The sequence below is a fragment of the Dermacentor variabilis genome, chromosome 8 (genome assembly GCF_050947875.1).
Source record: "Dermacentor variabilis isolate Ectoservices chromosome 8, ASM5094787v1, whole genome shotgun sequence".
Classification (NCBI taxonomy): Eukaryota; Metazoa; Arthropoda; class Arachnida; order Ixodida; family Ixodidae; genus Dermacentor; species Dermacentor variabilis.
The window spans coordinates 165,447,722-165,736,079 of NC_134575.1; the positions used below are offsets into that span (position 1 = coordinate 165,447,722).

General features: G+C 44.8%; 2 protein-coding genes across 4 annotated transcripts; one reads left to right on the forward strand and one right to left on the reverse strand.

Annotated features, from left to right (window-relative positions):
* The first annotated feature begins 8,597 nt into the window (after window positions 1–8,597).
* On the forward strand, window positions 8,598–196,958 carry LOC142590703 (dermonecrotic toxin SPH-like). Of its 3 annotated transcripts, none has more exons than XM_075703120.1 (7): window positions 8,598–8,702; window positions 70,752–70,857; window positions 109,485–109,716; window positions 146,105–146,236; window positions 148,255–148,380; window positions 166,584–166,812; window positions 194,707–196,958. In XM_075703120.1, the coding sequence occupies exons 2-7, from the start codon at window positions 70,777–70,779 to the stop codon at window positions 194,840–194,842; spliced, it is 936 nt and encodes a 311-aa protein (XP_075559235.1). In that variant the 5' UTR covers window positions 8,598–8,702; window positions 70,752–70,776; the 3' UTR covers window positions 194,843–196,958. The 3 variants fall into 3 exon arrangements, with proteins under 3 accessions (XP_075559235.1, XP_075559234.1, XP_075559236.1); XM_075703119.1 differs by having other exon boundaries at window positions 70,757–70,857; XM_075703121.1 differs by lacking the exon at window positions 146,105–146,236 and having other exon boundaries at window positions 70,757–70,857.
* Window positions 32,366–33,286, reverse strand: LOC142591620 (uncharacterized). Its single transcript, XM_075703920.1, has one exon. The coding sequence runs from the start codon at window positions 33,284–33,286 to the stop codon at window positions 32,366–32,368; it is 921 nt and encodes a 306-aa protein (XP_075560035.1).
* Window positions 196,959–288,358: the final 91,400 nt, after the last annotated feature.

Genomic DNA, 288,358 nt, shown 5'->3' on the forward strand with positions numbered 1-288,358 from the left:
GGTCACCTTCCGAGCTTGCGGCAAAATGTGGCGTCTATAACAGAAACGGCAGCACCGGTATCGACAAGAGGATATACACGGGTGCCTTCTACAAAAACTTCGCCAATATTCGACGGCAAAGTTCGAGGACTTGAGCATTTTGACAGCGCAGTTCTTGCCTCACGAACTGCGGGGGCTAGTTTCAGGGGCTGGTCGACGACGCATGGGTGACAAGGATTGGCGACGGAATGAAGGCGAGCGACGAGACGTGGGTTGCGGATAGTCACGTGAAGACGTGCTTGTTTGCGGACCCGGACTCTCAAATGAGAGCGGGGACGATCCATGTAGTTCTGCGAATGGGCGTCTGAGTATCCTGGCGCGCGACGGCGGCAGAATCGGGCGATATGACAAGGGCCACCGCATGCAAAACAGATCGGCTGGTTGTCGCGCGTTCGCCAGGGATTCGCAGTGATGGGAGCAGCCCTTGTCACGGACGGCTGAATCGGGGCTGCAGCATATGACACACCATGGGACGGTGAGAGCTGTTGAAGCTGCTGCCGCTTTACTACGTCAGCGTAACTAAGAGGCGCGGCGACAGGTTGCTGCTGAATGGGCACCGGCATGGCCTCGGAAATCTGTTCTTGTCGAAGCACGGGAGCCAACGGGATTGGGCGCTGCAGTTTCAGCTGCTGTGGGAGCTCCTGACGCTGAGCAAACGGCAGGAGAGACAACTGACGGGCCACCTCCTCACGCACAAATTTTTTCATTTGTGTGAGAAGGTGTGACTGGTCAGGCACAATGTCCAGTGCAGCGAGTGGTTGAGTGTACGTGTGAGATGAACGTCGCGTGAGAGCCCGCTGCCTTCTCAATTCGTCATAGCTGTGGCACAGTTACCACTTCAGACACTGTTCCAGGAGACTTCGCGAGAAGCATTTGAAAGATATCGTCGTCGACACCCTTCATAATATGCTGTATTTTGGCACTTTCGCTCATTGAAGCATCGGCGCGCCTGTAGAGATCGATTATGTCCTCAATATAGGCGGTAAAAGTTTCGTTTGGTTCCTGTTCCCGTGTGCGCAGCCGTTGCTCGGCGCGTAACTTCCGCACGGCAGGGCGACCGAAAGCGGCAGATATTGCCTCTTTAAGAGCGGACCAGTTCTCAAATTCCAATTCGTTGTTCGTACACCAAAGCTATCGCCACGCCAGCCAGATAAAAGTTCGCGGTACTCAGCTTAGCAGCGTCATCCCACTTGTTGGGTCCACTAACTTTTTCGTAGGCTGACAGCCAGCCGTCGACGTCCTGGACTTCCGTACCCGAAAATACCGGGGTATCTCGCTGACGAACCGGACCAGGGCAAACGGCGGCCGGGAGAGATGGCGGCGGTTGGGCAGTGTTAGCTTGCATGGTCGAGTGCAACGTACGGGATCGCAGTTCCAGGGTGTTGGCGATGTGCGTACCCCGCATGATCCACCAAATGGAAGGAGGTTTATTGGACAAGTCCAACAAACAGGCGGTGGCTCAGCACAGTAGGTCGGGAGAGCAAGATGGTGGTGTTCGAGCGCCGATCTCGTGCCCTCCGCTCTTGATGATGATCGGGATGTCATTTCTTCCTTTCTTCATTACAAGTGTATTACAGCTATGCACTCATTGGATCATTTCGCTGCTGAGGTTTCAGTTCGTATGATTATTGCAAGGTTTTTGTCTCTGCATATCTGGACTGTGTGGTATTCTATGCCGCTACATGTTTCACTAAGGCTTGCTTTTTTGCATCTGACCTGAAGAAAAACTGGTCAAGGAATAGCTGTGTTTTCGCCTCATGATTAAATGGTTCAGCTGGTGTGGTAATGTCTGGAACAAGGGTGCTGTTTGTTTCCATGATTCAGGAAGAAACTCGCATACATTTGAAGTTCCCGTCACATTATTTCAGTGACATGTTTGCTTGAAACGACAGTTGCAAGCAGGCATAACACAGTACTTCTGCGAAGTTGCAATAACCTGTCACGATATTGGATTTCTTTGTGTGAGGCATATAAAGCAGTGGTTGTATTACACAGTGCTATACAGTGATATTTTTTAGTTCTGAATGCAAGCTAATAACAGTGATACTTTTAGTTGTAGCTGAAAAGTCCATAGGCATCCTCAGAGAACAGAGGCATGTAATCAAAGTTGACTTAAAATAAAGGAATACCTGCCAACGTTTGAACACGAGAATTCTTAACAATTTTTCCAACATAGCAGTAGGGAAAGTGGAGGGGGCACGTATCCCGATTTTTTAAAAACTTTGCCTGGATAAATATTCTGTGAGAAACATCCACACTTTCTTAATGATAATTTATTAGTCAGCAAAGAGTGACAGATGACATTCATTTTAGCTCACAGAAAGTGGTTTATTTTGTTTGTGCTGATTTTGTGCTGAATTGTTTTGTTTGTGCTGTTTGTGCTGAATTGTGCAAAACAGGTATTCTTCCGCCATCAAGAGTATGGTCATAGATTGATGAGTGAAACATTTCAGCGAACAGAATGTATCATAAAACTTCACACGACCTTTGAAAAATTAGCGAAATTTGGTAAAGGTTAAAGAAATTCGGTAGATTTGACAGATACGTAAAGGTAAATGAAAGCGATGAGATCCTGTACTTAACCCCAAATGCAATGTAAAAACAGCAATCAAGTACTTCACACACAACACTGATCACACTCAATGCTGATAAACTGGTTACAGGTGAATATTATCAAACATCACATTGAAATTCACCAACATGAAGTTGAATTTTCACAAATGGGCACAAATTTTGTTGCTTTATACTTCAAAACTGAATTCGGGGCTTATGGATAAATGTCTTGGGCCAATACTGAAGGATAAGAAGCGTCTTTGTTGGGTTACAGGAGGAACAGAGGACAGGGATAAAGCGACGCTTTCTTTTAAAAGCACTGTCCGAGGAGAAAGAAATTACAAATCTCCAGCCACAGTAGTATCTTGCAGGTAATGCATAGAAAATGCAATCTACACCCCTGTTTCAGATCTGATGAGAAAACTGTGCCAAGCTATTTCAAATGTTTGACAATAGGGTAAAAAAATGCAGCTGCTGTCTTAAAGAAGATCAAAAATTCACAAAATGCAGAATAGGTGTTTTGTACCGGCTTCCGGTAACCTGTGGCAACACGTACATAGGACAAACCGGTTGGTGCATAAACACCCGTCTAAAAGAACACGAACGTTCTCTCGGTAAAGAAAATTATATGCACTTGTCGAAGCACTGTAATCTATGTCATTATGATCCGGTATTTTTCTGCACCGACAATTTTTTTTTCTAATGAAAACAAACACGTGAGATTACAGCGTTTCATATCAAAATGTGCGCTGAAAAATGCATAAGCAAACCATTAGTTGCAATCACTGACAAAGAATTTGCTTCTTTAAACACTGGTTGAACCTTTTTAATATGTTTTTAATCTGTTTCTGTTTTTACTGACGACTCTTGTTGCCCATGCTCACTGCTGACAGCTGGGGTACTTATTTTCTGTATCTTTCGTAAAATAAAACAGTGGTGAGTAAGTGCTCGTTTGTCCCCCTTCACTGTGTCCTTGTAAATTGTGTGTGCTAAATATTTCACTAAGAAATATCTGCACGAGTTCCACACAAGGCCATTGGTAGTTTGCTAGTGATATGCGTAGTGTTGCCTACAGGCCACAAACCTGTTGCTTATATAGTTGACTTTTTTTCCTTTCCATTAAATATTCTAATTCTTGGCAAAATAGACATTTCCTTTAAATATTCTTGTGCTTTGTTTGTAAGCGTGAGTGCAAAGGCAATAAATGTGAAACAAGCTTGGTGGTATTACAACAGAGTAGTGCAAATGATGCAGCTTGCATTCACTGAGTTCAACTTTAGCCAAATCATATCAAAAGGAACCTCATTAAAAGTACTGTACACAGCACCATGTGCATCATGTCAAGTCGAATTTTGTTAGTTTACTCACAACGTAGATCAACTTGTTGCAGCTGTATTTTTTAACTTTTCAACTCTAGAGCATGATAACTAAAGCTCTGTTAGAGCTATGAGACACCATGGATTTGCAATAATTTTCACTGCCTGAGTCTTCTAATGTGCATTAAATTTACATACACAGGTCTCTTGCATTTCTGCCCAAAGCTACAGCTTGTTCCATTGTTAATACCAAGATGAAAATCCTCAAACTCGACACAGTTCCTATAAAATCTTTACACAAGAAGAATGATGGGCCCAGCTCGCACAATTAAGTACTCCTTACAATACATGTCTGAGGTCATACGCAATGGTTCCCTATATGATAAATGCTGGTAAAACGACTAATGGTGTCCGGAATAACCTGCAAACGCATATAATACAAAAGTGAAGGTGAACCTTTCCACGCCACAGTTTCAAATTGAAGGAGTAAATTTTCGCGAAAGTTCTTAATTTATTGTAGCATGTACATTAACATATAATATAGGCTGGCAGTGTGAGAAGGTTCATTTCCTAATTCAGGATGACTAGCCTGATGCTCTACAGTATTTGTCTATGATTGTTCAAGCTTTTGTGTATTAAGAATTGGCGGTTGCAGATTCACCAGGATGCAACACATTCGAATGATATCACTAATGTAAGGAATAAGATAATTAGGTACTCGAAATTAATAATATTAATCATTTTATACACTGGATAGCTCTTTCAACATCGATGGGTACCTGAGCAATGTGGTAAGTTTGCTGGAGCTTATCATATGTAAATTGCATGTTACCTTTAGAGAAAGGGGGCAAGACAACAATGCCCTTGTTTCCTTCCGCTGGTGCTTTTATGCCTAGAAAACCTTCGTCGGCTAACACAACATCGCCTGGTTCAATTCTATTGAGAAAACCTGACTCTAGAGTTATGTGCGTGTCCGAAGCACGACCTCCATAAGCCTCTGCTACAAAAGTCACTGCACCATTGGGCAAGATTCCAATTAAAAACTTCAGTGTGTAGCATCCCTTGTAGTGTGAAAAAAGAGATCGACGCTGTTCTACAGTTGGTGGCTCTTCCCTTCTCACTTCAGTGCAGTCTATAATAAAACGGCAGTTAGGGTAGTGTACCTTAATGCATGCTGGCACAGTTGCCTTGACAGCAGCTAGCGACGGTTCAGGAACGAAGTGTTGCATTGAGTAAAGAAGCTTCCACAAAACGAAAAAAAAGATGCCACTAACAGCTGTACGACACAGGCCAAAAAGAACAACTATGCTTGCAAATGAAATGCCAAGTTTCATCTTCATTGGGAAGATTACCACCTTTTGAGGGATAGGGACAACACACCTCACTACAGATGAAAAATAGGACATTAGCATGCAAACACATTTGCGCTGACTCCACATAGTACTGTGAATGCATCTTTCCTTTCGCAAAGAGAGCTGTATCCGCGGGAAATGCAGCTTCGCTATGTGGCCCAGTGGCGGTTGACCTCACTGCAGATTCTCCTTGCACGCTGCTGTCTCTAGTTTCAATATGAGACACTTGTGTCGATGCATCACACTGTGACACCACAGAAGGAAACAAGCTGCATGGCCCCTTGAATGAACTGTTCTCTGTGTGAGTCATCTGAAAAATTCAATATTAACAGACATTATTGTCATATCTTATTATTGTGTTGCCATGAAAATTATCAAACAGACCAAACATATAGGTGTTGTAAGTTGTCTGGAACATTATACAAGTCATGAACAAAATCTCTGAACCTATCTGTGTCAGTAGCACCTAGTTAGGTACACAAAAATATATTTTGTAGAACAGAAAATAGCAACAGAACGTAATCAGCACAACAGTTCATGTTAGCCCATAAGATTTCAAGATGCTCCTGTTTGGAACACAAATCGGCTGTGTACTGTGTAAAAATACGAGCGTCTTACCACGGACGCAAACTTGTTACATTCTTCCGACGCGGATGAGCCCTGTGCCGAGTCAGGACTGAAAGAAACGGTGACTTCCAAGTTTGACGTTTCGTTGCGTTCTTCCAGTGCCGTTGTGTCGTGCTCTAAATACAAGGAGACGGCAGTTTGACACGTTGGAGGAATGACTGGTCGCAGCGCGCTCCGTTGCTGAATCCTAGAAGAACATGACAGAAAGCATGAGTGTTACTGCGTAAAAAGGTGCCCGAATGCGCCATCGGGGCAAAACTATCAAGTTTCGCTTTCAAGGTTCCACCAAGTTCGTTTCAAAACTTGTACGCAGAATACTTCCCTTACGTAGTACTGGCCATGATTGGTCGCCGGGGCTGCGATTTCGCCTTTATCATGCTGATTACTCTCGCGTGTTGCAGGCGCCCGCCCGCCGGCCGAACGCTCATGGAGTTTTCCAAACAAGGATTCCGCACTTCCGATGATCATGTTACACTAGTCAAAGTCGGCACGAAACTATCCTCTGCTTATCTTTCAAACCTTCCAAGTTTTGTCTGGGGCAAAACGGCATCACTGTTTTTGTAGCAAGGTGGAAATATTGTTGGAATGTACGCTGTGTCCTGAGCGGTGTTTCTTCTCTCGTTTCACACGAAGTGAGCACTGCATATTCGCGTTTCATTCCTTTTCGGCTGCGACAGCTCTCCCTCTGAGCTGTTAGAAAGCAAGAAAATAATGTGTCCGAATACATAAGGCGCACAGACTGGCATTATAAAGGCAAAAGGCGCAGCCCATCAGAAACAGGTGAAAAGAACACAGACGACACACACATTTGGCGCTTTGGTGTGTGTAGTCTGTGTTCTTTTGTCCTGATTTTGATGCGCAACTACTTTGCCTTCATCATGTTATACCAAGAAGCCCAACGTGCAACATTGTACTAGCATTAATCGATAGTAAGACATGTTTACCTTGCTCGGCGGACAGCTGCGATCCACCTCTGTCTTCTTTCCGTCTCGTATGGTTTCCAGGGAAAATGGTAGAATTTGATCGGCAGCAATTTTCCATCAGTGTTCCTGTGACAGTCATAAACGCAGCAATACGGCGAATTGTCCTTCATGGACCCGGTTTTCACAACCACGCGACGAGGCTCCATGCTCCCCTACGTTGTCAACGCGTCCACATCGCATTCACCCCCAACCTATTATCGCCGTCACCCGCGACAGAGTGCGCTACGTGCGCGGCTTGAAGCTGCAGAGCACGAGCCCTATGGGCGTCTGCATTGAATGCAGCTTCAGCAAAATATTTTTATGGCAAGTGTTCGAAAACTTTCTACAGCGATATTGCGCAACGTTTCCAGAATTCCTGAAGCAAGTCAATTTGCACCAAGTTTGTGTTGGCCGAAAATAAATGGCACGGTAAGGTTATTGTAAACGCAAATTTTGAAGTGTGTAGACACTTTACCGTCTTTGCAATGCACTATGTACACAAGTGTCCCGGAGAATTGTGAGTTTTACGAGTCCACCAGATTTCGCACGCAGACATGGCATAAGCACAAATGCCATTGAGAGATCATACTTAGCTGCACTATAGCGATTCTGTAAGCGAAGTTGATTCTATGCACATAAAATATTGCCTCTGAGAATAAATTTTTAAGCAAGTATAAGAAACTGGAAAACGATCGTTATTAGCTACACTTTACAATGTCCTGAGATAGAAAGTTTACCGTTGCATGAAGTTCAACTTTGGTGGCAAAAGAAAATATCATAGTTGGGGTAAGCGGCGAACTTTTCATGTTTTATGTCTAGTCAGGAAGTTTCCAAACAATTACTGAACATGATTTTAGGTATTATCATACATTGGACGAGGTTTCTGGAAGGTGTACGCGGCGTCGTCGGTGTGGCACAACGACGACATATATGACGCGCCTTCTTTATGCTCTGTAAATATAATACCGATGTTATGTGCAATGTGTTAAGTTAAATAAGGGTGAGTTGTTTGCGGCCTTGGGAATAAATCAAGTACGTAAATGACCAGGAGCATTATGATTGTTTTCTACGAGCCCGACGAGGTCACAACCAGTAACTCATGGAAAATTATCAACGCAGCTGATATCGAATTATGCGAGAATGTAGATAATACGACTAATGGTCTATTGAAGTTAATTGTGTCTGGATGAATGCCTTTGCAAAAAATTCAGTATTAAGTGCTGACAACCACTATATGCGGGTAAGGCTTCAGACATCGAAGTAACTTACTAGCAATGTTTTATATGCAATTTAATCGCGCTGTTCTTATTCCAACTGCTCAAAAGAACCAGCTTCGCCAGATATCTGGCTACGAATGAGCAATGTCGCACAAGTTCGCTGTCTGTTTTTTCAACAGCAGAATCGTATACGCGCTAGAATCTCCGTGAAAATTTTTTGCGAGCAAATAGGTCAAAAATATAAGCCAAAATGGGTCCGCAATATCTGGAAAGAGCCTGCTGTTCTGTGGTGCGTCCAAGCTGAAAAAAAATATTAATATCAGTTTCAATGTCAACTCAAAATTCTGGAACGACTACGCGAATGTGACTCCTACGCTCAAATATCTGCAGTTTCCGGCGCACGTGGACAGGAAAGAAGCACCGCATCGCTATACGCTGCAGCCTGATATTTTTCTTTTTTTTAACCTGTTTGACGCACACCGTCACAGAATTGGGCATTCAAAGCAGCTGCAACAAGGGTAGCGTTTTAGATCAAGCGCATTCTGTTGGTCTAAGCATATTGCTAGGTTAAAGTTCGTTCCCGCAGTAGGTTTTAGAATAACGAGCGTGACTTCAAAGCAAACAGAAGGATTTCAGGTATGCAATATATTTCAATATGCAATTTGCAGTTTTCACGCATATTCTTTTCGGGGAAACTATATCGAGTCATCTTATCATAGGACTTTTCATTTTAACACGTAGAACATTGCTTCTGGTCGCAAGTAAACGCTATATCTTGTTCATATGGTAGTTGTGTATGTAGCTATGCTGAAATGAAACATGAAGACCTTACCTCCTTATTTCCAGTACATCAAAGACCCCTTAGGATAGGTATTACATGAGGAGTGCGCCATTTTCATACATTAGTTCTTCAGTGATGCCTTTAAAGTGTGCCGGGTTTGATTAATCCACTGGGTTGGCGGGGAGGTTATTGCAGTCCTTTGATGCCTAGACGAATGAGCAATCGTGCGAACCAGTAGGGGCTTGAGGTTGGTATCCGTTCTTGTCGTGGTTGGTCAGATTTGAGTAGCGGTAAGCTAGTACGATATCTGTTGGGGGCTATGTGTGAAATAATTTGTGCAAGAGACAAAGGCAAGCGACTCGGTTGCATGATGCACGCATAGAAATATTGGCTTGGTATTTAAGTTATAATGAGCTAGAGGTGCAGCACTTGTCCCAAAATATAACTCGTACTGCGCAGCTAAGCACAGCTTCAAGCATAATAAACTCGTTATGTTGGTAAGGAAGCCAAAGGGCACATACGTATTCGACTTTCGGCCTGACAAGGCAGCCATAAGTCAGGATTTTGACAGGTGGGGGACGCTAGTCGGATATTAGGAGAAAGCAAACCAAGAACGTGATTACTTGCATTCGGAATGTTGCCTACATGCTCCGGCAAAGGTAGAAAAGGCAACAAAGCAATTTCTGAGTGCTTTTAGGTGGTAACATAGGAGATCGCAGTGCATGATATTGCGCATTTATAAGTAGGGTAGGACTGCTGGCGATGAAAAGTAAGAAGGGAAGACTTTTTGTGCTCAAATAAACTACGCTTGCAGGACAGTGCTTGGATGAGTGAGATGCCAGACAAAAAAGATAAAATTTCTTTATTTATTTTATTTTGTTTTGTTTTACCATCAAGACCAACTTTTTACAAAGTGGAGTCGGTAAGAAACAGATAGAAAAGTAACAAAGCAGCAAAAGGTGGTTAGTTTTACTGCAAAACAGATTAGGTAATTCTATCAGGGAGTGATGATGTCTGATGACGGAACGAAACTTTGAGTTTTCCTTGATTACGACAACTGCGCCGGGAAGGTGGTTCCATTCCTGAGATGTCCTAGGGATAAACGATTCGGGACGGCTCCTGCTATGCTATTGAAATATTACAACTTTATGGCTGTGATCAACGCGAGAGGAAATGTAGGTAGGAGATCGTATATGATTATCGCGCAGGTAGGAAAAGTGGAAATATATTTTATGAAATAAATAAAGCAAGGCGAAGGCATTTACCTCGGGCTGAGAGTAGAAGCAGCAAAGGGTTTTTCATGGCAGTTACGCTTGTCTGCGACTATAACTGCTATAAATAAAACGTGAGGCTTTATTTTGGATTACGTCAAGTGATTGAGTAAGGGTTTCGAGGTGCGGGTCCAATATCAATGAGGCATGCTTCATTTTACTCTTAATAAGCGTTTTGAATAAAAATAATTTTGATAATGTGGAAGCAGAATAAAAAGTTCGGCGAAGAAAACCTAGCATGTGGTTAGTATTGTTATTTACCTTATCAATGTGCAACGACCAGGAAAGTGACGAGGTTATGTGGACCCCTAGGTTTTTATTCGAGGTTATGACTTCTAGAGGAGTATAATTAGGGTAATAGTTCGGTGGAATAATATTGCTTTGAATTACACATATACATTTACATTTAGTTACGTTAAGTTGGATTAGGCATACGTCCGACCAGTTAGCGATAGCGTTTATTTCGCCTTATAAGAATTTGTTATCAGATTTGTTTACGACTTGGCGGAGGATAACACACTCATCTGCGAAAATGAAAATATTAGAAACGACATCATTGCGGACATTGCTCATGCAATTTATGAAAAGAGGAGGGCCTAAAACTGATCCTTGGGGCATACCAAAGTCTACGGGATTAAATGGGGACATATGGTTATTTGACGCAACATACTGTGACCGATCAAGGAGAAATTTTAAAGCCCTGCATACAGGTTAGGATCATGACTGAGTTTACGAAGTTTAAATAGAAGCAGTTTATGACACACGTTGTCGAAGGCCTTGGTGAATTCAAAGAAAACGCAGTCTGCGAATGAATCCTTGTCGAGAATAAGATGAAGGGTGTGAGTAAAAGATAGAAGTTGAGTTTCGCAGAAGTTTTTTGGCAAACGATGTTGTGAAAAATGAATTATTGTCTAAGTGCCTTGCTAAGTGGGTGTACAAAATATGTTCAAGAAGCTTCCAAGCAATGCTGGTGAGGGAAATGGGGTGATAGTTGAGGGGTGGATTTTCAATACCTGGCTGGCTAAGTGAGACCATCTTCCCGACCTTGCAATCTGAAAGTAGCTGATTGGTATATAAGCAATGCTGAAAAATTTCTGAAAGTAGAACAGATGAATAAACAACAGTATTATTCAGAAATTTTGCGTCAGCGAAATCAGCACCAGGACTTGATGACAACTTTAGGTCTTTAGTTACGTTTTTGATTCCAAGAGGTTCAATGAAAATGAAGGCCATAGGTGCGTAATTGCAACCCTCAAGAGTTGGAAGCACAGGTTCACTACACACGACAAGGTTGTTACAGAACACAGAATTAAGAACATGGGGACATACATAATCGGATACCGGTGAACCACTGGAATCAATCAGCGTTACCCAATTAATCTTGAAAAGGCTAATAACACGTCAAAACGCGTTAGGGTCGTTCGCAACTATTCTGGGCGAAGTGGGTACTTGGAATGTATTTTGGCAAGTTTTACAGCCTCTGTGTTAGTGTTCGCCTCCTTATAAGCGTCCTATTTTGATGCCAGTGCACTTTTATTCGCTGTTCAATACAGTCATTGTGTTTTTGTTGGAAAGCCTTTTTGACTTGTAGGTTGAACAACGGCTTCTTAACATCGCGGGATTTTACACTTGACGGAATAAACTTGTTAGTGAGCTCATGTCTTTTATTTTTGAAAACGATCCAGTTGTCATCAACCGTGCGATCAAATTGCCTTAGGACAGAGTCAAGAAATTTAGCCAACTCGATATTATTCGCGTCAAAATTTGCCCTGTCACAGCGTTAAATTATTTTATTTTAAACAACTGGCTTTAGCACAGGAGGTAATATGTGGAACGAAACACCCAGGTGATCACTTGAGCCCGGTGAGCATGAAACATTGGTAGCTATGTAAGGATGAGAGCATAAGATTAAATCAAGGAGGTTAGCAGCGGTGTCTGAGATCCCAGTTGGTTCCAATACTAATTGTGTAAGGGAAAACAAAGAACAGAGATAAAGAAAGTCGTTACATTGCGAGAAAAAATTGATAACAGTGTGGAGAATCAGTAAGCTAGAATATGTTGGGGAAGTTGAAATCCCCCACTAATATAATGGGGTTAGAAGGATGCCGCCAAGTAAGGCTGTTAAGGACATCGTGAAGCTCAGCGGTTAAAGTGGATGTGTAGCATGGAGCGCGGTAGCAAGCAACGATCGTAATTTTACCGTAACCGATGGCAACGCAAGCGCACACAACATTCACTACCCTATTAAGGTTAATAGGGTAGTATAGTACTAAGTCACCTGAAAATAGCCGAATCATCAAAGAAATCTTTGTTCGGAGACCGTTCATATATTTCAAATGAATTTTGCGGTTTTACATGCAAAACCACGATTTTACTATGAAGCACACATTGTGGAGGACTTTGGAATATTTTGGCCACCTTGGCATCTTTAACGTGCGAGCGTTCATATACATATGAGGCCAAGAAGTGTCCCCTGAGGAACACCAGACTTCAAGGGTGGGTGGGAAGAACAGTGCCAATTTCCGTACACAAACTATTGCGGTTGCCGAGGAAGTGGCACATCATGTCGAATATGACACAACAAATGTTTAAGCGAGAATTTTTTTAGAAAAAGCCGAAAATGATGTAATTCATCAAATTCATATCCAATGTCGATAAACATAACTTTAACGGGTGTATTGGTATTGTTACGTGGGGAAAAACACAGATGCAAAAGGCTATATTCAGGGTATTTACCAGACCATCAGGACGACACTCGCCTGCGCCAAGGGCACAGAACCACTTCGTCGTCGTTCTCGCGGCGGCTCGTTCCTTGAGCATCGCTCGATGATATCGTAATACTACCCCCCGGCGGCAAAAGCGCCGTCACGGTGCTGTTAAACATCCAAGGCGCATGGAGAGTTGTAGGGTTTGAGTCGGGCGACGTGGACAATGTCACTGGTTGTCACAGTGGAGGACGTAGTGGGCGTGGCTAGAGAGATTTCGTAGGTGACATTGGTTAGTTGGCGAAGCACGCGATATGGTCCTGTGTAGCAGGAAGCAGTTTTTAACAAAGGCCAACTTTACGCGATGGTGACCAAAGCAACACAAGGGTGCCGGGCACAAAATGGACATCACGGTGACGGAGGTCGTAGCGTCGCTTTTGCTTGCCCTGAGAGACTTGCAGACGAGTGCGCGCAAGTTGGCGAGCATGGTCAGCATGGGCGATAGCATCACGGACATAAGCGCTAGTTGAAGCTGTGTTGGACGGAAGCACAGTGGCCAGTGGTAGCGCTCGTTCACGGCCATACAAGAGGTAAAAAGGCGAAAAGCGAGCAGTTTCGAGACGGGAAGAGTTATACGCATATTTATTGTAAGGTAGAGCCTGGTCCCAGTCACGGTGGTCGTATGAAACGTATTTAGATAGCATGTCTGTAAGGGCGCGGTTCAAACGCTCAGGGAGGCCGTTCGTTTGAGGGTGGTAGGAGTTGGTAAATTTATGCTGTATTGAGTAGGCACGCATGATGTCGGTGACTTTGGCTAAGAACGTACGGCCACGGTCTGTTAGCAATTGACGCGGAGCACCATGAATCAAAATGATATCATGCAGGAGGAAGTCCGCAACATAAGTTGCGCAATTAGTCGGAATAGCGCTCGTTACGGCTTAGCGGGTCGCGTAGTCCGCCGCGACGGCAACCCACTTGTTTCCTGATGCAGATTCCGGAAATGAGCCGAGAAGTTCTAAGGCGACACAATGGAAGGGCTCGGCAGAGATATCGAGCGGCTGCAGGTAACCAGAGGGGGGCTGGGAAGGCTTCTTGCGTCGTTGGCAAAGTTCACAAGCGGCGACGTAACGTCGTACGGAACGGGCAAGGCCCGGCCAGAAAAAAACGGTGACGTACACGGCCATAGGTTCGAGAAACGCAGAGGTGTCCTGCCGTTGGTGCGTCGTGGAGCTCTTCTAGAACGGTTGAGCGGAGGTGTTTAGGTATGACAAGTAGGAACTCAGAGCCGTCCGGATGAAGGCTACGACGGTACAGAGTACCGTCGCGGAGAACGAAGAGGCGTAGAGTGGCGTCGGCCGGAGAGTGGTCAAAACAGTCGATGAGTGATCTGATGTAGGCGTCACGACGTTGCTCTTCGGCGAAATGAAGCAGCCGCGACACAGAGAATACACAAGCAGCACTGGTAATATTGGAAGAGTCAGGGTCGCCAATAGGGTAACGCGACAAGCTGTCAGCGTCTTGGTGCAGGCGGCCAGACTTGTAGACCACGGTATACGAAAATTCTTGTAGTCTCAAAGCCCATCGACCAAGCCGGCCTGTAGAATCTTTTAGAGATGAGAGCCAGCAGAGAGCATGATGGTCAGTGACTACGAAAAAGGTCGACCGTAGTGGTAAGGACGGAACTTCGCAACCGCCCAGACTACAGCAAGGCATTCTCGTTCCGTAATGGAATAGTTGCGCTCCGATGGTGTGAGGAGGCGGCTCGCATAAGCAATAACGCGATCCTGGCCACGCTGACGCTGGGCTAAGACGGCACCTACGCCATGACCGCTGGCATCTGTACGCAATTCTGTAGGAGCTTCAGGGTCGAAGTGGGCGAGAATGGGTGGTGAGGAGAGAAGAGTGACGAGACGAGAGAAGGCGGCGGCTTCTGCAGTACCCCACGAGAATTGTACGCATTTCTTCAAAAGATTAGTGAGGGGTCTAGCAATTGCAGTAAAATCTTGAAAAAAACGACGAAAGAACGAGCATAGCCTGACAAAACTTCGAACGTCTGCGGCTGTCTTCGGAACCGGAAAGTCCCGGACAGCGCGAGTTTTTTCGGGATCAGGCTGTACTCCGGGTGTGTCAACGAGGTGGCACAGAACAGTAATTTGGCGGCGGCCGAAACGACATTTGGACGAGTTAAGTTGCAGCTTCGCCTTTCGAAATACATCAAGCATAGCTGTTAGACGCTCAAGGTGAGTGTCGAACGTGGGCAAGAAGAGGAAGACGTCGTCGAGGTAGCAGAGATTTGTGGACCATTTGAAACCTCGGAGCAAGGAGTTCATCATACGCTCAAAGGTGGCAGGGGCGTTGCATAATCCAAACAGCATTACTTTAAATTGGTATAGGCTATCAGGTGTGATGAACGCGTTTTTTTTCTCTGTCCACATCATCAACAGCAATCTGCCAGTATTCAAAACTGATCAATAGAAGAGAAATAGCTGGAACCGTGGAGGCAGTCGAAGGCGTCGTCTATACATGGGAGCGGGTAGACAAGACGTCTTTCTTAGGAATATTGTTCAGATGACGGCAGTCTACACTGAAGCGCCACGGGCCATCCTTCTTAACCAACACTACAGGTTACGCCCAGGGACTCGAAGAAGGCTCAGTGATGTTTTGTCTAGCATTTTGTTCACTTCACTTTGAATTACTCGGCGTTACGCCGCAGAAACTCGATACTGTCGTCGGTGAATAGGAGTAGCATCGCCAGTAAATATCCGATGCTTGACCGCGAGCGTATGGCCTAAAGGGTGATCGTCGAAGTCGAAAATATCTCGGTAGGACGATGATACTTGGGAAAGGTCTTCAGCCTGTGCAGTAGACAGGTCCGTCGCAACCATTTTCTGCATCTTGTGATCGGCGGCCAAGCCTGGCACGATGGGCCTGTTAAGCTCGCAAGAAGCATAGGTCGATAAATTTGCCACGTATTGGTCGCCGAGACAATCAATGGTGGCAAGGCAAATACCTTGCGGTAGCATTCGCTTTGCCAATCCAAAGTTAAAGATAGGCATGAAAGTGCGATTCGCAGTAATAGTAAGTATACTGTGAGGCACGGTAACGTCATACTGTAGTGAAATGTCGGGCAGAGGAGTGACGAGGTACTCGCCATCAGGGACTGGTGGGGAAGACAAGAGTTCAATATAGCCTATTGATTTTGGCGGCAGGCGAATAAAGCCGGTGGGGCATAGGCGGCACTGGGGTGTGTCAGAAGGTTCTGCGAGAATCGGCAACTCAAGGCGCAGGGTAGTATCAAGGCAAGTACTAACGTCTTTATTGAATAGAGTAAGTTATGTATCCCATGAAAGGTCCTTGTGAAAGTCGTGCTTATTGCGATGAACACAATTAGTAGTCATTAAGAAGTTCACACTGTGTGTATAGACAATGTGTTCCATGAAATTAAAACATCGACATCTGAGATAGGACGATAGATTTTAGGTGAATACGCATACCCTTTTTTGGAACTAAAATAACTGTGCCACCTTCAAATCATCTGAAACAACCGTAGGAAGGGATTGCTGATGTATGCATGAAAGAATTGAAGTCGTAACATTGTTGGCTCTTTTCCATATATTAAAGTCGGTGTCATCGATGTCAGCTGAAAATATCCCTTTAGTGTGCCGTATAAACCGGTGGTGCCAAGAGCTTCAAGATTGATATGAGGCAATACTGGGCAATCGATTGAGGGCGTGCAGGGCATAATATTGCCATGTTCCTCGGTAAACACAGAAAACAGTTCAACACATTGCAGTGTCTTTTTCTGGGATAGGTCCATTATATTCGTCGCACAGCGATAACGTTTGGAAAAGTCTGAGTAGATAGTTTTCCAAAATTGCTTGTTTTGCGGTAACGTTGAAGGAACGAATTGTTTTGGCTTCACTAGCAAGTGAATTTCAGTGAAACAGCAGCAGCTATTTCAAACAAGTGATCTACAAGACAATTTAAGAGGCCGATATTGTTGTTTCTTCTTATTTGTCAGGCGCTTTAGTGTTACAATAAACCAAGGGGATAGCGATCACTCTGTTACCGTTAGCGCAGGAATGTTACTTTGAATCAATTTGTGCACTTGGTTTTGATGCGAAGTCGTCAAATGGACCAATGAGCAAAAAGGCCGGTGCCTCACTTTTAGAAAACCAAAAAGTGGCACATAAATTCCGCCGTTCGCGACACCACGTTGCGAGCGTGCCTCGACGAAGTAGAGCAAGCGAGTGGGAACACTTGCTACATCAATATCGCGCCAGATGATGCGTGAGGGGAGAGAGCACCGTCGCGACCCCGCGTCAACCTCGCTCTCGAAAGTCTGCGCTAATCTGTGCGTTCTTTGTCCGCGCAAGCTCTGGCCTGCGTTCTAACTTATGTTCGGTAAGCACTCTGAAAAAATTTACGTGTAAATATAAAAGGCAGAAGAAATTCGAACGGAAAGACGTAGGCGATCGTGAGTTTCGAGCCTATGACGCCACGCTCAGGAGCCGAGTGTTTTACGCTCTGGGATAACCCAGCGCCTCGTGGATAGTATATTTGTGTACTGTGGTTGATGACTTTATGCTACTTGGACCGCAATTTCTATTGGCAAGCGAATCGTAACAAAAGCGGTGACGCCAAATCACCGTGGCATACTCGGGAGCTTCCCCTTTGATTGTATGGCAGTTGGGCGAGGTAGCCCGACTTCACAACTTGAAATGCACCGGCATTTTGGAATCTAGGAGGCGTCAGCCAAGCGTCTCAACACGCTTGCTTGCCCACGAGGTGTTTATGACTCGGAAGCACCGCTGAACGGCGTTCAATTGGACGTTAATGCTTTCGCATTCGCTAATTATAAGTGCCTAGGTGTCGTGGGATTTGAAATGCGAAGCATTTCTTGCTAAACATTTGCCACTTGGAAAGTATCTATCTAGCCGCTTAGGCCTTGGTGCTCTCCTGGTCGTTAAGGTTATTTGGTAGGTACCAAAATTGACATAGCACAGCAAGAGTGTATGACGGACATAAATGATGGGTGGCGACATGAATATCATGATATCTGGGTCATAAAAGAGCCGCCTAGGCCTTGGTGCTCTCATGATCGTTTAACTCAGTATAAAAGTTGTATAGTATGACAGGAGTACATGCCTAACATAAATAATAGGCCGTGACTGCGTGTCATGCAGGTTATGATACAGCCGCCTAGGTCTTGGTGCTCTCATGATCATTTCGTTAACTTGGTAGGTACCGAAATCGACATCGTATTACAAAAGTGCATGAAGAACCTGTATGATTGGTCATGACATGAATACCATAGGTGTGTGATGTGGATCATGAAACAGCCGCTTTTTTCTTTGTTTTCTGATGGCTGTCTAAATAAATCGTTATGTACAAAATTGGCAAAGTATGACAAGAGTGTATGACGAACATAAATGATAGGTCATGACATGAATATTATCATATGCATGTCATGCACGTCAGGAAACAATCATCTACATCTTCGTGCATTCATGGTCATTTCGTTAACTTCGCAGATACCAAAATTGGCACCGCATTACACGACTGTATGAAGAACATAAATGACAGATCATAGCATGAATATCATGACGTATGTCATGTGGATCATGAAACAGCCGCCCGCATCTTGGCATCCTCAAGTAGTTTAATTAAATCAGTATGCACAAAAATTTGCTTAGTATGACAAGAGTGTATCACGGACGTAAATGATGCTTCGTGACATTATCGCCAAGACATGCGTGTCATTTAGGTAATGAAACAGATGACTACGTCTTGGTATGCACAAAAATTGGCATAGTATGACGAGAGTGTTTGCCGATCATCAATGATAGCTCCTGACATGCGCGTCATGTTGGTCATGAAACAGCCACCTACTTCTTGGTGCTCTCATGATTGTTTCCTTAAATTGGTAGGTACCGAAATTGGCATAGTATGAGAAGAATTCTTATTTTTCTCATTTTCTTGTGTTTCCGCACTACATTTAAGTATTGTTCAAGTTCGCCGAAAATGTATCGTATGTATAGCAGCGTTCATGGCCGCATGCACACGGATGACTCCGAAACCACGATGTTAGAACCATTGAGGAATATTATGTCGTGTCACCTGCTGCGATCAGCAAAGCCCATATTGCGCTGAAAATCTCAAGCATATTTTCAAGCGTTGGAGATATACGAAATTCCCTTTGACTGACTCGAAGTGAGGGCATCGTGCGCGATATTATTATTTTTTACGGGAGTCAGAGTCGGCTGTATAGTTTTTGCCGAGGCAAATTCACGAACGCCTGCGGATGTGTAGTCGTCGCTATCCCTGTAGGATTTACTTAGCCGAGTTCACGGCCGGCTGCGCACATGCGGTTCCGGAACTGCAAGGCCAGAACCGTTTAGAAATCGGGTAAATGAAATAAGTTTTGAGGCATGTAGGGCCCTTGGGGCTGTACTTGTCGGTGATAAGGTAGCCACGCCGCCTGTAGGATTATCTGACTGAGCCATGTCGAATGCTCGGTTGCCATAGTGGGAAGTTCGAACCCCGCTATAAGAGAGTTCTTTTTAGTTTCTTATTTACGATGATAAGCTTGAGATTCACGACCTCCAGTGCACAACATCTGCAGGCTTGGAGTAACGCCACTCACCGGTAAAAGATGCCGAGAGTGAGTAGGACTCTAATAATCCAGGTACAACCAAATTAGGAAGGCCCACTAAGTTTCAACAAGCCACTGCCTCACCACACCAAGAATTGGCCTCCTTGATGCAGTATTAGGCCACCCCCTCCCAAATGGCTCACTCAATTACCCAATGGCCCTCCGTCCCCAGCAGTTGCGAACCACCTTACCAAGGCGGCGGTCACACCTGTAACGCAGCAGAGGGTGGTAAGGATATCTCGGTCCGGACAGGTCCCTACTGAAAACTGACCCTTGAAACGTTTAACACCCGAAGCCTCTCGAGGGAAGCTAACAGGACTCTTTCAGGAAATATCAGACATTGTTTGGGATATCATCGGCCTGAGTTAAATTAGAAGAACTGGTCTGGCTTATACATTACTGAATAACGGACATGTCCTGTGCTATAGGGGTCTCCCAGATTAGAAGCAATACAGGGTAGGATTCCTAACCTACAAGGACATAGCGGGGAAGACTGACGAATTCTACAGCGTTTATAAGAGGGTAGCAGTAGTCGTAATCAAGCTAAATAGTAGGTATAAAATAAGGGTAGTACAAACGTACGTTCCAACGTCCCGTCCCTAGAATGACGAAATAGAACAGTTTTATGAAGATTTTGCAATATCGATATCAAAAGTGCAAACTAAACATACTTTACTCATGGGCGACTTCAATTCAATAGTGGCAGTGGCGTAGCCAGGAATTTCGTTTGGGGGGGGAGGGGGGCTCACGTTGTAGCTGGGCATCCTCCTTACGAGCAAGCTTTAGCTCAGCTGCTCGTATGTAAATACATGTAGAAAGGGAATTCGTTTTTCTCGGCAACCACTGCGCCAACTTTGACGATGTTTGTTACCTTTAAGAAAAACTTGAATTCTAGTGACTGCTGGTTTCGAATTTCTCATTAAGGATGTCAATTTTTTACTAAAAATATGGCAATATTGCAAATTTTCTGAAAACTAAGCAATAAAGTTTAAAACTCTAACTCAACAATGAAAAATGATATCACAATTCTGTGAATTTCAACTAATAGCACATCTACAGCGGACAAAATCGATATGTTACACATAAATCTAAAAAAGAATCTTATTATGGAAATACGACTTTTGCAGAACCCTTGTACACATCGTAACCTATTCACGTAAGATACAAACTCACATACATAATTTGTTCGCTTTGACTGTTGTAGTAGATGCCGTTGACAAAACCGCGATATCCGTTCTGGATGCAGAGCTATTAGATTGAAAACGTCGTGTTTATATTCTTTTCGAACTTTCGAATTTTTCGACATATCTTTAACAAAATTCAGGCCCTAAATCGAAATTCCGCTTCCAACACACTAGAATTTAACTTTCTCTCTCAAATGCAACAAATTTTATGAAAAGCGATCTAAAGGTTATCTCATAAAAGCGTCTCTGTTTTGTATGCATTTGAATAGGCTGCGTCGGAATGGGGCGCGAACTAAACCGTTCCTCTTAAATAATTTGTCGAGGGATCAAATACATGAATATTACTTGCATTGCCATTGACAATTGTGCTGAAAACGAATTCTAGAATGCCACGCACTGTCAAAACAAGTAGAATATGTTATTTTTCTGAAAAGAATATACTCGCGTGTGCCAAAAATTGTGCCAAAAATAACTGATATAAATGCTTTCATTTTTTTACTATTTAATAAGTAAAGAAAATATCACACGAACTTTAGAACTATTTCAGTTCGACACCAGCAAAGCCGTGCATGCTGCTGATATGAAAAATGTAAAGGCGATGAAATGAAGAAGTTGAGGACAAATATGTTAATGAAACTTTGTCATTCAAGAACCGCGTTTACATTCATGTACGTATGCAACGGTCAGTGAAAAATCTCGATGACGTTGGCATTCATTCCAATGTATTACGCAGGAGCAGCTGTCACCGGCCGTTTATCGTGAGTAATTTCACCGAAATTGTAGTCGCAACAGAAGGCACATATAAAAAGCAGTTCTGCAGAATATACGAGGGCGAGTCAAATGAAAGTGAGCCAGTGCGAATATATAACAAACACGGTACTTTATTTAAAAGTAGCCTTCATGAGAATTTAGACATTTGTCCCATTGAATAAGGAGTAGCGTGATTCCGGTCTCATAAAATTCCTTGGGTTGCTGCTTTAAAAAGTCTGCAACTGACTCTTTCACGTGATCGTCCGGCAAGAATCTAGTTCCCTTGAAATGTGGGCTCGGTAGCTGTGTGAAAGCACAGTCTACTAATCCATTCATCTTTACCATGCAGACACTCACCGTCGTCGCCAGCACGCTCCTGGTGGCTCTCCTGCCTGCCTACGCCGTACCTGCACCGAATCTCGCCCCCAACTACTTCGAAGATGGCCGTCACAACTGGGGCCATCCACTGACCACTCTGCACGTAACTGCCCCGCCACCAGATGTCGCAATCTTCGATCCAGCCTGGCCAATCGCAACGAAACAAACCTCAACCTCAGCCGCTTTAAGAGAGTGCCACCCATCTGCGCCGCTCTGTGGGCTCGGTAGCTGTGTGAAAGCACAGTCTACTAATCCATTCATCTTTACCATGCAGACACTCACCGTCGTCGCCAGCACGCTCCTGGTGGCTCTCCTGCCTGCCTACGCCGTACCTGCACCGAATCTCGCCCCCAACTACTTCGAAGATGGCCGTCACAACTGGCGCCATCCACTGACCACTCCGCACGTAACTGTCCCGCCACCAGATGTCGCAATCTTCGATCCAGCCTGGCCAATCCTCCCAGACAGTAAAGGAACTAACGTAGCAATCACTACGATGTCAATTATCCTCAAGCACACCCCAATCAGCACCGCAAACTACCCTAAATCTTTCCGCAATTTTTACGAATATTCGTAGCTTCATTTCAAAACGTGAACTCGTCTCTAATCTTGTTTCATCCTCCAGCAGCAACTTACTCGTATTAACAGAAACATGGCTTAATAGTGATGTCACTGATCACGAGATCCTGGCTGACTTGCCGAATTTTCAAGTATTCCGCAAGAACCGCGATGGCAGAAAGGGAGGAGGACTGCTCATAGCGGTTAGCCAGGAACTACCATCCACATTGATTAATCTTTCATCCGATCTCGAGGCACTATGGATAAAATGTCAAGCTACACCCCAATCCGTTTTACTGGGCGTGTGCTACAGACCCCCGCAAAGAAACCCTGAATTCCCTGGCAAACTTAATTCCGTACTAAGTGAACTTTCAACCAAGCACCCTAATACACATATAATCTTGTTGGGTGACTAACTTTCCAAACATTGATTGGCCTAACCTAACTGTTGACGGAGGATGCCACAGCGAGGCAATCGAGTTTATAAATGTTTGCCTTAATTTTAACCTTACTCAAATCATATCCAAACCAACCCGTGTAACCCAAGATTGTGAAAGCATTTTAGACTTAATACTAACCAGTATCCCTGAAACCATAAAATCTATCTCACACTTGCCAGAAATAAGTGACCATAAAGTAGTTCAAGCCGACTTTATAATTACTCCACTAAAACGACAAACCACCAAAAAGACCATACGACTCTACGACAAGGGAAATTACACCGCTATAAATAACGAACTAAATCATTTTCTTCCAATATTCCAAGAAAATTTTCATTGTCGCTCAGTGCCTGAAAACTGGAGCTATTTAAGGATAAAATAGATATATTAGTCGACAAATTCATCCCTAAATTTAGTTTCCGTGCCTGCTCTCAAAAACCATGGTTTACTAAAACACTTAAAAGACTAGAAAACAAAAAAGAACGCCTCTTCCGCTCCGCCAAGCTGCGGGATAATGAAAACGCCTGGCTCAAATATTATACAGCTGAAAAAACATCTAACGGCAATTCGCAACGCTAAGCATTCTTTTTTCCACGCTGACTTGCCGAAAATGCTGACTACCAAGCCAAGAAAATTCTGGCAGATTATAAACCCAAACCACGCATCCACTGTCGCTCTCACGAAAGAATCAGGTGAAGTGGCTACTGACTTTGAATGTGCTAATATGTTTAACGCCGCGTTTTCATCCGTATTTAGTAAAGAAACCGACATGCCACCCCCTGTACACTCCAATGTCTTCGGAACTGTTATGCCGGCAATTTTCTTTGTCGCATCTGGAATTTCTGCCATAATTGACAAACTTAAACTATCCTCATCAGCCGGGATCAATAACATTAACTCAAAATTTCTAAGGAACACTCAAAACATTTGTGCATCATTTTTGTGTTTACTGTACTCAGTCACTTTCCACGGGCCAGCTTCCTGCTGATTGGAAATACGGAAAGGTCATTCCAGTCTTCAAGTCAGGTATAAGAGAATCACCGCTAAACTACCGACCCCTTTCTTTAACCAGTATCCCGTGCAAAATCATGGAGCATGTCATTTACACACATATCATGGACTTTCTCGATTCCACTAATTTCTTCAATCCTGCGCAGCATGGATTTCGCAGGGGTTTTTCGTGCGAAACACAACTGGCCATGTTTGCGCACGACTTACATGCAAAATTAGACTGCAATTTTCAGACTGACGCCATTTTTCTGGACTTCGCGAAAGCGTTCGACAAAGTACCCCATAAACGCCTTCTACTCAAACTTTCACTGCTGAATCTTCACCCCGACATCATAAATTGGATCCGTGAATTTTTAAATAACCGCTCTCAGGCTGTTTTTGTGAACAATGCTACCTCTGCTTCCCTTCCAGTAACATCCGGCGTTCCGCAAGGGTCCGTCCTTGGCCCGCTTTTATTCCTTATATACATTAACGACCTACCAACTCATGTATCTTGTAATATCCGAATGTTTGCCGATGACTGTTATTTATCGCACTGTTGCCAACGCCTCTGATCAATTAACCCTTCAAAGTGATCTTAACCATGTAAAGCAATGGTGCGATGATTGGCTCATGGAACTTAACCCTCACAAATGCAAAGCCTTATCTTTCAACCGCCGCCGCTTTCCACTTGTTTTTTCTTATGCGATTAGCAGCGTTCCTGTCGAAGCAGTTCAATCGTTTAAGTATCCGGGAGTCACTTTCTGCCATGACCTTTCTTGGGCTTTGCACGTCACTAACGTCATATCATCTGCAAATAAAACACTTGGATTTTTGCGACGTCATCTACATAACGCACCTAAGAACGTAAAATTGCTCGCTTATAAAACTCGTGCGAACAAAATTGGAATATGCTTCACCAATTTGGAACCCGCGACAAGCTTATATTCAAGACGCCCTTGAGTCACTTCAAAACCGTGCCACTAGATTCATTCATCGTTCGTATTCTTATGATGTGAGTGTGTCATCACTAAAATTAGAATCTAATTTACCCCTTCTCTCATGTCGCCGCCGTATCGCCAGTCTTTGTTTATTCTATAAACTCTTTCACAGCTCGATCGGCATCCCGCCATACATTGTTCCACCAACACGCATATCTAACCGCACTGGTCATCCTCTTCAAGTCGCGCGCCCACGTGCACGCACCGTTACTTTTTCTACGTCATTTTTTCCTCGCACAGCTGCTGACTGGAATGGCCTTCCGGGTGACACCGCTGCCATCCCTTGTCCATCCACCTTCATGGAAAGCGTCACCAATCACCTTTCACCATAGATTAACACATGGTTTCTCCTTATTTCTGTGTAACCCACCCCTTATGTTATACCCCGTTACGGGGTCTTTAAGGAATAAAAATGAAATGAAATGTTTTTTTCGGTCGGTTGCCCCAAAATGTGGAAGTCACAAGGCGACAGGTCTGAGTTGTAGGGTGAATGTTGCAGCGTTTCCCACTTGAACTTTGCCAGTTATGTATTAAAAACATCAGCGATGTGGGGACGGGCATTCGCGTGGAACAACATGACCCCATTCATCAATTTTCTACGTCGTTAGTTTTTGATTGCAACACGCAGCCGTTCAGGCGTTGCACAGTATGGGAAACAATTGATGGTCTCTCAAGATTTAGCAAATTCTATCCGTAGTGGTCCCTGACGACCGAAAAAAAATAGTCAACAACACCTTTCCGGCAGAAGTGACCGCCTTTGCTTTCTTTGGGCTTGGTGAATTCGAATGTTTCAACTGTAAGCTTTGCCGTCGGGTTTTGATGCTCGTGATAGTGGCGCCATGGTTCGTCCCCGATCACAGTTGCAAACAAGAAGTCAAGGCAGCGCCGAACCTCTCCGTCTTCTTTTCTGGTGGTGGTTCAACATCTTGGGCATCCATTGCGCAAAAAAAAGCCGATAACAGAGATGTTAATGAATTATGGCGTGAACCGAACCGTGACTGATGTTCACACGCTCCGCCAATTCATCGATGCTCATCCTCCGTTCTTTTCTCATGAGCTCATCAACCTTTGCAATTTTGTTAAGGTTGATTTCACGATGGAATTTAGGCCCGTTTTGGATCATCCTTGTAATTTTCACGTCCTCCTTTGAACCGTGTGCTCCAAAGCTTCACAGTGGCCAATGAAATGCGGTGTTCAACGTACACGGCAGCCATACGGCGTCTAATTTCTTTTGGGGGAAATACTTTCCGCAGTCAAAAACTTCACGGCACCACACTGTTGAGCCTTTGGAGTTTCCATTATGTCACGCAACCATGTTAAACCCATAGTATGAGAGCATTACAGAACCTTTATCCTAACACCTGCATGTCACTTTTGGAAACGAGACATCCCTCTCGTCTATGCACGTGCCTCGCAGATAATGAACCGAACTATTATTGCGCGGAGTGTGCAGGCTCACTTTCATTTGACTCGCTCTGGTACGTTAGAAATGCGAAGATAGAATGGGATACACAAATGCGAAGATAGAGCTTAATAAAGGGCAAAAATGTGTCACTGGAAATAAAAGTTCACTGCACGTATAGACGAAACTTCGGAAGAAGATATTTGAACATACGCATAAGTATCCAATAAATCTACGTATCTAAGAAAAAGTCACGGTATATACTGCGTCAAACAAGGCAAATAAACATGTTGCGCAATCACAGATTCACAGAATCCTAGATACTGCCCCCCTTCCATCCACGCCCGCCGCTGTATAGCGTGCGACGGAAGACGGCTAGCTTGCTCTCCGCTTTTATCCCTTGCGCACACAAGACAGTCACCACCGTCGGCTCACCCATTCCAGCCCCCCCCCCTCCCCTTGCGCTTTCACTCGCACATACAGCATGCGTCGCTCGGTAACATTGTTATCGCTCTTGGTCTTTATGCGAAACATGAGGGTGACGATGACGTCAGAAAAGCACCTGGAGTATCCATATAATTGCTATCGCAATAATATAATAAGAGTATCCGGCAACGGAAGCATCCCATGACCCATTACTTTCCGCAAAAGAAGCAACAAAATCGAACTTTCACCATGCAGCGTTTCGCTGCGCCGCAACAATGTATCTTTTTTTTTCCTTTTGTGGGGCGGAGGCACCGAAATGAAAATATGCAAAGGAAAATATGTTGGCCTCAATCGAATGTCGATATTGCGCCCCTAATTTGGCTACCGAAGAAATATTGAAAAAAAGAACGTGAGACGCTTGGTCCACCAAGAACCATACGCATACTGCGCTGTATCCTACACTGGCGAGACAAGACCTTCTGGAGAGGTTGCGTCAAGCGAACGCGGTCCAATTCGTTGAGTCCCCACAGTGATGGCGGCGAGTGAGCATTGTTTGTTTTTGTCGTCTGCTAGCCAGAAAGCGTCCAAAACTCTGCCAGGCAAAAATCCACTCGGCCAGAGGAAACCGAACGCGCACCGAAGTGCGCCGCGCGGTGGTCGAGGCAACATGAGAGAAACGTATGCGCTCTGGCTGCCTCTGGCAGCCCGCGGCTAGGGTAGCGAGAACAAAAAAAAAATATTGACGCTCAATGTGTCCTCGCGAACAAAAGTCAAAGTAGAAAAAATAAGAACGTAGGTAACTTGGCTAGCTTTAGTGTCTCGAGATGGATGCTTTTGCGTAGGTGAAAAAATGATATTTTTAACGTGACATGACGGCACAAAGGAACCACCGCAACACTCCGTCTCATCGGACCTCGCTGCCTGCTTTGTTGACTTGTCTAATAGTGTGTTGTTTTGCTTCTCTCGTTGTAACTTCGACTGTAAGACTTTAGAATAGTCAATGCACCTTTGGCGTCAAATTTTTATAAGAACATTAAACTGAAAAAGTTCCGAAATTAAACATCTAAAGCACAACTTTGGAAATGTCAACGGAAATTTCACATCAAGACTTTATGGGACTTATACCCATAAAGTTTCGAAATTGATATGCATGCGCTCTGTAGATTCCACGGCCTACGCGAGATGCCGCGGCGAGCCCGTTTGTCATCAAAACGCCCTTTAAACTTTGTGCTCATATGGAGCTAATAGGCATTAGGTGACTCCAGGTACATGGCCGTTGCCGCGAAATCCAGCCCGAGTTCGCAATGTTAGCATGAAAAAGACATTCTAGACAAAATGCAGAATGATTTCCGGCGCCGGGGGTTGCTTTGGTCGGCAGTGCATAGACAGCGCAAAAAAAAAAAAAAAAATTCGTGGTGGGGGTGGAAGCCACATAAGCCCCCCCCCCTGGCTACGCCCCTGAATAGTGGCGAAAAACTGGCTGGTGAACTAGCGATTCGCCACTACGGCATCGATTCTAGAGACACTCGAGGAGAGATGTTGGTAGAATTCATTAAACGGAATAAGCTGCGAGCAATGAACACATTCTTCAGGAAGCATTACAACAAAAAGTGGACCTGGTAAAGCCCTAATGGTGAAACAAGATATGAAACTGATTTCATACTTTCTGCCAATGCCAGCATAGTGCAGGATGTAGAACTCTTAGGTAGGGTAAAGTGCAGTGATAGGTAAGTGAGGGCCAGGATTCACCTCATGTTAAAGATAGAAAGAGTAAAATTGGTCAAGAAGAAACAGGCAAACCTAACGCAGCAAGGGTAAAAGCAGACCAGTTCAGGTTGGCACTTGCAAACAAAATATGCAGGCTTACAACAGAGAGATGATGATGACGTAGAGCTAATGAACAAAATCGCAGCTTGGCTGGCTTCGGAGGCAGCAATTGAAGTGGAAGGCAAGTGACCAAGCCAACCAGTAGGCAAGCTCTCTCAAGTAACAAAGGACCCAATAAAGAAACGACAAAAAATGGAAGTGTACCACTCAAGAGATAGATAGAATTGGCGGAACCCTAAAAACTGATCAACAATTGGGAAATAAGTGACATTCGATACTATAAAGTGAAAAGGACTGAAGAAGCCGTAAAAAATGTGTCTTGGGACATGTGTCTTTGGTCGCTGGATGACGTCGTGGTCTTTCCGAAAGGCTTCGGCTCTCTTTTGACCCGCCTTGCAAGCATTCTGGTTTGCCTTTCAGACGATGGACTGCAGCTTATCTTGAAGTGCAACTTGGCCGCCCGCCGGCTTACCATCTTAGGCCATGTTGTGAGCAAGGACAGTGTCCTTCCCGACCCTGCAAAGCTTCGCGCCGTCTCCGAGTTCCCCACGCCGTCTTCGCTGAATGAACTCCGCGGCTTTATTGGCCTTTGCACCTACTTTCGCCGATTCGTGCGTAATTTTTCGTCCACAATAACTCCTCAACACAGCTGCTTGCTAACAGTGGAAGCATCTCGGCATGGTCTACCACTTGCGCAGACGGGTTCGCCACATTACGCCATCTTCTGAAATACACACCTATTCTACCCCATCTTGATCCCGACGCTCCTAGTTAAATTAATAGGCACGCTAGTGGAGTAGGCCTCGGCACAATTCTTGCCCAGCGCAAGTCTAGCTTCGAACAGTACGTCTTCGCTTACGCCAGCCGCACTCTTACCACAGCGGAAAGAAAGTGTTCGGTCACCGAAAAAGAATGTCTTGCAATTTTTTGGGCAATCACCAAATTTTGACCTTACATGGCCGTTCATTTTACGTCATGACCGATCACCACACCCTGTGGTGGTTGTCGTTATTAAAATATCCATCTGCCCACCTGGCTCGTTTGGCGCTTCGTCTACAGGACTATAACAGCTGTGTTATATAGCGGTCGGGCCATAAGCATGCGGATGCCGACGCACAATCGCGCTCGCGACTCTTCGATGACTGTGTTGCTACATCTGTCTCCAGCTACGATTCTTCCTCTGTTACATTCACCGACATGCCAGCAGAACAATGCCGGTATCCTTAAATAACCTCTCTTCTAGAGTATTTATCTCAACCGTCACCACCCACCACCAGCAGCTCGCTTCGTCGCACGGCGAGCCACTTTGCCATCCGCGAAGGGATCCTGTACCGCCGCAACTACCTACCTGATGGCCGTAAATGGTTGCTAATGATTCCTCGGCATCTACGTTCCGACGTCTGTGCCTCTCTTCATGCGGATTCGCAATGCTCCGATGGAGCGTACTAAAGACGTATGTACGCCTACCGCTTCGATACTGCTGGCGAGGAATGTGCCCCTTCGTTCGGCAGTACGTCCACTCGGGCTCCAAGTGTCAACGCCGCAAGAGCCCACCTCACAAGATAACGCACCGCACAAGGTAAGACGTGCGTTGGCCAGACAGGGCGTTGCCAATCGGCGATTCAGGGGACATGCGCAAAAAGTAAACAGAAATGTAGATGGAGGTGCGCACCTTGTTGCGCATATAAACTCTTGCAGCAATTGTGAGGCGCATCGTGATCGGATGTTAATCCTTGGCAAAAGCAAGAATGAGCTTGTGCGGCTTGCCTTAGAGGCCTACCACATAAAAAAGGCAAGGCGATAATTGCATCAGTGACACATCTTTGTCCCTGCACCCATCAGAATTTGAATTCCTAAGTTTGCGTATGCCATAAGTTGGCAGATTTCAGTAATGTATTATGTGCGCCTGCGTGGTCCTGTGGCCTAGGGTTTATATATGCACCAACGACGAAGAAATAAAGAAGTTGTTAGTCAGCGGCAGTGTGTGTCGAGTCTTCCTTTTGTGGTTCGTCTTAGGTGTATGGGCTGTAACTTTAAGTGCAGAATTATGTACCAACTAGGCCCAATTGAAGTTTTGCTGAAGTTTTTTGGCACATGGCACTCCTCGCTTTCTATCTTTGGAAATTACAATACGTACCATTACGTGCCTGTTTTAGTAGGCTTGAATTGGCCTATTCTGTGAGTCATATCAATATTCCTTGGCTGAATAAGAACGCCTAGGTTTTCATAGCACACATGTCTTCAACCTTTGGACTTGTACCCACGTGTCACTCGCATTATCCTTCAGGCCAACAAAACGGAGGCTTGATTTGTGGCCGTTATCTTCAGAATCATCTCTTCTAGATGTGAGTCGGGCAGTTCGTTGCTTGTTCTGTGCCGCGACCGTCGGTACTTCTTTAATATCCATTTTAAGGGAAAGGAAAGATGTGCAATCGACCTCAGTTTTATCTACTATTTCAGTGATGATTAGGGAGGCTTCGTGATTTGTTGCTACATTGTAATGAGGAGATTTCCTTTGGGCTAATGCCAGCGTCAGCATACTTCATACTTCGAAGCGTTCTGCTGCCCAGGTCAAAGCCAATGCTTTCTTCTCTATTTGTGAATACCTCTGCTCTGCTTTTGTGAGCGATCTCGAGGCATATGCTACTGGACGTCTTGCGCCAGATGGCTGGTCCTGGAGTAGTACGGCGCCAACTCCTTGCGAAGACGCGTCCGCCGAAAAGATTGTCGAGTACATGGGGTTGTACCTTGCCAGGCATCTGTTAGAGCTGAGAGTAGTCTTGATCTTCTCAAAAGCTCCCTCTTGTTGAGTTCCCCAACACCAGTCGCTGTCTTTGTTTAGGAGGCTGCGTAAAGGTGCAGATAGAGACGCAGCATCAGGAAGAAACCTTGCGAGGTGGTTCATCATGCCTAATAAGGAACGAACCTCAGTGACATTTTGGGGTCGAGGCAACTCCTTGATTGCTCTGATCTTCTCAGGATCTGGGCGCACACCATTGGCGTCAAAGATTATGCCCAGAAATGCTACTTGCTCAACAGCGAAACAACATTTTTCCTTGTTAAGGGTTACTCCTGTTTGTTCCAATCGGTCGAGCACGTTACGAAGGCGGTTGTCATGTTCCACTTTGTTCTTGCCGTACACCAGAATGTCGTCCATGTAGTTTAGTACACCGTCTAGGGCTTCGATGACCTGCGAGAACTTTCTTTGAAAAACTTCTGGTGCGGATGTGATCCCGAGCGGCAACCTGCGGTAGCAGTGCCGCCCATAAGGCGTAACAAAAGTGGTGAGCTATTGACATTCCTCGGAAAGCTTTATCTGGTATAATCCAGAATTCGCGTTCAGTTTAGAAAAGACCTTCGCTTCCTGGAAGCTTCCCATACCTTGCTCTACCGTTGGTAGCTGATGACGCTCGCGTCTGGCGAATTGGTTCAATTGAGTGAAGTCGACGCATATCCTAACTGCTCCAGAGGGCTTCATTACGGTGACAATAGGAGCGCACCATTCTGTCACTTCTTCGACCGTTTGTATCATTCCCTCTCGTTCTAGACTGTCCAGTTCTTGCTTGACTTTTTCCTTCATGGGAATAGGAATCCGTCTGGGTGTAGACAGGGCGTACGGTGTTGCATTCGGAACGAGACGTATGGTATGTTCTCCAGATATGGAACCCGTGCCATGGAATACCTTAGGATACCTGCTTACGATGTCAGCAGTTTCTAAGTCATCTAGGAAGCGAACGATTCCTAGGGCTTTGATAGCTGGTAGTCCCAACAAGGGTGTGCGCAAGTTGTGCACGACGTAAATGGTCTGCTTCGAACAGTTGTCTTTCCAAGCTACTTCAGCGTCAAACTTTCCTATCTTACGAATGCTTGCATTGTTCGGTCCTTTAAGATCACCTGCTTTGTCCAGATAACGCGGAAGTAAAGGAAAATTTTACCCGACGACTGTCACTTCGGCTCCCGTATCTACTTTCATGCGGAGCTTATGGTCGTTTATCAGTACCGTGACGAAGTGCTCAGATGGTGTGTTCGCCGATTGCTCGACCATGCCAAGAAATTTATCAGGTTCGGAAATGTCGTCAAGATTCCCGTCTGCTTGCCTCTTTTTTCGGCACGCCTTTTCGAAGTGGCCCAACTTTCGGCAAAACCTGCATCTGTCTTGCTTCGCTGGAAAACTGCTTCTCGGATGAAATGGTCCGGCGCAGAAACTGCAGAAATTTCCACAATAAGCTGGCTTGTGACCGCGTGTAAACTTTTTGCTCTTTCCAGGGGTTTTCTCGGGCTTTACTACGGTGATGCAAGCTTCTGGGATAGTGTCCTCGCGCTCTTTTAGCTCGGCTTGCTGTTCCTTTACCGTTTCGCTTGTACGCGCTTTTGCCAAAGCAGTGCTCAGCGTGAGATTAGGATCCATCTGTAGTTCTTCCGAGAGAAGCTGGCCTCGTAGTCCTACTACGAAGCGGTCTCTTATTAGGCGTTCCTTCATTTCTTTGAACTCGCAGCTGTCTGCTAGCCTGTTCAGCTCGGTTGCAAACTGGTCTACTGTTTCTCCCAGCTGTTGGCGGCGTAGATTAAAGCGAGCTCTCTCGTAGACTTTGTTATTGGTATGGACGAAATAGCCCTTAAATTTTGACTTTACGAGGTCGAAATCCTCCATTTCTTCGTCTTTGACGTTTAGCGACCGAAGAATCTCCCGTGACTTTCTGCCCATTGTATAGAGAATAGTCCTTACTTGTACTTCGTCTGGTTTCTCATGTAGTCTGGATGCGAATCTGTAGTCATCGAATTCGCCCATCCAGGCGGGCCAGTCCGCAGAGTTCTGGAAGTCGAAAGGCCTAGGAGGCTTGATTCCTGCCATGCTGAAGCGTTCCTTGACGAATGTCACCGGAAGGACTTGCTCTTGTAGAAGCACGCACTCGTTCGCTTCTTGACGGGCTGTCGCAGCGCTACATCGTGGCCAGCTTTGAGATAGCCACTTCTGACACCATGTCAGACATTCAGACAGACGCTCGTCGTCCCATGACCAAGAATGATCCTTTTTATTGTACCGTCGTGAAATTTATACAGACAGAATGGTCACATGACTTGTGTGAGAACTGGTTCAAAGAAATGAAAGCATAGCGCTTATCTTAGTGCGTGTCTGTGGCTCAGGCACACGCACAGTGCGTATCGAGATGACGTCACTGTAGTGGCACCATGATTCGACCCCGGTCACAATTGCAGCCAGAAAAGTCATCACCCTCATTGTGATACCGGATAAGATGAATCAAGGCAGCGCTGAACCTATCCATCTACTGGTGGGGGTTCAAAGTCTTGGACATTCACTGCGCTCACAAGAACCGATAACAGAGATGTTCATGAATTATAGTGCCACCCGAACCGTGACTGATGTTCACATGCCCTGCCAATTCATCGAGGCTTATCCTCCGTTCCTGTCTAATCACTTCACCAGCCTTTTCATTTCTATTGGGGGTGATTGCACTGTGGCTTTTGCCAAGTCTTGGATCGCCTTTGCAACTTTCACATCCTTCTTTGAACCGTTCGCTCCAACGCTTCATAGTGGCCAATGAAATACAATGTTCAACGTACACAGCCGCTATATGGTGACTAAATCCTTTTTCGGAATTTGGGACCTTCAGCTGTCAAAAACCTCCCGCTACTACGCTGTTAAACTTTTCGAGTGCCCATTGTGTAACACAACGATGTTGAATCCAGTGTATGAGAGCATTACAGAGCATTTACCCTCACAGCTGCGTGTCACTTTTCTAAAAGAGAGGTGCCGGTCTGTTATGCAAATGGCTCGCAGATAATGAACCTAAACATTATCGCGGGGGATGGGTCAACTCAATTTCATTTGATTCACTCTCGTACATTAGAAATGCGAAGATACAATCGAATATACAAATACGAAGCTACAGCTTGTTTAAGGACAAGATAGTGTAACTGGAAACAAACCACTGCACGTACACACAAAACCTCGCCACAAGATATTCCGATATACCGTAGCGAGAATTGAGGGCGCCAGGAGAAAACGAAGAGGACGAAGACGGTTGTTGTTGGTGCTAGGGTTCGCCCCGTGCATTCACCTATCTGTGCATTCATATTAAACGCGGAGCGGATGAAATCTTAAGCCCGTACTATCAATTGTTGGAGGGGCTGGTTCCCTTTCTCAGTTTTGAACTGCGTGCCCGGACTCTACTCCCCATCTTGCTTATGCCTGCCGAGGTGCCACAGCAAGGTGCTCCCGAGTACTAAAACAGCGAGGCCCTGTCAGTTTCAACGGCAGTGACGAGTACGATATCGAAGGCTGGCTGACTTTGTATGAGTGGGTAATCGTCCAGAATAAGTAGGATGACGGCGATAAACTGACCAACGTCAACTTTTACCTGGCGGGTGTGGCTGAGCTGTGGTTCCACAACCATGAAGCTGATATTGTAAAATTTATTGTCCTTTAAAACGAGCTTCGCGAAAGTATTAGGCTGAACCGCTGTTCGCTACAAGCTCCGCGCAGAACAGCGCTTACGCGGTCGCGCTCAGCATTCCGGCGAGAATTTTACCTCTTACATTGAGGATATGATCAATGTCTGCCGTCACATCAACCCTGCTATGGGCGAAGCTGATAAAATCCACCACATCATGCAGGGGATTGAGGACGACGCGTTCCAAATGCTGATTACTAAAATTGTCAAACTGTCACAGACATCGTTCGGTACAGCCATAGTTATGACGAGCTGCGGAAACAGTGCCTTTCTACACGCCTCCCCAGCGCTGGCACGGCCAACATGTCAGCATTAACTGTCGGCGCCGCATCCATTGGCACCGCATGGTTATTGCAGCAAATACAGCAGTTTGTCCCACAAGACGTGGCCCGACAACTGTCCCTTGTTCCCTGCGTTTCGGAATCCGCGCAGGCGCTTGCTCCAACGCTGCGGCATGCCATAGAGGAACAATTTTCTGATGCGATACCAACCACCTACCAGCACCCACCTGTTTCCGCTCCTCTGACCTACACTGAAGTCGCACGCAGACACAGGCACGCAGACGCAGACCAGCAATGCCGCTCTGCATGGATCCTGGTAGACGTGCAACGGACTAATACGCTGCGCGTTCGCCTGTACGCCCAAACCCGCCACCTTTTCGGTCTCCCGATCCACCGTCCACTAATCCTTGGTGCACCCGGCACAACAAGCCTATCTGCCCATGTCGCACGCTTCTGTCGTCTTCGTGACTTCCATCCTAGTGCGGGTGCAGAAAATCAAGGCTACTCACGTCCTGAGCCACCGAACCAGGTCTCCTCCCACTCAATAGTGAACACCTGCTCACCTACTCGACGTTCCTAGGAAAGACATAGGTCGCCCTCACGAGGTCGCCGCTCACTTCCCCCTATGTTTCGTCGCCCCCACCCGTTCAAGCTGAAAACTAGTCATCGTAGTTCTGGAGGCAAGAACTGCGCTCGTGTTGACAACTTCAAGGCCTCGTTTTCTGCCTCCGAATGAAATAACTGTGAATATCGAAGGTGTTTATGTGCAAGCAGTCGTTGATACAGGAGCTACTTTGTCTGTTCTTAGTGGATAACTTTGCCGCAAGTTAAATAGGGGAAAGATTCAGCTTTTCGTAGTCTCTGTGCGTACCGCAAGCGCGCACCACACTCAACCTTCACTGGCATGCACAACTCGTCTTGTCATTCAGAACGTTTTGTACGTAGTCGAATTTGCGTTTTTTCACCATGTTCGCACGATGTTCTTTTGTGTTGCGAATTTCTTGCTACTAACCATGCCGCTGTTTACTGTGCGAGCGCCGAACTTGAGTTATCGCCGATGTGTGGCGCCTGATCTGAGACGCCACCTTCTTCTCGAGTGGTTGTCGCCGAGGACACTGACATACCTCCTTTGTCTTCTGTTTTTGTACCAGGTTTGTGCGGCTATGCTCCCTTTTCCACCGCCCTGTTGGCGCACTCCGAGGCCTCCACCTCTCACAAAATCTTCCTCCTCCCTTTTGCAGTTCTCACAGTCGAAAACTCGTGCAGCGCCATTTATGGAATGAATCGATTTTCTTCCACAGCCACCTTACTCCGTGGTGAATGTATAAGTCGACTTCACGATATTGATTCTGTGTGCTCTACTCTACTTAACTGCCTGACGATACCTTAAATCTTCTCGTCGACAGCAATCCTTGTGTTACCATCGCCGATTCGTCCTCTTTAGAGGACATCCTTTCGTCAAAAGATCCCGCACTTCACCTTGCCATCGTACCCAACTCATGGAGCTCCTCGACCGCTTTCTGATTTCATTCCATAATAAGCAATCTTCCTTAGGCCGCACATCCGCCATTCTTCGCCACATCGACACCGGAACCCATCCACCCCTACGTCAGCATTTATTCTTAGCTTGTCACGCTGAACGCTGTGTCGTTGACGACCAAGTCGGCTGTATGTTTTATCGTGGCGTTATTCAGCCCTCACACAGCACTTGCGCCTCCTCAGTTGTGCTGGTGAAGCAAAAGGACGGTAGCATCAGATTTCGCTTTGATTATAGGCGCCTTAACAAGATCACGCGAAAAGATGTTTATCCGCTGCCCAGAATTGACGACGCGCTCGACTGCTTGAAAGTAGTACAGTTCTTTTCGTTTTTGGACCATCGATCTTGGTACTGACAGTTCCCTATGAATGAACCTGACCGTCCCAAGACTTCGTTTGTCACCACAGATGGTCTATATGAGCTTACGTGATGCCGTTAGGCCTTTGCAATGCGTCTGCCACCTTCGAACGTCTCATGTAAACAATCTTAGACGCCTCATATGGCACACGTACCTTTGCTACGACGTTGAAGTCTTTTCGGAGGACTTTGGCTCCCATCTGACCCTCCTAGCAAGCGCCCTGACTTGCCTTTCACACGCTGGACTGCAGCGTAATTTGAAGAGGTGCCACTTTGCCGTCCGCCGGCTTACCGCCTTAGGTCATGTTGTCACCAAGGACGGTATCCTTCCCGACCCTGCAGTAGTTCGCGCCGTCGCCGAGTTTGCCAGGCCCTGTACGCTTTAAAGAACTTCGTAGCTTTATAGTCCTGTGTTTCTATATTCACTGTTTCGTGCATAATTCTGCGTCCATAATCGCTCCCTTAACGCAGCTGCTTCCCAGCACCCAGGGCATTTCGACATGGTCTACCGCTTGTGAAGACGCGTTTGCTACATTAGGCCATCTTTTGATATCCCCATCTATTTTACGCCACTTTGACCCGGACGCTCCTACCGAAATCCACACGGACGCTGGTGGAGTTGGTCTTGGCGCTATTCTTGCCCAGCGTAAGTCTAGCATCCAAGAGTACGTCGTCACTTACTCCAGCCGCACTCTTACCAAATCGGAAAAGAACTATTCGGTCACAGAAAAGGAATGTCTTGCAATTGTTTGGTCATTCACCAAATTAGGAACTTATATGGCCTTCAATAAAACTTGTTGCTGGACAAGTAGGTGATGCATTTTTTTTTAAACTGATAAAAAGGACCAACACATGGTGAAAAGACGACACAACGACAAAGAAACTTTCTTCGTCGTTGTGTCGTCTTTTCACCGTGTGTTCGTCTTTTTTAGCACTACCTTCAGTTTTAAAGAATATGGTCTTTCATTTGACATCATGAACGATCACCACGCCCTGTGCTGGTTGTCGTTATTAAAAGATCCATCTGGTCGCCTAGCTCGTTGGGCGCTGCGTCTACAGGACTAAAACATCCCTGCTGTCTACCGGTCAAGCCTTAAACATGCGGATGCCGACGTTCTTTCGCGCTGACGACTGTCCGATGAGCATGGTTCTCCGTTAAGCTGCAGCTATGATGATCCGGCTCTTAAATTCGGTGACATGCCACCAGAGCAACGCAGGAATCATCGGATGGCCTCTCTTCTAGAGTATTTAGCTTAACCATCAGCACGCACCACGGACCACTAGCTTTGTCGCACTGCTCATAACTTTGCAATCCTCGAAGGGATCCTGTACCACCGCAACTACCTATCTTGTGGCCGCAAATGGTTGCTAGTGATTCCTCGCCATTTACGTTTAGACGTATGTGCCTATTTTCATGCGGATCTGCAATGCGCCCATGTCGGTGTAATAAAGACATGTGCACGCCTACGTCTTCGCAACTACTGGCGAGGAATGTGCCGCTTCATTCGGCAATGCCTGCACTCTGTGGGATCATCTCAAACATGTCTGATCAATAAACTTGAAAAAATTCAGTACAGAGCAACCAGGTTCGTCTAAGGTAGGTACTGTTGGAACTATGGTAGCACTGAAATGAAAAAAGAGCTGAATTAGGATTCACTTCCGTGACGCCGAAAGAAATCGTGGTTAAAACTTTTATACCATATGTTTAACAACAAAACTGGAATTGATAGGGAAAGTTACTTAAGTCAGCCAAATAATATATCTGGACGGACTGACCGCAAGTACAAAATTAGGGAATACCAGGACAGGGCGGACTCCGTGCGAATTCTTTTTTTCAAGAACTATCGCTCAGTGGAATCGACTGACGCCTGAGCAAGTGCGTAGCGTGAATGAAGACGTATTTCTTTTTTCAAGATTGTAACCCCTCGGCTGTAGCGCCTTCAGGCAAAGCGGGGAGATACATCAATAAAGAATAAATAAATAAATAATACGTCCTCTCATGCTCTAAGTGCCAACGCCGCAAGGGCACACCTACAAGATAACAGGGCCGCTCCAACTATTGCCTTGCCCCTCCCGGCCTTTCGACCGCATCGGCATTGATTTGCACGGCCTTCTACTATACACCCCAGCTGGCAACCGCTGGCTCATCGTTGCCGTAGACCACCTCACGCACTACGCCGAAACTTCAGCGCTCCCTGCGGCCACAACACGTGAAGTCATCCTTCGCAACCTTGTTCATCCTTCGAAATCTTGTTCTTCGACACGGTGCGCCTCGCGAGCTACTGAGTGACCATGGTCGTTCATTTCTATCCAAAGCTGTAGCAGCCCTCGTTCGCGAATGCAACATTGTCCAAAGAACTACAAGTGCCTATAATGCGCAAATTAATGGTATGGCTGAACGCTTTAATCGTACTCTCGCGACATGCTCGCCACGTACGTCTCCGCTAACCACACTAACTGGGACTGCATCCTTCCCTTCGTTACGCATGCTAACAAAAGCGCCACTCAGTCTACCACGGGATTCTCTCCCTTTTTTCTTCTTTATGGTCGCCAACCTTGCAGGTTTATGGACGCGATCTTTTGCATCGCCCCGACGCTTCCGAATCTGTGGCTCTATCCGAAGCTGCCACTTATGCCGAAGAATGTCGTCAGATCACACGCTCACTTACTGCTCAAAAACAGAGCAGCCAGAAACATGGTCGAAACGCAAGCTCGTCCTTTCCATAGTATTACCCTGGAACGCTGGTATGGCTCCGCGTTCCTTCCTCTACTCCCAGCCTTTCAACGAAATTTAAGCTGATAGTATGACAGCCCTTACCGGGTTCTACAACAGACGTCGCCGGTAAACTACGCCATTGGGCCTATTTCCACATCTACGGACCAACGGTGTCGCGGCCTCGAAACTGTTCATGTCGACCGCCTGAAGCTGTACTACGACCCACCAGTGGTCCTTGTTCCATAGGTCATTAGGATAGCTCCTTTTTCACGGGGGAGTGATTGTAGCGAGAAACACGGGCGCCAGCAGAAGACGTAGAGGACGAAGGCGGTTATTGTTGGTTCTCGGGCTCGCCCCGCTCGGCCATTGTCTCTTTTTGTGCATTCATATAAAAACGCCGAGCGCATGAAGCCTGAAATCCGCACTATAAAGGTGTTGCGCAATAAAGTGGGTGCGCAACCACAGATTCACAGAATCCTGGATACCGCCCCTATACCATCCTACCCCCCCCCCCCCCAGATGTATCATGCGCGACGGAAGGCGGCGTACTTACCAACTGTTCTCTCTTGCTCGCACAAGACTGCGTCACCAACGTCGGCTCACCCATTCCGTCCCCCCCCGCCTCCAATGTTTTCGCTAGCACATACAGCATGCGGCGTGCGGTCACGATGTTATGGCCCTTGGACTTTATACGGAACATGAGAGCGACGGCGACGGCAGGAATGCGCCTGGAGTGTCCACATAATTGGAACGCAATAATATAACAACAGCATCCGGCAACTGAAGCATCCCGCGGCCCATTACTTTCCTCAAACGTGACAAAATTGAACTTTCACTATGCGACAATTTGCTGCATGGCAACGTCTTTTTCTTTTTTTTTGTGGTGCAGGCGCGCGGAAATGAAAAAAAAAACGCAAACCAAAGTCTATTCATCATCATCACCATCATCATCAGCCTGGTTACGCCCACTGCAGGGCAAAGGCCTCTCCCATACGTCTTCAAGAACCCCGGTCATGTACTAACTGTGGCCATGTCGTCCCTGCAAACTTCTTAATCTCATCCGCCCACCTAACTTTCTGCCGCCCCTGCTACGCTTCCCTTCCCTTGGAATCCAGTCCGTAACCCTTAATTACCATCGGTTATCTTCCCTCCTCATTACATGGCCTGCCCATGCCCATTTCTTTTTCTTGATTTCAACTAAGATGTCATTAACTCTCATTTGCTCCCTCCCCCAAATCTGGTCTTTTCTTATCCCTTAACGTTACACCCCTCATTCTCCTTTCCATAGCTCCTTGCGTCGTCCTCAATTTAAGTAGAACCTTTTTGGTAAGCCTCCACGTTTCTGCTCCGTAGGTGACTACTGGTAAGACGCAGCTATTATAGACTTTTCTCTTGAGGGATAACGGCAACCTGCTGTTCATGATCTAAGAATGCCTGCCAAACGCACCCCAGCCCATTCTTGTTCTTCTGATTGTTTCCGTCTCATGATCCGGATCCGTCGTCACTACCTGCCCTAAGTAGATGTATTCCCTTACCACTTCCAGTGCCTCGCTACCTATCGTAAACTGCTGTTCTCTTCCGAGACTGTTAAACATTACTTTAGTTTTCTGCAGATTAATTTTTAGACCCACCCTTCTGCTTAGCCTCTCCAATTCAGTGAGCATGCATTGCAGTTGGTCCCCTGAGTTACTAAGCAAGGCAATATCATCAGCGAATCGCAAGTTACCAAGGTATTCTCCATTAAGTCTTTCTTCCCAATTCTTCCCAATCCAGGTCTCTGAATACCTCCTGTAAACACGCTGTGAATAGCATTGGAGAGATCGTATCTCCCTGCCTGACGCCTTTCTTTATTGGGATTTTGTTGCTTTCCTTATGGAGGACTACGGTGGCTGTGGAGCCGCTATAGATATCTTTCAGTAGTTTTACACACGGTTCGTCTACACCCTGATTCCGTATTTCTCCATGAAAAAAAAGCCTGTTGGCCACAATCAAATGCCTACTTTGGGCACCGAAAATGGCTACCGAAGGATTATTGAAGAAAACGTGAGACACTTGGTCCGTAGAGTACGCATACTGCTCTGTATTTTCCGGAGAGGTTGCGCTCAAGCGAATGCGTTGCAATCCGTCGAGTCGCCGCCCTGATGGCGGCAAGCGGCATCGTTTTTTTTTTGTCTCGTCTACTAGCCAGAGAGCGTACGAAACTTGGCCAGGCACAAATCCACTTGGCAAGACAAAAACAAACGCGCATCGAAGTGCAACGCGTGGTTGTCGGGGCAACACAAGAAAAACGCATGCATTCTGGCGGGTTCCGGCTGCCCGCGGATATCGAGAAGAAAAAAGAAATTGAAGAGGCTCAATGTGTCCTCGCGAAAAAATGTCAAAGTAAAAATATAAATAAGAACGTAATAGCTTTGCAGGCTTTGGTGTCGTGACATGGATGCTTTGGGGCATGTGAAAAAGTATTGATATTCGTTTCTGCGACATGACCGAAAAAATGAACCACCACAGCGCTTCGTGTGGCTTTATCTCACTCGTACTTGCTGCTTGCTTTGTCAACTTGTCTGATAGTGTGTTTAGTTAACTTGTCTCGTATGGTCCGATGTACGACTTTAGAAAAGTCAATCACCTTTGCGGTGAAATGTTTATCAGAATATTAATCCCAGAATGTTACTGAATTGAAGATCTAAAGCACGAATGGAAAGTGTCAGTGCACCTTTCGCATCAAAATTTTATGAAAATTAACACCCATAAAGTTTCAGAATTAAAATCCATGTGCTCCGTAGACACTCCGGCCTCCATGAGATGCCGCGACGAGCCCGCTCCCCACCGAAACACCCTTGGAACTTTGTGCTCGGATGGGCCTCCTTGCGCTATGTGACTCCTGGTGCATGGGCGTGGCCTCGAAATCCAGCACGCTTTCGCAATGTTCGCGCTTAAATGTTTTTTGCAAATGTGAAACGTACATTCTACACAAAATCCAGAATGATTTCGGGCGCCGGGTGTTCTTTTGCTGATTGATGCATGACAGCAGAAAAAAAAATCTGGCGGAGGCTGAAGCCCACTAAAGAACGCTCCCTCCCCCCCCCCCCTGGTAACGCCTCTGTTAGGAACAGTCGCGACTTACCTGAATAATTCCTTTTGTTGGCGCGCATAGCTGTCGCTGTGTCCTATATTCAACACGCAAAATATATTCAGCAATTTGGAATAGCAAACTCGCAATTCCAGCATCAATGAAAATATCGTGAATGACATCCGTGTTTTAAATTTTCAAAATTGGCGCACCAAAACTATAGGTAAAAAAGAATAATTTAGTTTTACCGGGAAATTACTGACACAATATATCTCGTTTTCGCTACTCTGATCTTGGAGAAATTTTGCTGCAAGACAGGATTGCCCGGTCCCGTTTTTTCAATGTGACACTTCATGCTTTTACTTTTCTGGTTAGAAAAAAAATTGGAACATGCCTATAGTGTGCCCTCCGCAAAAAAGAGTTGTCCAAAACATGGCGGCTATGAAGTTGCCTTGTGACTTTCGGTGTCTACAGTAGGGCAAAAAGTGACGTTCAGATTTTGTTTCAATTACCCGCAAGGAGGTGCGATATGTTATCTCGTGGGATCAAATCCCGGCCATGGCGGCTGCATTTAAATGGGGGCGAAATGCAAGGACGCCTGTGTCCCGTGCATTGGGGCAGGATAAAAATTCTCACTCAAGGAAGAGTGGCGCAAACAAACAGGGACGAGATAGAAACATGAACGAGTGGAGTTCGCAATTTCCTATCGCATCCCTGTTGGTCTGCTCCACTCTTTCTTGAGTATTGATTTCCGACAAGCCCAAAAACTAGTACTTCTAAAACATCCTCAGATGGTCAAATTAATCCAGTTCACATCGGCGGTGTGCCTCATAATGACATCGTTGTTTTGACACATACAATCCAAGAATATAATTTTATATGTGCACAACATAGCAACACCGGGCGAGGTGAAATTCGCATTTTTGGACGACTAGGTAAGCACGTATCTGTTATCCAAATCATTAAATATCATCTGGCTGAAAACTTTGAGCAAGAAGAGAGTGTGCGGTAAGAGAAAAAACATTGTTCATGATTAGGACGCCAAATGCAAGCCTCTGGTCACTACTCATGGAGAAAGAAGCACAAAATTAGGCCCCTATACGCTAAGAACTTCGGCATGGAACTGGTCCTTTCGTTCTGCGTTCGCATTTGTGCCTATATGTAATGCACCATTTATTGCCCTCGCCATCGTTATTTTCGGCCGAACCGAAAAGCATTCGGGATCGATACGTGTTCAAGTTTAGGCTTTTCGGTGCGGTTTAGGTTCACATCCAAAACGAAAATAATAACCGTTCGAAGTGGTTCGGACTATCCTGAACGGGTTCATTCTGGTTCAAAGAAGCTGAAAAAAATTCACTTCATATGACTTGCGAATGCGAAAGCATTAATGTGCAATTGAATGCCGCTGAGCAGTCCTTCAAATTTTGCGCTGCGAGTAATAATTTCGTGTTTTACTCCTGGGTATATTCTCGAGTTTCCCAAATAATTTGGGGGCGGGTTGTCTTCTTTTTGTACAGTTTCTACGTTAGCATGTCGGTTGCCGGCCAGAATCATTTGGGGCGTCTTGCTGAGAAATTTAGAACGCGGCATGCCACCGCGGAGAGACCGAGGAATCAGCAGTGGCTACCAAGGCCGGCAGGGGCACGCAGCATATTTTTTTCATTCAAAAGCATGCACTTAGTCATTATACAAAGGATGTTCAAAATACACGAAGAGATTCGACTCGTGCAAAATATCTAGGAGTGAACGATGATGCGGTCCATGAATGCAACGTTCAAGATCGGGTGGGCGGCCAGGCCGAAGGCCTGTGGCCCGCAGTTGGTGGAGACGGCTTAGATGAAGTCCTGGGCACGTCTATAATAGGTGTGTCCCTGTCACATTTTGGATTTCTGTGCTGCAAAATGTGCACGATGAGCCGTAAGGACCATGGTACTGTTGTGGCCGGAGAGCGGTCCCAGACGGGGTGAGTGCGATCCCAACACGTAGCCTCCTTAACGTAACCTCCTCTCTTCGGGTTAACCCACCAGGGAGGTCTGACCCACACGGAGGTATGAGAGCTCGTGTGGTACGTCGGAGGTTTTCCTTTTCCCGGATCAATCGTCCACAGGCGTCTTCAGTAAAATGTGGAAGCGGGTATGTTATAATCTGTGGGTGGGTTGCTATATCTGCTTCGAGGAGACCTGGCAGGGCTGCTCGAGGCACCCATTGGACGCGTATGAAGATATTCGTAGTGGCAGCAAGGCAGTGAATGCTATCTTAGAATAGAGCGGACCGAGATACCCTACGTATGTCGCGGATGGCTCGAGTAGAGTCTGTGCGAATGATGAGTTGAGAGTATCGAGCAGCTTGAACAGTAGGTAGCAACGCGGCCAAGCCTTCTCGTATGGCAGCAAGCTCGGCAAGGTAGGCCGATGGTGCAGGATCGGCAGCATACGAGCACGTCTGGCCTGCCTCTGGTATCAATGGAAACACGAGTGCTGTGTGAATCATGGTGCCATTAACACTGGCATCAGTGTATGCTACAAGAGTCGCATCGTCTTGATTATCATCGGCGCGACGAAGGCTGGAAACTTGGGCATTCGCCTGACTAGGAACCGGGCTATACAGACGACCAAGAGGCTTATTGGCACCTAATTGTACCCTTTTCCACGCAGCTACATCGGGTCTCATAGATGCTGGATTGTCTATTTCGTGCCCCATGTACCGGGCCATATGATGGCTTTAGGGCGCGCACGCATCGGCGTTGGTGTACGAGTTCGTCGATAGCGTTGAGTTGATACTCGGCCTGTAGGGTTGGCAACGGAGTGAGACGTGGTAGTCCCGTTATGGCCCCCATGGGTTCCTTATGAATGGCCTCAAGGCGAGCCCATTGTGCCTTCGTGAGATGATGAAACTGCGCTCTGTACACGAGTCGGGGTTGCAACACAGAACGGACAAGAAGGCGAGCCATGTTGGGGCTCGCTCCGACAGATTTGTTCGCAATCTGACGTATCAACTGTATCGTTTCTGCGGCCTGTTGCTTTGCATTCTTGACCCAAGGTCCCGCAGATCCGGTGGAATCCATTTCAAGGCCGAGTACACGGAGAGTTGAAGCCTCGTGTAATGGTTGCTGATCCAGAGTTAGCTGAAGAGGCCGGAGTGCCACTAGACGGCGCCCATACTTGTACGCTACTGACATGTACGTCGTCTTGTCCTTGGAAATGTCAAGACCTATCTGAGCACGCCAATTGTGCGTCACTTTTAGGGCCTCTAGAAGCGCTTGCTCTTGGTGGCAGATTTCAGGATCAACTGACCAGACAGTGATGTCATCTGCGTACAGTATGTACTGTGCGTTATGTATCGTGGCTAGCTTCCAAGCTAGTGGAAGGAGAGCAATATTGAAGAGGATTGGTGCGAGCACAGATCCTTGTGGGACACCCCCATGTGCGACGAACTGACGTGCTGCTTGGCCAGCCAGGAGAATGGAGAAGGTGCGAGCGCACAGGAAGGCTTCGACGAATGTGCATACACGGCTAAGGAACTGAAGCCAATGGAGAATTCCGACAATTGCTGCGTGACTCACATGGTCGTACGCTTTACGAATATACATTGCCATATTCGTGCGAATTTTTCGGGAGCGGCCTCCGATGAGAACCATAGAAGATAGGTACGCAAGGCTTTCTTCTGCGCCTAGATGAGCACGGAGCCTGATTTGGCCAGGATGATACCATGAGTACCGCTCGAGCCACCATGTAATACGTGTCGCGGCATACGCTCCAATAGCTTGCCTAGTGCTATTGGGCGCATATGAGCGATATTATCTTGGGGTTTTCCAGGTTTGGGTATAGGGACCATTTCTGCATGCCGTCATGAATCGGGAATGACTCCTGTAGCCGAAGCTTCGTTTATGGCGCCCAACAGCACTTCGAGAATCTTGCCTTCCGTGTTTTTATTCAGTTCATACGGTATGCCATCCGGTCCTGATGCCTTGCATGGCTTCGACAGGTCTATTGCCGCTAAAGATTCCGCCATAGTGAAGACAGCTTGTATACCCTCGATGTCGGAGAGCACAGGTGGCGTGCCTGTGTCCGCGGGAAGGCAGTTTTGAACAACGAAGGGAGGCGGTGCTGTCTCCAAAGCCGGAAAAAAGGTGTGGGCGACAGTTTCTGCGAATACTGCTGGTATCTGACCCCATGCTAACAGGGCGCAGGCTGCGGGTTCTGGAGGGCTCTGACTACGTTCCATTTTTCGGAAGGTGCGCCAAATAGAGGCATTGGAGGACGAATGTCCGAGAGAAGAGCACCAGTCCATCCAGCGGCCACGTTTTAAGCGGTGTTCATGGCGCCGAGCTACTGCAGTAAGGCGTTGGGCCTCTAACCGAAGGGTATTTGATGCAGGGTAACGTTCCGATGCAAGTTCTGCTTGGCGACGCGACAGCAGAGACGCAGAAGTTGCAAATCAGGAGCGGTTTGCGATTCATCAACCCACGACGTACGTGTCGCCTCAACTAATGCCGCCGTACGACAATGGGGTGGGTCCAGCATGGAGTTGGATACATTGCTTGCTGATACCGCCCTTTATCGGTCCCCGTCCACAACTCGACATAGTCGGCGGAGGCGGCCTGTTCCGTACGAAGATAAGCCAAGGTGAATCGGATGATGGTCGCTACCCCAGCAGTCGGGCTCACATGACCACGAGACGGTCGTCCCTCCTAGCCACCAAGATAATTCCGGTGAGTGTGGCGACGCGTGAGGGTGGTCACGCCGACGAGTAGGCACTGACACATTGTTAAGCAGAGTGAATTGGGCGTCCATAAATGTGTCCAGCACACACGTACCACGCGCACTGGAAATAGCGTATCCCCATGTGATGTGGGAAGCGTTAAAACCTCCTGCTACCATAATGGGGAAACCAGGATGTTTCTGTCGTAGGTGCGCCAACCAGCCGAGACACAACCGAGCCGCACGACCGCTGTAGGGGCGGGCATAGTACGAAACAATGACAACGTCCGTGCGTTGGAGACGAACCAATACGGCTACGACTTCTTGCCATAAAATGCACCACCGTGAAAGATCAACGCGGGTCTGATGAAGAGCGCATCTTACATACGCTGCAGCCTTTCCTGGAGGGACATCGGGTGTAGCACTCCTACGATCCAACATTGAAGGCTATGAGTATGCCACAAATCCTGGAATGGGTGGCAGGCCGTTAGATTCCTGAAGCAGTAAAGCCCAAACACGCAGCTTCCCATATCTGAGACGCTGACGCAGCTCTCCGACCTTCCCCTCGATGCCATGACAGTTCCACTGTAAGATACCTTCTGGCACACTTGAAGACCTAGCAGCCAAGGTTGAGATTGGCCAGTAGAACCGAGGTGAGATGCTGGATCTGTTGCGCAATGAAGCGCAAGAGTTCTTGGGGTGAAAGAGGTTTCGACACAGAGGCCGGGTTGGCCATATGAGCAGGACTAGACGTCGACGACGAATGCTACGGCCGCGCTCCGTCATGACGACGCCGGAGCACTGTGCGGCGTTCCTTGAGACGTTGCATTTCCTTTTCAAGGGTGGCCAGGCGAGCGTCGATCTCGAACTCTTCGTCTGCCAAAGAAAGCGACGTGTCTTCTATCGATTGTGATGCCTGTTGCGGTCGTGAAGTGGACGACCGAACAGGTGCGCTATATGTAGGAGTGGCAGCATCACTTGTCGCTCTACTTGCTTGTCACCTGGCTAGCGTCCTCTTCCGGCGAAGCCGGAACGGCGTAACGGTTGTACACAGGGACTTGTTTCATTGATGGACCTGGAGGGGCCCTTGCTGGCTTTCTAGAATAGCGTTGTCGAGTCCTCTTCATCATCATCATCAGCCTGGTTACGCCCACTGCAGGGCAAAGGCCTCTCCCATACTTCTCCAACAGGTCATGTACTAATTAAGGTCATGTACTAATTGTGGCCATGCCATGCCTGCAAACTTCTTAATCTCATCCGCCCACCTAACTTTCTGCCGCCCCCTGCTACGCTTCCCTTCCCTTGGGATCCAGTCCGTAACCGAGCCCGAATCTTCTTAGTGGCCTTCAACTTCGTAGGACACGTCGTTGAAGTGATGTCATGATCGCTTGTTTGACATAGGCCGCACCTAAATTATGCTGATGGTTAAGGCTCCATGGTGTCCTCCTTGGGTGTGTAGGGGCAGGATGATTTCAAGTGTCCCTGTCTAGAGCAAGACTAGCAGTACACAACGGAAGGCTTCAACGAACGCGGGCGCAGTACGCAGCCGTAATACAGGATGCATTCAGGTGGGGAATTAGGACCTTGAAGCGTGATTAGGGACGTACGACCGCTGCCTAGGTAGCGAGCAGCCGCCACATTGTGTGTGGGACACGATAGTTCCTGCACGAGCCTCTGGGGTTCTTTGTCAAGGTCAACGCCATTAACCACGTAGCGTCTTAAATCGGTACCACGGGCGAGGAAAGCCTGGACTGGAAGGACACATTCTTCCGAGACTTGTATTTGTTGCCGTTCTTCGAGTTTATAAACTAGTGCCATAGCAGACACCCACACTGAGACCGTATTAGTGGGTTTGTGAAGAGGAGAACCTTGAAATCTGGAAGTCTGGAGGCAGGCGTCCAGGGCCGCTTGAATGATACGGTTGTGCAGAGTGGACATGTCATATCTAGCACGACGCTTGATAACCACTTTGTACCACGATGTCGTTGGCGACGTGCATGCTGGTCGTGCGGGCAGGCCTTGTGATGAGTGAGGTCATTTCGGGGCTGCAGGAGCTACATTTTCATCCGAGGGAAGGCCAGTAGCTTCCTTCGTTCTCTTTGCCGAGGTGTGCGCCACGACAGCGGGGCTGTTCAGCTCCATGTTGGTGGTATCCATGCTCACGGTATCGCCTTCGCACGTAGCACTTGGATGCTCCTGACTTGGATGGCAATTGCATCGGTAATGTTTCGCTCTTTCGGTGCAGCGGACAACAGCTCGGACGATCCGCGCCGACGCGGTGGGTGCCGCGGAGGCACTCGCACTCGCGAAGCCGCGCAAGAATTCGAGTTGGACTACGCAGCAGGAGGGTGTAGATAACGACGGACCTGGCAGTAGGTCGCAGGTGGCAGGTGGCAGTAGGTGGCAGCAGGTGGCAGTAGTAATTACGAACCGCGAAAGCGGTCCATAAACAACAGAGTTCCAGTAGCGAAGAAAAAACCAGCAAACGGGGCGAAAATCCGGAGCTACGGAAAAACATGTCCGAGCGGAACGAGCGCTGGAAACGCCCCCCGCAGCATATTTTCACGTGGTAGTGATGGTAAAGGACACAGTAGCAATACTGTGAAAGACGAAACTAACTTTTTTTGGGCGAACCTGTGCCCACGAGACAGGCTACACTCAGAGCACAACGATAGCGGCGAACACAGTCGGCGATCGTCGAAATCTGGGGTGCTATGCAGGATGCGCCGAGTTTCTCGTTCACCCGAGTTTTACCCGAGTTTGCTCGACGGCAGTCAGTGAACGGAGATAGCGCGGAACGCGCCGAAGGTGCAGGCAAAAAAATATGTAGACAAACGGCCGCGTATGACAACATGAGCGCACCCTGCGCGGCACGCTGCTTCCACGTTTCAAGCGCAGAAGGCTCCACAACGAAACGCGCCAGCGCCGCGTATTGTTATCAACGGATTATCGCAACTTAGCGATACCGTGACTGTCCCGCTGTCTGTCTGCACACTTGCCGTGAGCCGCTTGCCACGCCTTTCCCGGGCGCGTCAAGGGCGTGCCTCCTCTTTCGGGTGCTATCTTTCTTTCCTCCATCGAATGCGAACAGGGTACATGCGGCGCATTCTTGCACCTACACTTTCACTCAAACGAATACGTTAAAATACATCAAATAAAATAACGAACATTTTTGTTTCTCTAAGTATCTGTTTTTCGTTTTCAATGCTAGAAATTTGTGATGACAAACGGAGATCGAGCAAATTATTAAATTTTGCACTTGTTGCCGCGAGTGGCGACAGTGAGGCAAAAGCTTAGAGGCGGTACATTGAAGCGGGTCGCATGCACGAGGGCGTTCATACGGCGATAAGTCGCCTAGGGGCGCTGCAGAGCTATTCTCAATAATGCCGGTCATGATCCATGGAGGGTCATGGCCACTCTTTCTCTATTAGGGGAATAGAAACGCAGCGCCGCGGTACGGTTGTTCATCCGTACGGTTGTACGGTTGTTGGTACGCAATATATGAGTGTGTTGTGCAGTCGAAGGCGCTTGCGGGTTACCTCTGCTGGAGCCAGCAGCGATCGCAGATGGATATCGTAACGGCACCGCAGCACTCGCATTTTGGCAGGTGAGGGCTCTTGTGTGCAGTTATGAAATCAGATTTCGAACGGAGAGAGGTGTTGGAACTGTTGAGTGCGCAGTGCTTGTGATGAAGAAATGCCATTGCACTGGGTCTAGAAGAGCGAGCGATTCTAGGACGCTGATCGTGTTTACGACGCTGTGGCCCCGTTTCATCACCGGTGACAGAGCAGCCATCTCAAACGACTGCTGCAGTACGCACTCCTCAGCATCGTCGTCCCCCTCGCCACATCGACGCCTTGTAAGCAGCTACAGTGACGTGCCGATAATTATTTACTGTGCGCTACGCGCCACAATGCAGGCAATGAAACCGTGTTGTGCGGCCATCTCAGCCCGAGAAGATGTATGCATAAGCCAGCGACAGTCAACGCTTTGTTTTTGATAGTGGTGCTCAGTACATCACCGATGACAGTGCGTTGTGCGCGTTTTATGTCGGCGGTCAAGATAGTTGATGCCTCTCAGCTCCACACCGCGTCGCTGTTGCCGGAAGATAAGTTGGGCGTGGCCCAACTGTAGTGGGTGCGCACACAAGAGTTACATGCCTCGCGCGGCGCGTGACCTCTGGTTTTGATTGACAGGCGAACTCGTGCTAAACTCGTACATCGCGAAACCCCCTCCGAGTTCAACTCGGGAACATGGCGGCGGCAGCAGCAGCAGCCTGTCTCATTGCATCCAGCGGCAGCAAGCGTCAGTATGACCGTCCGGACCCATTCACCTACATGTCCGACGGGGAGTTTCAGTGTCATTTTCGCCTGTCGAAGACATCAGTGCGCTGGCTGTGTGACGAGCCAGGCGAAGACTCTCGTCTGCGGAGACAGTGTGGCGGGCTTCATTCGGTCACCGTCGTAGAGCATGTCATCTGTGCGCTCCGTTTCTGCGAGACTGGGAGCTTTCAGAGAAGCGTCGGCGCCGAGCGTTACTTTGGACGCTATCAAACTACTGTTAGCCACTGTGTCAGAGATGTGTCTGACGCGCTTATCGATGCGGCAGTGCGTAAGCGGTGGCTAGCTTTTCAGAATACTGCGGCTGAGCGGGCATAAATAAAAGAATGCTTTCTACTTCGTGGGAACATTACGAACGTAGTCGGGTGTGTCGACGGAACGTACTTAGGAATTAAGGCGCCTTCAATGTCAGCGTTACTGTGATTAACATTGAAGCAATGTTTAGACACGCCATATTGCCAAATTTGTCACATCTGTGTAGCCGACTTAAATTTTGTGTTAGCGACATCTCACATGCGGCTGCTTATGATACTGGCTTTTTCGCTTGATGATGACTTTTTGCCGATTGTTCTACTTCTCTGTCAGGGTGCCTTCCAAATGGCTCACATTCTTGGGAAAGAGGTTAATTAAGTATAAATAGATAAATGGATATCACAAATTGTGTGAAGTAACCTATGAATCCTAATCTCATAAATAACTTGGGGTTCTTCATTGGTGCAGTTACTTAGTATGCACAATGCTGAATTTTGGTCATGCGTAATCTATCGGCCGCACTATGAAACAGCGAGGCATTGCACAATTTGTTGCAGCGCGAGATGTGGATGTTGCGCCAAGCCGGTTGTACCTGTGCATATGTGGCGAAATGAAAATGCATTGAGAATCTTAGTGTGTTGGCTTGCATGAAGAAAATACTTCAGATCGTTTGCTCTGTTCACCGTCGATGCATGTGCCAGAGGTTCAGTGTATCTTCCTTTTTTAGGGGGGCGGCGTTATTCTGGATGAATAAATTGTATATTTTCGTCTCATAATGGGGCTCTAATTCTTAAGCAGTAGAATAATGCACATCCAATGCTCTGCAGAACTCTCTGTGCGTGAACATGTCATGAACCACCAAGGCAAAATTACATATCGGGAGAAATGTGGTGCAGATGCCAATGAAAAGTGGGTCTTTAACCGACCATGATAAAAATAAAAATTGCAGAGCAAATAGACCATTTGTACAGCTTTAGAGCAATGATTACACAACATGTGATATGCTCAAACGAGTAAACGCTTGCCGCAATGCCAAAGTAGGCTGAGCAACATGCAGCGTATATTGGCATTGAACATGTTTCGTAACCGTTATTTTTATTGTAAGCCCTCGCTGTCACACCTTTCCCTCCGGCACTCCCTTTACTGAAACGTGGCACTGTCTTTCCATTGGTGTCATGATGATAATGGTAACGGCAGCAGCAAGGCTGGTTAATGCTTGCCCCTTTGATTCCTGTGAGTTTAGTGGTAAAGAATATGGCACGTGCATACATACACCTGTGCTGCAAAATTTAACATTTGTGATTTTTTGGAGAGCTAATTTCTGTTGGGAAATTTCAAAGATGTGCACCATTGTGGCCTAATAACTAAAGCATTGGTGATGTTGAAGACTGGGTGTATTGGTATAGTAGCTTGAAGTTTAATTGCACAACAATTCGACGGGACACAAAGAAGAGAAATACACACAGCAGAATGCTTTGCTGCGTGTGTTACTCTTCTTTGTGTGCCGTTGAATTGTTATGCGATCCAACTTCAAATAGAGCATTGGGCTTCCTTGGTGCAGGACCGAGGAAGTGTGAGCTATTCGGCAACATGCCAGTGCGTTGCCACACAATTATGGAAGTCGGAAGGTTTGCAAACAAAGCTTTGCTTTCAAATCCACCTGCTCATGTTATAAAAGAACTGATTGAAAGAGCCATCATACAAAAATAATGGTGAAATCAATGGCCTGTGAAAAGTGTAATTTGTATATTGACACTGTTGACATAATAGGTGCCATACCGGCCTCAAAATTGTACTGGACAGAGCAGTTTGTTTCCTATGTGAAGCACAACCTCCCATTACATGCTGTGCAGACAACCAAGCTCAGTTTGTTTTGACGTGCTACATAACATTCACTGTAATCTGTTTTTGATTCTAAAGAAGTGCCAAACACCACCTCTTTTTCAAGGACGTCATGGGAATATTTCACGAGACCTTTTGCAGCCCCTCATAATGGAAGTGTGGCCAGCCAGCTTTGCTTGGATGCCTTTATAGATTTCTGCTCCTGATCATTGTGTGCTATCAAGTTGCAGAAGTTTATGCTTCTGGTGCAAGGCATTACGTGTTTCTATAGTCGGATACAACTTTAGGAGGCTGTGGAATCTGCACTTTAAGGCAGGTGAACACAAGCCTGCACCAATGGGCACGCACTCTAGACTGACATCGTGCCGCCGGACAGACTAATACCTGCTCGTTGGAGAGGGACTATTTCTTTATACTTGGAGGCAATCGGCTGCTGCGTTTTGGTCATTTGGGCGAGGCCTCTCCTGTCTCCTGAAGTTTTTTCCGACTGTAAAGGATGCTGCTTTTCATACAACACAAAATGACAAAGTGTACAATTATTTGGCCTATGAAATGGATACATTAGAAGTGTGCTATGCAAAGGCTTAAGATGTGTGAAATATAGTACATGCAATTATAAGACAATGCTAAACAATATGTGGTATCGAACATGCATGTAATGGCACATTTGAATCGGGGTGTGTTGCAGTCATATGCACAGTCTATAGGTGATAGCATTATTAAACTCCTGCTGTTTCCTGTCTTCATTGTGAATTACACACACCGTTCATCTTGTGGCTAATCAACACGTACTGTATTCTTGCACATAGAAAGAACAAACAGCACAATGACGTGTATGCTGCATTAGTGTATTCTTTATTTACATGGTCCAAGAGTGGCACAGGTTGTCTTACGTTTTTGCCTATATTGAAGGGACACCAATGCATGTTACAAGTCTCCTAATATGCACAGCACAATGTTTACTGCAATAATTTTATTCATGCTCTTGAATAATAAACGAAAGAATAGACTGAGAGCTCCTTTATAAGGTGCCTTCTGTGGGCTCGACAGGCGAGCAGTGAGGGCACCGATACTACTCTTGCAGAGCAGCCCTCTGGACCTCTGCCACACTCTCAAGAGCACGTGCCTGGCGCTCACCTACTGTCAACAGGCGGTTGAGTGCCTCCAGCAGCAGAATGTTTTGCTGCAAAAAGTGTATTGCAATGAATCAGCCGCATCCAAACCATTATTTACAAAGAAAAATGATCGTTGCACTATTAGTACTAAGTGCCCTTAACTGTAGAAACCTCTAGTGTAGTATGCATAATTAAACAATGCGTTGGGACAACGTTGCTTTATTTTTCATAACTGGGGTTTTCTTTTTCAGGGACAATTATGTTTATTAGTGTGCCAGCAGCTAAGGTGGCCCCGCACCTTCACGAGTCTCTACTGTCAGCACCACAAACCTATTTTTGTTCGCTGCAAAACAAATGCCTCACCCTACAATCCCGTCTTATACGAGCTGATTGCATCCTATGCCTACAGACATCATATTTTTGTCCCATTACGCAATTTTCTACCATCCTCGGCTGTAGTTCTCTCTCCTTGACATCCATTCTGTCACGCTTATGTAATCACCTGTTATGAATTGGCAACAAGTGATCGATTACGTGCATGGCCTACCTGCCGATTCCTTTTTTTTTTCTTAATGTCAACTAGCATATCAGTTGCCACGGTTTACTACACCACTGTCTTCCTGCCTTAATGCTATCTCCAACAATTTTTGTTACTTCGCTTTCTGCACAGTCATTGACATCTCAAGTTTCTTTGTTGGCCTCCAGGTTTATGTCCCATATTGCATAACCGGTAGAATGCGATGATTCTAAACTTTTTTCAAGGATATCGGTAACGTGGCGATCACGATTCGGTAACGCCTTCCATGTCCTGTTCAACCCATGAAATTTTTGTATAACTTTCCTGCTTTATATCAGTACCTGCTATTGATATTTCACCTGGATAATGATACTCTTCCATAAATTTTGCGGGCTTAATGTCACTCATGAATTTCTGTTATCTCACCAAGCTAGTGAAGGTTACCTTCAACTTTTCCATATTTTCGCGGGCCCACTTGCATGTAGAAGCACGAACACTCATTGGTTCTCACTGCCTTCTTTAAACTGCTGGACATTCAGTTCGTTACTACGAAAGCGACTTAATCCGCGCACTCTTATTATGCTAAATATGAAACAGTAGAAATATACTTAACTGCAGTCTGTCGATGTCTCCTTCACTGTGTTGGTAGCGAGATCCATCGTCGGTACAACCTCCTTGTCGCATCGTAGCTATATAGGATGTCTGCCTTTTGCCCACACTATGTAATGTTCGTGGCGCTCGCAGTCACGCAGAGTGGAGGAACTCAGCGCACTCGCAGAAGCAGCACCGGACAAGTTGTTTCTTCAGCACTGCGCCGTGAACAGTAGGTGCGCGTTGCGATCTGTAAAATCGCCGAAGCTATTGGCAGTCTTTCGGGGTGCACGGAAAGATTGCTCACGGACGAACAGGACTATCCAAGAAATAGTGGTCATCGTCGAGCCTGATCACTAGGTCGCGCACTGCAAGCTCGTTGTACGAGTTTGTTTACACTGCGCGCCTCCGATGCTTAGCCGCCATGCTCGCCCGGTAAATGGATGTGATGACGCCACCACAGCGTTCCCTCGTGGTATAATGCGAAGCGTACTAAATTACAAATTAGTCTAATGCACATTCCGTGTACATGTTGCAAGGTTTAAAATGCTTCTAAACCACGTTAAACTAACTAATAATGTTGTACTAAATGCGTTTATTTTATAACTCGCTTGTGCATGTAATGCACTCGGTGGAACGACAAACAAGTGAAAGATGGCACGACCATGCACCGACGGTATGATCACGTGAGCCCCAGTTTGTCGACCGCCCAGAAGGCAACGCCCAAGGAATGATAGCCAGCCAGAGTGAATCTAGATAAACCAATGAAACTGCAGGCTTGTCGAAAGATAAACTGTGTCTCGGTACCATTCGTGCTTTCATCTTGGGGTGTCGCCAGAGCTCGTGAAGATCCCGAGTTTCGCCAAGCTCTGCGCATCCTGCATAGCACCCCTGATCTGCTAGTCAAGCACGTCAGCTTTTATACATGAGCCAGCGAAGGCTCCAGAGTAATCATTTCTGCCAGCTTGTCTTCCAGAAAGTTCCACTCAATTGGCGTCATACATGCAGTCAGATTACACAAGCTTCGGGTACAACAGATAGCAGCAAGAACTGTTGATAACATTAAAAAAACTTGCGATAAGTGCGGGCGTGTCCCGCGCTGAGCGATATCATCTTTTAGATGGTGAAATGCGCTCGCCCGAAAAAGATGTGCAAGTATAGGCGTCGATTCCCCCCTCTCAAAAAGCATTGTCCCGATGCTACAGACGCAACAGGAGAGCGAAAAGAAAATGAAAGCACACGTAATAAACAGTACCAAAACAACAAAAAAGCAAAGTTGAAAGCAATACATTGCACAAAAAAGAAGAAAGGCCATGGTTCAGCTATGAAAAGTCTCAAATCTCGTTAGAGCTGGTAGAAAGGCTTAAGTCGCAGAACATGGACTGTTTCAGGGCGTAAGCCGCGCTGCTGTGATAGCGAAATGCCGTCAGGCACGACCTCATAGTCCAGTGCCCCAATGCGATGGTGATCTTGTAGGTCCGGAATAGCAGCGTAAGAGCTTCTCGCTAACTCCTCGTCGGCGTACAGGGGTCTAAATTCAAATAAGGTGACCAGGCTGCTACTCGACGTAGCATCATCGAAGGTTGTAGTGTCGGCCGTCGCTCCCCTTCTAGTTCTTCATCCGCAGGTGGGCGAGTTGTCGGCCTTCTTCCGTGCGCTGCAGATAGGTGGCGACGTCAAGATTCTCTTCGTTGCAGACATGCGGTAGCATGGCGTCGAGAGTATTTGCCGGGTTCCTTCCGTAAACCAGCTTGAACGGCGTGATATGTGTTGGTTTTTGCAACGCCATGTTGTAAGAAAACCTTACGTAGGACAGGACCACGTCCCACGTCTTGTGCTAGACGTCGACATACAATGCCAACATGTCGGCGATGGTCTTGTTCAGGCACTCCGTGAGACCATACGTCTGCGGTTTGTAGGCAGTTGTTTTCCTGTGACTTGTCTGGCTGTATTGCAGAATGGCTTAGACGAGCTCTTCTGTAAAGGCCGTTCCTCTTTCGGTGATGAGGACGTCTGGGGCACCATGTCGCAGCAAGATGTTTTTGATGAAAGATTTCGCCCCTTCTGCTGCGCTACTTCCGGCACAGCTTTAGTTTCAGCGGAGTGGGAGAAGTAGTTCATTGCCATGACGATCCATTTATTTCCGGATGGTGACTTCGGAAACGGCCCCAACAAACTCATCCCTACATGCTGAAAAGGTCGCCAAGGAGGTCTGATCGACTGCAGTTCTCCCGCTGGCCTTGTCGGTGGCGTCTTGCGTCGCTGACAGTCTCGGCACGTCTTGACGTAACGCGTGACGTCAGCGGTCAGGCGCGGCCATTAATACTTTTGCGTTATCGTCTAAAGCGTACGGGAGAGTCCAAGGTGCCCAGTGGTCGGCACGTCATGTATAGCCTGTTGCACTCCTGGACGCAGCGCTGACAGAGCAACAAGATAGTAGTAGGCGCGGACTAGTTAGGAGTTCTTCTTCACGAGTAAGTTTCTTTGAAGTGTGAACGAAGAGAATCCGCGCTTAAATCCCTAGGGATAACGTCGGTATTTCCTTCTAAACACTCAACGAGGCCTTTTAGCTCTAGGTCTGCTCGTTGCTATTGAACGAAGTCTTCCGCGCTTATTATTCCAAGGAAGGCGTCGTCATCCTCGTGGTCCTGCGGTGGTGGGTCAATGGGGGCAGGTGATATGCAATCGCCATCACAGTGTATTCGTCCGGACTTGTAATTTACAGGGATGTCATGTTCTTGCTGTCTGAGGCTCCACCGAGGTAGCCGTCCTGATAGGTCATTTAAATTAGCTAGCCAACGCAACGCGCCATTGTCGCTGACGACTTTAATGGCCTGCCTATAGGTAAGGACGGAATTTCGCTGTAGCCCACATGATGGCGAAGCGTTCTTTTTCAGTCGTAGAATATTGCCTTCCGCATTTTACAGCGACCTGCTAGCGTAAGCTATCACTCGTTATGTCCGTCTTCCCTCTGGACTTGGACGTCGCCGACACCTAGGCTACCGGCGTCAGTATGGATTTCGGTATCAGCGTCCTCGTCAAAGTGCGCAAGTAGTGCTAACGAAGGCGTGCGTCTTTTGAGTTCTTCAGACGCATCGGCCTGTTGTGTTTCCCGCATGAACTCGTCATCACATTGCGTTGGATGTGTCCTCGGCTCAGCGATGCGTCAAAAGTCCTTGACAAAGCGCCTCTAATAGGCACACATGCCAAGGGATTTACGCGCGGCCTTCTTGTCGATGGGTACAGAAACTTTGCGATTGCAGCTGTCTTCCGAGAGTCAGGGCGGACTCCAGATTTGCTTATGACGTGGCCTAGGAACAGAAGCTCAGCGTAAGATAAGCGGCACTTTCCTGGCTTCAGAGTTAGCTCTGAAGACTTGACGGGTTTTAGTACTCACGCAAGCCGCCTAGGATGATCGTAGAAAATTTTGGCGAAGACGACGACGTCATCCAAGTAAACAAGAATCGTCTGCCACTTCAATCCTGCTAAAACCATGCCCGTCATGCGCTGGAATGTTGCAGGGGCCTAGCACAGCCTGAATGGCATGACCTGGAACTCGAAGACGCCGTAAGGCGTGATGAAGGTGGTCTTTTCGCCCTCTCTCTCGTCGACTTCTGTTTGATAGTAGCCGGACTTAAGATCCATCGACGACAAGTATTTAGAGTTGCAGAGCCAATCGAATGCGTTATCCATCCGTCGTAGGGGTACTTTTTAGTGATCTTGTTCCGTCGACAATAATCGACGCAGAAGCGTAGGGTTCCGTCCTTTTTCTTGACCAAGACCACCGGATGCCCACGGGCTTTTCAGCGGCTGGATAATGTCGCTGAACAGCATTTCATCGACTTGTCTTATTGCTTCACGTTCTCGCGTCGAATTTAGGTATGGTCTCATGCCGTGTCGCCGAGCGCACTCTTCGCGTGTTATGCGATGCTTTGCGACTGGTATTTGTCGAATCCTAGATGACGTCGAAAAGCAGTTTTTGTATCATCGGAGCAAAATTCTGAGGTTTTTATGCTTAACGATGGGGAGATATGAATTTATGTCGAAGTGTGGTTGGGAAACAATGGTTATCGGGGTAGATGCAGCAGAATCCGAGAGGACAAACGCATTGCTCGTTTCCACAATTTCCTTGATGTGCGCAATCGTCGTGCCTTTGTTGATGTGGTTGAACTGGCTGAAGTTTGTCAGCACCACTTTCGCTTGCCCTCCGTGCAGTCGAGCGATTCCCATTGAGGTGCAAATTTCACGGTTTATCAGTAGACGTTGGTCGCGCTCAATGACACCCTCTACGTCTGCAGGTGTTTCGGTGCTGACGAAAATAAGTATGCTGTAGCGAGGCCGTATGATCACTTGATCTCCGAGGGCACTCAGAGCGTGATGACTACGACAGATCGCCGGCGGTATCGCTTGATCTTCCGACAGCGTTATCGACTTCGACTTAAGATTTGATGATTGCGACATGTTGGTTTAGGAAGCTCATGCCGAGAATGACGTCTCGTGAACACTCTTTGAGGATAATGAAGGTGGCAGGGTAGGTCCGGACATGAGCCATAGTTCTTGCCATGCTAATTTCTGTCAATGTTATTAGGTGTCTTCTAGCTGTTCCGATTTTAGGGTTTTCCCATACAGTGTTAACTTGCTTCAACTGGGTGGCAAGGGGTCCACTCATCACGGAGTACTCGGCTCCTATATCCACAAAGGCGGTGACTGCGTGGCCATCAAGAAGCACATCGAGTTGGGTGGTTCTTTGTCTTGCGTTACACTTAGGATGTAACGTCGGATCACGGCTGCATCGCGCTGACGTGTGACTGGTACGTTGCGTCATCAGGTTTTGGCGAGTGCATTCTTTGCTTCTACCAGATGTCACGCGATAGGGATGGTGAAGAACACAGTAGCAATACTGTGAAAGACGAAACTAACTTTTGTTGGGCGAAGCTGGGACCACATAAACAGGTAGTACTTAAAGCACAACGATAGCGGCGAACACAGTTGGTGATCGTCGAAATCTGATCTGCTAGTCAAGCAGGTCTGCTTTTATACATGAGCCATCGAAGGCTCCAGAGTTATCGCTGGTGCCAGCTTGTCTTCCAGAAAATTGTACACAGTTCGCGTCGCACATGCAATCAGGTTACGCAAGCTTCGGGGACAACATATAGCAGTGAGAAATCCATAACATTATAGAAACTTCAGATAAGTGCGGGCGCGTACCGCGCTGAGCGATATCATTTTTTAAAAGGTGAAAATCGCTGACCCGAAAAAGATATACAAGCGTACGTGTTAATATAGACCCAATGGGGGTGAGAGAGAGAGAGAGAGAGGGACCTCGCGCACGCTTCCGAGAGCGTTACGGCAGCACCCGAAAGCGCGCGTAAACCCATTTGACTTAATGCAATTTCCTTCGCATGCAACGCAAAGCGCAGTCGCAATGCCGACCCCCTCGCTCCCGCTTTCTTGTTTAGGCTGAGACTAGTCGCAGCGATCGCTGCAATTTTCCGTCGTAATTGCGTGGACCACGAAGCTATATCGTGCTTTGTATTGGGAAATGGCGTCTCTCTCAACATGTGCAATGTTCTGATACGTTGATTGTCTAATTCAGTACCTAAGCGTAGGGACACTAAGAAAGTTGTACCTCAGCTTGCATTCTGCCATTTCTGGGCGTTCGTTGACGCACTACGTACCAAATCAAGCGGATTTTCAATTTTGCTTTGTACAATCTTGCGAGTTGCTAATACCAGGATGAGTTCGATCGCCACGAGACGTCATGGCCTTTGTGGTTGTCATAGTTTCCTTTTGTTGACTATCATACAAAAATCGCACTTGTGGAGCGAATTAAGTAACTGCAACCTCGACAAGGGCAAATGACGAGAGAGCAAAGTTCACGAATTTTGAACATCGCGCACAACGTGCGATGGTTTAGTTGTATAGTTTTCCTGTCGGTTTTTTCGTGCTTAAATTTCCCGATGCATATTGATAGCTTATCCTACGTCGTATCGTAAATTTGACACTCCAATCGACAACGCGATCGTAATGAATTTTCGACGACAGCATTAACTTCGTGGGAAGTATAAACGGCGTCGTCAATGTGTTTTCAAATATTTCATGAACTCTAAGTTGGATTGCTTCTCTGAAAGAGATTTTTTTACCTGCACAGAAGCCATCAAACTTTAAATATGTTGCAAACTTTGTATCCTTAGCGCGCCTTTATCAACCCTTGCTTTCAATGGTAATTAACTAGGCAGTTAGTAAATTAGTGGCACAGTGACAGCGCACCCTCCGGCACCGTATTGTAAAACTTGTGCAACGATGCAAAAAGCAACCAAATAGCATGTTCTTATGTAGGCGAAACAGTAGAAGTCAACATGTTAAAGAAAAGTAAATCAAAACTTTGCAGTGAAGTCAGCCAGTTGGAAGCCCTATGAATCTTCGAATATTTTAAGTATAAGCGGTTCTTGCACATCCATCGCTAATCAAGTCTGCAGAGACAGCCATGCCTTACATGTTTCTAATAGCAGTCTCTAATAAGTTTCTAACCTCGTTTAATAATGTGTAAGCCGACATAACAATATTCTCTGTGATTACTAACTTTATAAACAATATAGTACCATGGTATTTCCAAGAACCGTGGCATTCTAAAAGAAATTTCTACATTTTAACTACACACGATATGAAGATCATTGAATAACGCGCCACAAAGAGCTTTCTTGCAATGCCACACTCATTTATGTGAAGATTTACCTATGTACAGGCAAGACAAAAATATATCCACAACAAAATTGCTGTTCAATTTATTCACCGGCTGCTCTACTTTAGATGCAAAGATTCGAAACAATGACAAAATTATATGAGAGCTTCTCAAAAAAAAAGACAGAAAAAAGAAAATTGGTACACAATGCATCACATCTGACAAGGGCACCATAACAAACTATGAATTGAAAGCCACTGCTTTTAATGGCTATTTCAGGTTCAACTTTTCTGCTAATTCAACGATCAAGAATATTCCTATATCGGCTTGCGCCTCAGTTCTTCAAGAAATGCCCGCTATCACTTTAAATATTCATGCTATTTTTCAATTTCTTACTGGCCAAGACACATAGGGACAGGTCCTGACGGCATACCAAAATCGCGTGCTGAAAGAATGTGCTAGCTCTCTTAGCAATCTTCTTCTTACAATGTATGTGACGTCATTATCTGAAGGAATGATGTCATCTGACGTCATCTGAAGGAATCATGCCGCACGAATGGAAAGTTGCTAACGTGGTTCCTGCCCACAAAAAAAGCACCAAAAATAACTTGGGACAATATCGCTCAATTTCTCTCTTTTGTGGCGCTTAGAAAATTATGTAACACATCGTATGCAGCAACCTAATAAGGCACCTGAATTCGCCAAACATATTTTACGCAGAACAGCATGGTTTTGTGGTTCTCGCGCCGGATTTTCTTGAGACACACAGTTAGTGGAATTTTCTTTTTACATAACAACTGCATTAGATCAAGGTACTAGCGTTGACTGTTTGCTTTTGGATTTCAAGAAAGCATTCGATCGAGTACGACATGATTGTATAATACACAAACTTTAGCATTTAAAGATTCCCGCTGACCTAATGAACTGGTTAATTAACTACTTTGTAAATGGCAGACACAAAACAGTGGTAAATCGATGTTGCTCATCAGCTGTTCCAGACACGTCCGGAATACTGCAGGGGTCTTTTCTGGGCCCGTTATTGTTTCTTATTTTTATTAACGATGTTGCTAAAAACATGCAGTCGAACCTACGATTGTTTCGCACATGTCTGCGTTATTTACCGCTCGATAAACAATCCAAGTGACAGAAAAATCCTTCAGGAGGACGTTTATAAAATTTCGAACTGGTGTGCCACTTGGTGCATGACACTAAATTATTCAACATGCAACTACGCGTGCATTTCTAGGGAAAAAAGACTGACGTTTCCCGTTCTTACAGGCTGAATAATTCTACCATTTCGAGCCTAACAGGGGCCAAGTACATCGGCGTTGACTTCTCAAGCAATTTTACTTGGCAGGATCACACTGCAGAGATTGCCGCGAAAGAGAGTAACACACTAATGTCCTTGGCTCGAAATTTTCACCCCTGTCCTCTAGCAACGAAGAAGGTATTATACACGACATACGTAAGGCCTATTCTTGAATACTCGTGTGCGATATGGGACCCTTATCAGGACAGCCATAAATAGATCTTAGAGCGCGTACAAAACGGAGCGGCACGCTTTATCACTGCGAGCCATCGCTGATCTAGTAGCGTCACAGAAATGAAAATACGCCTAGCGCTTTCGACGTAAGCCGAACGCTGGTATTGCTTGCGGCTCAAATTATTTAATGAGATCTTTTAAAACAATACTGGCAATTATTATTCAAAATAAATGCCTAATCCGTATTAGATATCCCATTGCCATGAACACACATTAAAATTAAGACCAATGAAGTCAAGAACGAACTTGTTAAAGTGTCTTTTTTCCCAAAAACCATCATTGAATGGAAGGCTCTGCCTGAGGACACCGTTTCCATAACATCAAATTCAGCCTTTTTCAATGAACTGCTTTACACGTGATCAGTTCATGTGTTTTAATGTTTCTTTTTTTTCGTGTTTGCTCGCCTACTATATATATTTGTGGGCGTATATGTGTTTATATGTTCATGTATGCCGATGTATATATATATATATATATATATATATATATATAGTCCTTTTCTTTCTTTTTCCTTTTTGTTTTGGAGCTAGTTATGCTGCCTGCACTGCATTATTTGTCACCGTGTTTTTTGTTATCTAAACTTAATTACCACTGTTCTACATTTGTATTATTCCCCCCCCCTCTCTGTAATGCTCTCTGAGCGAATGTGGGACTGCATAATAAAAAAAATGTATATGTAGAAAGCAGGCAAGACGCCTCCAAAGCATATTCACTCACGGCACCCTGAAGGCTACGCACATACACGTAGCCGAGTTTCGGTACTCCCGGTTACGAGGGGTTCAGGATGTTCGAAAAGGAAATAATGTCTTGCTCAGAGCTGTCAGGCAGAACAGTTTGTTCTAAATAGGCCTTGCGGTAAGTAGCAGGCACGTGGTTGCTCCTGAGAGCCCGGTATCAAGTTCTGATTGGTGACAGTCAGCTGCACGAAACTCACTAAAAATAAGACAAATGGTAAGCCTCTTACGCACACCTTAGGACTGCAAGTGTGTGCAAGTACGCACGAAGTGGCTAAGGCTATGAAACAGGTGCGAGCCGCCCGACAGAAGCATGTCGGAAACTATTGTGCATACCTAGAACAAACGATACTGACAAGAGCTCACTGCAAAAGTCCAGGGGGAAGCGGCGCAGTGAGACACCGAAGATGTAGTGCACGCTGCTGCAATGTGCCACGGAGCCTCGTTTTTTCAATGGCTTCTTCACTGACAAAAGCTCGTCTTGGAATGAAACGCTAAGCGCATCAAAGGAACAACGTGAAGCGCGATACAACGATGGAAAATGACTTCGCTTCGGCCACGCGCCGAGGGAGACGACCGGAGCAAGAAATATGCGGCACTGGTGCAGCGGTGCGCAAATCGTACCAGACTGTGACAGAGAAGCGACGTGAAAAGACGAAAGAAACTTCCCAAAAGTTGCATTTTGAGACCGGCGAGCTCCATTTAGACAGGTTCCCAGGCGTGCCTTATTAGGCGGCTGGCGATAAGGAATCGCTTTGTAAGCTCCCACCATTGTGGCTGGAAACAGAAACAAGGCTTGCAAGGTAGCTCTGCCAATGCACCACACACTCATAAACAGGGCGCGCCACAAGGCTGTTGAAAAAAATTAATTTGGCATAATGTTCTCAGAAAATAATTTACCTTTTCACAAAACAACATTCTAAAATATTTATTGCTTCTATGTTCATGCATAATATTGCAATTTGTAGTTTTATATTTCTTTATATGAGATTTGCCTCCCAGCCTGTGAATATGGTGCCGTCGCGCTGAACCGCTTTTGGGCCCCAGCCTTCGCCGCCACTCGGAATCCATCTTGGCATGATGGGCGGCAACGGAGCTAGATGCGGAAGAAGACGACGACGATGAACGCGCGAGCAGTAGCAGGACCCGTTGCTGATGACGATAGTTTCTACTCGCTCACATGAAAATATTACGCATCCCTAGCCATAAACAGCTTCGCTGTAAAATGTGGCCACTCTCCACCTCCAGATTGTTGTTTTGTGCCCATTTTCTTCTGTTCTCTTGGGAATTTTTCTATAGTAAAAACTGAAAGTTTTAACAGCAAGATATCGTCTGTGTTATGTTGCACTTGCACGTATGCGCACGAGACACGACTACGTGCCAGGGTACGCTTCTTTTCCAGATTAATAAAGGTGCGCGCGAATATGTCCGTATCGTATCTCTCGTCGCAGAAATACGACGGCAGATCAAATATCAGCGAGAGCATTGTTCTCGAGCGCGTTATTTTAATTTGCGCGCCCTATCGTTCTAAGCCATGTAGAGTACGGGAAACACGAGTCATGTGAGCAGACGGAAGTTCTATGTTCCTTCCTTTAGTGGTCATATACGATGTCTGAGGAAGCGCTGCACCACTGAATTGCGCAGTGTAATATTGTAAAGGTAATACGTAATTTCGGTTGCCCTGGAGGGCAACCGCAGTTACGGAAGCACCCAATCTATCGCAACAGAGGACTTAGAGTGTCTACGCAATAGGTTCCGCATCTGCTTACTGCAGAACAGAAGTTGGTTCGTCTGCAAGATTGTGATCGCCTTTCAGCGCAGTGGAGGCAAGAAAATGGCGCATTTTTTATTTGTATCATTACCTACAGTAGAATTTGTGTAAACCATTACCCACCTGAACTGAAGCAAGTACGTATAAAGTGGTGAAAGAAAGGTAACAGAGAGAGGCGCAGGATTTGCAACATGCCCCGTTCTATATTTCTATAAATCACATGGTAATTGGCGCTCTGTGCATCTGTGTGGGCTTCTCTCTCGCCCGTTTCCTTTAAGCGCCGTAAAATCATGTTTTTCAAAGAACTGTGAGGCAGCACCTTCTAAAGCTAAGACCCGGCTCTGACCTATCAAGGCGCTTGCAACTGTTTTTAATGCTATTAACGTTATTTGCCTACTTCAGGCATTCTCAACATATCTATCTATCTATCTATCTATCTATCTATCTATCTATCTATCTATCTATCTATCTATCTATCTATCTATCTATCTATCTATCTATCTATCTATCTATCTATCTATCTTTCTGTCTGTCTGTCTGTCTGTCTGTCTGTCTGTCTGTCTGTCTGTCTGTCCGTCTGTCCGTCTGTCTGTCTGTCTGTCTGTCTGTCTGTCTGTCCTTTTGCACCGACCCAGTGACCGAAGATGTTATGACTGACTTCCCAGCAACTCGAGGCATTAGGTACGTGCGCATGGTTGTCATGACACTGTGGTCTTAGGATAATCGTTATTCCAGCTTCGTCATCTGACTCTCGCCATGAAGATGTCACGCCTTCTAAGCCATTGGCCAAAGTTGCCTAAGAGCTTGTGGTCTTGCTGCCATCTTGGCCGTGGCTTCATTGTAATTCCCGATATGTCATACTGCTCTCATCATGCCATCCCCGTCGCGCAATTGTCACACCCTCGTAACCTGTTCGTTGTCATGCATTCATCGTGATAGTTACATAGCAGTCACTCCAGCTTTGTCATCTAACTTTCTTAATGCGGTCGTCATAACGCCTTCGTCGTGATCAACTCGTCGGCATCACATTGTCTTCATACCTTGTCTTGCAATTGTCGTCATTGCATCGCGGTAATAGCATCGTCATCATGTATTTGCTGCCAAAGTCGTCGTGATGCGGTCGTGAACGTTCCATCTTCATCACTCATTAAACTTCTTCATATTACTCTCATCATGTCCTAGTCACACAGCCATCATCATAGTATTGTCTGCTTGGCTCGTAACTTGTTTTAACACTAAAATCACTTCAGAAGAGTCATGTCATCGTCATCATGCATTCGGCATCATTCAGCCTTGGTGGTTCTATCAACATTATTTCTTCTTAGTCATTCTAGCGTAATCTTACTGCCGTCATGCAATCGTTATTATGCCACCGTTGTCATGTCATCGTCGTCATGTCGTCGTGGCCACCATTCTCACTATACTGTCGTAAGAACTTCAATGTCATACCGGCGCCATAATGCAGTCTTGGCTGCTCTATCGCTGTCACGTTAACTTCGTCATCTGATTCTGGTCTTGCCATCGTGATCGCACCATTGTTGCCACGTCGTCGTTGTCATACAGATTTTGCGGCAGTTGTCATCACGCCAGCTTCGTAATACCTTCGTCCGAATACCATTGTGAGGCTATCGTCATCGCGCATTTATTTTCATTTATCTTATTCATGCGGTCGTGCTGCTTCTGTCATCGTCATTATAACTTCTTTATTCCTCTCTCCTCACGCCATCGTCGTTAGAGCATCGTCTTCACAATATCATCATCCCACTGTCTCCATGCAATGGTCGTCGCGCTATTGTTTTACCATCATCAGCACTTCAGAACCATTAGCACCAACTAGCACCAACTAGGCCTACAAGCAGTTCGGTTGTGTCAGAACCATTGTTTCATAGTTGCCATACCATCAACATCATTACTTCTTCGTCATTCTGGCTTATTCATGCTGTCGTCAACCAATCGTAGTTATGCCACTGTTGTCATGTTGTTGGTGTCATTGCGTCCTCGTAAGACATTCGGTGTCACACATAGGTTGCCATGCCGTCTTGAGGGCACCATCGTTATCACTCCAGCTTCGTCATCTGGTTGCCTTCATACTCGTTTCGCCATACCATTGTGCTCATGACGTCGTTGTCACGCTGTAACCCCGTCATGATTTCAGAATTGTCATGCCAATATTGGCATACCGACGGCGTCACACCACCTTTGGGGTGCACCGACGGCATTCCTTTTTCGTCATTCCGCCATGCATATGGGCGTAACCTTGGTGAGCGAGCACCGTACTAAAGTAACCTGATGCCGCAGGCAGTGAATGTCACATATAGCAGAAGCAACAGAAGTCTCAGAATGAAGACTACAGAATTTAAATAAGCTTCCGCTATACCGTGTGTCACTATATTGATTGAATGCTAATCGCATTACCATCAACTGTCAGCGCGAGATGGGTTATGCCGCAATTTTCGGGGACAAGCAGGACATATAGCACGTTGATTGTTTGGAAAGTTGTTGCGCTATCAATGCTGAATATTACTGTTAGACACTGAGTCCCTTTCAAATTGCTTATAGCCGGAAAAGGTGAAGCCCAGCAATATGTAATGTGATTCTTCTCGATGACAATCCGAAATCGCTGACTGCTGCTGTCAGATGCGCGAAATTGAAGGAAATGGATTCGACACCACAGGAACATATACCTTATAAGTCTCATTCATCGCCCCGCGACATTCATCTCTTAGAGACGCTCAAAAAATATAGGGGGGGGCCCACAATTCGATGACGACGCTGCAGTGGATCAATATGTGCACATTTTGCCGCTTTCACAGCCCCTTTATTTTTTGGGAGATGAATCAAAAGCCGTTGATATGCAGTAAAAATGAATTTCTGACTTGGCTGAATTATTTCTAACGCGATTTGCACTTGGTGGCATTGTTACTGGAAATAAAATAACATTGAATTGCCATGTCCGCCTTGCGAAAGTGGATGACCAGGGCCGCTATCTTGTACACGCTCGAAAAGCCGACGTTCGATGTCGCCTCACGCGATTGGACTAGATTGGTCTAGGCCGCGATATCGGCGCAGCCTGGAAAATTGCGCGAGGCGAAATCGAACGTCGGCTTTTCGAACGTGTACTAGATAGCGGCCCGGCGCAGCTGTTGAAAACGCCCGCTCTACTTCAATAGGCTCGGGCTCGTACCCACAATAATGTGTGCCTCTTTCATCCTTTTGTGGTGCGTTTTTACAAAGTGCAGTACCTCATCTGTTGTGATTTCATACGTATTATTTATGAAAGCAAAATTTTGCGTAGTAACAGATCTCGGCAAGCCGTATGATAGCACCAAAGGATTCGGACTTGAGGATTGAGTAACCAGCGAAAACATTCAGTGTGACTTTATATCACAGACAAACAACTCAGGAAGATAATTCATGTGCTCGTGCTTTAGGTTAATATGCTGTATTTCCTAACACGCGCTAACGATGGGATTGGTACGGAAGTGCCTGTCGGCGTAATGCGAATAATAAACTGGCATGTGGCTACGGAAACATCCTTTTCGGCGCAAGTTTCTATGTTTCAAAAGAAAGCGTCATAAACTTACGGGGTAAAATAGGCCTCGCAGCAGTGGCCATTGCATAAGTACGTTCGAGAAGGCATTTTTTTATTATTTTTGAGTGCTCAACGCAGAAAAAGAGCGTCATGCTCCTGCGAAGGCCAGGAATCAGTCATAAGTAGTCAATCCACTTCTAACGTGGCACGACAGTTGTGTACTTCATTGTGGTAAAATCATTCGCGATTGCTTTATTTCTCAAGCGCAGGTGGTGCAGATTTCAAGGTTATGGCTGTTCCGCATTTCAGTAGACATCGCTTCACACGAATGATTGCATATATAACTCTTCTACACGTGACAAACAGTGAGGTGAGTGACATCGGTCTACTAACTTGCCATATGGTATTTGCCTCGGGATACGCCTAAATGGTGCTTCCGGAAGCCGCAAATTATAATTTTGGATAACCTTGTCTTTTGAACAATAAAATATCGATAGTGTGTGGCACACCACTAAATAATTAGTTTTTTTTCTTCGGCAAGAGTAGTCGTACGTAAAAGCATAAAGACGTGCACATAAGTTCTTCGCAGCAATACGCTTCTGCATTGTCATGAGTTTTGTAAAGGCTTTGTAAGATTTGAGTGAAGCCTGGTACATACGTAAATACATCTCGTCATAAACTTCCACAATATTTACAAATCATATCTAAATTGCACCTTTAGAAAACATTTTCGGGATGCGATATGTGTACGTGACACTTCCACCTAAAGCAGCGTTCTACGTCCACCGCCTTGAGAGTGAGCGGCATTGACTAACACTCCCGGGCTAAACTTGTACACAGACACCAGAAGAAAGCGCGGGCGTAGTGGACCCGGCGGACGCTTAAATGGTGAAGCAGCGCACGCGTCATTCTGATTATGCGAGTCTGACGTCATCGCCGACGCCGGTTTTCATTTTAGTTATTAGTTATATATTTCAAGTGAAGCATAACAAAAAACTTCCCCTACGCTTTCGCTGGTTTCAACGTCTTTGCCTGCGCAAGGCTGTGACTTCCACATTTATTGTTTTGTTGTATATCATGTGTACAATAAAGGATTTAAAACGTTTTCATTGTTAGGGTCAATCACACATTTATTGACTTTGGCCGACAAGAGAACATCTGGCGCCACTCGTTTTGCAAAGTAAGCAGTTTATTGTACAGAACCAGCAAATAATTGCATACCCGAAGACACTTCTTTGTCTTTGTTGCTTCAAACGTTATCCGCACTTTGTATGTCTATACTGCCTCTTTTACCTTTAATGCAGTTTTTGCTAGTAATCACTATTTTATACACGAATTCTAAACTACACACTCCCATTTTCGTTTGATTTCACGCAAATATAACGAATTCAGTTTTAGACGGTGCAAGAGTTGGAGTCGGGCATGTCAAAAGGGGTAGCTGGCCCATGCCGTCATCCGACTCATCCACGTTGAGGACGTTGTTGAAGGAACGAATATGTTCTCACCGACAACGAGGAGTACTGGGTTTATTTACAATATATACGTGAGGATAGGAGAACCTTACGTCTTATCGGTCTAGCATGACTGAAGTGAAACACACTGTGGAGTCGAAAAATCTGCTTAAACACGTTCTGTCCTCCCTAGACACCTAGGTGAGGGAAATCTGCCACTCCACCTTCATCCAATCAGAGCGTCGAAAGTTGTCGAAGGACCCGCGTTGAGAGCGAGTTCATAACCCCACCTTTGTTCAATGGAGTGCTGGATTAAGGGGGCTGCAGCCCAGGGCGTCACCTCCGACAGTAGGAGAAGGAGGCCCATTTATTCCAACCTGCTTAGTATATGGAACCATGGGCAACGGAACTTCGAGCGACATGTATGAAGCGAGAAAACCAGAACGAGCAGACGCCCCCCCCCCTCCCCCAACTAATGTAGCAGCATGCGTTGAGCCTGATCATTTGGGGAGAGCTTGTCGAGCTGCAAAAACAGGAATCCCCCGCCACCACGGCGGGGCCCTCTTGCGAAGCGAGGTGCGTTTGCTTGGAAGAGTTTTTATGCTTTCCTGTCAGTCCGTCGGTCCAGTGCTGTCTGGAGAGGAGGGGCAAGGGGGAAATACCAAAAACACGTAATGTGGGATGAGGACCTAAACCTCCCTTGCCCCTCGCCAGCACCGCGCCACCCTCCGTCTCTCAAATAGTTCCGCCGCTGTCCTTCTCATAGAAAGGATGTGCTGCAGTACCCAACAGTGCCTCCCATTCGACTTTTCTTTACCGTGAGGGTAATTTGGGCGGGGGAGGATGAGTCCGATAGCAGATGATGTTGAGTCTGATGGCAGAGTCTAGGCAGGAAAGGAAACAAGACGTCACACGTGATTTTGTCTTCGTACCGTGGGGCATGGAATGTTCACTGTTCGGGTTAGGGTTGTGGAAGAGTGAGGGGGGAAGTTGGAGAGCTGGACAAAAAGGCCTGTCTCCTGGGACCATTCCTGCTTAGTGGCAGCGCACCCTCGCGCGCGCACGACGAAAAAATAGGTCAGACTGGCCGCCGAACTTTTCAGAAAGAAGTAGAAAAAGATGACTCAGAGGCGGCGGAAGGTGCGTAACTGCGCCCGCGCTAGGAGTCACCCTCTCCCCTTCATCTCGCGCTCGGCGTCGACGGGGCGAAAGAAAAATCGAGAACCTCCCAGAAGAGACGATTGCTCCTAGCCAATAGGAAGACGAGACTGGAACGGGAAAAGGAGTGAGTTTGTACGGAGGAGGAGAGAATTTGTCCAGAGAACTCTATGCGTATGTGAACGCCTGCTTTGGCGCTAGTAAGTGACAGACACGGCGCGCGTCTATAAAAGGAAGTTGATGGCGGGCTGCGATTCAGCCTCGAGCCACCGGTTAAGCTTGCATAAGCCCGCCCACTGTGGAGCTCTCGGGGGACGCAACACTCTCGGCCAGCCATGGACTATCCAGGCAGCGTGCTCCAGTCATCCAGACGGCCACCATTGAACACCTGCGGTCGCGTCGGACTGACGAAGTGCCCGGTGAACAATTAGCATCCATTCATGGGATAATGCTCGGTCGGAAGCATCAAAATGGTGCGTCGAAACGAAAGGCGTAGTTAGAAACAGAAGAGCGTGAATAGAAGCTACCAAAGATGACAAAGTACCACTACTGAATGCTGCTTCCGTGGAGCAGTACGATCGCTTTACATAGAGTCCGTGTCATACTCTCAATAGTACCGACTTTTCTTCTGTGGAGTGCTTACCAACTCCATCACCACGGTTTCCTGTCAAGAAGAAAGGTCTGACTCATATTGGTTGTCTGGATCCTGTGAAAACGGTGCCAACCTCGGTCGTCCATATTTCTCAGCAACCGACGCTAACCGAGCCCTGTCCTGTCCCTGAGTCAGCAACGTCTATGCTACTCGGCCGGGCCCCTGCCAGAGACCGCCAGGTGTCCGGTCCGCCAAGCCCGATTTCTACTACTGCTGATCAACAGGTGCCAAACCTCTCCGATGAGCCTCCTTCTACTAACAAGCGCCAGGAAACAACACTCCAAGAACCGACTCACTTCCTTTCTGTTAGTTCGGCTTCAAATAGTCATGTTCCTACCCACAAAGTATGCCTCGAGAGGACGAATGAGACGGCTTCTCGTTGCGGCAACAAAGAAGTACATACACCCCTGCAGCAAGAGGTACGTTGCGAGATTCTCCGAAGTTACCCTGCTATGTGGCCGGACGTTATTACTGACAGCTTTCGGAGTGCATGCCTTTAGAAAGGGCCATTGTATATTCAAAATCGGGCAGAAAAGTTTCCGCCTTCCGAAAGGCAACAGAAAACTCATAAACGCTATATGTCACCTCATCCTTTCGTGCGAAAGGCTGTAAATGGAGAGGCGTACGAGCGACACTAGTTAATGTACTAGGAGTACAAAGGTTCCGTTTACTGTTTCAAGTGCAAACTATTTTCGATTTCAAGCAACCCCAGTGCTTTCACCACACGCTGCTTTTCTGATTGGAAAAGAGCAGAAGAAAAGGTTTGCTCATATGAAAATAGCGTCAAGCACTGGAACTACGTGGCAGCATGGCTCGCCCGCTCTAACTCGAGCAGCACAATTGAAAAGGAGCTGCTTAAGCATGTTGCTAAATAGACCGCTTACTGGACAGAAGTGTTGAAGCCCTTAGTCATTGCAGTTCAGCTTCTCGCTGAGCGCTACCTAGCGTTTAGGGACAGTAAGGAGATTTTTGGTTCACCGAGAAATGGCAATTATATGGGAGTGCTTGAGGCCATTGCCAAGTTTGATCCCTTTCTAGAGGAGCACATCAAACGCTACGGGAACAAAGGAGAAGGTAACCCATCGTATCTGTCAAAAACCATTTGTGATGAATTTATCGAGTATATGGCAAAGGCTGTCAAAGAACGTCTCGTTGACGAAGTGAAACGCGCAAAATACTTCTCTTTATTTGTTGATTCGACTCCAGACCTTACTGACGTTGATCAGCTGTTTTACGATACTATTTAAATGGGAAAGTGTACGAACGCTTTCTTGGATTTGTGCCAACTGAATCGCATACCGGCTTCTATCATTTCAATACCGTGATGTCCCTCTTGGTGACCAATGGCATCTCAATTGATGATTGTAGGGGCCAAGCGTATGATAATGCTGGTAATATGTCAGGAAAATACAAAAGAATGCCAGCTCAAATGAAACACCTGAACGAATTGGCAGTCTACTTCCCGTGGTGCTGGTCAGTCTCAGAACTTATTTGGCACGTGTAGCGTTGACAGTTGCCTTCAGGCTTTCAAATTTTTCAATGTAATTCAGAGACTGTGTGTGTTCTTTGCTGCCTCACCTAAGCGATGGAGGTATCTTTTGGACAGCATGGGCGGAACTGGCCAGCAGCTTGTTTGGAAAAGTCTTTCTGACCAGGTGATTAAGACACGCTGAATCATATAAGGATATTTTGAAAATTTTCAATGCTGTCTTGTGTTGCCTTGACGCTGCATCAAAGAACGAGGAAGAAAACGGTGCCACTAGGAACGAAATGCACTCTCTCTTCAAGAAAATGACAAAACTAGAGACTGCATTCATGGTGATATTCTGGAAAAAAATCTTGGAGCGCTTTGACTAAACGAGCGTAGCACTTCAGAAACGAGGGCTAGACATTTCAACTGCTGTAGACCTGCTGAGCTCTTTAGATGGCTTTGTTAATTCTTTGCGACCTCTCTTTGATACCTTTGAAGAGAGAGCACGCACTCTAAGTACCAATCAATGCTATCAGGATGAGGGCAAACGCATCGCTTTGAGTAAGCACCTGGACGGAAAAAGCGATAGTGCGCTGCAAGGTAGAAAAAAGCTTATCGTGGAGACCGACAACGTTGTACTTGACAGCCTAGGCTCTGCTTTGCGAGTGCGAAAGGCTGCCTACACTGAACTCTGGGAAAGGTTCGGATTCTTATAATTGATGACAGAAGTTGGGAGCGAGGCCTCTCTTGCACAGCAGGCTGAGAAGTTGCTGAAAACCTACAAAAATGGTTTGGAGCCAGCAGTTTCCGCTGAAATCGTTCAGTTTTCGAACTTTTTGCACAACTCTGTGCGCCAGGACACGAGTACCCTGGGAATAATGAAGTTGCTGCACGAAAAAAAGCTTATTGATGTGTTTCCGAACCTTTCTATTGCGTTGCGAATGTACTTAAGCATACCCGTGGTGAACTGTGACACCGAACGTTCGTTTTCCCAATTGTCGCTGATAAAAAAGTCGTCTTCGTTCGAGCCTCATTGATGACAAGGTGAACTCGCTTGCTATCATGTTCATTGAAAGTGACCTCCTCTGCGATCTACCCTTCGAACAGACTATATGTGCTTTCGCCAAAGCGAAGGCGCGAAAGATGCCATTTTAAGAGAGCATTGTTTGCTGTATACATGAATAGTTCCGATAAGTTCGTTGTGCAGCCTCCCAGCCTCCACGTTGCCAATGAAACGCTGAGCAGTGTAATTCAAGATATGCAAATCTTCGTTGCTCGTTTCTTGTTTATTCTTCTTGTGATACTTAGCGTGCTTATAAAGAACTGCATTTTTGTTGTTTTTGATTGTGCCACGTTTATTCGGTGTCGTCCTTGCTTGTCTTACCTGTAACGAACACATCTTTAAATTGTGTTTTGTAATTAAAGTTGGTAAATTTCATCTATATTGTAGTGCATTTTTATGGTGGTTGTATTGCTTAAGTATTGTGTATATCTATTGCACATTTATAGAGTAACGTGTATAGCGATTATTGCAGCCTGATGCTTTAATATTAGTAAAGAATGTTTTGGATACAGAGATGAGTCTCCTCACGGGATTCAACTTAGGGATGCAAACGAAGCCTAGCTTCAGAAGGATCGACATCTGAGCTGTGTTGTCTTTTCTGCGTTCTTGTTCGTCTTGAATGCACTAAACTTTTCCTTAAAGCCTAGCTTTTGCTGAAAACAGAATGCAGATGAATCACAAAGTAAACATATGGGTTGGTGTTTGCAACAGCACGCGTTTGAAGCAAGTTTTTTGTTTTCCTTTTAACAATAACAATAATAATAATCCCGTTGATCGCACTTCCTTCTTTTTAATTTGGTGGAATTAAATGAAATGTGGCATATTTCCAGTAGCGTAGCAGGAGAGAGGGGGTGGGAGGTCAGTATAGGGAAAATGGGCCTTCATGCGCATTAGCCCAAGGTCCCCATTTTCCTAAATCCGGGCCTGGTTCAATGAACACACAGAAAGGAGAGGAGCTTCCTAGACTGGGATTGTCATGCTTGACACAAGCTGGTGCGTCTTGGTTCCTGGGATGACCCAGCAGTAAGCTTAAGCGTCTGTCAAACAACCGTGACGTTCACCGGAGTCCATAAGGAAACGCCGTAGAACACACTTTCTCAGGAGTTTCTAGCTTCCATTGGTTTGTGACAGCGACAGTGAACCACCAAACAACACTCTAACGGTCAAACGTGTCTCGACTTGCTGGCGCCCCAGTCATGTCCAAGGGGGGCGCATTGTTAGCTTCACGAAGCGATTCATCAGAGTGGGACAGGGGAAGCTAGAAAAGTCACTACCCCCGCTGGCCGATCGTAAGAATGGTTTATATCATTTCTATCATCACTACTCACTACTTATGATTATTGATTTCACACTTTCTGCCGATCCCAGCATAGTGCAGAATATAGAACTGTTAGGTAGGGTAAAGTGCAGTGATCCTTGGTTAGTGAGGGCTTGGACACATCTCAATTTGAAAAAAGAAAGAATAAAATTGGTCAGGAAGAAATACGCCAACCTAGATGCAGTAAGGGTAAAGGCAACAAATTGTGGCTGGTACTTGCAAATAAATATGCAGCCTTAGAACAGAGAGATAAGACGACACGGAGGTAATGAATGAAACCGTAAGTGGGCTGGCTTACGAGGCATCTATTGAAGTGGGAGGTAAGGCCCGAAAGGCAACCAGTAGGCAAGATCTCCCATATAACAAAGGACCTAATACAGAAAACCACAAAGAATGAAAGTGTCAAACTCAAAAGATAAGATAGAATGGATGGAAGTGTCAAAACTGATCAACAAGCCGAAAATAAGGGATATTTGAAACTATAACGTGAGAAAAACTGAGGAAGTCGTAAAAAATGCACGCAGCATGAAATCAGTGAGAACGAACATGGCATAGGACAAACCAAGATATAGGCACTGAACGATAAAAAAGGTAATAAGATCAGCAATCTCGAAGGTACAGTAAAAGCAGCGGAAGAATTTAGTACTGATTTGTGCAATACGCAGAGAAGCCACGCTACCTCCATTCAAAGCAGTTATGAGCAGGTTGTAGAGATTCTCTCTATAACTAGCGATGAGGTCAGAAGGGCATTGCGAGACATCAAACGGGGAAAAGTGGCAGGAGAAAATGGAAAGTCCATTTAATGAAAGATGGAAGAGACATAATGCTTGAAAAGCTGCCGGCTCTCTATACGAAGTGTCTATCGACATCGAGGCTCCCAGGAAACTGGAAGTATGCAAATGCTACACTAATCCATTAAAGGGAGACGTTAAGATAAGACATATATAATCCGAATAGCTTACTCCCAGTATTATATAGAATATTCACCCAGATAATTTGCAATAGAATAAAGGCAACACTCGACTTTAGTAAACCAAGGAAACAGGCTGGCTTGAGGAAGGGATACTCTACAATGGATCGCACCCATGTCAGTAATCAGGTAATCGAGATATTCGCTGACCACAATCGGCCTCTCTCTATGACTTTCACAGAACAGGAAAAGGCATTTGAGTCAGTAGAGGTACCACCAGTGATAGAGGCGTTCGTATAAGGGGACATTGCACTAACGCGTAAAAGGGAGACGGACAGGAACATGAAAACATAGAGGCATTATCTAACCAACGAGTACTGACCGCTTACGTTAGTACCTTCAAAAATATCTATACCGATTCCATACATACATTATTTCTGCACGAGAAAAGTAGGAAGATACCTGTAAAGAAAGGCATGAGGCAAGGATATACAATCTGTCCAATGCAGTTGACTGCGTGATTGGAGGAAGTATTCACGCTACCGAACTGGAAAGGCCTAGTCTTAAGGATCGATGGCGAATGTCTCAGCAACCTTCGCCTTGCAGATGGCTTTGTCCTGTTCAGCAACACTAGAGACGAGTTACAAAAGATGATTTAGGACCTAACAGAGAGTGTAGCAGTGGGGTTAAAGAATAATATGCAGAAAACAAAGACAATGATGAATAACCTGGCAAGCCAACAATATTTCAGGATCGCAAGTCTGCCTCCAAAATGTGTGCAAGAATATGGTCACTTAGGTAAATTACTCCCACGGAACCCTGATCATGAGAAGGAAATTCACAGAAAATGGGTTGGAATGCATATGGCAGATATTGTCAGCTCCTAACTGGAAGCTTACAATTATCATTGAACAGGCAGGTATACAATCAGTGACTTTTGCCGGTGCTGACATATGAGGCCGAAACTTGTAGACTGACAAAGAAGCTTGAGAAAAAGTTAAGGTCCGTGCAAAGATAGTTGCAGCGAAGAATGCAGAAAGAAGACAGAAAGAGAGAGTTTTGTATCGGAGAGCAAACGGGCATAGCCGATATTCTAATTGACATTAAGATAGTCAAATGGAGATTAGCAGGTCCTGTAATACGCAGGTTAGATAACAGGTGGGCCATTACGGTTACAGAATGGGTGTCAAGAGAAGGGAAGCGCAGTCAAGGTCGGTGGAAGACTAGGTGGTATTATGAAATTAGGAAATTCGCGGGCGCTGGTTGGAATCAGTTGGCGCAGGACAAGGTTATTGGAGAACGCAGAGACAGGCCTTCGTCCTGCAGCGGACACACAATATACTGCTGCTGCTGATGAGGATGACGACACTTAGGATTTCTGTGCTACCAAGGCTCGTGCAACTTGTAGTTTCATTTTGCGATTTGAAGATGCGAATGCGTGAACGCTCGATGACCGTCTGTATTATTTGTAGTCAGCGTGCTGGAAGTAATATATCTTTTGCGAGAGAGAGAGAGAAATGTTTATTTATTTATTTAGGCTGTGTCTCTTTCATTCAAGAGCGTGGCCGTGCCGCAATATAGTATATATTCATATATGTAAGTACACAGCATTTAAGTATAGTCATGTTGCAACGGTGAACAATACGACCGCGGCAAAATGGTTGAGTAACAAAACTAGCTTTATTGGGTGAACCTGTGCCCACTAAAGCAAGCTATACTCGGACAAAACGGCAGCGACAAGCACGTGAGCCGATCATCGCAATCTGATCTGCGAGTAAGACGCGTGAATAATTCCAGGGTAATCGGTAGTGCTCATGTGCCTTCAAGAATGTACAACACTATTCGCATAATGCATGCAATGTGTTTTCAGGTTCAGCGAAACATACGGGTTGTTTGTATGCACCTGAAAAGAGCGGGTCGAGTCGGTTTGTCGTGCTAGATGATGTCTGTCGAGTTCAATTGCAAGCAAGGTTGTCAGGCTCAACGAGCATAACGTCGGGCGGAGTTAAGCGGACTGCGTCGGGTAGGTTGGCCTAGCCCCACGAATTCGCGGCGCGCTCGTAAGCGCAGATGGGTCGGGCCATTACCCCCTGTACAGCTTTCAGGCCTGCGCGTCACGTGATGGGAAGTCGACGACGTCACTACGCGCCGGCTGGGAGGGCCGCGAGCACTTGCTGCGCGCTCGCCTCGCGAGAACTGCTATCACATACAGGTTCCTCGGCCGCTACGCTCACGCGATTTATCCGGGTAATTGTAATAATTAATACAACGAAAGGAATTATTCATTTTATTGATCACACCATACGTAGTCTGTAAGGATATTTACCACTACAGAATGTTCGCGGCTGAAATGGATAACAGCACACGATATCGCGTTGTAATATAGGCACATGTTGCCTTTTATACTGTGTACTATACAATCATAACTGATAGCCAAAAGAAGTCATTGTACTGATAAGAGGCACGCACAGTAACAATACCCGAGAACAGCCATTTCTTTATTAATGTACGCACTTGGAGCCGCAGTATAATGACAGAAAGCAGAACATAGCACACTGCAATTCCAAAGCAATGTCAAAAACTAGAACACTAAAACCAAACTGCCACTTTAATTGTAGGTTGGACAAACACATTATTTCACTCATTTATGACATTGAAAAATACAGCACTAAAATGGCACCAAACAAATCACATTACATTTCAGAGTCAAAGACATGCGAAAAAAGCTCTGCCCATTAAACACACTGGTGGCCAAATTCTGGACTATAGTAGGATAAATAAGTGACGCAAGGAACAACTTACTGGACTGTACAGGTAGAGGCATCCACAAGACACGCCAACCGACAAACCAAATTACACAATAGCTCTGTATGTACTCTGCACAAGAAAAGCACACACAGCCTCAAGTTATCACAAATAAGTCATTCACCCACCACGGCAATAACTGTCTCATGTTTAATTCAATAAGAAAACAAGAAACATGTCGCACTGAGCTGCAGAAAACACTACAATTTCAAATTTCAAAACAACAAACTGCCCTTTAAATCGAGGCTGGAAAATATGAATGGCAAAAACAAAACAAGGCTCATTGCATAGCATCAGGCAGAAGTTGGCCGAAGAAATCACATCAGAAAACTGCAATAAGATAACCGCAGTGCACTTTAAATCAATTAAATTTTCGGAGTACAAGTATTGAAAATTACTTTTCAAGAAAGATTTGATCTTTTCGCTTTTTTGCCCTCTGGTCTTCTCTAATATTTTGATGATCACTCATTTGTTTGCACAAGTTGCTCAGCATTATGCTTGCTGCACAGTTTGCAAACAGTGCGAGAAGGAACTCGTAGGTGTGCTCATTTTCACATGCATCTATGTCCTCAACCCTCGGCAGAGAGTCCAGAATCAGTTGCTGAACGACACTCCTTTGGTTGGGGCATGGATAAACTGTGTGCACTCACTTTGTGTCCGAAGCTTTGTAACTACAACCTCCGTGTACACGACTACTGTAATCACAAGGGCAGAGGGAAATTTGAGGCCACCTCGGTGCAGTAGGGCGATTAAGGAATGGGTGTCTTCATGCATTTCGGTCTCATTTCCAGTAAAAATCAAGTGTCCTCGACAACTTTCACACATCAGAAATTTCATTGTAGCATGCGCACAATACCCACCAACATAACCAATAACTGGCATTCGTGCTCTGAGCGCATCAAAGTCATCGTTGCTAACATAATCATTAAAGCAGGTGCCTAAATCTCTGACACTGTTTCTTCGATGCCTCTGAGGTCATCAGTGTTCATCCTGGGGAAGGTATTTTGAAAGGAAATCCTGCCCTCTATTTCATAGAGTTGTCGAACGGATATGTGGTACTGCACACCATTCATCTGCCGGTACTGTCCAAAATTACACTCGAGAGGATCCGTTTAAACTTTCCCTAGTAGGACGTACTGGAAGAGAAGCCCACTTATGCGCTACTATACCAATTCCAACAACGATTGAGCAGAGAGCCCTAGGGCGCTCAATGTCTGCTTGGTAAGGACTCCACTGTCGTGGCCATTAAATTCCCAGACATCGAGCCATTTAATTAAAGCATTTAGAAAGGCTACTTTTCGGTCACTTGTATGGTATGACATGGGTTCTTCATAAACAATACGATGATGGAAGCCTTTATTCGGTATCTTTACGTTGACAGTACTCCATCAGTGAAAAATCATTTTGATAAAACCTGCGGTTGCTGGCGCATGCTGAAAATTGGCGTCACCACTGCGAGCTGCCAGGGCTGCGGCTACGTGCGAATAAAAAACATGCAGTACCCACATAAAATTCTGCCCTACCAAGTTGCTTGGATTAAGTGGCTTCGACGTCAAGCCATACTCAGACTTTGGCAGCAGAAATTACTCCTCTTTATGTAAATCTTTCAAATGTCTAAAATATGCAGTCATTTGAATTCAGGACGAACATCATTCTTTAAAAGCTCGAATCATGGGTAGAAAACCAAGTGCCTGCATTTTTCTGGTTCAGCCAATTATTTCTTATGCACTTAAAGAGGTGCACAGCTTTCACCACGTAAAATAGCGGTCTATCTCAGTCTGCCGGACGTAGGTAAACATGACGAAGCATCGGCTTTGGCAGAAGTATATTCATTGCCTTCCTGTTTAGTGAGTTATTGTCACAAAGAACAGCCATGACTCTGTACCCAGTTTCGTCTAAGCTTAAGATTACCTTCTTCATAATGCCATGAAGTTGGTCACCCTGTATGTTTTTTACCGGAAGAATGTGCGCTACCTTCTTGAATGAGCCCATCAGAATTTGAACCACAAATACGTTTACTGATGTAGCTGCCTTGTTGGAATTCACTGCAGCACCACATATGTTCTCACCTTCGTAATCAAAACAAGGCTTGATATGAATTTCGTCAAGTATCAACGTGGCGGTGTGTTCATGTGGCTGGAGATGTTTAATTTTCTGGGAAGCCTACTGAAGGAAAGTTTTATCGCAAGAATTAATTTCTGGGCACATTTGAACAAATGAGCACACTTTCCTGATTATGCTCGGATGGGGCAAAGTTAGTGTACTTGCTCCTCTCAAAAACATATAAGCATGCGGCCATATTGTGTGGAGAATGCATGCAAACACCATTAAATGTGTGCTGTACTGGATACTTTCTGCAGAAAGCAGTAGTAGCTGTTCCTTTATAAACCTTGCAGCCCCTTTCTTGTCTTCATTAGGGCTTCTTTCCAATATGTCTAGAAGGGAATGTATTGTAAGCGAAAGGTGGCGAGAACTACAGCGCTCCTCTGACAGCGTGCACACGTTGCCCAAAATTTCCAACAAGGAGCTTACCTTACGAACAGAGTCCGATACAAAAGCGTTACCAAGGTTCTCGATCACGGAGCCTGTACAGCAGGCAGACACTTGAATGTTTCCGAACACCCTCAATGACGCCTTCAACCAAGGTTCGCGATCGTCGGGGATGTTCAAAAACATCGTGCGTATTCCTTTATGTAATAGAGTCCACTTCACCGGCACTCATGGCACTTGCGAGCGTGCCTTGAGTTCTTCGACGGGCGAAAAATGGTTTCTCCCCTGCTCCGCTTCATGTGAATCCAGTGACTCTTCTACAGCACGAGCCAGTTGGGAAGCTATTAGTCGGCTCATCTAGGCGTCAGGTGCTTCTCTTGTGCTTTTGTCTGGTGCTGAAAGGTAAGAAGGACAGCCGGAAAAAACTGTAGGCACAGATCCACGGCGCAACGACGGTACTGGCGGTGCAACTGTAAGAGCGTTTCCTGTTCTTAGATCCGTGTATGATGTCATGCTCTCGATGCATGAAGCGTGGAAATGATCCGCGCAAGCCTGCAGCAACGTACAATCGTCTCCTAAACGCCTGAGAAGCTACGTATTAAAGTAACCTAATGCTCTCCCCTTTGTGTTACCGTGTTTACAGTCTGTGTGGGCATAATAAGTCTATTTGGGCTTCGCAAGTATCACAGTAAAAGTGCTTAACAAGTATGAGCAACTAGGCGGACTACTAGGAGCAACAGGACCATCAAGAAGTCTTACCGTAGTGCACGAAGTGGGCGCGAACTCCTTCCTAGGAATGGCGCGTAGCCACTCCTTGAAATTGTCGTCGTCTTTAGGGAAAGAAAACACTTGTATCCTCTTACCCGTATGGTAGTTGCCGTTGCACGTCGGCACACAACACTTAATTGGCATTTTAGCCCCCACTGCATGTCGCGCACGGAACAAAATTGCTGCAAAACAACAAAGGGAAGGGATAAACGCGACCACGGCGCTCCAACCAACAGGTCCGTGCGCTGGCAGGAGTGTGAAAGAACAAGGGTAAATTCAATTCGCTGATGCTGCGGCTTCTGGAAGTGTCAGCGTGCCAGGAATAACGTCAAAATTTTGGACGCGGGCCTGAAAGATGTTAAGGGAGTAATGGCCGGGCGCGCCAGCGCTGAGACTTCCGGGACCACGTCGCGATAGATACGCTCACAGCGCCAATAGTATTAGTTCAAGTCAAAGATAAGCATTGTGCAGTGCAAACTCATCGTAGTGATAAGAGCAATGAAATAGTGTTTCTGCAGGGAGCAGCGAAAACGGCAATCCCAATTCGAGCACGTAATGTCTTGGCTCGAAGCAGTGCCGTCGTTATTCAGACTCGCCATAAGGGAGTTCATAAACGCAGTAGCGTAGGGCTCGCTCAGTCAGCTTTCTGACCCGATCCATGATCGGATACATGCGGGCGCGCCTGCGTCTAGCGATAGCTTTATCAGATGTTAGCAGGTGAAATTGCGGTAACCAGAGAAATCAGAAAACGCGTGTCAGTACTCCGTTATAAACCATTGCACTGATGCTGCAAACTAAACATGAAATTCTTCAAGAAAACTAAGACAATGTGCAAAAATTAGTTTTCGCAGTTCCGAAAGGTAATGGAACACTGACCTGTGAAGGAATACTTCCTGCATAGCCATAAAAACTAAGACATTATACACACATGAAGCTAACACTAGAGACAAACATACCGCGTTTCATGTGTACGTCCGCGTAGAAATTTCTATACCGCAGCGAAATACACAAGCATGTTACTGAACCATCTGGCCCCTATACGATGCTTTATTTCGCAGCTCATTATTGCCCTTACGATGGCTGCAGGCGTTCTGCATAGACGACTTCAAGCCATGCACGGTACCACTGTGGTTGAGTAATGCCGTCCGGCACGACCTCATAGACTAGTGTGCCAATATGATGGAGGATTTTGCATGTTCTGAAATAACGTTGCAGTAGCTTTAAATTGACTCCACGTCGACATGTTGGGGTCCACACACAAGCACAATCGCCGGGCTTGTACTTGAAGTAACATCGTATCAGATTCTAGTGTCGGCTGTGGGTCCACTGCTTAGTTTTGAGCAGACCTTTACGTAACGAATTACATGTAATCATTTACTTGCAATCAACTTCATTTCTAGGTATATTTGTATATTAACGATTACTGTTCTCACTCGATAACAATCGCTGTTTTCAGTTTTCCAGCAACCAATTGCTTGTAGCCAGTTACTTTCTTGACTAGACAAACTGTAACAGGTGACGCAGTTTCGAAAACCTGAATTTGGCGAAAACTACAGTAGAAATCATCACATCGTTGCACTCAGCAGTCTCACGAAAGCACATGTTCGAACGGGCAGATCCAGAGACTCAGTATTTGTTCCTCATGGAACCGGCGCTGGTATTTCTCCGTAATGAATGCCTTTTAGATGTTAATGCCAGTAAACACCAATACGGATTATTTTCTAAATGAATTCAAGCCTCTAACGCCGAACGCTATAACTGGATGGTGCCTCCTAGAAAAGGGTACATGGAAGAGGTAGTTTACCAATTCAAGCATAGAATATTTACTGCAGGGAACTGTGGTGCTTGTGTCTACGATAGCTGCAAGAAGGCATTTCAGATAGCAAGGAAAGGATGGTCATTACGTGGAGTTCCCCAAAATTCATCCTTCTGCGGTCAAACGGCATTATGAATCTGTCACACTACTAAAATTGTGCGGTGACAGAATTCGAGCGCAGGATCTCTAGAATACAAGCCTAATATTGAAATCATTAGGCCACAGACCCATGTGTCGACAAGCGGCATCGAGAGCCCTTTCTCTCGGCAAGGCAGGCCGTTGAGTCGCTTGCGGCACTTCGATACGCATTTACGGTAGAAAATAATCTCTTCGTATTACACACTATCCTTTAATACTAATTTTTACGCCCAAAAGATAGCTACCCCTACCAATTCGTGAAAATGGTCGAACAGCGAAGCTGTGCGGTGACACCTAGTGTTACACCATGCACCTCAAACTTCGAAAGCAGTCTATATTTGAAATCTTTAGTTTCAGCATTCTTTCCCCACGTTTTCACTATCGCATGTTTCACGTGGTGAGCATGCTTTCATCATCATCATATCACCATCGTTGTCGACCAATTTTGTGTCCACTGCCGGACGAAGGTCCCTCCCTGCGATCTCGAATGCCCCTGCCCTGCGCCAACCGATTTAAGCTAGTGCTCGGGAATTTCCTTATTTCATAACCCCAACTAGTCTTTCGCCATCCTCGACGGCGCTTCCCTGCTCTTGGCACCCATTCTGCAACCCTAATGGTTACCGGTTATCTGACGTGCGCATTACATGACCTACCCAGCTCCATTTTTTTCTCTTAATATCCATTGGAATATCGGCAATACCAGTTTGCTATCTGGTCGAAACCGCTCTCTTTCTGTTTCTTAGCGACATGTCTAGCATTCTTCCTTACATCGTTATTGCGCAGTCTTTAACTTGTACTCAAGCTTCTTTGTCAGTCTCCAAGTCTCTGCCCCATATGTCAGCACTCGTAAAACGCACTGATTTTACACCTTCCTTTTCAATGATAATGGTAAGCTTCCGGTGAGGAGCGGACAATGTCTGCCGTAGGCGCTGGAACCCATTTGTATTCTTCTGTAAATCCCCTTCTCATGATCATGGTTCCCTGCGAGTAATTTACCTAGGTAAACGTAGTCCTCCACAAACCCTAGAGACTGATTGGCGATTCTAAACTCTTGTTCCTTTGCCCGGCTATTTATCATTATCTTTGTCTTCAGGAGTGCCTTTTTCTGGAATTATTGGTAACTGGCTTTATACATCTCTGGCGCGCAGCCAGGCGTTGGCCCTATGACGACGAGCACGTTCATGAGCCAGCTCTTGCGACGCACGCGTAGGCAGCTTCTTCCGCAGGAGTACGCGCTACTCGTTGTCTTCTCATAGTTGTAGCTGTGATGGAATCTGCGGAACCACTAATCCAATGCGGGCCTATAGTGGGCGCAAGGACCACCACTGGAGATGCGGATGCTGCAAATTTTTTGGCGATTCGTTGGATTGTTTTGATGAGTGACGTGGCTGTCAGCACTTTTTGCTGGCGCAAGAAATACGGGCAGCCACGCGCTCCTAGTATTGCGTTTAAATCGCTGGGCACTGTTCATTGGCCACCTACTGCAAGCATAACATTTGTTTCTATCGCGGCAAGGGGGGGGGGGCGCATCAATAGTCTAGAAATTAGATGCCAATCTGGCTCGACCATGCAATAACCGTATAAGATTCGCGATTAAGATAGGATTCTCGCAGGGGAAAAGAGTTACTCGACGCTCTTTCCCCCTATTGAGCTCTTATTTTCCTCTCCCGGTAGGTCATGAGCCACTATTAGGGAAGTACAACGACGACGGCGTAGCACCCGGCTGAACATCTTCGCCGTAAAACCACATTTCAAATACACACAGACATGGTTCATGAGCCAATAACGCCAACAATGCTTCGCGTTACGTTGGTGTCAAGTGCAGTTGAGTTTGCTTGTTCTTTAGCTTTTCATTGCCTCAAACGGAAGCTGCTACTCCAAGTCCCAGCAACAATGAAGCGCTGCGCTTTATAGAGCAACGAGAAGCCGAATAACGACAATCTTTTTCTCAGGGCCTGCACACCTCACAAGAACGCCGTACCTCCAATTCAACAACAGGTTTTAGTGGCATAAGGGCCAGTTCTGGCCGAAGACTGCCAAACACATGGTGGAATGTGACAATGGTGCACCATTTCAAGGTTGTAATATGGCTGTAAAGGGGCGCAAGATAACTTGCTGCATAAAAGCAAAACTTATATGCACTAAACACATAACAACGCCAAATGCATAGTAACAAAGCGTCAAGCGTCGTCACAGGGTTCCTTCAATAAATCAGTTGGAAAGGCGTCATCTGTGTTGTTTGCTGTACAGTAGAGTTGTAGGGAAACTTCAGGTTGAAGTTACGTCAACGTACATTGCCAACATGTCGTCGAAAGTCTTATTTCGGCGTTACATTAGACCTTTCATCTCCAGGCGCTAGACGCTCCTCCTCCGTTGGCTTATTTTGTTTTCCCTTGTTTTGCAACGTGGCATAACGTTATACTGGAGCTAAATATAAGCATGCAGCCTTACTTCATAAATGTGCTGCAAAACTGACTTACGATGTATGTTGCGCATAATCAAACTTTCATAGTCTTTAACTTGTTCGCTGATCAATTTCACACCTTTTAGAACACTTTCCCGAATTGTGTTTGTCCCAGGGCGCATCCAATTTAGATGGTGGACAACTGCTGCAGACGCAGGAGCAGATCGCTTCAGACACTGGGCAATGTCTTCATATGGTTGAACACATATGGGCGACGACATTGCCCTCTTTTCCCACCGTAACATGATCCCCAGCAGAAAAAGCACCGTCCCGGTGCTTCAGACAGGGCTTTCGATAAGGGCAGTGTAAGACTTAAGCCGTGACACGTGTACGACGTCAGGTGATGTGGAACCGGGTGGCATGACGGAGGTTACGGGGAATATCCCGTAAGTTACATTGGTCACTTGACGTAGAACGCCGTAAGCCCCTTGTAGCATGGAAGGAGTTTATCGAAGAGCCCCACTCGGAAGCAAGGGGACCAAGTAGCACGAGAGAGCATGGTGAAAAATATGTGTCACGATGGAAGCGATAGGGGGGGGCGAGGCAAGGTAACCCTGTCGTTGAGATTGCTGCGATTCCAACAAACGAGTACGGGCAAGTTCGCGCACATCTTCAGCGTGGGCTATAGCGTCGTGGCCATACTCGGTCCTCGAATCCCGTACCAATTTGAGTGAAGCGTCCAATGGGAATACAGGCTCACGACCGGACAGCAAGTAAAATGGGGAATACCGAACAGTATCGTGGCGTGATGAATTATAGGCGAAAGCGACATCACGGAACGCCACATCCCAGTCCTTGGTGTCGGGTGAAACGTATTTCGATGATATATCAGTAATGGCACGATTAGGCCGCTCAGTAAGGCCATTGGTCTGGGGATGATACGACGTAGCCAGTTTGTGCTTGGTAGAACATGAGCGTAGGATATCGGCGATGACTTCCCAGAGGAAAGTGCGGCCGCGGTCAGTAAGGAGCTTTCGTGGGGCCACATGTACTAAAATGGTATGCCGGAGTAGGGAACCTGCGACGTCAGTTGCGCAGTTCGTGGGAGGTGCCCGAGTGATGGCATAGCCTGTCGCGTGATCAGTAGCGACTGTGATCGAACTGTTGCTGGAGCTGGACTCGGGAAGAGTGCCAAGGAGATTCAAACCCACGCGAAATAATGGTTTAGGTGGAATGTCGACCGGCTGTAAGCACCCGGCGGAAAGCGTTGCTAGCTTTTTGCGATGTTGACAGGGCTTGCAAGCTGCTACAAAGCGCCATACAGAGATTGCGAGGCCGGGCCAGTAGAAACAACGGCGCACGCGGTCGTAAGTACGAGCAAATCCAAGGTGTCCAGCAGTTTGGGCGTCGTCAAGTTCCTGAAGCACGGTTGAGCGGAGGTGTTGAGAAACGACAAAGAGAAGAGGAGGGCCGTCAGGATGAAAACTGTGATGGTACAATATCCCGCCATTGAGGACGAACCACCGTAACGGTAGATCAGTAGAAGCAGATTCTATTCTGTCAGTGAGGGTCCTCAAAGTAGTGTGATGGCGCCGCTCGTGGGCAATCTCCAAAAACTGGGAAATGAAAAGAACGCTTGTGGAAGCGTCCGTGTCGGCGTTGGCGGGCGTGTGTACAGGGTAAAGGGACAAGGAGTCGGTGTCCTCGTGTAGGCGACCAGACCTATACACCATCGTATAGGAATACTCTTGCAGCCGCAAAGCCCATTCCCAAGCCTCCCTGTGGGATCTTTTAAGGACGAAAACCAACAGAGGGCGTGGTGGTCCGTTACAATAGAAAAGGGCCTGCCGTATAAATAGTGACGCAATGTCGCTACTGCCCACACAAAGGCCAAACATTCGCGCTTGGTAATAGAGTAGTTCCGCTCCGCAGGTGACAAAAGATGGCTAGCGTACGTGCTTACACGTTCATAGCCGTGTTGAGCTTCTGCCAAGACGGCACTGATTCCGTGACCACTAGCAGGGGTGCGCACCTTTGTAGGGGTGAAGAAGCGAAGTGTCCTAGAATCGCTGGGGTGGTGAGCATGGTGGTAAGGCGAGAAAAAGAGGATCCCCATGAAAACGGCAGACTTTTCTTCAGGAGATATGTGAGAGGGCGTGCTACGGCGGCAAAATCTTTAACAAAGCGGCGGAAGTAAGAGCAAACGCCCATGAAACTTCGGACATCTTTTGCGGACTGTGGAACAGGGAACTCTTTCACTGGGCGAATTTTCTCCGGGTCCGGCCGGATGCCAGTCGCATTGAAGACATGTCCAAGAACACTAATCTCACGGCGGCCGAAGTTACATTTCTTGAATTTGAGCTGTAGACCGGCCTTGCGACAAATAGCAAGTACAGCTGAAGGGCGCTGATTGGTGCGCTGAATGAGGGTGACAACACAATACCATCATCTACGTAGCAGGGACAAGTCGACCACTTGAATCCTTTGAGTAATGAATTCATCATACGCTTAAAGGTAGACGGAGCGTTGCATAGCCCAAAAGGCATAGCATTGTAATGGTAAAAACCATCAGGCGTTATAAAGGTAGCGCATAGACGTCCTTTGTGATGCGGTTGAGGTGGTAGTAATCGGCGCAGAATCTCCATGCGCCGTTTGTCAGTTGACGCCCAGGGACTTGACGATGCCCTCAATGATGTCTTTCGCTCGCATCTTGCGTACTTCTCTTTTGATGACGTGGCGCTACGAAGCTGAAACTCGTTAGGGTCGCCGATGGATGGGTGGCTTATCGCCTGTATGCATACGATATTTGACAAGTGTCGTCTGCCCTAAGGGTCGGTTGTTCAGGTCGAATATATCCTTGTAGGAAAGCAATAGTCTTCAGAGTCGCTCAGCCTCCGCAGGAGTGAGATTCGAGGCGATCATTTTTCTAATGTTGTTGTCAGTACATCTGGCAGACCGGAAAGGCTCACAGGAGGCGTCGATGGCAAAAGTGTCAACGTCGCTCATTTCTAAAGTAGCCAGAAATTCACCAAAGGAAGTACGTGCGATTGTCAGTGATTCATAGAATTTTATGCAGGACAGTACCATTGTGGGTGAGAACGATGGCAGTTATGGGAGCGCAGATGTAATCACCATGGGCAACTGGCGCAGAAGGCGACACTTCGATGTATGTCAAGACCTGTGTTGGAACCTGAACAAAATCAGTCGGTCTAAGGCGAATTTTGTGCGGTGTCGGAGGAACATCCAGTAGAGACAGGTGAAGACGCGCAGTACTTAAGGAAGAATTAATGAGCGCTGAATGGGCGGATAGGAAGCCTAGGCTTAGTTTGAGGTCATGGAGGCATTGGTCAACACAGTGAAAAGGGCGACAGTATGGCGGCCGGAAAGGCACACATGTGCTGTACACATTCTGACAATGGTCGCCGTGCAACCGTCGGCGATTTGAACGAACCAAGTAACGGCACCCATAACAATTTTCTTTAAATGACGGCGTAGGCGGCTGGTCATAATCGATATGTGTGCTCCGGTATCTATGAGTGCTGGGACGGGTGTGCCATCAACTTGGACATCGAGAATGCTTTGTCTCGTAAGCAGCGTCAAGGGAGCATTTTGCGCTGAATCCGACATTGAAGCACCAGCTCGTGGTGCCGCATTGCGTAGTTTTCCTGCTGGAATGGTTCTGGGTAGGCCGGAGACGTCGAGCGGTTAAGCTGCGGCGGACCGGGCTGGCGACGTTGAGGCACGGTCTAGGGAGCATAGCGGCCAGTCGAGGTAGTGGCGCCGGAAGCATCGTAGAAGCGACGGGGTGAGGAACTCCGGGGCGAACTGCAATTCCAGAAGGTCTTTCAAGGAGGGGACGGCCAACGGCTCCGGCAGTAATGGGAAACGTGGCCTATTCGGCCGCAGCAGAAACACAGCGGCCTCTCGTCAGATGTACGCCAGTCCGAAAAATTCCTGGTACCGTAGGGATAACGGACACTGTGAGGTGGACTACGATAGGGCCGAGGCATAGGAGCAGGGCGGGTGTCAGGGCGTCTCAAGGAGCAGGCGCTTGGAAGACCCACGTTTGCGATTTCCTGACGAACCACGGACTGCATCAGAGATATCGTATCAGCAGTGTTGTTCCAGGACGTCTGTTGAGGTGAGGCAGGAAACGCTGCTTCGAGTTCGTGGCGTACAATTCGGGTCATGTTTTCGCTTGGTGGTGGCGAGCTAGATTGGTCGGTACAGGAAGAGGTCGCAGCAGTATTTCGAAGCCATGTAAACTGATTGTATATAAGGCGACTCGTCACCTGCTCGAAAGGGCGGAATTCCTTCATGACGACGTCGACAGTCGATAAGTTTCTGAAGACGAGAAGGATTAATGCATCGTCCGCGGTGCCTTTGATTATGTGTCCAACCTTATCCGCTTCTGGCATGGATGTGTCGATTTTGTGACAGAAGGCTAGGACGTCCTCAATGTAGGAGCCATACGACTCGGTAGCAGTTTGGGCACGCGTGGCGAGTTGTTGCTTGGCGGCTACTTGTCGACCGCTCGGATTGCCAAAAACGTCGGACAAATTTTCTTTGAACAAGTTCCAGCTGATTAGCTGTTTCTCGTGCGTATAAAATCACGTTCGTGGTGTTCCGTCGAGGTAGAACACGACATTGGCCAGCATTATGGTCGTATTCCACCTGCTCACCTTGCTGACGCGCTCATACATCTTTAACAGTCCTTCTACGTCAACACTATCAAGGCCGGTGAACTTGTCGGGGTCATGCGGCTAAGGTAGAGCAACGTACTGGGTATGTGTAGTCGGCATTGCAACTACAGACGCGGTGCCTTGCACTAGAAGCATGGTCCCTGGCTGGGTGAGACGTCCGCTGCGGAGCGCCGTGACGAAGATGCGTACCCCGCACGTCCACCAAAATGCCACGCGTATAAAACAATTTGTACGATGCGTTTACAAGGTAGGATAAACACCAGTTCAGAATCCCGAGAGGCTGTTGCCACTTCATTGTCTTGACCGTCGACAACATTGTCTTCTTTTCCCACCGTAACAACGTTACTGAAACCAAGCACAAGTAATGGCTGGTTTAAGGACTGTCCCTGGTCGAAATCTCCTGAGAGAGGCTTCTTCCACCCGAGAAAGGTTGTGGGAAAGGAAGGACAAATGCGGGGGGGTCAGGGCACGCGTGTGACGCCGGTGGATGGATTTTCGGGCGATGAAAACAGAGCGGGGGTCAGAGGGAAGGGAAAGAGGATGCGTTACGGGTGTCTAGAAAAAGTGAGCGATAAGGTCCACAAGGTCATTGTGGTCATGACCATGTGCCTGCACCTAGTGGACTGTAATGTTCACAGGTGCAGAATGGTGAATTTCGTGTGTCTGCCCACAAATAAGCAATGTTTTCATTACTTGTTTAAGCCGCTTAACTGCGCCGAGGCATGGAATATAGATGTGGGCATCGTTGATGATAGGCAAGTTGACAGGGGTTTCTATCGCGTTCTGTGTAGTGTGCAGCTTAAATAATATGGAGTCTGAACAGTGTGTTGCCTAGCTGAGAATGGCTTGGATCTCAGAGGCTGTCGGACTTGAGAAGGCTATTTGTCATCCTTTTCAGTTAACCGCCACGTCCGTGTACATCACACAGCGCTTTGCAGGTACGGTCATTTCAGTTGTTTCAAACAGCTGAACCCGCCGGCGGAGCTTTGTCGTCTTGTTATTGGTTAGGGATGTGCACTTCCATGATGGGAGATTGTACAGTGCGTATTCATGCCACGATTTTGACTGAAATAAGAATGGAGCGCCGCGAATGTCGTGTCTTTTAAGCTTTCTTGCTTCCTGTCGCTGTTCAACTAGTTTAGAAATGTTATTGAGTTGTGCGTGCTCTTATAGCGTTGGTGTTAGACAAGGAAGACCTGTCATTGCTCTCACGCCACTTCTATTCATAACCTCAAGTTTGTCCCACTGTTGAGCAGTCAGTCGTGGGAACTGCGCTTGATATATAATGTGAGGCTACAGGTTCCATCAGTGCGAGCCCCAATGGTGCAATTCTGCAAATCAGGTGAGCCGTTTCTGGTAATGTTTTCCTTATCATCTTGATCCACTTTCTGGTAAACACTGACTGGTGAATCTCCAGGCTAAGTACCCACAGCTCTTCAGTCCCATGAATTCTTCATGAGCCAATCCTGAGACGAAAGTCGCTATCGCAAACTGAATTTCTGACCGCTTTGTTGGCAGCGCATACGTACCGAGATTTATGTGTCCATACCTGGAGTCTAGTGGACTTCACGTACTCGCGTAGCACATCAGGACCTTTCTGCAGTTGTTTACATTGTATTTCAGGGTCTCTGTTAAGTGCACCACAGTGTGACGTCATGGTCATAAATGAGAAGCTTTATATTATCAACATCATGTAGTTTATACGCTAGAGGCATGAAGGCAATATTATATAATAACGGTGCCAGAGCGAAGCCCCACGGTTTGATGTGAACGAACCAAATTCCTGCTATTCTACACGTACAGAAAATTTTCGGCGCGTTAATAACGACTGAAACTGAAACGGAAAGCCGAGTATGTCCATTTTTCGTTAAATGGTTTGACTTACAATATCGTACGCTTAGGCCATGTCAGTAGCCACCACAGTGCGCACCACATGACTGTAAAATGAGATTGGCAGAGAGCTTCATTTCCTAATATAGCTAACCCATTTTCTGTACCTTAGTACGGCTTTAACGCGATTTGAACTGGATAGTATTTACAGTCGTCTTCAAGCCACCACGAAAGTTCAGTAGCCAGCATTCGCTCATGCAATTTTGAGATTGTCGGTGTCAAAGAAATTGGCCGGAAAGTCAAAGCTTGTTACCGGCTTTCGTGGTTAACATATGGGGAGCATTACGGACTGTTTCCACTGAGGCGGGAAAGATCCATTCATTCAAATGCTATTGAAAACCTGGAGTAAACTGTCAATGGCTTCACTTTAGAAGCTGTTAAAGAGCTCATAGCGGAGACGGCCATGTACAGGCGTTCAATGTTGCGTCGTTTCTTCAATTACAGCAAGTATGTCGGCTTTTGTGAAATATATCGTAAAACCTAAACTATCATGTGCATGAAATGAAGGAGGATTTGCCGGTGGATGCGGTTTCTTACGAAAAAAGCTGACAACAACTTGATTCGTAAAATCTTTTTACGTAAGGTTGAGAGGCGATTGTATTCCTGACGGTGATTTTGCATGGCAACCCTTGCGTTTCATGGCCCAAAATGTGCACCATATTTTTTTATTTCCCGCTTCGGAGCTTAGGTGCTCACACCAGTGACGCCAACGGTTTCGTGACAGTTGCTTTTCATAGAGCCGAGTATGCGCAGTGATGCTGCTAGCGAAAGCGTGGGCAGTGTATCATAAAAGGTCACGATAAGCCAGATATTCGTCCTGGTGGCGCTGCGCCCAAAGGTTGATGTTTAGGTCAGGGGTCGCCGGATCCTCATTCACTGTCGTGGAAACCGTTGAGTCGTGCATGATTGCTTACAAGGTGCCAATGAAAGTCATTGCATCAAATGTATTTGCTCTGTCATCGTCGCGAACCTTGCCCCAATCAGTTACCTTTATTTTGCGACGAAATGTCTTCGTGTATTAGTATGCACGCCAATCAATATAGGTTAGTGGTCTCTACCCCATGCGTCTGGCTCAGCCGCCCCAGTAGGAGATCCAGAACCAAGCCGCCAAGTGAGATCTAATTGCCTGGGTGGTTGGTGCGCCTGCATAATTCAGAAGTCAAAGTTTGAATACTTGAAGACTTAGTAGACCTGGCTGCCTGTTTTTGAGTCATATTCATTGCCTCACATGGTGTGCGCGGCATTAACATCACATCCTACCAAAACCAGAATCCCTGGATATCGGAAATAATGTGGTGCAACCAACGAAGATTGAGGCATGCGCTGCGTACTCTCCCGTAAAACTAGAAAATTAATAATGATTTTTTTCTCCGAACCGGTTAAAACAATACCTCATTATGGTTGTGTGCATCATTTAACAAGGTTGATTGGTGTTTCATGGATGTTTGAATTGATGTATACGGCGGCCTTCCTAGGTTTTTCTATCTAGGAAGGTCCCTGCTTATCTGGAATGGAAGGGGTATGGTAACCATTGAAATATGGGATTGAACAGAGTTTATTCGATTCCTGTAGAAACAATGGCCTCACATGAACTTTGCCGAACTATATTTTGGAATTTAGGTTTCCTAATTTGCAAGACAGACAAGCAGACAGCGCAAGCAGCCACATGGCCGAATCGGTAGGGGCTTCCTTTTGCACGGGCAAGAATCACAAGACAGGCGTTGCAATTGTAGGTGGAAACGTCGCTGCGAGTTCCTTCCGGTGGGTAGATATCCGTGCTTTCCTTTCGCTCAACAGCTCTTAATGCCGTGACAGCAGCACTATCTGTGTACCCAAGTTAAGAGTGCCTTGCTCTTCATCTATCGCGGCCTGATAGAATGCGTTCCCAGGAGAACGAGAAACTGATTTGGTTCTTTCGAAATTTTCAGCACCTTAGGATGGGCCTGGTTGAGTGGTCATCTCTGGCTCTGGCTGAGTATCCTCTGCCGGTGTTAATTCCTGGAAGCAATTGCAAAGCAAGACGGGCTCCATCAGTATGCCCCGTGTAGCGCTGCGTATATGTGCACGAGTTGAGGCGCACCGCTTGGTCGGGTACGTCAGGGACGTGACATCATGCTCATCTGACTTCAAAAGTCCGCATCGATAGCAGGGGCTTTTCCTCCGCGTCGTTCGATCTGGGTCAGGAGATGTTGCCGGAAAATTATTGTTCTAGTATCCAAATTTATATAATGATTAGCAGTACATGGCACGTGGCATATACTACTTTGGGCGCACTGCGCAGTCATTGTAATAGACCTTTTCGGTTAATGCCAGCGGACCACCTATGGTGACAAGGTAAGTTTCGGCGTAACCGAGATGACGAACAGCGATTACATTATGAGAACCAGATTGCAGTTTCTGAATAATTTGCACGGAGGAGTCGTTTGGATCCAGGCCATCAATGGCACATCGCTGCACGTCACGACCTGAGGAAAAGTATGCCTGCACTGACACCCCCCATATTTTTCAGTTGTCACTGGTATTTTTTTCTATATCGCATATATTTAGCGCCTCATCCAGAGAGCAAGGTGGCCTATTACAGAAATTTATGCATAACGAAGCCTTGGCAGACACAAGTGCAAAGACACTGATCATTAACATGCTCAATTGCTGTTATGGGGATGGAGGTAATATCCTGACCTAAGGGTTGGCCTCATGTGAACACGGAAAGTTTGTTCAGAAGAAGGAGTGGGATAAGAAATGGTAGTGGCTACAGGAGCGGCCCTTAGCTTCGACCGCGTCACTGCAGCAGCATCAGGTGTCTCGTGAGTCCGATGACTTGTCCGGCTGTATAGCAGAATCGCTTGCCTTAACTCACCTGCAAAAGCCATTACTCTGTCTATGACGAGGACTAATGAGAAATCATGTCGTAGCCGGATGCTCTAGAAGAATTTCACCGCTTTTACCGCGCTACCTTAAGGCTGTATTTCTTTTATTTTTGGACAGCGGCTAAGTCGCGTAGTGACATCAGCAGCTGATGCCGCGGACGAGTGTAGCCATTCCCCACTCGCGCCATCCTGGCCCCCCTCGGAAGCGCAGACAAGATTGCCCATGCCGCAGCGGAAGTCCTGAAAGCTGGCAAATGTGCGCATGCGCTGACCATCTCCCTTTCGCTCCTCCTTCGCTTTCCGCCTCATGCTTTCACTGTGACCTTCTCCTGCACTTTCCTCCTCGTGCGCTCTTGTAATCTACCACTGCGCTCAGCGTTCGCTTTCATCTTTCGCTGAGCTTGCTTGCTCGGTTACGCCGAGGCACGCCGACGCTCAACGCAGGAACGCCACCTAAGAGTTCTGCCATAAAATCACGGTGATGTCAAATTCTTGCAATCTGGCGCGCCAGCGTGCTACGCGTCCTGAAATTTCTTTAAAACTTCGTAGCCAACACATTGCATGATGGTCACTTGCGACATTGAAGGGCCTGTCATATAGGTAAAGGTAAGATTTCCCCTTGGTCTATATGGCAGAAATACAATCTAGTTCCGTTGTAGAAACTGGCTTCCGCTTTGGATAGCCAGTGGCTAGCGCAACCTATGAACTTTTTAGATCAGCGTTTCTTCAGGACTATCACGGCGCCGAGGCGCACGCTGCTTGCGCCGGAGTGCACGTCGGTATCTGCATCTTCGTCGAATGGTGCAAGTGCCGGCGGCGACTGCAGGCGCTGTTTGAGCTCTTGAAATGCTGCTACCTGCAGCGCTTTACGCTTGAACTCCAGGTCTGACTCCGTGAAATTAGTCAGCAACTCGGCTATGTGTGATAAATCTTTGAGAGAACGCCTATAATAAGCGCACAGATCAAGAAATGTACGTACTGCCTTCTTGTCGGCGGGTGGCGCAAAGTTGGTGCTGGGAGGTGTCTTATGAGCATCAGGACGAACTCCAGACTTGCTGATGATGTGGCCTGGGGACAGGAGTTCCTCGCACGCTAAACCGCACGTTCCGGGCTTCGGGGTGAGTTCGAACGACTTTATCACTTGCAGGACCGTTCCAAGTCGCCTCAGGCGATCGTCGAAATATGCGGAAGAAACGACGTCATCCAAATAAACCAAACATGTCTGCAGTTTTCGGCCCGCCAGCACTGTGACCATCACGCGCATTTATGTGTCCTGTCTATCACGCGATAACGTCGGTTTCAATATAGATACAGTCAGTTTAAGGTTATGGAGTTGGTGTTGCTGTTGTTATGTTGCCCCAGTTTATGCGAGTACAGCAAAGCACAGGGCGATTTCACACGCTGCTGTATCCGCCAATGACTGGAAGCGAAGGACGCGGGTCGGTTCCGCGAAAAGGGGACGCGGGAGACGCCCACGCATGCGATGAAGTGCGGCTTAGTGCTTGCGCCGTAAAGGAGCCGTCAGTCTGCACCCTCGCTCGGAACAAAAGGGAAGGCGGTTCGACTTGAATGGGATGGTTCGGGAAGATGGGCGTACAGTGAAAGGTAGGGGTGTGCTTGAGGTCACCGCCACCGCTAAGGCCCACGCGCTCCCCACATGTCCCGTTGAACTTCCCAGTCACGACTGCGCTTTGTTTGTGGGCCTATCCTCCGGACGGGGAAGCGTTGTCGCGGAAAGTAGGCGACGCGATACATGCCCATCCAATTTCAGTGTCATTGTTTGGCTTCCACGCGCACCTTTGGTGAGCGCCTTGTGAAGACGGCGGCATTTTGATGACCACTTAGCCGGCTATGACCGATGGATGCTTTCGTGTGCAATCACCATCGGGTCACAATTACGGTGTTTAGAGCCTTCAAGCGAATCAGCCCACAGCTGCACGGGCGGCAGGGCAGCCCGCTGTCTGGCAGACATACCGTCAATAAGCCGTGGTTTCGTGGAAGCATTCTCGCAGCTTGCGTGGCGGCTTCTTGCAGGAGAAACGGAAACGACATGGGCAACTTATGGTTACATTTGCGAGCTTGGGCCTGGCCTCAAGTGCAGAAGGACATCAAGGCCGATACTCGGAGCCTGACGTAGGGGAGAAGGACATGAGACGTGTCTATGAGCAAGCTTATCATCTTGCTTGTTCTAAAGTGTGCCACTGTTTCCACCAATTCCGTGTGCGTCACAAAGGTTGTTGCGCTATCGGTTGCACTGGTGTGAACCCTCCGGTGTGATTGGTTCGTTTGTGACACTTTTGTGCAACTGAGGGTTTAAATATCATGTTTTGGTTGTGTGGAGAGAGCGGAGGTTGGGGCTTGGACCCGGAATGGCACCTTGGCGTTTGATTAAAGCGTCTCTTACGGCTTTTCCTTCGCGCTGCCACCGTGAACTCGATTCATCGAGGGGCGCCGACTTCGGACCTCAAACACCTTCCCTCCTTAGCTAGTACTGATGCTAGCAGAGGATGAAATGGAAAAGAAATGAAGTTATAATATGTGGGGATGCGCGACTCCCGCGCGTCCCCAGATATCTTGTTTCCCCCATCTCCTGCAATCCCACTTCGCCGCGTGGCCTGCGTGACGCCCGCGGCGGTCGATGTGGTTGAAGCGCAGCGCGAGAGATGGCGCGTGTGTTGCGCTGCTACCGGCGGGGTTACTTGGGTGCGGGAGCGGAAGGCGCTCTCTTTTTGGGTTCGGGAAGCAAGCGGGACGGACGTGCCGTGCTGCGCGTGCGCCGACCCATGCTTCTGCGAGACCGTCTCGCGTGGCCGCCTTGGACACCGTTGGCGTGACAGTACGCGCGAACGACCAGGCGTTGGGATCCAGCATGGGGCGAACATATTCGCTCGCTATCAGGTCGCGGTAAGTCGGACTTCTAGATTTCTCGCGCGCCCATCGGCATGTTTTGGGGATAGCAACTCGGCTAGCAGGCATTGATCTATGAAAGGTGCAATAAATGCCCTTGTGATCGTTTGTACTACTGTGTTGAGGCTCCTTTGTCCCAAGAGCATGGGCGGAGGATCCCCACATCTGGCTGCCCAACGTGGGACTCTTGGGACATCGGACGATAGATTTAACAGTTTGCTTCGTTCGAGACCTTTGTTTGAACCGAAGCGTAGGCCTAGCGTGAATTTTGATCGCTAGCGTCGGCGGCGTGCTTTCTTGAGCGAGGTGATGGTGGCTGTAGTGTGTTTGAACATGTCAACATGCTAAGCCTTTCCGCAAGTCTTTTTTAATGACATTTGTCAGTACGAGAGCCACGTGGTCGGCATCCTGGGAGAGCGAGGCTGAGCGCCCGCGGAGCAGTGGCAAGCCTGAAGCGAGTGAGTACGGAAGCCTCGTGGGTGGTCCGAATTTCTTATGTAAATAGCTTCTTCTATCTCATTGACTCGGATGAAGTCGCGGCTCTGGGAGCCGGGTGGCCGCGGGCCACGGGTGCCACTACGGGCTGACTGGTATTGCGGCCTGGCACCGGGCGCTCCGACACCGTCTAGGACGGTGGGCGCCGTCAACTCGGATGCTGTGTGCACCGAGCGGAGTAGGACCACCTCACAGAGCTGACGTTTCCTCGCGGTTGCCTGTTTTGCGTTCATTTTGGGTGTTGTTTTTGGATGCCGGTTGTTGTCCGGGTAGCGACGCTTTAGGCCTAAGGCTTTACGAAGCTGCCTGTCGCACGTGGAGGGACACAACCTGGTGGACCGTAGCGCTGAGGGGTTGCAATTTGCTCCCCTCATTCTATTTCGCCTCGCACGAATTGAATATACTCGTTCGACTCAACGAAGCGAGCTTCGTTCACATGAACTTAGCATCTGAGTAGCTGCCCGATCTTTTGCTAGCCGATTTGACATCGTACCGCGTGGGTGATGCGCATGCATATTTCCTCTCCCTTGCACAACTTTAGTGTTTGCCGAGTGTGTTGAATGTACGCAGCGTGATTGGAGTCACCCCTGGCTTGCTGTCACCTGCACATCGTCTGCGCTGCTGCCCCGGACTACGATCGAGCCACACCGGGCGATGGTGAAGCTGTGGCCAGTTCGGCGCAGCGACTTTGACGGCCTCCTGTATCCAGCTCACAACCCTCGGCGGCGGACAAAAGAGCCGGCGGTCACCGACAGCTACTGCGGCTCTCGCCAGCAGGGCGCGTCGGCGCGAGCGACGCTTGCTCGTTCCGACTACTGCGCCGTCGTTTCCGGAGTCCTGGCCTGGAATCGTGCCGCCGAGTCTGCAAAGCGGCCGCTGTGACCGGAGGACGCCAGCGGTGCACCCAAGGACAATGTCGGCTCGCACGCTATGGACAGCGTGGACATTTCCTCGGCGCGGTCACTGTTTAATGTTCTACCTTGTTCGCGAAGCACAGTTTGATGTTAGACCGTGTCACATGTTTCGCCGGAGTATGTAGTGATTTAAGGTTGGGAGGATGTGGGGATGCGCGACTCACGCGCGTCCCCAGATATCTTGTTTTCCCCCATCTCCTGCAATCGCGCTTCGCCGCGTGGCCTGCGTGACGCCCGCGGCGGTCGATGTGGTTGAAGCGCAGCGCGAGAGATGGCGCGAGTGTTGCGCTGCTACCGGCGGGGTTACTTGGTTGCTGGAGCGGAAGGCGCTCTCTCTTGGGGTTCGGGAAGCAAGCGGGACGAACGTGCCGTGCTGCGCGTGCGCCGTCCCATGCTTCTGCGAGACCGTCTCGTGTGGCCGCCTTGGAATGCGCCACCGTTGGCGTGACCGTACACGCGAACGACCAGGCGTTGGGATCCAGCATGGGGCGAACATATTCGCTCGCTATGCGGTCGCGGTAAGTCGGATTTCTAGATTTGTCGCGCGCCCATCGGCATGTTTTGTGGATAGCAACTCGGCTAGCAGGCATTGATCTATGAAAGGTGCAATAAATGCCCTTGTGATTGTTTGCGCTACTGTGTTGTCGTCCCTTTGTCCCAAGACTACGGGAGGAGAATCCCCACAACTATAAGAACAGTTGATCAGAAATACGCAATCCCACTACACTGCTTTAATTGCGAGTGTCATTACTATCACAAAATCTCAATGCTTTATTCGGCAACGTTACTTGACCACCACCATAACCAAAACAAAAGTGTACATATATTCCGGTATTTATCACCACCACCTTTATGTGCACCAGGCAGTTTTTTTACACCATGCAGAATTTGCCGATACGTACGCCGCTACCGTCACAAAATGGTATTGGGACAAATATAAGGCGGTGCGTACTTAAGGTTTCGAAATTGAAACTCATAGATAATACAAGCACGTTGACACAGAATGCAGTAATTCATTCTGATTGCTTATGCATGTAATCAAACGTAGTCACACATATAAGAAACACCGTTCTTAAGGGAAATCGACGCATGACTAATGGCTCACAAATTAAATACTTTTACTATTAAAATAAAATTATCACTGATGTGAAACTTCGACAAAGCAATGATAATGAGTATTATTTACGTCAGTTTTGCTGGTACGAAGTCAATCTGCTTCATACATGAGAATAAAAAAAATTGAATATTACTCTGCTCTGATTCAGAAAGCTAATGGAAATAGAAAAATAAATTAGAAAATTCCGAAAGAAGTAGTAGGAAAATTGAGATCTTCGCGCGTTCTACCCGATGTCATGCATGAAGAGTTAGTAAATAACTCCCGTACACATTTTGCTAGTGTAGGTGCATGTCTTGCTCATAAGTTTGAGGAATCAGAACGGCAAGCTGGGGCAGTTGGTTGGGATTCATGGTGAGGTTTGTAACAGCGCAGGAATGTAGCTCACAAATGTAGTTTTGTCATTCCTATGAAAACTCTTTTCTAGCTTATGCCATTGAAGTAAAAGATCTAACCATTGTTTCGAGCATATCGTTGAACAAGCCAGTTGTATCATATAGCTTCACGACGCGCATAATAAAAGTTAACAATGCTATGTCATGCCCTATTTTACGTTGTATTTTAAATCAATCACTGGAAAAAATAATATACACTCCTTGCTTAAGGCCAGCCAAAGTAGTGGCAATGTTGAATGTGGAAGTTCACCCTAGCGCACCCAGCTATAGACAATTTCTAGCATCAGCGTTAATGGGAAAACATTTGTAATTTGGAAGCATACATTCTTGTATTGATGTCAAATATAAGGCCCTCAGCCGCATGGGCTCCGTACACATCTTTCAACAGCATCTGCAGTGTTATTCACACGTGTAGTCGTTTTCAATATTTTTGGTGACCGCATTTCAGCGACTAACACGTGGTAAAGTTATCGCCGAGCACGTCTTGTGCTCAGCTAACTCTATCTGTAACTGAAGTTTCTGGAATGTTATCGCTGCTTCTATCTGCTGCCTCTTTTATCACCGAGACTTGTTTAATGAGATCGCTTGCGCGACGCGAATACTAGTGTACGCATAGAGCTCAAGCAAGTGGCAGGGGTTACACTGGGATTATCTGCCTGGAGTTGGGAATGGCCGAGACGTCTCATCCAGATGTCAATAGTCGACGCATGTCCTCCTCACTACCGTCCTGCGCCAGTGTAATTTGTTTCTAGAGCGCAGCTCTTAGGCGACCGTGCCTTCGTTGAGCGACAGCGTGCCTCGGCGTACCTCGGCGTCGTACTTCCGCGTAACGGAACGAACAAACACAGCGAAAGTTCAAAGCGAACGCCGAGCGCAGCCGTAGATGAAAGAAGGGCGCGAGGAGGAGATTGGAGCAGGTGGCTGCAGTGAAAACATGAGGCGTGAAGTCGAGGAGGAGCGGTGGGTAAACATTCGTCGTATGCTCTAGACCGTGCTAGAATACTGTTGAGTGGGACGTACGGCTGGGGCGGTGCATGCTTTCCAGTGAGACGCGCGAAGACGAAAAATACTGGGGCGGTGCTGCAATCTGAGTGGATTGGGCCGCATGAAGGTCGTGCTATTGGAAACTGCTGGCGATACATCTCGGAAGGGTCATTCGTACTTATACGCGTGCTGGTATATGCATTCAGGCAGCTCAAACGCTGTTTATAACTATGATACGACATGTATTTATGCCTTAGGAATAGTTGCCTCTCTTTCTCTTCTTTATTTCATCTTATTTTTTTAATGCCACTCGGTGATTGCGCGTGCATTGCGGCCGCAGTGTTGGCTTTCATTGTAGGGTACTGTAGGGTTCCCTTTGGAGAACAAATATTTTCGTCGATCTTCAAGCAGCGTGTATATTTCGTCTGTATTTTTGCGCATATAGTTTTCCGTAAGTAGGTCTTGCGAAACGTAGAGAGAAAAATATATATCACCTCCTGCCCCCTTGCCGCTTCAAACAAATAAAACATATCTGCCTCATCCGGCGCCCTATGCTCAGATTTACAGAAAATATTCTTATATGAAGATCAAAATAAAACTGCAGCGCGACCTTTGATTCATGTTTCCGTTTTCCTCGCGTAAGAGAATGCGGAGTAATTGTACCGTTTCTTTGTTAGCGGTCGGGCCTCGGACACCGAGAACAATTTCAGCAAGCCAATTCATATGCTAATCTTTGGCCCGTACGCCATGTGAAAATTTTTGTCCAGTCTTTGTCATCATCATTCCTCATCACACCTTTATGTCCCTGTTCCCCCGCTCCCTGTGCAGAGTAGCAGGCTAGAGCGTGTTAGCTCAAGCCGACCTCTCTCCCTTCTTTCAATAAACCCTCTCTCTCTTTTGTCCAGTCTAGCCTTAACAGCAACAAAAAGAAAAACAAGAAAGCTTCGCGGTAGCCTAATAAGCGGCTACGTTGCGGATATGACGTTGGACAGCTAAACTGGCGCTCACGGGTTCAAAGCAGGTCAGTAAATTTGATGGGAACGATGTGGAAAAACTCTCGTGTACTTCCGTTTAGGTGCACGTTAAAGAACCCCTAATGGTGAGAACTTAACAGGGCGCTTCATAACCATATCGCCAGACGTAAAACGCCAGAATTTGTTTCATTAAAAAAAAGGTAGCTTCATCCTTTGGCTTTTTTCTAGAGGTGTACACGAAAGAAATTATTCTCGAGTCTGATTTCCGAGAAAGACCCATGTTACACTTATATTTCATACCTAAATGTAATGCCCTTCCCAACTCTACATCCGCTAAACTAAGCAGATTCTTTATTAATAATGGCCGCGTTCAGTTATCCGGTGCAGTATCACATGGACAATAATGAAGCAATTAAAATAACGGCATGCCTCACGTAACATAGGATATAGTTGTAGATCTGCTGTGTTCGTTGAGGAAGGTAAGTGTGGTACTACATTGGGCACCTAGGTTTGATCGGTCGCAGACATGGTGATACTGTCAAAAAACATGTTTTCCTTGCCTCAATCTAGTTAGAAGAGTTACCGGCTGGCCCAGAACATGGCGTTTACATTGAATGACAGCTGCCAACTTCTTCAGCAGAAAAAATTAGCACCCGTGCCTTAATTCTCTCAGGAAAAGGTGCGCCTTTGCACAACAGCCACGACTCTCCAGCAGCACAATCATTTGGAGGAAGTGTCCTAACTTGCATCGGCCCCGTACCTTCGAGAATTTAGAAGTGCTGTTATGCGTTGCATTCGAACGGAACCGGCTATTTCATAAGTATTAATAGTGAATTATGAAGCTGAATACGGTCTGAATAGCACGCACCATTCGATTAGACTGCATATGTCAACGTGTACTTGATTTCGCCTGCTGGCACGTTGAAGGCGATCGCCAGACAAGCCACGGAGATTATATTGGTAAAGACTTCCCGGTCTCCCCGATCAAGCCTGCGTACATATGCAATATATCTTCCCTAATACTGTTGTTCATATTAACCTCTAATAATTGCCTTCGTTCCTTTTCCCGGAAAGTCGATTCGTTCACCCGGGCAGGTGCAACTTTTAAAGGAAACACCCTTCTTCTCTCAGGAGCTTTCACTTTTTCAATCAGTGCATTTAAATATTTGCAAATTTTTCTGTTACAAGTATGTCGTGATATGTATGTTGATATTCTTAACGCCAGGAAACGCGCGACATGAGAGAAGACACACAAAAGGCACACAAATGAAAAAAAAAACCAAGTACAAAATATTCCATGCTCATTCATGCGAAACTGGTGTCTTTTTTATTTACTTAATTGTTGTTCGCGGAAGTGAACACCTATCCGCCGTTTACATGGACGCGATCGGATTAACATTGTACGTGGGTAGCGGTCATCAAGATGTTATATGCATTTAGAAGCCCGAAATTACTTTGATGCCGATGTATTGAGCACTCTGTATTTTCCAATCCTAAACAATATTTAGCTCTGCTGCGTTGAATACAGTACTTGGACTATAACACATATGTATATATATCAAGTAATAATATTGCCAGAGCGAGCACTCTGAATAATTAGTCTAGCCAATGAAATCCCCTAAACAACTCATTGCTAAGTTAAAGGTTTCGACATTTGACTGTTTCGTCAATTGAAATCAATTTTGCTCGTAGCCTCTTTTACATATATTGTGCACTGATTTCATGTCTCAATAGTTAGGTCCTCAGGTCGTGTCACCAGACGTGCTACATCTTTGAACATTGCCCAATGCAGCTTCATGGAGCCATAATTTCGAATAAATGTCTGTAGTAAAGACATATTGAAAAGCATTTGTGTGCGTTGCCCTTCAAAATTATTTAGTCGACGCTGCTATATAATTTGGGCCAAATCAACTTGAGAACGGTGACAAAAAAGTAAGAAAGCTTGGTAACGGTTGAATAGAACATAATGTCCTTACTGACATGAGTGGAAGACAGAGGCGCTTGAAATTTGCTCCTCGGTACACCTACTTTGCACTTGTGAAAAGGCAACACAAAGAAAATATATGTGAAGATCCTGACAGAATGAGGATGCATAACAGAAAAAACAGCAAACGTTCACAAAGCCTGCAGTAGAGGCATGTGGTTTTTAAAAAGTCAACTAAGTCCTCGATTGCCTGAAAGCTGGGTCTACTCACTCCAAACTTGCAGTAAAACTTCCTCTGAAAACGGTTGCTGTCAGGCTGGCAAGACAATCAATCTACCTCAGTCACACTTCCAAGTGCTGAGGGCAGTGACATAGCACATGTTTTACATGCTTACGTACATGGCACAACTCGGAGTCTGGAGATTCTATAAATCACATGGGGCGTGCGTAACCACGCATAAACGCCACTGCCAGCTTGAGTCTGCGCAGGAAGCTGGCACCGGTACGTGAAATTTTTGGCTGTAGCCTATAGTTTATTTTGGGGTCCATTCTGCGAACGACTGTTGATTTCTTAGATTGTCTCAGCTCTTTTCTGTAAGGTTTCGTATAGCGCTTGCCTGCACGTAAAGGGCATCCGCTCATGAAAATGTAATCGCAAGGGGTGGCTCTGAGTCTCCCAAAGACTTCTTCACTTCGGCATTGCCATGTTCGTTGCTATGTGTACCGCAGTCACTGGAAATCCATTGAAATGCCATGCGGTGGTAGTTTTCTTCGTCTAGAGCGTGCAGCTCGACAGCGTCGAGAGCTAACATTATCTAGGGACTTTCTTTCATTACATCCTTAATTGCTGTAGAGTTGACTTGTCATTGGTACCGACTTGAGGAGGTTGTCGCTAATGTGGAGAACTGCCCCTGTAATTGCCACTAGTACCATGGATGCCCATGTCTTGTTATAGAGAAGAGCCATAATATAAATATTTCTATTGTTGTTTACACTGGATAGTTCTATTGTCCAAATAGGATGACCAATGTAATGTTTTAAGTAAACTTTGTGGCAATGTAGGCGCAATAGGAGCAGCAAAGCACCATACAGGTACACGTGTATTTGGTTTTAAAACTAATTCTGGGTTTTTGCGCCGCAAAACAAAGATATGATTACAAGGCTTGCCATAGTGAATCACTCCGGATTAATTTTGCTTGTATTTTATCCACGGCGTGGTGATAGTGAGCACGTCTAGCAATAGTTATTGTAATATTTGCTGTTCCACTTCAAAGAGGCACCATAATACGTTCTCACCTACCAAACATTATCAACGTCACTGAAATCTACTAAACAACACCAAGAGCAGCCAGACGACTGATATTAGCGCCTCCTCTGCCATTACAGGAAGCCGAACGAAGGCCATTTTTTATTATAGGCCATATGGCGAACTCCATAGCAGACGCAGAAACACTCATGACGAAAGGCGCCAACTCACTTGAGGTGGACGTTCGGTTCGCAAGCAACGGCACAGCGAGCCGAGCCTACCACGGATTTCCCTGTGACTGCTTGCGTGAGTGCGATGGCGAGACAACCTTCACGGACTATTTGGACTACATCCACAGTGTGACCAGCGTTGGTGAGCGTGTCTTTCAAACAACATTGCTGCCTTGAGCCGTAGATGTCAGTTGTTACATCTGACGTTACGAAAAAAAAGCGCTTTCCTTTGACATTTCCGCACTCCCGTAAACTGTTTCGCAGAGTAAATTAAAGCATACGCCTAATAAATAAGACATTTAAACACTTGTTTACTTCTTTATGTTTCATAGAACTAACTTTATTCATGACAGCGCTTCTACTTTAGAAGCGATCCCGTGCACGTATAGAGCATTGTGAAGACACTTACCTTTTTCTTAGCATTCGTACAGAAAACAGCCTAGCAACTGCAATGCATTTAATTTCATTTTATTACGTTAAAAACACAATAAAGCACTGCATAGGGGTGAGTACACAAACTCATCATACATTGGTTAGGAATAACAAAATATGAGTAAATTCTTAAATAGAGAAACATGAAATGGAAGGTTTGACGGAAGCCTGTCGGCCGTTTTATTGCTTCATAGCATAAACATGAACCACATAGATATATCATTTCATATAGAGCATACATGAACCGCGCAAATGTTAAACGTGAAAAAAACAAATCCTTCTGTTGTTTATTGTCAAAGATGGTGCATTATTTTTTGCCTGACTTTAGTTACCCAGCAACGGCGCATTTGTTGTAGGGGTGAATCCAGATAACAACTAACAGGCAGTCCTGCTGTTGCTCTTTGAATTTGATAAGGTTTAGGCTTAGGGCAAGAATCGAAGATTTAGGTTTCGAACCCTGGACTACATTCTGGGCCTCCGTGAAACAAAAATTTTGCCTGGCTGAACAAATATACTAAACTTTCGGCGGCCGAAAGCCCCTTTTGAGTGACTATCATAGTTTCACGCACATTAGTTATCCATTACTATATTTTTACAGCAATAAACACGTGAATTCAAACCTGATGCAAATTTCACTTTAGTTCTTCCGGGAAGCGAGCATACGTTAAACATCGCAAAAAAATAAAATTAAAAACGGCCAAAAATACCTCTAATCTAGGAATTGATGTACAGTGACGTTAAATTTAGAAAAAATAGAATTCTGTGGATTTGGACTGGTTGATCGAACGACCGCGATGACATGACGACTACAGTATTAAAAAAAAACACATGACGACAAAATGACGATGGCCTGACAACGGTACGAGTACAATTTTATGATTATGAGTGCAGGGCGTCGATGGCTTGACGTCTACTTTGTTACGATCTTGTAGGATGATGATGGCGTGACTACGACGGCATCACGCCGGCGATGAGGCAGCGAATGCGCGGCGAATATCAACGGATGACAACGGTATCACGACGATTTTATGACGAGGGTCACTTGATAAAGTCGGAATAACGAAAGCATCATACTACAAGCGTATATAGACTGGCGCAAGCTATTACACTACTGGGCACTTTGCGTTAGCGTTGACGGCGCGACGATGACGACATGACGAAGGTCTGATAACGAAGATGATGTGACGACGTCTTAATGACGGTGATGGCATCAGGATCACGAGCACATACAAAGTGACCCAATCTGACAGGAAAATTGTGCCACTAGGTAAGCATTAACAGATAGATAGATAGATAGATAGATAGATAGATAGATAGATAGATAGATAGATAGATAGATAGATAGATAGATAGATAGATAGATAGATAGATAGATAGATAGATAGATAGATAGATAGATAGATAGATAGATAGATAGATAGATAGATAGATAGATAGATAGATAGATAGATAGATAGATAGATAGATAGATAGATAGATAGATAGATAGATAGATAGATAGATAGATAGATAGATAGATAGATAGATAGATAGATAGATAGATAGATAGATAGATAGATAGATAGATAGATAGATAGATAGATAGATAGATAGATAGATAGATAGATAGATAGATAGATAGATAGATAGATAGATAGATAGATAGATAGATAGATAGATAGATAGATAGATAGATAGATAGATAGATAGATAGATAGATAGATAGATAGATAGATAGATAGATAGATAGATAGATAGATAGATAGATAGATAGATAGATAGATAGATAGATAGATAGATAGATAGATAGATAGATAGATAGATAGATAGATAGATAGATAGATAGATAGATAGATAGATAGATAGATAGATAGATAGATAGATAGATAGATAGATAGATAGATAGATAGATAGATAGATAGATAGATAGATAGATAGATAGATTCAAAACGTCCGAAGGAGGCAAAGAATGTTAATCGCACGAAAACATACACTATTTTATTGTTGTAAGCGATGACTTGTCATCGCAGTGACATGACTCGGCAGATAGATGCTGTGCCGTAGCTGAGGTGCATGAGTGGCTCGAAGCGATCATCGCAGTGTATGCGCAGGTCACAACCATGTGTGATGCTCCTGCAGTTAATATCAAAGAATTATTTTTAAGCATCCACCAAAACAATAATTTTTTTTGCGCTACTGGACACTAGGAAACTGCCCGCAATATAAACTGGGTCATTGTGAAAGACCAGTGGCGCTATACCTTAAAGTTCTTCAAAACTTATATTCCTTTCCTGCAATCAGCGTTCCACGACAGTTCAAAATTTTTTCGTGCCCCCTCTACTTCACATGTCTGTCCCGCAACCGCAGGAAAACAACAGCAAAACCGACACCAAACGTCAGGAAAACCGGTTGGACCTTGCCTGTACACACTGAATATGCGTGATTAGACTGAAGAAAAGCAAATAATCATTTCGGATTTTATGGCGTTTTACCATCAGCAATGCGCAATTGGTCCAATGCATCAGGCTCGACTTGTCTGTCTCGGGGCGTTACAGAACAGTGAAAACTCACTGCCTGTAAGTGATGTGTACACATTGAACTGTTTTAATCTGCCAAACAAAACTGATCACTCATTTTTTTTTTGCCCACAGCATCTTTTCGAAATGACTAGAAGATGACTACCCGTTGATTGCTCTCGCACTAGCTACTCGCAGCTTCCCGGAAGAATCAATTGGTTTGAAATAATTAATTTGGGATTGAATGTATATCATCATCATAATAATAATCATCATCATCATCAGCCTAGTTACGCCCACTGCCGGGCAAGGGCCTCTTCCTTACATGTCCAACTACCCCGGTCACGTACTAATTGTGGCTATGTTGTCCCTGCAAACTTAATCTCATCCGCCCACCCAACTTTATGACATCACCTGCTACGCTTCCCTTGCATTAGAATCCAGCCTCTTGCCCTTAATGACCATCGGTTATCTTCCCTCCTCATCATATGTCCAGCCCATGCCCATTTATTTTTCTTGATTTCAACGAATATGTGAATAACTCGCGTTGGTTCCCTCACCTAATCTGCTCTTTTCTTATCCCTTTACGTTACACCTATCATTCTTGTTTCCATAACTCGTTGCGTCGTCCTCGATTTAAGTAGAACCGTTTTCGTAAGCAGCCAGGTTTCTGCCCCGTACGTGAGTACTGCTAAGACACAGCTGTTATACACCGTTCTCCTGAGGGATAATGGCAACCTGCTGTCCATGATCTGAGCATGCCTGCCAAACGCACCGCAGCGTATTCTTATTCTTCTGATCAGTCTCATGATCCGGATTCGTAGTCACTACCTGTCTTAAGTAGGTGTATTTCTTTACCACTTCCAGTGCCTCGCTACCTCTCGTAAACTGCTGTTCTCTTCCGAGACTGTTAAACATTAGTTTTCTGCAGAAAATTTTTAGACCAACCCTTCTGCTTTGCCTTTCCAGGTCAGTGAGCATGCATTGCAGTTGGTCCCCAGAGCTGCTAAACTAGGCAATATCAGCAGCGAATCGCAATTTACTGAGGTATTCTCCTCTAACTTTTATCCGCAATTCTTTCCAATCCAGGTCTCCGAATATCTCCTCTAAAGACGCTGTGAATAGCATTGGAGAGATCGTATCTCCCGGCCCAACGCCTTTCTTTATCGGGATTTTGTTGCTTTCTTTATGGAGGACTACGGTGGCTGGTGAGCCGCATTAGATATCTTTCAGTATATTTACATACGGCTCGTCTACACCCTGATTCCGTAATGCCTCCATGACTGCTGAGGTTTCGACTGAATCAAACGCTTTCTCGTATTCAATGAAAGCTATATGTAACGGTTGGTTACATTCCGGAAATTTCTCTATGACCTGATTGATAGTGTGAATAAGGTCTATTGTTGAGTAGCCTTCACGAAATCCTGCCTGGTCCTTTGCTTAACAGAAGTCTACGGTGTTCCTCTTTCTATTTGCTATTACCTTAGTAAATACTTTGCAGACAACGGACAGTAAGCTGATCGGTCTATAGTTTTTCAAGTCTTTGGCGTGCTCTTGCTTATGGATTACGATTATGTTAGCGTTCTTGCAAGACTGCGGTACGCTCGAAGTCATGAGGCATTGCGTATAGAAGGCGACCAGTTTTTCTAGAACAATCTGCCTATAGTCCTTCAACAAATCTGCTGCTACTTGATCCTCCCCAACTGTCTTCTCCCTTTGCATAGCTCCCAAAGCTTTCTCTACTTCTTCCGGCGTTACTTGTGGGATTTCAAATTCCTCCGGACTATTCTCTCTGCCATTGTCGTCGTGGGTGCCACTGGCACTGTACATATCACTATAGAGCTCCTCAGCCACTTGAGCCATCTCATCCATATTTGTAATGATATTGCGTGCTTTGTATCTTAACCCATGCATCTGATTTTTGCCTATTCCTAGTTTCTTCTTCACTGCTTTTAGGCTTCCTCCATTCCTGAGAGCATGGTCAATTCTATCCATATTATACTTCCTTATGTCAGCTGTCTTACGCTTGTTGATTAACTTGGAAAGTTACGCCAGTTCTATTCTAGCTGTAGCGTTAGCGGCTTTCATACAATGACGCTTCTTGTTCAGATCTTTCGTCGCCTGCGATAGCTTACTGGAATCCTGTCTAACGGAGTTAACACCTACTTCTATTGCAGACTCCTTAATGATGCGCACTAGATTGTCGTTCAGTGCTTCAAAACTAAGGTCCTCTTCCTGAGTTAAAGCCGAATACCTCTTGCGTAGCTTAGTCCAGAATACCTCTATTTTCCCTCCTACCGCCAAGTCATTGACCGGCTTCTTATGTACCAGTGTCTCCCGTTCCCTCCTCATGTCTAACACATGTATATATATATATATATATATATATATATATATATATATATATATATATATATATATATATATATATATATATATATATATATATATATATGCAGGAAGGAGAAGACGAATCTTCTGGATGTTTTGGAAGACGTACTTAACATTTTCGGCTAGTGGACCAGCCTTTGTCAGAGTACAGTAGCGTACTCATGTACCAGCCGAAAACGTTGCGTAAACACGTCGTCCATATGCCGATATATATATGGTTTGGTCCCAAAGGCCGCTGACTAATAAACGCTTCTACACTATATAAATAAATAAATAAATAAATAAATATATATATATATATATATATATATATATATATATATATATATATATATATATATATATATATATATATATATATATATTCACGTGGTTATGACTCCGACGAATGCAGCCAAACTGAACAAGAAGAAACTATCGCTTTATTGGACGAACTTGGGCCCTCCAAAAGCTGGCTACCCTCAAAAATAGGCGACAGCGGCTTTACAGTCGGCGATCGTTGAAAATCTGGTCAGCGGGTCAAACGCGTAAGGTTTTATAGATCAGTCGTCGAATGTTCCAGAGTAACCGCTGGGACCCGCGTGTCAAAGTTCGTAACTATTCGCGTCGCGCATACATGCAATCAGATTGCGCAAGTTGCGGGGAAAGACAGCGGATCGAACCATCGATAACATTCCACAAACTTCGTTGACATGCGGGCGCGTCCTGCGCTGTGTGAGAACATTTGTTAGGTGCTGAGAAGTGGTCGCCCGATGAAGATAAAGAAGTACGCGTGTCATTACCCGCCTCTTAAATAAGCATCGTCCCGATGCTACAAATGTGAGAGCGAGACACAAAAGGACACTAATTAAACAAAAGAGACAAAGCAACGAAAACAAACAAAGTCGAAAGGTCAGTTACGCAAAGTCCCAAAGTTCATTAACGCTGGTAGTATATCTTGAGTCGCACAACGTGGACTGTTTAAGGTCGTGAACGGTGCCGCTGTGATAGCGAAATGCCATCTGGCACGCTATCATACTCTGCGCTAACCCTGGCATCTTACAAGATGTGGACGTGCTCGGCAAGGTGCGCTACAGTGACCACAGGATGGTAAGAACAAGAATTAGCCTAGACCTGAGAAGGGAACGGAAGAAACTGGTACATAAGAAGCCGATCAATGAGTTAGCGGTAAGAGGGAAAATAGAGGAATTCCAGATCAAGCTACAGAACAGGTATTCTGCCTTAACTCAGGAAGAGGACCTTAGTGTTGAAGCAATGAATGACAATCTTGTGGCCATCATTAAGGAGTGTGCAATAGAAGTCGGTGGTAACTCCGTTAGGCAGGATACCAGTAAACTATCGCAGGAGACGAAAGATCTGATCAAGAAACGCCAGTGTATGAAAGCCTCTAACCCTACAGCTAGAATAGAACTGGCAGAACTTTCGAAGATAATCAACAAGCGTAAGACAGCAGACATAAGGAAGTATAATATGGATAGAATTGAACATGCTCTCAGGAACGAAGCAAGCCTAAAAACAGTGAAGAAGAAACTAGGAATTGGCAAGAATTAGATGTATGCGTTAAGAGACAATGCCGGCAATATCATTACTAATATGGATGAGGTAGTTCAAGTGGCTGAGGAGTTCTATAGAGATTTATACAGTACCAGTGGCACCCACGACGATAATGGAAGAGAGAATAGTCTAGAGGAATTCGAAATCCCAGAGGTAACGCCGGAAGAAGTAAAGAAAGCCTTGGGAGATATGCAAAGGGGGAAGGCAGCTGGGGAGGATCAGGTAACAGCAGATTTGTTGAAGGATGGTGGGAAGATTGTCCTAGAGAAATTGGCCACCCTGTATACGCAATGCCTCATGACATCGAGCGTACCGGAATCTTGGAAAAACGCTAACCTAATCCTAATCCATAAGAAAGGGGATGCCAAAGACTTGAAAAATTATAGACCGATCAGCTTACCGTCAGTTGCCTTCAAACTATTTACTAAGGTAATCGCAAATAGAATCAGGAACACCTTAGACTTCTTTCAAGCAAAGGACCAGGCGGTAATCCGTAAAGGCTACCCAACAATAGACCATATTCACACGATCAATCAGGTGATAGAGAAATGTGCGGAATATAACCAACCCTTATATACACTTTTCATTGATAACGAGAAAGCGTTTGATTCCATCGAAACCTCAGCAGTCATGGAGGCATTACGACCCAGGGTGTAGACGAGCCGTATGTAAAAATACTGAAAGATATCTATAGCGGCTCCACAGCCACCATAGTCCTCCATAAAGAAAGCAACAAAATCCCAATAAAGAAAGGCGTCAGGCAGGGAGATACGATATCTCCAATGCTATTCACAGCGTGTTTACAGGAGGTATTCAGAGACCTGGATTGGGAAGAAATAGGGATAAAAGTTAACGGAGAATACCTTAGTAACTTGCGATGCGCTGATGATATTGCCTTGCTTAGTAACTCAGGGGACCAACTGCAATGCATGCTCACTGACCTGGAGAGGCAAAGCAGAAGAGTGGGTCTAAAAATTAATCTGCGGAAAACTAAAGTAATGTTTAACAGTCTCGGAAGAGAACAGCAATTTACAATAGGCAGCGAGGCACTGGAAGTTGTAAGGGAATACATCTACTTAGGGCAGGTAGTGACTGCGGATCCGGATCATAAGACGGAAATAATTAGAAGAATAAGAATGGGCTGGGCTGCGTTTGGCAGGCATTCTCAGATCATGAACAGCAGGTTGTCATTACCCCTCAAGAGAAAAGTATATAGCAGCTCTGTCTTACCGGTACTCACCTAAGGGGCAGAAACCTGGAGGCTTACGAAAAGGGTTCTACTCAAATTGAGGACGACGCAACGAGCTATGGAAAGAAGAATGATAGGTGTAACTTTAAGGGATAAGAAAAGAGCAGATTGGGTGAGGGAACAAACGCGAGGTAATGACATCTTAGTTGAAATCAAGAAAAAAAAATGGGCATGGGCAGGACATGTAATGAGGAGGGAAGATAACCGTTGGTCATTAAGGGTTACGGACTGGATTCCAAGGGAAGGGAAGCGTAGCAGGGGGCGGGAGAAAGTTAGGTGGGCTGATGAGATTAAGAAGTTTGCAGGGACGGCATGGTCACAATTAGTACATGACCGGGGCTGTTGAAGAAATATGGGAGAGGCCTTTGCCCTGCAGAAGGCGTAACCAGGCTGATGATGATGATGACGACGACGACGACGACGACGACGACGACGACGACGCTGACGCTGACGCTGACGCTCATGCTGATGCTGATGCTGATGCTGATGCTGATGCTGATGCTGATGATGATGCTGATGCTGATGATGATGATGCTGATGATGATGATGATGATGATGATCTGGCACGACCTCATAGTCCAGTGCGCCAATACGTCTGATGACCTAGTACGGTTCGAAATAGCGACGCAAAAGCTTCTCGCTCAGTCCTCGTCGGCGTATAGGGGTCCAAACCCAATCACGGTCACCGAGCTGGTACTCGACGAAGCGTCGTCGGAGGTCTTTCGTCGGCGCATTCTGTCTTCGTCGGGACGGCGGCGTGTCGTTGTCACGTCGTCGAGGTAGCCTCTTCATAGTCTTCGTAGGCGGCGGAGGATCTTCGTCAGTTCGACGAACAGCAACCGCACCACCAACGGTTGCTGCTGTTAGTTTTCGGATATGGGCTCATGGATCAGCCCCGGGGGTTTGCCAGTGTATGGATAGCGCTGCAGCGACAGGTAGCGGCCTGGTGACGGCGAACGGTACGGTCGTCGAGGGCTCCACTGAGTAGCGGCGAGGTAGTCGGCGATGTCACGAAGGCGTTCACCTTCACTCGGACGCAGTCAGTTGACGGCGAAGCCTGGCAATCCCAGGTCGCGGTATGGGCATCTGCGGTACACATGGCTGGCTTCAGCGCAGTGGTGGGAGAGCGGGCAGTGGTCGAGGGAGCCCCAAATGTCCGTCTTCCTCACGTAGGTGCGCTGGGCGACAGGTGGTCGTGCTGGCGGCGGCGGACGACGGAATTGCGGCGTTACAGGACCCTGACGCGGTCGCGGTGGGCGACCTTGACGCCGTGCAACGGCGGCGTAGGTCATCGCTTCTGGATGGGGCTGCGGTAATCCAGGTTGCACCTCAGGAACCCAAAGCGAACGCTGAACCTCATCTTTCACGATGTCAGTGATCTAGGCTATTGAAACTTCGACGAAGGCAGGACCTTACGCAGTTCTTCGCCCACAATGGCACTGATGGTCTCTTGGAGATCACGGAAACCCAGTGCTCGAATGGTGCACTGAGGCGTCAGCACTTGGTGGTTGCCTCAGTGCGCATTTCTAAAGTTTTCTCAATAATCGTAGCCTCTGTCAGGAACTCAGCTACGGTCTTCGGTGAGTTTCCGATAAATCCGGCGAAAAGTTCTTGCTTCAGGCTTCGCATCAAGAAACGCACTTTTTTCTCTTCGGACATTTCGGGGTCGGCGAGCCGAAAAAGTTGGGTCATCTCTTCTGTGAAGAAGGTGATGGTCTAATTGGGTAGTTGGCCTCGCGTTCGTTTCCAGCAGAACTTCGGCCCTCTCTTTTCGGACAACGCTCGAGAAAGTCCTCAGGAAGTTACTGCGGAACAGGTCCCATGTTGCAAGGGTGGACTCCCGGTTCTCGAACCAAGTCCTCGCGGCATCTTCCAAGGAGAAATACACATGTCGTAGCTTATCCTCAGAGGTCCAGTTGTCGAAGGTCGAGGTCCTTTCAAAGGTTTCGGGCCAGGTTTCCGGTTCCTCCGACGTAGCTCCACGAAAGGTAGGGGGCTTTCTGGGTTGTTGAAGTACGATGGGTAACACTGGGGCTGCCATTGTGGTTGTCTTGGCCACAATCTTCTTGGGCTTCTCAGGTCCGGGCTCCGGGGGCAGCTGTTGTAGACGGTGGCTTGCTCGATGGTCCGGGACTACGTTGGTGCTCTGTTTGCGGTCCGAGCTTGTATCCCGGCTTGTCGGGGGCGTGCGGTACACGGACGAGAAGCACCTCCACCAGATGTCACGTGGTTATGACTGCGAAGAAAGCAGCCAAACTTAAAAAGACGAAACCAGCGTTTTATTGGACGAACTTGGGCCCTCCAAAAACTGGCTACACTCAAAAATAGGCGACAGCGGCGTTACAGTCGGCGATCGTTGAAAATCTGGTCAGCGGGTCAAGCGCGTCATGTTTTATAGAAAAGACGTCGAAGAAAAAGGATAAATTCTGCGGAGATAATAGAGCTGGCATGCAAATTGAAATTAGAAATAAAAGCTGCAAAAGACGACTTCTCTTCAAATAAGTTAACAAATTTCATAAAGAACCAACCGCAAAAGTTTTGGCGCTACTTGTCGAAGCCAGAAGGCGTGAGCAGTAAAATAGAAGTGGCAGGTTTGGTCATAGAAGAAAAGCGCGTTGTAGCAAATACATTTAACACCTATTTCCAATCCATTTTCACGCGCTGGCCAATATCGAGTGCGCCCGTGACAGCCGCTGACACCCGGATGGGCGGAGTTGTGATAACAGAGTCGGGCATTTTAAATTTGCTTTTGGAAATAGACACCAAGAAGGCGCCGGGGCCCGATAATATATCAAATGAATTTTTGAAACGATACGCGCAGCAGCTGTCTCACTTTTTGCAAATTATCTTTTCTGAATCGCTGAGTACAGCCTCTCTTCCCAAGGATTGGCTATGTGCCAAAGTAATACCCATTCATAAAGAAGGCAATAAATTACATGTCGAAACATATAGACCAATATCACTAACCTGTTGCAGCTGTAAATTAATGGAACACATAGTAAGTAAAGCCGTTATGACATACTTAGAAGAAAATAACATATTATATCCTAAGCAACACGGTTTTAGAAGAGGCTTGTCAACTATAACACAGTTATTAGAAATAACACATGACTTCGCATCAATAATTAACTCCAAATTCCAAGCTGATGCTATTTTTATTGATTTTTCGAAGGCTTATGATCGCGTCGTGCACTGTAAACTAATCGAGAAAATAAAGTCTATCGGAATTGAGCACAATGTACTAGAATGGATAGCAGCCTATCTGTCAAACCGAACTCAGTATGTTACTATAAATAATTATGACTCGGACCAACTCGAAGTTTATTCAGGGGTACCACAGGGGTCCGTATTGGGGCCATTATTATTTCTCATATATGTTAACGACATCGCTGATTGTGCACAAAATGGAGTAAAATTGCGGCTCTTCGCCGATGACTTGGTAATTTATGCAAGCGTGCAAGGAATCGAGGACCAGCTTAGACTAAATACTACACTAAGCAATATAGCCCGCTGGTGTGACATGTGGGGAATGGAAATTAATCTTAAGAAAACACAGTATATGACCATAACTCATAGAAAGTCGATCTTTAGGTTCAATTATACATTAAACGGCAACGATTTAATACAAACCGACACAGTAAAATATTTAGGCATAACCTTTACAAGCGCGTTAAAATGGAATACCCATATCGATAACACATGCACGAAGGCCTTCCGAACACTCGGTTTCTTGCGAAGAAAATTAACTGCAGCACCATCCTACGTGAAACTAACAGCATATAGAACTTTATTAAGGCCAATTCTTGAGTATGGTAGCATAGTGTGGAACCCGCACCAGAAAGGACTCTCACAGAAATTGGAAAGCATTCAAAATAAAGCGTTGCGATTTATTTACCATAAGTATTCTCGACACGAAAGCGTAAGTGCTCTTAGAAGCCAGGCAGCACTGCCTACCCTTGTTTGTCGGCGTCGTGTGGCTGCCATGAAATTTCTTTTTATGCTATATAATGACAAAATTAATATAGATAAGCGAGATTACGTGCAGCCACCACACCGACACTCCAATAGAACCTGTCATAATAAACACATCAGGCAATATCCGACACAGTGCGACACGTTCAGCTATTCATATTTCCCATGGGCAATTGAAATCTGGAATTCGTTACCAAAGGAAATTGTAGACTCAGATTCTGTGGATGGCTTTGTCGCAAAATTGGAGTCATATTTTGGCTGTTCATGAAAGTAGTTGAGCGCATAGTTTAAAGGTAATGCGTTGGTTGATTGACTGGACACTAGTGCACGTGTGATTGCATTTCAAATGTAAATATTGCAATGTGCTGAGTAGTGGTGTTATATAGATCCACAATAACTACAAGAATATTATACGACAAATATTGCAATTGTTTTGAGTACCTTTTCCCTGATTCATGTGAAACAAAAAAAAGGGTGTCTTGCGTTGTATACCAGTGCTGTTGTATGGCATTTTTTTTGCTTTATATATTTTTTTGTTTTTCTTTTTTCCTGTTTCTCCCATGCTCGTGTGTGTATATTGTACAATCCACTTCCTGTTTGGGCCTGTGCAAAGGACTACAGTATTGTTAAATAAATAAATAAATAAATAAATAAATAGATCAGTCGTCGAATGTTCCAGAGTCACCGCTGGGACCCGCGTGTCTTCCACAAAGTTCTACGCTATTCGCGTCGCGCCTACATGCAATCAGATTACACAAGTTGCGGGGAAAGACAGCGGATGGAACCGTCGATAACATTCCAGAAACTTCTTTTGCATGCAGGAGCGTTCTGCGCTGTGCGATAAGATTTGTTAGGTGCTGAGAAGTGGTCGCCCGATACAGATAAACAAGCCCACGTGTCACTATATATATATATATATATATATATATATATATATATATATATATATATATATATATATATATATATATATATATATAGTAAAAGCGTTTATTAGTCACCGGCGTTTGGGACTGACCGTTAGAGCAGGGCACGGACTCCCAGCACGAGCGCGATTCACGAGCAAAAGCACTGAAGAGGACAACCCAGTAGAAAGCGATGGAGCGGTCGACGCACTATATCGTTTCAATCCTTATCTACAAGTATAATAAACAAATTGTGTAGTAGCGTAGCGTTGTCGAGCCCTTTTGAGCCGCACGCGACCTCACTCTGCCGACTATTCTTCGCTGTGGATCCGGTTCAGCTGCATTTTTTGCTTTCCCCTCCACGCGCCCACAATTTGCTGTAAGACACCGAACGCTAAGCAAAAACAATCGGGCCAATAGCAGATGCTGGTCCCACCCTGCTTATCAGATTATCTACTCTCGCGGCAACGGCCCGGCAACACCAAAATCTTCTCCACTTCTGCGTGCTACTCGACTCTGGCCGGCCCAATAAATAACAAAATCTGTGAAGTAAGGCAATGCTTTTCCCTTTGAAAGCAAATAGAAGTGGCCTCCTATAAATGAGGAGAGCGTTTCATTGGCCTGCGCAAACAATGCTTTTAGGTAACCGCACGATAGTTGCGTTGATGGTTACGTAAACTTCACGCCAGAAGATTGGAACAGAGGCAGATTGGAATATTTTTACGCTATAGGGCCCCAGATGAGGCTACACAATCTTTGAGTTCGCGGAACACCTAGTGTAAACTCTTCTTTTGTAATAATGCAAGTTCTGGCCCCTGAATGGGTAAAGGTAACAATAATTTATGTTCCAAAAGCTGGCATTGAAACTTTCGGTGAGTTGAAGGCGAGTGAATGGGCTTCCGTTCCTGCAAGGTCTGGTATTCGTCGTAGCTGGTGTTGGATTGCAAGCAGACCCATACATCACAAGTACAAAACCAAAGTATACGAGGGTAGCTATATGGGCTTGGTGGTATGGCATCAGCTATTTTGCTGTAGCTCAAGCCGAACGACAGAGACAACAGAACGGCACAGCGGTGGGTTTGTGAAATGTGCCTTTTTGTTGTCCCTGTCCTTCAACATGCGCTACAAGAAGACAAAAGATTATAGTAGATTATAGTAGGCTACATGAAAATGACGCCATTGAATTTATATACATAAAAACGCCTGCAAACACATTACCTGCCATGGCTGACCCAACGAGAATTACCGACGTATATGCGCAATAAAAATACAGAGTTCAAGAAAGAATTAGGGGCAACATAAAAGTATAAACTACATATAAGTGAATAAACAAGACATGTTCAAGTTAACATAAAGAAAAGTAGCATAATTACACGGATGTTACGAAAATAAGTTTCGTCATTTAATTTCACACTGAAATTTTATTGGCGAAAACAACAAAGATACGGCTAGGCATCATGAACTATACACTTTGCACTATTTGTCTTAGCCTGCAATCAGTTCGAAGAAAGCACTCTAGTAAAAGTCGGTGCCTTGCGAGGCAAGGAATTGTCGCAGAACCTGCTCCGCCTCAGCATTGTTATGGACGTGATGTTCTGAGTGTAGGGCTTTCAATGCAGGGAGCAGGTGCCCATTAGTACCGGATAACAGCACGCACTTCCGTAGGTGACCACGTTGTCAGCACAGGTCTGTGTGCCGTCGTGATTTGTTCACAATAACCTCGGGCACGCCGGTCTGCTGCTGTCTTTCTTTTTCGGTGCACAGGACATGCCTTATTCCCCCTCCACTGACGCTGCTGGTGTCGTTCAACCAGCAACGGGTGTGGATTCTTATGGTGATTGTTTGTTTCAGCTAGTGTACCATCTTCTCCTTGAAAAACAACATGACGGAACTCACTTTCGGGATGGTCATCTTACAAAGTAAAGCACGCTGTGGGAAGGAGAAATCAAAGGAGCCCTCAATGGTGACTGATGCCTAAACGTCAGTATGAATGACGACTTTGAATTCACCTGGGTTAGTTTCGGTAGCGATACATGGTGGCTACTTGGAACCACGCCTTTATACCTTCAGCGTGTCGATGAATATGGACCAGAGACGTCTTTATGCGGTATCGCCGCGAACGCACACGCGTGTTATGGCCGAGCAGAGTGCAAACTGCTTTCGTTTACTGTGTTCCGTCGTGTCTTCTCTTTTGCGCTATCAAAATGGCTAGTGGTATCCAGTTGGAACAAACATGTTGCATTTGAGGTTGCACGAACACTTATATATGCATTAATATGCTAGGCCTACTTCACACGTAGATATTTCCGTCCATCTGTCGGTGTGTCTGTAACGCGTGACACGATGCGTTCCAACATATCCGTGGGGTCCTCTGGCGGTATGCCTTGTGACTAGTATGTATACTGAGATTTATGATTACGACTATATATAGCCATTGCTGAAGAGGTAGCCAGGGTAATTATGGTTATATAAATGAAAAGGGATTGTTTACGATGAAATTATTTGACCCTAAATAAGACTGCTTAACTAACGAAACTGAAGGAAGCCTAATGAAAACTAATTACGATGAAATTACTTAGGCATTATGACGGTCATACTGCCTGTTTCGTTTTATTTTCCAACTTTTTCCTTGCACTGGTATACGTTTCTTATCAACTTATCGAACTGTTTTTTCTATTGTTCGGATACAGAGCTGTACGTCGATGATATGTTCCTGGAAGTTTTAGGCTGCCCACCTATCTGGTGTTCTTTTTTTGCTACGTTGATATTGCCATAAGATTGACATTTTTATTATGCATAATTGATTATACGCCTCCTTACTCAACGCCCCATGTAGGAGCCTTTTAAGGTATTTCACGAGTAAATAAAATAAATACAGGTAATTACTTGAGGGCAATTAGGAATAGTGAGCCTAATAAATATGATCTCGGTTCGAATAATCTGCCGATTCAATAAGAGTGATCTAAATAGCCTAATCAACAATGTTGTCGCGTATACCCTGCTGAAGTATACAAGCTGAATGAAGAGACAGGAGGTTGTACTTTACGATAACGTAAGCGGCGACGCGTGATGCCGAGACGAACCTCGTTCTCCTCTTCTTCAGTCCCTTGCTGCGCCACACCATGTGGCAATATTCCCTGTTCAAAAAAAAAAAAAGAAGAAGTAACGCTTACATAGGCTTGACCCGAGAGCGCCGAGATGGTCTAGGAAGAACACATAGGCTATAGTCACAAACACTGTGGTGTGCGATATAGTCAAAAGGCACTGATGGACAAGTAACAACAAAACTAACCGGAGCGGCAGAAAACGTCGAATATTAGGGGCTATAGTACGGTTTCAACCGCACAACGTGCACAATCTCAGATTGCGGTTGTCGACCTCGGGGACGCTGGCTTCCGTCAGGAAGGACTTTGTAATTCACGTCACTAATTCACTGCAACACTCTGTAAGGTTCGAAGTAGCGATTCAAAAGCTTCTCGGACAGTCCTTTTCGGCGCACGGGAGTCCAGACCAAAACTTTATCACCAGGTTGGAACTCGACATGTCGATGGCGGAGATTGTAACGGTGCGCATCGATGCTCTGTTGTTGCTTGATGTGCATTCAGGCAGCCTGACGGGCTTCTTCCGCGCGTAGCACGAAAAGTTCGGCTTCTTGGGTGAGGTCGAGATGATCGATGTTGTCGCACGGCAGCATAGCTTCTAACATAGGGCGCTATCACGTAAAACTATTCCAAACTTTTCTATTCCAATTTTGCAATCAGCCTTCCGCGATTGGTGAAAAACTTTTTGGACCACCCCCCCTTTCACCTGTCTGCCACGCGACGTCACGAAAACCGTGACAGCTCCCCATCTGATATAACGTGTACACACGAATTATGCATCATTTCACCGAACAAGAGAGAAATAGTTATTTCGGATTCGACGCTTCTTCGCCATTAGCCCTCGGACATTGGTCAAAAGTTTTCGGGCTGCGCCCACTTCACCTGCCTCTCACGCGACGTCATAAAACCGTAAAACCTCAGCGAGTCAAAGTGACGTGCGCGCAATAAAGATGCATTAATATGCCGAACAAAACTGAATTTTCGTCTGAATAGCCGCAGGCTGCCCCGTTCCGAAAGGAATAAAAGATGGCTGCCGCTGATCGCTCAGGCGCTGGCTACTCGCACCTGTCGAAGAGCATGGGTTTGTTTGCGTGTAATAAAACTTTCTATGTGGTCGTGTAACGTTTGCGAACACTTTCGGCCCGTTTACGACCTCGTTCTGCCAACTCTCCTTTGCTGAGGATCTGTTTTAGCGTCATTCTCATGCTTCCTTTGCATGCCGCCGCGATTGTCGACGAGCCACCGCAAGCTAAATAAGGGAAAGCGGACCAATCGCAGACGCCGGCACCACCCTCTTCATCCGGTTATCGATTTTCAGTGCAGTGGCTCGGCCCTATCGAATCCCTCTCCACTTTAGCGTGCTCCTCGCCTCTTGTGAGCCAATTAGATAAGACAAGCCGATCAGTGCAGGCAATGTGATTCGTTTTTCAAGCAAACAAAAGTGACCTCCTATGAACGAGGAGAGCGTTTGATTGGTCTGTTCAGAGAACCAGGCGGGTGACCGCCCGATGCTTGCGTCGGCGGTTACGCAAATTTGACGTCAGGAAATTGGAATAAAAACACTTTGGAATAGTTTTACGTTATAGGGCCCATAGTCTGCACTTCACGGCCGTAAACAAGATAAAACGGCGCGAAGCGTGTTCTTTCTTGCGTAGCAGTATTACAGGCAAGCTTTGCGTAAGGGTGTATCTCGTCCCACGTCCTGTCCAGTACGTCTACGTACATAGACAGCACGTCAGCCATCGTTTTGTTCAGTCGTTCGGTCAAGCCGTTTGTCTGTGGATGATAAACAGTTGTCCTTCAATGGGTCGTGCAGCTCAGTTTAAAAACGTCTTCAATTGGCTTCAATGAGCTGTGCTGTAAAGGCTTTGCCTCGTTCTGTGATGATGTGCGATAGGGCGCCACGTCGTAGGACGATGCTCTGTATGAAAAACTGGGCAATCTCGGAAGCTGTGCCTCGAGGCAATGCCTTTGTCTCAGCATACCGCGTTAAATAATCCGTGGCGACGATTATCCACCTGTTGCCAGAATATGACAGTGGAAACGCGCCCAGAAGATCCATGCCGACATGGTCGAAAGGTTTGCCAGGTGGGTCAATCGGATTCAGCAATCCCGCAGGCTTCACAGCTGGCGACTTTCGGCGCTGGCATTCACGGCAGGCTTGGACGTACCGCTTAACACACTCGGCAAGTTTCGGCTAGTAATAGGATTTGCGCACTCTATCAAGCGTTCGCGTAAAACCCAAATGGCCAGACGAAGGCTCGTCATGACAGCCGAACAAAACTTCGTCACGGAGGTCTGCTGGAACGACCAAAAGGTAGGTCTTGTTAGTCGCAGCGGAGTTCTTCTTGTACAAGACGCAATTTCGTAAGCACAAAGACGACAATCCTCGAGCGATATGCCGGGGTATTGATGGATTGTGTCCTTCCAGTTGTTCGAAAATAGGTCATAGTGCGTCGTCTGCGCGCTGCCACATGGACAAATCAGTAACACTTACGGCCCCAAGGAAAGCGCCCTTATCCTCAATGTCGTGGTTGGTAGTGTCGATAGGGGCGCGCGAGAGTGCGTCAGTGTCTTCGTGTATGCGGCCGGACTTCTACGCGATGGTCACGTCGTGCTCCTGCAAACGTAGACTCCACCGTGCCAGTCGTCCAGAAGGGTCCCGCAGATTTGCAAGTCAGCATAACGAGTGATGATCAGTTAAAACTTTGAATGGGCGGCCGTAAAGGTAAGGTTGAAATGTGGCAAGCGCCCATACGACGGCAAGACACTCTTTCTCCGTGGTGGTGTAGTTGGTCTCTGCACGCGAAAGTGTTCGACTTGTGTAGGTGATCACTCTTTCAATATATTCCTGCCGTTGTACAAGCACCGCACCAAGACCAACGTTACTGGCATCTGTATGAACTTCCGTGTCCGCCTGCTCGTCAAAGTGGGCCCAAACTGGTGTTCACACCAGACGTTGTCGAAGCGCGGTGAAAGCAGTCTCTTCCTCTGAGGACCAGACGACCGCTACATCGTCCCTCGTGAGGCGAGTCAGCGGCTCCGCCATCTTCGAAAAATTTTCCATGAAACGCCAATAGTATGCGCAGAGGCCCAGAAGCGTCGGACACCTTTCTTGTTGGTCGGTGTTGCAAACGAGGCTACAGCGGCAGTTCTCGCGGGATCGGGCCTAACGCTTTCCGCGCTGACCACGTGTCCGAGAAACATCAGCTCTTTGTAGCCGAAATGGCACTTCTGAAGCTTAAGGGTGAGGTTAGCCGGTGTGATGGCTTCGAGAACTTGCCGTAGTCGTTTCAGGTGGTCGTCAAATGTCGCCGAAAACACAACCACGTCGTCGAGATAGACGAGGCAGCTTTGCCACTTCAGACCAGTGAGAACGGCGTTCATCATTCGCTGGAAAGTTGATGGTGCCGAACAGAGACAGAAAAGAAGTACTCTGAGTTCGTAAAGACCACCTGGAGTGACGAAAGCAGTTTTTTCGCGGTCTCGTAAATCGACCTCAATTTGCCATTAACCGCTCTTTAGATCGAGAGACAAAAAATACTTTGCTCGCCGTAACCTGTCTAAAGAGTCATCCATACGTGGTAGTGGGTACACGTCCTTCTTGGTAACATCGTTGAGGCGTCGATAATCAACACAGAAACGAAGCGTTCCGCCTTTTTTCTTGACTAGAACGACCGGTAAGGACCATGGACTGTGCGAAGGCTGAATGACACTATCATCTAGCATCTCCTTGACTTGGGCTTGAATCGCCTCACGTTCTTTCGGCGAGACACGATAAGGCTAATGTTTGGGACGTGCGTCGGCGGCTGTTGTTATTCGGGGCTTCGTGATTGGCGTTTGGCCCACCTTAGTAGCCCGAGCGAAGCGCGCGTGGAATTCGTTCAAGAGTTCCTGCAGTGTGCTCTTTTGGTCGTCCGTAAGCTCGGAGTTTACTTCGATGTCTCTGAACGAACTGTCGTCTTTGTCCACTTCAAAAGCAAAACACTCGACGATATCCGTTGATGGTTCGGCGTAGGCGATGACAATGTCACAAAAAATGTGCCGATGCTCAAAGGTAAAGTTGGTAATGAGGACCGTTGTCTGGCCTTCACGAAGTTCCACAAGGCTTCGTGCTACACAGATACCTTGTGCCAGCAACATAGTAATGTTGCCTTCTACAATGGCTTCACCGTCTTGTAGCTCTTCGGACTTGACCGGTACTATAACACTCGCATGCGGCGGAATCGTGATTCTTTCGTCCAAAACGCGAAGTGAGAATCTGTGTCCGATGGCATCGGTCTGTGTTGCCCGTTGTGTCGAGAAAGTGATGCAGCGCTCGCGCAGGTCAATACTGGCGCCATATTCCCGGAGAAAGTCCATCCCAAGAATTAAATTGCGGGAACACTCGCGTAGAACCAAACAAGGAGCGAGAAAAGAAGCACCGCGAATTTCTACTCTGGCCGTGCATAAGCCAAGCGGTGTCACGACGTGGCCACCTGCCATACGAAGTGGTGCCCCATTGCAGGGCAACGTAACTTTTTTCAGAACAAGTGCACTCATTTGTCTGCCGTCGATCAACACAGGTATGTCCAGTGAAATCTTGTTCGCGGAAACTGGTTCTGGCGTCGTCGTGTTTTCGTTGCTCCGTGGTCGGCACGATACGAGGTCTTGAGCGCGTCGAGTATCAGCGGACCCGCCTCGGAAGGTCGCTGACGTCAGTTTTGCCGGCGTGGACTTGGGGATCGCCCTTGCGTCCTCCTCGAGGTGGGATCACGAGCAGGGAAATATTGCCGCGGTGAGGGTGAGCGTGATTGACGCTGCGATGGGCCCAGCCTGCGCTGCTGTTCGAGGAATGATGCGATGTCGGGTGGCCTTTGGCGGAATCTAGGTCGAGGTGAATCGATAGAAAAACCGAGTCGAGCCCGAGTCGTAAGTAGGGGCACTCCCGATACACACGCGGTCGTCGATCGGGTGCTCGTCAAACCTCTGATTTCGTCGTGGGTGTTCGGCGATCGTCGAAGTACGGTAGCGGAGTTGTCGGAGCGCCTTGCGTTTATTGCAACGGGAATGGCGGCGCCACATAAGTAGGTGCGAAAGCTTGGACGGGGCTTCATAATGTTTCTGCGTAAGCCTTGCGCCGGGATTCGCTTGGCAGAGGTGGTGCTTCACTGCAGGAAAGAGATGCCTGCAGTGCCTGCTGTACTTCGTTGCATACGACGATAGCGAGGGAACTGACTGGAGGTGGCGACGCACCGTGGCTCTTCTGCAGCTCGTCGCGAACCACTGAGCGAATCAGCTCGCAAAGCAAGGCGATGCCGCCCCCGAACCCTACCGGCATATCCGGAGTGCAGGCGGCATTTATTTGTTGTTTGTACAAGTTCGACCGTTGCTGAAGGGCCTTCTCCATCGCGGTGGCCTCGGTGAGGAACTCCGCAAGAGTCTTGGCCGTATTTCGAACAAGACCACCAAAGAACTGCTCTTTTACGCCTCTCATCAGATGACGCACCTTCTCTTGCGACATGCTCGGATCGGCACACTGAAAGAGACGCGTCATGTTCTCCACGTACATTGTGACGCTGTCGTTGGGCTTTCGAACGCGTGACTGAAGCTCCCGCTCCACTTTATCCCATCGATCGGGACTGGAGTAAGTCCCCAGTAGCTTGCGCTGGAACTCAGTCCAGGATGACAGGGCACTTTCGTGGTTCATAAACCACGTGCCAGCACCATCCTGGAGGCTGAAGTAGACGTTTCTGAGTTTAGCGTTGTTGTCCCACTCGTTAAACGCAGCCACGCACTCGCACTCCGCCAGCCAGTCTTCCACGTCTTCAAATGTGTCGCCATGAAAAGCCGTCGCCACTTGGGGGTTCAGCAGCGTTAGTTAAGTCGGTGTCACCCGTTCTGTAGAAGTCGCAGTGGTCGCAGTCATCACTTTCTCCTGTAGGTTTCCAAATTCTGGGGCGTGGCCTCGGATTCGCCGGCATGTGCTGTCAACTGTAGTCAATTCCAACTGTTGGGCGAGGCTCTTGCTGCCCAGTGGGGCCTCCTGCATAAGTTGAGCTTACTTAGCAAGCTCCACCAAATTGTCGCGTATACCATGCTGGAGTATACAAGCTGAATGAAGATACAGGCGGTTGCACTTTACGAAAACGTAAGCGGCGACGCGCGATGCCGAGAGGAACCTCGTTCTCCTCCTCTTCAGTCCGTTGCTACGCCACACCAGGTGGCAGTATTTGTTTACCTTTATTATTTATGAAGCCTAATTTCGAAAAGATCTCAATAAACTGATTTTAGTCAATAAAGAATATTTGGAAGCGATTATGATGAATTATGCTTAATTTGGATAAATAAATGCGTGATATAGATGCCTATTTATTAGTTAAAATACTTTAGTCAACAACGAACGAAATAAGAATTGTGATTCATTAGCAAAAGTAAAATAAAAATAAAACAAGCAAACGTCCTCATCATAGGAACAGAAGCGTTAGAATTCAACAGAGGTTTAGGTGTGCTAGCTGAGCGACTGGAAGTAATATTTGCGTACAATCTGGAAAGCCCCACGAGGGAGTTTCTGCATTAATTCTCAAACATGGTTAATACATCGGAAGCCATTCAGCTTCATTGCTTGCTGTCACTGCCCCCCCCCCAAGCACAAAGGGCGGCAAGTATGCTTATAGCGCTTAACTATAGTTGCACGCACATTTTCAGAATTGGTTTATTTTTTTAGTTTCTTCAACACAAACGAAGGAACCGTTGATTCCCAGCCCTGTAACGCAAAACATTCCAGCTAGACCCGTTGTCCTCGTGGTCTGGTCAATCGTCTCTTTTCGCTGGTATTTATTATCTGTTTCGCAATGTAACAATTAACCTGCTTTACCGCTCTGCTACTGCAACCTGGGGCGCTATAACGTATAACTATTCAAAACTTTTCTATTACAATTCTGCAATCTGCCCACCGCGATTGGTCAAAACTTTTTTGCGCCACTCCCACTTTACTTGTCTGTCACGTGACGTCAAGAAAACCGCGATAGCTCCTCATCTCATATGACATCTACGCGCTGATTATACATAATTTGACCGAACAAAACAAAAATAGTTATTTCTGATTCCACGCCTTTTTGCCATTAGCCCTCGGCTATTGGTCAAAAGTTTTCGGGCTGCACCCACTTCACCTGCCTCTCACGCGACGTCACAAAACCGCAAAAACTCACCGCGTCAAAGTGACGCGTACGCGTTAAAGATGCATTAATAAATCGAACAAAACTGAATTTTCTTGTCAATAGCCGCAGGCTGCCCCGTTCCGAAAGGAATAAAAGATGGCTGCCACCGATCGCTCCGCCACTCGCTACTCGCCCCTGCCGGAGAGCATGGGTTTATTGGCGTGTAATAAAACTTTTTGCATGACCCTGTAACGTTTTAGAGAACTTTCGGCACGTTTACGACCTCGTTCTGCCAACTCTTCTTTGCTGAGGATCCGTTGTAGCGTCATTCTTAAGGTTCCGTTGCATGCCGCCGCGATTGTCGACGAGCCACCGCAAGCTAAGTAAGAGAAAGCGGACCAATCGCTGACGGCGGCACCACCCTCTTCATCCGGTTATCAATATTCAGTACAATGGCTCGGCCCCATCGAATCCCTTTCCACTTGAGCATGCTCCTCGCCTCTTGTGAGCCAATTATGTAAGACAAGCCGCTCAGTGCAGGTAATGATATTTGTTTTTCAAGCAAAGAAAAGTGACCGCCTTTAAACGACTGAAGCATTTCATTGGTTGGTTCAGACCACACTGCGAGTGACCGCCCGATGCTTGCGTCGGCGCTTACGCAAATTTGACGTCAGGAGATTGGAATAAAAGCATATTGGAATAGTTGTACGTTATACGGTCCCTGTTTTTATTTCATTCTCTTGACGTCAGAGGTATGTAGAGTTACGTGGAGTGAGTGTTGGTGTGGCCGAGCCAGCATGAGAAGGGCGGTGCCGGTGTCTGTGACTGGTCCTATTTCACTTGCTTAGGTTAGGGTGGCTGATTGAAAATCACGATGACGTGCAACGGAAGATTAAAAGGCCAGCTAAACTGGAGGCTCAGCAAATCATCTTCAGCAGCCAATTTTTTTTGTACACTGCAGGACGAAGGCCTCTCCCTCCGATGTTCAATTATTTCTGTCTTACGCTGAATCCCAATTGCGCCTGCAAATTTCCTAATTTATCACCTCACGCAATTTGCTGCCATCGTCGACGGCGCTTCCCTTCCCTTGGTACAAATTCTGTCATTCTAATAGTCCATCGGTTCTCTGCCCTGCGCATAACATGGCCTGTTAATGTTTTTCTGCTAATGTCAACTAGAGTACCACCTATCCCCGTTTGCTATCTGATCCATACCCCTTACTTCCTGTCTCTTAACGTTACGCCTAATATTTTGTTGTTCCATCGCTGTTTGCCTGGGCCGTAACTTTTCTTCGAGCTTCTTTGTTAACCGCATAGTTTCTTCCCCTTATATTAGCAGCGGTAGAATGCCGTGATTGTACACTTTTCTTTTCAACGAGCGTGGTAGGCTCCCAGTCTGGGTTTGGTAATGCCTGCTATACGTGTCTGCTCTGCAACTCAGTTTTACTCTGTCAATTTCCTTCTCGTGATCTGGATCCCTTGTCAGTAATTCACCTAGATCAACATACTCATTTACATACTCTTCTTATGGACCCTTCTAAATTAATCTCTAGTTATAGGAGGAGCCTCTGTATCTTGTTCACCTCTACTTCGAATGAAGGTAGCATGGCTGCTCTGGGTAATGTAGAGGTGAGTATAGATTTTTCTGCTGTTTTCACGATATCATTGACATTTCAGATGACTTTACCTGCCTTATCATTCAGTGCGTACATCTTGACATGCGCTATGCCAAGTTTTCTTCTCATTGATGTAATGCTGCGACCATCTTTTACTGTTTCCTCAATCTTGATTCCTTGTTTCCCTTGTTTCTTCTTGCTGATCAGTTTTACGATTCAGCGAATGTTATCTGATCTCTGGAGTTGGACACTTTCATGCTTTGTCGTTTCTTTATTAGGTCATTGAGTACTTGAAAAAGCCTATCCAGGGGTAGCCTTGGTGCTTTACCTCCCATTGCAACTACGGCTTCGTAAATCAGCCTAGTTATGGTTCCATTGATTACACCTATGTTATCTTCATCTCCTTCTTATAAAGCTACATAGTGGTTTGTGAGCGCCAGCCTGAATTTGCAGCTTTGACCACTTGTGTGTCAAGGTTGGGCTTTTGTTTCTTGACTCATTTTACTCTTTCACTGTTCAAATTGAGAGAAATACAAGGTCAATCCAATCGAATCGAATAGAAAGCTCTCGATATGCAAGATATAAGCATGGAGTTGCGGTGTCCGGCCGTACAGGTGTGATAGGGGCGCAGGCTGTGCTGACCGCTTGCTCCGGCGAACCGAAGAAGAAATATGAGTGCTCTCCAGAGAGCCGTCAAACACCCTGCAGAATAGGAAGGCTAGTGCAATGTTTCGCTGGTATTGCAGGGTGTGCCGCTTGAGGGCTTTGAGGCAATCCTCGTTCCTCGTAGCCTGGCATGAGCTTGCGTCGTCCGAAAAGACGGGAATAGAGGGTGCTTGTTACCCAGCGCTGACTCAAGTTTGTCAGCGACGTGAGTTTGGTACAAGGGCTATACTGGCGAAGAGTACTCAAGCCGTGGCAGAATGATAGAAGTGTAGAGTGCTCGGAAAACCTAAGGTCCACAGGGAAGGGAGACACGGGACACAAACACGAGAATGCGACGATCGTTAGACACAGTGCTGGCGACATAAGCACAAAAGGCAAGAGAATGGCTGAATGCTACACTCATAATGGGAAGGGCCGGAACGGTCTTTATAGAGCTGCCTTGAGGAATTAAGTTGGATATGCATCACTTTTGTTGTGGCAGATACTAATAGCAGAAATTTTTGCATCCCTACTACAAAGTTTGTTATTGCAGGTCCAGTCGTTCTCCTTTACGGAACGTATTTATTTGAAGCGCGTATGATGTACACCGGCCTAATGTTGCATGGGAAGTGTTAAGTTGGTAATCAAACGTATTCTGCGAAGATGCATTAGGAACTTGGTTTTAAGATGATCTTTTTCCTGACTACGATGTATAGTATCGCAGCGAGAAACATTTTATTGGAAGCTGAAGAGATTTGGGTAGTTCAGGCATACCAACTGCACAAAGCACTGATGACACCTTTTCATCTTCCCCGCAGTGCACTCCCACCACCTGCTCTCTCCATGTAAAAAAAGATCAAAAGTCAATTCCAGTTTCATTGACTCGGTATGTGCTGCTTCTAAAGCAGACATCGAAGCAATCCTGACATATGCGGCTGCACCCACACATCTTTCATGATGCAGGTCCTCCTACGCATTGCACACGGTGCACATATTCCAAACAGATCATTTGTTTGTGCAGTGCTGAAGTATAAGGACCCACCGACCCCAACTGGACTGCACTGTGTCATATTTCTTTCAGCGCGTCAGCGTTCTTGCGTGCTGCGCATGATTGATTTATCCCCAAGTAGCCCATGCACATGAATAAAGTGAGTGAAGGACTAGCGTGAATTTGTACTGAACTGGATTCACATGCCGAATAGAACAGCGCACCCTCAGCTAAAACAGACGGCGTGGCTTTTGACATACGGGCGTCCCATTATTCAGGTACTAGTGTCTTTCGCTTTCGAAAGTTATCTTTTCCACTGGAAACAGTGCAGAGCGCGCCCGTTAAATTTGAGTCACCTGAGACTACAGGAAACACGCCGTGGTTGACCGCCTGAAGTTCCACGCGGTTCATTCACCACACCACACACCACACGAAGTAGGCAGTGCCATATTTTAAATCGCTGCAGTGCCAAACGAAACTAAAAATTCATTTCCTTCGACAGAGTTTTTCTGCTGGGCTCGTTCACTCGACAGTTACAAACTCTATCGGCACGCTAGGCCTACCTGTAACGTAAACAACATGGGCGGTAGGTGAGTGCTGATTTTCCAGGCTGCAGAGTTCGGAAGCATGTTTCTGTTCGTTTGGAGTATGAAGAAATTCACATACACCAAGCACAGACGTTCCGGTAATCGTGATTTGGTTGGATGTTTTAGCAGATGATCGCAATGAAGCCGGCGGAATCTAGTAGCCAGGTTGAATTTGTCGGCATCGGTCGAAGTCCGTTCGGATCCACGTCGCACTTCCACAACCCACGGTCGTCGGTCGTTTTGTTGTCAGCCTACTATCACAACAATGTCGCGCGCATCGCGCGTCTAAAGACCACAGGACGATCGTTGGTGTCGGCGTCTTCGCATTGGCGGCAATCATAGGCATAGCAGCCGGAGGCCTCGTCGCCTACGGTTGGATGACGCCGGCGAAGCGTCGCCACGCGTCGGCGAACTTCTAGCATCGGCAGTCGATAAAATTACTGCGTGTCGTCATCCTTCGCCCTGTGCTCGCGTTCGTAAGCTCGCGTTCGCGCGCCGACGTATGCGCAAACGGTGCGGCATACCTCGCATCCTTCGAGACGTGGTGTAATCTCGGGGAACAGCTCCTCCCTGTTATCGCGCGCTTGACTGCCTCGCGTCGGCGCGCCTGGCTACGAAGCTACGGCGCGGAACGTTCAACTCTCAGTGAAGCCGATTGATATCATGCAAGAAAGCGTTTCTTCTTTCCTTTTTGTGCTGACCTAACATCTATAAAAATATAACAGTTACGTTTATAAATATCGAAGCATTTTGAAACATTGTCACTAACAAAGTACGGAGCGGCTTCCGCCAAGGCGTCTGTGAGGGAGCCCAGTGAGCACGCGCTGTAGCGCGTCTTTGTGAATGCATACCGCCATTTCTCGTTAAGCGCGGCAGGCGCAAGGCGCGCGGACGCGAGCTTGTGCACGTCTGCAAGCATATGTGTGGTCTGGCCTTAAGAGCAGCGCCGCGCTCGCCTAGTCACTGTGAGCTTGGCCATGGATGAAAGCGAGGCCTGGCCGTGTTTTCTCTGAGTGTTGCGTTAGAGCGGGAGGTATTGAGCCGTCGTTGCCAAGTGGCGTCTGAAAAACCCGCGTATATCGCCCGGTGAGCTGCAGCACTGGAGGGGGTTCGAAATGCGACAAGCGTCGCACCGTCGAGACCGCGTTGGCTCCCTGTCCGTTTGTGCTTCGACAGTGCGCATGCCCGCGGCGTCTCTTTGCATGTCAAGCAATTGTGACTTCCCTATGGCACAACAGGCCTCGCATCGTCGAACGATGCGGGTCTGCCCGAGCCTGATCACAGTCATGTCTAACCACAGATCTAGGCACAGCCGTCGGGTCTGGCTTAACGATGATTGTATATTTAAGTATAATAATTATAGCTATATCAGAGGTTAACCAAGTGAAACCAAGACTCCACCAGGCAAAACCAACCTTTCGCTTTGCATATTCAGGGTTAGCTGAGCTAAGCCGCAGCCAATTTTTGAAGAGGCTGAATTGACAGGTTTACTTATTCACTGTTCTCGGGCGACCAATTCTCACCGGTTCACAAGAGTTTAACGTTATCGCTGCACGCAGGACGCACCTGCATGTATCTGCAGTTTCTAGAATGTTATCCATGGTTCTATCCGTTGGCTCTTGTGACCTTACATAATCGAATTTTATGTACGATACGAATTGTGTAGTGCTCTGGAAGGCCCGTGGACCACAGTGATTACGCTGGAACCTTCAATGAGCTATGTATAACAGACGACTATCTTGACCTGCTGATAACATTATCGACAATCGCCGACTGTGTTCCCTGCTATCGTTGTGCTTGACTGTTGCTTGTTTTTTCTACACTCTAAAACAAAATTACACTCTTTGGGTCGTATCTTGCCAGTCAACGATAATCGTCATCTGCCTTGTGCGTATTTCCTTTCTTTAACGATGCGAGCCCGGTGCTTCCCAGTAGCGAACGGCATGCGCGTTACCAGCATGACATAGCATTCCCAACAGGAATATAGCGGGCGCGGCGTTTTCAAGAAAGGCAACGCAAGCAAAGCAGATGACGATTAATGTTGTATGGCAAATATACAGCCTAAAGGGTGTACCTTTGTCTAAGAGTGTAGACGCAGGTTCGCCTAATAAAGAGTTACTTTGTGAATGCATAGTTTTCGCTATTGTGTGTTTCATTGTCACCAGAACATGACAGCATATACATCTTGTAACGTATGCGCGAAAGCAAATTCCTTTGAAACCATAAATTGATGAACGCTTGGAGAAACACCCACACTTAAAGCGTAATCGTAATCCGTAATCATGCGTCCAATGAACGCCTCTGAAATTGGCCCACTATGTTATTTTTGCTTGCCGCCATCAAAATCGTTATATTAAAGCCCATTTACAATTGCAATTTTTAGGAACACCTTCATTTGCAGTTTGTTGACTGCCTAGTTTGCTTTCTACCGAACGGAAGTGTGTGATTCACTTCATCACTGCAATCAACCATAGTAATAATGGTTTTCTTAACTTGTCGGCATGAATATGCATTGGCATGAATGGCACGTCAGCCTGCACCACGTTTCACCACGCGTCATTAATTCGCGTTTGTTCCCTCACCCAATCTGTTCTCTTCTTATTATCCCTTAACGTTATACTCATCATTCTGGTGCGGAGAACGCGGCTCCAGGAGCCCGTACGCGGTGTAACCGCTACGTGGCGAGAAGCACTCCACCCGGTATGGACGCGGACCAACCAAAGACCCCAATGCACACGGACCAGGACTCCGAACGTCACATGGAGGCAGTCACGAGTGTTGATGACGACTTTCTCTCACCTGACGAGGTGAATTACGAGGAGTCCACCACCGACGCCGAGAACGCCGAGGACATCAGCAAGCAAGGTCAGTGGCAAATTGCATTGTCACTACGAACGCGCAAGAAAATCAGAAAGGAAGCGCGGACCACCGAGTCGAATGGCGGGGTCAACCACCCAAACCACGAAGCAGGGGCGGAGCAACGCGCCAGAGACGCTCGGCGCGTCGCGCTTGCACAAGGACAACGGGGGCGCCCTAGCTCCGGAGGAGCAAGCGACGGGGCCCGTGACGAAATACTACCTGCAGGAGAGCGAGCTATGAGGCGACGCATGGCGGAAAGGGGCCACCCACGCCGAAAATCACCGCCTCTACCCAAGAATGACATGAAAATCATTATTAGACCGAAGCCAGGATTGGCGATTCGGGAGCTGCGGACGAATGAGGTATCCAGAGCCATAGTCCAGGCGTGTGGCGGACCTGCAAACGTCACAGGAGACGATTTCTTGCTGCGGATACGGCCGGCCTCTAACATCGGCATAGCAAGCGCACCCGAAGAACGAACAGCGGAACGGATCCTGAGGATCAAGGAGCTGGAGCTGCGAGGCAACCGACATTCTGTGAACACATACATCTCCACTCCCGACAACCTCCTTAAGGGAGTCATACATGGACTGGAACCTGGCACTACAGAAGACGAACTCATGCACAACCTAAGAGTTCGGACGCAAGGGGTACGAATACTCTACGCCCGTATGCTTGGCAAATCGAGGACGGCAGTGCTGACGTTCGATGGCCCCATCGTGCCACGCTACGTATATTACTACGGTGGCGAGACGCCATGTATACCCTACCAACCCACTCGACAATACGGCAAGATATGCCAAAATCAAGGACATAGGACTGATGGCTGTCCAACACCAACTGTCAAGGCTTGGGCGAAATGTGGCCTCCGCGACCCACCAGCGGACCATGAGTGTGAGCCCAAGTGTGCCCTGTGCGGGGGAGCTCATCCTACAACGGCACAAGGGTGCACCAAAAAACTGAAGCGAGTCCCGCAAAGGGGAAGACAGCGCATGAGACAACGTAACCACGTGACAGGGACCCCCAAGAAGAGGTGGCACAGTTCGGATCGAGAGAACTCTGACTCGCGGGAGAGATCCAGCTCGCGTACCAGGTCGACCTCCCGAGGCCGATCTAACTCTCAGGGCAGAAAACAAGAGGAGAAGCAAAGCACCAACCATCAGAAGAACAAGAAACAATGTCCGAAGAATGAAGGCGACAAAAACAAGGTGAGCTGGTCAGCAATAGCCTCCCAACCCACACCTCAAACAACTGCACAGATAATGCGCCTAGAACGAGAGCTAGAACTCATGAGAGTTCGCTTAGGCGACCTAGAGCGTGAGAATGCGATACTAAAGCAAATGCAGTCGCAGCAACAGAACACACAGGCTAAACCGGACCAGTCAGAGCAAGCTTCGGGGAAAGCTGTACCAGCAACCCAAAAGCGCCCTAGATTACAGTTGGTCGAAACACTCCAGACACGAATCCAAGAGACTTTCCAACAACTGTTACCATCACTCGCAGAACAGATAACCCAACAGGTGTCAGCCCAAATAACACAACAACTAACGCAACAAATGTCTGAGTTTGAAGTGAAGTCCGACAAAAAACTCCAGGCTCTGCAAATTGAAATCATGAAAACGGTGCGTAAGCAAATTACCGGAGCTAACATTAGAGAGAGAGCAGAGAAGCCATACGCCAGACCAGGGCTAGTAGCCATTGCACAGGAAAGCAACCATGCCTAAACATCAACCAACTATTACGAAAAATTTCGAAATCTGGCAGTGGAACTGTCGTGGATACCGACGGAAAAGGGGACTTTTGACACAGCTGGTAAGCTCACAGAGTGAGCCACCAGCTGTCATAGCCCTTCAGGAAGTCGGATTCCCTCCAAACCTTCAGGGATACGAGGTGTACACACACCCGGATTCGGAGAAAGCAATAGCTACTTTGGTAGCGAAATCGATCACCGCAATCAAACATGATCCTTTTACTGACACGGATATTAAGCATTTATTAATAGAAATCATATATAAAGGCCTGAACAAAAAGAGTGCCTTTATACTAAACATTTACAGTCCACCAAGCCAGAGAAATACAAAGTTTGACAGCCTCCTCCAGGAAACTGCCCGCCTGGTAAAGGGAAGACCACTCGTAATAGTAGGTGATTTCAACGCCAAAGATCCTAGTTGGGGATACCCAAAACAGGACGCTAAGGGCAGAAACATTCTAGAACAAACGGAACAACTCGACATGACAATTATAACGGATCCTGCAGTGCCCACTAGACAGGGCAACATTGTGAGCATGGACACCAGCCCTGACCTCACGATAGTGCAGAATTGTGAAGATGCGCAATGGATAAACACCCTAAACGATTTAGGCAGCGACCATTACATCATCAGCACCACAATTCGGACTGGGAAAATCAAACGACACATAGGAATAGCCAAAATTACCGACTGGGTGAAATACCGCTCGATGCAAAGCCAACAAAGCACCACAATCGACGATTTAAGTAAATGGTGTGAAAATTTAAGAACACAAAAGGATAAAGTCACAAAAAAACTAACCCGCACATGTGATATACCTGAGATAGACCCTCACTTACTGCATCTCTGGGAGGCACGCAGAGGACTAACAAAAAGAATGAAGCGACAGTCACAGAACCGGAAGCTAAAAGTACGCATTGCAGAAATCACCCGCAAAGCGGAGGAGTACGCAACGCAACTAGCTACGTCCGATTGGGAACGCTTCTGTGACTCCCTTAATGGTACACTGACTACCGCAAAAACTTGGCGCATACTAAAGCCATTATGGAACCAACCAAAACCAAGAACGAGGGCTGTAAAGCGGTGGAACGGCTAATCCATACGTACCCAGGGACGGAACAAGAACTCAAAGAAGAATTATATAACAAGTGCTTCGGAACAGACCCATCTCCCGCACCCTGTGAGAGGAAATACGGGGGAGCGCCTCACCCTGAACTCGATGAACCCATCTCCATCGAAGATGTTAGAGCTGCCATAGCGAAAATGACCCGAAACACAGCGGCAGGCAAAGACCGGATAACTAACTCCATGATTAGAAACCTAAGCGATGAGGCTTTACAGGCATATACTACCTTTATTAATGAACATTGGCAACAGGGTACTATTCCAAGGGAGTGGAAGCACGCTCAAATAGTTTTAATTCCCAAGCCTGGCAAGAAATTAGCAATTAGTAACCTTCGACCAATCTCCCTAACTTCCTGTCTAGGGAAACTATTTGAAAGAATTGTGAATTCTAGATTACAAAACTACTTAGAGGACAATGAAATCATTCCAGACACTATGTTTGGATTCAGACCCAAGCTCTCAACTCAAGACATCCTCCTACAGTTGAAGAAAGAAGTCCTAACAAATATACCAAGATCAAGCGAACACGTTGTGATGGCCATCGACATAAAGGGCGCTTTTGATAACGTGAGCCATCAAGAAATACTCGATGACCTGGCTGAAACAAACAGCGGAGAGCGGATATACAACTATGTTCGCAGCTTTTTAAACCAACGAACCGCTGAGATTAAATTTGGCGCAATAGAAATGAAGACCTTCAAGGCACCCAACAAGGGCACTCCCCAGGGCGCAGTGATCTCGCCAACGCTATTTAACGTGGCGATGATAGGCCTTCCAAGGAAACTACAAGCCATCCCGGGTATCCAGCACGCCCTATATGCGGATGATATTACAGTCTGGTGTGTCACCGGGTCGCTACGTGAAAAAGAAGAACGATTACAAGCAGCTGCCTGTGAAATCGAGACATACGTGCGAGCCAGAGGCCTGCAATGCGCGTCAGAGAAATCTGAGATTATTCGAGTCTGGAGAGGGAAAGGGAATCGTAACGTCCCGACGGACCCTGCCCTTAAACTGGAAATCAGACTTGGCAATGATGCAATACCTGAGAGGACCACAATCCGGGTACTGGGCATGTGGCTACAATCAAATCAACACTGCCAACACGGGCTTAACCTCATCAAGACGGCAACACAACAAGTCTCAAGAATGATAAAGCGGGTAGCCACTAAAAGGACGGGGATGAAGGAATCAGACACCCTTCACCTAATCAGAAGTCTGGTGGTTAGCCGCTTCATTTACAGCTTGCCGTATTACGAGCTAACGAAAACAGAGAGGGATGCGATCAATTCGTGCTTACGGAAAGCATACAAGATCGCCCTACAAATTCCGCAATGCGCCTCAACCGAAAAACTCATGTCTCTTGGAATTCATAATACATTCGAAGAACTGGCAGAAGCTCAACTGATCACTCAAAGAAACAGACTCGCACAAACGACCACGGGTAGGAAACTCCTTGGCAGACTCGAGTATCACGAGTTTCTAGAAAAACACAACCAAGCTAAACCCATCTCCACAATAATCAGAAACAGCGTCAAAGTGGCGCCAATACCCAGAAATATGGACCCAACTCTACATGCAGGCAGAAGAGAAGCCAGAGCTGCATACATTGAGAAAACGCACGGTGACGAACCAAACTCCCGCTTCGTGGACGCGGCAAGATACCCAGGCAGGCAGAAAAAAACGGTAGCTGCTGTCACTGACTATTTGGGCAGAGAAATCGTTAGCGCCTCCACTCGCAACACCACTATCGTGGAAGCAGAAGAAATCGCAATAACCCTTGCTATCAAAGCGACGGAACCAAACCAACAACAAATAACCATCCTATCAGACTCTCTAGCGGCATGCAGAAGCTACCTCAGGGGACGAGTATGCACCGCAGCCTATAGGATTCTACGAGATATAAAACACCGAGCCAGATTTCACCTTATATGGGTACCCAGTCATGAGGGAATCAAGGGAAACGAAGAGGCTGACAGAGTAGCTCGTCCGCATGCTACACACCACGGGTGCTCACAGGACACCTCTGAAGACCTGATCCCGATTGACCAGAACTACTCTGCAATTTTAAACTACCACAGAGGAAATAGAATGAAACTACCACCCCCAGATAAAAACCTCAGTAAGGAAGAACAGGTTATATGGAGAAAGCTGCAAACGTATCCATATAACAACCTGCACATTCTCCACAAAATTCACCCTGAAAGATATGCGGACACATGCCCATGGTGCGGAGCCACGCCAACCTTTGACCACATCTCATGGGCATGCACGGCATATCCACAAAAGACAAACACAGCAATTACGGATCATACACAATGGGAGGCGGCGCTGTCCAGCTCACAGGAAGAGGTCCAAAGGGCCATCACCCGACAAGCGAAACGGCGCGCGGAAGCCAGTGGGGCCCTTGTCTAGGGGCTCCAACCATTGAGCGTTTTATTCTTCAATAAAGTTGTTCTATCTATCTATCTATCTGCTCCGTAGGCGAGTACTGGTAAGACACAGCTGTTATACACTTTCCCCTTGAGGGATAATGGAAACCTGCTGTTCATGATATGAGAATGCCTGCCAAAGCACCCCAGCAAATTCTTATTCTTTTGGTTATTTCAGTCTTATGATCCGGATCCGTGGTCACTATATGCAAGAAGTTGATGTATTCCTTTGCCAATGCCAGTGACTCGCTACCTATCGTAAACTGCTGTTGTCTTCAGAGACTGTTAAACATTATTTTACTTTTCTGCAGATTAATTTTTAGACCCACCTTTCTGCTTTGGCTGTCCAGGTCTGTGAGCATGCATTACAATTCGTCCCGTGAGTTACTAAGCAACGCAACATCATCAGCGAATCGCAAGTAACTAAGGTATTCTCCATTAACTCTTATCCCCAATTCTTCCCAATCTAGGTCTCTGAATACCTCTTGTAAACACGCTGTGAATAGCATCGGAGATATTGTATCTCCCTGCCTGACGCCTTTCTTTATTGGGATTTTGTTGCTTGCTTTATGGAGGACTACGGTGGCTGTGGAGCCGCTATAATATCTTTAAGTATTTTTACATACGGCTCGTATACACCCTGATTCCGTAATGCCTCCATGACTGCCAAGGTTTCGACGGAATCAAACGCTTTCTCGTAATCAATGAAAGCTATATATAAGGGTTGGTTATATTCCGCAGATTTCTCTATCACCTAATTGATAGTGGGAATATTGTCCATTCTTGAGTAGCCTTTATGAAATCCTGCCTTGTCCTTTGGCTGACAGAAGTCTAAGGTGTACGTGATTATATTTGCGATTACCTTAGTAAATACTGTGTAGGCTATGGACAGTAAGTTGATCGGTCTATAATTTTTCAAATCTTTGGCGTCCCCTTCATTATGGATTAAGATTATGTTGGCGTTCTTCCAAGATTCCGGTACACCCGAGGTCATGAGGCATTGTGTACACGGGGTGGCCAGTTTTTCTAGAAGAATCGGCCCACCATCCTTCAAAAATCTGCTGGTACTTGATCTTCCCTAGCTGCCTTCCCCCATTGCGTAGCTCCCAAAGCTTTCTTGCAAAGGGGGAAGGCAGCTGCGGAGGATCAGGTAACAGTAATACAATATAGAAAAACACATTTTTCTGTCCTGCACATAAAAATTTGCATGTTAACTTACTAGACAATTTTAGCTACTTTGTTCCCAACTATGAATTTCTGATCTCTTAGCTTTATTCCGTGGTTTAAGATTAGATGGGGCGAAGTACAAGGACAAACTGCTGTTGCTCTACCTTGATTTGAAGACGTCAGACATTGCTGATAACCGGAAGTATGACGCTGGGACAGACGTCGCTAACAAGCTTATTCAACATCTGTGGGTAAATGGTAAGCTAATATTGAACACTCTTAAACTGCATCCCTAAAAGTTTATATGAAACAAAGAGTGCAAATGGTCCATACAGATAAAGACTGACATATAAAACTGCAATAACCTGGGACTACAGTTTTATTTAAAAATGCAGTGTAGCAGAGTTTTTCATGTTAGCAATTAGCATGTACAAGGAGGATGTCGCCAAATTTTAATCTTTTCGTTCCTGCCGAATATGTTCTGTGGGTGTTTTCGCGAAAAGAAAAGAAAACTAATTATAATAGATTTTGTTGTTCTGCCATGGCAAATCCATGGTCATATTCTGAGGCTTGTCATATTACGAGGAGTGCTCCAGATCAGATCGCTTTTGACTTTCCGGGTTTCTTTACTGAGTGCCGAATGGACGGTACTCAAGCGTTTGTATTTGCGTGTAAATAATAGGGCCGCCAATGCCAAGAATCCACCCACGACCTCGAGGTCAGCAACGCAACGGTGGGCTGGGCTGCCAGGGCAGAACCGGAATAAAAACTTCGAAGAAAGCGCAATAGCACTGTCCTCACCCTCTGCAGCTGAGAATTTGTTGGCATCGGTCATGTATTTTGCGAAAAGATGGGAAAGAAGATGTCCACGAAGTGATATGACCGATATTGTGCACGACAACGTGAAATATATCGTTTGCTACGCGAGTTCCGTCTAAGCAGAAACATTTTCGTTTATGATACAAGAAACGAGCATAAAAAGCAATAACGTCTAGAGATAGTGAATTATAAGTCAATTTCTTTTGCCCAAATAAGCAGTGATGTTCCTGCGACGATTGTTGTTTATTTACTCAGTTTGCCTCATTTCAGCCAGTGGCAAAATAGCGCGGGAATAGTTTTGTCCTAATGCTTACAAACAACCTGTTGGGTGCCATTCTAGTCCCACGTTCTTATTTCCTATTCTTCAAAATAACGCTATTATTTATGCTTCTTGAAGTTGAGGAACTTTGCTTTTCTAAATACTCATGTTCAGACACACACGTAATTAATTAGGGCTATTTTTTGTGCAGCCTATTTTGTGGTGAGCTTAAACCAATGAACCAGCCCCGCTGAGAGCCACTAAGGCAATCTTATTTCGTACGTTTAAGTGGAGCCTGTACCTGGACGCGTTGGCAAGTATGTGGAGGTTCTGCAGCTCATCTCCGGAAAGCGACAATCAGACCCGCGACGCTCCTGTTGAGCAGACTCCTGAATGCAATTTGATCCAGATCGTGCATAAGCCGCGTTCTGCGCAGCATGTGTTATTTATGTAATTTGAGAGTTAGCCCTTAGCCCCTCATGGGTATTGCCGTTCACCACTTGCCTTATGCTGTGTACTTCATAAACCCTATGAATAAACGACTTGTAAGTTCATCATTGGCTCCCGCCACTTTTTTACTTGTTGCGTTTCACCGCGGTCTCCTTCGTATAGTTAGTTTAAGCCATTTCAGACATCTAGGGCGGATGATAAGGCCTGCTATACATGTTCCCTACCGTGCAAATAAGTTTATTTCGACATGCACCTATAACTGTTCTATAAATCTTGCTATTAAATGATGTACAGGCTGCGTCAATGCAGCAATTGGCTGCAGTGGTCTTTCGTTAGGTTTTCCTTTTTGATGCAGGCAAAGCCTAGCATAAATTTATTGCCACTTTGTGATCATCCTGCTTCCACCATGGTGATAACTTTCTTTGTGTGCTCTATATCTTCATTGTTTTAATTTATCAAATGACCTTGCGATTGTTCTCGAAATTTGATAAATGCGGCATGTTTTTTTTGCTAAAGATGTCTCACCACAGCTAACTACCCAGGCATATTTTCTCACAATTTCACGCCAGGTTTACCCGTTGGCAGAAGGCCGTGCCTCAAGGGAACATCACTGTGAATGCGCAATTTTGCTGTGTTATTGCGTATATGATATTCTAACGCATTAGGTTTCAAGCCTACACGTCCACATTTTTCATGTAGTTGTGATCCTTCGAGATATTAGCGTTATTCATCACACCTAATGTCCCAGTTTCAGACACCACCGCCCTCAACGTCCTGCTGTACGTAAGCAGCACTGATGACAGCGAACTCTTTCATGGGGCCTTAGACACATTGGCCAAACAGGAAGACGCAGAGCACTGGATGAGACTAGTTGGTAAGCGTTCAAGTCAGGGGGGCTTTTTAGAGTCATTTCTTATGTGTAGGGTTCTCTTTTGCTCTCTAATTTGTTTTACCATACTGCAAAGTGCCATTACTAAAAAAACACGTGCCGGCAACACTTTGCGGTTGTTGCGACATTTGGTCGAACGTATTTCTCCAGTTGCAGAAGCTCAGCTGTGCACCTTCTCCTAAAGGGATTTATGTCATCCGAAACCAACGCACTTCGTTGTCATTTTTATTTTCAAAAAATTGTAGGCCAGATATATGATGCATGCCTAAATGTTAAACACGTTTGTAGGATTGTAAACTGGCGGCCGACCAGTTGAAGCCAACTACATCTGATTTGATGGTCGGATTTACCTGTTAGCCTATCGAGAGGCTAACATCTACTTATGCGTACACACCACCCTTTGTACAGACCGTACAGAGCGCCCTTTGTGTGTTTACTGCGAAACTATTACGTATGAGTAGTCAACTGCTCAACATCATGCTAAATTAGGAACCATTGCTACAGTATAATATATTTATACGGCACCTGTGAAATTACATCTCGCGCTCGTTAAAAGTGTTGACTGCGTTAGTGTAGTCGTTGATAAAGGGAAAATCAAACATCCACCCGTTTGTAGCAATTGCTACAAAGGAAACCCATACGGGTTCCTCGAAAGAAAAGCCTCAGAGTTGAAGAAAAATTCGTCCTGGTCCGGGACTCGAACCCAGGACCACCGCCTTTCCGGGGCAGCCGCTCTACCATCTGAGCTAACCAGGCGGCTAGCAGATGGCAGGGCGAAGTCGAATTTGTCGACAACACACGAAGCAATTGCTACGAACAGGTGGACTTCTGATTTTCCCTTTATCAATTACTTCTCGCTACTTTGCGGGTTTCCGCTGAACGGCTACGTCAAACACTTACCTTTGCTTCGTGTGTTGTCGACAAATTCGTCTTCGCCCTGCCATCTGCTAGCCGCCTGGTTAGCTCTGATGGTAGAGCGGCTGCCCCGGAAAGGCGGCGGTCCCGGGTTCGAGTCCCGGACCAGGACGATTTTTTCTTCAACTATGAGGCTTTTCATTCGTGGAACCCGTATAGGTTTCCTTTGTAGCAATTGCTACGAACGGGTGGATGTCCGATTTTCCCTTTATTCATTACTTCTCTCAACCGTGCGGGTTTCCGCTGAACTACTACGTCAAACACTTACCTTTGTTTCGTGTGTAAGAGCAAAACGTTACAGTGAAACCTGCATCATAAACAAAGAACCTGAGCTGTAGAGAAGCCCTACTATGATGTTTCCCTCAAAGGCGTGTGTAGAAGCACTTGACTCTCAAAGTAACGTGCCAGCGCTGTGAGCCAAGTTCTCGCGCTTTATCAAGTGCAACCATAGTCCCCGCTCTTGCGGTCACTCTTTCTGTTTGCTATTGGCGAAAGTACTTTAGCAAAACAGGAAATGGGCGAAATAATATCGCACAAGTGTTTTTCACGAGCCGATATCGTACTCAAAAGCTCAGCCCTGGCCACTGCATTTTCTTGAAATGCAAGAAACCTCTTATGCCATTCACAACAGAAAATACAAAATCTATTCACTTCGATGGCGGGCATGTGACGGTGACTGCGACCGATGGCTTATCTGCGCGCCTGCCCCGCAGCCGCACCGAGCGTTTATGGCGAGAATTGACGGCGTTGAAACGTGTGACCAATTGGTGGAGTGGCAGCGAAGTTAAAAGGTTTGTAATGCTTTCCAAGCCCCAGTGTGACTGTGGTAACAAAAGCTTCGAACGATATCTGGTCGCGCTTGGTGGAAAGTATGACGACACAGAATGTTTTTATACAGTGGTACGTTTACTGCAGCAAATCTCACTCGCTGTCACTTCAATGTTCCATGCGTATGTGAAGTTGTCTTTATAGTGACACCAATTTTATTCGCGTCTTTGTCAATACAAGGGCGTTCAACTTATTACAATTATTTGTCGAATGATACCATGCTCATTTGTTCGTCCTGACGACATTCTATCAATATCTCTCTGTTATTCTTCTCGTAACACATTGCACTCGTGTTATACTCCAGCTTGTATAACTTCTGCTATTTAGATATGAGTGAGCTTCTATATTCTTTCGTACTTGCCATCTCTGATTTTGCCTCCTTTTTTGTAATCCATTGTTCACAGTGATGGTCATGTTAACTTGGCTAAAACACGTTGGCAGGCTAGTTGGTTAGAATCCATGGTAGAGTGTATAAGCGCGACTGGACGAGGACGAAGAAAGAAACAGATACACAGACACAAGCGCTGTGTCTGTGTGTCTGTTTCTTTCTTCGTCCTCGTCCAGTCGCGCTTATACACTCTACCATGGGTCATGTTAACGTTTGTGTATTATTGTATGGACGTTACTATACGTGTGACATTTTGCTTGCCTGATTTTCTTCTATGTACTGATAAGTTTCTCTTTGTTAAGGGCAATAAAAATGCCCGTATTCGATGTTTTTACAAGGTTATGTCAGGTATTTCCGACAAACAAGTACATAAAAATCGGCACTATCAGTGGATCAAAAACAGATCGTTATTACCTAATGAGGAAAGTTAATACAAAAATATTTCGACCAATAGCCTAAATTGCTGGTTGCCAGTCCCATACGAAAATGAGTAATAATATTTTACAACTGCTACTGGTAATAAATAAAAATATTTGCAATACATAGGTACTATATAGCAGCGAGCTCTAATTTTACAAGATTAACATCTATTTATTAATCTGCATACACTAGGTCTGAAAGGAAGACAACAGTAGAGCAAAGCAAAATAACTTATTCCCCGTGTGGTTACTTAGGTGCGCTAAATAGTTTTACAGCGTACACTGATGGGGGCCAACAGTACACGGTCGCCGCGATGGCCTCCGGCTGAGCAGTAGAAATGCGTCCCGAAAGCACCACGATGACGATATTTTACAGCGGTAGCCTGAAATGCTCCTTGACTCAAAAAATCCGGTGTAGGTGTCGGCTGCGTTCTTCATAAGAGAAAAATCAACCCGAACCACGCATCCCGGGCCATGCAGGCCCTCCACGTGGCGTATAGGCGTTATTGAAATAATTGAATTTCTCAAAGTAAAATGCGTAACGAAATTTCTAAAGCACGATTTCGACACAAGCTACAGACATGATAGCGTGTGATTGTACTTTGCATATAGGAGAAAATATAATTGTGTTACGTGGAAACTTAAACACACATCCCTTCTCCAACTGTAGTTGTAGGCCTGCCTTCTCAGGAGCAGCGCGCCCGGCTCGGTTCTCGCATCCACATCCAAATGGCACCCGCAGTCGGGGGGGGGGGGGGTGACGACCAGGAAACTCACCTTCGTGCATAGCGTTGGCCAGCAGTATGAATGAATAAATAAATTACGATTACATAAACGTTAGTTCCCGGTAAGGGTGAGAAGCCGCCACTGATTTTTAAATGATACCGCGTTCCACATATAAAGGTGAAGCTTAAGTGTTCCCCAAGTTTTTTTTATTTGCTTCTTGCCAAAAATTTTTTTAATGTTTACCATCACTCCTTATGACTGAAAATTCTAGAAAATAAAAAGTCATATGTGTGACCCTAACTACGTTTTCTTGAAGGATGGAAACAGCACTGGTACACCTGACACTTATTATTCATATGTTCTTATCATATTCTTTTCATCCGTTTTCCCTAATAAAAAGGTCCTTCTTCTCGAAATGCTCGAACAAGATTACTCTTTTATGCGACCCCGTTTATATTATACTCCTCTGTATTTCTAAAATCGCAGAAAAGTTCAAAATGTTTTTTTTTTCTTCTCGTATTGACAATAAGTCCAATGTTTTAAAGAATACTCTCTCAATCTCGAGGATAGTTTTATTCCGCATCTTTCGCCAGTCGTTAACTGCTGGAACGTTATCTACTCATTTGAAGATGACAAAGGCGGCGCCAGTATATGAAAGAGGAAATAAAGATTCGCCTGGAAAGTACCGCCTCCATTTACTTGACGTGTGTAATGAAGCAGACGAGCCCCTGTGTATGTGCCATCTGAAGAGGAAAACGAAGGGCCGCGCCGTGATCTCGAGCGACCCTCGTGCTTCGGACAGCCCTGGCAGTGCGTTGATTTACCTAGCGTTCCACAGTGTTGTGAACGAGAATAAACCTTATCGCACATGCATTTTTTTGCAATATGCTCGACTACATCATAGCTTCTCATATTTACGCTCACGTAGAGCCTAAGTGTTTCTTTCTTTTCTAACCTACACCAGTTCCCAAAGAGTTTTGCTGGCGAGTCTCATCTATTTGAATTTGCTGATGACTTGGAATTCAACATCAACAGTAACGTACCAACGTATCGACAGATTGCACGTTCCTTGTCTTTACTGATAATCAATCTCACTTGAGTTTTAAACAAGCATTGCTAAGACTATATTCGCTTAGGTTAGCTTAGGTCCATGTTTTCCGAAATTTCCAGAGAAATTTAGAGTATTTAATAATAATTCATCGCTTTGATCTAGGTAGTGCAAGGAAGCGTTCTAGGCCCCCTCCTTCTTCGAGTTTAGAATAATGGCTTGCCAGGCAACATATCACATTGTATGCGCATATTTTCGGATGATAGCACAATTTACCGTATGATATACACTAGTGACCACCTAGTCATTCAACAGGACGTGGAAAGCATTCGTGGGTGGTGTAAAGCACGGTTAATCACTGTAAACATTGCAAACTAGTCACCATTCACCATTATCCATTACCTTAACACTTCGGGTGGCTTTTATAATGTTGGTAACGACACTGGGAAAGAAACTATGCAGTACAAGTACATGATCATAAACTTAACCCGAAATCTTTCTTGGTCGTGCATCTGTGCTAGGGCATCAAATTTATTTACTCGCTAATCTACATATTTTTTCTTCTATTGTATTCCAGAAATTCATTCGCATGACTATAACACCCTCTGTACACCGTAATGTCTGAGCACGTGCTCGTGGGCGAGTTGGTTATTCATGATTACAAGGAAGGCGCCAAATAAAAGAACGGACGAAAGAAGGCAGCACGGGAGAACTACGCAGGTGCACTAACAACTGAGAGTCTCATTTCTTGACAAAGGAATAAATTGCTGCTGCCAAGAATAAAAAGAACGAGAAAAAAGACAAAACAATGCCGTCATCTGCATCGCACAACAAAAACACGATACACAACAGCTTTTAAGCGCCACTCTCAGGATGCGCCAGTTCGTTTGTCGATAGAGAAACTGAGGGTTAACTGATACACACATCTCCGGGCCTCTTGATCTCAAGCGCTTCCAATGCCTCCCTTGTCATTAGATCATCAGCCATGTTCAAAACACAGGTTCTCTTAAAACCTGGAATGCACCTATGAGCCTTACACTGAGCACTAATGTGACCGGAGAGCTGGTTTTCCATCCTATATCGATGCTCATGCAATCTGTCATACAGACATCTGCCCGTTTGGCCTACATATATAGAGAGAGAAGGAAAGACGGATAGGCAGGGAGGTTAACCATACTGAGTCCAGTTTGCTACCCTACACGTGGGGAGGGGAATGGGGAGTGAAAGAGGGAGAGAGAGAACTTAGGTGTAGGATGTCTATAGTCGGGCACTCAAGTCTATTGCCCTCAGGTAGCGAAAAAGCGCTCGAACTGCTTTCTGGGCCAATGAACTGTGAGGTCAGGCTCCGAAGATCTTCGCTTCCATAAATGGCCTGTCATCCAGTCTATTTAAGGCACACTGGAGAGTCACGTTGATTATCGAAGCGAGAACAGTGGCACAGAAGGTGACTGATGGTCTCTTCACACTTTCACTTAGCGCACATTGGTGAATCCGCCATTCCAATACGATAGCTGTAGGAGTTGGTGAATGCTGCTCCTACCCACAGCCGACACAGCAGTGTTGCGTCACGTCGTGGAAGGTTCGCTGGTAATGTAAGTTTCAGTGATGGGTCGAGGCGGTGTAAACGGCACTTAGAGTTCTGTGGTGTATGCCAGCAACCTAACGTGATTGTACGAGCGAGACTGCGAAGCTCTCTTGCAGCGTCGTCTCTGGATAAAGGTATAAGGAGTGTCGGTGAGCCAGCCTGGGCACGTCGGGCAGCTTCATCGGCGAGGTGATTACCAACGATGCCACAATGTCCCGGCAGCCACTGAAATATGATATCATGTCCTCTTTCAGAAGCGCAATGACAGGTTTCGTTGATTTGTGCCACCAGCTGTTCATAATTGCCACGTCGTAAACTTTGCAAGCTCTAGAGGGCTGCTTTCGAGTCACGAAATATTGCCCATTTGTTGGATGGTTCCGTCTCGGAAAATTCTACGGGCGCCGTTGTTCTACCATCTCAATCGGTCGTCATCAATTTTAAGACTTCACAAGTAAACGACATCTACAGGTTCTGAACTGGCCGCTCTTCGCGCTGCTGTCGAATACATTGGCCTACATATAATGAACCACACGACACGGGAACTGAATAAACTACTTTCTTTACACATCCGACATGCTTCTGTCGGTGTTTTTTTTGCGTACGCCTGATTGTTTTACGGCTTTCAGCATTCACCTTGGCACACATGAAACAAAGACGTTTCGGAGCGGAAAGTAAAACCCGAATACCAGCTCGTTTGCCTACTTTTTTCAGATTGTGAGATATGCCGTGAATATATGGTATGACAGCGCACGTAGCTCCAGAAGGTCCTGCTCGACCCTGGTCTACAATGTTAAGTTCCTTGAGCTGCCTGAGCATTTTTTTTTGCTACAAAGATGATCATATGGTGAGGCAAATGTGCCCCTTAAAGGCGACTGTCCTGATAATGAAAACTGCTTTGCAGCCGATGCGCACATGACTTGTTAAGCGCGTTGGTTAGACATGGCTGAATAATGCCTCTTTTTACTACATTTGAGTGAACTGAATTGAAGAAGAGGATGGGTTTGCTAGCCCTTGGTTTGAACTGCCAGCTCATAAGACACCAATGAGAAGCTGATTTCTAAATCTAATAATCTTAAACAGTTATGGACCGGAAGTTCGTGAGTCAGGGTTAGCGGATGCAAGTCTATTTTATACTCTGACAGTACTAATGAAGACTGCGTCTCCATTTCTAGAGTGTCACAATCTAAGAACACTAAAAAATCATCCACATGTCTAAAGATCTGCGTCACATTTGTCGCTGCTAAGCACTGCTTTAACAGGTTGTCAATTGAAGCTAAAAAGATGTCGCTTAAAACAGAGGCTATGCGTTAACCTAAACACACACCCTCTTTCTGCAGAAATATGTCATTATTCCATTTTATGTGCGTAGACTTCAGGTACAAGAACAACAGTTCAAAAAAGGAACCTACTGCTATGCCTGAGGAACCTACTGCTATGCCAGAGTTCTTCTGGAAAGAAACTGCTTCAAATTTATCGATACATTCAGTGATGCATTCCATAAATTCCTTTGGTGGTATCGAGTAATACAAGTCTCTTATGTTAACTGAAAGGCGGATAGCATTTTGCTTTCATTTTGTGCGAGAAAATTTTTTGACGTGTTCCGAATTCTTCACGCAAAACGGGTCGTCAACGGGTAGTCTACTCAAATTTTGCTGCAGAAACAAGGAAACCGGCTTTTGCCATGACCCGTTCTCTGAGACTATGACCCGGAAGCGGCAATTAGACTTATGAGTTTTTCCGTGAAAAATACATCATGGCTCAACTTTTTTTGCAATTATATTGCGGTCATCAGTTTTGTTAAATTCAGATTCTTACAAAGCTTCCTGGCGTTACTGTTTACTTCTACAAGAGACCCTTTTCTGCACTTCTTAAAAACCGCCGTGAGGGCTTCTGAAGCTATAGATTCATACGTTTCTTTCGGCAATACAACTAAGCCACCTTCCTTATGCTTCAAAAGAGACAAAGATTGTCCTTTCAAATAACTAACTGTTGTAGCTAGGGGAATCTTTCGAACAGATGTCTTATAGCGTGCGAGGAAATCCACGCCTTCAGATGTGTACCTTTGCTGTTCTAAAAAAATTCTATCCCCCTCTTCAGTTGACATAAAAGACTTGTATTACTCGATACCACAAAATGAATTGATGGAATCCGTCATTGAAAGTATCTATAAATTTGGAGCAGTTGCTTTTCAGAACCCTTCTGGCTAGAAGTAGATTCTTTTTTGGAACTGTTGTCCTTGCACCGGAAGGTTACGCACATAAAATGGAATGATGACATCTTTCTACAGAAATAGAGTTTGTGTATAGGTTCATGTATAGTCCCTGTATTAAGCAACATCTTTTTATCTTCAAAAGACAACCTGTTAAATCAGTGCTTATCAGGGTCAAATGTGATGCAGATCTTTAGATTTTTGGATGATCTTGAGTGTTCTTAGATTGTGACAGCCCAGAGTTGGAGACGCAGTCATCATTAGTACTGTCAGAGTTTAAAACAGCCTTGCATCCTTGGAAATCACCTTCTCATCATGTCATATGATCTGGCAGTTCAAGCCAAGGGCTAGCAAACCCATCCTCTCCTTCAATTCAAGTCACTGAAAAGTAATAAAAAGAGGCATCATTCAGTCATGTCTAACCAACGCACTTAACAAGTCATGTGCGCATCGGCTGCAAAGCAGTTTTCATTATCACATAGATAGATAGATAGATAGATAGATAGAGATAGATAGATAGATAGATAGAGATAGATAGATAGATAGATAGATAGATAGAGATAGATAGATAGATAGATAGAGATAGATAGATAGATAGATAGATTTCATTAAAAGAATAGAAAAACCGCTAATGGTCGGCAGCCCTAGTTCATGACTCCGCTGGTTCTTGCCATCTTCGTAGCTCTCTCTATCAGCTTGAGCTGGTCGTCGAGGGCCGAGCTGAACAGCAGTGCTGTTACGTTTTGGCCCAGCAGGGCTCCGAGCCGAGACAGGAACACGACGCCGAACGACGATACTTTATTCCGGCATAGCTGCTGCCGGTTGATACAAAGCAACCACGGCGTGGCTGCGCTGCCCTCTTTACCAGCCTCGCCTTCACAAAGGGAGAGGGAAACACAACCCTTCCCACGAGGAGAACCATGCGCGACAGCACCTTATCTCGCTGGCAGGCTCGCCGGGCTTCGGCACTTGGTGTAGGCAGACGCATGCGCGTGAGCGCAACAGCTCCTCCCCACACAAGAAGATTGGGGGGGGGGGGGTGCTCCCAGAAGGTCCACACTACGACACAAATTACTTCCGAACGTTTGTCGAAGTTTGGCAGAAGAACTGATTCGGGTTTCCCTTGAAGCAGTTGAAGCGGGCGAAGTGTCGGAAGGTGAGCCGAGGGTACGGAGTGATTGCGGCGTACAGGGCGCTACTCATGCGTAAATGGATCGGGCGCCAGGACCTCTGGTGACCCCAAATGTTGCCCCTTTGCCGAATTAGGCACATTCTTGACAGATGAGCCCTTGGTGTGACGTGGTTCTGGAGTCTTGAGCTACTCTTCAGTAGATGGATCGGGCAACCGGTTCTCAGGGGACCGCAGACGTCAAAAGGTTGCTCGCGGAGGCGTCCATGGACAAGCTCCTGGGCATAGGCAAGAAGGCAAGCCCCCGCAAGACCCACAAGAACCGCCGGATGTGACCCGGCCCGACCCCCTATACACAGAGGGTTTTGGAACATTTCTAAAAGGAACAGAACTGATGACCAGCGAGGACGCCCGACAGGCGCAGGCCGGATAATGAATACAGAATGAATGCTCTCTGCATTACTGCCGAGTGACGCCGAGTGAGAGAAGGTCCTGCTCAAGCCATCTGCATTTGAATGCAGAGATCCTTTCTTGCGTTTTACCGTGAACGCGCACGGTGGCAAACCAAGGCTCCAACGTAGCAATCTACTGTTTTTGTTCGACATTTGTTGAAGCCATGCGAGCGGCCTATGATCGGTAATTAAAATAAATTCTGAACGTGACAAGTAGCACGAGAGCTTCTCTGCAGCCCATAGCAGGCCCGCGCATTCTTTTTCTGTAGCACTGTAGGCTTTCTCGCGAGCAGACAACTTTCGGGTCACGTAAAGAATCGGATACGCAATGTGTCCTGCATACCCAATGCCTCATGACTTCGAGCGTACCGGAATCTTGGAAAAACGCTAACATAATTCTAATCCATAAGAAAGGCGACTCCAATGACTTGAAAAATTACAGACCAATCAGCCTACTGTCCGTTGCCTACAAAGTACTTACTAAGGTAATCGCAAATAGAATCAGGAATACCTTAGACTTCTGTCAAGCAAAGGACCAGGCAGTATTCCGTAAAGGCTACTCAACAATAGACCATATTCACACGATCAATCAGGTGAAAGAGAAATGTGCGGTATATAAGCAACCCTTATATATACTTTTCATTGATTACGAGAAAGCGTTTGATTCCATCGAAACCTCAGCAGTCATGGAGGCATTACGACCCAGGGTGTAGACAAGCCGTATGTAAAAATACTGAAAGATATCTATAGCGGCTCCACAGCCACCGTAGTCCTCCATAAAGAAAGCAACAAAATCCCAATAAAGAAAGGCGTCAGGCAGGGATATACGATCTCTCCAATGCTATTCACAGCGTGTTTACAAGAGGTATTCAGAGACCTAGATTGGGAAGAATTGGGGATAAGAGTTAATGGAGAATACCTTAGTTACTTGCGATTCACTGATTATATTGTCTTGCTTAGTAACTCAGGGGACCAGCTTCAATGCATGCTCACTGACCTGGAGAGGCAAAGGCAAAGTGTGGGCCTAAAATTAATTTGCAGAAGACTAAAGTAATGTTTAACAGTCTTGGAAGAGAACAGCAGATGACGATAGGTAGTGAGGCACTGGAAGTGGTGAGGGAATACATCTACTTAGGACAGGTAGTGACTGCGGATCCGGATCCTGAGACTGAAATAATCAGAAGAATAAGAATGGGCTGGGGTGCGTTTGGGAGGCATTCTCAGGTCATGAACAGCAGGTTGCCATTATCCCTCAAAATAAAAGTTTATAATAGCTGTTTCTTACCAGTACTCACGCACGGGGCAAAAACCTGGAGGCGTACTAAAAGGGTTCTACTTAAATTGAGGAGGACGCAACGAGCTATGGAAAGAAGAATGATAGGTGTAACGTTAAGGGATAAGAAAAGAGCAGATTGGGTGAGGGAACAAACGCGAGTTATTGATATCTTAGTTGAAATCAAGAAAAAGAAATGGGCATGGGCAGGACACGTAATGAGGAGGGAAGATAACCGATGGTCATTAAGAGTTACAGAATGGATTCCAAGGGAAGGGAAGCGTAGCAGAGGGCGGCAGAAAGTTAGGTGGGCGGATGAGATTAAGAAGTTTGCAGGGACAACATGGCCACAATTAGTACATGACCGGGGTAGTTGGAGAAGTATGGGAGAAGCCTTTGCTCTGCAGTGGGCGTAACCAGGATGATGATGATGATGATGAAAGAATCGGATGTTCGTACCCGTGCTCGTTTTCGTCGCTTAATACTACAGCCACCCCTTTTTCACTGGCGTCACACTGCACAAGAAAATGCCTTGAGTAGACCGGGCTTTCGAGGACTGGCTTTTCTGCGAGTGCCGCTTTCAAGGAAGGAAATCCAGTCTGTTTGGCGTCGTGACACTCTACCCGATTGCGGGCGTCTTTCTTTAGTGCGTCTGTAAATGAGCTAGCAACCTCCGAGAAACCCTTGATGTAGTGTCGGCAATAACCTACCATGCCTAAAAATGTGCGGATTTCTGTTTTCGTTTCCGGCCGGGGAAACCCTCTGATCGCCAGAATCGTCAACTCAAGTGGGCTTCGCTGCCCTTGGCCTAATCTGTATCCAATGTAGTCAACTTCAGAACAACCTAACCTACATGTCTGACCATCTAAAGTCAAGCCAGCCTTTCGGAGCCTATCTAGGACTTCGCGCAGTCGGCTCACGTGCTCGGGCCAAGAATCTGAAAATACGGCGAAGTCGTCTAGGTAGGGTAGTGCGAATGCCTCCGCTCCAGCTACGATTATGTCCATTAGCCTTGAAAATGCTAAGGGTTGATTTTTGAGCCCGAAAGGTAGAACCAAGGGCCGAAAGGCGTCACTAAGGCAGCTAAGTGGCTCACCTGTTCACTCAGCGGCATTTGACCGAACCCTCGCACTAAGGTGAGCGTGGAACTAAACTTCGCTTTGCTCACTTTTTCAAGACAATCTACGTGCGGTATGAGGTACACTTTGGTAATAGTCACCGCGTTACGCTTACGGTAATCGACACACAGGCGGGTCTCTTTACCTCTAGTTCCCACAATTATCACTGGGGACATGTTCTCTCCTTCACCCGGTTCGGCAACGTTAAGTGTTCTGTTATCTGTTCGACGCCCTCTCTCATCAGTCTTTCTTGCCGAGGTGGACATCGGTACATTATGCCACTTCTTTCATAGAATGAGCCGCTGTTGTTATCGGCCAGACCGTGATGTTGGTCCGCAACGCTGCGAGTGATAGCGTGTGGTAGAAGCTGCGGTTGAGTTTCAGCTTTTTTCGCCATCGACCTAGTAACAATCATTACAGGGTTCGTGTCGAGCGTCACTCCGGACTTCAGCAGCTTTTTGCCGTTCTATTTGATAACAAATATGAACACATTGGCAATACTTCGTCCGAGACGGCTGCTTCTGTCTCAATTTCACGAACGAACCTTTTAAAGTTACTTTGACTACTGGTAGGCTCAACGTACTTTTTTCCAAGGCTTGCCGTAAACACACGCAATCCCCCGAGAAATCACCTGCCTTTACGAAGGACGAATGCACCACGTCATACCTTGCACCTGTGTCGCGCAATACTTTGCATTCCTTTCCGTTAACTTCCATGTCATGAAGGTACGGACGCAGTAAGTCTTTGTTTGGCTCGAGAACGAACTGGACCAGGGACACTTTCGGAACTCCGCATCCCGCGACCACGTGTCCGGCTTTCTGGCAGTTCAAGCAGAGAATTTGCTTCGGTGCCTCAAACGACTTGTGCCGTAAATTGAAGGATTCCTTTAGTTCATTCCCATCTTTCTCTGCCTTACGAAATAAACTCGGCTGTGCTGTGGAGACCCCTGCTACCCGTCCGTTTTTTCCGGCATTATCAGAACTGTGCTTAGTGCCGTAGTCATCGGCATACTACGCTGCCTTTCGTGCAGTTTTCACGTCTGACCTGTCGAGCACCCACTCCCTCAATTTAGTTGGAAGCGTGGAATAGAACTGCTCTAGGCAAATTTCTTCAAACATTTTCACCTTGTGATCAAACGCGTCGGCTCCTTTCAGCCAGGTTTCCAAGAAGCTTGCTAGCTTGTGTGCAAACTCCGAGTAGCATTTGTCTGGCTGTTTACTTGTTTCTCTAAACTTTAACAGAAAAGCTTCAGGCGACAAGTTATACTTTGCTAACAACGCTCCTTTTACGTTCGCGTAAACCTCGGCTTCTTCGGGGCTCATCCTGGCTAAAATATTGGCGGCTTCCCCCGGCAACAAACTCAGAAGTCTCTGTGGCCAGTAGGACAGCTCAAAGCCCATTCTTGTGCAAGTGCGCTCAAAGTTTGTCGAAAACAGCCCAGTTCACTGCCGATGAAAAAAGGCTGAATAAAACCTGTCTTGCCATATTTCACAGGTCTCTGTTCTGCCTTGTTTGCCAGTGTTTGATTTAGTTCTTCCAATTGACAAGGCTTAAGTTCCTCGTCTCTTTCTCTGGCTCGGCGTTTCTTTTGGATTTCGTCCACTGCTTCACTAATTTCATCGTCTTTGGCCCCGCAAGCTAAAATTTTGCTCACAATTTCTGGTTTTCGAATAGCTTTGCTACATTCCACACGGAGCTCTTCTGCTAAGGCTTACAAATCTACTTTTAACAAGCTATTCAGATCCATGGCTACCCGCAACCGTGACGAAAGTCCCCTCTAGTCGCCTTTACTATTTCCTGTTTATGCCAAGAAATTATAACGCTCGGCGTAACAGAATACAAGACCAAAAGCCTCACCGACTGCTGCCGCGGAGCCTCCGGGAATCCGCCATCCCACCGCTGCCACTAGCTGTTACGTTTTGGCCGAGCAGAGACAGGAACACGACGCCGAGCGACGAACGACGGCACTTTATTCCGGCATAGCTGCTGCCGGTTGATACAAAGCATCCCCGGCGTGGCTGCGCTGTTCTTTTTACCAGCCTCGCCTTCACAAAGGGAGAGGGAAACAGAACCCTCCTCACAAGGACAATCATGCGCGACAGCACCTTATCTCGCTGACAGGCTCGCCGGGCTTCGGCACTTGGTGTAGGCAGACGCATGCGCGGGAGCGCAACAGTGCCTCCCATTGCTCCCTCGTGGTGTTCGTGTCGGCGTGTTCTATGTTGTGTAGTGTGCACTCCCACGTAAGGTGTTATATGGTTGGTGCGGCCCTCATCTCCGGGCATTAGTCTCTGTAGGCAGTGGAGTGTATGCGATGTAACATTTGTGGGTTCATGTATGCGCCTGTCTGGAGCCTAGGCCAGGCAGCGGCATCCTCTGTCTTTAGATTTCGATGGGGTGGTGGATATCGCGAGCGACGCCCTCTGTGGTAGTTTAAGACGGCGGAATGCTCGAGGTCGACAGATTCTGGTTCTTGTGCAGCCGGCGGGATGATTGCTCGGTTATGTACGAATCCTCGAGCTGCTCTATCGGCCTGCAGGCTGCCCGTTATGCTAGTGTGGCCCGGTATCCAGCGGATGGTGTGCGTGGTGGAGGCCTCAGGGCCCTCCTTGAGTATTTGGGCTAGGACTTGTGCAGCAGGTCTTCCAATTGTTTCCTGTAGGCAGTTCCGGCAGGCCTACTGGGAATCCGTGAGGATCGTCAGTAGTTGGTTTGCGTGTTAGCCTTCGCGGATGGCTAACGCGATGGCCAGCTGTCTGCCTTCCATAATCGTGCCGGGGTGGGTCGACACAGCGGCGGTAACGTGGCCTCTGCGGTCGCATGCCACTTCCACTGGCCCTTGTTCTTCTTCCCATTCATGGCGGCCTCCGTAAAACAGACCGTGGTATGGAAGCTGAAAGTTTTCTCCATGTATTGGGGCCTTGTTTACGTGCTGCCGGAGCGTAGGTTAGGGTATATGTTTCCTGGTATGGGGGACAGTGTGATACCTCTCCTGGACGTGACGAGGTATCGAACACGTTTCTTGGGCTCGTGTTGCTATAGCTAAGAACCCCAAGGTTTGTAGGACCTGCCGGCCCGTGTGACTCCGCGCATGGGCCGGCCTGTTGTTGCGAGACGTAAAGGGCTTCTGTCAGTTCGCTGACGGTGTTGTGCAACCCTAGCGCCAATAATTTTTTAGTCGATGTACTCTTCGGCAGGCGGAGAGCGGTCTTGAAAGCCCTCACTAAAGGTGTGTGGGCCTGCTTCGTCTCGGACTGTGTGAGATGGTAGTAGGGCAGGCTGTATGTGATTCTGCTTACCACCAGGCTTCTGACCAGTCGGAGGGTGTCCCTTTCCTTCATGCCGCTGTTCTTGAATGTTACGCGCGAGATCATGGGCGATACCGCCTTGGCACTGCTTTTGAGGAGTGTAAGGTTGTGTGTGGCCAGCTGGTTGGACTGCAGCCACATGGCTTCTCTGGTATGAGGCCCCCGTTGAGGCGTAACTCGATTTATCTTGTTAGGCCTGTGGCGACTGTGTGATCACCCCGCCCTAGCCAGACTCGTAGGATCTCAGATTTCTTGGGGGAGCATTGTAGACCCCATTGGCTGATGTATTCTTGGATGAGATTTGTAGCAGTTTGCAGCCGTTCTTCTTTTTCAACTGGGGATCTTGCTGTGGTCCTGAGTGTTATGTCGTCTACGTAGGTTGCGTGCTGAAGATCTGCTACCTCCTGCAGTTTGCTTGCGAGGCCGATCATGGCGACGCTGAACAGCATGGGTGAGATGAGAGCCCCTTGGGGTGTTCCCTTGTTGGGAGGGTGGTACACTGGTGCCTGCATCTCTCCCATCTTCGGCTCCGCCGGGGCTCAGGAAGCTCTGAACATACTTGTACGTTCGCTCACCGCAGTTGGTCTTGACCAGCCCTTCTAGGATTCCTTCGTGGCTGACGTTGTCAAAAACCCCTTTCATGTCGATTGCTAGAAGGGCGTGTTCGCCGCTGCCGCAAACGTTGCTGAGGACTTCTTCCTTGATTCGGAGTAGCACATCTTGTGTGGACAGGTCTCCGTGAAACCGAACATTGTGTCCGGCAGGTGTTTGCTGTCTTCTAAATGTCTCTGTAGCCTCGTGTTTATAATGTCCTCGTAGACCTTACCGAGGCAGGACGTGAGCTTGGTGGGTATGAGGTTTTCAATTGACAACTTTTTGCCCGGATTGGGGATCATGATTATTCGTGCATGTTTCTACATCGCCGGCACCATCCCTGTTCCAAGTCTTGGCTGAGAAAGGCCGTGGGTGCGTAGATAGTGTTGTTTCTCAGGTTTCTGGTCATAGAGTTCGTGACCTGGTCCGTTCCCGCGCAGTGTTACGGGTGCTCGCTGCGATGACCGCTCACATTTTGTTTTCTGTGATAAGTTTGTCCATTAGTGGGTTGGGTTGTGCTGGCGTAGGGTGTTCTACATGGTTGGGGGGAGCGGGATCTCCATAGCACTTGGTCTTAATGGCATCGATGATGACTTGTTACCTACCTGGGTAGGTGTGCAGTAACCACTACAGAGCCCTGTGTCCTTCTCCTTTGGGTTTGGTGGGGTCCAGGATGGCTTTGAGGATCATTATTAGATCAGCCTCCTCAAAGGGGCACATTATCCTCACCATGTGGTCAAATCTGATGCAGAAAAAATTCTCAGGTAGCTCAAGGAACCCAACATTGTAGACCAGGGACGAGCAAGACCTTCTGGAACTAGGTGCGCTGTGATACCTTATGTTCAGGACATATCTCACAATCGGAAAACAGTAAGCAAATTAGCTAGTGTTCGAGTTTTATTTTCCGCTACGAAGCGTCTTGGCTTCGTGTGTGCCAATGTGAATGCTGGACATTGGGAAAATAAACAGGGGTGCTCAACAAAACATGGGCAGAAGCATGTCGGGTGTGTCAAAAAAGAAGTTTATTCAGTTCCCCTGTCGTGTGGTTCATCATGCGTAGGCCACACTGGCAGATGTCTGAATGACTGATTGTATGAGCATCGATATGGGATGGAAAAGGAGCTCTGCGGTCACATTACTGCTCATTGTAGTGCTCAAAAGTGCATTCCAGATTTTAATAGAACCTGTGTTTTGAACAGAGCTCATGATTGAATGACAAAGGAGATTTTGGAAGCGCTTAAAATGGAAGAAGCGTGGTGGTGCTTGTATCAGTGAACCTTCAGTTTCTCTATCGACAAAGGAACTGACGTATGTTGAGAGTGGCACTTAGAAGCTGTTATGTATCGCGTTTTTGTTGTGCGATGCAGATGACGGCACTGTTTTTTCTTTTTTCCTTGTTATGATTCTCGGCTGCGGCTATTTATTCCTGTGTCAAGATATAAAACGCTCAGTTGTTCGTGCGCCTACGTGGTTTTCCTGTGTCGGCTTCCTTCGTCCGTTATATTGTTTGGCGTCTTCGTTGTAATCACCATAATCTCGCTCATAGAACTTCACACAGCCTGTATAACTACTTTGGCTTAGCGCGCATGTACGGTGATACTCACGCCGTCATGGTACTGATGCAGATATGACGAACATATCGGCTCTTCCAGAGCTATCCGTTTGCGGAATGACCTTCCGTATAACCTTGTGTGACAGGGAGATCACGCAAGCTTTGGCGATAATTTCAATAAATATTAAGGCTGGAAGCCGCATCTTTTCCAGTTGCCACATCGACCATTGCCTTTTACTAAAATACTGTTGAAAATTTTACCGCCTTCTTATTCGTTTCTTTCTGAGAACAACCTGTTGTGAATTGTTTTTATTTGATGTAGAAATCTTTCCCTTGAGTTAAAATGGCATTCGCTATAATTGTTGCGTTTCCTTTTTTGTCAATTCTGATTACTATTGTTCCTCATTTGCTTTTATAGTGGATCTTGTAAAGTTAAGGACTCATTCGTGTCTTTCAGCACTGATGGATAGTTTACTTTGTTAAGGTGTTAACGTATTTTGATCTTTCATTAAGTTAAATGAATAAACAAATAAATAAATTGTTTCTTTGCTTCTTTTGGCTACAACACGCAACAGTGCACGTGTTCGCTGTCTTGAAGCGTTTATTTTACAATCTTTTGTTCATATACGAATGCTACATCTCAGGGTTTGATTTTGGCACGTACCGACACCCGGATGAAATTAGCAAAGCATTCGTCCAGCTGGGCATCAACGGCCAGTGCTGGCAAGGTGGCGGAATCACCAACTGCCTCGTGGATTTCCTGGGGAACTTCCAGCTGCCGGGAATTGTGGCGGCCCGTGACGTTGATGGCTACGTCGACAAAGCTTACGCGTGGACAGTCGACGACCCTCCTACTATCACACGCTTCATCAAGTACGTAAAAACGGCCGGAGCAATGGCCACCAATTTGATGTTTATTTTTGAGATAATAACTACGAGCTCAAAGCAGTGAGACTAACAAATATCTCATAAAAGATTATAAAATATTCCGCTGAATATTGATACGTGCGCTTGTTTATATTTTTTTGGGGGGGACGCTTGTCGCCGCCTGACAAATGTCATTGCTCAGCGCGGGACGTGCTCGTATGTTTCGGAAGTTTCTAGAATGTTATCGATGGTTCTATCAGCTGTCTGTTGTTGCCAAAGCTTGTGTAATCTGATTGTATGTACGACGCGAATTGTGTAGAATTTCCTGGAAGGCTCATGCTCACCAGCGATTACCCTGGAACCTTGGATGACTCATTTATGAAAGCCGAAGCGCTTGAACGGCATATTAGATAATTCAACGATTGCCGAGTGTGTTCACCGCTATTGCTGTGCTTTCAGTGTATCTTGCTTTTGTGGGCGATGGTTCATCCAATAAGAAGTTACTTGCGCCATTCTGTACTACCGCTGTATTAATCGCCGTCACTGCCACGTGACAATATATTTGCATCGCGTTATAAGACACATCACTTGAGGTGAAGTTTACCAGAAATCTGGAGAATCCTAACGTAAAGCAGACTGACGAAAACGAATATATCGACCTACTAAGAAGTTGTGCACTCACTAGCGCTTTCCATATATTTTTGAATAATTGATAGCATTCTATTATTGTGAAGAAAGCTTTTCTGTCATGCAAGTGAAACGGCCGGCTTTATGGACCATGTTCAATGATGTAAACTAATATTTTCAATAATCTGAATTTTTTAGTCCACACCGCAAAATTTCGAAGCACTTTGAAAGCACATTCAATTCAATAGAGATTATAGCAGTCATCGAGGCACTAAGTGAAGATGTAGCAGACTGATTCTCTGCTAATATGAAAGAAAATTTGCGTACAGAATGCAAGATACCTGTTTGCTCGTATAAAAACGAAAATTAAAAGTGGGAAATAAGCGTGTGGGAAATTAAAAGTGGAAATAAATAGCCAGGCAAATCGACACAGTATCTCTATCGCTTTTGCATATCACAAAAAAGTACCTTTTCCTGATACTGCACATGCAAATTTAGGAAAAGTAGCATAGATAATAAATGTCATCATCGACTAATTTTAGTTTCACTAGAGAAGAAAAATCGTTCGAAATAGTTTCAAATTACCCCGGCCAAGCTTTAGCGGACTCCGTCCTCAAACCACGTATGCTCCACGTACTTCACTTCATAGCCTGTCATGTTGAACTGGTTGGCACGCTTCGATAATTGAAGGTACATGGACTGACTAACAATAAGTTTTACTGCGTGTCGTCGTGGATATATACAGCGAGTACAATCAGTACAAGTTGAGAAAAAAAAGTCAGATGACATCACTTATTATTTGTTGTCACGTGCTGGATAATTATGCATGACTTCTTAGGGATATAGCAATCACACGCTGCCGCAACTTTTTCCACTGTAATAGGAGGCGAAGGTTTAAGAAATTTGGCGCTCATGTTGCTCAAGGAGTTTAAATTAAATTTATTTTTATTTATTGATCATTTACTCAGGACCAAAGGCATTATAGAAGGGAGTGGTACAAAATAAAATGTGGAACTTACAAAGTAAACAAAACGCAAATATAATATGAACGAAACACGATGCTAGAGAACAAGAGGTTTCTTTGTATAGAATGTTAGCTGCTGTATCACAAGAAAAGAAGTTCTTGGTCACAGAATGCAAACTAACTTTTCATGAAAAAGGCTGTTATCAGTAGTATTTGCGATATCAATGGGAAGGTGGTTCCCAATCTATATATATTTGAGGGAAAAAAGACTGAAAAATGCCTTGTGAGGCATAGATAGGCCCGAACTTTGCGACAGTAATCAACACGCTGTTAAACGTAATGGGATTGTGTAAAGAATTGCGTGTACAGTGTAGGATGATGATAAAGCCTATGAAACAGTGCTAGACGTGCAATGCTACGTCGAACAGACGGCGAAAAAAGACTACGAATGGGTATCAATGAAATGCTCGTAGGTATATTATAATTACAAAAGGTAAGGCGAACTAAGTTATTCTAGACAAGCTTTAAAGCCGTTTTCAGGTCATCTAGGCCAGTACCGCATACAGAAATAGCGTATTCCATTTTAGGACTTCTTACAATTTTTTAGAGAACGTGTTTTATGTTATAAGGGGAGCTAGCGAAGTTAAGGCGCTAGTAGCCTAACATACGGTTAGCGTTATTAATAATATGTTCGGTATGAATTGACGCTGACAGGTTTGTAGTTACATGGACACCTAAATACTTGTAAGAGTTATCCGTTTCTAAAGGAACGCTGTTTAAGTGGCAAGTGACATGTTAGCGAAACACACGGGATACATGTAGCACTTTACATTTGTTAATATAGTTCAATTAAATACGAGTTACGTCTGCTGGATATTGCGTCAAGGTCGAGTTGCAACCTGTTAACGTCGGTATTATTGGTTACATCGCGAGAAATAACGCAGTCATCAGAGAACAAGTGTACGTTGGAAGACAGTGTAGCAGGGTTGTCTTCAACATCATTGAGAAAAATAAGAGGGCCCAGAACTGAAACTTGTGGTACCCAAGAACGTACATCGCTGAAAGGAGAAATAAAAACATTAACTGTAACAAACTGAGTGCTGATTGTTAGAAAGAGCTTAATCCACGTGAGAAGGTTAGGATCTAGATTTAGTTTATTTCATTTGTTCAAGAGCAAACCTTGACAAGCGTTTTAGAGGAATCTAAGAAAATGCAGTCGGCAAAAGAAAAACGATCCAAAATTTGATGTAGCTCGTGAGTGAATGAAGCCAGAAGTGTTTCGTATGGGGAAGTTTGCGACAGCCATGCTGAGATGGGGTGAAAAATGATGTAAATTTGGGGAATTTAACAAGGTAAAAAATATTGTGTTCAAGTAGTTTACCGCATATACTTGTCCACGAGATGGGACGGTAGGTATTTGTTTAATTTTTGTTACCTGAATTATGAAGGGAATGACCTTCCCGATCGTCCATTCTTTAGGTAGTGTGGACGGGTCTAGGGACTGCTGAAGAATCTTTGTAAGAATAAGTGAACTAAGATCATTAGTGCTTACTAGGAATGTTGTGTCAATTGATTCATAGCCGGGAGACGAGGTAATATTGTTAGAAATAATTAGATTTAGGACACGAGAAGTTACAACATTAATTGGAGGCATTTGTATATAGTGCAGCGGTGGCGTAGAGGAAGAACACCCGCCTCGCGTGCAAGAGGTCCGTGGTTCGAATCACGGTGCCGGCCATTTTCCACCGGATAAAAAAAATCCGCGTGTTGATAAAATTGCATAAACAGGCCTGGAGTGTGGCCTGATCCCGGTGACAAGAACCGGTAACGCGCTCCCTCACCAGAGCAGGATTGGTCACCCTGGTGCAGTACTTGGCCACAACCTCCTATATGAACACAACAATCAAACGACGGCCCTCAGTAACCAGCAGCTGTGAAGCAACTGACCACGGCGGTGGTCAGACCTGCGACGCAGCAGAGGGTGCTAAGAATCCCTGGCTCCGGAAGGCCGCCATTGGAATATGAACCTGGCAACGTTTAACGTTAGAACGTTACTTAGTGAGCCGAGTCTAGCAGTGCTATTGGAGGAATTAGAGGGTAGTAAATGGGATACAATAGGGCTCAGTGAAGTTAGGAGGCCAAAAGAAGCATATACAGTGCTAAAAACGAGCACGCCCTGTGCTACCGGGGCTTAGCGGAGAGACGAGAACGAATTAATAAGAATATACTTGGTAACGTAGAGGAATTCTATAGCATTAACGAGAGGGTGGCAGGTCTTGTTGTGAAACCTAATAAGAGGTAAAAAATGAAGGTTGTACATGTCTACGCACCTACATCCAGTCATGACGACCAGGTAGTCGAAAGCTTCTATGAAGACGTGGAATCGGCGATGGGTAGAGGGAAAACAAAATACACTTTACTAATGGGCGACTTTAATGCCAAGGTAGGCAAGAAGCAGGCTGGAGACAAGGCAGCGGGGAATATGGCAAAAGCACTAGGAATAGCAGGGGAGAGTTATTAGTAGAGTTTGCGGAACAGAATAATATGCGGATACCTTCTTCCGCAAGCGGGATAGGCGAAAGTGAACATGGAAGAGCCCGAACGGCGAGACTAGAAGTGAAATAGACCTCATACTCTGCGCTAACCCTGGCATCATAGAAGATGTGGACGCGCTCAGCAAGGTGCGCTGCAGTGACCACAGGATGGCAAGAACTCGAATTAGCCTAGACCTGAGGAGGGAACGGCAGAAACTGGTACATTAGAAGCCGATCAATGAGTTAGCGGTAAGAGGGAAAATAGAGGGATTCCAGATCAAGCTAGAGAACACGTATTCGGCTTTAACTCAGGAAGAGGACCTTAGTGTTGAAGCAATGAACGACAATCTTGTGGACATCATTAAGGAGTGTGCAACCGAAGTCGGTGGTAACTCCCTTAGGCAGGATACCAGTAAACTATCGCAGGAGACGAAAGCTCTGATCAAGAAACGCCAATGTTTGAAAGCCTCTAACCCTACAGCTAGAATAGAACTGGCACAACTTTCGAAGTTAATCAACAAGCGAAAGAGAGTTGACAAACGGAAGTATAGTATGGATAGAATTGAACATGCTCTCAGGAACGCAGGAAGCCTAAAAGCAGTAAACAAGAAACCAGGAATTGGCCAGAATCAGATGTATGCCTTAAGAGACAAAGCCGTCAATATCATTACTAATATGGATGAGATAGTTCAAGTGGCTGAGGAGTTCTATAGAGATTTATACAGCACCAGTGGTACCCACGACGATAATGGAAGAGAAAAAGTCTAGAGGAATTCGAAATCCCACAGGTAACGCCAGAAGAAGTAAAGAAAACCTAGGGACATATGCAAATGGCGAAAACAGCTGGGGAGGATCGGGTAACAGCAGATCTGTTGAAGGATGGTGGACAGATTGTTCTAGAGAAACTGTCCACCCTGTATACTCAATGCCTCATGACCTCGAGCGTACCGGAATCTTTTAATAACGCTAACGTAATCCTAATCCATAAGAAAGGGGACGCCAAAGACTTGAAAAATTATAGACCGATCAGCTTACCGTCAGTTGCCTTCAAACTATTTACTAAGATAATCGCAAATAGAATCAGGAACACCTTAGACTTCTTTCAAACAAAGGACCAGGCGGTAATCCGTAAAGGCTACTCAACAATAGACCATATTCACACGATCAATCAGGTGATAGAGAAATGTGCGGAATATAACCAACCCTTATATACACTTTTCATTGATTACGGGAAAGCGTTTGATTCCATCGAAACCTCAGCAGTCATGGAGGCATTACGACCTAGGGTGTAGACGAGCCGTATGTAAAAATACTGAAAGATATCTATAGCGGCTCCACAGCCACCATAGTCCTTCATAAAGAAAGCAACAAAATCCCAATAAAGAAAGCCGTCAGGCAGGGGGATACGATCTCTCCAATGCTATTCACAGCGTGTTTACAGGAGGTATTCAGAGACCTGGATTGGGAAGAATATGGGTTAAAACTTAATGGAGAATACCTTAGAACATGCGATTCGCTCATGATATTGCCTTGCTTAGTAACTCAGGGGACCATTTGCAATGCATGCTCACTGACCTGGAGAGGCAAAGGAGAAGAGTGGGTCTAAAAATTAATCTGCAGAAAACTAAAGTAATGTTTAACAGTCTCGGAAGAGAACAGCAATTTACAATAGGTAGCGAGGCACTGGAAGTCGTAAGCGAATCCATCTACTTAGGGCAGGTAGTGACGGCGGATGTGGATCATGAGACGGAGATAATCAGAAGAATAAGAATGGGCTGGGGTGCGTTTGGCAGGCATTCTCAGATCATGAACAGCAGGTTGCCATTATCCCTCAAGAGAAAAGTCTATAATAGCTGTACTAGTAGTAGTAAGACCAGTACTCACCTACGGGGCAGAAACCTGGTGGCTTACAAAAAGGGTTCTACTCGAATTGAGGACGACGCAACGAGCTATGGAAAGAAGAATGATAGGTGTAACGTTAAGGGATAATAAAAGAGCAGATTGGGTGAGGGAACAAACGCGAGTTAATGACATCTTAGTTTTCTCCAAAAGTTTTTAACGTTATTTGATACAATTGATGGAAAAGTGGCAGACAAAAATTTATGCTTTGCAACCATTGAGGCACTTATGTAAGTACGAAATGCTAATTTGTAATTAGCCTTCCTCGATTCGGTGGGTGAGCTTTTAGCCATGCAAAAAAACGTTTCTGTTGGCAAGCCGCTTGATATGGCTACCATACCAGGGCGCTTGTGAATTTAAACAATTTTCCGAGTCGGTATACGTTTAGGTGGGTAGTTCGTTTATTTTCATAACGAACAAGTTCCAGTTAGTCTGGACTGTACGGTTCTCAATATCAGGACGGAAGTCGTCTGTAAATGACGTTAATTCTCTGTTAATTGCGACAAAGCCGGACTTTTTTCTTATAGTGTATATTATTCCGTTGTTTAGTGTTCTTGGGACCAGTTAGGTTAAAACCGAAATGAAGAAGAAAATCATCGCTTATGCCAGGTGAATGCGTCATTGAAGATATGAGGTCCGGATGGGAAGTTAGAATTAGGTGACGTGTATTTGATACATTGTCGGAGGACTGCAAAGGATCGACCGCGAGTTCTGAAAACGAAAAAAACAGAACACACGTAAAAAAACTCCTTAGATAGTTGAGAAAACACCAACAGCGAGGGTTAGTCATTGTTCCACACGTAATGTAAAGAAAGTTGCAGTCGCCGAGTATATTATCTCCGTCATTGTCCATAGTGGACGATGACGGAGAGTGATTGCTAGTTGGTAAATATTGTCATAGAATTAATTGGCAAATAAAGATGACGTAGAGGGTGGGCGGTAGAATACAACTATTATTATGGCTTGATGACCAAGGGTAATGGAAGCCCAGACAGTTTCAAGAGCCCTGCTAACGCTGATGGAAAATGAAGGTATGTCTTTTGATACCGTCAAGAGAACACCGCCTCCTCAATGCGCAGTGCGATCGCAATCGGGCAAAATGTAGTTCTGTGCGCAATGAAAAAAATCAACGTCATTGACATTATGTGGCAACCATGTTTCGGTTCAGGCAACAATTAGGGCGTCGCAGGAGTCTATTGGGGATGATAAGGGCTCCTATTTATTAGGAATTCTGAGGACGTTGGTAAACAGGACTGATATCGGAGGACGTAGAGACTAGTTGATCATTTTTTTAGCATGAGCTCACGGTTAAATTTATCATATTCTTGAACTAGATGGCTGCTGACTGATCCTTTCAGCCAAGTACCCCTGTTTTCAAAATTTATCATTATTACTCAAGTTTGTTTCGCCGACGTAGTAACACCCAGAGAAAAGTGGTATCATACAGAGCACGGCACTCTAACATTTGAGAAATATTTTTCCACAAGCTTCTCTTTGGAGCTTTGTTTCGCAAAATTTGCGGTGTTCCTCCTGCAAAGAACATAAATTTTGTCGTGTGCATGAAAGAGACTTTACACGCCCACTTCTTATGCAGTTATTTTAAGCGTATACGTGACTTTGTGAATGTAGAATGATGGGTGACGTGGGTACCTGTAAATGAATTGTTTAGTTGATTTCATTCGTCGGTAATTTCAGAAGTTTCTGCAATTTCGAAGGCATTGACACCAATCTAATTATACCACCTGTGTGATTTCCATCTACTCATAGAATGTTGGCACTGACTTGGGTATAGAAAGATATTTAAAGTCCTTCCCAAGGACACGACCTTGCAAAGCAACATTTTGCTAACATGGAGTGTGCTCACCTATATGCAAGGAGGCTATTCAAAAAATAGCGCTCTTAAGCTAGCACATGTTGTCTATACTAAAATGAGATTGCATGTGTAAAAACTGCATTCTATCGTCATGAGGAACCTCAGACGTCTGAAACAGCAGCTTTTTTCTAAAGAGCCAAACACATCCAAAATCCTGGCAGAATGTTATTGTCGTGCGGTTCACTATAGTTTTATAGAGCTCAAAATGAGCCACACATCAAAACATTCCCAGTGTCTGTCATTTGGAAGCTTGCCATTAGTATCGGTCGCATCCTACCGATAAATATTTGCAAAGATCGACGCTAAGCATGCTCCTAAGCATGGCTAGTAGGTGCAACGTGGCTAATGCTGTGAAACTCTGCAGGAAACGCACACAGATACATAAACACCAATGCGCTGAATCACAATTGAAGCATTTATTGCGATGAAAGAAAAAATAATAATACCAACAGAACACAAGAACGCAAGAGTGCACTGCCGTGCGAACACGACGCAACAGAGAGCGGATGAAATAACAACTTGCCGCAGGTTCACACCTGCGGCAAGTCGTTTTTTCACCCACTTTAACTACGACAGACTTATCGCTTCTTTATTTCATTTATTAAGCCCAAGTAATTTCCCCTATTTTGTGCTTGGTGTCAGTGTTTGTTTGCTTCTTATGATATGACTAATAAAAATCGGGCCCCTCGGTTAACCCCCTTTCTTCCCCTTTATCACATAACGAGGGTCTCCTATCCGGCAACATTGATGCCTACAGGTAGCATATGTGGGTTTATTGACCAGTTGCCTTCACCCAAAAAGATCACGTTCTCGTGACGCCTGCGGCAAAAAGGACGTTTCACGTCCGCCGCCAAGGTCTGTGGGTGGTGGCGCTGGCTAACACTCCCAGGTTCTACTAGGACACATAAATACCCAAGAAAGTGGATGGGAAAGGGGCGCAGTGGTAGCTCAGTTGGTAGAGCATCGCAAGCGAAATGCGAGGGTTGTGTTCGGTTCCCACCATCGGCAAGTTGTTTTTTCATTCACTTTAATTTCCATTAACTTATCGTTTCTTCATTTCATTTATTAAGCACAAGAAATTTCCCCCATGTTGTTCTTGGGGTCAATGTTTGTTGGCTTCTTTTGATATGACTAACATAGTCAGAGTGGTTCAAGGTCTGATAACCAGCACAATAATGTATTGAACCGCGAATCTAGCTCTCAAGAGCTCTGAAGTCGAGATAAATACGCTCATACGCAAAGCTACGAAGCACGCCATGGGACAACCAAACGTGGCGTCAACCACCCGACTCATCAAAGTGGCGCCCGTTGTTGAAAGCACAGAAGACCATCCAACATGAGAGGCTGAAGCTCGTGGCGATAGGCAGATCGGTTTTTGCACGCCTCGGCTAGGGGAGATGCTACGTCTCCGACGCGGGCCGTAAGGTCAAGATACCGCCATAGCTAAGAGCATCCGTGAGAATCGTAAAACTACGGCACAACATACATCCATCCCTAGCATCATGGGTGACGCCACTCGTTCGAGGCGTTGCCATCCGATGACGACGTAAGCACGATACATATGTTCGCTACGTTGACGCGGCGAAATACTCGGCCAAAACCACCCACGCCCTGAAACTGGTCGACTCCAGAAGCAAAGAACTGGCGCCCGTCACCGTCACTCTCCGAGAACAGGGCAGAAGCGCCGATTGCCTTCGCCACCCCTACGTGCACGCAATCCGCGGCAGTTTGCGTGGACTCCCAATTCGCAGCACGCAACTATACGAGAGGCCCAATCTCCGTTGGTGCAGTCAAGATTCTGAAGAACGGAAGCACTGAGCTCACATACTGCTTGATCACGTCGGCACCAGGGCACAAGGACCTCAAGGGAAACGAAATTGGTCAGGCCTGGCCTCTGCTCACGTCATCCGGGCCTCTCTCGCAGCCTCACGAGACCGTCGGCCATTCATCGCCACAATGGAAGTAGAGATTCTGCCACCCACGTATAACGCCATGCTCTAACACTACCAACTGGGACGCAGGGAGCACGCACCACCTCATCCCAAGCTGACCAAAGAGGAAAGCACCACATTTTCCAGATTCCAAAGTAACACCTACACCCATGACGTCCTCAGGCATTGGATCCAGCCGACACTTCATACCTATCAGAGCCATTGGCACATCTACTTCTCAAGTGTCCGTGGCATCACCAAGACCATACCAAGGCTACAAAGAATTAGCATATGTACCTCCTCGCCGACACGTGGGAGATCAAGGTATCCACTTCGAACTTTGGCGACGAACAAAGACTTGCCGCCAGATCCCGGTATGTGATCCCGGTCAAAGGATTCCTGACAATCAACGCCTCTGAAAATGCGGCTATTAGTAGCCTCAGCAAAATTTTAAACTACGCGAGGAAAAGAGGACGTGCACAGAAGCATGTACGCACAGACACGTCTGTTCAAGTTCTGTCTTCCTCGCGCGGTTTATCATTTTGCTGATTCCAAGAACCGATTAGCCCAACAACTTGTCTTACTGTAGGAGCCCGTTTACTTGAACGTCTTAGTGGCGTTGCGCTTGAACAATAAAAATTGTGTCACCTAAGTATCCATGCGTGATTTGAATGTGAAAGCATTCGTAGTTACGTTCATTATACGTGATGTCACACATTGCCCCGTGTCTTTCACAGCTCTACCTTAATCCACCTTACTCCACCTTGGTGTAATTTGTACTAACCTTAATTCTCCATACTCCGGCTTGCTCCAATGTGAAGCAACCTAAGTATATACGTGTGTACAGGCCGCAGGTTTTTTCCGAGATTTCGGGTGAAAATCGGGGGTGCGGCCATTACACCGTGAAAAAGACATTTTTTTCGCAAATATTCTTGGTGGTAATTGCCTTTGTTCAACTGCAATACGTGCTCGCACTGGCTCTGGCTATTCTTGGCTGTTCCCGTTGCACGACACCTGCCGGATGAAAAGAAATGGTGAAGCCTGGGAGCAGTCTCGGAGGCAGCCACTGAATCTCGGAGCATATGCTCTTGCTACCTGGAGTCACCGGAAAATCGGCACGGCTGCCTCGTTTTGCAACATATTAAAGAATACCATAGAAAGTCTCGCAATACACGACAGATAACATTACTAACTTTCTCAAAAATCAAGGGTGCGGCTTTTATGTGGGCGTAGAAATCGCCCGAGTATGTAAGGTAATTCACTTCAGCCCTCTGTAAAGTCGCAGCCAGGTGGCTGCAACGTGACGTGTGCATTGAAACACGCACCAGGAGCAACTGTACTCAGACAGAACCATGGAGCAGCGGCGGAGTCGGAAAAGCGTGCTCGTCTCGCACCGGAATGCCAGGGTTTCATTCCTGCGCATGCCCACACGTACTAAATTTTCTTTTCATTGCGCTAATTTACTTTGTTTACATGAACATCGATGAGAGCTTTGGCGTGAGCCCAGCACTTCTTACGAGTTTTACTCTTTGCGCCGGCCGCCATGTTTTGCCAAATTACGCGTGATCACTCCGGATTTTCTGCCTCATGGGACGTATACCTCATGGAACAATGTCCAATGGAACAATGCATGAGCTCTAAGTGTAAAGTCATGCTTGCTGAAGACGGACTACTAAGTCAGCGAAAAATCATAAGCAACGTCAACATGACATTTTTTTCAAGCTTTCGCGACCCATTAAAATGGCGAGAAATGCGCCAGCGTGCCTTCACTATCGCTCCGTTCTTATGAAGTCATATGTTTTCATCCAGCACAATACACGACGTATTTAGTGGTGATGGGTTGTCATTCTTTTTCTCCTCAATAGAGTGATATCGGTTCCTACATAGGGAATAAAATATTGTTGTTTGTGTATTCTCGCCTTCCTGTATCAGCGCCTGTTACCGGGATGTTATTGGGGAGGAAAAATTCCTTTCCAAAAATTTCGTTTGAAACAAAACTACTTCTTTGCGTTTGGTCATTGATTTATGATAGCTAGAAGATACTTTTTTACAGGGCACTATGCATTACGAAAAGAATAAAATGAACGTATTCAGGATAAAAAAATTCTTTCGAAAAATTTCCTTTGAAACAAAATGACTTCCTTGCGTTTAGTTATTGAATTATGAGAGCTAGAAGAAACTTTTTTCACTAGATACTATTGCTGCATACTGTTAGAAAAAGAGTACAATGAGCGCATTAAGGATGAAAAATTCCCTTCGAAATATTTCTTTGAAGCAGAACTCGTGCATATCACATGTAAACAACTTTGTCTCACTGACTTTCTCTTCGTTTGTTTACTGAGAACAGCCAAAACAGATAAGCCACTTTCTGTGTTTGCTGGCAGGCGCTACTTCTTTCCGTTCGGTTATTGATTAATAACCGCTAGAAGATACTACTTGCCGGGTACTACGCATTAGGAAAAGGATGAAATAAGCTCATTAAGGATGAAAAATTCAATTTGAAATCTTCGTTTGAAGCAAAACTCGCGGATATCACATATAAATAACCTTGCCTCACTGAATTTCTCTTCTTTTGTTTACTAGAACAGTAGAAACAGATAAGCCACTTTCTGTGTTTGCTGGCAGGCGCTACTTCTTTCCGTTCGAGTTTTATTTATGAAAGCTCGAAGATACTATATACTGGATACTACGGATTAGGAACAGGATAAAGTAAGCGTATTAAGGATGAAAAATTGAATTTGAAATATTTCTTCGAAGCAAAACTTCCGCATATCACATGTAAATAACTTTGTCTCACTGAATTTCTCCTCTTTTGTTTATTGAGAACAATTGAAACAGATAAGCCACTTCCGGTGCTTCCTGGCAGGCGCTACTTCTTTCCGTTTCTTTATTGAATTATAACCGCTAGATGATGCTTTTTACTGGGTACTACGCATCAGGACAGAATAAAATATACGCATTCAGGATGCAAAATTCGCTCGAAAATTTCATTTGCAGGAAAACTCGCGGGTATTCCATGTACACAACATTCACTCACTGAATCTCTCTTCTTTTCGTTTACTGAGAACAGTCGAACAGATAAGCCACTTTCTGGGTTTGCTGGCAGGCGCTATTTCTTCCCGTTTGGTTATTGATTTATGAAAGCTCGAAGATGCTTTTTTACTGGGTACTACGCATTAGCAAAAGGATAAAATAAGCGCATTAAGGATGAAAAATTGCATCTGAAATATTTCTTTGATGCAAAACTTGTGCATATCACATGTAAATAACTTTGTCTCACTGAATTTCTCCTCTTTGTTCATTGAGAACAATCGGAACAGATAAGCCACTTTCTGTGCTTCCTGGCAGGCGCTACTTCTTTCCGTTTGTTTATTGATTTATAACCGCTAGAAGTTACTTTTTACTGGGTACTACGCATTAGGAAAAGAATAAGATATACGCATTCAGGATGAAAAATTCGCTTCCAAAATTTCATTTGCAGGAAAACTTGCGTGTAACCCATGTACACAAGTTTCACTCACTGAATCTCTTTTCTTTTGCTTACTGAGAACAGTCGAACACATAAGACACTTTCTGTGTTTGCTGGCAGGCGCTCCATCTTTCCGTTTGGTTATTGATTTATGATAGCTCGAAGATGCTTTTTTACTGGGTACTACGCTTAGGGCAAGAATAAAATAAACGTATTCTGGTTGAAAAATTCATTTTGAAATATTTCCTTTGAAACAAAAGTCGCGGATATCACCTGTGGACAACTTTGTTTTACGCAGATATATGCATTGGACACTCACAGTTTCTATAGTACTGTGCACTCGATATTCGTACCGTATTTTAGTGTCTACAAAGAAACGTCGAAACAGGCGTTGAAGCGATGAATCACTGATTTTCATGGCTAAAAAATTTCTTTGCGTGTGAAGAACGCCAAAATAAATCAGGTAAACGGATTTTCTTTATAAGGGTTTCCATATGTGAAGTCCGTTTAGTTAGTTTACAAACATCTTTGCTGTCGTGGCTGCATGTGAATGTCGGGACTGACACACCCAATGCGTGGTGCTCAAATGTACGATTTATTGATTGGTTTCTCCGGATACCAAACACTCATCTGCAATGCAATATTTTTGCTAAGTGCATGCACATCAAGCAATTTAGCAGCTAAATACACATCACAGAAGCCATGTTTTCAATACTATGTACTCGAATGATGAATTGTGAGAAATCCTTGGAGGGAGACGCTCTACAAGAGAGGAGAATAAAGGGAGCCCACGAGCACAGTAAATAATCTTTCAAACTTTAAAACGGACGATAGATATAGGAACGACCATGAAGCGATAAATTCTGTTACAAATTAAAACACAAAAATGATGAGGACAGTAGGCGCGCGCCTCACAAGTTTGGTTTAGAATAAAACTTTCTTCCGTGGTAATTCTCGATGAGCTTTGTCACCTTCTTTGGTCCCATCGCTACATCTGGTGCAGAAACTTGGGAACGAATCTCAGAATACGGGCGCGAACTCTGGTGTGAGCTTTCGTATTCTGCAAATCATACACCCTCTCTGGGCCAATTTCGCAGCTGCGTGCACCTTCTTTTTTCTTTGTAACACGCTTCTACGACCCACAAAATTTCTAGGTCCTGCCGGCTTCAAGATAGCAAACTTTCGGACCTTACCACGGAACGGCACCGTCAAGACCACGAAGCCGTTCCGTCACCCAGGCCAGCTTCCACACGATATGCGGCAAATCGTCGTCGTCCGCCAGGACAACATCTCCAAATTGAAGTCATGGTGGCAGCTTGGGTGCCGCTTTGTTTACAGAGCCCACAAGCCGCAAGAACTTGCACCAGCATGTCCAAGATGGTCTGTTGAAGCTTCTCAATGTATGCCTAATGGTCGCAGGTCAACGATTGCTGATTGGGGTGAAGCTCACGAGGGTTGCAATGTGGGCTTGTTGGTAATGCATCTTCAAGGGGACTATGGTAGCGCGATTCAAAGACGGGACAAGAGAAGACACAAAGGGACACACAAAGCGCTATGTGTGTGTCCCTTTGTGTCTTCTCTTGTCCCGTCTTTGAATCGCGCTACCATACTCCCCTTGGGGTGAAGCGGCGTGCAAATCTTGAGGCAAGCATGCTGCACAGTTGAAAAGTAAGAAGTGTGAAGGCGTGGACGAGGCATCGCTCGTCGGGGCCTAGAGGCAAATCTATTAAGCGACCATTCTTGATATACAACTCTGCTTTACACAGAGTCGTTTTCATCCCTTCAAAACACGGGGAATGGGGGCCTAGAGCGCGCTTGAATGGGTTCTTGGTGATGCGGCGGAGTCGTTCCTACAATCTTCCCAACTAAGGCACTTGCCGGACGGTGAACTTCCATTCGATGCGACGTGCTTAGCAGAAAGCTGCCTAACTAGATGGGGGCTGATTTCCGAGTAGTCAAGCACTATGACAAAAGTAGGAGGTGTTGTTCGAATAAATGGTTGAAGGAATGTCACGACGAGAGATTAAATGTCGAAAGGTGGCGAAAATGCAAGCGGCTGTCATGCCAGATGTGAGCTCCAGATGCAGAGCACGCGTTTGCGCTCGTGAGAAGACAGTGATAAAGGCTTTGGCTTGTTTGCTGTGTTGAACAACAATAAAATGGTCCGCAGAGGTTAACCCCAACAACTTTAGATGGCCTCGCTTCTGAACTCCGGTGTCCTCGCAATCGGGATATGGGTACAGACTCTTGTGTGAACTTGCGTCTTTTGGAAATCAGACAGCTTCGCAGGGCTGACTTCACAGCTTTGCATCCTCTTACCAACCAGGGCCCCTCTACCGTAAAGCTATTCCAATCTGCTTTTCTTCTAATTTGCCGGCATCAAATTTACGTAACCACCGATGCAAGCATCGGGCGGTGACCAGCAGCTTTTGTTTGAACCGCCAAATCAAACGCTGTGCTCGTTTATAGGAGGTCACAGCTGTTTGCTTTTAAAAAGAATAGCATTGGCTACATTGAACATTTTTTCTTATCTAAAATGCAGACAAGAGGCAAGGAGCGCGCAGCCGGGGCGAGGATTTCGGTGGAGCTGAGCTCGAGCAGTGAAATTATAACCGGATGAGAAGGCTGGTGCTGGCGTCTACGATTGTACCGCTTCCCCGTGCTTAGCTTGCTGTGGTGGGTCGAAAATCGTGGTGGCGGTATTTGTGGCATTGCTTTAGGGGGCGGCTGGACGGGAGACTTACGGTGTGAGGCCTAATGACTGGGGCGCAATGCGCTGCAGGAGAAGAGCTGGACTGCTCCAGTTGATGATCAGACAAAGAATTCGTTTATTCCAGTGAGGCGAAAGCAAACACCGCACGGTACACTTACATCGTTGGGCGCGGAGTGGCGTTAGTGGCCATAACCATTGGAAACCGAAACTGGGTATTGAAACAGGATGTCAACTCCAAATCAGAATCGTAATCAAATTTTATTACTACATACGAGGTTATTACAACATGTAGTATACAGGATGAGGCCCCGGAGTCGGAGGCTGAATTGGTACCTCCTGTACATGATATATACGAAAGAAAAAGTAAACTTAGTTAACGCAGCGACAGAAATAAATACAACTATAAAAACAAATGAGAAAGGCAGCAATTATAGAAAGAGTAGAGCGCGAATTAAATCAATTAAGCAACATATGGATACATGAACAAATTGAACAGAAAATGGGCTTGTTTAAACACTTTCATACGTGATTAACAAGCATGATATAAACTTCAGTATTAACACATGGAAATGCAAACGCATGCATTATGAGCCATATACAAAAAAAAATATGCAAGGCTTGGTTAGTTTAAAAGGAACTTTTTGAATTCTGTAATTATTTAATGCAGTTCCATTAATTTTAAAACAAATGGTAGTGAGTTCCATAATAAAAATGCGCTGAAATGAACTGATTGCTTGCCGTAGTCAGTTCGATTTTTAGGTAAGATAAGATTTTTCTTAAGAGCAAATTTAGTGCTGTTAGTGTTGTCTAAGAAAAAAGACCGATTGAAAGAAAAGGGCAATCGATTGCTCATACGTTTATATAGCCAGACACCTATATTATATTTACTTATGTCGGATACAATAAGGATATTATCCACTTGTAATAATTGTTCGGCGTTGGTGTAGTATCAGCTGAAAGTTATTATTTTGATTGCTCTATTCTGGATGATTTGTAGTGGCGCACGAGGAGTACTGTATGTATTACCGCATGTAATTATACAGTAGTTAATATGTGAATCAATGAATGCATAATAAAATGATAACAGAATAGAACGCGAGATAAAGGGACGACCTCTAATTAGGATGCGTGTACAATAGGACATCTTTTTTTACGTTTGAAATTTGGCGATGAAATTTTATGTTTCTATCTAGTCTGATGCCCAAATACATGCAGTCCTCACTAGCCGGTATCGGGTACTGTGCCATGCAAATGGAAGGAACAGGAGCTAATGACTGTTCATGTGAAGTAAAGACAATGAACTTAGTTTCAACTGAATTAAACTGTAATCTATTTAATTTATACCAGTGTAATATGTTGAGAAAGTCGGCGTTAATTTCATGTACTGTGCACTTCATGCTTTTATGCGAGTTAAATATTGTAGTATCGTCAGCATACAGCAAACAACTGCAGTGCGTGAGGAAATTAGGCAGATCGTTATTATAAATTAAAAAAATAAGTGAGCCTGAAATGGACCCTTGTGCTACCCCCTATATTAGTCATTATTTGCTTTGAGTAGGTCCCGGAAGCCCTGACCACCTGGTTTATATTATGCAGGTAACTACGGATTGGTAGCCAGGCATGGCCAGCTATTAACATTGATTCTAACTTTAGAAAGAGTATCTGGTGATTTATAGTGTCAAAGGCTTTAGCTAGGTCAACAAAATTAGAGCCGGCATAGCTACCATCGTCAATAGCTTTCTTTACATAATCTACGAAAAATATTAGACCGAGATCTGTAGAATATCGTGGTCTAAAACCGAACTGATAACGCGTAAGTATTCTAAATTTGTTGAGATAATTTCTTAGGCATTCCTCAGTTAGTTTCTCGATTATTTTACTGATGAATTGCAGCACACAGATCGGTCGATAGTTCGTTAATAATGACCGATCTCCTTTATAAACACTGCGGTAACTTTGGCACGCTTTAGTTCAAGAGGAAACATCTGTGTTTTAAATATTAGATTAATAACATCCGCAAGAATATTACACATTGGACAAGCAATGAATTTTATATGACATGGCCTAATATTGTCAAGACGGGCACTTGTGACTTAGATTAATAATTACAGAGATGACTTCATCGGGAGTAATAGTAAACATGTAAAAAGATTGTGGGAGGCATGTCAAATGATAATCGAAAACCTTGTCTGAAGCCTAGTTGTTCGAGAAAAAGAAGTCACTGAAGACATCTGCTATGTCACGAGGGTTTGAATATTCATTGCCACAGTGGTATATTATAGTTACGGTTTCTTTGTTGCTGTTTCTGTTTAGGAAAGAATTTATTATTTTCCATTTTCTATCAGAGTTGTTCCCGCACTCCAATATATTCTGTTCAACATAGTTTCTTTTTGCCCTTTTCAGCTGTGCACAGATATGGTTGGAGTATTTTTTGTACCGGGCTATCAGTCTAACTTTAAAGGGCTGTTTTCTTTGGTTTTTCTTCTTAAAGATTCTCTCGTCTTCGCATTGCTTTCAATAATCTATCAGAAAACCACGGGTTTTTCGGTGACGCTAGTACCGTCTCTTATTTTTTTCCTGTGGGAATGGAAATGAAATTTGTGTAAAAGTATAGACAAATGGCGCGAGAAAGCTAGTGGAGGGTCGCTAGTTTCTCTTAATGTGAACCAGTCTACCTTTGTTATGGCTTCGAAAAATCTTTCTTTATCAAGAACAAGTTTGTTATAGTACACGATACGAGAAGAAAGAAAAGAATTGATCTTGAGAAACAAGAGATAATGGCCTGTGATATCACTAATTAGAATGCCTGCTTCAAGTGGGGAAAAAAATAATGCGTGATCAATCCGTGAGCTTCCGCCATCGTTGGAGCAACTTGTTGTTTCAGCAATTAGGCATTCATACCCGAAGCTATGATAACAACTACAATATCTCGTGTAGTTAACGTACGTTCTGTCAATCAAATTCATGTTCATGTCACCCATAATTATCCCGTTCTTTTTTCCAGATGATAGTGATTCTAACACATCATCTAAGCCACTACAGAAATCACTGACTGAAGTGGAAGGTGAACGATACATGCAACCCAAAATAAAGTTTTTGCTGTCAATATTGAGGAACGAATGACCGAATTCAATCCAAACAGAATCACAGTTAGGTAAATTTAGTGCAAGATCGTGTAGTTGTTTGAACTCTAACTTTGCCGAAACATAGATGGCTGCTCTTCCATGGCTACTTGATTGTCTACGTGTGTATTCTGACGTGTAATCAGGGAAGCATTACAGATCTGTGTCAACGTCACAGAGCCAAGTTTCTGTGACATAAATAATGGGAAATGATTAGGTCAACGTAGAAAGAACATTATGAATATCGCCATAATGCTTTCGCATACTACGCGCATTGAAATGAATAAGCGAGCAAAAGCTGTTAGAAAGAAATTGTTCTAAATCAGTTGTTGTAAGGTACGATGACATACTGGCTCAAAATTAGTAAAAAACGAAGAAAAAGAGGTGTCTACATGTTAAAAGAGAGGTCGGGTTCACTGGCAATGCGGTAGACTTGGCTATGGGTACTTTTCCTGGCCTTGATTAGACAATGGTCAGACCACAGCAACTTCGAATTGTTGGCCTTCTTTAGAGCCAGAGCCTTAGTGAATAATGACTTGCTTTGCGGTGTCAAGTGGTCATCCACGTTGACTGGGGTGTTGATTGAAGCTGTGATGCCAAGATCGCCGAGACACAGCTTAGCCTCACAGGCCTTACGAATGAATCAGTTTTCCTTTTAGTGCGAGCAGAGCCGAGGAATGACGTTCTTTTTGTCGCTTTCGTGGGAACACGGCGCTCAATGTCAAGTTCGGCAGCCGTAAGAGGGCACTAAATTTTTTCCGCGACGGTTTGCAATACTGCTACACAGTTTTCCCCCTGCGTGCAGGAAGTGCCCTTGATTTCTGCATTATTAGTTCTTGAGTACTGCTCGAGTTCTTCGACCTTCTTCGAGAGTGCGCACTTCACACTCTTCAGACATCAATCCCTGAAGACTGCATGCTTAGCAAAACCTTGCCGAAGGCACCGTGAGCCAAGCGATCAGTCTCCTTGCTCAATTTCACTTCGATTTCCTCAATTTTCCTCGCGAGTTCGGCATTCGTAGGCATATCTTAGCAGGTCACTCTCGCACACCAGTGTAAGCACAGTGAAAAAATTGTACTGAAAGAGCAGCAGCGACAGCGAACTGTACAATGGGGACAACTTTGGAGGTGGTACCACTAACCTGCACAGAGGAAAGTAATTTGTGTCAAGATATGTCCGTTGCACTCTCGCTGCTGCTAGTGGATCCTTGTCGCAGTCTGTAGCTTTACAAAATGGCACTTCGGATTCTGAGCGACACACAGCGGGATCGCACGTGGCGTCGGGTTCCCATCCACGTGTCGCAGAGTGGCTGGAGCGATTCGATGCTATATAGCGGGACCGCAGGTAGCTCTCTCTGGTGGTGCCGTGTTGTCTTCCGCGTGTCGACAGATCGTGCTGGAACGTTGCGGTGCCGTATCTGCACAGACGAAAGGAATTTGTGTCAAGATGCGTCCATTGCATTGTCGCTGCTGCCTCTGCCTTGAAAGAAAATGCGCCACTCGTTCTCCTCGCTCAAGAGAAGCAAGAGCCATGAAAGAGGCAGAAACGTCTTACAGAAAAACACAGAATTGTAATCAGTTACACAATGAACATACAATTCTTTTTAGAAAAAAAGCATGCGGTGTAAATGCGCCTAAAATGAACGCATGTTCATGAAGACAATTGCACTGAAGTTCACAAAAGCATCCCTCTTACAAGGACAAAGAAAGCAGGCGTATTAGCAAATACACGTCATACATGACAATATGAATTGAATAAATACAAGAAAAAACAGGCAATACAAACATCCTTACACCCCCCTAGGACAACACGGATAGGGGGCTCATTCACTCTGAGCCTGAGTCGGGGCAACTCTGTAGCCGTCGTGAATTCAAGAATATGCGTAGTGCACGTTTATATTGTCAGAAATCGCCCCTCCTTTGAAGGATACTACTTTTATACCATTTACCTAACAAACATGGTGGAAATTTTAGGCATAAGAGCTAAATTTGCATGGGAGGGTTGAAACCTCTGTAGAAAGTAAACCAAGACAGCAAAGCTACTTGGAAACATCAGCCTTAAACCATAGCATAATTTGTCTGTGACGTGTAGACCTACGGATAGCTTATTCAGGCCATTGAGTAGGACGAGAGGAAATATTATTTGTACAAGAACTGGAATGTGTGTCGTTGACCTCAGTGCAATCAGGAGCCGTGTCTTGGGAGGGAGTGTCGTACAGAAGCTCAGGAGATCCTTGTGCATGGGGTGAACTCAGTCGTGGGGGTGAAACAGGAGGTTTTAACAAAGTAGATCGAGCAGGAAAACTAGTACCATTAGGGACTGGAAGAAAAGATGGAAAACTATCATCAAAAGATCAGTTATCATTGAAATTACTCCTTTCATCTATCGTTTGATCAGGTTCTACCGGGTATTTCACTAGTTTAGAAGCATTCCAACGCTTGCCATTTTCAAGCTCTAAAGTATTTCGACCTACTTTACCATAAATTTTGAACCGACTTGGGTATTTAGCACCAGATTTCCGTGAGATATACACATTGACAAGGTCACCTGGTCGAACCTGAGGAAATTTTGTTGCGCGACGATGATCTACAAACTTTTTGGTATTTTCCTGTCTTTGATGTACTCGACTCTGCACTTGCTGGCGCAACTTAGGAAAAGCAAATTCCGAATGAAGTGGAGGCATGTTTGCGACTTCGTGTCGAGTCCTCGGTTGATGACTTTAACGCAGCATAGTTGGAGACACAGCGGTAGTAATATGTGGAGGGAACCTATAAATTGACAAGTATTCGAAGGCTGCTAACCTGAAGCCTCGTTGTTCCAAAATAGCAATCTTTTTGAATTCTTTGAGGACACGGTTCAATCTTTCAAAATGGCCATTTTCCTGTGGGTAGTAAACAGAAGACAAGAAATGCTTAATGCATCTCTCCTTCAGGAAGTTGTGAAATTCTGCAGATACAAACTGTGGTCCATTCTCGGGCACTTAACCTACTTAATATGGAAATGAATGGGGATCCTTCTGTACTGAATGTGGAGATAAGACTGCCCAGACGGCTGCTGCGCCATAAAAATCCCAAATGATCATCATCAAGACTGCCCAGAATGGCCTAGGATGTGACTGACGGCATAAAAGCAAATTCGTGCCACTTGTAATGGTAGTCAGCAATGACTAAAGCGAAACGTGCATACTGTGGAGCACGATCAAGAGGACCTATTATGCCTATGGCAAATTTTTTGCATAGTCTTAGCGGCAATCCGACAGGTTGTAGTGCAGAAAAAGAAGGTTTGGCAGATTTATCTGCTTGTTGACACGCAAGAAAGTTTCTCACAAGTTCGTCAACTTGTCTATTCATGTAAGGCCACAAGTAGATGCTTCTCAGTCTTAGCTTTGTTTAGTGATGCCTAAATGAGCCTCATGAGCAATACACAGCAGTTTCTGACCCAAGGACGCCGGAACAACAATACATTCTCCTCGCAGAAGAAGATTATCCACGCCGAATAATTGAGACTTTAAGAAAGCATATGCCTATAATTCTTGCGGTAGATCCGCAGCAATTCTCCATCCTTTGACAATTTTTTGCTTTAACGCTTGGCAAACTGGATCAGCCTGTATAGTTGCTTGGAGCTCTTCCTTTGTTATGCATGTTGAAACCAAAGACACCATTTTCTCATCTAGTGCTGGTTCAGATTCGGGAGAAGTAGGTAGCGCAACAATGGATCCGCAATGACATTTTGGTCACCTTTGCAGTAGTCACTGGTGAAATTGAAATACAGTAATCTTGCACTCCGCCTTGAAATCCTTAATGGACGCTTTCCAGAACCACTTGAAGACAGTAATGTAACCAGAGCCTGGTGATCAGTTCCCAGAGTGAAGTGTCTACTCCACAAGTAAACATGCCAATGTTCACGAGCAAAAAGACATGTCAATGTTTCTCGTTCGCCCGCGGAGTGCCATCGTTCAGCGGAAGATAACGTAAGAGATGCTAAAGCCACTGTAAAGATCTCATTTCCGCATTGTCGCTGAAGGACGGCCCCTAAGCCAACGTCAGATGCATCAACAATTACAACAATAGTAAGATGCGGTTGAAACATGCATGCCAGTAGACGTAATGCAAGCATGTCTTTAATTGCTTGAAAGCCGTACTCAGTATGCTGACCACACACAAAGGCATGTCCTTGCCTTAGAAGGTTCCTGAGTGGGTCTGCTAAGTCCGTATACTGCGGGACAGATTTTGCATAATATCTCGTGCGGCCCAGAAACGAATGTCGAGCTTTTTTGTGATTAGGCTGTGGTGCCTCCACAATTGCCTCGATTTCGCTACGAATGGGCAAAATGCCGTTTGCAGAAATTTTATGTCCTAGGAAAGGTATTTCTGGGACACTGAATACGGCACTTTGGTTAAGCTGCATGCATGCATTACTTATTCTGGACAGGACAGTTTGCAAGGTGCTCTCGTGGTCACGTTGAGTATCACCCCACACAAGAACATCAACAAGGTAGCACAAGGTGCCTGGACAGTCTTTTAAAAAGATGACGTTAGCTGCTGAAAAGCGGCAGGCGCAGATGCCAATCCGAAACACGCACGCTTAAAGCGAAAGAGAGCGTAATGAGTGATGAATGTCATAATCTGACGGCTTTTCTGGGACAATAAAACCTCGTGATAATCGCTGTAAATCCAACTTACTGAAGACAGTAGCATCAGCGAGTCGATGCAACAGTTCGTCAGCCCTCGGTAGCGGAAAGCCGTCGATGCTCTTGCTGGATTTTCTAAGATCGACGCAAACTCGAATGGAATTGTCTTTTTTCCGATCCACGACGAGAACAGAAATCCACTAGGACACTGAGACTCGTTCGATGATATCAGCTGATTCCAGCAGTTGCAGTTCAGCGGAGACTTGCTCACGGAGCACTAGAGGTAGAAGACGCAGTTTCGCTGAGACTGGTTGCACTGAAGCTCGAAGACGAACGTCATGGATGAAGCCTTTTACAAGTCCCAATTGTCCTGAGAACAGATCGGCGGACTCCGATGGAGCGTTGTGCGGTAGAGACGAAAGCTGAACGCTTGGGTCAGCTGGATTTCCTGGCATTTGTTCACATGTGAGCGAAGAACTTTGAATGTCAATGCTCAAAGCTTGAATGGCGTCTAAGTCCAGAAGAGAAGCGCCTTGGTTCGTAACGTGAAGTGTCACTACTGCAGCCTTGTTGCGGTACTTGACGAGCCCGGTGAAATGTCCTGAATGCAAGATTTCTTGCTGAGAATAATTCTTGAGCCGAAGACTCGAAGCAGATAAGGACAAAACCTTCAAATGTTCTTCGTACAGGGAATTGTTCATCAGCGATACTGTAGCTCATGTATCCACGAGCAACATCAGTGTATTATTCGCAATGAGAACTTCGGCGTAAATTATTGCCGGACAGAAATTCTGTGCTTGAATTGTAAGCACAGACGGGACTTTAGTGGCCGATTCTGTATCGGCGGTAGCAGAGACAAGCAGTAGTAGAGCCGGGAACTCTCGATGCGGTCGGTTCCTCGAACGGCAAACTGAAGCGTAATGTCCCACTTTTCCGCACGCACGGTAGGTGAATTGCTTGAACGGACGATGTGGTGCGATGTGGTGAGGTGAACCACATCGGCATCAATGGACTGCGATGTCTCGACTGACTTAGCGGAATTCGGGTGTGGCGCCATGTTGTCCGCCCTCTACAGGTTGCGACTCTCCGCCATGCTGTTGAGCGCCATTTTGAAGCCGCCGGGTCGAGGGAGAAGAATGGCGGGGACCGCCAGTTTGCGCGCGCGGGCGAACAAGGTGATGGATGTGGACGCCATCTTGGCGTTGTGTCGACACCAGCTGTTAAAGACTTGAAGTTCCTTGTCAACTTGCTCCACGCTTCGTCCGATTTCCTCCGCTTTCTTCAGCACGAGGGACGATCCTTCGTAGAGTAACCTATCTCGTATTGTTGCCCATGCGACGCCTTGCAAGATTTGGTCGCGAAGGGACTCGTACCAAGCGCCGAACGCACAAGCAGGTGCTAGGCTTTGTAAGGCGGACTGCCATATAATGGCTAGACACGTCGTTGCATTAATGACCACACGCGTGAGCATCACTATTTGCTACCTACAGGTATATGAGGGAACTTGCCATCGCATTGGAAAAAGCACGATTGCCGACCAGTTTTTGATAGTGTATCGATAGTGGGGAGAGAGTGAAGTAAACTGGAAAGAGAAATTAGCGAAGCGTTGCACATGAAAAAGTTGGGCGCGCATACATCTGTGAGTGAACCTTCGGGTCATATCAATGATAAAGAACTTCAATTTCTAAATTATTCATGTTAATCCAAGTGTTGTTGCTTTTGTCGGGAAGTGGTGCGACTTGGCTTTTGTGTACGTGTATATCTTTTGTTATTTGACTACAAACCTTGTTATTGTTCTTGGTTGCATACGCATGCTTGGCGGAGATTTGTGGAATGTATTCACAATAAACTTCAGTTGTAAGTCCAGCGTTCTCCCTGTCCGTTTCTACTTACTTGTGCTAACGCCTGTACTTCCTGGAAACCGTTATACGTTCTTCAACAGTGCTTCAACATTTTATATATGGTATTGGGCGACCTCTGCTTACAAAGTAGACCTGTGGTAACAATGGGTGATTTTAATAATAACCTACTAGAACAGTGACATTCTATCAATGAATTTGTTGATATGATGTTGGCCAACGGCTTTTCTAATGTAATCGCAACGCCTACTCGTATCACAGGCTCCAGCGAAACGCTTATTGATCTAGGCCTAAAACACAGTGATATTCGTAATACCACGGCACGAGTACTGCTCAGTGGCATCAGTGATCACCTGTCAACCTTCTGCTTTATGGAAAGGTAAACTGAACAAATATTCGAAGGTACTTACCCACCAAATAGTCACCGCGTTATAAACCAAAGCGAAATCGAATATTTTCTTCAACTCTTCTCTGTCGACTTGACCCAATTATAGCGCGGCGAAGATCCTAATATTTTATGCGAAAAATTCTTGCACAACATAACAGAGTTGTATGAATGTGCTTTCCCAGTTGGAACAATGGCAAAGTGCAGGAAAGGAAGGAAGCCTTGCATGACACGTCACTAGCTTAGGCAAATCAAGGCACGAAACAGAGATTTCCCCCAGTTTGTAAAATGTAGAGACTGGGCAGTTCTAAAAGAGTATAAAAAAGTTAAAATCAATTAGAAGCAGATATCAAAAATCTAGAATTCAATACTACGCTCATAAATTATCAGATATCTCCTTCGACCCCCAAAAATGTGGCCTACAGTGAAAGATCTACAGAAATCCGAACAAAATCTACCTGCAGAAATGACAATTGTAGGAACGCTCCCGAGTGGTAAAGCGCATGCCAATGTTGCCGATGCCGTAAGAACCTTCCAGGGCTTGTTTATGACGTATTCGTGCACCACTGCGCGATGCACGAGCGATGCGAGTCGTGAAAGCACACAGCTGCCACACAGGTCGAGGACCAAGCACACAGCTGTCTAGGACCACAAAACTGAAGAAACTGCCCACGCCTGTCAACGCACACCAGCGCGCGCTTGCCGATAACGCAGATAACGAAACATAAAAGTTCATGCTGCGGGCTAAGCTGGTGCCGGGCCGGCGGGCATGCGCGGGGACAGTCGAAAGTGAGGGAGCTGCAAGGGAGGGCAAGGGGAGAGGATTTAAGAGGATGCCGTGCATGGGAAGTGAAGTTGCTGTCTCGCCGTCCTGATGGATGTCGCCTATTATCTCTGCCACCCAAGCGACGGAGTTTTCGAGGCCGGACTGAGGCTGATCACCTCGACAATCAAGTCGCGGGCGGGAATGCGACACTAGTTAGAAAAGGAGGGGGTGGCGAACGCAAGCATGTCACGCTTGGATTCATCTTAACAGCAGTCGTTCGATGGTCTTTATTGATGGACCTTCTCAAATGCTGTTTCCATACGCTACAGTTTATACAGGAAAAATAGGTTATTTCTTATTTGCGATGTAGAAAAATAAAGTAAAATCATAATGAAAGCGACGAAAATACTAAATCAGTTCTTTTTTGAAAAAACTTTATTCATTATTTTGCAAAGATTGCCATCGTCCAATTTAGAACTATATGGGAAAATTGCTTGACTGTCGCGTTAGGGTCAATGGTGGAATTTTTCTGGTAATTGATAATTTTGAGTTTCTTATCGCTCCTGAAATTACTACTCCGCGATTTTAGTACTGTTGTCTGAAAACTAAAACAACCCCGAGTAAATGGCTTTAGACCTTATCCTCCCTATCTTAATTGAGTAGTAGCGGCATTTTGTAAAACACACTCTACATTCATTAATGCCACTAGGACACCAGTAATGAAATGAAGCAAGTATTTACATCAGAAAAGACGAGAATTGTGCTTAATGAAGGGCACATATACAGCATAAGGTAATCCTTCTTTAAGCGTTAGGCTATATCCCACTTGTGATTGCGGCGCTTTGGTATTTCTCTTGGAACGTCCGGCGCTTCAATAACAACGACATCTTCACATCTATGACCTCGGGTAATGGACAGTTCTTGTGTGTGTATGTCCTAGAGACTAACTAATGAGAAACGAACGTGATAACCTTGGCTATGGTTTCCAAGTTTCACCTCACGCGGTATTGGCTATGAGAAAAAGAATGCTTGTGCGCTACTTCCAATGCACGAGAACAAATTTGCAATACCGAGGCTATAGGTTGATTGGGTGTTGTTTTAAAACATGCTTTTTTTTCTTCATTGTAGGATTGGCATCGATGGAATGATCACGAATAGACCGGACAATGTGCTCAAAGTCATCGGAAAAAGCGAGATCGCGCCCCTGGTGCGACCGGCAGGACCAGATGACAGTCCCTGGAGTCGCATACGAGTCAAGTCATAAGCTGCAAAGAAATGATGTTGTGATTTACGGCACTCAATTGCCCTTAGTAAATCTAACAAAGTATATCCCTGGGAATGTGTACCGTATTATGTTAGGTCCGCTATCATGTGCTATTGACTGTAGGAGGGAGCGAAAATAAAAGGTGAGAGACAGAGATACTAACCAGATTAAGAGTCCGGTTGGCTTCCCTGCACAGGGGTATTAGGTAAGGGGAAGAAAAGATGAGAAAACAAGAGAAGATTAAAAAATGAATGCAACCGTTCAAACATTCTATTGATTTTCCTTGAGTCAGGTTTCTTTTAAAAAACACACTAACACATTTAAAGCAGTTATGTCTCAGTTGTAACTCAGCAGTTGTAATTTTAAAGCAAACTGTATCACAGCAAGGCTACAAATAATGCATGGTACAGCTGTAGCTTCAATTGCACAGATGCGCCCCAAGGCTTTACTATTGGTTGGAATATTCATAAGGCTTGGAAGCCGCAGAAGTGTTGAGGATAAACGAGAACCTTGGAGATTCTTTCGCTAATATCACGTAGATGTTCGTCGCATCCTCGTGTCATGCGTCTTATAGTAAAATTGCTGCGGTAAATTGAAAGTAGTTTTCAGCAAGCAAGAAAGTGCAAAAATTTAACTGAGACCAGCTGGCCAAGCAGTCAAGTGAACCCCCCTACTTGCAACGTACACTCTGGCACGTCAGAGGGCAGACACCTAGAAATGCCGGACTCATCAACGTAGGGAACGAAAGTAGGTGAAGAGTTTTATACGTTCGGCTGACTCGCTATTGCGCCAGACAGTTTGCGTCATGCCTTCGGAACTGTAGAACAACAGCAGCTGCAATACCGACCAACTCAAAAGCCATGAATTGCTGTTATCATTCAGCCAGCCGCTCGCGTTTGCAGCCTGTTGCTGGGACCACCGGTCGCCTAGCACAGCACATTGTGCTGTAACCTGACGACTGAGAGCAGCCATTAACACCAATTTTGTATGTGCTACTTGCTATATTTACATGTTTTAGCATGCTCAACAAATTGCTTCTTAAACTCCCTGTAGGATGTCTTTGATCGCTGCTGTTCACATTTGCATGTTACAGAGCTTAGCGAAACAGGCAGACTTTGCACACGTAAGCACCATCGCATTACATTGAGTCGTGCTGCTATGAGCAACCCGATGCCGGGTCACTTCGATTTTCTCCTTCTGGCTACCGGCGGGATGCCAGAGCCTACCAAAACGCCTTCGGTTTTCTCGCACGGCTCCGCCCACCACACGACTCTCTTCGGTCGCGCAATCGTTTAGCTCCGGCTGGATGGGTCTGGCTACCCGCGGGGGGCCAAAACAAGCCAGGCTAAATTTGGACTATTGGAGTACGGAAGCTCTCTCGCTAGAAGACGACAAAAAGACTGGATTAGCCTCACCGCCTTCTTTGTGAGGACTTGATGGACTGCAACGCGGGTGCTCGAGCATTTTTACCTTGCTCAGTTAACGTTACTTTAAAACACTTCGACGCACCGTTTCGCCTTGTGGGGTGGTGCGGTAAGGGAGGCAGCAAACAACTGAAGTTTATTCTTTTGGTCCCGTGAACCTTCTTTCTGCGAACAGCACTTCCATGCATGCTGTTGTCTGCCACTGTAAAAAAAATCTAATGGAGAAAGAACACAAATATTCTGGAATCTGGCCTGCCAGAAAATTTTTTTGTGCTGTGTTTTCTACAGTTGATTTATTCAGTGAATTCAGAGGGCTTTTTTCTGTTGGCAACTAAGAGAGAAGGTCTTTGAAATTGACTCAGAGTTTCTGTTACGGTATGCTTTCTTACCCGGCGTGGTTGTTTTTGTGGATAGAGTGTTGGGCTGCTAAGCACAAGGTCGCGGGATCAAAATTCACCCATGGTGGCCGCATTTCGGTGGGGTCGAGATGCGGAAACACCCGTGTACATAGATTTAGGTGCACGTTAAGCAACTGAAAGATGGTCCTAATTTCAGGAGTCCCCTACTATGGCGTGCCTCATAATCAGATCGTGGTTGTGGCACGTAAAACCTCATAATTTCATGCTCTCTCTTCTTACTTTCTTGGTAATTTCACAAGTTTTTCGGTTTCAAACTAATAAAAAATATCAGCAAAGTTCATCGCTCCATGTTTGCTTTTCTGTTATTTAACAGGTCTTTTTCTCTGTCGGCAACAAACAGAAAAATTCTATAAAGCTCCATTTCCCGTCATCAAATTTCCTGTTATTTCACAGATTTTTGGTTTTCGTTAGTGATGGACATTTTCTATGAAGCACATTTCGGTCATATCAAACACTTTATTTCTTCCACACGACCTTCTAATGACTAACATAATATACAGTTCCTTACAACTGCTGCCACGTTTCAATGCAATAGAATATTTCACTGCTTTTATGCGTCTACTTGAAATGGCAAGTTATTATTGAATAATATTGGTAACTGCATGTGAAATATAAAGCAATGCCATCATGACTAGCATTTTACTACGTCTTTCAGCATGATCTAATAAAGGTATATGGTGTACGGGTGACTAAAAGCATCTTGGTCGTGGCTAGAAAGTAAGTCTGGCGTGTATTGAATCTTATTGGGAAAAGTTCGTGACCCATTCTCTGAACGCCACCATTATTCTAGTTTCATTACTTACTTATTACGGTATTTTTAAGGTATGCTCACCGCACGTGGCGTTGCAAAGAAGTTCGCCAAAAGCAGCTTGGTCGTGGTGGGAAAGTGCGGCGTGTATCGAACCTGACTGAACCTTGCTTGAATCTTACTGGGAGAAGTTGGGGACACATTCTCTGAAGCCCACCATTATTGTACTTTCGTTATCTAATTTTTGGGGTTTTTTTTAAGGTACACTCACAGCGCGCGGCGCTGCGAAGCAGTTAGCTAAAAGCTGCTGGGAAATTATGGCAAAGCAAGTCTGGCGTGTCTTGAATGTTACTGGGAGAAGTTGGGGACCCATTCTCGTAACCCCACCATTACTGTACTTTCCTTACTTAATTTTTAGGATATTTTTGAGGTACGCTCCTCGCGCCGCATGTTGTGAAGCAGTTAGCTAAAAGCTGCTGGGAAATTGTAGGCAAGTAAGTCTGGCGTGTCTTGTATTTTACTGGGAGAAGTTGGGGACACATTCTCTGAACCCCACCATTATTGTACTATCGCTACTTAATTTTTAGGATATTTTTGAGGTACGCTCCTCGCGCGGTATGTTGTGAAGCAGTTAACTAAAAGCTGCTTTGAAAATGTAGGAAAGTAAGTCTGGCGTGTCTTGAATCTTACTGGGAGAAGTTGGGAACACATTCTCTAAACCCCACCATTATTGTACTTTCGTTACTTAGATTTTGGGGTATTTTTGAGGTACGCTCCTCCCGCCGTATGTTGAGAAGCAGTTAGCTATAAGCTGCTGGGAAATTATGGGAAGGCAAGTCTGGCGTGTCTTGAATCTTACTGGGAGAAGTTGCGGGCACAATCTCTGAACCCCACCCTTATTGTACTTTCGTTACTTAATTTTTATGACATTTTTGAGGTACGCTCCTCGCGCCGTATGTTGTGAAGCAGTTAGCTAAAAGCTGCTTTGAAATTGTAGGAAAGCGAGTCTGGCGTGTCTTGAATCTTACTTGGAGAAGTTGGGAACCCATTCTCTAAACCCCACTATTATTGTACTTTCGTTACTTAGATTTTGGGGTATTTTTGAGGTACGCTCCTAGCGCCGTACGTTGTGAAGCCGTTAGCTATAAGCTGCTCGGAAATTATGGGAAAGTAAGTCTGGCGTGTCTTGAATCTTACTGGAAGAAGTTGGGAACCCATTCTCTAAACCCCGCCATTATTGTACTTTCGTTACTTAACTTTTAGGATATTTTTGAGGTACGCTCCTCGCGCCGAACGTTGTGAAGCAGTTAACTAAAAGCTCCTTTGAAGATGTAGGAAGGTAAGTCTGGCGTTTCTTGCATCTTACTGGGACAAGTTGGGGACACATTCTCTGAACCCCACCATTATTGTACTTTCGTAGTTAGATTTTGGGGTATTTTTCAGGCACGCTCGTCGCGCCGCATGTTGTGAAACAGTTAGCTAAAAGTGCCTAGGAATTTATGGGAAAGTAAGTTGGTGTGTCTTGAATCTTACTGGGAGAAGTTGGGGACACATTCTCTGAACCCCACCATCATTGTACTTTCGTTACCTAATTTTTAGGATATTTTTCAGGTAGGCTCCTTGCGTCGCATATTGTGAAGCAGTTAGCTAAAAGCTGCTGGGAAATTGTAGGTGAGTAAGTCTGGCGTGTCTTGAATCTTACTGGGAGAAGTTGGGAACACATTCTCTAAACCCCGCCATTATTGTACTTTCGTTACTTAATTTTTAGGATATTTTTGAGGTACGCTCCTCGCGCCGAATGTTGTGAAGCAGTTAGCTAAAAGCTGCTTTGAAAATGTAGGAAAGTAAGTCTGGCGTTTCTTGAATCTTACTCGGAGAAGTTGGGGACACATTCTCTGAACCCCACCATTATTGTACTTTCGTTACTTAATTTTTAGGATATTTTTGAGGTACGCTCCTCGCGCCGCATGTTATGAAGCAGTTAGCTATAAGCTGCTGGGAAATTATGGGAAGGCAAGTCTGGCGTGTCTTGAATCTTACTGGGAGAAGTTGCGGGCACAATCTCTGAACCCCACCATTATTGTACTTTCGTTACTTAATTTTTACGATATTTTTGAGGCACGCTCCTCGCACCGCATGTTACGAAGCAGTTAGCTATAAGCTGCTGGGAAATTATGGGAAAGCAAGTCTGGCGTGTTTTGAATCTTACTGGGAGAAGTTGCGGGCACATTCTCTGAACCCCACCATTATTGTACTTTCGTTACTTAATTTTTAGGATATTTTTGAGGTACGCTCCTCGCGCCGTATTTTGTGAGGCAGTTAGCTAAAAGCTGCTTTGAAATTGTAGGACAGCAAGTCTGGCGTGTCTTGAATCTTACTGGGAGAAGTTGGGAACACATTCTCTAAACCCCACCATTATTGTACTTTCCTTACTTAGATTTTGGGGTATTTATGAGGTACGCTCCTCGCGCAGTATGTTGTGAAGCAGTTAGCTATAAGCTGCTGGGAAATTATGGGAAAGTAAGTCTGGCGTGACTTGAATCTTACTGGAAGAAGTTGGGAACCCATTCTCTGAACCACACCAATATTGTAATTTTGTTACTTAATTTTTAGGATATTTTTGAGGCACGCTCGTTGCGCCGCACGTTGTGAAGCAGTTAGCTAAAGGCTGCTGGGAAACTATGTGAAAGTAAGTCTGGCGTTTCTTGAATCTTACTCGGAGAAGTTGGGGACACATTCTCTGAACCCCACCATTATTGTACTTTCGTTACTTAATTTTTAGGATATTTTTGAGGTACGCTCCTCGCGCCGCATGTTATGAAGCAGTTAGCTATAAGCTGCTGGGAAATTATGGGAAGGCAAGTCTGGCGTGTCTTGAATCTTACTGGGAGAAGTTGCGGGCACAATCTCTGAACCCCACCATTATTGTACTTTCGTTACTTAATTTTTAGGATATTATTGAGGTACGCTCCTCGCGCCGCATTTTGTGAAGCAGTTAGCTAAAAGCTGCTGGGATATTATGGGAAAGCAAGTCTGGCGTGTCTTGAATCTTACTGGGAGAAGTTGCGGGCACATTCTCTGAACCCCACAATTATTGTATTTTGGTTACTCAATTTTTAGGATATTTTTGAGGTACGCTCTTCGCGCCGTATGTTTTGAAGCAGTTAACTAAAAGCTGCTTTGAAAATGTAGGAAGGTAAGTCTGGCGTTTCTTGAATCTTACTGGGAGAAGTTGGGAACACATTCTCTAAACCCCACCTTTAATGTACTTTCTTTACTTAATTTTTAGGATATTTTTGAGGTACGCTCCTCGCGCCGCATGTTGTGAAGCAGTTAGCTATAAGCTGCTGGGAAATTGTAGGTAATTAAATCTGGCGTGTCTTGAATCTTACTGGGAGATGTTGGGAACCCATTCTCTGAACCCCGCCATTATTGTACTTTCGTTACTTAATTTTTAGGATATTTTTGAGGTACGCTCCTCGCGCCGAATGTTGTGAAGCAGCTAGCTAAAAGCTGCTTTGAAAATATAGGAAAGTAAGTCTGGCGTTTCTTGAATCTTACTCGGAGAAGTTGGGGACACATTCTCTGAACCCCACCATTATTGTACTTTCGTTACTTAATTTTTAGGATATTTTTGAGGTACGCTCCTCGCGCCGCATGTTATGAAGCAGTTAGCTATAAGCTGCTGGGAAATTATGGGAAAGAAAGTCTGGCGTGTCGTTAATCTTACTGGGAGAAGTTGCGGGCACATTCTCTGAACCCCATCATTATTGTAATTTCGTTACTTAATTTTTAGGATATTATTGAGGTACGCTCCTCGCGCCGCATTCTGTGAAGCAGTTAGCTAAAAGCTGCAGGGATATTATGGTAAAGCAAGTCTGGCGTGTCTTGAATCTTACTGGGAGAAGTTGTGGGCACATTCTCTGAACCCCACAATTATTGTATTTTGGTTACTTAATTTTTAGGATATTTTTGAGGTACGCTCCTCGCGCCGTATGTTTTGAAGCAGTTAACTAAAAGCTGCTTTGAAAATGTAGGAAGGTAAGTCTGGCGTTTCTTGAATCTTACTGGGAGAAGTTGGGAACACATTCTCTAAACCTCACCTTTATTGTACTTTCGTTACTTAATTTTTAGGATATTATTGAGGTACGCTCCTCGCGCCGCATTTTGTGAAGCAGTTAGCTAAAAGTTGCTGGGATATTATGGGAAAGCAAGTCTGGCGTGTCTTGAATCTTACTGGGAGAAGTTGCGGGCACATTCTCTGAACCCCACAATTATTGTATTTTCGTTACTTAATTTTTAGGATATTTTTGAGGTACGCTCCTCGCGCCGTATGTTGTGAAGCAGTTAACTAAAAGCTGCTTTGAAAATGTAGGAAGGTAAGTCTGGCGTTTCTTGAATCTTACTGGGAGAAGTTGGGGACACATTCTCTGAACCCCACCATTATTGTACTTTCGTAGTTAGATTTTGGGGTATTTTTCAGGCACGCTCGTCGCGCCGCATGTTCTGAAACAGTTAGCTAAAGCTGCTAGGAATTTATGGCAAAGTAAGTTGGCGTGTCTTGAATCTTACTGGGAGAAGTTGGGGACACATTCTCTGAACCCCAGCAGTATTGTAATTTCGTTACTTAATTTTTAGGATATTTTTGAGGCACGCTCGTTGCGCCGCACGTTGTGAAGCAGTTAGCCAAAGGCTGCTGGGAAACTATGGGAAAGCAAGACTGGCGTGTCTAGAATCTTACTGGGAGAAGTTGGCAACACATTCTCTAAACCCCACCATTATTGTACTTTCTTTACTTAATTTTTAGGATATTTTAGAGGTACGCTCCTCGCGCCGCATGTTGTGAAGCAGTTAGCTATAAGCTGCTGGGAAATTATGGGAAGGCAAGTCTGGCGTGTCTTGAATCTTACTGGGAGAAGTTGCGGGCACAATCTCTGAACCCCACCATTATTGTACTTTCGTTACTTAATTTTTAGGATATTTTTGAGGTACGCTCCTCGCGCCGCATGTTGTGAAGCAGTTAGCTATAAGCTGCTGGGAAATTGTAGGTAAGTAAATCTGGCGTGTCTTGAATCTTACTGGGAGATGTTGGGAACCCATTCTCTGAACCCCGCCATTATTGTACTTTCGTTACTTAATTTTTAGGATATTTTTGAGGTACGCTCCTCGCGCCGAATGTTGTGAAGCAGCTAGCTAAAAGCTGCTTTGAAAATATAGGAAAGTAAGTCTGGCGTTTCTTGAATCTTACTCGGAGAAGTTGGGGACACATTCTCTGAACCCCACCATTATTGTACTTTCGTTACTTAATTTTTAGGATATTTTTGAGGTACGCTCCTCGCGCCGCATGTTATGAAGCAGTTAGCTATAAGCTGCTGGGAAATTATGGGAAAGAAAGTCTGGCGTGTCGTGAATCTTACTGGGAGAAGTTGCGGGCACATTCTCTGAACCCCATCATTATTGTACTTTCGTTACTTAATTTTTAGGATATTATTGAGGTACGCTCCTCGCGCCGCATTTTGTGAAGCAGTTAGCTAAAAGCTGCTGGGATATTATGGGAAAGCAAGTCTGGCGTGTCTTGAATCTTACTGGGAGAAGTTGCGGGCACATTCTCTGAACCCCACAATTATTGTATTTTGGTTACTTAATTTTTAGGATATTTTTGAGGTACGCTCCTCGCGCCGTATGTTTTGAAGCAGTTAACTAAAAGCTGCTTTGAAAATGTAGGAAGGTAAGTCTGGCGTTTCTTGAATCTTACTGGGAGAAGTTGGGAACACATTCTCTAAACCTCACCTTTATTGTACTTTCGTTACTTAATATTTAGGATATTATTAGGGTCCGCTCATCGCGCCGCATTTTGTGAAGCAGTTAGCTAAAAGCTGCTGGGATATTATGGGAAAGCAAGTCTGGCGTGTCTTGAATCTTACTGGGAGAAGTTGCGGGCACATACTCTGAACCCCACAATTATTGTATTTTCGTTACTTAATTTTTAGGATATTTTTGAGGTACGCTCCTCGCGCCGCATGTTGTGAAGCAGTTAGCTATAAGCTGCTGGGAAATTATGGGAAGGCAAGTCTGGCGTGTCTTGAATCTTACTGGGAGAAGTTGCGGGCACAATCTCTGAACCCCACCATTATTGTACTTTCGTTACTTAATTTTTAGGATATTTTTCAGGCACGCTCGTCGCGCCGCATGTTGTGAAACAGTTAGCTAAAAGTGCCTAGGAATTTATGGGAAAGTAAGTTGGTGTGTCTTGAATCTTACTGGGAGAAGTTGGGGACACATTCTCTGAACCCCACCATCATTGTACTTTCGTTACCTAATTTTTAGGATATTTTTCAGGTAGGCTCCTTGCGTCGCATATTGTGAAGCAGTTAGCTAAAAGCTGCTGGGAAATTGTAGGTGAGTAAGTCTGGCGTGTCTTGAATCTTACTGGGAGAAGTTGGGAACACATTCTCTAAACCCCGCCATTATTGTACTTTCGTTACTTAATTTTTAGGATATTTTTGAGGTACGCTCCTCGCGCCGAATGTTGTGAAGCAGTTAGCTAAAAGCTGCTTTGAAAATGTAGGAAAGTAAGTCTGGCGTTTCTTGAATCTTACTCGGAGAAGTTGGGGACACATTCTCTGAACCCCACCATTATTGTACTTTCGTTACTTAATTTTTAGGATATTTTTGAGGTACGCTCCTCGCGCCGCATGTTATGAAGCAGTTAGCTATAAGCTGCTGGGAAATTATGGGAAGGCAAGTCTGGCGTGTCTTGAATCTTACTGGGAGAAGTTGCGGGCACAATCTCTGAACCCCACCATTATTGTACTTTCGTTACTTAATTTTTACGATATTTTTGAGGCACGCTCCTCGCACCGCATGTTACGAAGCAGTTAGCTATAAGCTGCTGGGAAATTATGGGAAAGCAAGTCTGGCGTGTTTTGAATCTTACTGGGAGAAGTTGCGGGCACATTCTCTGAACCCCACCATTATTGTACTTTCGTTACTTAATTTTTAGGATATTTTTGAGGTACGCTCCTCGCGCCGTATTTTGTGAGGCAGTTAGCTAAAAGCTGCTTTGAAATTGTAGGACAGCAAGTCTGGCGTGTCTTGAATCTTACTGGGAGAAGTTGGGAACACATTCTCTAAACCCCACCATTATTGTACTTTCCTTACTTAGATTTTGGGGTATTTATGAGGTACGCTCCTCGCGCAGTATGTTGTGAAGCAGTTAGCTATAAGCTGCTGGGAAATTATGGGAAAGTAAGTCTGGCGTGACTTGAATCTTACTGGAAGAAGTTGGGAACCCATTCTCTGAACCACACCAATATTGTAATTTTGTTACTTAATTTTTAGGATATTTTTGAGGCACGCTCGTTGCGCCGCACGTTGTGAAGCAGTTAGCTAAAGGCTGCTGGGAAACTATGTGAAAGTAAGTCTGGCGTTTCTTGAATCTTACTCGGAGAAGTTGGGGACACATTCTCTGAACCCCACCATTATTGTACTTTCGTTACTTAATTTTTAGGATATTTTTGAGGTACGCTCCTCGCGCCGCATGTTATGAAGCAGTTAGCTATAAGCTGCTGGGAAATTATGGGAAGGCAAGTCTGGCGTGTCTTGAATCTTACTGGGAGAAGTTGCGGGCACAATCTCTGAACCCCACCATTATTGTACTTTCGTTACTTAATTTTTAGGATATTATTGAGGTACGCTCCTCGCGCCGCATTTTGTGAAGCAGTTAGCTAAAAGCTGCTGGGATATTATGGGAAAGCAAGTCTGGCGTGTCTTGAATCTTACTGGGAGAAGTTGCGGGCACATTCTCTGAACCCCACAATTATTGTATTTTGGTTACTCAATTTTTAGGATATTTTTGAGGTACGCTCTTCGCGCCGTATGTTTTGAAGCAGTTAACTAAAAGCTGCTTTGAAAATGTAGGAAGGTAAGTCTGGCGTTTCTTGAATCTTACTGGGAGAAGTTGGGAACACATTCTCTAAACCCCACCTTTAATGTACTTTCTTTACTTAATTTTTAGGATATTTTTGAGGTACGCTCCTCGCGCCGCATGTTGTGAAGCAGTTAGCTATAAGCTGCTGGGAAATTGTAGGTAATTAAATCTGGCGTGTCTTGAATCTTACTGGGAGATGTTGGGAACCCATTCTCTGAACCCCGCCATTATTGTACTTTCGTTACTTAATTTTTAGGATATTTTTGAGGTACGCTCCTCGCGCCGAATGTTGTGAAGCAGCTAGCTAAAAGCTGCTTTGAAAATATAGGAAAGTAAGTCTGGCGTTTCTTGAATCTTACTCGGAGAAGTTGGGGACACATTCTCTGAACCCCACCATTATTGTACTTTCGTTACTTAATTTTTAGGATATTTTTGAGGTACGCTCCTCGCGCCGCATGTTATGAAGCAGTTAGCTATAAGCTGCTGGGAAATTATGGGAAAGAAAGTCTGGCGTGTCGTTAATCTTACTGGGAGAAGTTGCGGGCACATTCTCTGAACCCCATCATTATTGTAATTTCGTTACTTAATTTTTAGGATATTATTGAGGTACGCTCCTCGCGCCGCATTCTGTGAAGCAGTTAGCTAAAAGCTGCAGGGATATTATGGTAAAGCAAGTCTGGCGTGTCTTGAATCTTACTGGGAGAAGTTGTGGGCACATTCTCTGAACCCCACAATTATTGTATTTTGGTTACTTAATTTTTAGGATATTTTTGAGGTACGCTCCTCGCGCCGTATGTTTTGAAGCAGTTAACTAAAAGCTGCTTTGAAAATGTAGGAAGGTAAGTCTGGCGTTTCTTGAATCTTACTGGGAGAAGTTGGGAACACATTCTCTAAACCTCACCTTTATTGTACTTTCGTTACTTAATTTTTAGGATATTATTGAGGTACGCTCCTCGCGCCGCATTTTGTGAAGCAGTTAGCTAAAAGTTGCTGGGATATTATGGGAAAGCAAGTCTGGCGTGTCTTGAATCTTACTGGGAGAAGTTGCGGGCACATTCTCTGAACCCCACAATTATTGTATTTTCGTTACTTAATTTTTAGGATATTTTTGAGGTACGCTCCTCGCGCCGTATGTTGTGAAGCAGTTAACTAAAAGCTGCTTTGAAAATGTAGGAAGGTAAGTCTGGCGTTTCTTGAATCTTACTGGGAGAAGTTGGGGACACATTCTCTGAACCCCACCATTATTGTACTTTCGTAGTTAGATTTTGGGGTATTTTTCAGGCACGCTCGTCGCGCCGCATGTTCTGAAACAGTTAGCTAAAGCTGCTAGGAATTTATGGCAAAGTAAGTTGGCGTGTCTTGAATCTTACTGGGAGAAGTTGGGGACACATTCTCTGAACCCCAGCAGTATTGTAATTTCGTTACTTAATTTTTAGGATATTTTTGAGGCACGCTCGTTGCGCCGCACGTTGTGAAGCAGTTAGCCAAAGGCTGCTGGGAAACTATGGGAAAGCAAGACTGGCGTGTCTAGAATCTTACTGGGAGAAGTTGGCAACACATTCTCTAAACCCCACCATTATTGTACTTTCTTTACTTAATTTTTAGGATATTTTAGAGGTACGCTCCTCGCGCCGCATGTTGTGAAGCAGTTAGCTATAAGCTGCTGGGAAATTATGGGAAGGCAAGTCTGGCGTGTCTTGAATCTTACTGGGAGAAGTTGCGGGCACAATCTCTGAACCCCACCATTATTGTACTTTCGTTACTTAATTTTTAGGATATTTTTGACGTACGCTCCTCGCGCCGCATGTTGTGAAGCAGTTAGCTATAAGCTGCTGGGAAATTGTAGGTAAGTAAATCTGGCGTGTCTTGAATCTTACTGGGAGATGTTGGGAACCCATTCTCTGAACCCCGCCATTATTGTACTTTCGTTACTTAATTTTTAGGATATTTTTGAGGTACGCTCCTCGCGCCGAATGTTGTGAAGCAGCTAGCTAAAAGCTGCTTTGAAAATATAGGAAAGTAAGTCTGGCGTTTCTTGAATCTTACTCGGAGAAGTTGGGGACACATTCTCTGAACCCCACCATTATTGTACTTTCGTTACTTAATTTTTAGGATATTTTTGAGGTACGCTCCTCGCGCCGCATGTTATGAAGCAGTTAGCTATAAGCTGCTGGGAAATTATGGGAAAGAAAGTCTGGCGTGTCGTGAATCTTACTGGGAGAAGTTGCGGGCACATTCTCTGAACCCCATCATTATTGTACTTTCGTTACTTAATTTTTAGGATATTATTGAGGTACGCTCCTCGCGCCGCATTTTGTGAAGCAGTTAGCTAAAAGCTGCTGGGATATTATGGGAAAGCAAGTCTGGCGTGTCTTGAATCTTACTGGGAGAAGTTGCGGGCACATTCTCTGAACCCCACAATTATTGTATTTTGGTTACTTAATTTTTAGGATATTTTTGAGGTACGCTCCTCGCGCCGTATGTTTTGAAGCAGTTAACTAAAAGCTGCTTTGAAAATGTAGGAAGGTAAGTCTGGCGTTTCTTGAATCTTACTGGGAGAAGTTGGGAACACATTCTCTAAACCTCACCTTTATTGTACTTTCGTTACTTAATATTTAGGATATTATTAGGGTCCGCTCATCGCGCCGCATTTTGTGAAGCAGTTAGCTAAAAGCTGCTGGGATATTATGGGAAAGCAAGTCTGGCGTGTCTTGAATCTTACTGGGAGAAGTTGCGGGCACATACTCTGAACCCCACAATTATTGTATTTTCGTTACTTAATTTTTAGGATATTTTTGAGGTACGCTCCTCGCGCCGCATGTTGTGAAGCAGTTAGCTATAAGCTGCTGGGAAATTATGGGAAGGCAAGTCTGGCGTGTCTTGAATCTTACTGGGAGAAGTTGCGGGCACAATCTCTGAACCCCACCATTATTGTACTTTCGTTACTTAATTTTTAGGATATTTTTGAGGTACGCTCCTCGCGCCGCATGTTATGAAGCAGTTAGCTATAAGGTGCTGGGAAATTATGGGAAAGAAAGTCTGGCGTGTCGTGAATCTTACTGGGAGAAGTTGCGGGCACATTCTCTGAACCCCATCATTATTGTACTGTCGTTACTTAATTTTTAGGATATTTTTGAGGTACGCTCCTCGCGCCGAATGTTGTGAAGCAGCTAGCTAAAAGCTGCTTTGAAAATATAGGAAAGTAAGTCTGGCGTTTCTTGAATCTTACTCGGAGAAGTTGGGGACACATTCTCTGAACCCCACCATTATTGTACTTTCGTTACTTAATTTTTAGGATATTTTTGAGGTACGCTCCTCGCGCCGCATGTTATGAAGCAGTTAGCTATAAGGTGCTGGGAAATTATGGGAAAGAAAGTCTGGCGTGTCGTGAATCTTACTGGGAGAAGTTGCGGGCACATTCTCTGAACCCCATCATTATTGTACTGTCGTTACTTAATTTTTAGGATATTATTGAGGTACGCTCCTCGCGCCGCATTTTGTGAAGCAGTTAGCTAAAAGCTGCTGGGATATTATGGGAAAGCAAGTCTGGCGTGTCTTGAATCTTACTGGGAGAAGTTGCGGGCACATTCTCTGAACCCCACAATTATTTTATTTTGGTTACTTAATTTTTAGGATATTTTTGAGGTACGCTCCTCGCGCCGTATGTTTTGAAGCAGTTAACTAAAAGCTGCTTTGAAAATGTAGGAAGGTAAGTCTGGCGTTTCTTGAATCTTACTGGGAGAAGTTGGGAACACATTCTCTAAACCTCACCTTTATTGTGCTTTCGTTAATTAATTTTTGGGATATTATTAAGGTACGCTCCTCGCGCCGCATTTTGTGAAGCAGTTAGCTAAAAGCTGCTGGGATATTATGGGAAAGCAAGTCTGGCGTGTCTTGAATCTTACTGGGAGAAGTTGCGGGCACATTCTCTGAACCCCACAATTATTGTATTTTCGAAACTTAATTTTTAGGATATTTTTGAGGTACGCTCCTCGCGCAGTATGTTGTGAAGCAGTTAACTAAAAGCTGCTTTGAAAATGTAGGAAGGTAAGTCTGGCGTTTCTTGAATCTTACTGGGAGAAGTTGGGGACACATTCTCTGAACCCCACCATTATTGTACTTTCGTAGTTAGATTTTGGGGCATTTTTCAGGCACGCTCGTCGCGCCGCATGTTCTGAAACAGTTAGCTAAAATCTGCTAGGAATTTATGGCAAAGTAAGTTGGCGTGTCTTGAATCTTACTGGGAGAAGTTGGGGACACATTCTCTAAACCCCAGCAGTATTGTAATTTCGTTACTTAATTTTTAGGATATGTTTGAGGCACGCTCGTTGCGCCGCACGTTGTGAAGCAGTTAGCTAAAGGCTGCTGGGAAACTATGGGAAAGCAAGACTGGCGTGTCTAGAATCTTACTGGGAGAAGTTGGGAACACATTCTCTAAACCCCACCATTATTGTACTTTCTTTACTTAATTTTTAGGATATTTTAGAGGTACGCTCCTCGCGCCGCATGTTGTGAAGCAGTTAGCTATAAGCTGCTGGGAAATTATGGGAAGGCAAGTCTGGCGTGTCTTGAATCTTACTGGGAGAAGTTGCGGGCACAATCTCTGAACCCCACCATTATTGTACTTTCGTTACTTAATTTTTAGGATATTTTTGAGGTACGCTCCTCGCGCCGCATGTTGTGAAGCAGTTAGCTATAAGCTGCAGGGAAATTGTAGGTAAGTAAATCTGGCGTGTCTTGAATCTTACTGGGAGAGGTTGGGAACCCATTCTCTGAACCCCGCCATTATTGTACTTTCGTTACTTAATTTTTAGGATATTTTTGAGGTACGCTCCTCGCGCCGAATGTTGTGAAGCAGCTAGCTAAAAGCTGCTTTGAAAATATAGGAAAGTAAGTCTGGCGTTTCTTGAATCTTACTCGGAGAAGTTGGGGACACATTCTCTGAACCCCACCATTATTGTACTTTCGTTACATAATTTTTAGGATATTTTTGAGGTACGCTCCTCGCGCCGCATGTTATGAAGCAGTTAGCTATAAGCTGCTGTGAAATTATGGGAAAGAAAGTCTGGCGTGTCGTTAATCTTACTGGGAGAAGTTGGGAACACATTCTCTAAACCTCACCTTTATTGTGCTTTCGTTACTTAATTTTTAGGATATTATTAAGGTACGCTCCTCGCGCCGCATTTTGTGAAGCAGTTAGCTAAAAGCTGCTGGGATATTATGGGAAAGCAAGTCTGGCGTGTCTTGAATCTTACTGGGAGAAGTTGCGGGCACATTCTCTGAACCCCACAATTATTGTATTTTCGAAACTTAATTTTTAGGATATTTTTGAGGTACGCTCCTCGCGCCGTATGTTGTGAAGCAGTTAACTAAAAGCTGCTTTGAAAATGTAGGAAGGTAAGTCTGGCGTTTCTTGAATCTTACTGGGAGAAGTTGGGGACACATTCTCTGAACCCCACCATTATTGTACTTTCGTAGTTAGATTTTGGGGCATTTTTCAGGCACGCTCGTCGCGCCGCATGTTCTGAAACAGTTAGCTAAAATCTGCTAGGAATTTATGGCAAAGTAAGTTGGCGTGTCTTGAATCTTACTGGGAGAAGTTGGGGACACATTCTCTAAACCCCAGCAGTATTGTAATTTCGTTACTTAATTTTTAGGATATTTTTGAGGCACGCTCGTTGCGCCGCACGTTGTGAAGCAGTTAGCTAAAGGCTGCTGGGAAACTATGGGAAAGCAAGACTGGCGTGTCTAGAATCTTACTGGAAGAAGTTGGGAACACATTCTCTAAACCCCACCATTATTGTACTTTCTTTACTTAATTTTTAGGATATTTTAGAGGTACGCTCCTCGCGCCGCATGTTGTGAAGCAGTTAGCTATAAGCTGCTGGGAAATTATGGGAAGGCAAGTCTGGCGTGTCTTGAATCTTACTGGGAGAAGTTGCGGGCACAATCTCTGAACCCCACCATTATTGTACTTTCGTTACTTAATTTTTAGGATATTTTTGAGGTACGCTCCTCGCGCCGCATGTTGTGAAGCAGTTAGCTATAAGCTGCTGGGAAATTGTAGGTAAGTAAATCTGGCGTGTCTTGAATCTTACTGGGAGATGTTGGGAACCCATTCTCTGAACCCCGCCATTATTGTACTTTCGTTACTTAATTTTTAGGATATTTTTGAGGTACGCTCCTCGCGCCGAATGTTGTGAAGCAGCTAGCTAAAAGCTGCTTTGAAAATATAGGAAAGTAAGTCTGGCGTTTCTTGAATCTTACTCGGAGAAGTTGGGGACACATTCTCTGAACCCCACCATTATTGTACTTTGGTTACATAATTTTTAGGATATTTTTGAGGTACGCTCCTCGCGCCGCATGTTATGAAGCAGTTAGCTATAAGCTGCTGGGAAATTATGGGAAAGAAAGTCTGGCGTGTCGTTAATCTTACTGGGAGAAGTTGCGGGCACATTCTCTGAACCCCATCATTATTGTACTTTCGTTACTTAATTTTTAGGATATTATTGAGGTACGCTCCTCGCGCCGCATTTTGTGAAGCAGTTAGCTGAAAGCTGCTGGGATATTATGGGAAAGCAAGTCTGGCGTGTCTTGAATCTTACTGGGAGAAGTTGCGGGCACATTCTCTGAACCCCACAATTATTGTATTTTGGTTACTTAATTTTTAGGATATTTTTGAGGTACGCTCCTCGCGCCGTATGTTTTGAAGCAGTTAACTAAAAGCTGCTTTGAAAATGTAGGAAGGTAAGTCTGGCGTTTCTTGAATCTTACTGGGAGAAGTTGGGGACACATTCTCTGAACCCCACCATTATTGTACTTTCGTAGTTAGATTTTGGGGTATTTTTCAGGCACGCTCATCGCGCCGCATGTTCTGAAACAGTTAGCTAAAGCTGCTAGGAATTTATGGCAAAGTAAGTTGGCGTGTCTTGAATCTTACTGGGAGAAATTGGGGACACATTCTCTGAACCCCAGCAGTATTGTAATTTCGTTACTTAATTTTTAGGATATTTTTGAGGCACGCTCGTTGCGCCGCACGTTGTGAAGCAGTTAGCCAAAGGCTGCTGGGAAACTATGGGAAAGCAAGACTGGCGTGTCTAGAATCTTACTGGGAGAAGTTGGGAACACATTCTCTAAACCCCACCATTATTGTACTTTCTTTACTTAATTTTTAGGATATTTTAGAGGTACGCTCCTCGCGCCGCATGTTGTCAAGCAGTTAGCTATAAGCTGCTGGGAAATTATGGGAAGGCAAGTCTGGCGTGTCTTGAATCTTACTGGGAGAAGTTGCGGGCACAATCTCTGAACCCCATCATTATTGTACTTTCGTTACTTAATTTTTAGGATATTTTTGAGGTACGCTCCTCGCGCCGCATGTTGTGAAGCAGTTAGCTATAAGCTGCTGGGAAATTGTAGGTAAGTAAATCTGGCGTGTCTTGAATCTTACTGGGAGATGTTGGGAACCCATTCTCTGAACCCCGCCATTATTGTACTTTCGTTACTTAATTTTTAGGATATTTTTGAGGTACACTCCTTGCGCCGAATGTTGTGAAGCAGCTAGCTAAAAGCTGCTTTGAAAATATAGGAAAGTAAGTCTGGCGTTTCTTGAATCTTACTCGGAGAAGTTGCGGGCACATTCTCTGAACCCCATCATTATTGTACTTTCGTTACTTAATTTTTAGGATATTATTGAGGTACGCTCCTCGCGCCGCATTTTGTGAAGCAGTTAGCTAAAAGCTGCTGGGATATTATGGGAAAGCAAGTCTGGCGTGTCTTGAATCTTACTGGGAGAAGTTGCGGGCACATTCTCTGAACCCCACAATTATTGTATTTTGGTTACTTAATTTTTAGGATATTTTTGAGGTACGCTCCTCGCGCCGTATGTTTTGAAGCAGTTAACTAAAAGCTGCTTTGAAAATGTAGGAAAGTAAGTCTGGCGTTTCTTGAATCTTACTGGGAGAAGTTGGGAACACATTCTCTAAACCTCACCTTTATTGTACTTTCGTTACTTAATATTTAGGATATTATTAAGGTACGCTCCTCGCGCCGCATTTTGTGAAGCAGTTAGCTAAAAGCTGCTGGGATATTATGGGAAAGCAAGTCTGGCGTGTCTTGAATCTTACTCGGAGAAGTTGGGGACACATTCTCTGAACCCCACCATTATTGTACTTTGGTTACATAATTTTTAGGATATTTTTGAGGTACGCTCCTCGCGCCGCATGTTATGAAGCAGTTAGCTATAAGCTGCTGGGAAATTATGGGAAAGAAAGTCTGGCGTGTCGTTAATCTTACTGGGAGAAGTTGCGGGCACATTCTCTGAACCCCATCATTATTGTACTTTCGTTTCTTAATTTTTAGGATATTATTGAGGTACGCTCCTCGCGCCGCATTTTGTGAAGCAGTTAGCTGAAAGCTGCTGGGATATTATGGGAAAGCAAGTCTGGCGTGTCTTGAATCTTACTGGGAGAAGTTGCGGGCACATTCTCTGAACCCCACAATTATTGTATTTTGGTTACTTAATTTTTAGGATATTTTTGAGGTACGCTCCTCGCGCCGTATGTTTTGAAGCAGTTAACTAAAAGCTGCTTTGAAAATGTAGGAAGGTAAGTCTGGCGTTTCTTGAATCTTACTGGGAGAAGTTGGGGACACATTCTCTGAACCCCACCATTATTGTACTTTCGTAGTTAGATTTTGGGGTATTTTTCAGGCACGCTCGTCGCGCCGCATGTTCTGAAACAGTTAGCTAAAGCTGCTAGGAATTTATGGCAAAGTAAGTTGGCGTGTCTTGAATCTTACTGGGAGAAGTTGGGGACACATTCTCTGAACCCCAGCAGTATTGTAATTTCGTTACTTAATTTTTAGGATATTTTTGAGGCACGCTCGTTGCGCCGCACGTTGTGAAGCAGTTAGCCAAAGGCTGCTGGGAAACTATGGGAAAGCAAGACTGGCGTGTCTAGAATCTTACTGGGAGAAGTTGGGAACACATTCTCTAAACCCCACCATTATTGTACTTTCTTTACTTAATTTTTAGGATATTTTAGAGGTACGCTCCTCGCGCCGCATGTTGTCAAGCAGTTAGCTATAAGCTGCTGGGAAATTATGGGAAGGCAAGTCTGGCGTGTCTTGAATCTTACTGGGAGAAGTTGCGGGCACAATCTCTGAACCCCATCATTATTGTACTTTCGTTACTTAATTTTTAGGATATTTTTGAGGTACGCTCCTCGCGCCGCATGTTGTGAAGCAGTTAGCTATAAGCTGCTGGGAAATTGTAGGTAAGTAAATCTGGCGTGTCTTGAATCTTACTGGGAGATGTTGGGAACCCATTCTCTGAACCCCGCCATTATTGTACTTTCGTTACTTAATTTTTAGGATATTTTTGAGGTACGCTCCTCGCGCCGAATGTTGTGAAGCAGCTAGCTAAAAGCTGCTTTGAAAATATAGGAAAGTAAGTCTGGCGTTTCTTGAATCTTACTCGGAGAAGTTGCGGGCACATTCTCTGAACCCCATCATTATTGTACTTTCGTTACTTAATTTTTAGGATATTATTGAGGTACGCTCCTCGCGCCGCATTTTGTGAAGCAGTTAGCTAAAAGCTGCTGGGATATTATGGGAAAGCAAGTCTGGCGTGTCTTGAATCTTACTGGGAGAAGTTGCGGGCACATTCTCTGAACCCCACAATTATTGTATTTTGGTTACTTAATTTTTAGGATATTTTTGAGGTACGCTCCTCGCGCCGTATGTTTTGAAGCAGTTAACTAAAAGCTGCTTTGAAAATGTAGGAAAGTAAGTCTGGCGTTTCTTGAATCTTACTGGGAGAAGTTGGGAACACATTCTCTAAACCTCACCTTTATTGTACTTTCGTTACTTAATATTTAGGATATTATTAAGGTACGCTCCTCGCGCCGCATTTTGTGAAGCAGTTAGCTAAAAGCTGCTGGGATATTATGGGAAAGCAAGTCTGGCGTGTCTTGAATCTTACTGGGAGAAGTTGCGGGCACATACTCTGAACCCCACAATTATTGTATTTTCGTTACTTAATTTTTAGGATATTTTTGAGGTACGCTCCTCGCGCCGAATGTTGTGAAGCAGCTAGCTAAAAGCTGCTTTGAAAATATAGGAAAGTAAGTCTGGCGTTTCTTGAATCTTACTCGGAGAAGTTGGGGACACATTCTCTGAACCCCACCATTATTGTACTTTCGTTACTTAATTTTTAGGATATTTTTGAGGTACGCTCCTCGCGCCGCATGTTATGAAGCAGTTAGCTATAAGCTGCTGGGAAATTATGGGAAAGAAAGTCTGGCGTGTCGTTAATCTTACTGGGAGAAGTTGCGGGCACATTCTCTGAACCCCATCATTATTGTACTTTCGTTACTTAATTTTTAGGATATTATTGAGGTACGCTCCTCGCGCCGCATTTTGTGAAGCAGTTAGCTAAAAGCTGCTGGGATATTATGGGAAAGCAAGTCTGGCGTGTCTTGAATCTTACTGGGAGAAGTTGCGGGCACATTCTCTGGACCCCACAATTATTGTATTTTGGTTACTTAATGTTTAGGATATTTTTGAGGTACGCTCCTCGCGCCGTATGTTTTGAAGCAGTTAACTAAAAGCTGCTTTGAAAATGTAGGAAGGTAAGTCTGGCGTTTCTTGAATCTTACTGGGAGAAGTTGGGAACACATTCTCTAAACCTCACCTTTATTGTGCTTTCGTTACTTAATTTTTAGGATATTATTAAGGTACGCTCCTCGCGCCGCATTTTGTGAAGCAGTTAGCTAAAAGCTGCTGGGATATTATGGGAAAGCAAGTCTGGCGTGTCTTGAATCTTACTGGGAGAAGTTGCGGGCACATTCTCTGAACCCCACAATTATTGTATTTTCGAAACTTAATTTTTAGGATATTTTTGAGGTACGCTCCTCGCGCCGTATTTTGTGAAGCAGTTAACTAAAAGCTGCTTTCAAAATGTAGGAAGGTAAGTCTGGCGTTTCTTGAATCTTACTGGGAGAAGTTGGGGACACATTCTCTGAACCCCACCATTATTGTACTTTCGTAGTTAGATTTTGGGGTATTTTTCAGGCACGCTCGTCGCGCCGCATGTTCTGAAACAGTTAGCTAAAATCTGCTAGGAATTTATGGCAAAGTAAGTTGGCGTGTCTTGAATCTTACTGGGAGAAGTTGGGGACACATTCTCTAAACCCCAGCAGTATTGTAATTTCGTTACTTAATTTTTAGGATATTTTTGAGGCACGCTCGCTGCGCCGCACGTTGTGAAGCAGTTAGCTAAAGGCTGCTGGGAAACTATGGGAAAGCAAGACTGGCGTGTCTAGAATCTTACTGGGAGAAGTTGGGAACACATTCTCTAAACCCCACCATTATTGTACTTTCTTTACTTAATTTTTAGGATATTTTAGAGGTACGCTCCTCGCGCCGCATGTTCTGAAACAGTTAGCTAAAGCTGCTAGGAATTTATGGCAAAGTAAGTTGGCGTGTCTTGAATCTTACTGGGAGAAGTTGGGGACACATTCTCTGAACCCCAGCAGTATTGTAATTTCGTTACTTAATTTTTAGGATATTTTTGAGGCACGCTCGTTGCGCCGCACGTTGTGAAGCAGTTAGCCAAAGGCTGCTGGGAAACTATGGGAAAGCAAGACTGGCGTGTCTAGAATCTTACTGGGAGAAGTTGGTAACACATTCTCTAAACCCCACCATTATTGTACTTTCTTTACTTAATTTTTAGGATATTTTAGAGGTACGCTCCTCGCGCCGCATGTTGTGAAGCAGTTAGCTATAAGCTGCTGGGAAATTATGGGAAGGCAAGTCTGGCGTGTCTTGAATCTTACTGGGAGAAGTTGCGGGCACAATCTCTGAACCCCACCATTATTGTACTTTCGTTACTTAATTTTTAGGATATTTTTGAGGTACGCTCCTCGCGCCGCATGTTGTGAAGCAGTTAGCTATAAGCTGCTGGGAAATTGTAGGTAAGTAAATCTGGCGTGTCTTGAATCTTACTGGGAGATGTTGGGAACCCATTCTCTGAACCCCGCCATTATTGTACTTTCGTTACTTAATTTTTAGGATATTTTTGAGGTACGCTCCTCGCGCCGAATGTTGTGAAGCAGCTAGCTAAATGCTGCTTTGAAAATATAGGAAAGTAAGTCTGGCGTTTCTTGAATCTTACTCGGAGAAGTTGCGGGCACATTCTCTGAACCCCATCATTATTGTACTTTCGTTACTTAATTTTTAGGATATTATTGAGGTACGCTCCTCGCGCCGCATTTTGTGAAGCAGTTAGCTAAAAGCTGCTGGGATATTATGGGAAAGCAAGTCTGGCGTGTCTTGAATCTTACTGGGAGAAGTTGCGGGCACATTCTCTGAACCGCACAATTATTGTATTTTGGTTACTTAATTTTTAGGATATTTTTGAGGTACGCTCCTCGCGCCGTATGTTTTGAAGCAGTTAACTAAAAGCTGCTTTGAAAATGTAGGAAAGTAAGTCTGGCGTTTCTTGAATCTTACTGGGAGAAGTTGGGAACACATTCTCTAAACCTCACCTTTATTGTACTTTCGTTACTTAATATTTAGGATATTATTAAGGTACGCTCCTCGCGCCGCATTTTGTGAAGCAGTTAGCTAAAAGCTGCTGGGATATTATGGGAAAGCAAGTCTGGCGTGTCTTGAATCTTACTGGGAGAAGTTGCGGGCACATACTCTGAACCCCACAATTATTGTATTTTCGTTACTTAATATTTAGGATAATTTTGAGGTACGCTCCTCGCGCCGAATGTTGTGAAGCAGCTAGCTAAAAGCTGCTTTGAAAATATAGGAAAGTAAGTCTGGCGTTTCTTGAATCTTACTCGGAGAAGTTGGGGACACATTCTCTGAACCCCACCATTATTGTACTTTCGTTACTTAATTTTTAGGATATTTTTGAGGTACGCTCCTCGCGCCGCATGTTATGAAGCAGTTAGCTATAAGCTGCTGGGAAATTATGGGAAAGAAAGTCTGGCGTGTCGTTAATCTTACTGGGAGAAGTTGCGGGCACATTCTCTGAACCCCATCATTATTGTACTTTCGTTACTTAATTTTTCGGATATTATTGAGGTACGCTCCTCGCGCCGCATTTTGTGAAGCAGTTAGCTAAAAGCTGCTGGGATATTATGGGAAAGCAAGTCTGGCGTGTCTTGAATCTTACTGGGAGAAGTTGCGGGCACATTCTCTGGACCCCACAATTATTGTATTTTGGTTACTTAATTTTTAGGATATTTTTGAGGTACGCTCCTCGCGCCGTATGTTTTGAAGCAGTTAACTAAAAGCTGCTTTGAAAATGTAGGAAGGTAAGTCTGGCGTTTCTTGAATCTTACTGGGAGAAGTTGGGAACACATTCTCTAAACCTCACCTTTATTGTGCTTTCGTTACTTAATTTTTAGGATATTATTAAGGTACGCTCCTCGCGCCGCATTTTGTGAAGCAGTTAGCTAAAAGCTGCTGGGATATTATGGGAAAGCAAGTCTGGCGTGTCTTGAATCTTACTGGGAGAAGTTGCGGGCACATTCTCTGAACCCCACAATTATTGTATTTTCGAAACTTAATTTTTAGGATATTTTTGAGGTACGCTCCTCGCGCCGTATGTTGTGAAGCAGTTAACTAAAAGCTGCTTTCAAAATGTAGGAAGGTAAGTCTGGCGTTTCTTGAATCTTACTGGGAGAAGTTGGGGACACATTCTCTGAACCCCACCATTATTGTACTTTCGTAGTTAGATTTTGGGGTATTTTTCAGGCACGCTCGTCGCGCCGCATGTTCTGAAACAGTTAGCTAAAATCTGCTAGGAATTTATGGCAAAGTAAGTTGGCGTGTCTTGAATCTTACTGGGAGAAGTTGGGGACACATTCTCTAAACCCCAGCAGTATTGTAATTTCGTTACTTAATTTTTAGGATATTTTTGAGGCATGCTCGTTGCGCCGCACGTTGTGAAGCAGTTAGCTAAAGGCTGCTGGGAAACTATGGGAAAGCAAGACTGGCGTGTCTAGAATCTTACTGGGAGAAGTTGGGAACACATTCTCTAAACCCCACCATTATTGTACTTTCTTTACTTAATTTTTAGGATATTTTAGAGGTACGCTCCTCGCGCCGCATGTTGTGAAGCAGTTAGCTATAAGCTGCTGGGAAATTATGGGAAGGCAAGTCTGGCGTGTCTTGAATCTTACTGGGAGAAGTTGCGGGCACAATCTCTGAACCCCACCATTATTGTACTTTCGTTACTTAATTTTTAGGATATTTTTGAGGTACGCTCCTCGCGCCGCATGTTGTGAAGCAATTAGCTATAAGCTGCTGGGAAATTGTAGGTAAGTAAATCTGGCGTGTCTTGAATCTTACTGGGAGATGTTGGGAACCCATTCTCTGAACCCCGCCATTATTGTACTTTCGTTACTTAATTTTTAGGATATTTTTGAGGTACGCTCCTCGCGCCGAATGTTGTGAAGCAGCTAGCTAAAAGCTGCTTTGAAAATATAGGAAAGTAAGTCTGGCGTTTCTTGAATCTTACTCGGAGAAGTTGGGGACACATTCTCTGAACCCCACCATTATTGTACTTTCGTTACATAATTTTTAGGATATTTTTGAGGTACGCTCCTCGCGCCGCATGTTATGAAGCAGTTAGCTATAAGCTGCTGGGAAATTATGGGAAAGAAAGTCTGGCGTGTCGTTAATCTTACTGGGAGAAGTTGCGGGCACATTCTCTGAACCCCATCATTATTGTACTTTCGTTACTTAATTTTTAGGATATTATTGAGGTACGCTCCTCGCGCCGCATTTTGTGAAGCAGTTAGCTAAAAGCTGCTGGGATATTATGGGAAAGCAAGTCTGGCGTGTCTTGAATCTTACTGGGAGAAGTTGCGGGCACATTCTCTGAACCCCACAATTATTGTATTATGGTTACTCAATTTTTAGGATATTTTTGAGGTACGCTCCTCGCGCCGTATGTTTTGAAGCAGTTAACTAAAAGCTGCTTTGAAAATGTAGGAAGGTAAGTCTGGCGTTTCTTGAATCTTACTTGGAGAAGTTGGGAACACATTCTCTAAACCTCACCTTTATTGTACTTTCGTTACTTAATTTTTAGGATATTATTAAGGTCACTCCTCGCGCCGCATTTGTGAAGCAGTTAGCTAAAACTGCCGGGATATTATGGGAAAGCAAGTCTGGCGTGTCTTGAATCTTACTGGGAGAAGTTGCGGGCACATTCTCTGAACCCCACAATTATTGTATTTTCGTTACTTAATTTTTAGGATATTTTTGAGGTACGCTCCTCGCGCCGCATGTTGTGAAGCAGTTAGCTATAAGCTGCTGGGAAATTGTAGGTAAGTAAATCTGGCGTGTCTTGAATCTTACTGGGAGATGTTGGGAAACCATTCTCTGAACCCCGCCATTATTGTACTTTCGTCACTTAATTTTTAGGATATTTTTGAAGTACGCTCCTCGCGCTTAATGTTATGAAGCAGTTAGCTAAAAGCTGCTTTCAAAATGTGGGAAGGTAAGTCTGCCGTTTCTTGAATCTTACTCGGAGAAGTTGGGGACACATTCTCTGAACCCCACCATTATTGTACTTTCGTTACTTAGATTTTGGGGTATTTTTCAGGCACGCTCGTCGCGCCGCATGTTGTGAAACAGTTACCTAAATGTACCTAGGAATTTATGGGAAAGTACGTTGGCATGTCTTGAATCTTGCTGGGAGAAGTTGGGGACACATTCTCTGAACCCCACCATTATTGTACTTTCGTTACCTAATTTTAGGATATTTTTGAGGTAGGCTCCTCGCGCCGCATGTTGTGAAGCAGTTAGCTAAAAGCTGCTGGGAAATCGTAGGAAAGAAAGTCTGCCGTGTCTTGAATCTTACTGGGAGACGTTGAGGACACATTCTCTGAACCCCACCATTATTGTACTTTCGTTACTTAGATTTTGGGGTATTTTTCAGGCACGCTCGTCGCGCCGCATGTTGTGAAATAGTTAGCTAAAAGTAACTAGGAATTTATGGGAAAGTAAGTTGGTGTGTCTTGAATCTTACTGGGAGAAGTTGGGGACACATTCTCTGAACCCCACCATTATTGTACTTTCGTTACCTAATTTTTAGGATATTTTTGAGGTAGGCTCCTTGCGCCGCATGTTGTGAAGCAGTTAGCTAAAAGCTGCTGGATAATTGTAGGTGAGTAAGTCTGGCGTGTTTTGAATCTTACTGGGAGAAGTTGGGAACACATTCTCTAAACCCCACCTTTATTGTACTTTCGTTACTTAGATTTTGGGGTATTTTTGAGGTACGCTCCTCGCGCCGTATGTTGAGAAGCAGTTAGCTATAAGCTGCAGGGAGATTAAGGGAAGGCAAGTCTGGCGTGTCTTGAATCTTACTGGGAGAAGTTGCGGGCACATTCTCTGAACCCCATCATTATTGTACTTTCGTTACTTAATTTTTAGGATATTATTGAGGTACGCTCCTCGCGCCGCATGTTGTGAAGCAGTTAGCTATAAGCTGCTGGGAAATTGTAGGTAAGTAAATCTGGCGTGTCTTGAATCTTACTGGGAGATGTTGGGAACCCATTCTCTGAACCCCGCCATTATTGTGCTTTCGTTACTTAATTTTTAGGATATTTTTGAGGTACGCTCCTCGCGCTGAATGTTGTGAAGCAGCTAGCTAAAAGCTGCTTTGAAAATGTAGGAAAGTAAGTCTGGCGTTTCTTGAATCTTACTCGGAGAAGTTGGGGACACATCCTCTGAACCCCACCATTATTGTACTTTCGTTACTTAATTTTTAGGATATTTTTGAGGTACGCTCCTCGCGCCGTATGTTATGAAGCAGTTAGCTATAAGCTGCTGGGAAATTATGGGAAAGAAAGTCTGGCGTGTCGTGAATCTTACTGGGAGAAGTTGCGGGCACATTCTCTGAACCCCATCATTATTGTACTTTCGTTACTTAATTTTTAGGATATTATTGAGGTACGCTCCTCGCGCCGCATTTTGTGAAGCAGTTAGATAAAAGCTGCTGGGATATTATGGGAAAGCAAGTCTGGCGTGTCTAGAATCTTACTGGGAGAAGTTGCGGGCACATTCTCTGAACCCCACAATTATTGTATTTTGGTTACTCAATTTTTAGGATATTTTTGAGGTACGCTCTTCGCGCCGTATGTTTTGAAGCAGTTAACTAAAAGCTGCTTTGAAAATGTAGGAAGGTAAGTCTGGCGTTTCTTGAATCTTACTGGGAGAAGTTGGGAACACATTCTCTAAACCCCACCTTTAATGTACTTTCGTTACTTAGATTGTGGGGTATTTTTGAGGTACGCTCCTCGCGCCGTATGTTGAGAAGCAGTTAGCTATAAGCTGCTGGGAAATTATATAAAGGCAAGTCTGGCGTGTCTTGAATCTTACTGGGAGAAGTTGCGGGCACAATCTCTGAACCCCACCATTATTCTACTTTCGTTACTTAATTTTTAGGATATTTTTGAGGTACGCTCCTCGCGCCGCATGTTGTGAAGCAGTTAGCTATAAGCTGCTGGGAAATTGTAGGTAAGTAAATCTGGCGTGTCTTGAATCTTACTGGGAGATGTTGGGAACCCATTCTCTGAACCCCGCCATTATTGTACTTTCGTTACTTAATTTTTAGGATATTTTTGAGGTACGCTCCTCGCGCCGAATGTTGTGAAGCAGCTAGCTAAAAGCTGCTTTGAAAATATAGGAAAGTAAGTCTGGCGTTTCTTGAATCTTACTCGGAGAAGTTGCGGGCACATTCTCTGAACCCCATCATTATTGTACTTTCGTTACTTAATTTTTAGGATATTATTGAGGTACGCTCCTCGCGCCGCATTTTGTGAAGCAGTTAGCTAAAAGCTGCTGGGATATTATGGGAAAGCAAGTCTGGCGTGTCTTGAATCTTACTGGGAGAAGTTGCGGGCACATTCTCTGAACCCCACAATTATTGTATTTTGGTTACTTAATTTTTAGGATATTTTTGAGGTACGCTCCTCGCGCCGTATGTTTTGAAGCAGTTAACTAAAAGCTGCTTTGAAAATGTAGGAAAGTAAGTCTGGCGTTTCTTGAATCTTACTGGGAGAAGTTGGGAACACATTCTCTAAACCTCACCTTTATTGTACTTTCGTTACTTAATATTTAGGATATTATTAAGGTACGCTCCTCGCGCCGCATTTTGTGAAGCAGTTAGCTAAAAGCTGCTGGGATATTATGGGAAAGCAAGTCTGGCGTGTCTTGAATCTTACTGGGAGAAGTTGCGGGCACATACTCTGAACCCCACAATTATTGTATTTTCGTTACTTAATTTTTAGGATATTTTTGAGGTACGCTCCTCGCGCCGAATGTTGTGAAGCAGCTAGCTAAAAGCTGCTTTGAAAATATAGGAAAGTAAGTCTGGCGTTTCTTGAATCTTACTCGGAGAAGTTGGGGACACATTCTCTGAACCCCACCATTATTGTACTTTCGTTACTTAATTTTTAGGATATTTTTGAGGTACGCTCCTCGCGCCGCATGTTATGAAGCAGTTAGCTATAAGCTGCTGGGAAATTATGGGAAAGAAAGTCTGGCGTGTCGTTAATCTTACTGGGAGAAGTTGCGGGCACATTCTCTGAACCCCATCATTATTGTACTTTCGTTACTTAATTTTTAGGATATTATTGAGGTACGCTCCTCGCGCCGCATTTTGTGAAGCAGTTAGCTAAAAGCTGCTGGGATATTATGGGAAAGCAAGTCTGGCGTGTCTTGAATCTTACTGGGAGAAGTTGCGGGCACATTCTCTGGACCCCACAATTATTGTATTTTGGTTACTTAATGTTTAGGATATTTTTGAGGTACGCTCCTCGCGCCGTATGTTTTGAAGCAGTTAACTAAAAGCTGCTTTGAAAATGTAGGAAGGTAAGTCTGGCGTTTCTTGAATCTTACTGGGAGAAGTTGGGAACACATTCTCTAAACCTCACCTTTATTGTGCTTTCGTTACTTAATTTTTAGGATATTATTAAGGTACGCTCCTCGCGCCGCATTTTGTGAAGCAGTTAGCTAAAATCTGCTGGGATATTATGGGAAAGCAAGTCTGGCGTGTCTTGAATCTTACTGGGAGAAGTTGCGGGCACATTCTCTGAACCCCACAATTATTGTATTTTCGAAACTTAATTTTTAGGATATTTTTGAGGTACGCTCCTCGCGCCGTATTTTGTGAAGCAGTTAACTAAAAGCTGCTTTCAAAATGTAGGAAGGTAAGTCTGGCGTTTCTTGAATCTTACTGGGAGAAGTTGGGGACACATTCTCTGAACCCCACCATTATTGTACTTTCGTAGTTAGATTTTGGGGTATTTTTCAGGCACGCTCGTCGCGCCGCATGTTCTGAAACAGTTAGCTAAAATCTGCTAGGAATTTATGGCAAAGTAAGTTGGCGTGTCTTGAATCTTACTGGGAGAAGTTGGGGACACATTCTCTAAACCCCAGCAGTATTGTAATTTCGTTACTTAATTTTTAGGATATTTTTGAGGCACGCTCGCTGCGCCGCACGTTGTGAAGCAGTTAGCTAAAGGCTGCTGGGAAACTATGGGAAAGCAAGACTGGCGTGTCTAGAATCTTACTGGGAGAAGTTGGGAACACATTCTCTAAACCCCACCATTATTGTACTTTCTTTACTTAATTTTTAGGATATTTTAGAGGTACGCTCCTCGCGCCGCATGTTCTGAAACAGTTAGCTAAAGCTGCTAGGAATTTATGGCAAAGTAAGTTGGCGTGTCTTGAATCTTACTGGGAGAAGTTGGGGACACATTCTCTGAACCCCAGCAGTATTGTAATTTCGTTACTTAATTTTTAGGATATTTTTGAGGCACGCTCGTTGCGCCGCACGTTGTGAAGCAGTTAGCCAAAGGCTGCTGGGAAACTATGGGAAAGCAAGACTGGCGTGTCTAGAATCTTACTGGGAGAAGTTGGTAACACATTCTCTAAACCCCACCATTATTGTACTTTCTTTACTTAATTTTTAGGATATTTTAGAGGTACGCTCCTCGCGCCGCATGTTGTGAAGCAGTTAGCTATAAGCTGCTGGGAAATTATGGGAAGGCAAGTCTGGCGTGTCTTGAATCTTACTGGGAGAAGTTGCGGGCACAATCTCTGAACCCCACCATTATTGTACTTTCGTTACTTAATTTTTAGGATATTTTTGAGGTACGCTCCTCGCGCCGCATGTTGTGAAGCAGTTAGCTATAAGCTGCTGGGAAATTGTAGGTAAGTAAATCTGGCGTGTCTTGAATCTTACTGGGAGATGTTGGGAACCCATTCTCTGAACCCCGCCATTATTGTACTTTCGTTACTTAATTTTTAGGATATTTTTGAGGTACGCTCCTCGCGCCGAATGTTGTGAAGCAGCTAGCTAAAAGCTGCTTTGAAAATATAGGAAAGTAAGTCTGGCGTTTCTTGAATCTTACTCGGAGAAGTTGCGGGCACATTCTCTGAACCCCATCATTATTGTACTTTCGTTACTTAATTTTTAGGATATTATTGAGGTACGCTCCTCGCGCCGCATTTTGTGAAGCAGTTAGCTAAAAGCTGCTGGGATATTATGGGAAAGCAAGTCTGGCGTGTCTTGAATCTTACTGGGAGAAGTTGCGGGCACATTCTCTGAACCGCACAATTATTGTATTTTGGTTACTTAATTTTTAGGATATTTTTGAGGTACGCTCCTCGCGCCGTATGTTTTGAAGCAGTTAACTAAAAGCTGCTTTGAAAATGTAGGAAAGTAAGTCTGGCGTTTCTTGAATCTTACTGGGAGAAGTTGGGAACACATTCTCTAAACCTCACCTTTATTGTACTTTCGTTACTTAATATTTAGGATATTATTAAGGTACGCTCCTCGCGCCGCATTTTGTGAAGCAGTTAGCTAAAAGCTGCTGGGATATTATGGGAAAGCAAGTCTGGCGTGTCTTGAATCTTACTGGGAGAAGTTGCGGGCACATACTCTGAACCCCACAATTATTGTATTTTCGTTACTTAATTTTTAGGATAATTTTGAGGTACGCTCCTCGCGCCGAATGTTGTGAAGCAGCTAGCTAAAAGCTGCTTTGAAAATATAGGAAAGTAAGTCTGGCGTTTCTTGAATCTTACTCGGAGAAGTTGGGGACACATTCTCTGAACCCCACCATTATTGTACTTTCGTTACTTAATTTTTAGGATATTTTTGAGGTACGCTCCTCGCGCCGCATGTTATGAAGCAGTTAGCTATAAGCTGCTGGGAAATTATGGGAAAGAAAGTCTGGCGTGTCGTTAATCTTACTGGGAGAAGTTGCGGGCACATTCTCTGAACCCCATCATTATTGTACTTTCGTTACTTAATTTTTCGGATATTATTGAGGTACGCTCCTCGCGCCGCATTTTGTGAAGCAGTTAGCTAAAAGCTGCTGGGATATTATGGGAAAGCAAGTCTGGCGTGTCTTGAATCTTACTAGGAGAAGTTGCGGGCACATTCTCTGGACCCCACAATTATTGTATTTTGGTTACTTAATTTTTAGGATATTTTTGAGGTACGCTCCTCGCGCCGTATGTTTTGAAGCAGTTAACTAAAAGCTGCTTTGAAAATGTAGGAAGGTAAGTCTGGCGTTTCTTGAATCTTACTGGGAGAAGTTGGGAACACATTCTCTAAACCTCACCTTTATTGTGCTTTCGTTACTTAATTTTTAGGATATTATTAAGGTACGCTCCTCGCGCCGCATTTTGTGAAGCAGTTAGCTAAAAGCTGCTGGGATATTATGGGAAAGCAAGTCTGGCGTGTCTTGAATCTTACTGGGAGAAGTTGCGGGCACATTCTCTGAACCCCACAATTATTGTATTTTCGAAACTTAATTTTTAGGATATTTTTGAGGTACGCTCCTCGCGCCGTATGTTGTGAAGCAGTTAACTAAAAGCTGCTTTCAAAATGTAGGAAGGTAAGTCTGGCGTTTCTTGAATCTTACTGGGAGAAGTTGGGGACACATTCTCTGAACCCCACCATTATTGTACTTTCGTAGTTAGATTTTGGGGTATTTTTCAGGCACGCTCGTCGCGCCGCATGTTCTGAAACAGTTAGCTAAAATCTGCTAGGAATTTATGGCAAAGTAAGTTGGCGTGTCTTGAATCTTACTGGGAGAAGTTGGGGACACATTCTCTAAACCCCAGCAGTATTGTAATTTCGTTACTTAATTTTTAGGATATTTTTGAGGCATGCTCGTTGCGCCGCACGTTGTGAAGCAGTTAGCTAAAGGCTGCTGGGAAACTATGGGAAAGCAAGACTGGCGTGTCTAGAATCTTACTGGGAGAAGTTGGGAACACATTCTCTAAACCCCACCATTATTGTACTTTCTTTACTTAATTTTTAGGATATTTTAGAGGTACGCTCCTCGCGCCGCATGTTGTGAAGCAGTTAGCTATAAGCTGCTGGGAAATTATGGGAAGGCAAGTCTGGCGTGTCTTGAATCTTACTGGGAGAAGTTGCGGGCACAATCTCTGAACCCCACCATTATTGTACTTTCGTTACTTAATTTTTAGGATATTTTTGAGGTACGCTCCTCGCGCCGCATGTTGTGAAGCAATTAGCTATAAGCTGCTGGGAAATTGTAGGTAAGTAAATCTGGCGTGTCTTGAATCTTACTGGGAGATGTTGGGAACCCATTCTCTGAACCCCGCCATTATTGTACTTTCGTTACTTAATTTTTAGGATATTTTTGAGGTACGCTCCTCGCGCCGAATGTTGTGAAGCAGCTAGCTAAAAGCTGCTTTGAAAATATAGGAAAGTAAGTCTGGCGTTTCTTGAATCTTACTCGGAGAAGTTGGGGACACATTCTCTGAACCCCACCATTATTGTACTTTCGTTACATAATTTTTAGGATATTTTTGAGGTACGCTCCTCGCGCCGCATGTTATGAAGCAGTTAGCTATAAGCTGCTGGGAAATTATGGGAAAGAAAGTCTGGCGTGTCGTTAATCTTACTGGGAGAAGTTGCGGGCACATTCTCTGAACCCCATCATTATTGTACTTTCGTTACTTAATTTTTAGGATATTATTGAGGTACGCTCCTCGCGCCGCATTTTGTGAAGCAGTTAGCTAAAAGCTGCTGGGATATTATGGGAAAGCAAGTCTGGCGTGTCTTGAATCTTACTGGGAGAAGTTGCGGGCACATTCTCTGAAACCCACAATTATTGTATTATGGTTACTCAATTTTTAGGATATTTTTGAGGTACGCTCCTCGCGCCGTATGTTTTGAAGCAGTTAACTAAAAGCTGCTTTGAAAATGTAGGAAGGTAAGTCTGGCGTTTCTTGAATCTTACTGGGAGAAGTTGGGAACACATTCTCTAAACCTCACCTTTATTGTACTTTCGTTACTTAATTTTTAGGATATTATTAAGGTCACTCCTCGCGCCGCATTTGTGAAGCAGTTAGCTAAAACTGCCGGGATATTATGGGAAAGCAAGTCTGGCGTGTCTTGAATCTTACTGGGAGAAGTTGCGGGCACATTCTCTGAACCCCACAATTATTGTATTTTCGTTACTTAATTTTTAGGATATTTTTGAGGTACGCTCCTCGCGCCGCATGTTGTGAAGCAGTTAGCTATAAGCTGCTGGGAAATTGTAGGTAAGTAAATCTGGCGTGTCTTGAATCTTACTGGGAGATGTTGGGAAACCATTCTCTGAACCCCGCCATTATTGTACTTTCGTCACTTAACTTTTAGGATATTTTTGAAGTACGCTCCTCGCGCTTAATGTTATGAAGCAGTTAGCTAAAGCTGCTTTCAAAATGTGGGAAGGTAAGTCTGCCGTTTCTTGAATCTTACTCGGAGAAGTTGGGGACACATTCTCTGAACCCCACCATTATTGTACTTTCGTTACTTAGATTTTGGGGTATTTTTCAGGCACGCTCGTCGCGCCGCATGTTGTGAAACAGTTACCTAAATGTACCTAGGAATTTATGGGAAAGTACGTTGGCATGTCTTGAATCTTGCTGGGAGAAGTTGGGGACACATTCTCTGAACCCCACCATTATTGTACTTTCGTTACCTAATTTTAGGATATTTTTGAGGTAGGCTCCTCGCGCCGCATGTTGTGAAGCAGTTAGCTAAAAGCTGCTGGGAAATCGTAGGAAAGAAAGTCTGCCGTGTCTTGAATCTTACTGGGAGACGTTGAGGACACATTCTCTGAACCCCACCATTATTGTACTTTCGTTACTTAGATTTTGGGGTATTTTTCAGGCACGCTCGTCGCGCCGCATGTTGTGAAATAGTTAGCTAAAAGTAACTAGGAATTTATGGGAAAGTAAGTTGGTGTGTCTTGAATCTTACTGGGAGAAGTTGGGGACACATTCTCTGAACCCCACCATTATTGTACTTTCGTTACCTAATTTTTAGGATATTTTTGAGGTAGGCTCCTTGCGCCGCATGTTGTGAAGCAGTTAGCTAAAAGCTGCTGGATAATTGTAGGTGAGTAAGTCTGGCGTGTTTTGAATCTTACTGGGAGAAGTTGGGAACACATTCTCTAAACCCCACCTTTATTGTACTTTCGTTACTTAGATTTTGGGGTATTTTTGAGGTACGCTCCTCGCGCCGTATGTTGAGAAGCAGTTAGCTATAAGCTGCAGGGAGATTAAGGGAAGGCAAGTCTGGCGTGTCTTGAATCTTACTGGGAGAAGTTGCGGGCACATTCTCTGAACCCCATCATTATTGTACTTTCGTTACTTAATTTTTAGGATATTATTGAGGTACGCTCCTCGCGCCGCATGTTGTGAAGCAGTTAGCTATAAGCTGCTGGGAAATTGTAGGTAAGTAAATCTGGCGTGTCTTGAATCTTACTGGGAGATGTTGGGAACCCATTCTCTGAACCCCGCCATTATTGTGCTTTCGTTACTTAATTTTTAGGATATTTTTGAGGTACGCTCCTCGCGCTGAATGTTGTGAAGCAGCTAGCTAAAAGCTGCTTTGAAAATGTAGGAAAGTAAGTCTGGCGTTTCTTGAATCTTACTCGGAGAAGTTGGGGACACATCCTCTGAACCCCACCATTATTGTACTTTCGTTACTTAATTTTTAGGATATTTTTGAGGTACGCTCCTCGCGCCGTATGTTATGAAGCAGTTAGCTATAAGCTGCTGGGAAATTATGGGAAAGAAAGTCTGGCGTGTCGTGAATCTTACTGGGAGAAGTTGCGGGCACATTCTCTGAACCCCATCATTATTGTACTTTCGTTACTTAATTTTTAGGATATTATTGAGGTACGCTCCTCGCGCCGCATTTTGTGAAGCAGTTAGCTAAAAGCTGCTGGGATATTATGGGAAAGCAAGTCTGGCGTGTCTAGAATCTTACTGGGAGAAGTTGCGGGCACATTCTCTGAACCCCACAGTTATTGTATTTTGGTTACTCAATTTTTAGGATATTTTTGAGGTACGCTCTTCGCGCCGTATGTTTTGAAGCAGTTAACTAAAAGCTGCTTTGAAAATGTAGGAAGGTAAGTCTGGCGTTTCTTGAATCTTACTGGGAGAAGTTGGGAACACATTCTCTAAACCCCACCTTTAATGTACTTTCGTTACTTAGATTGTGGGGTATTTTTGAGGTACGCTCCTCGCGCCGTATGTTGAGAAGCAGTTAGCTATAAGCTGCTGGGAAATTATATAAAGGCAAGTCTGGCGTGTCTTGAATCTTACTGGGAGAAGTTGCGGGCACAATCTCTGAACCCCACCATTATTCTACTTTCGTTACTTAATTTTTAGGATATTTTTGAGGTACGCTCCTCGCGCCGCATGTTGTGAAGCAGTTAGCTATAAGCTGCTGGGAAATTGTAGGTAAGTAAATCTGGCGTGTCTTGAATCTTACTGCGAGATGTTGGGAAACCATTCTCTGAACCCCGCTATTATTGTACTTTCGTTACTTAATTTTTAGGATATTTTTTGAGGTACGCTCCTCGCGCCGAATGTTGTGAAGCAGTTAGCTAAAAGCTGCTTTGAAAATGTAGGAAAGTAAGTCTGGCGTTTCTTGAATCTTACTCGGAGAAGTTGGGGACACATTCTCTGAACCCCACCATTATTGTACTTTCGTTACTTAATTTTTAGGATATTTTTGAGGTACGGATTGAGGTACGGATTGAGGTACGATTGAGGTTTGAGGATTGAGGATTGAGGTACGATTGAGGATTGAGGTACGATTGAGGTTTGAGGTACGGATTTTTGATATATTTGAGGTTTTAGGATATATTTGAGGTATTTTCAAAGCAGCTAAAAGCTGCTTTGAAAATGTGGGAAGGTAAGTCTGCCGTTTCTTGAATCTTACTCGGAGAAGTTGGGGACACATTCTCTGAACCCCACCATTATTGTACTTTCGTAGTTAGATTTTGGGGTATTTTTCAGGCACGCTCGTCGCGCCGCATGTTGTGAAACAGTTAGCTAGGAATTGTGAAACAGTGCCTAGGAATTTATGGGAAAGTAAGTTGGTGTGTCTTGAATCTTACTGGGAGAAGTTGGGGACACATTCTCTGAACCCCACCATCATTGTACTTTCGTTACCTAATTTTTAGGATATTTTTGAGGTAGGCTCCTTGCGTCGCATATTGTGAAGCAGTTAGCTAAAAGCTGCTGGGAAATTGTAGGTGAGTAAGTCTGGCGTGTCTTGAATCTTACTGGGAGAAGTTGGGAACACATTCTCTAAACCCCGCCATTATTGTACTTTCGTTACTTAATTTTTAGGATATTTTTGAGGTACGCTCCTCGCGCCGAATGTTGTGAAGCAGTTAGCTAAAAGCTGCTTTGAAAATGTAGGAAAGTAAGTCTGGCGTTTCTTGAATCTTACTCGGAGAAGTTGGGGACACATTCTCTGAACCCCACCATTATTGTACTTTCGTTACTTAATTTTTAGGATATTTTTGATTTACGCTCCTCGCGCCGCATGTTATGAAGCAGTTAGCTATAAGCTGCTGGGAAATTATGGGAAGGCAAGTCTGGCGTGTCTTGAATCTTACTGGGAGAAGTTGCGGGCACAATCTCTGAACCCCACCATTATTGTACTTTCGTTACTTAATTTTTACGATATTTTTGAGGTACGCTCCTCGCACCGCATGTTACGAAGCAGTTAGCTATAAGCTGCTGGGAAATTATGGGAAAGCAAGTCTGGCGTGTGTTGAATCTTACTGGGAGAAGTTGCGGGCACATTCTCTGAACCCCACCATTCTTGCACTTTCGTTACTTAATTTTTAGGATATTTTTGAGGTACGCTCCTCGCGCCGTATGTTGTGAGGCAGTTAGCTAAAAGCTGCTTTGAAATTGTAGGACAGCAAGACTGGCGTGTCTTGAATCTTACTGGGAGAAGTTGGGAACACATTCTCTAAACCCCACCATTATTGTACTTTCCTTACTTAGATTTTGGGGTATTTATGAGGTACGCTCCTCGCGCAGTATGTTGTGAAGCAGTTAGCTATAAGCTGCTGGGAAATTATGGGAAAGTAAGTCTGGCGTGACTTGAATCTTACTGGAAGAAGTTGGGGACCCATTCTCTGAACCACACCAATATTGTAATTTTGTTACTTAATTTTTAGGATATTTTTGAGGCACGCTCGTTGCGCCGCACGTTGTGAAGCAGTTAGCTAAAGGCTGCTGGGAAACTATGTGAAAGCAAGACTGGCGTGTCTTGAATCTTACTGGGAGAAGTTGGGAACACATTCTCTAAACCCCACCATTATTGTACATTCTTTACTTAATTTTTAGGATATTTTAGAGGTGCGCTCCTCGCGCCGCATGTTGTGAAGCAGTTAGCTATAAGTTGCTGGGAAATTATGGGAAGGCAAGTCTGGCGTGTCTTGAATCTTACTGGGAGAAGTTGCGGGCACAATTTCTGAACCCCACCATTATTGTACTTTCGTTACTTAATTTTTAGGATATTATTGAGGTACGCTCCTCGCGCCGCATATTGTGAAGCAGTTAGCTAAAAGCTGCTGGGATATTATGGGAAAGCAAGTCTGGCGTGTCTTGAATCTTACTGGGAGAAGTTGCGGGCACATTCTCTGAACCCCACAATTATTGTATTTTGGTTACTCAATTTTTAGGATATTTTTGAGGTACGCTCTTCGCGCCGTATGTTTTGAAGCAGTTAACTAAACGCTGCTTTGAAAATGTAGGAAGGTAAGTCTGGCGTTTCTTGAATCTTACTGGGAGAAGTTGGAAACACATTCTCTAAACCCCACCTTTAATGTACTTTCTTTACTTAATTTTTAGGATATTTTAGAGGTACGCTCCTCGCGCCGCATGTTGTGAAGCAGTTAGCTATAAGCTGCTGGGAAATTATGGGAAGGCAAGTCTGGCGTGTCTTGAATCTTACTGGGAGAAGTTGCGGGCACAATCTCTGAACCCCACCATTATTGTACTTTCGGTACTTAATTTTTAGGATATTTTTGAGGTACGCTCCTCGCGCCGCATGTTGTGAAGCAGTTTGCTATAAGCTGCTGGGAAATTGTAGGTAATTAAATCTGGCGTGTCTTGAATCTTACTGGGAGATGTTGGGAACCCATTCTCTGAACCCCGCCATTATTGTACTTTCGTTACTTAATTTTTAGGATATTTTTGAGGTACGCTCCTCGCGCCGAATGTTGTGAAGCAGCTAGCTAAAAGCTGCTTTGAAAATATAGGAAAGTAAGTCTGGCGTTTCTTGAATCTTACTCGGAGAAGTTGGGGACACATTCTCTGAACCCCACCATTATTGTACTTTCGTTACTTAATTTTTAGGATATTTTTGAGGTACGCTCCTCGCGCCGCATGTTATGAAGCAGTTAGCTATAAGCTGCTGGGAAATTATGGGAAAGAAAGTCTGGCGTGTCGTTAATCTTACTGGGAGAAGTTGAGGGCACATTCTCTGAACCCCATCATTATTGTAATTTCGTTACTTAATTTTTAGGATATTATTGAGGTACGCTCCTCGCGCCGCATTTTGTGAAGCAGTTAGCTAAAAGCTGCTGGGATATTATGGGAAAGCAAGTCTGGCGTGTCTTGAATCTTACTGGGAGAAGTTGTGGGCACATTCTCTGAACCCCACAATTATTGTATTTTGGTTACTTAATTTTTAAGATATTTTTGAGGTACGCTCCTCGCGCCGTATGTTTTGAAGCAGTTAACTAAAAGCTGCTTTGAAAATGTAGGAAGGTAAGTCTGGCGTTTCTTGAATCTTACTGGGAGAAGTTGGGAACACATTCTCTAAACCTCACCTTTATTGTACTTTCGTTACTTAATTTTTAGGATATTATTAAGGTACGCTCCTCGCGCCGCATTTTGTGAAGCAGTTAGCTAAAAGCTGCTGGGATATTATGGGAAAGCAAGTCTGGCGTGTCTTGAATCTTACTGGGAGAAGTTGCGGGCACATTCTCTGAACCCCACAATTATTGTATTTTCGTTACTTAATTTTTAGGATATTTTTGAGGTACGCTCCTCGCGCCGTATGTTGTGAAGCAGTTAACTAATAGCTGCTTTGAAAATGTAGGAAGGTAAGTCTGGCGTTTCTTGAATCTTACTGGGAGAAGTTGGGGACACATTCTCTGAACCCCACCATTATTGTACTTTCGTAGTTAGATTTTGGGGTATTTTTCAGGCACGCTCGTCGCGCCGCATGTTCTGAAACAGTTAGCTAAAGCTGCTAGGAATTTATGGCAAAGTAAGTTGGCGTGTCTTGAATCTTACTGGGAGAAGTTGGGGACACATTCTCTGAACCCCAGCAGTATTGTAATTTCGTTACTTAATTTTTAGGATATTTTTGAGGCACGCTCGTTGCGCCGCACGTTGTGAAGCAGTTAGCCAAAGGCTGCTGGGAAACTATGGGAAAGCAAGACTGGCGTGTCTAGAATCTTACTGGGAGAAGTTGGGAACACATTCTCTAAACCCCACCATTATTGTACTTTCTTTACTTAATTTTTAGGATATTTTAGAGGTACGCTCCTCGCGCCGCATGTTGTGAAGCAGTTAGCTATAAGCTGCTGGGAAATTATGGGAAGGCAAGTCTGGCGTGTCTTGAATCTTACTGGGAGAAGTTGCGGGCACAATCTCTGAACCCCACCATTATTGTACTTTCGTTACTTAATTTTTAGGATATTTTTGAGGTACGCTCCTCGCGCCGCATGTTGTGAAGCAGTTAGCTATAAGCTGCTGGGAAATTGTAGGTAAGTAAATCTGGCGTGTCTTGAATCTTACTGGGAGATGTTGGGAACCCATTCTCTGAACCCCGCCATTATTGTACTTTCGTTACTTAATTTTTAGGATATTTGTGAGGTACGCTCCTCGCGCCGAATGTTGTGAAGCAGCTAGCTAAAAGCTGCTTTGAAAATATAGGAAAGTAAGTCTGGCGTTTCTTGAATCTTACTCGGAGAAGTTGGGGACACATTCTCTGAACCCCACCATTATTGTACTTTCGTTACTTAATTTTTAGGATATTTTTGAGGTACGCTCCTCGCGCCGCATGTTATGAAGCAGTTAGCTATAAGCTGCTGGGAAATTATGGGAAAGAAAGTCTGGCGTGTCGTGAATCTTACTGGGAGAAGTTGCGGGCACATTCTCTGAACCCCATCATTATTGTACTTTCGTTACTTAATTTTTAGGATATTATTGAGGTACGCTCCTCGCGCCGCATTTTGTGAAGCAGTTAGCTAAAAGCTGCTGGGATATTATGGGAAAGCAAGTCTGGCGTGTCTAGAATCTTACTGGGAGAAGTTGCGGGCACATTCTCTGAACCCCACAATTATTGTATTTTGGTTACTCAATTTTTAGGATATTTTTGAGGTACGCTCTTCGCGCCGTATGTTTTGAAGCAGTTAACTAAAAGCTGCTTTGAAAATGTAGGAAGGTAAGTCTGGCGTTTCTTGAATCTTACTGGGAGAAGTTGGGAACACATTCTCTAAACCCCACCTTTAATGTACTTTCGTTACTTAGATTGTGGGGTATTTTTGAGGTACGCTCCTCGAGCCGTATGTTGAGAAGCAGTTAGCTATAAGCTGCTGGGAAATTATGGAAAGGCAAGTCTGGCGTGTCTTGAATCTTACTGGGAGAAGTTGCGGGCACAATCTCTGAACCCCACCATTATTCTACTTTCGTTACTTAATTTTTAGGATATTTTTGAGGTACGCTCCTCGCGCCGCATGTTGTGAAGCAGTTAGCTATAAGCTGCTGGGAAATTGTAGGTAAGTAAATCTGGCGTGTCTTGAATCTTACTGCGAGATGTTGGGAAACCATTCTCTGAACCCCGCTATTATTGTACTTTCGTTACTTAATTTTTAGGATATTTTTGAGGTACGCTCCTCGCGCCGAATGTTGTGAAGCAGTTAGCTATAAGCTGCTGGGAAATGGTAGGTAAGTAAATCTGGCGTGTCTTGAATCTTACTGGGAGATGTTGGGAACCCATTCTCTGAACCCCGCCATTATTATACTTTCGTTACTTAATTTTTAGGATATTTTTGAGGTACGCTCCTCGCGCCGCATGTTATGAAGCAGTTAGCTATAAGCTGCTGGGAAATTATGGGAAAGAAAGTCTGGCGTGTCGTTAATCTTACTGGGAGAAGTTGCGGGCACATTCTCTGAACCCCATCATTATTGTACTTTCGTTACTTAATTTTTAGGATATTATTGAGGTACGCTCCTCGCGCCGCATTTTGTGAAGCAGTTAGCTAAAAGCTGCTGGGATATTATGGGAAAGCAAGTCTGGCGTGTCTTGAATCTTACTGGGAGAAGTTGCGGGCACATTCTCTGAACCCCACAATTATTGTATTTTGGTTACTTAATTTTTAGGATATTTTTGAGGTACGCTCCTCGCGCCGCATGTTGTGAAGCAGTTAGCTATAAGCTGCTGGGAAATTATGGGAAGGCAAGTCTGGCGTGTCTTGAATCTTACTGGGAGAAGTTGCGGGCACAATCTCTGAACCCCACCATTATTGTACTTTCGTTACTTAATTTTTAGGATATTTTTGAGGTACGCTCCTCGCGCCGCATGTTGTGAAGCAGTTAGCTATAAGCTGCTGGGAAATGGTAGGTAAGTAAATCTGGCGTGTCTTGAATCTTACTGGGAGATGTTGGGAACCCATTCTCTGAACCCCGCCATTATTATACTTTCGTTACTTAATTTTTAGGATATTTTTGAGGTACGCTCCTCGCGCCGAATGTTGTGAAGCAGCTAGCTAAAAGCTGCTTTGAAAATATAGGAAAGTAAGTCTGGCGTTTCTTGAATCTTACTCGGAGAAGTTGGGGGCACATTCTCTGAACCCCACCATTATTGTACTTTCGTTACTTAATTTTTAGGATATTTTTGAGGTACGCTCCTCGCGCCGCATGTTATGAAGCAGTTAGCTATAAGCTGCTGGGAAATTATGGGAAAGAAAGTCTGGCGTGTCGTTAATCTTACTGGGAGAAGTTGCGGGCACATTCTCTGAACCCCATCATTATTGTACTTTCGTTACTTAATTTTTAGGATATTATTGAGGTACGCTCCTCGCGCCGCATTTTGTGAAGCAGTTAGCTAAAAGCTGCTGGGATATTATGGGAAAGCAAGTCTGGCGTGTCTTAAATCTTACTGGGAGAAGTTGCGGGCACATTCTCTGAACCCCACAATTATTGTATTTTGGTTACTTAATTTTTAGGATATTTTTGAGGTACGCTCCTCGCGCCGTATGTTTTGAAGCAGTTAACTAAAAGCTGCTTTGAAAATGTAGGAAGGTAAGTCTGGCGTTTCTTGAATCTTACTGGGAGAAGTTGGGAACACATTCTCTAAACCTCACCTTTATTGTGCTTTCGTTACTTAATTTTTAGGATATTATTAAGGTACGCTCCTCGCGCCGCATTTTGTGAAGCAGTTAGCTAAAAGCTGCTGGGATATTATGGGAAAGCAAGTCTGGCGTGTCTTGAATCTTACTGGGAGAAGTTGCGGGCACATTCTCTGAACCCCACAATTATTGTATTTTCGAAACTTAATTTTTAGGATATTTTTGAGGTACGCTCCTCGCGCCGTATGTTGTGAAGCAGTTAACTAAAAGCTGCTTTGAAAATGTAGGAAGGTAAGTCTGGCGTTTCTTGAATCTTACTGGGAGAAGTTGGGGACACATTCTCTGAACCCCACCATTATTGTACTTTCGTAGTTAGATTTTGGGGTATTTTTCAGGCACGCTCGTCGCGCCGCATGTTCTGAAACAGTTAGCTAAAATCTGCTAGGAATTTATGGCAAAGTAAGTTGGCGTGTCTTGAATCTTACTGGGAGAAGTTGGGGACACATTCTCTAAACCCCAGCAGTATTGTAATTTCGTTACTTAATTTTTAGGATATTTTTGAGGCACGCTCGTTGCGCCGCACGTTGTGAAGCAGTTAGCTACAGGCTGCCGGGAAACTATGGGAAAGCAAGACTGGCGTGTCTAGAATCTTACTGGGAGAAGTTGGGAACACATTCTCTAAACCCCACCATTATTGTACTTTCTTTACTTAATTTTTAGGATATTTTAGAGGTACGCTCCTCGCGCCGCATTTTGTGAAGCAGTTAGCTAAAAGCTGCTGGGATATTATGGGAAAGCAAGTCTGGCGTGTCTTGAATCTTACTGGGAGAAGTTGCGGGCACATTCTCTGAACCACACAATTATTGTATTTTGGTTACTTAATTTTTAGGATATTTTTGAGGTACGCTCCTCGCGCCGTATGTTTTGAAGCAGTTAACTAAAAGCTGCTTTGAAAATGTAGGAAGGTAAGTCTGGCGTTTCTTGAATCTTACTGGGAGAAGTTGGGAACACGTTCTCTAAACCTCACCTTTATTGTACTTTCGTTACTTAATTTTTAGGATATTATTAAGGTACGCTCCTCGCGCCGCATTTTGTGAAGCAGTTAGCTAAAAGCTGCTGGGATATTATGGGAAAGCAAGTCTGGCGTGTCTTGAATCTTACTGGGAGAAGTTGCGGGCACATTCTCTGAACCCCACCATTATTGTAATTTCGTTACTTAATTTTTAGGATATTTTTGAGGTACGCTCCTCGCGCCGCATGTTGTGAAGCAGTTAGCTATAAGCTGCTGGGAAATGGTAGGTAAGTAAATCTGGCGTGTCTTGAATCTTACTGGGAGATGTTGGGAACCCATTCACTGAACCCCGCCATTATTGTACTTTCGTTATTTAATTTTTAGGATATTTTTGAGGTACGCTCCTCGCGCCGAATGTTGTGAAGCAGCTAGCTAAAAGCTGCTTTGAAAATATAGGAAAGTAAGTCTGGCGTTTCTTGAATCTTACTCGGAGAAGTTGGGGACACATTCTCTGAACCCCACCATTATTGTACTTTCGTTACTTAACTTTTAGGATATTTTTGAGGTACGCTCCTCGCGCAGCATGTTATGAAGCAGTTAGCTATAAGCTGCTGGGAAATTATGGGAAAGAAAGTCTGGCGTGTCGTTAATCTTACTGGGAGAATTTGCGGGCACATTCTCTGAACCCCATCATTATTGTACTTTCGTTACTTAATTTTTAGGATATTATTGAGGTACGCTCCTCGCGCCGCATTTTGTGAAGCAGTTAGCTAAAAGCTGCTGGGATATTATGGGAAAGCAAGTCTGGCGTGTCTTGAATCTTACTGGGAGAAGTTGCGGGCACATTCTCTGAACCCCACAATTATTGTATTTTGGTTACTTAATTTTTAGGATATTTTTGAGGTACGCTCCTCGCGCCGTATGTTTTGAAGCAGTTAACTAAAAGCTGCTTTGAAAATGTAGGAAGGTAAGTCTGGCGTTTCTTGAATCTTACTGGGAGAAGTTGGGAACACATTCTCTAAACCTCACCTTTATTGTGCTTTCGTTACTTAATTTTTAGGATATTATTAAGGTACGCTCCTCGCGCCGCATTTTGTGAAGCAGTTAGCTAAAAGCTGCTGGGATATTATGGGAAAGCAAGTCTGGCGTGTCTTGAATCTTACTGGGAGAAGTTGCGGGCACATTCTCTGAACCCCACAAATATTGTATTTTCGAAACTTAATTTTTAGGATATTTTTGAGGTACGCTCCTCGCGCCGTATGTTGTGAAGCAGTTAACTAAAAGCTGCTTTGAAAATGTAGGAAGGTAAGTCTGGCGTTTCTTGAATGTTACTGGGAGAAGTTGGGAACCCATTCTCTGAACCCCGCCATTATTGTACTTTCGTTACTTAATTTTTAGGATATTTTTGAGGTACGCTCCTCGCGCCGAATGTTATGAAGCAGTTAGCTAAAAGCTGCTTTCAAAATGTGGGAAGGTAAGTCTGCCGTTTCTTGAATCTTACTCGGAGAAGTTGGGGACACATTCTCTGAATCCCACCATTATTGTACTTTCGTTACTTAGATTTTGGAGTATTTTTCAGGCACGCTCGTCGCGCCGCATGTTGTGAAACAGTTAGCTAAAAGCTGCTAGGAATTTTTGGCAAAGTAAGTTGGCGTGTCTTGAATCTTACTGGGAGAAGTTGGGGACACATTCTCTAAACCCCAGCAGTATTGTAATTTCGTTACTTAATTTTTAGGATATTTTTGAGGCACGCTCGTTGCGCCGCACGTTGTGAAGCAGTTAGCTAAAGGCTGCTGGGAAACTATGGGAAAGCAAGACTGGCGTGTCTAGAATCTTACTGGGAGAAGTTGGGAACACATTCTCTAAACCCCACCATTATTGTACTTTCTTTACTTAATTTTTAGGATATTTTAGAGGTACGCTCCTCGCGCCGCATGTTGTGAAGCAGTTAGCTATAAGCTGCTGGGAAATTATGGGAAGGCAAGTCTGGCGTGTCTTGAATCTTACTGGGAGAAGTTGCGGGCACAATCTCTGAACCCCACCATTATTGTGCTTTCGTTACTTAATTTTTAGGATATTCTTGAGGTACGCTCCTCGCGCCGCATGTTGCGAAGCAGTTAGCTATAAGCTGCTGGGAAATTGTAGGTAAGTAAATCTGGCGTGTCTTGAATCTTACTGGGAGATGTTGGGAACCCATTCTCTGAACCCCGCCATTATTGTACTTTCGTTACTTAATTTTTAGGATATTTTTGAGGTACGCTCCTCGCGCCGAATGTTGTGAAGCAGCTAGCTAAAAGCTGCTTTGAAAATATAGGAAAGTAAGTCTGGCGTTTCTTGAATCTTACTCGGCGAAGTTGGGGACACATTCTCTGAACCCCACCATTATTGTACTTTCGTTACATAATTTTTAGGATATTTTTGAGGTACGCTCCTCGCGCCGCATGTTATGAAGCAGTTAGCTATAAGCTGCTGGGAAATTATGGGAAAGAAAGTCTGGCGTGTCGTTAATCTTACTGGGAGAAGTTGCGGGCACATTCTGTGAACCCCATCATTATTGTACTTTCGTTACTTAATTTTTAGGATATTATTGAGGTACGCTCCTCGCGCCGCATTTTGTGAAGCAGTTAGCTAAAAGCTGCTGGGATATTATGGGAAAGCAAGTCTGGCGTGTCTTGAATCTTACTGGGAGAAGTTGCGGGCACATTCTCTGAACCCCACAATTATTGTATTTTGGTTACTTAATTTTTAGGATATTTTTGAGGTACGCTCCTCGCGCCGTATGTTTTGAAGCAGTTAACTAAAAGCTGCTTTGAAAATGTAGGAAGGTAAGTCTGGCGTTTCTTGAATCTTACTGGGAGAAGTTGGGAACACATTCTCTAAACCTCACCTTTATTGTGCTTTCGTTACTTAATTTTTAGGATATTATTAAGGTACGCTCCTCGCGCCGCATTTTGTGAAGCAGTTAGCTAAAAGCTGCTGGGATATTATGGGAAAGCAAGTCTGGCGTGTCTTGAATCTTACTGGGAGAAGTTGCGGGCACATTCTCTGAACCCCACAAATATTGTATTTTCGAAACTTAATTTTTAGGATATTTTTGAGGTACGCTCCTCGCGCCGTATGTTGTGAAGCAGTTAACTAAAAGCTGCTTTGAAAATGTAGGAAGGTAAGTCTGGCGTTTCTTGAATGTTACTGGGAGAAGTTGGGAACCCATTCTCTGAACCCCGCCATTATTGTACTTTCGTTACTCAATTTTTAGGATATTTTTGAGGTACGCTCCTCGCGCCGAATGTTATGAAGCAGTTAGCTAAAAGCTGCTTTCAAAATGTGGGAAGGTAAGTCTGCCGTTTCTTGAATCTTACTCGGAGAAGTTGGGGACACATTCTCTGAATCCCACCATTATTGTACTTTCGTTACTTAGATTTTGGGGTATTTTTCAGGCACGCTCGTCGCGCCGCATGTTGTGAAACAGTTAGCTAAAAGCTGCTAGGAATTTTTGGCAAAGTAAGTTGGCGTGTCTTGAATCTTACTGGGAGAAGTTGGGGACACATTCTCTAAACCCCAGCAGTATTGTAATTTCGTTACTTAATTTTTAGGATATTTTTGAGGCACGCTCGTTGCGCCGCACGTTGTGAAGCAGTTAGCTAAAGGCTGCTGGGAAACTATGGGAAAGCAAGACTGGCGTGTCTAGAATCTTACTGGGAGAAGTTGGGAACACATTCTCTAAACCCCACCATTATTGTACTTTCTTTACTTAATTTTTAGGATATTTTAGAGGTACGCTCCTCGCGCCGCATGTTGTGAAGCAGTTAGCTATAAGCTGCTGGGAAATTATGGGAAGGCAAGTCTGGCGTGTCTTGAATCTTACTGGGAGAAGTTGCGGGCACAATCTCTGAACCCCACCATTATTGTGCTTTCGTTACTTAATTTTTAGGATATTATTGAGGTACACTCCTCACGCCGCATTTTGTGAAGCAGTTAGCTAAAAGCTGCTGGGATATTATGGGAAAGCAAGTCTGGCGTGTCTTGAATCTTACTGGGAGAAGTTGCGGGCACATTCTCTGAACCCCATAATTATTGTATTTTGGTTACTTAATTTTTAGGATATTTTTGAGGTACGCTCCTCGCGCCGTATGTTTTGAAGCAGTTAACTAAAAGCTGCTTTGAAAATGTAGGAAGGTAAGTCTGGCGTTTCTTGAATCTTACTGGGAGAAGTTGGGAACACATTCTCTAAACCTCACCTTTATTGTGCTTTCGTTACTTAATTTTTAGGATATTATTAAGGTACGCTCCTCGCGCCGCATTTTGTGAAGCAGTTAGCTAAAAGCTGCTGGGATGTTATGGGAAAGCAAGTCTGGCGTGTCTTGAATCTTACTGGGAGAAGTTGCGGGCACATTCTCTGAACCCCACAATTATTGTATTTTCGAAACTTAATTTTTAGGATATTTTTGAGGTACGCTCCTCGCGCCGTATGTTGTGAAGCAGTTAACTAAAAGCTGCTTTGAAAATGTAGGAAGGTAAGTCTGGCGTTTCTTGAATCTTACTGGGAGAAGTTGGGGACACATTCTCTGAACCCCACCATTATTGTACTTTCGTAGTTAGATTTTGGGGTATTTTTCAGGCACGCTCGTCGCGCCGCATGTTCTGAAACAGTTAGCTAAAATCTGCTAGGAATTTATGGCAAAGTAAGTTGGCGTGTCTTGAATCTTACTGGGAGAAGTTGGGGACACATTCTCTAAACCCCAGCAGTATTGTAATTTCGTTACTTAATTTTTAGGATATTTTAGAGGTACGCTCCTCGCGCCGCATTTTGTGAAGCAGTTAGCTAAAAGCTGCTGGGATATTATGGGAAAGCAAGTCTGGCGTGTCTTGAATCTTACTGGGAGAAGTTGCGGGCACATTCTCTGAACCACACAATTATTGTATTTTGGTTACTTAATTTTTAGGATATTTTTGAGGTACGCTCCTCGCGCCGTATGTTTTGAAGCAGTTAACTAAAAGCTGCTTTGAAAATGTAGGAAGGTAAGTCTGGCGTTTCTTGAATCTTACTGGGAGAAGTTGGGAACACGTTCTCTAAACCTCACCTTTATTGTACTTACGTTACTTAATTTTTAGGATATTATTAAGGTACGCTCCTCGCGCCGCATTTTGTGAAGCAGTTAGCTAAAAGCTGCTGGGATATTATGGGAAAGCAAGTCTGGCGTGTCTTGAATCTTACTGGGAGAAGTTGCGGGCACATTCTCTGAACCCCACAATTATTGTATTTTCGTTACTTAATTTTTAGGATATTTTTGAGGTACGCTCCTCGCGCCGTATGTTGTGAAGCAGTTAACTAAAAGCTGCTTTGAAAATGTAGGAAGGTAAGTCTGGCGTTTCTTGAATCTTACTGGGAGAAGTTGGGAACCCATTTCTGAACCCCGCCATTATTGTACTTTCGTTACTTAATTTTTAGGATATTTTTGAGGTACGCTCCTCGCGCCGAATATTGTGAAGCAGCTAGCTAAAAGCTGCTTTGAAAATATAGGAAAGTAAGTCTGGCGTTTCTTGAATCTTACTCGGAGAAGTTGGGGACACATTCTCTGAACCCCACCATTATTGTACTTTCGTTACTTAATTTTTAGGATATTTTTGAGGTACGCTCCTCGCGCCGCATGTTATGAAGCAGTTAGCTATAAGGTGCTGGGAAATTATGGGAAAGAAAGTCTGGCGTGTCGTTAATCTTACTGGGAGAAGTTGCGGGCACATTCTCTGAACCCCATCATTATTCTAATTTCGTTACTTAATTTTTAGGATATTATTGAGGTACGCTCCTCGCGCCGCATTTTGTGAAGCAGTTAGCTAAAAGCTGCTGGGATATTATGGGAAAGCAAGTCTGGCGTGTCTTGAATCTTACTAGGAGAAGTTGTGGGCACATTCTCTGAACCCCACAATTATTGTATTTTGGTTACTTAATTTTTAGGATATTTTTGAGGTACGCTCCTCGCGCCGTATGTTTTGAAGCAGTTAACTAAAAGCTGCTTTGAAAATGTAGGAAGGTAAGTCTGGCGTTTCTTGAATCTTACTGGGAGAAGTTGGGAACACATTCTCTAAACCTCACCTTTATTGTACTTTCGTTACTTAATTTTTAGGATATTATTAAGGTACGCTCCTCGCGCCGCATTTTGTGAAGCAGTTAGCTAAAAGCTGCTGGGATATTATGGGAAAGCAAGTCTGGCGTGTCTTGAATCTTACTGGGAGAAGTTGCGGGCACATTCTCTGAACCCCACAATTATTGTATTTTCGTTACTTAATTTTTAGGATATTTTTGAGGTACGCTCCTCGCGCCGTATGTTGTGAAGCAGTTAACTAAAAGCTGCTTTGAAAATGTAGGAAGGTAAGTCTGGCGTTTCTTGAATCTTACTGGGAGAAGTTGGGAACACATTCTCTAAACCTCACCTTTATTGTACTTTCGTTACTTAATATTTAGGATATTATTAAGGTACGCTCCTCGCGCCGCATTTTGTGAAGCAGTTAGCTAAAAGCTGCTGGGATATTATGGGAAAGCAAGTCTGGCGTGTCTTGAATCTTACTGGGAGAAGTTGCGGGCACATACTCTGAACCCCACAATTATTGTATTTTCGTTACTTAATTTTTAGGATATTTTTGAGGTACGCTCCTCGCGCCGCATGTTGTGAACCAGTTAGCTATAAGCTGCTGGGAAATTATGGGAAGGCAAGTCTGGCGTGTCTTGAATCTTACTGGGAGAAGTTGCGGGCACAATCTCTGAACCCCACCATTATTGTACTTTCGTTACTTAATTTTTAGGATATTTTTGAGGTACGCTCCTCGCGCCGCATGTTGTGAAGCAGTTAGCTATAAGCTGCTGGGAAATGGTAGGTAAGTAAATCTGGCGTGTCTTGAATCTTACTGGGAGATGTTGGGAACCCATTCACTGAACCCCGCCATTATTGTACTTTCGTTACTTAATTTTTAGGATATTTTTGAGGTACGCTCCTCGCGCCGAATGTTGTGAAGCAGCTAGCTAAAAGCTGCTTTGAAAATATAGGAAAGTAAGTCTGGCGTTTCTTGAATCTTACTCGGAGAAGTTGGGGACACATTCTCTGAACCCCACCATTATTGTACTTTCGTTACTTAATTTTTAGGATATTTTTGAGGTACGCTCCTCGCGCCGCATGTTATGAAGCAGTTAGCTATAAGCTGCTGGGAAATTATGGGAAAGAAAGGCTGGCTTGTCGTTAATCTTACTGGGAGAATTTGCGGGCACATTCTCTGAACCCCATCATTATTGTACTTTCGTTACTTAATTTTTACGATATTATTGAGGTACGCTCCTCGCGCCGCATTTTGTGAAGCAGTTAGCTAAAAGCTGCTGGGATATTATGGGAAAGCAAGTCTGGCGTGTCTTGAATCTTACTGGGAGAAGTTGCGGGCACATTCTCTGAACCCCACAATTATTGTATTTTGGTTACTTAATTTTTAGGATATTTTTGAGGTACGCTCCTCGCGCCGTATGTTTTGAAGCAGTTAACTAAAAGCTGCTTTGAAAATGTAGGAAGGTAAGTCTGGCGTTTCTTGAATCTTACTGGGAGAAGTTGGGAACACATTCTCTAAACCTCACCTTTATTGTGCTTTCGTTACTTAATTTTTAGGATATTATTAAGGTACGCTCCTCGCGCCGCATTTTGTGAAGCAGTAAGCTAAAAGCTGCTGGGATATTATGGGAAAGCAAGTCTGGCGTGTCTTGAATCTTACTGGGAGAAGTTGCGGGCACATTCTCTGAACCCCACAAATATTGTATTTTCGAAACTTAATTTTTAGGATATTTTTGAGGTACGCTCCTCGCGCCGTATGTTGTGAAGCAGTTAACTAAAAGCTGCTTTGAAAATGTAGGAAGGTAAGTCTGGCGTTTCTTGAATGTTACTGGGAGAAGTTGGGAACCCATTCTCTGAACCCCGCCATTATTGTACTTTCGTTACTTAATTTTTAGGATATTTTTGAGGTACGCTCCTCGCGCCGAATGTTATGAAGCAGTTAGCTAAAAGCTGCTTTCAAAATGTGGGAAGGTAAGTCTGCCGTTTCTTGAATCTTACTCGGAGAAGTTGGGGACACATTCTCTGAATCCCACCATTATTGTACTTTCGTTACTCAGATTTTGGGGTATTTTTCAGGCACGCTCGTCGCGCCGCATGTTGTGAAACAGTTAGCTAAAAGCTGCTAGGAATTTTTGGCAAAGTAAGTTGGCGTGTCTAGAATCTTACTGGGAGAAGTTGGGGACACATTCTCTAAACCCCAGCAGTATTGTAATTTCGTTACTTAATTTTTAGGATATTTTTGAGGCACGCTCGTTGCGCCGCACGTTGTGAAGCAGTTAGCTAAAGGCTGCTGGGAAACTATGGGAAAGCAAGACTGGCGTGTCTAGAATCTTACTGGGAGAAGTTGGGAACACATTCTCTAAACCCCACCATTATTGTACTTTCTTTACTTAATTTTTAGGATATTTTAGAGGTACGCTCCTCGCGCCGCATGTTGTGAAGCAGTTAGCTATAAGCTGCTGGGAAATTATGGGAAGGCAAGTCTGGCGTGTCTTGAATCTTACTGGGAGAAGTTGCGGGCACAATCTCTGAACCCCACCATTATTGTGCTTTCGTTACTTAATTTTTAGGATATTCTTGAGGTACGCTCCTCGCGCCGCATGTTGTGAAGCAGTTAGCTATAAGCTGCTGGGAAATTGTAGGTAAGTAAATCTGGCGTGTCTTGAATCTTACTGGGAGATGTTGGGAACCCATTCTCTGAACCCCGCCATTATTGTACTTTCGTTACTTAATTTTTAGGATATTTTTGAGGTACGCTCCTCGCGCCGAATGTTGTGAAGCAGCTAGCTAAAAGCTGCTTTGAAAATATAGGAAAGTAAGTCTGGCGTTTCTTGAATCTTACTCGGCGAAGTTGGGGACACATTCTCTGAACCCCACCATTATTGTACTTTCGTTACATAATTTTTAGGATATTTTTGAGGTACGCTCCTCGCGCCGCATGTTATGAAGCAGTTAGCTATAAGCTGCTGGGAAATTATGGGAAAGAAAGTCTGGCGTGTCGTTAATCTTACTGGGAGAAGTTGCGGGCACATTCTCTGAACCCCATCATTATTGTACTTTCGTTACTTAATTTTTAGGATATTATTGAGGTACACTCCTCGCGCCGCATTTTGTGAAGCAGTTAGCTAAAAGCTGCTGGGATATTATGGGAAAGCAAGTCTGGCGTGTCTTGAATCTTACTGGGAGAAGTTGCGGGCACATTCTCTGAACCCCACAATTATTGTATTTTCGTTACTTAATTTTTAGGATATTTTTGAGGTACGCTCCTCGCGCCGTATGTTGTGAAGCAGGTAACTAAAAGCTGCTTTGAAAATGTAGGAAGGTAAGTCTGGCGTTTCTTGAATCTTACTGGGAGAAGTTGGGAACACATTCTCTAAACCTCACCTTTATTGTACTTTCGTTACTTAATATTTAGGATATTATTAAGGTACGCTCCTCGCGCCGCATTTTGTGAAGCAGTTAGCTAAAAGCTGCTGGGATATTATGGGAAAGCAAGTCTGGCGTGTCTTGAATCTTACTGGGAGAAGTTGCGGGCACATACTCTGAACCCCACCATTATTGTACTTTCGTTACTTAATTTTTAGGATATTTTTGAGGTACGCTCCTCGCGCCGCATGTTGTGAAGCAGTTAGCTATAAGCTGCTGGGAAATGGTAGGTAAGTAAATCTGGCGTGTCTTGAATCTTACTGGGAGATGTTGGGAACCCATTCACTGAACCCCGCCATTATTGTACTTTCGTTACTTAATTTTTAGGATATTTTTGAGGTACGCTCCTCGCGCCGAATGTTGTGAAGCAGCTAGCTAAAAGCTGCTTTGAAAATATAGGAAAGTAAGTCTGGCGTTTCTTGAATCTTACTCGGAGAAGTTGGGGACACATTCTCTGAACCCCACCATTATTGTACTTTCGTTACTTAATTTTTAGGATATTTTTGAGGTACGCTCCTCGCGCCGCATGTTATGAAGCAGTTAGCTATAAGCTGCTGGGAAATTATGGGAAAGAAAGTCTGGCGTGTCGTTAATCTTACTGGGAGAATTTGCGGGCACATTCTCTGAACCCCATCATTATTGTACTTTCGTTACTTAATTTTTAGGATATTATTGAGGTACGCTCCTCGCGCCGCATTTTGTGAAGCAGTTAGCTAAAAGCTGCTGGGATATTATGGGAAAGCAAGTCTGGCGTGTCTTGAATCTTACTGGGAGAAGTTGCGGGCACATTCTCTGAACCCCACAATTATTGTATTTTGGTTACTTAATTTTTAGGATATTTTTGAGGTACGCTCCTCGCGCCGTATGTTTTGAAGCAGTTAACTAAAAGCTGCTTTGAAAATGTAGGAAGGTAAGTCTGGCGTTTCTTGAATCTTACTGGGAGAAGTTGGGAACACATTCTCTAAACCTCACCTTTATTGTGCTTTCGTTACTTAATTTTTAGGATATTATTAAGGTACGCTCCTCGCGCCGCATTTTGTGAAGCAGTAAGCTAAAAGCTGCTGGGATATTATGGGAAAGCAAGTCTGGCGTGTCTTGAATCTTACTGGGAGAAGTTGCGGGCACATTCTCTGAACCCCACAAATATTGTATTTTCGAAACTTAATTTTTAGGATATTTTTGAGGTACGCTCCTCGCGCCGTATGTTGTGAAGCAGTTAACTAAAAGCTGCTTTGAAAATGTAGGAAGGTAAGTCTGGCGTTTCTTGAATGTTACTGGGAGAAGTTGGGAACCCATTCTCTGAACCCCGCCATTATTGTACTTTCGTTACTTAATTTTTAGGATATTTTTGAGGTACGCTCCTCGCGCCGAATGTTATGAAGCAGTTAGCTAAAAGCTGCTTTCAAAATGTGGGAAGGTAAGTCTGCCGTTTCTTGAATCTTACTCGGAGAAGTTGGGGACACATTCTCTGAATCCCACCATTATTGTACTTTCGTTACTTAGATTTTGGGGTATTTTTCAGGCACGCTCGTCGCGCCGCATGTTGTGAAACAGTTAGCTAAAAGCTGCTAGGAATTTTTGGCAAAGTAAGTTGGCGTGTCTTGAATCTTACTGGGAGAAGTTGGGGACACATTCTCTAAACCCCAGCAGTATTGTAATTTCGTTACTTAATTTTTAGGATATTTTTGAGGCACGCTCGTTGCGCCGCACGTTGTGAAGCAGTTAGCTAAAGGCTGCTGGGAAACTATGGGAAAGCAAGACTGGCGTGTCTAGAATCTTACTGGGAGAAGTTGGGAACACATTCTCTAAACCCCACCATTATTGTACTTTCTTTACTTAATTTTTAGGATATTTTAGAGGTACGCTCCTCGCGCCGCATGTTGTGAAGCAGTTAGCTATAAGCTGCTGGGAAATTATGGGAAGGCAAGTCTGGCGTGTCTTGAATCTTACTGGGAGAAGTTGCGGGCACAATCTCTGAACCCCACCATTATTGTGCTTTCGTTACTTAATTTTTAGGATATTCTTGAGGTACGCTCCTCGCGCCGCATGTTGTGAAGCAGTTAGCTATAAGCTGCTGGGAAATTGTAGGTAAGTAAATCTGGCGTGTCTTGAATCTTACTGGGAGATGTTGGGAACCCATTCTCTGAACCCCGCCATTATTGTACTTTCGTTACTTAATTTTTAGGATATTTTTGAGGTACGCTCCTCGCGCCGAATGTTGTGAAGCAGCTAGCTAAAAGCTGCTCTGAAAATATAGGAAAGTAAGTCTGGCGTTTCTTGAATCTTACTCGGCGAAGTTGGGGACACATTCTCTGAACCCCACCATTATTGTACTTTCGTTACATAATTTTTAGGATATTTTTGAGGTACGCTCCTCGCGCCGCATGTTATGAAGCAGTTAGCTATAAGCTGCTGGGAAATTATGGGAAAGAAAGTCTGGCGTGTCGTTAATCTTACTGGGAGAAGTTGCGGGCACATTCTCTGAACCCCATCATTATTGTACTTTCGTTACTTAATTTTTAGGATATTATTGAGGTACACTCCTCGCGCCGCATTTTGTGAAGCAGTTAGCTAAAAGCTGCTGGGATATTATGGGAAAGCAAGTCTGGCGTGTCTTGAATCTTACTGGGAGAAGTTGCGGGCACATTCTCTGAACCCCACAATTATTGTATTTTCGTTACTTAATTTTTAGGATATTTTTGAGGTACGCTCCTCGCGCCGTATGTTGTGAAGCAGGTAACTAAAAGCTGCTTTGAAAATGTAGGAAGGTAAGTCTGGCGTTTCTTGAATCTTACTGGGAGAAGTTGGGAACACATTCTCTAAACCTCACCTTTATTGTACTTTCGTTACTTAATATTTAGGATATTATTAAGGTACGCTCCTCGCGCCGCATTTTGTGAAGCAGTTAGCTAAAAGCTGCTGGGATATTATGGGAAAGCAAGTCTGGCGTGTCTTGAATCTTACTGGGAGAAGTTGCGGGCACATACTCTGAACCCCACCATTATTGTACTTTCGTTACTTAATTTTTAGGATATTTTTGAGGTACGCTCCTCGCGCCGCATGTTGTGAAGCAGTTAGCTATAAGCTGCTGGGAAATGGTAGGTAAGTAAATCTGGCGTGTCTTGAATCTTACTGGGAGATGTTGGGAACCCATTCACTGAACCCCGCCATTATTGTACTTTCGTTACTTAATTTTTAGGATATTTTTGAGGTACGCTCCTCGCGCCGAATGTTGTGAAGCAGCTAGCTAAAAGCTGCTTTGAAAATATAGGAAAGTAAGTCTGGCGTTTCTTGAATCTTACTCGGAGAAGTTGGGGACACATTCTCTGAACCCCACCATTATTGTACTTTCGTTACTTAATTTTTAGGATATTTTTGAGGTACGCTCCTCGCGCCGCATGTTATGAAGCAGTTAGCTATAAGCTGCTGGGAAATTATGGGAAAGAAAGTCTGGCGTGTCGTTAATCTTACTGGGAGAATTTGCGGGCACATTCTCTGAACCCCATCATTATTGTACTTTCGTTACTTAATTTTTAGGATATTATTGAGGTACGCTCCTCGCGCCGCATTTTGTGAAGCAGTTAGCTAAAAGCTGCTGGGATATTATGGGAAAGCAAGTCTGGCGTGTCTTGAATCTTACTGGGAGAAGTTGCGGGCACATTCTCTGAACCCCACAATTATTGTATTTTGGTTACTTAATTTTTAGGATATTTTTGAGGTACGCTCCTCGCGCCGTATGTTTTGAAGCAGTTAACTAAAAGCTGCTTTGAAAATGTAGGAAGGTAAGTCTGGCGTTTCTTGAATCTTACTGGGAGAAGTTGGGAACACATTCTCTAAACCTCACCTTTATTGTGCTTTCGTTACTTAATTTTTAGGATATTATTAAGGTACGCTCCTCGCGCCGCATTTTGTGAAGCAGTAAGCTAAAAGCTGCTGGGATATTATGGGAAAGCAAGTCTGGCGTGTCTTGAATCTTACTGGGAGAAGTTGCGGGCACATTCTCTGAACCCCACAAATATTGTATTTTCGAAACTTAATTTTTAGGATATTTTTGAGGTACGCTCCTCGCGCCGAATGTTATGAAGCAGTTAGCTAAAAGCTGCTTTCAAAATGTGGGAAGGTAAGTCTGCCGTTTCTTGAATCTTACTCGGAGAAGTTGGGGACACATTCTCTGAATCCCACCATTATTGTACTTTCGTTACTTAGATTTTGGGGTATTTTTCAGGCACGCTCGTCGCGCCGCATGTTGTGAAACAGTTAGCTAAAAGCTGCTAGGAATTTTTGGCAAAGTAAGTTGGCGTGTCTTGAATCTTACTGGGAGAAGTTGGGGACACATTCTCTAAACCCCAGCAGTATTGTAATTTCGTTACTTAATTTTTAGGATATTTTTGAGGCACGCTCGTTGCGCCGCACGTTGTGAAGCAGTTAGCTAAAGGCTGCTGGGAAACTATGGGAAAGCAAGACTGGCGTGTCTAGAATCTTACTGGGAGAAGTTGGGAACACATTCTCTAAACCCCACCATTATTGTACTTTCTTTACTTAATTTTTAGGATATTTTAGAGGTACGCTCCTCGCGCCGCATGTTGTGAAGCAGTTAGCTATAAGCTGCTGGGAAATTATGGGAAGGCAAGTCTGGCGTGTCTTGAATCTTACTGGGAGAAGTTGCGGGCACAATCTCTGAACCCCACCATTATTGTGCTTTCGTTACTTAATTTTTAGGATATTCTTGAGGTACGCTCCTCGCGCCGCATGTTGTGAAGCAGTTAGCTATAAGCTGCTGGGAAATTGTAGGTAAGTAAATCTGGCGTGTCTTGAATCTTACTGGGAGATGTTGGGAACCCATTCTCTGAACCCCGCCATTATTGTACTTTCGTTACTTAATTTTTAGGATATTTTTGAGGTACGCTCCTCGCGCCGAATGTTGTGAAGCAGCTAGCTAAAAGCTGCTTTGAAAATATAGGAAAGTAAGTCTGGCGTTTCTTGAATCTTACTCGGCGAAGTTGGGGACACATTCTCTGAACCCCACCATTATTGTACTTTCGTTACATAATTTTTAGGATATTTTTGAGGTACGCTCCTCGCGCCGCATGTTATGAAGCAGTTAGCTATAAGCTGCTGGGAAATTATGGGAAAGAAAGTCTGGCGTGTCGTTAATCTTACTGGGAGAAGTTGCGGGCACATTCTCTGAACCCCATCATTATTGTACTTTCGTTACTTAATTTTTAGGATATTATTGAGGTACACTCCTCGCGCCGCATTTTGTGAAGCAGTTAGCTAAAAGCTGCTGGGATATTATGGGAAAGCAAGTCTGGCGTGTCTTGAATCTTACTGGGAGAAGTTGCGGGCACATTCTCTGAACCCCACAATTATTGTATTTTGGTTACTTAATTTTTAGGATATTTTTGAGGTACGCTCCTCGCGCCGTATGTTTTGAAGCAGTTAACTAAAAGCAGCTTTGAAAATGTAGGAAGGTAAGTCTGGCGTTTCTTGAATCTTACTGGGAGAAGTTGGGAACACATTCTCTAAACCTCACCTTTATTGTACTTTCGTTACTTAATTTTTAGGATAGTATTAAGGTACGCTCCTCGCGCCGCATTTTGTGAAGCAGTTAGCTAAAAGCTGCTGGGATATTATGGGAAAGCAAGTCTGGCGTGTCTTGAATCTTACTGGGAGAAGTTGCGGGCACATTCTCTTAACCCCACAATTATTGTATTTTCGTTACTTAATTTTTAGGATATTTTTGAGGTACGCTCCTCGCGCCGTATGTTGTGAAGCAGTTAACTAAAAGCTGCTTTGAAAATGTAGGAAGGTAAGTCTGGCGTTTCTTGAATGTTACTGGGAGAAGTTGGGAACCCATTCTCTGAACCCCGCCATTATTGTACTTTCGTTACTTAATTTTTAGGATATTTTTGAGGTACGCTCCTCGCGCCGAATGTTATGAAGCAGTTAGCTAAAAGCTGCTTTCAAAATGTGGGAAGGTAAGTCTGCCGTTTCTTGAATATTACTCGGAGAAGTTGGGGACACATTCTCTGAATCCCACCATTATTGTACTTTCGTTACTTAGATTTTGGGGTATTTTTCAGGCACGCTCGTCGCGCCGCATGTTGTGAAACAGTTAGCTAAAAGCTGCTAGGAATTTATGGGAAAGCAAGACTGGCGTGTCTTGAATCTTACTGGGAGAAGTTGGGAACACATTCTCTAAACCCCACCATTATTGCACTTTCGTTACATAAATTTTAGGATATTTTTGAGATACGCTCCTCGCGCCGCATTTTGTGAAGCAGTTAGCTAAAAGCTCCTGCTGGGATATTAAGGGAAAGCAAGTCTGGCGTGTCTTTAATCTTACTGGGAGAAGTTGCGGGCACATTCTCTGAACCCCACAATTATTGTATTTTCGTTACTGAATTTTTAGGATATTTTTGAGGTACGCTCCTCGCGCCGTATGTTGGGAAGCAGTTAACTAAAAGCTGCGTTGAAGATGTAGGAAAGTAAGTCTGGCGTTTCTTGAATCTTACTGGGAGAAGTTGGGGACACATTCTCCGAACCCCACCATTATTGTACTTTCGTTACTTAGATTTTGGCGTATTTTTCAGGCACGCTCGTCGCGCCGCATGTTGTGAAACAGTTAGCTAAATGTACCTAGGAATTTATGGGAAAGTACGTTGGCATGTCTTGAATCTTGCTGGGAGAAGTTGGGGACACATTCTCTGAACCCCACCATTATTGTACTTTCGTTACCTAACTTTAGGATATTTTTGAGGTAGGCTCCTCGCGCCGCATGTTGTGAAGCAGTTAGCTAAAAGCTGCTGGGAAATCGTAGGAAAGAAAGTCTGCCGTGTCTTGAATCTTACTGGGAGACGTTGAGGACACATTCTCTGAACCCCACCATTATTGTACTTTCGTTACTTAGATTTTGGGGTATTTTTCAGGCACGCTCGTCGCGCCGCATGTTGTGAAATAGTTAGCTGAAAGTAACTAGGAATTTATGGGAAAGTAAGTTGGTGTGTCTTGAATCTTACTGGGAGAAGTTGGGGACACATTCTCTGAACCCCACCATTATTGTACTTTCGTTACCTAATTTTTAGGATATTTTTGAGGTAGGCTCCTTGCGCCGCATGTTGTGAAGCAGTTAGCTAAAAGCTGCTGGGAAATTGTAGGTGAGTAAGTCTGGCGTGTTTTGAATCTTACTGGGAGAAGTTGGGAACACATTCTCTAAACCCCACCTTTATTGTACTTTCGTTACTTAGATTTTGGGGTATTTTTGAGGTACGCTCCTCGCGCTGTATGTTGAGAAGCAGTTAGCTATAAGCTGCTGGGAAATTAAGGGAAGGCAAGTCTGGCGTGTCTTGAATCTTACTGGGAGAAGTTGCGGGCACATTCTCTGAACCCCATCATTATTGTACTTTCGTTACTTAATTTTTAGGATATTATTGAGGTACGCTCCTCGCGCCGCATGTTGTGAAGCAGTTAGCTCTAAACTGCTGGGAAATTGTAGGTAAGTAAATCTGGCGTGTCTTGAATCTTACTGGGAGATGTTGGGAACCCATTCTCTGAACCCCGCCATTATTGTACTTTCGTTACTTAATTTTTAGGATATTTTTGAGGTACGCTCCTCGCGCCGAATGTTGTGAAGCAGCAAGCTAAAAGCTGCTTTGAAAATGTAGGAAAGTAAGTCTGGCGTTTCTTGAATCTTACTCGGAAAAGTTAGGGACACATTCTCTGAACCCCACCATTATTGCACTTTCGTTACTTAATTTTTAGGATATTTTTGAGGTACGCTCCTCGCGCCGCATGTTATGAAGCAGTTAGCTATAAGCTGCTGGGAAATTATGGGAAAGAAAGTCTGGCGTGTCGTGAATCTTACTGGGAGAAGTTGCGGGCACATTCTCTGAACCCCATCATTATTGTACTTTCGTTACTTAATTTTTAGGATATTATTGAGGTACGCTCCTCGCGCCGCATTTTGTGAAGCAGTTAGCTAAAAGCTGCTGGGATATTATGGGAAAGCAAGTCTGGCGTGTCTTGAATCTTACTGGGAGAAGTTGCGGGCACATTCTCTGAACCCCACAATTATTGTATTTTGGTTACTAAATTTTTAGGATATTTTTGAGGTACGCTCTTCGCGCCGTATGTTTTGAAGCAGTTAACTAAAAGCTGCTTTGAAAATGTAGGAAGGTAAGTCTGGCGTTTCTTGAATCTTACTGGGAGAAGTTGGGAACACATTCTCTAAACCCCACCTTTAATGTACTTTCGTTACTTAGATTGTGGGGTATTTTTGAGGTACGCTCCTCGCGCCGTATGTTGAGAAGCAGTTAGCTAGAAGCTGCTGGGAAATTATGGAAAGGCAAGTCTGGCGTGTCTTGAATCTTACTGGGAGAAGTTGCGGGCACAATCTCTGAACCCCACCATTATTCTACTTTCGTTACTTAATTTTTAGGATATTTTTGAGGTACGCTCCTCGCGCCGCATGTTGTGAAGCAGTTCGCTATAAGCTGCTGGGAAATTGTAGGTAAGTAAATCTGGCGTGTCTTGAATCTTACTGGGAGATGTTGGGAAACCATTCTCTGAACCCCGCCATTATTGTACTTTCGTTACTTCATTTTTAGGATATTTTTGAGGTACGCTCCTCGCGCCGAATGTTGTGAAGCAGTTAGCTAAAAGCTGCTTTGAAAATGTGAGAAGGTAAGTCTGCCGTTTCTTGAATCTTACTCGGAGAAGTTGGGGACACATTCTCTGAACCCCACCATTATTGTACTTTCGTTACTTAGATTTTGGGGTATTTTTCAGGCACGCTCGTCGCGCCGCATGTTGTGAAACAGTTAGCTAAAAGCTGCTAGGAATTTATGGGAAAGCAAGACTGGCGTGCCTTGAATCTTACTGGGAGAAGTTGGGAACACATTCTCTAAACCCCACCATTATTGCACTTTCGTTACATAAATTTTAGGATATTTTTGAGATACGCTCCGCGCGCCGCATTTTGTGAAGCAGTTAGCTAAAAGCTCTTGCTGGCATATTAAGGGAAAGCGAGTCTAGCGTGTCTTGAATCTTACTGGGAGAAGTTGCGGGCACATTCTCTGAACCCCAGAATTATTGTATTTTGGTTACTGAATTTTTAGGATATTTTTGAGGTACGCTCCTCGCGCCGTATGTTGGGAAGCAGTTAACTAAAAGCTGCGTTGAAGATGTAGGAAAGTAAGTCTGGCGTTTCTTGAATCTTACTGGGAGAAGTTGGGGACACATTCTCCAAACCCCACCATTATTGTACTTTCGTTACTTAGATTTTGGGGTATTTTTCAGGCACGCTCGTCGCGCCGCATGTTGTGAAACAGTTAGCTAAATGTACCTAGGAATTTATGGGAAAGTACGTTGGCGTGTCTTGAATCTTACTGGGAGAAGTTGCGGGCACATTCTCTGAACCCCATCATTATTGTACTTTCGTTACTTAATTTTTAGGATATTATTGAGGTACGCTCCTCGCGCCGCATGTTGTGAAGCAGTTAGCTATAAGCTGCTGGGAAACTGTAGGTAAGTAAATCTGGCGTGTCTTGAATCTTACTGGGAGATGTTGCGAAACCATTCTCTGAGCCCCGCCATTATTGTACTTTCGTTACTTAATTTTTAGGATATTTTTGAGGTACGCTCCTCGCGCCGAATGTTGTGAAGCAGTTAGCTAAAAGCTGCTTTGAAAATGTGGGAAAGTAAGTCTGGCGTTTCTTGAATCTTACTCGGAGAAGTTGGGGACACATTCTCTGAACCCCACCATTATTGTACTTTCATTACTTAATTTTTACGATATTTTTGAGGTACGCTCCTCGCACCGCATGTTACGAAGCAGTTAGCTATAAGCTGCTGGGAAATTATGGGAAAGCAAGTCTGGCGTGTCTTGAATCTTAGTGGGAGAAGTTGCGGGCACATTCTCTGAACCCCACCATTATTTTACTTTCGTTACTTAATTTTTAGGATATTTTTGAGGTACGCTCCTCGCGCCGAATGTTGTGAAGCAGTTAGCTAAAAGCTGCTTTGAAAATGTGGGAAGGTAAGTCTGGCGTTTCTTGAATCTTACTCGGAGACGTTGAGGACACATTCTCTGAACCCCACCATTATTGTACTTTCGTTACTTAGATTTTGGGGTATTTTTCAGGCACGCTCGTCGCGCCGCATGTTATGAAATAGTTAGCTAAAAGTAACTAGGAATTTATGGGAAAGTAAGTTGGTGTGTCTTGAATCTTACTGGGAGAAGTTGGGGACACATTCTCTGAACCCCACCATTATTGTACTTTCGTTACCTAATTTTTAGGATATTTTTGAGGTAGGCTCCTTGCGCCGCATGTTGTGAAGCAGTTAGCTAAAAGCTGCTGGGAAATTGTAGGTGAGTAAGTCTGGCGTGTTTTGAATCTTACTGGGAGAAGTTGGGAACACATTCTCTAAACCCCACATTTATTGTACTTTTGTTACTTAGATTTTGGGGTATTTTTGAGGTACGCTCCTCGCGCCGTATGTTGAGAAGCAGTTAGCTATAAGCTGCTGGGAAATTAAGGGAAGGCAAGTCTGGCGTGTCTTGAATCTTACTGGGAGAAGTTGCGGGCACATTCTCTGAACCCCATCATTATTGTACTTTCGTTACTTAATTTTTAGGATATTATTGAGGTAGGCTCCTCGCGCCGCATGTTGAGAAGCAGTTAGCTATAAGCTGCTGGGAAATTGTAGGTAAGTAAATCTGGCGTGTCTTGAATCTTACTGGGAGATGTTGGGAACCCATTCTCTGAACCCCGCCATTATTGTACTTTCGTTACTTAATTTTTAGGATATTTTTGAGGTACGCTCCTCGCGCCGAATGTTGTGAAGCAGCTAGCTAAAAGCTGCTTTGAAAATGTAGGAAAGTAAATCTGGCGTTTCTTGAATCTTACTCGGAGAAGTTGGGGACACATTCTCTGAACCCCACCATTATTGTACTTTCGTTACTTAATTTTTAGGATATTTTTGAGGTACGCTCCTCGCGCCGCATGTTATGAAGCAGTTAGCTATAAGCTGCTGGGAAATTATGGGAAAGAAAGTCTGGCGTGTCGTGAATCTTACTGGGAGAAGTTGCGGGCACATTCTCTGAACCCCATCATTATTGTACTTTCGTTACTTAATTTTTAGGATATTATTGAGGTACGCTCCTCGCGCCGCATTTTGTGAAGCAGTTAGCTAAAAGCTGCTGGGATATTATGGGAAAGCAAGTCTGGCGTGTCTTGAATCTTACTGGGAGAAGTTGCGGGCACATTCTCTGAACCCCACAATTATTGTATTTTGGTTACTCAATTTTTAGGATATTTTTGAGGTACGCTCTTCGCGCCGTATGTTTTGAAGCAGTTAACTAAAAGCTGCTTTGAAAATGTAGGAAGGTAAGTCTGGCGTTTCTTGAATCTTACTGGGAGAAGTTGGGAACACATTCTCTAAACCCCACCTTTAATGTACTTTCGTTACTTAGATTGTGGGGTATTTTTGAGGTACGCTCCTCGCGCCGTATGTTGAGAAGCAGTTAGCTATAAGCTGCTAGGAAATTATGGAAAGGCAAGTCTGGCGTGTCTTGAATCTTACTGGGAGAAGTTGCGGGCACAATCTCTGAACCCCACCATTATTCTACTTTCGTTACTTAATCTTTAGGATATTTTTGAGGTACGCTCCTCGCGCCGCATGTAGTGAAGCAGTTAGCTATAAGCTGCTGGGAAATTGTAGGTAAGTAAATCTGGCGTGTCTTGAATCTTACTGGGAGATGTTGGGAAACCATTCTCTGAACCCCGCCATTATTGTACTTTCGTTACTTTATTTTTAGGATATTTTTGAGGTACGCTCCTCGCGCCGAATGTTGTGAAGCAGTTAGCTAAAAGCTGCTTTGAAAATGTGGGAAGTTAAGTCTGCCGTTTCTTGAATCTTACTCGGAGAAGTTGGGGACACATTCTCTGAACCCCACCATTATTGTACTTTCGTTACTTAGATTTTGGGGTATTTTTCAGGCACGCTCGTCGCGCCGCATGTTGTGAAACAGTTAGCTAAAAGCTGCTAGGAATTTATGGGAAAGCAAGACTGGCGTGCCTTGAATCTTACTGGGAGAAGTTGGGAACACATTCTCTAAACCCCACCATTATTGCACTTTCGTTACATAAATTTTAGGATATTTTTGAGATACGCTCCTCGCGCCGCATTTTGTGAAGCAGTTAGCTAAAAGCTCTTGCTGGCATATTAAGGGAAAGCAAGTCTAGCGTGTCTTGAATCTTACTTGCAGAAGTTGCGGGCACATTCTCTGAACCCCAGAATTATTGTATTTTGGTTACTGAATTTTTAGGATATTTTTGAGGTACGCTCCTCGCGCCGTATGTTCGGAAGCAGTTAACTAAAAGCTGCGTTGAAGATGTAGGAAAGTAAGTCTGGCGTTTCTTGAATCTTACTGGGAGACGTTGGGGACACATTCTCCGAACCCCACCATTATTGTACTTTCGTTACCTAATTTTAGGATATTTTTGAGGTAGGCTCCTCGCGCCGAATGTTGTGAAGCAGTTAGCTAAAAGCTGCTGGGAAATTGTAGGTGAGTAAGTCTGGCGTGTTTTGAATCTTACTGGGAGAAGTTGGGAACACATTCCCTAAACCCCACCTTTATTGTACTTTCGTTACTTAGATTTTGGGGTAATTTTGAGGTACGCTCCTCGCGCCGTATGTTGAGAAGCAGTTAGCTATAAGCTGCTGGGAAATTATGGGAAGGCAAGTCTGGCGTGTCTTGAATCTTACTGGGAGAAGTTGCGGGCACATTCTCTGAACCCCATCATTATTGCACTTTCGTTACTTAATTTTTAGGATATTATTGAGGTACGCTCCTCGCGCCGCATGTTGTGAAGCAGTTAGCTATAAGCTGCTGGGAAACTGTAGGTAAGTAAATCTGGCGTGTCTTGAATCTTACTGGGAGATGTTGGGGAACCATTCTCTGAGCCCCGCCATTATTGTACTTTCGTTACTTAATTTTTAGGATATTTTTGAGGTACGCTCCTCGCGCCGAATGTTGTGAAGCAGTTAGCTAAAAGCTGCTTTGAAAATGTGGGAAGGTAAGTCTGGCGTTTCTTGAATCTTACTCGGAGAAGTTGGGGACACATTCTCTGAACCCCACCATTATTGTACTTTCATTACTTAATTTTTACGATATTTTTGAGGCACGCTCCTCGCACCGCATGTTACGAAGCAGTTAGCTATAAGCTGCTGGGAATATATGGGAAAGCAAGTCTGGCGTGTCTTGAATCTTAGTGGGAGAAGTTGCGGGCACATTCTCTGAACCCCACCATTCTACTTTCGTTACTTAATTTTTAGGATATTTTTGAGGTACGCTCCTCGCGCCGAATGTTGTGAAGCAGTTAGCTAAAAGCTGCTTTGAAAATGTGGGAAGGTAAGTCTGGCGTTTCTTGAATCTTACTCGGAGACGTTGAGGACACATTCTCTGAACCCCACCATTATTGTACTTTCGTTACTTAGATTTTGGGGTATTTTTCAGGCACGCTCGTCGCGCCGCATGTTGTGAAATAGTTAGCTAAAAGTAACTAGGAATTTATGGGAAAGTAAGTTGGTGTGTCTTGAATCTTACTGGGAGAAGTTGGGGACACATTCTCTGAACCCCACCATTATTGTACTTTCGTTACCTAATTTTTAGGATATTTTTGAGGTAGGCTCCTTGCGCCGCATGTTGTGAAGCAGTTAGCTAAAAGCTGCTGGGAAATTGTAGGTGAGTAAGTCTGGCGTGTTTTGAATCTTACTGGGAGAAGTTGGGAACACATTCTCTAAACCCCACATTTATTGTACTTTTGTTACTTAGATTTTGGGGTATTTTTGAGGTACGCTCCTCGCGCCGTATGTTGAGAAGCAGTTAGCTATAAGCTGCTGGGAAATTAAGGGAAGGCAAGTCTGGCGTGTCTTGAATCTTACTGGGAGAAGTTGCGGGCACATTCTCTGAACCCCATCATTATTGTACTTTCGTTACTTAATTTTTAGGATATTATTGAGGTAGGCTCCTCGCGCCGCATGTTGAGAAGCAGTTAGCTATAAGCTGCTGGGAAATTGTAGGTAAGTAAATCTGGCGTGTCTTGAATCTTACTGGGAGATGTTGGGAACCCATTCTCTGAACCCCGCCATTATTGTACTTTCGTTACTTAATTTTTAGGATATTTTTGAGGTACGCTCCTCGCGCCGAATGTTGTGAAGCAGCTAGCTAAAAGCTGCTTTGAAAATGTAGGAAAGTAAATCTGGCGTTTCTTGAATCTTACTCGGAGAAGTTGGGGACACATTCTCTGAACCCCACCATTATTGTACTTTCGTTACTTAATTTTTAGGATATTTTTGAGGTACGCTCCTCGCGCCGCATGTTATGAAGCAGTTAGCTATAAGCTGCTGGGAAATTATGGGAAAGAAAGTCTGGCGTGTCGTGAATCTTACTGGGAGAAGTTGCGGGCACATTCTCTGAACCCCATCATTATTGTACTTTCGTTACTTAATTTTTAGGATATTATTGAGGTACGCTCCTCGCGCCGCATTTTGTGAAGCAGTTAGCTAAAAGCTGCTGGGATATTATGGGAAAGCAAGTCTGGCGTGTCTTGAATCTTACTGGGAGAAGTTGCGGGCACATTCTCTGAACCCCACAATTATTGTATTTTGGTTACTCAATTTTTAGGATATTTTTGAGGTACGCTCTTCGCGCCGTATGTTTTGAAGCAGTTAACTAAAAGCTGCTTTGAAAATGTAGGAAGGTAAGTCTGGCGTTTCTTGAATCTTACTGGGAGAAGTTGGGAACACATTCTCTAAACCCCACCTTTAATGTACTTTCGTTACTTAGATTGTGGGGTATTTTTGAGGTACGCTCCTCGCGCCGTATGTTGAGAAGCAGTTAGCTATAAGCTGCTGGGAAATTATGGAAAGGCAAGTCTGGCGTGTCTTGAATCTTACTGGGAGAAGTTGCGGGCACAATCTCTGAACCCCACCATTATTCTACTTTCGTTACTTAATCTTTAGGATATTTTTGAGGTACGCTCCTCGCGCCGCATGTAGTGAAGCAGTTAGCTATAAGCTGCTGTGAAATTGTAGGTAAGTAAATCTGGCGTGTCTTGAATCTTACTGGGAGATGTTGGGAAACCATTCTCTGAACCCCGCCATTATTGTACTTTCGTTACTTTATTTTTAGGATATTTTTGAGGTACGCTCCTCGCGCCGAATGTTGTGAAGCAGTTAGCTAAAAGCTGCTTTGAAAATGTGGGAAGTTAAGTCTGCCGTTTCTTGAATCTTACTCGGAGAAGTTGGGGACACATTCTCTGAACCCCACCATTATTGTACTTTCGTTACTTAGATTTTGGGGTATTTTTCAGGCACGCTCGTCGCGCCGCATGTTGTGAAACAGTTAGCTAAAAGCTGCTAGGAATTTATGGGAAAGCAAGACTGGCGTGCCTTGAATCTTACTGGGAGAAGTTGGGAACACATTCTCTAAACCCCACCATTATTGCACTTTCGTTACTTAATTTTTAGGATATTTTTCAGGTACGCTCCTCGCGCCGAATGTTGTGAAGCAGTTAGCTAAAAGCTGCTTTGAAAATGTGGGAAGGTAAGTCTGGCGTTTCTTGAATCTTACTCGGAGAAGTTGGGGACACATTCTCTGAACCCCACCATTATTGTACTTTCGTTACTTAATTTTTACGATATTTTTGAGATACGCTCCTCGCGCCGCATTTTGTGAAGCAGTTAGCTAAAAGCTCTTGCTGGCATATTAAGGGAAAGCAAGTCTAGCGTGTCTTGAATCTTACTTGGAGAAGTTGCGGGCACATTCTCTGAACCCCAGAATTATTGTATTTTGGTTACTGAATTTTTAGGATATTTTTGAGGTACGCTCCTCGCGCCGTATGTTCGGAAGCAGTTAACTAAAAGCTGCGTTGAAGATGTAGGAAAGTAAGTCTGGCGTTTCTTGAATCTTACTGGGAGACGTTGGGGACACATTCTCCGAACCCCACCATTATTGTACTTTCGTTACCTAATTTTAGGATATTTTTGAGGTAGGCTCCTCGCGCCGAATGTTGTGAAGCAGTTAGCTAAAAGCTGCTGGGAAATTGTAGGTGAGTAAGTCTGGCGTGTTTTGAATCTTACTGGGAGAAGTTGGGAACACATTCCCTAAACCCCACCTTTATTGTACTTTCGTTACTTAGATTTTAGGGTAATTTTGAGGTACGCTCCTCGCGCCGTATGTTGAGAAGCAGTTAGCTATAAGCTGCTGGGAAATTATGGGAAGGCAAGTCTGGCGTGTCTTGAATCTTACTGGGAGAAGTTGCGGGCACATTCTCTGAACCCCATCATTATTGCACTTTCGTTACTTAATTTTTAGGATATTATTGAGGTACGCTCCTCGCGCCGCATGTTGTGAAGCAGTTAGCTATAAGCTGCTGGGAAACTGTAGGTAAGTAAATCTGGCGTGTCTTGAATCTTACTGGGAGATGTTGGGGAACCATTCTCTGAGCCCCGCCATTATTGTACTTTCGTTACTTAATTTTTAGGATATTTTTGAGGTACGCTCCTCGCGCCGAATGTTGTGAAGCAGTTAGCTAAAAGCTGCTTTGAAAATGTGGGAAGGTAAGTCTGGCGTTTCTTGAATCTTACTCGGAGAAGTTGGGGACACATTCTCTGAACCCCACCATTATTGTACTTTCATTACTTAATTTTTACGATATTTTTGAGGCACGCTCCTCGCACCGCATGTTACGAAGCAGTTAGCTATAAGCTGCTGGGAATATATGGGAAAGCAAGTCTGGCGTGTCTTGAATCTTAGTGGGAGAAGTTGCGGGCACATTCTCTGAACCCCACCATTATTCTACTTTCGTTACTTAATTTTTAGGATATTTTTGAGGTACGCTCCTCGCGCCGAATGTTGTGAAGCAGTTAGCTAAAAGCTGCTTTGAAAATGTGGGAAGGTAAGTCTGGCGTTTCTTGAATCTTACTCGGAGAAGTTGGGGACACATTCTCTGAACCCCACCATTATTGTACTTTCGTTACTTAATTTTTACGATATTTTTGAGGTACGCTCCTCGCACCGCATGTTACGAAGCACTTAGCTATAAGCTGCTGGGAAATTATGGGAAAGCAAGTCTGGCGTGTCTTGAATCTTAGTGGGAGAAGTTGCGGGCACATTCTCTGAACCCCACCGTTATTGTACTTTTGTTACTTAATTTTAGGATATTTTTGAGGTACGCTCCTCGCGCCGTATGTTGTGAGGCAGTTAGCTAAAAGCTGCTTTGAAATTGTAGGACAGCAAGTCTGGCGTGTCTTGAATCTTACTGGGAGAAGTTGGGAACACATTCTCTAAACCCCACCATTATTGTACTTTCCTCACTTAGATTTTGGGGTATTTTTGAGGTACGCTCCTCGCGCCGTATGTTGTGAAGCAGTTAGCTATAAGCTGCTGGGAAATTATGGGAAAGTAAGTCTGGCGTGACTTGAATCTTACTGGAAGAAGTTGGGAACCCATTCTCTAAACCCCACCATTATTGTACTTTCGTTACTTAATTTTTAGGATATTTTTGAGGTACGCTCCTCGCGCCGAATGTTGTGAAACAGTTAACTAAAAGCTGCTGGGATATTATGGGAAAGCAAGTCTGGCGTGTCTTGAATCTTACTGGGAGAAGTTGCGGGCACATTCTCTGAACCCCACAATTATTGTATTTTGGTTACTTAATTTTTAGGATATTTTTGAGGTACGCTCCTCGCGCCGAACGTTGTGAAGCTGTTAACTAAAAGCTGCTTTGAAGATGTAGGAAAGTAAGTCTGGCGTTTCTTGAATCTTACTGGGAGAAGTTGGGGACACATTCTCCGAACCCCACCATTATTGTACTTTCGTTACTTAGATTTTGGTATATTTTTCAGGCACGCTCGTCGCGCCGCATGTTGTGAAACAGTTAGCTAAAAGCTGCTAGGAATTTATGGCAAAGTAAGTTGGCGTGTCTTGAATCTTACTGGGTGAAGTTGGGAACACATTCTCTAAACCCCACCATTATTGTACTTTCTTTACTTAATTTTTAGGATATTTTTAAGGTACGCTCCTCGCGCCGCATGTTGTGAAGCAGTTAGCTATAAGCTGCTGGGTAATTGTAGGTAAGTAAATCTGGCGTGTCTTGAATCTTACTGGGAGATGTTGGGAACCCATTCTCTGAAACTCGCCATTATTGTACTTTCGTTACTTAATATTTAGGATATTTTTGAGGTACGCTCCTCGCGCCGCATGTTATGAAGCAGTTAGCTATAAGCTGCTGGGAAATTGTGGGAAAGAAAGTTTGGCGTGTCGTGAATCTTACTGGGAGCAGTTGCGGGCACATTCTCTGAACCCCATCATTATTGTACTTTCGTTACTTAATTTTTAGGATATTATTGAGGTACGCTCCTCGCGCCGCATTTTGGGAAGCAGTTAGCTAAAAGCTGCTGGGATATTATGGGAAAGCAAGTCTGGCGTGTCTTGAATCTTACTGGGAGAAGTTGCGGGCACATTCTCTGAACCCCACAATAATTGTATTTTGGTTACTTAATTTTTAGGATATTTTTGAGGTACGCTCCTCGCGCCGTATGTTGTGAAGCAGTTAGCTAAAAGCTGCTTTGAAATTGTAGGACAGCAAGCCTGGCGTATCTTGAATTTTACTGGGAGAAGATGCGGGCACATTCTCTGAACCCCACAATTATTGTATTTTGGTTACTTAACTTTTAGGATATTTTTGAGGTACGCTCCTCGCGCCGTATGTTGTGAAGCAGTTAACTAAAAGCTGCTTTGAAAATGTAGGAAGGTAAGTCTGGCGTTTCTTGAATCTTACTGGGAGAAGTTGGGGCACATTCTCTGAACCCCACCGTTATTTTACTTTCGTTACTTAGATTTTGGGGTATTTTTTAGGCACGCTCGTCGCGCCGCATGTTGTGAAACAGTTAGCTAAAAGTACCTAGGAATTTATGGGAAAGTAAGTTGGTGTGTCTTGAATCTTACTGGGAGAAGTTGTGGGCACAATCTCTGAACCCCACCATTATTGTACTTTCGTTACTTAATTTTTAGGATATTTTTGAGGTACGCTCCTCGCGCCGCATGTTGTGAAGCAGTTAGCTATAAGCTGCTGGGAAATTGTAGGTAAGTAAATCTGGCGTGTCTTGAATCTTACTGGGAGATGTTGGGAACCCATTCTCTGAACCCCGCCATTATTGTACTTTCGTTACTTAATTTTTAGGATATTTTTGAGGTACGCTCCTCGCGCCGAATGTTGTGAAGCAGCTAGCTAAAAGCTGCTTTGAAAATGTAGGAAAGTAAATCTGGCGTTTCTTGAATCTTACTCGGAGAAGTTGGGGACACATTCTCTGAACCCCACCATTATTGTACTTTCGTTACTTAATTTTTAGGATATTTTTGAGGTACGCTCCTCGCGCCGCATGTTATGAAGCAGTTAGCTATAAGCTGCTGGGAAATTATGGGAAAGAAAGTCTGGCGTGTCGTGAATCTTACTGGGAGAAGTTGCGGGCACATTCTCTGAACCCCATCATTATTGTACTTTCGTTACTTAATTTTTAGGATATTATTGAGGTACGCTCCTCGCGCCGCATTTTGTGAAGCAGTTAGCTAAAAGCTGCTGGGATATTATGGGAAAGCAAGTCTGGCGTGTCTTGAATCTTACTGGGAGAAGTTGCGGGCACATTCTCTGAACCCCACAATTATTGTATTTTGGTTACTCAATTTTTAGGATATTTTTGAGGTACGCTCTTCGCGCCGTATGTTTTGAAGCAGTTAACTAAAAGCTGCTTTGAAAATGTAGGAAGGTAACTCTGGCGTTTCTTGAATCTTACTGGGAGAAGTTGGGAACACATTCTCTAAACCCCACCTTTAATGTACTTTCGTTACTTAGATTGTGGGGTATTTTTGAGGTACGCTCCTCGCGCCGTATGTTGAGAAGCAGTTAGCTGTAAGCTGCTGGGAAATTATGGAAAGGCAAGTCTGGCGTGTCTTGAATCTTACTGGGAGAAGTTGCGGGCACAATCTCTGAACCCCACCATTATTCTACTTTCGTTACTTAATCTTTAGGATATTTTTGAGGTACGCTCCTCGCGCCGCATGTAGTGAAGCAGTTAGCTATAAGCTGCTGGGAAATTGTAGGTAAGTAAATCTGGCGTGTCTTGAATCTTACTGGGAGATGTTGGGAAACCATTCTCTGAACCCCGCCATTATTGTACTTTCGTTACTTTATTTTTAGGATATTTTTGAGGTACGCTCCTCGCGCCGAATGTTGTGAAGCAGTTAGCTAAAAGCTGCTTTGAAAATGTGGGAAGTTAAGTCTGCCGTTTCTTGAATCTTACTCGGAGAAGTTGGGGACACATTCTCTGAACCCCACCATTATTGTACTTTCGTTACTTAGATTTTGGGGTATTTTTCAGGCACGCTCGTCGCGCCGCATGTTGTGAAACAGTTAGCTAAAAGCTGCTAGGAATTTATGGGAAAGCAAGACTGGCGTGCCTTGAATCTTACTGGGAGAAGTTGGGAACACATTCTCTAAACCCCACCATTATTGCACTTTCGTTACATAAATTTTAGGATATTTTTGAGATACGCTCCTCGCGCCGCATTTTGTGAAGCAGTTAGCTAAAAGCTCTTGCTGGCATATTAAGGGAAAGCAAGTCTAGCGTGTCTTGAATCTTACTTGGAGAAGTTGCGGGCACATTCTCTGAACCCCAGAATTATTGTATTTTGGTTACTGAATTTTTAGGATATTTTTGAGGTACGCTCCTCGCGCCGTATGTTCGGAAGCAGTTAACTAAAAGCTGCGTTGAAGATGTAGGAAAGTAAGTCTGGCGTTTCTTGAATCTTACTGGGAGACGTTGGGGACACATTCTCCGAACCCCACCATTATTGTACTTTCGTTACCTAATTTTAGGATATTTTTGAGGTAGGCTCCTCGAGCCGAATGTTGTGAAGCAGTTAGCTAAAAGCTGCTGGGAAATTGTAGGTGAGTAAGTCTGGCGTGTTTTGAATCTTACTGGGAGAAGTTGGGAACACATTCCCTAAACCCCACCTTTATTGTACTTTCGTTACTTAGATTTTGGGGTAATTTTGAGGTACGCTCCTCGCGCCGTATGTTGAGAAGCAGTTAGCTATAAGCTGCTGGGAAATTATGGGAAGGCAAGTCTGGCGTGTCTTGAATCTTACTGGGAGAAGTTGCGGGCACATTCTCTGAACCCCATCATTATTGCACTTTCGTTACTTAATTTTTAGGATATTATTGAGGTACGCTCCTCGCGCCGCATGTTGTGAAGCAGTTAGCTATAAGCTGCTGGGAAACTGTAGGTAAGTAAATCTGGCGTGTCTTGAATCTTACTGGGAGATGTTGGGGAACCATTCTCTGAGCCCCGCCATTATTGTACTTTCGTTACTTAATTTTTAGGATATTTTTGAGGTACGCTCCTCGCGCCTCATGTTGTGAAGCAGTTAGCTATAAGCTGCTGGGAAATTGTAGGTAAGTAAATCTGGCGTGTCTTGAATCTTACTGGGAGATGTTGGGAACCCATTCTCTGAACCCCGCCATTATTGTACTTTTCTTACTTAATTTTTAGGATATTTTTGAGGTACGCTCCTCGCGCCGAATGTTGTGAAGCAGTTAGCTAAAAGCTGCTTTGAAAATGTGGGAAGGTAAGTCTGGCGTTTCTTGAATCTTACTCGGAGAAGTTGGGGACACATTCTCTGAACCCCACCATTATTGTACTTTCATTACTTAATTTTTACGATATTTTTGAGGCACGCTCCTCGCACCGCATGTTACGAAGCAGTTAGCTATAAGCTGCTGGGAATATATGGGAAAGCAAGTCTGGCGTGTCTTGAATCTTAGTGGGAGAAGTTGCGGGCACATTCTCTGAACCCCACCATTATTCTACTTTCGTTACTTAATTTTTAGGATATTTTTGAGGTACGCTCCTCGCGCCGAATGTTGTGAAGCAGTTAGCTAAAAGCTGCTTTGAAAATGTGGGAAGGTAAGTCTGGCGTTTCTTGAATCTTACTCGGAGAAGTTGGGGACACATTCTCTGAACCCCACCATTATTGTACTTTCGTTACTTAATTTTTACGATATTTTTGAGGTACGCTCCTCGCACCGCATGTTACGAAGCACTTAGCTATAAGCTGCTGGGAAATTATGGGAAAGCAAGTCTGGCGTGTCTTGAATCTTAGTGGGAGAAGTTGCGGGCACATTCTCTGAACCCCACCATTATTGTACTTTTGTTACTTAATTTTAGGATATTTTTGAGGTACGCTCCTCGCGCCGTATGTTGTGAGGCAGTTAGCTAAAAGCTGCTTTGAAATTGTAGGACAGCAAGTCTGGCGTGTCTTGAATCTTACTGGGAGAAGTTGGGAACACATTCTCTAAACCCCACCATTATTGTACTTTCCTCACTTAGATTTTGGGGTATTTTTGAGGTACGCTCCTCGCGCCGTATGTTGTGAAGCAGTTAGCTATAAGCTGCTGGGAAATTATGGGAAAGTAAGTCTGGCGTGACTTGAATCTTACTGGAAGAAGTTGGGAACCCATTCTCTAAACCCCACCATTATTGTACTTTCGTTACTTAATTTTTAGGATATTTTTGAGGTACGCTCCTCGCGCCGAATGTTGTGAAACAGTTAACTAAAAGCTGCTGGGATATTATGGGAAAGCAAGTCTGGCGTGTCTTGAATCTTACTGGGAGAAGTTGCGGGCACATTCTCTGAACCCCACAATTATTGTATTTTGGTTACTTAATTTTTAGGATATTTTTGAGGTACGCTCCTCGCGCCGAACGTTGTGAAGCTGTTAACTAAAAGCTGCTTTGAAGATGTAGGAAAGTAAGTCTGGCGTTTCTTGAATCTTACTGGGAGAAGTTGGGGACACATTCTCCGAACCCCACCATTATTGTACTTTCGTTACTTAGATTTTGGTATATTTTTCAGGCACGCTCGTCGCGCCGCATGTTGTGAAACAGTTAGCTAAAAGCTGCTAGGAATTTATGGCAAAGTAAGTTGGCGTGACTTGAATCTTACTGGGTGAAGTTGGGAACACATTCTCTAAACCCCACCATTATTGTACTTTCTTTACTTAATTTTTAGGATATTTTTAAGGTACGCTCCTCGCGCCGCATGTTGTGAAGCAGTTAGCTATAAGCTGCTGGGTAATTGTAGGTAAGTAAATCTGGCGTGTCTTGAATCTTACTGGGAGATGTTGGGAACCCATTCTCTGAAACTCGCCATTATTGTACTTTCGTTACTTAATATTTAGGATATTTTTGAGGTACGCTCCTCGCGCCGCATGTTATGAAGCAGTTAGCTATAAGCTGCTGGGAAATTGTGGGAAAGAAAGTTTGGCGTGTCGTGAATCTTACTGGGAGAAGTTGCGGGCACATTCTCTGAACCCCATCATTATTGTACTTTCGTTACTTAATTTTTAGGATATTATTGAGGTACGCTCCTCGCGCCGCATTTTGGGAAGCAGTTAGCTAAAAGCTGCTGGGATATTATGGGAAAGCAAGTCTGGCGTGTCTTGAATCTTACTGGGAGAAGTTGCGGGCACATTCTCTGAACCCCACAATAATTGTATTTTGGTTACTTAATTTTTAGGATATTTTTGAGGTACGCTCCTCGCGCCGTATGTTGTGAAGCAGTTAGCTAAAAGCTGCTTTGAAATTGTAGGACAGCAAGCCTGGCGTATCTTGAATTTTACTGGGAGAAGATGCGGGCACATTCTCTGAACCCCACAATTATTGTATTTTGGTTACTTAACTTTTAGGATATTTTTGAGGTACGCTCCTCGCGCCGTATGTTGTGAAGCAGTTAACTAAAAGCTGCTTTGAAAATGTAGGAAGGTAAGTCTGGCGTTTCTTGAATCTTACTGGGAGAAGTTGGGGCACATTCTCTGAACCCCACCGTTATTTTACTTTCGTTACTTAGATTTTGGGGTATTTTTTAGGCACGCTCGTCGCGCCGCATGTTGTGAAACAGTTAGCTAAAAGTACCTAGGAATTTATGGGAAAGTAAGTTGGTGTGTCTTGAATCTTACTGGGAGAAGTTGTAGGCACAATCTCTGAACCCCACCATTATTGTACTTTCGTTACTTAATTTTTAGGATATTTTTGAGGTACGCTCCTCGCGCCGCATGTTGTGAAGCAGTTAGCTATAAGCTGCTGGGAAATTGTAGGTAAGTAAATCTGGCGTGTCTTGAATCTTACTGGGAGATGTTGGGAACCCATTCTCTGAACCCCGCCATTATTGTACTTTTCTTACTTAATTTTTAGGATATTTTTGAGGTACGCTCCTCGCGCCGAATGTTGTGAAGCAGTTAGCTAAAAGCTGCTTTGAAAATGTAGCAAAGTAAGTCTGGCGTTTCTTGAATCTTACTCGGAGAAGTTGGGGACACATTCTCTGAACCCCACCATTATTGTACTTTCGTTACTTAATTTTTAGGATATTTTTGAGGTACGCTCCTCGCGCCGCATGTTATGAAGCAGTTAGCTATAAGCTGTTGCGAAATTATGGGAAAGAAAGTCTGGCGTGTCGTGAATCTTACTGGGAGAAGTTGCGGGCACATTCTCTGAACCCCATCATTATTGTACTTTCGTTACTTAATTTTTAGGATATTATTGAGGTACGCTCCTCGCGCCGCATTTTGTGAAGCAGTTAGCTAAAAGCTGCTGGGATATTATGGGAAAGCAAGTCTGGCGTGTCTTGAATCTTACTGGGAGAAGTTGCGGGCACATTCTCTGAACCCCACAATTATTGTATTTTGGTTACTTAATTTTTAGGATATTTTTGAGGTACGCTCCTCGCGCCGTATGTTTTGAAGCTTTTAACTAAAAGCTGCTTTGAAAATGTAGGAAGGTAAGTCTGGTGTTTCTTGAATCTTACTGGGAGAAGTTGGGGACACATTCTCTGAACCCCACCATTATTGTACTTTCGTTAGTGAGATTTTGGGGTATTTTTCAGGCACGCTCGTCGCGCCGCATGTTGTGAAACAGTTAGCTAAAAGTACCTAGGAATTTATGGGAAAGAAAGTTGGTGTGTCTTGAATCTTACTGGGAGAAGTTGGGGACACATTCTCTGAACCCCACCATTATTGTACTTTCGTTACCTAATTTTTTGGATATTTTTGAGGTACGCTCCTCGCGCCGCATGTTGTGAAGCAGTTAGCTATAAGCTGCTGGGAAATTGTTGGTAAGTAAATCTGGCGTCTCTTGAATCTCACTGGGAGATGTTGGGAACCCATTCTCTGAACCCCGCCATTATTGTACTTTCGTTACTTAGATTTTGGGGTATTTTTGAGGTACGCTCCTCGCGCCGTATGTTGAGAAGCAGTTAGCTATAAGCTGCCGGGAAATTATGGGAAGGCAAATCTGGCGTGTCTTGAATCTTACTGGGATAAGTTGCGGGCACAATCTCTGAACCCCACCATTATTGTACTTTAGTTACTTAATTTTTAGGATATTTTTGAGTTACGCTCCTCGCGCCGCATGTTGTGAAGCAGTTAGCTATAAGCTGCTGGGAAATTGTAGGTAAGTAAATCTGGCGTGTATTGAATCTTACTGGGAGATGTTGGGAACCCATTCTCTGAACCCCGCCATTATTGTACTTTCGTTACTTAAATTTTAGAATATTTTGAGGTACGCTCCTCGCGCCGAATGTTGTGAAGCAGTTAGCTAAAAGCTGCTTTGAAAATGTAGGAAAGTAAGTCTGGCGTTTCTTGAATCTTACTCGGAGAAGTTGGTTACACATTCTCTGAACCCCACCATTATTGTACTTTCGTTAGTTAGATTTTGGGGTATTTTTCAGGCACGCTCGTCGCGCCGCATGTTGTGAAACAGTTAGCTAAAAGTACCTAGGAATTTATGGGAAATTAAGTTGGTGTGTCTTGAATCTTACTGGGAGAAGTTGGGGACACATTCTCTGAACCCCACCATTATTGTACTTTCGTTACCTAATTTTTAGGATATTTTTGAGGTAGGCTCCTTGCGCCGCATATTGTGAAGCAGTTAGCTAAAAGCTGCTGGGAAATTGTAGGTGAGTAAGTCTGGCGTGTCTTGAATCTTACTGGGAGAAGTTGGGAACACATTCTCTAATCCCCAGCTTTATTGTACTTTCGTTACTTAGATTTTGGGGTATTTTTGAGGTACGCTCCTCGCGCCGTATGTTGAGAAGCAGTTAGCTATAAGCTGCTGGGAAATTATGGGAAGGCAAGTCTGGCATGTCTTGAATCTTACTGGGAGAAGTTGCGGGCACACTCTCTGAAACCCACCATTATTGTACTTTCGTTACTTAATTTTTAGCATATTTTTGAGGTACGCCCCTCGCGCCGCATGTTGTGAAGCAGTTAGCTATAAGATGCTGGGAAATTGTAGGTAAGTAAATCTGGCGTGTCTTGAATCTTACTGGGAGATGTTGGGAAACCATTCTCTGAACCCCGCCATTATTGTACTTTCGTTACTTAAATTTTAGAATATTTTGAGGTACGCTCCTCGCGCCGAATGTTGTGAAGCAGTTAGCTAAAAGCTGCTTTGAAAATGTAGGAAAGTAAGTCTGGCGTTTCTTGAATCTTACTCGGAGAAGTTGGTTACACATTCTCTGAACCCCACCATTATTGTACTTTCGTTAGTTAGATTTTGGGGTATTTTTCAGGCACGCTCGTCGCGCCGCATGTTGTGAAACAGTTAGCTATAAGATGCTGGGAAATTGTAGGTAAGTAAATCTGGCGTGTCTTGAATCTTACTGGGAGAAGTTGCGGGCACAATCTCTGAACCCCACAATTATTGTATTTTGGTTACTTAATTTTTAGGATATTTTTGAGGTACGCTCCTCGCGCCGTATGTTGTGAAGCAATTAACTAAAAGCTGCTTTGAAAATGTAGGAAGGTAAGTCTGGCGTTTCTTGAATCTTACTGGGAAAAGTTGGGGACACATTCTCTGAACCCCACCATTATTGTACTTTCGTTACCTAATTTTTAGGATATTTTTGAGGTAGGCTCCTTGCGCCGCATGTTGTGAAGCAGTTAGCTAAAAGCTGCTGGGAAATTGTAGGTGAGTAAGTCTGGCGTGTCTTGAATCTTACTGGGAGAAGTTGCGAACACATTCTCTAAACCCCACCATTATTGTACTTTCGTTACTTAGATTTTGGGGTATTTTTGAGGTACGTTCCTCGCGCCGTATGTTGAGAAGCAGTTAGCTATAAGCTGCTGGGAAATTATGGGAAGGCAAGTCTGGCGTGTCTTGAATCTTACTGGGTGAAGTTGGGAACACATTCTCTAAACCCCACCATTATTGTACTTTCTTTACTTTATTTTTAGGATATATTTAAGGTACGCTCCTCGCGCCGCATGTTGTGAAGCAGTTAGCTAGAAGCTGCTGGGTAATTGTAGGTAAGTAAATCTGGCGTGCCTTGAATCTTACTGGGAGATGTTGGGAACCCATTCTCTGAAACTCGCCATTATTGTACTTTCGTTACTTAATATTTAGGATATTTTTGAGGTACGCTCCTCGCGCCGCATGTTATGAAGCAGTTAGCTATAAGCTGCTGGGAAATTGTGGGAAAGATAGTTTGGCGTGTCGTGAATCTTACTGGGAGAAGTTGCGGGCACATTCTCTGAACCCCATCATTATTGTACTTTCGTTACTTAATTTTTAGGATATTATTGAGGTACGCTCCTCGCGCCGCATTTTGTGAAGCAGTTAGCTAAAAGCTGCTGGGATATTATGGGAAAGCAAGTCTGGCGTGTCTTGAATCTTACTGGGAGAAGTTGCGGGCACATTCTCTGAACCCCACAATAATTGTATTTTGGTTACTTAATTTTAGGATATTTTTGAGGTACGCTCCTCGCGCCGTATGTTGTGAAGCAGTTAGCTAAAAGCTGCTTTGAAATTGTAGGACAGCAAGCCTGGCGTGTCTTGAATTTTACTGGGAGAAGATGCGGGCACATTCTCTGAACCCCACAATTATTGTATTTTGGTTACTTAACTTTCAGGATATTTTTGAGGTACGCTCCTCGCGCCGTATGTTGTGAAGCAGTTAACTAAAAGCTGCTTTGAAAATGTAGGAAGGTAAGTCTGGCGTTTCTTGAATCTTACTGGGAGAAGTTGGGGCACATTCTCTGAACCCCACCGTTATTGTACTTTCGTTACTTAGATTTTGGGGTATTTTTCAGGCACGCTCGTCGCGCCGCATGTTGTGAAACAGTTAGCTAAAAGTACCTAGGAATTTATGGGAAAGTAAGTTGGTGTGTCTTGAATCTTACTGGGAGAAGTTGTGGGCACAATCTCTGAACCCCACCATTATTGTACTTTCGTTACTTAATTTTTAGGATATTTTTGAGGTACGCTCCTCGCGCCGCATGTTGTGAAGCAGTTAGCTATAAGCTGCTGGGAAATTGTAGGTAAGTAAATCTGGCGTGTCTTGAATCTTACTGGGAGATGTTGGGAACCCATTCTCTGAACCCCGCCATTATTGTACTTTTCTTACTTAATTTTTAGGATATTTTTGAGGTACGCTCCTCGCGCCGAATGTTGTGAAGCAGTTAGCTAAAAGCTGCTTTGAAAATGTAGCAAAGTAAGTCTGGCGTTTCTTGAATCTTACTCGGAGAAGTTGGGGACACATTCTCTGAACCCCACCATTATTGTACTTTCGTTACTTATTTTTTAGGATATTTTTGAGGTACGCTCCTCGCGCCGCATGTTATGAAGCAGTTAGCTATAAGCTGTTGGGAAATTATGGGAAAGAAAGTCTGGCGTGTCGTGAATCTTACTGGGAGAAGTTGCGGGCACATTCTCTGAACCCCATCATTATTGTACTTTCGTTACTTAATTTTTAGGATATTATTGAGGTACGCTCCTCGCGCCGCATTTTGGGAAGCAGTTAGCTAAAAGCTGCTGGGATATTATGGGAAAGCAAGTCTGGCGTGTCTTGAATCTTACTGGGAGAAGTTGCGGGCACATTCTCTGAACCCCACAATTATTGTATTTTGGTTACTTAATTTTTAGGATATTTTTGAGGTACGCTCCTCGCGCCGTATGTTTTGAAGCATTTAACTAAAAGCTGCTTTGAAAATGTAGGAAGGTAAGTCTGGTGTTTCTTGAATCTTACTGGGAGAAGTTGGGGACACATTCTCTGAACCCCACCTTTATTGTACTTTCGTTAGTGAGATTTTGGGGTATTTTTCAGGCACGCTCGTCGCGCCGCATGTTGTGAAACAGTTAGCTAAAGGTACCTAGGAATTTATGGGAAAGAAAGTTGGTGTGTCTTGAATCTTACTGGGAGAAGTTGGGGACACATTCTCTGAACCCCACCATTATTGTACTTTCGTTACCTAATTTTTAGGATATTTTTGAGGTACGCTCCTCGCGCCGCATGTTGTGAAGCAGTTAGCTATAAGCTGCTGGGAAATTGTAGGTAAGTAAATCTGGCGTCTCTTGAATCTCACTGGGAGATGTTGGGAACCCATTCTCTGAACCCCGCCATTATTGTACTTTCGTTACTTAGATTTTGGGGTATTTTTGAGGTACGCTCCTCGCGCCGTATGTTGAGAAGCAGTTAGCTATAAGCTGCCGGGAAAATATGGGAAGGCAAGTCTGGCGTGTCTTGAATCTTACTGGGATAAGTTGCGGGCACAATCTCTGAACCCCACCATTATTGTACTTTAGTTACTTAATTTTTAGGATATTTTTGAGTTACGCTCCTCGCGCCGCATGTTGTGAAGCAGTTAGCTATAAGCTGCTGGGAAATTGTAGGTAAGTAAATCTGGCGTGTATTGAATCTTACTGGGAGATGTTGGGAACCCATTCTCTGAACCCCGCCATTATTGTACTTTCGTTACTTAAATTTTAGAATATCTTGAGGTACGCTCCTCGCGCCGAATGTTGTGAAGCAGTTAGCTAAAAGCTGCTTTGAAAATGTAGGAAAGTAAGTCTGGCGTTTCTTGAATCTTACTCGGAGAAGTTGGTTACACATTCTCTGAACCCCACCATTATTGTACTTTCGTTAGTTAGATTTTGGGGTATTTTTCAGGCACGCTCGTCGCGCCGCATGTTGTGAAACAGTTAGCTAAAAGTACCTAGGAATTTATGGGAAATTAAGTTGGTGTGTCTTGAATCTTACTGGGAGAAGTTGGGGACACATTCTCTGAACCCCACCATTATTGTACTTTCGTTACCTAATTTTTAGGATATTTTTGAGGTAGGCTCCTTGCGCCGCATATTGTGAAGCAGTTAGCTAAAAGCTGCTGGGAAATTGTAGGTGAGTAAGTCTGGCGTGTCTTGAATCTTACTGGGAGAAGTTGGGAACACATTCTCTAAACCCCAGCTTTATTGTACTTTCGTTACTTAGATTTTGGGGCATTATTGAGGTACGCTCCTCGCGCCGTATGTTGAGAAGCAGTTAGCTATAAGCTGCTGGGAAATTATGGGAAGGCAAGTCTGGCGTGTCTTGAATCTTACTGGGAGAAGTTGCGGGCACACTCTCTGAACCCCACCATTATTGTACTTTCGTTACTTAATTTTTAGCATATTTTTGAGGTACGCTCCTCGCGCCGCATGTTGTGAAGCAGTTAGCTATAAGCTGCTGGGAAATTGTAGGTAAGTAAATCTGGCGTGTCTTGAATCTTACTGGGAGATGTTGGGAAACCATTCTCTGAACCCCGCCATTATTGTACTTTCGTTACCTAATTTTTAGGATATTTTTGAGGTACGCTCCTCGCGCCGAATGTTGTGAAGCAGTTAGCTAAAAGCTGCTTTGAAAATGTGGGAAGGTAAGTCTGGCTTTTCTTGAATCTTACTCGGAGAAGTTGGGGACACATTCTCGGAACCCCACCATTATGGTACTTTCGTTAGTTAATTTTTACGATATTTTTGAGGTACGCTCCTCGCACCGCATGCTACGAAGCAGTTAGCTATAAGCTGCTGGGAAATTATAGGAAAGCAAGTCTGGCGTGCCTTGAATCTTAGTGGGAGAAGTTGCGGGCACATTCTCTGAACCCCACCATTATTGTACTTTCGTTACTTAATTTTTAGGATATTTTTGAGGTACGCTCCTCGCGCCGTATGTTGTGAGGCAGTTAGCTAAAAGCTGCTTTGAAATTGTAGGACAGCAAGTCTGGCGTGTCTTGAATCTTACTGGAAGAAGTTGGGAATCCATTCTCTAAACCCCACCATTATTGTACTTTCGTTACTTAATTTTTAGGATATTTTTGAGGTACGCTCCGCGCGCCGAACGTTGTGAAGCAGTTAACTAAAAGCTGCTTTGAAGATGTAGGAAAGTAAGTCTGGCGTTTCTTGAAGCTTACTGGGAGAAGTTTGGGACACATTCTCCGAACCCCACCATTATTGTACTTTCGTTACTTAGATTTTGGGGTATTTTTCAGGCACGCTCGTCGCGCCGCATGTTGTGAAACAGTTAGCTAAAAGCTGCTAGGAATTTATGGCAAAGTAAGTTGGCGTGTCTTGAATCTTACTGGGAGAAGTTGGGGACACATTCTCTAAACCCCACCAATATTGTAATTTCGTTACTTAATTTTTAGGATATTTTTGAGGCACGCTCCTCGCACCGTATGTTGTGAAGCAGTTAGCTATAAGCTGCTGGGAAATTATGGGAAGGCAAGTCTGGCGTGTCTTGAATCTTACTGGGAGAAGTTGCGGGCACAATCTCTGAACCCCACAATAATGGTATTTTGGTTACTTAATTTTTAGGATATTTTTGAGGTACGCTCCTCGCGCCGTATGTTGTGAAGCAATTAACTAAAAGCTGCTTTGAAAATGTAGGAAGGTAAGTCTGGCGTTTCTTGAATCTTACTGGGAAAATTTGGGGACACATTCTCTGAACCCCACCATTATTGTACTTTCGTTACCTAATTTTTAGGATATTTTTGAGGTAGGCTCCTTGCGCCGCATGTTGTGAAGCAGTTAGCTAAAAGCTGCTGGGAAATTGTAGGTGAGTAAGTCTGGCGTGTCTTGAATCTTACTGGGAGAAGTTGCGAACACATTCTCTAAACCCCACCATTATTGTACTTTCGTTACTTAGATTTTGGGGTATTTTTGAGGTACGTTCCTCGCGCCGTATGTTGAGAAGCAGTTAGCTATAAGCTGCTGGGAAATTATGGGAAGGCAAGTCTGGCGTGTCTTGAATCTTACTGGGAGAAGTTGCGGGCACAATCTCTGAACCCCACCATTATTGTACTGTCGTTACTTAATTTTTAGGATATTTTTGAGGTACGCTCCTCGCGCCGCATGTTGTGAAGCAGTTAGCTATAAGCTGCTGGGAAATTGTAGGTAAGTAAATCTGGCGTGTCTTGAATCTTACTGGGAGATGTTGGGAACCCATTCTCTGAACCCCGCCATTATTGTACATTCGTTACTTAATTTTTAGGATATTTTTGAGGTACGCTCCTCCCGCCGAATGTTGTGAAGCAGTTAGCTAAAAGCTGCTTTGAAATTGTAGGACAGCAAGTCTGGCGTGTCTTGAATTTTACTGCGAGAAGATGCGGGCACATTCTCTGAACCCCACAATTATTGTATTTTGGTTACTTAACTTTTAGGAAATTTTTGAGGTACGCTCCTCGCGCCGTATGTTGTGAAGCAGTTAACTCAAAGCTGCTTTGAAAATGTAGGAAGGTAAGTCTGGCGTTTCTTGAATCTTACTGGGAGAAGTTGGGGCACATTCTCTGAACCCCACCATTATTGTACTTTCGTTACTTACATTTTGGGGTATTTTTCAGGCACGCTCGTCGCGCCGCATGTTGTGAAACAGTTAGCTAAAAGTACCTAGGAATTTATGGGAAAGTAAGTTGGTGTGTCTTGAATCTTACTGGGAGAAGTTGGGAACACATTCTCTGAACCTCACCATTATTGTACTTTCTTTACCTAATTTTTAGGATATTTTTGACGTAGGCTCCTTGCGCCGCATGTTGTGAAGCAGTTAGCTAAAAGCTGCTGGAAAATTGTGGGTAAGTAAGTCTGGCGTGTCTTGAATCTTACTGGGAGAAGTTGCGGGCACAATCTCTGAACCTCACCATTATTGTACTTTCGTTACTTAATTTTTAGGATATTTTTAAGGTACGCTCCTTGCGCCGCATGTTGTGAAGCAGTTAGCTATAAGCTGCTGGGAAATTGTAGGTAAGTAAATCTGGCGTGTCTTGAATCTTACTGGGAGATGTTGGGAACCCATTTTCCGAACCCCGCCATTATTGTACTATCGTTACTTAATTTTTAGGATATTTTTGAGGTACGCTCCTCGCGCCGAATGTTGTGAAGCAGTTAGCTAAAAGCTGCTTTGAAAATGTAGGAAAGTAAGTCTGGCGTTTCTTGAATCTTACTCGGAGAAGTTGGGGACACATTCTCTGAACCCCACCATTATTGTACTTTCGTTACTTAATTTTTAGGATATTCTTGAGGTACGCTCCTCGCGCCGCATGTTATGAAGCAGTTAGCTATAAGCTGCTGGGAAATTATGGGAAAGAAAGTCTGGCGTGTCGTGAATCTTACTGGTAGAAGTTGCGGGCACATTCTCTGAACCCCATCATTATTGTACTTTCGTTACTTAATTTTTAGGATATTATTGAGGTACGCTCCTCGCGCCGCATTTTGTGAAGCAGTTAGCTAAAAGCTGCTGGGATATTATGGGAAAGCAAGTCTGGCGTGTCTTGAATCTTACAGGGAGAAGTTGCGGGCACATTCTCTGAACCCCACAATTATTGTATTTTGGTTAGTTAATTTTTAGGATATTTTTGAGGTACGCTCCTCGCGCCGTATGTTGCGAAGCAGTTAACTAAAAGCTGCTTTGAAAATGTAGGAAGGTAAGTCTGGCGTTTCTTGAATCTTACTGGGAGAAGTTGGGGACACATTCTCTGAACCCCGCCATTCTTCTACTTTCGTTACCTAATTTTTAGGATATTTTTGAGATAGGGTCCTTGCGCCGCATGTTGTGAAGCAGTTAGCTAAAAGCTGCTGGGAAATTATAGGTGAGTAAGTCTGGCGTGTCTTGAATCTTACTTGGAGAAGTTGGGAACCCATTCTCTGAACCCCGCCATTATTGTACTTTCGTTACTTAATTTTTAGGATATTTTTGAGGTACGCTCCTCCCGCCGAATGTTGTGAAGCAGATAGCTAAAAGCTGCTTTGAAAATGTAGGAAAGTAAGTCTGGCGTTTCTTGAATCTTACTCGGAGAAGTTGGGGACACATTTTCTGAACCCCACCATTATTGTACTTTCGTGACTTAATTTTTAGGATATTTTAGAGGTACGCTCCTCGCGCCGAATGTTGTGAAGCAGTTAGCTAAAAGCTGCTTTGAAATTTTAGGACAGCAAGTCTGGCGTGTCTTGAATTTTACTGGGAGAAGATGCGGGCACATTCTCTGAACCCCACAATTATTGTGTTTTGGTTACTTAAGTTTTAGGATATTTTTGAGGTACGCTCCTCGCGCCGTATGTTGTGAAGCAGTTAACTAAAAGCTGCTTTGAAAATGTGGGAAGGTAAGTCTGGCGCTTCTTGAATCTTACTGGGAGAAGTTGGGGCACATTCTCTGAACCCCACCATTATTGTACTTTCGTTACTTAGATTTTGGGGTATTTTTCAGGCACGCTCGTCGCGCCGCATGTTGTGAAACAGTTAGCTAAAAGCTGCTTTGAAAATGTAGGAAAGTAAGTCTGGCGTTTCTTGAATCTTACTCGGAGAAGTTGGGGACACATTCTCTGAACCCCACCATTATTGTACTTTCGTTACTTAATTTTTTGGATATTCTTGAGGTACGCTCCTCGCGCCGCATGTTATGAAGCAGTTAGCTATAAGGTGCTGGGAAATTATGGGAAAGAAAGTCTGGCGTGTCGTGAATCTTACTGGGAGAAGTTGCGGGCACATTCTCTGAACCCCATCATTATTGTACTTTCGTTACTTAATTTTTAGGATATTATTGAGGTACGCTCCTCGCGCTGCATTTTGTGAAGCAGTTAGCTTAAAGCTGCTGGGATATTATGGGAAAGCAAGTCTGGTGTGTCTTGAATCTTACTGGGAGAAGTTGCGGGCACATTCTCTGAACCCCACAATTATTGTATTTTGGTTAGTTAATTTTTAGGATATTTTTGAGGTACGTTCCTCGCGCCGTATGTTGAGAAGCAGTTAGCTATAAGCTGCTGGGAAAATATGGGAAGGCAAGTCTGGCGTGTCTTGAATCTTACTGGGAGAAGTTGCGGGCACAATCTGTGAACCCCACCATTATTGTACTTTCGTTACTTAATTTTTAGGATATTTTTTAGGTACGCTCCTCGCGCCGCATGTTGTGAAGCAGTTAGCTATAAGCTGCTGGGAAATTGTAGGTAAGTAAATCTGGCGTGTCTTGATTCTTACTGGGAGATGTTGGGAACCCATTCTCTGAACCACGCCATTATTGTACTTTCGTTACTTAATTTTTAGGATATTTTTGAGGTACGCTCCTCGCGCCGAATGTTGTGAAGCAGTTAGCTAAAAGCTGCTGGGAAATTGTAGGTAAGTAAGTCTGGCGTGTCTTGAATCTTACTGGGAGAAGTTGGGAACACATTCTCTAAACCGCACCATTATTGTACTTTCGTTACTTAGATTTTGGGGTATTTTTGAGGTACGCTCCTCGCGCCGTATGTTGAGAAGCAGTTAGCTATAAGCTGCTGGGAAATTATGGGTAGGCAAGTCTGGCGTGTCTTGAATCTTACTGGGAGAAGTTGCCGGCACATTCTATGAACCCCACCATTATTGTACTTTGGTTACTGAACTTTTAGGATATTTTTGAGGTACGCTCCTCGCGCCGTATGTTGTGAAGCAGTTAGCTAAAAGCTGCTTTGAAATTGTAGGAAAGCAAGTCTGGCGTGTCTTGAATCTTACTGGGAGTAGTTGGGAACCCATTCTCTAAACCCCACTATTATTGTACGTTCCTTACTTAGATTTTGGGGTATTTTTGAGGTACGCTCCTCGCGCCGTATGTTGTGAAGCAGTTAGCTAAAAGCTGCTTTGAAATTGTAGGAAAGTAAGTCTGGCGTGACTTGAATCTTACTGGAAGAAGTTGGGAACCCATTCTCTAAACCCCACCATTATTGTACTTTCGTTGCTTAATTTTTAGGATATTTTTGAGGTACGCTCCTCGCGCCGAATGTTGTGAAGCAGTTAACTAAAAGCTGCTGGGATATTATGGGAAAGCAAGTCTGGCGTGTCTTGAATCTTACTGGGAGAAGGTGCGGGCACATTCTCTGAACCCCACAATTATTTTATTTTGGTTACTTAATTTTTAGGATATTTTTGAGGTACGCTCCTCGCGCCAAATGTTGTGAAGCAGTTAGCTAAAAGCTGCTGGGAAATTGTAGGTAAGTAAGTCTGGCGTGTCTTGAATCTTACTGGGAGAAGTTGGGAACACATTCTCTAAACCCCACCATTATTGTACTTTCGTTACCTAATTTTTAGGATATTTTTGAGGTAGGCTCCTTGCGCCGCATGTTGTGAAGCAGTTAGCTAAAAGCTGCTGGGAAATTGTAGGTAAGTAAGTCTGGCGTGTCTTGAATCTTACTGGGAGAAGTTGGGAACACATTCTCTAAACCCCACCATTATTGTACTTTCGTTACTTAGGTTTTGGGGTATTTTTGAGGTACGCTCCTCGCGCCGTATGTTGAGAAGCAGTTAGCTATAAGCTGCTGGGAAATTATGGGAAGGCAAGCCAGGCGTGTCTTGAATCTTACTGGGAGAAGTTGCCGGCACATTCTATGAACCCCACCATTATTGTACTTTGGTTACTGAACTTTTAGGATATTTTTGAGGTACGCTCCTCGCGCCGTATGTTGTGAAGCAGTTAGCTAAAAGCTGCTTTGAAATTGTAGGAAAGCAAGTCTGGCGTGTCTTGAATCTTACTGGGAGAAGTTGGGTACCCATTCTCTAAACCCCACTATTCTTGTACTTTCCTTAATTAGATTTCGGGGTATTTTTGAGGTACGCTCCTCGCGCCGTATGTTGTGAAGCAGTTAGCTAAAAGCTGCTTTGAAATTGTAGGAAAGTAAGTCTGGCGTGACTTGAATCTTACTGGAAGAAGTTGGGAACCCATTCTCTAAACCCCACCATTATTGTACTTTCGTTGCTTAATTTTTAGGATATTTTTGAGGTACGCTCCTCGCGCCGAATGTTGTGAAGCAGTTAACTAAAAGCTGCTGGGATATTATGGGAAAGCAAGTCTGGCGTGTCTTGAATCTTACTGGGAGAAGGTGCGGGCACATTCTCTGAACCCCACAATTATTGTATTTTGGTTACTTAATTTTTAGGATATTTTTGAGGTACGCTCCTCGCGCCAAATGTTGTGAAGCAGTTAGCTAAAAGCTGCTGGGAAATTGTAGGTAAATAAGTCTGGCGTGTCTTGAATCTTACTGGGAGAAGTTGGGAACACATTCTCTAAACCCCACCATTATTGTACTTTCGTTACTTAGCTTTTGGGGTATTTTTGAGGTACGCTCCTCAGCCGTATGTTGAGAAGCAGTTAGCTATAAGCTGCTGGGAAATTATGGGAAGGCAAGTCTGGCGTGTCTTGAATCTTACTGGGAGAAGTTGCCGGCACATTCTATGAACCCCACCATTATTGTACTTTGGTTACTGAACTTTTAGGATATTTTTGAGGCACGCTCCTCGCGCCGTATGTTGTGAAGCAGTTAGCTAAAAGCTGCTTTGAATTTGTAGGAAAGCAAGTCTGGCGTGTCTTGAATCTTACTGGTAGTAGCTGGGAACCCATTCTCTAAACCCCACTATTATTGTACTTTCCTTACTTAGATTTTGGGGTATTTTTGAGGTACGCTCCTCGTGCCGTATGTTGTGAAGCAGTTGGCTAAAAGCTGCTTTGAAATTGTAGGAAAGTAAGTCTGGCGTGACTTGAATCTTACTGGAAGAAGTTGGGAACCCATTCTCTAAACCCCACCATTATTGTACTTTCGCTACTTAATCTTTAGGATATTTTTGAAGTACGCTCCTCGCGCCGAATGTTGTGAAGCAGTTAACTAAAAGTTGCTGGGATATTATGGGAAAGCAAGTGTGGCGTGTCTTGAATCTTACTGGGAGAAGGTGCGGGCACATTCTCTGAACTCTACAATTATTGTATTTTGGTTACTTAATTTTTAGGATATTTTTGAGGTACGCTCCTCGCGCCGTATGTTGTGAAGCAGTAAACTAAAAGCTGCTTTGAAAATGTAGGAAGGTAAGTCTGGCGTTTCTTGAATCTTACTGGGAGAAGTTGGGGACACATTCTCTGAACCCCACCATTATTGTACTTTCGTTACTTAGATTTTGGGGTATTTTTCAGACACGCTCGTCGCGCCGCATGTTGTGAAACAGTTAGCTAAAAGTACCTAGGAATTTATGGGAAAGTAAGTTGGTGTGTCTTGAATCTTACTGGGAGAAGTTGGGGACACATTCTCTGAACCCCACCATTATTGCACTTTCGATACCTAATTTTTAGGATATTTTTGAGGTAGGCTCCTTGCGCCGCATGTTGTGAAGCAGTTAGCTAAAAGCTGCTGGGAAATTGTAGGTAAGTAAGTCTGGCGTGTCTTGAATCTTACTGGGAGAAGTTGGGAACACATTCTCTAAACCCCACCATTATTGTACTTTCGTTACTTAGATTTTGGGGTATTTTTGAGGTACGCTCCTCGCGCCGTATGTTGAGAAGCAGTTAGCTATAAGCTGCTGGGAAATTATGGGAAGGCAAGTCTGGCGTGTCTTGAATTTTACTGGGAGAAGTTGCCGGCACATTCTATGAACCCCACCATTATTGTACTTTGGTTACTGAACTTTTAGGATATTTTTGAGGTACGCTCCTCGCGCCGTATGTTGTGAAGCAGTTAGCTAAAAGCTGCTTTGAAATTGTAGGAAAGCAAGTCTGGCGTGTCTTGAATCTTACTGGGAGTAGTTGGGAACCCATTCTCTAAACCCCACTATTATTGTACTTTCCTTACTTAGATTTTGGGGTATTTTTGAGGTACGCTCCTCGCGCTGTATGTTGTGAAGCAGTTAGCTAAAAGCTGCTTTGAAATTGTAGGAAACTAAGTCTGGCATGACTTGAATCTTACTGGGAGAAGTTGGGAACCCATTCTCTAAACCCCACCATTATTGTACTTTCGTTACCTAATCTTTAGGATATTTTTGAAGTACGCTCCTCGCGCCGAATGTTGTGAAGCAGTTAACTAAAAGTTGCTGGGATATTATGGGAAAGCAAGTGTGGCGTGTCTTGAATCATACCAGGAGAAGGTGCGGGCACATTCTCTGAACCCCACAATTATTGTATTTTGGTTACTTAATTTTTAGGATATTTTTGAGGTACGCTCCTCGCGCCGTATGTTGTGAAGCAGTTAACTAAAAGCTGCTTCGAAAATGTAGGAAGGTAAGTCTGGCGTTTCTTGAATCGTACTGGGAGAAGTTGGGGACACATTCTCTGAACCCGACCATTATTGTACTTTCGTTACTTAGATTTTGGGGTATTTTTCAGGCACGCTCGTTGCGCCGCATGTTGTGAAACAGTTAGCTAAAAGTACCTAGGAATTTATGGGAAAGTAAGTTGGTGTGTCTTGAATCTTACTGGGAGAAGTTGGGGACACATTCTCTGAACCCCACCATTATTCTACTTTCGTTACCTAATTTTTAGGATATTTTTGAGGTAGGCTCCTTGCGCCGCATGTTGTGAAGCAGTTA

What these genes read in the sequence shown, in the direction of transcription:
- LOC142591620 (XM_075703920.1), bottom strand. Translation starts at nt 33,286, where the DNA reads ATGGCAGGAATCAAGCCTCCTAGGCCTTTCGACTTCCAGAACTCTGCG.
- LOC142590703 (XM_075703120.1), top strand. Translation starts at nt 70,777, where the DNA reads ATGGCTGTTCCGCATTTCAGTAGACATCGCTTCACACGAATGATTGCA. An exon ending in TACACGTGACAAACAGTGAG is followed by an intron (nt 70,858 to 109,484) that starts GTGAGTGACATC and finishes CTGCCATTACAG; the next exon opens with GAAGCCGAACGAAGGCCATT. An exon ending in ACTATCACACGCTTCATCAA is followed by an intron (nt 166,813 to 194,706) that starts GTACGTAAAAAC and finishes TCTTCATTGTAG; the next exon opens with GATTGGCATCGATGGAATGA.